This window comes from Tauraco erythrolophus, chromosome 10, assembly GCF_009769465.1.
Source record: "Tauraco erythrolophus isolate bTauEry1 chromosome 10, bTauEry1.pri, whole genome shotgun sequence".
Taxonomy (NCBI): domain Eukaryota; kingdom Metazoa; phylum Chordata; class Aves; order Musophagiformes; family Musophagidae; genus Tauraco; species Tauraco erythrolophus.
In genome coordinates this window covers 16376264-16638170 of record NC_141474.1, presented here as the reverse complement: position 1 = coordinate 16638170, position 261907 = coordinate 16376264, and the positions used below count along the sequence as shown (strand labels likewise).

Here is a 261907-nt window from a genome sequence, read left to right as displayed (position 1 = left end):
TTAGGCAACAGGGCTGTTTCAGCCACCAGGACTCCACCTCTGCTGTCTCCTCTTTGGCCATTCATATTTGTATAAGTGTTTGTGCAGCTGAACAGTGAACTGGCATGGGGACTTGATCTGGTTGAATATAGGGGGAAATAAGTAGTTTTTCAGCCAGATAAATTTCCCAATGGGTTCACCAAGCAGCTGCAGGATAGTTTTACAAACAACAAAAGGAACTATAGAGATGGGGAAAAGCTGCTAAAGGAAAGCTGCAGAGGGCACAGACTGCTTAGGCTGGCATTTTTGAACCCCAGTTTCAGTTAAGGTCAAGAGTCAATGACACAGCAGCCTTTCAGTTTTCTAACACTGATCAAAAACATCAGAGCCCCATTATTCAAAGCACTGATCCACTATAAAATTCATTCTGCTGGACTGAAGTGGTTTAACAATTCTGAATGGTTACTTTTCTACTGATTAGCTAATGCTACTCACGTCAAACCAGTTATTCTAATCACTTCCCTACCATTGGCTGGCATAAAGATAGTGTAAAAGCATAAACGTAGTGAACTTCGTATCGTGTACTCTGCTAATTCAACAGATACGTGATCATGTGCACATATTTGATCCAGGTCAAATGTGTTGCTGGGCATTACGTCAATGCACAGATCTTGGTATTAATTACAGTGGAAACACAGATGAAGCACCTAGAGACAGATGAGATGAATCCAAATCTTAGTGTACTGAGACACGTTCTTTTCAAAGTGGTTTCAGAATTGGATAACGTTTTGATGAAATTTTCCAACACTTAACTTCACTGTGCAAAGAAATGCTTAGTCCTATAAGATTAACCTTCTGAAAATGCTTACATATTAAAGTGACTTATCACATCAAGCACTGTCCAGAAACTGTTGAACCAGCAATGAATACAATGCTGTTTGAATCTCAGAAAAACAGCAAACAGAGTAATATAGCTTTTGCTCTGTACTGGTAAGTACATTAGCAGGACATTAGTATTTATTTAACAGAATGGAAGATTTAAAAAAAAAAAGGTTTTTGTAACATCAGACTTCAGTACAGTTCAGTGCTGGAAAACAAGCAATTTGGTGTAACTAGGCACTTTGCTCCTAGACACAGCGCTCTTGTTACAAACAAAACCATGTCGTAATAGGCTGGAGGCTAGATAACAGCCATTAGTCCCTGCTGCGAAAACAAAACAGTCTGCACACATGTACGACTGACTGAACTGATCGGTTTTGCAGCCTTCCCAGAATTCTTTAATACAATACTTTAATACAAGCTATCTAGGATGTAAATATCCTGGCATAAACAGAACAACTCAGAGATCAATTTGGCTCTATTTTTTTCAAGAACATAATTTAATTACACACTTTATTGTTTTCACTAGTCAAAACCAGAGAGTGAACGAAAGATAAACGCCCATAAAAATATGAACCATCACTTTTACTAGAACTCAGCTTAATGAATTCTAGCACTTAACTGCCAAAAAACCCCCAAAACAAACGGCATCATGCTGCCATCTTGCAAGACATATGTACAGAGGTCAAAAAATATATACACTCCAGTTTGGAGATAAAACGTTTGACTCAAATTCAAATTCACTGAAATCACCAGCAGTATGGCAAGATTAGATTTAACTCAGCATGTATGAAGCTGAACAATCGTAAGTTGTAGCTATATTGATAGAATTTGGAATGTTCCAGTGAGTTGACTGAAATATTACATAACTTATCTATAAATCAATTCATCATGTCAATGACAGTTTAAAAAGTCCTTTCCTCTGAAAAAATGTTACATTGAGAACTGTAATATATTCCTCAGTCCAGTAAGTACCTGAAAAGGTTACAAAATGCAGTCCCAAAGACATATGAAAATAGATTGTAATTGAATTACACATCTAGTTTCATTGCAGTCATCAACTTGAATAATTCCCTAATCTATTCACAGTAGCAGTTACAAAATATTTATATTCATATTTTAAGAAAGTTAAACCAATGAATTGTAGAAGTTATGTAATTGTTAAACCAATTTTGAACTTCTCAGAAAACACTGAGAAAATACGTTGATCTACTTGTACACAACCAGTTCGAAAGTCCTTTTATCTTCTTCAAGAGAGTGTAAAAGCAGGAATATTAGCCAAGTAAATCACTGCTTTACATTAAATTTTTAAAAGCCTCAGGCAGTGATCTTTAGAATTATTGGGCAGACTGCATAATACTCGAATTGTGTTATCTTGTTAAATGTTCTCAAAATATCCTGCACTCTAAGTCATAGTGAATTTTGATACTGAACTGATAAAAGCATCATAAAAGTAACAAAACATGTAGTGATCAAGTCTTAATTCATAGCAAAGCCCCAAATGGAAAAGGAGGGTCAGGACTGCCTGTGTAAGCACTCTTCCTCTCTCCTCACTAGGGATGAGGTGGCATATACGCAAAATAGCTTGGTTTAGATCTTTTGATATGATCTTTCCAAGTGAGGAAGGCATTTATGACACAGTCTTCCATCAATTATGGTCTGTTAACATTACAGTCTCTTGCTAAGCTTAAGACTGAGAGCGATATAAAGTGGAGCCTTTTCTAAATGACACCTTCTAAAAAAAGTAAAAAAAAAAAGTATCTTTTTCTAAAAGTATCTTTGCTGCCGAAACATTGTTAGCTATTCTTATTGTCTGTGTAAAGTACCCTTGTGATCTGTATTCAGAGCAGCATCCTAGGCTGAATCAGAGCATTAGTTTGTCATCTCTTCGTGACAGGGAAGCTCAGGTTGCCTTAACTCATTCCCTTAGTCTTTATACCCCCTGAAGCAGCAACATATTGAAAATGATGTGTGTTTGGTAGACTTGATTTTCAATTCCCATTTTTCTAAGACCAACTTCTGTAAGATGGAGTAAGTCCTGTAGGGAACATACTACACTTATTAGTCCAGGAGAATTCAAATTTCTTTCAGAGAGGTTTGCTGTTTCTGATACTGTAGGCTACGTAACAGCAAAATTAAGTATATTTATGTGTTATATGAAGCCCCTTTGTTATGATAAGCTATGTCATTGAAGGGATGAAGGATTTTTCTTTTAAAACATTAATTCATTGTCTCTAGATTTTTTCTCAAAACAAAACTGGTCAAGGTAGCTGGAGTGTTTCTAAAAAGCTATCACTCCTTTGAGTAAAAAAACCCAAATTTGCTAGTGTGCCAACTGCATTTAAGCTAATGAAGGAAGATAAATCTCAGAGCAAACTGAGGGGCATGATAATACTGGAGAGGAAGGTTTTGGATAATCAAGAGAATACATTGTTTTCAAGAACATGAATTTCCAGATAATGCATTTGGGTAATTAAAGCTGAACTCTTCTCTTTTATTCCCCTTTCTCTCCACAAATAATTACTATTTTATTTTCAAAATAAGCTGCTGAATAACTCAAGGCATTATTTTTAAGTCAGTACAAAATTTCAATTTAATGTTGATTTATAAGTATGTACAAAATTTCATTTGATGGTATCTTTCAGAGCAAAAAGAAACCACATCCAAAGCAGAAAATTTATGAAAAAATGTATTAATTTTGTTTTTACTGTTCTGTATTTTCACTGTAAATCAGAATAAAGAAAAATCCATAGGATGTACTCTATTTTGTTACTGGCAAGTGGTATTACTAAAAGTGGCCTTTTCTAATGGAGATTTGACAAGTCAGACCTAGGACTCTAAAATACAAAATCTCAGTGTTTCACTGCGTAAATAAGACGAAGTGAGACAATGTTTTTGAAATCATAATTTTTAGATCTTTCTTTCAAGCTAAAACCACTGCAAAAGCATGAAATTTTTGATTTAAACTAGGTAGTCCTCTAGTTGATGAAAACCTCATTAGCTATAACTGTTTTAAAAGCTGTTAGGGAAATACAGCTGTGCCTGAAAACATCATATTAACCATTTCTCAAACAATACCTCACATGTATCTACTGACATGAAAGGAGTTGAATAATTATTACTTTTACTTTATGCCTTCCTAGGTATACTCAAATGCAAAAATTTGTATTAATTATGAATTCACATTTCAGTAGAAAGTTTTTTTCCAGCTTTGGCAACAGTGACAGAGGTTCCCTCTGCTTCTTTCAAAAAAACCCAACACCTTCCCCCTAAACCCCAAAATCATTCTCCAAGAAAAGCCACACAGATAAGTACAAATGCAACATGTCTGCTCTTCAAACTTTAGCAAAAAGCCTGTAAGGAGGAACACAAAAAGAGTTGGTGTTAACTCCAGTACTGAACAGCATATGCCCAGGGTAACACATTGGGAGCTTTTATAGGCACATTTTAGTTTTTTTTTTTTCAGAAGCTTTAAAGAACTTGCTGCATTTTGCAGCAGATAACACTAATATGTGGAAATTTTATTTGTCAGAAATAAGTCACTCACCTTGAAGTTCTCTTTCTTCATTTAAGATCATAAGCACTTTCTGGTCTGGCTTAAGAACTGGCTAGAGCAGTTGACTGAAACCCAAGAACTCTGTCTTCTACTGCCATGAATTTACTACTTAGCTAAGAACAACTTAATGCGAGAAACTGTGCATCGCTGTCCTCCTCAGCAAAATGGATATAATCACACCTTCTACTGCAGAGATAAAAACCCCAGTGTAAATAGTTATTAGTAATTATTTTTTAAAAGTAGAAGACTTCAAAGGCAATTATTAAGACTTTCAAGAACTTAGAAGCTTGGTTCAACATGGTTCTTAAGCATATGACTGGTATTAAGCAGGTTAGGAAGTATGAAAAGTCAGGATAAGTCAGGCATTTTCTCAAGTTAAAGTTTTGTTTCAAGGAAATACTCAGTTTGGCTGAGGATTTATGTTACATAATGCTTGTAATCTACAGATATCACAGAACTGAAATTCTGACTCATGGCTTTGAACTTGAAGTCCATTGTATCCAGAATGATACATTAAGCCTATTTTAAGTTTTGCGCATCAGCAAAAACTTTTTACAGGCTTCAGGCTCAGTAATCTGTAAACTATCTTTACTGCTGTTTTTTTTGTTGTTGTTAACTGTCAAAACATGTTTTTTCTCCCATGGTTCTATATTATTGTCTTCTATGTTAGAGTGGTAGTGCGAATCACTTAGTAACATTTTCCAGTGTGCTTCTAAGTCTTACTGACTGAGTCCATTTGGGAAAGTAGAAAATGCTGTCCTTTCCTTGTTGTTACAAATTCTATTTATATTTAAAATCCTTTTATTTTTATTCTGCTTAGATTATGAGATTACCAAAACACTCACTAAGAACTCTGGTATACAAGCAGCACAGATGTGACACAGAAGCTAATTATAAACTTCAGTGCCACTTCATGAAACTTTGATTAGTGACAAAAAAAAAGTAATGATTTGGTTTAAAAGTGAACTTAAGGATATTTTGAGTAGATGAGAATATTCAGTTGCATTTTTTACATTTTTTGAATTAGGAATAAAGTGAGACAGAATTAAACAAAGCAGCATTTAATCAATGATGTAGTATGCCAATGTCAATAAAATTGTACATGGATGATAAGGACTGAAAACACAAAATGGACTATAAAGAGAAAATTTTGATCAAGTAAGACTTGTGGGAAGAGGGCTTCCCAAGAATTTCTAAATAAATTTCTAGGGATCTTCAAGATGTCTGATGTAAGGTCCTTCTGTAATGTGGCATTTGCTCAATAGAGAAACCACATAGTATCCATTTACCTATAAACAAGTTCATATAAAATTGGCACATAAGTTTATATTTTATCTAGTTCTGAATTTTAAGAAACTTATTTGTTTTGCAGAACAAAAGTTATCTATGTGTTCTTGCTCTGGTAAAGATGCCCATTTGTTACAATCTGAGACAGCCAGGACTAATGTAGGACAGCAGCATTAGAAACCGTAAAATGTTCATTTTATCTAGCTCATCAGTAAGTGACTCTCTTTCTCTGAGTTTTACTACACAGTTACAAAAGACATTGGTTTTATTTTCCAGTTTCCTGAGACAAAGGCAAACTACCAGCCTTTAGGTTTTCTGCTCCAACATCATTAATTGCTTGCATTATATCATCTTGCTTGACATTTTCTCAAGAATTTTAATGAAAAAGCCAATTCTTACCTGTACGCCATCATATTGTTCAAAGAGCATGCAATATTCTGCAAGACCAAGCTGGGTCAGCCAGTTGGAAATGGGTAGGTACTTCATTATCTATTCCCTCACGTCACAATACTTCTGCCTCTGAAAAACAAAATCAAAACCCAATTATAAATGCTATTGCTTAGGAATGTTAAACGACTGAATGACTCGGAAAGCACTTAATAGCATGGAAGCTCTACCATTATGGCCACAGAGATCAATACTTTCTTGTCCACTCGATAATAGGTAGTTATCTATGCATTAAGATTACTCCATTTAACTCATTGTTTCATTGTAATCCTCATGCAAACAGGCAATGTTGAAGACGATATTTTGTTTAGCTGTCACAGCTGAATTAATCTTTTAAAAGATGAATCAACAGAGTCACTCAATACTGTAGTATCAATTAAAAAATACTCAGCCTTTGTATTCAAAGAGAATGTTCCTCAATATGCTCATTCAGTGATAATGCCATTCTCACACGTGTAACATACGACAAAATGTACAAAACGAAGAGCAATAGCAAAAGGAGTAGAGTTATCTATAGGAATATGAAGGCAGTGAATGAAACTGCATATTCTGTAAGACAGTTAAAACGAAAAAGATTCTGTGGTGGGTGTTTTTCCAAGATGTGAACATAGCTAAAGTCAACCTGTTATGGAGTATTTCTACAATAAAAGCAACTGAGAGATTGTTACAGTTTAGTCTCCATCATGATGTCATCTGAATTTGAGTTATCTGTAAATAATTATACTTTTTGTTACTTTTTTTTCCAGTTGCTAAAATGAAATAAAAGATAGACATTAAGATGGACACACGATAGACTCAGGAAGACAAAAGATAGACACATAAAATATTCTCCCAATATCACTGCTCTATGTAAGCAGTTACGTAAGACTGACATAAACAAATACTTAAGCTTCCAAAGAATTGCTGAGTTTGTGAAGAGCTTTCTATTTGCAAGTCTGAGCATATCATAAATAAATTCAAGGATGCCCAATGCTAAATCTGTAACTTGTGACCTGAACATTTCCTATCAGAGCACTGATGTGAGAAGCAGGAAATGCTCATGTTCAGACATGTAGTGTCTTTAATCATATATTTCGTTACATATTTTTTTTTTATTTGAAGATTTTCCTCTCATCTGTATACTTCAGGAAAGTACTTGCTCATTAGCTCTGTATAAAACAACTGGAATTATGACTTTCTGGCCACAAACCACTAGTTCCAACACATCTGTCTGCTCTGAACGCGTGACAAAGCTGGTATGTTATAGTCAGCAGAGTCAGTGTTGCTTTCTGTCAGACAGAGAAAGCCATCCAGCATTTTTATAATCTTGGAACACTAGAAAAGTGTTGAAACTTTTTTTTTTAAATACAAATTGCAAGACCAAAAATACTGCAGAAAGGCAGGCCACAGTAGCAGTATTACCCGTGTTAAAGTACAGTACCTTCCCAGAAATACTTTTAAAGCATTTAAATTAGAACAAGTACCGTAAGACAGACAGAGTTTTGGACCAGATGTTGCTTTGGAAGCCACTATGAATTTTGTCTCAGTGGTCAACCTTGGAAATAAGTCAAAACGGTTACACTTCAGAGGCACAGAGACCATTATAATGCAGAAGTTGTAATCCTGGAATTCGTCACTTCATGATCTGTTAAAGAACAGCCTGCTAATTTGTATATCACATTGGGAAATGCCACTATCCTCCAACGGAATACTCCACTATATTATTTGCTTTATTGCAGGTTTTTTACTGTCATGAAAATATTGCAGGCTAGGGATGACAAGTATACATCTAAAGAGTGGTATTGCGGTAACTAAGAGCATCTTGTGGAGTAACATTGATCAGAAAATCTGAACATTTAATGGACACACCACAAAGGAATTTCTCTGAGGAATGTTAAAGCCACACAGAACATTCTTATGTGAGGCGAGGACAAGCTCAGCCACTGAAGTCTTTCGCTTATTGGCTTGCTTTAAACAGGTTCTTTCCGATTGCAAGATGGTCACCATGAAAGGCACAAGATTTTCAGGGAGATAAAAGGAAAACACAGCTAGTTGGTTAGGACATTAGTAAAACCACGGACAAACAGCTCTTTTCTGGTTCATACACTTCTACTTCAGTCACAGACTTTTGTTGTCATAAAGGAACTTGTTTTCAAAATTGTTTAACAACTTCACTACAAATATATATTTTTTAAGACTACAAATTTTGTATTTAATTTTTAATATTTAGCTTCCATGCTAGAACACGACAATTAAAAAATACCTGCAAGAATTGGTGAAAAGTCACCACACTTACCATTCCAGAACAAAGAAAAATTCTGCACTAAGCATGAAAGGAATTCCAGAATTTCCACAGAGCAATGTTATCTTTAAACAATAGTGATAAACATGGCTATCTAATCTTATTTTTCCAGCTGCATTTGCTCTGTTATTAATTTATACTAAATTAAAACAAACAAGCAAAAAAAACCCCCAACAAACCAACCCACCAACAACCTCCCCCCGCCTCCAAACCCTCATACCAAAGGAAATTCAAGTGCAAGCAGAAAATGACGTTAACCCTGTATAACAAGATACTAAGAGATACAAGATGTATTGTTTTCAAACGTACTGCATTTACATCTTTGAATGTGATTATTTTATGGCATACTTTTATGTGCTATTAAGACTTTGTTGACACCTGTGTAGATTTTTCCCTACTGTTTCAATGAAAAATTTCTTCCTAAATCTGAAGGGGGGTGGGGAGGAATAAAAAAAACAAACAAACAAACAACTACTTTCTCCCACAAGATAACTAGCTGCCATTCTGATCCTTCTGCTAATGGCAGTTTTGGTGAAGAAAGATAACAGAAACATTAATTCAAACATCTCTTATTTAACCAATAATACATTGTTAATTGGATGCAGGGTACAACCTAGTGGACAGGACATGAGATACATTCAGAGCCTGATCAAGGTTAAGAGTAAAACGAAATTACAAAATAAATTTTACAATTTATACAATACAAGACCCTAAATACATCATTATGAGAACTGATTTTAGGCAGACGGAGTTTTCTATTATTCTTCTACTTCTACACTATTATTTTTATTTCTGAAAACAGGATTAACTCTTGCTTAGGGCAGGTAATGCCAACATTTTTTAACATCCAGAATACAATGATTAATGCACCAGCAAGATGTGTGGCAGATGCTGGGCACATATTTTTTCGTCACTGAGAAATGAATATCTTTCTTTTCCAGAGGAAGGAAGGAAACAAAAATATAAGGTGGCGGCATGTATTGGAGGGTAATATAAGATCTATGTTCTATTTACCCATTCAAAACACTGTCACTTCCTGTACATCTCAAGTTTCCGACAATAAAGAGATCGTCATAGGTTTACTTAAGCCACCAGATTTTTATGGGATAAAACCATGGTTGCTCCATGACTTGTTTCTATTATACAGTGATATTTGGGTTATTCTGTTATTACTTAACAAGCTCAAGTGTGAAGTTACAGTATTTTGAAATCCTTATATGGAAGGTCTTGCAGTATTACCCACATAATTTATAAAATTTCAGGTCTTTTTACATCAAAACAAACAATTCAAATCTAACATAGGTTTGTACAGTTCTGTTTCTGAACACTACCTGTTCAGAGGTTTTTATGAAATGAAGTTGCTCCCAAAAAGTTATCAAATGGGTAATTATGGGAGGTTCCTACAGTGGCACTCTGATCTACTGAACTGAACTTAGCTTTTATTTCCAAAATGCTTTTCTGTATTATCTTAAAAATATGCTTACAGTTACAGTCATACATATTGGGGCATATTTAAAGCCAAAGTACGGAGAAAGGTGTTTCGTATGTAGCTTTTTAAATCCAACTGTTCATACTGCAATGCTTTACTACACCAATAATTCATTAGTTTTCTTCTTTCCTCTATCACAATATCCCAGAACTACCAAAAGATGCTGCTGATGATGTTGGCGTGTTATACTCCAGACACAAGTTAAGTGATATGCAATATCAGATTCAGCTATGGTTTTGTCAAATGAGCTTCACTGTAATTTTTGAAAAGTCAGTATAGATGTAATACAAAGACACCAAGGATGAGCAACTCAAAATCACTGTGTGGATACAGTAAGTATTCCAGGAACAACAATTCGTGCTCCTTTTTCAGTCTCCCTTGGGGATTCAGGCTTTAATATGACAAGGAGCAAGCTGTGTATCATGGTGTAATTCTGTCCTCACCAAAGTTACTCTGGTGAGCCAGCAGAGCCAGTAATTTCATCTCATCTGGAAAGTTGTATCTCTTTTTGTGCCTTTTTCTACTTCAGCAAAATTGGCTTGTATTGTACTTGCAAATTAAGACGAGCCTCCTGCTGTGGCACAAACATTCATCTGGAAAAACTGATTTACTGGACACCTTCATGAGTAAGAGTTTTCTTAAGGATTTTAATCACTTGAACTTGGCATGCCTTCCTAACTGGTTCCCTTGAATCAAGGGCCCATCAGCTCTGTTTTCAGATGTACTCAGATATACTTTCATTTTCAGATGCACCTTTATTCTCCTCCAGTATCAGCGAAATCATCAAACTCTCTACATTACAGCCTCAATAAAGCTGAACTTCCCGTACAACATTCTGGACACCTCAGGTCCTGTATTGTGGCACTAAGTAATAACACGAACCAAAGGTCTGCTCTCTTTGCTGGTCATATCTTATTTATGCTTAAATAAGCCATTATACCAGCCAGGTATTTCTTGAATGTTCTATTGTAACACGTTTGAATGGCAGAAAGTTTCTGCTATTGGAGTGCCCGTTTCTGAAGGTAGTAGAATGAAAAACTAGAAAAATCTGAAAACATTCATCATGTTTGTGATGCCACCTCCCACAGATTTTACCATCTTAATACAAAAGAACTACCTTTTCTTTTGCAGCCTGGGTCATATTTCTATTTCTCCTCTTCCTTCTTTAAACAATTTGCCAAGTGTAAAGCATGTTGTCAGTAGTATAATTAAGACAGTAAATCTGCGTATTTTGAAAAAAAAACTCAGAAGCTGACTGTTCTGTAAAAGGAATATGTAGAGTGGGAAAGTCAGAAGATATGAGCAATGACCCAAAACTTGTTTCATCTCTCTGGCAGTGATAATACTGTAGTGAGAAAAGTAAGCTTCTTCTCCAGGATTTGTTAATACAGTAACAGCAAACTGCCATAATTTCTGTGAGACGTGTTCTAGCCTACTTCCTTAAATGAGAACAAGAAATTTTCTAGTTAACAATTGAGCATGGCTCTTCTAGTCTACCAAGTCTATAGGTTGGTAATCCACTGATCAAAACCAGTGTATTATAAAGCCATCTCCATCTTTCCTGCTAGCAAAAAGGGAAAGGCATCTGCAAGACAGGGCAAGAGACAGAAGCAGCAGAAAACACCTGAAAAGCAATCCATCAGCAGAACCAGTGTCAGACACTGATCACACAAATACTGGCACTATGCACTAGATGGTCCAGAGAAAGCACTTCTTGGGACAAGGACGGTGGCTGAAAGGAGTGAAAAACTGACTAAAAACCCTGTTTCCCCTACTGTGCCAATCCTCTTGTATTCAACAGAAACAGAGCTTGGTACATTGCATGTAAGCTGGATGACATCAAAGATAAGCTACCACTGTTTTGTCTCTTTAGACAGGAAAAATATGCCAAACCTTGAAGTTTTGGTTATCTCTGCATGAAAAGCAATAATAGGCAACAACTACTCATCATGTAATAATTAAACAATCAGATTCCATCTCTAGACTTCCATCACAAAACACCTTCCAAGGGAAGAACTACTTATCTAAGAAAATGTCATAGATGGGTATGTGACCTATGTACAAATCACATGTAGAGGGCATCAAGGGTGGAGAGGGAAAAAGAAAGCGTAAGAATATAATGTAAAAAAAGCTAATGTTCTTATACTGATGATGGTTTAATAAAATAAAACAAAGAAATAAAAGCAATCAAAGTAGTACCTCCGATAAATCGCTGTTATAACACATAGAAAACACACAAGAGGAAGAAAATAATGGAAAAAACATGTGGATGATTCAATTATTTACTTAAGACAACATAAAGACATGCAATTCAAGTTCAGAAAATGTGTGGCTTAGTAAAGTGAAATACATACTTAATTCTCTTGAAAACCAACCAATTACATCCATCCAGTCTGGACCTAAACCATTAACACCTTCTGCACTTTATGAATCAGCTGTTGACATACAACTATTCTTCGAATCCTGTAAGCATGCAGAGTTAAAACAGTAGTAAAAGAGCCAAGGTGCTATCACAGTACTGGAAAAGGAGAAAATACGAAGTCAAGCTATTTCCATAAGGTAGCATATGAAGGAAGCGGAACAGGCAACGGAATACACATCAGAAAAACCTGGAAGTACATATGGGGGGTGGTGCATGAGCAGGTACTCAGTAAGCTTGACCACAAAAAGAACGTAAGGAATCTACTTTGTTGACTCCTTTCTAGTGTTCATACTACACAAAGGAAAAACCACGCAGTCTTACAATTAAAATATCTGTAAAATGAAGGCAGTTGTCAAAAGCATAGGCAATAGTAATTAGCAGTTTCTAAAATAGCCGTCAAATCACGTATCTAATGTACTTACCTTCTTCATTTTAATAATCACGTACTGTACTGGGAGGGAATAACCAAACAGAAGAAAGTAAACTAAAAGGACAAATTACTGAACATGAACTTTCAGAGCAAATGTTATCTGCTAGAGCTAGCAAGGTGTTAGCTACAGTTAGCTTTATTATGAAATCTAAGTTTTTTATAAATAGTGTCACACTGCTGAATTTTCATCATTTACATTTATATTTATTCTCATGTATATTTTGATTGGTAGTGATTTTTACTGAAACATAGAAGAAACTTTTAAGAATTTCTCTTTTAGGTACACAATTTAAAATAGATTCAAAGACTGACATTCCTGTGTAGTGAGTCACATCAGCTATTTAAAATAAATGCATTTGCACATATGGAGAATGCAAACAAATACTTACTGAGGTTTTAAGTAATTTGGGTAAGCTGGTAGATTCGAAGCAACAGGCACCCTAAATATTATCTGCCTGAGCAAATCAATTAGACCACTCCAAAGGCATTATGCATTTGTACAGTGCCTACTGTATACTGCCAGCAGCATGGTAATGGCTGACATAAACGGTGTTAAACTACGGTTAAGTTTTATATAACATTCTCAAAAAATTTAGAAATAGATTTGCATTTTCAATTTTTCTTCTATGCTGAAGAGGCAATTAACGGATTTTTTTGCTTTGGCAGATAAGAACTTGAATAATAAAATTTGTTTTGGATCAAACCAAATGTTTTGTTGTTTCAAGCCAAATCAGTTCTCTTACTTCCTTCACTGCACAGCCACAGAAAAGCCTGTGCTGGCACAAAGCAAGCAATGATGAGGAAGTGGTCAAACAGCAAAAGCGTGAATCTGAGACATTAAATCTCCTCTCAAATTCTGCTGCAAGTTATGGACTCCTCTGCCATCCAGATCACAGTCGGCATGTAAACATATACCCTTTTAATCCATCTTGGACTGTGAAAAAAAAAGCAAGTGAGGCACAGACTTTCTTATTTCTGCCAACTGTGTTGTGGAAATGACTACAGCATAGGATGGGGAAGACAGCTGGGGAGCAGCAGCACTGTAAGTCACTGTAACTGTTTGATTCAGTGCAAAAATAAGGGCCTTAGACAAGACAAATAGTAAAGCTGCACAGAAAACTTCAGTTCTGGTTGTGATATCCAGGAGATTTGAACATGTGTTTTCTTTTGCACTAGAACGATTGAAAGTCTAAAACATACCAAGTTGATACACGTCCTAAGCAGTCCCCTTCTCTTAATGAAAGACAGGCTTGATTAAAGTCTCTGTCTCTATCCCACGGGAGTCCATGAAGAGGCTGTATTGCCAAAAAATGACCAAAACATACATTTGACTCCAATCGTCTTTCATTATTTAATGAAAAGAGATGAGTACTGGAAAACAGTATGAAAAACAAAGCAAAATTGTGTACCACCAAGCATACCACTATTGTGCAACACTTGAGTGACAAACAGATCAAAGGAAGCACTGAAATCCAAGCAGTAACTGTATTACATTGAATTTAAAATACAAATGAAAGCACATTCCATTACAACTTCTAAACCACCAGATTTAAAGTCATAATCAGTATTTGCAATGTAAGTGTTAAAGAAAAAACAACTAAACCCAAGACTGTGCACATAAAAGATTTAACTTTTTCCCCTCTTGCCTCTTCCTTGGGCTTTCTAGACATCCTGGCATTTCATTTCAAGCTTTTCTCTTAACTGTGATTATTAAAACATAATTTTAAACCCTGAAATTCTCAAGTTATCACAATATTCTATGGAAAACATGAAATTCAAACCAATTTGTAACCTCTAGGAAATGCACTCAATTTTCACCCTAAATGCTAGTGACAACATAGGTTTACTTGTAAGCTATCACAAGCTGCAAGCTTCCTTTCACATTTATATTGATACCAATTAGCATTAAGTACATGCCAGTCAGATGCAGGTGAACGTTATAGATATTTCACATTTTTAACTATAAGGAGTTACATTTTTCTATCAAATGGGTTAAATAATTGAACACAAGTCTGATACTCTTACAGCGTTAAGTACATGATGACAACTCCTCCTAGTGGAAGCACATCTGACACAGCAAAATTCAGAAAAACAGATTTCCTAGGTATAATACCAGGCTTTTGCTGGTACCAGCTAGCTCTACTTTCTTTCTACCCTCTTTACTGATTTAAGCTAGACTCATTTCAGTACTATAGAAAAACATCTATACTCGTATTAAGTAAGATGAGAACCACTTCACTTTAAAGTTTGCTGCTATAATGGTGTAATATGGTTTACTTATACACACAAATGAGAATCAGGTTTCAAATGAATTTAAAGTAATTTTTTACTGTAGGATTATGTCTCACCACTACTGCTTAAAACTTTGGATGAGATTGATGTAACTTAAAGTAACTTACATGTATCATGAACAATAAAGCTCTGCTGATTCACTAGTGCTGGGAGCACAGCCCTCTGCGGCTCCTTTTTGTTTCCTCTTTCACTCGTGCTCTGTATCGACTGTGCCAGGAACGATTTCCATGTGAATGAATCCCCCGCATTTATCTGAATAGACTATCTGTTCAACCAATTCCATCTCCAAGGGCTCAAACTGTCACAGACATTACACATGCTGTTCAGCCTGAACCTAGCCGAGTGTTTTTTACAATAATAGCTCAGAGCAGAGCCAGTAGGAATGTGCAGTATCACACAATATACTGAACAGACTATCAATACTCTCATGCATTTATTTAAACCCTGCGCTTTGCTTCATGTTTCCTCGTTCAACATTGTTTAAGCTACCATAATCAAAATATTTTGGTAAATTTTTGAAAAGTAGTTGTGAAGGACTTTAGGATAGTGAATCCTTTAAAAAGAAACCGTTAGTATAATTATTGTTGGCAGGCTAGGCACTGAAGTGATACTTCTAACCTGGATTTTTAGCTCAGTCTTACATTTAGTAAATCTATTACAGACTACAGAGAAACAAACACAAAACCTTACTCAACTTGTATATGCTGTTTTGGCCAATGTTTGTGTAAAGATCAAGAGTCTACAAAATACCGACTGCGACTTAACTACATACTGCCTCAGCAATTCCGCAACTACACAGCAGGTTATCATTCACAGCTGATTAAAGTGGATGCCTTAACATCTGCTCAGATTGTGCCAGAATAATTCAGTTACATGGAATATATCTGTTTAGTTTTCTCCTTGTGATACAGTTCTGTTTTCCTGACATTTCACAAATAATACCACAAACACTGAGTTACTTTATCCTTATGTCAGACTTCAAAACAGGTATTTTCAGCTGGTAGGTAGACAATACCTATAACCAGTAGCTTACAAGAAACAGCACAGTGGTTCATCATTCTTTATGTACTGCTTATGGAAGGCATAGACTAACCACCCTGCATTAACCTCTCTTACACAACAGAAGTACAACTTTGTCCACTTCATAACAGCAACATATTTTTAATTAAGCACAAGCTCTAAAATGGAAGAAGCAGTTTTTCCACACAATCTTATTCAACGGAGAACATAGTGTCACAGATGTTCTGGGTAGCAAAAGTATAAATGAGCTTAAAAGACAGTAGGTGCAGAGAAAACAAAACAACAAATCAAAAACTACTTAAAACAAAGAGACAACCAAAATCTCTGAAAATCCTTACACAATGAAGTACCAACAGCTATGGTGATATCCTGGGGTAATAACTATCCCGTTATACTTATGTTCTTACAACACTTTTATAAGCATAAACTTCTTATCTGAAGAGATCAATATACTTTTGTTCTGATGCCATGAAGATGTTCTTGCATTTCACTTGGAGCGTGGATCAGCACAAATCTGCTTCACTAGTGCAAATTAGTTTAAAGAATTTTGAAAGTGTCACCTTGCTCTTGCAGACTTTAACAATACTTGAGCTAGCATATTGGCAATTCCCTAACTGTGCTCAGACTAGTTATTGTCCATCATTCTGCAACTAGCCTAAAGTTAACATGAGTAGTGTACTGTGTATGTTTACTGATTGACAGAAGTGGTAAATGTTCATGCTCGATGCAGGTCAGATTTGCCCTGGCAGGTGACCTGACAGCAATCGGATGATCAAGTATTAATAAACCTAGCATCTCACCAGAAAAGACAAGTTCATTCAGTACATGCAACTTAGCAGATATTTTGAAGACTAGGGCTAATCGTAACTGTATTTATGTGATGCAGATTCTAGTTTAAGCAGAAATAAGATCATCAAGCACTTCAACAGAAACTGTTGATCACTACAGTCTAGTCTTTTTTCTTTCTGTGTATCTATGTGGTCTTTTGTAGCTAGATGGGAATTCATTCTACCTGCACCTGATGCCAATCGCAAGCAGCGCAAGTGGTAGTGCCAGTGGCCCTGTTGATAAGACTCCACAACTGCTTCTCAGCTTGAACAGCCAAAGCCTGTAACGCACCCAACAGTAACAGGCTGCAAATGCACACGGCCTATAATCAGAAATCTAGTTAAAGCTAGCATGCTAAGTTCTCTGAGGAACAGGGGATCAAGAGGAAACAAAATCACAGCTATGATTCCAAGATAAAATTTTACTGTAGACTAATCCAATTTAAAACATTCTAGTCCTGCTCCTTTCAGTTCCTCAGCCATATCAGCCCAGAGGTTATTAACCTTCATTGCACCAAGTCTATCGCCTGCATGGTCATATGCTAAACTGGGTATGTGAAATAGTCCTCTTTTACAGAGCAAACGAAACAAAACAACTGCCTCCCTGCAGAGTGTGTTTTTTAAACACGTGCAGATCCAGGACCACTCAAATAGAGAGCCTGCCTCAAGTTCTTTAACTACGAGTAACTACTGCAATAGATTTCTGAAATATTTTATTATAGAATAGATTAATCTTCACCTCTTCTGCCCTTCAGAATGAGAAGGAAATAGTAGGACTGCCTTTTTTTTTTTTTAATAAAGCTGCTCATACACAATATTGACTTTATACACACACAGAACTCCTGAATCAGGCCCCACAAATTTTTGTTTAATAACAATATGCTTTTCATTTGCCTTCTGGTGCTTGAATTTTTATTGTAAATTTAAGTCTGACTTTCAAGTTGTTCTACAAATAATAGCACTTTTTTTAAAAGGCTGAGATATTCACATGACCAATTAACTCCAGGAATTGAGTGCTATCTAATCTACCAAATTAGACTTGTGATAAGAATCAAACTGGCAACTGTAATAATGACAAAATAAAGCACAGGTGTGTGATTGCTAAATGATGGCTGATGGACAAAGACACACTCTCTTTTCAAGTTGTGCTTCATTATGCCCCTATATTGCAGTTTATTGCAGCGTAACAAAAGAAAGGACTTTGTTGGCGTGCCTCACATACACCAGTGTTAAATCAATCCTTTTAGCTTAACACACTGATACAGGTGGTTTGAACAAACCCACCTAATTTTGCATTGAAATGGATTAGAACAAAAGTCTCAGTTTATGTGAGCTGGGTTTTTCCTTTTCTGCAACAGCTTAATAGTCTTGGGCCTTTCTACTCTACAACCTGCCATTGCTCTCACATACGTGTATTCTTACTACTTGGCTGCTCTAAACTTCTGAACTCTGTAATTAAGAACAGGAATTGTATCTTCCTTCCTTCCTTTCTCTCCTTCTCACTTCTCCCTCTTAGTCTGGTACCCCAAGCTGCAAAGCCATGCCTGATATGTTTCTCTAGCCATCTATGCACTCTTTTTTGTTGACTTTAATTTACAGTTTCGAGCACAATCCCTAATGTAAACTACTTCTATTTATTTAAATAATGGATTAAGAGGAAAAGACACTAGACAAAACATTTCATATTGATTACTTACAATATAACTCTTCCCGATACATACTGAATCTCACAAAACCAGCCAACAGAGTCCTAGTGACAAAATATACTTAATGATTAGATCTAAGAGAACAGGAAAAAAACACATTCCTGCTAAGCCATGGTGCTTTCATTTAACATAAAGGCTTATTTTGTGACTTTTTACAGTAAATTAAATTACTTGAAAATAAAAATATTTATTTCTTATAAAACATAGCAAACTGATATCATAGCAAATGATATTTTGTTAGAAAAATTCCTGGTATTATTTCTAAAGCAAGTGAATGACAAAAACATCTGCTGCTTAAGACACCTGGTTACCTAGCAAAGATAATGAAGTGATTAGAACTGTTTAGAGGCTTAGAGCAGAATGTAACACACTAGCTGCTACCTCCACATATACTTCATAAAACTGCATAATAAGCAACAACAGAATAATTGTCTGAAACGAAAAATAATTTAGTTGTAAATTCAACCCCCTCAGTAAGTAAATCATTCACTGATTTGTTTCTTTTTAATCACTTATAATTACACAGGAAAAGAAAGTTTATTTCCTGAAGATGATCAATAATCATAGAACCATTGAGGTTGGAAAAGACCTAGATCAAGCTCAAATAAGCAGGCTTATTAAAATAAACTACTGTATTCAGTGAGAACAATCTGCAGAGCACTGGGCACAAAGCTGGAACAAACATAGTTTTAACCTAAATTCTATTTGATTTAGATTGATGTTCTCTCCCTCTTCTAAACTGAATGTCCTTGTGTAAAGGACATTTAGGGCTGTAACCCACAAGACCAGGTAACTTGCACTGAGCCAGCTAGCAATAAAAAAAATTGAGTATCATTTAAACTTGGGCTAAAACTTGCAAGAGTTCAGAAGCTGCTTTATGGGAGCTCAGCCATAAAGGTCAGTACGGGTCACAATCTCATCAACCTTCTTACTAAGCCAATCTGCCTGTAAGAGTCAGACAGATCCTTTACTTACTAACTTCTAGCATCTGATCCTATGTGGAAAAAGCAATAGCTTTTTGTTCTACTACAATTTTGGACTCAAAGAGCAAGCTAGCTGAAATGTTAAGATACTTGGGTTCTAGTTGGAGAAAACACTGGTGGTGAGTCAGGAATATCTTTGAATCAATTGAGTTTACTTGCAAAAATGCTACCAGTCATATTTTTGTGACGCAGAGCAAGTCTGTAAACAAAGAACTATATCCTTTCCCTTTGAAGATATAGTAAAGGCAGTGCCAGGATTCCTACAGCCAGATAAAAACCACCACAGGTAGATAACACAAAACGCTGAACCAGTCTAAACTTGCAATGCCAATTCAAATTTGTTCAAAGTACTTTTGGATTAATTTTGTGGTAGCAAACTTCATGCTCTAACAAGTCTATCTACACAACAGTTTTATTGGTCTTTCTGCAGATAGCCCTAAGGATTTCTTTCCAGCCCCTTCCTCTTTCTCTCCTATTCCTTGATGCAGTTATACTGCATTCAAGCTTTGAACCACCTTTAAATGAAGGCTTGAGGTTGGATTCTATTAACTTCTCAGTCATAATCGCTGGGCTTTACCTACCTGCTGACTTCTGTACTGTGGCATTCCTCATAACAAGCTTCTGTCGACGCTGTGCCTCGCACTGAGCCTCTTCACCAGAAGGCTCTCCAGCCTTGCCTTACCACATTGTGTAGCAATCTGCTGCAACAACATACCAAAAGTGCAGAGACTGCATGATCCATACTGCTGCAGTATAGGACGCTATCAAGTAGAATTTTTGGTTCTCAAGTATAACATACAGAACTCAGCTGTGATTGAGAGGGAAACTTATAGCTTCAGCTAAGCCCTGAATTTGCATCAATATCTGAACACCTGTTGAGCGGCACAAGTGTATCTCATATTGTGTTAAAATCCCAATGCATTGCAGGTGAAGCATTGGGCTTCCACCTGCAGCACTACTTTGCCTTTGATTGTGTTACATCTTTAATCATTCAACTACCAGTTAAACTCCTCATCACAAATTTTATGTTGAATCAAGTATAACCCAAAAGGAGTGCTTCGGTGCTTTTAGGCACTGAAGTTTAATCCATTAAACTTTTCCTCTGGCATCTGTCTGAGGCTTTATGTATTCTCATTTGAAGAGCACAAGAAGATAGAAACAGCTCGTTTACAACTCTGTGCAGCAGCTCTCCTTTGATGTATTTCCTTCATTTATACCCCACCTATTTCAGAAGCATTCGAAAGGTTTACAATACAGTAGTAAATCTGCATGCAAAAGTAACACAAACTTGTTAGCAGTAGTATTCTACAAAATGAAACTAAACAAGAATCTAGCTCATCTCCTGTCCTGGAGGGCTTGTTTAAATAGACAAGCTTTCAAAGTGAGCCTAGATTAGGCTCACTGTGGGGGAGGGTCTCTTCTCTGTTGGAACAAGAGGGTAAGCAAGCTTCAAGACTGACAGTGTTGCTTTGTAAAACCTGAAGTTTATTAGCACAAGCATCCATGTCAATCTAAAACTCATGCTGACATTAACTGATACATCAGAAATCTGATGAAAGAAGTACACCAGTCTGTAACATGATAGTATCTAAGTGGGGTGTTGTGAGAAGACTATATTAAAGTCTCCCAAGTACGTGAAGCTACAATATAAAGAAATATTTCCATGAGATACTTAACATTGTAAGGAAATTGTCTGCTCTCAATTCTAATGACACAGCTGGGCATGGGTGTACAAACAGAGCTTGTACACAGAAACATAGCGGAACACCAGTCAAGAACACTGCACTTAAGGACTTCTGCCTCTTACTTGTATGAAAAATCACTCTGAGAGCTCTCCTTTCCTTTACTGAAGTGTTAGAGATTATTGATGGTTCCCAAACTTTACGGACAGAGTAAAGTGAGAAGATTCCTAAACTGTTTTTGCTAAGTGGTCTTTTGAATTTTACTGAAGTTTTTCTGAAGTAATTATCTCTATAGATATAACTAAACAACTCTATTTTATCCCCCTCCTCAAACCATCTTGTGCTTTCACTTTCATTTTCTTTCTTACAGGTTCATAGACTCCTCCACTTCTAGAGAAGCCTTTCTAAAAGTATTTTCAAAAAGTAGGAAATAAACTCCATTTTAATAAGGAGGGCACGGACAGAGAAATGTGAGATGCAACAAAGAGGAAGAAAACAGAAGCTAAAACCAGCCAGATGAAAAGACATCGAGAAAATTTTAAGCTGAAGGGAGTAAAGAGAATAGAGAACAGGAATCTAGCACAGATCAAAACAACGATCTGAAAGTAAGTAAAGCCTGCAGTAAAGAATGATTAGAGAAAAAATTACACACAAGAATGGACTAGAATTTTCCTTGTTTTTCTTTTCCCCCACCATTACATGAGCAATAGTGCAGTTTTACTAGTGGAAGAGCGTGTAAACATGTTAACTGCTCTGGAAGTAGATCAACACTTGGCTAGAAAACAGGTTTCCATTTTTTTAAAAAAAAAATTTTCTTCCCATTGTTAAAAAACCTCCATACTTGAATTACATCGGTTGGTATGCCGTCTTTTGACTGAATCCCTGTAAAGTGATGCCTTCTACAAGGCAGTTTCTTGATTAGCTTTATTTTGTCAAGTCTTACAGGACAGTTAAGAACAGAGGGGTGATTTTTTTTTTTTTAAACCGTTAATATTCTGAACAGGTGTGATGTAGGGTAAGAAAAAGGAAACTATACTGCTGAAATACAACTGACATTCAGACAAGCAAACAGATCATAGATTTAAAAAAAACTCAGATCAGTCTAAAATATATCAATCCATTACTTGACAACAAAATTTAGGATTAAAAATCTCCCCATTTTTAATCTTTTAACTGTGTAACAAAACATGAAAGTTTCTGCCACTTTTTCCAGGTTATATTATGTCCACTCTGTCACAAAGCTTCCAATGGATTTTCACCACTTCGCATTTTCCTGAACAACGAGCTATGCCATTTTGCAATTGCTTTAAGTAACTGGTTTAAGGTCCTTTGCCAATGCAATAAAGAAGCAGCGAGTTCAGAAAAATCTGAAGCCTTAACTGGATTTTAAGTTCTGTTATTTGTTAGAGATAACAGTAAATAATCAGTCTTGATTACTAAAGAAGAAATCACAAAGATGTCAGTCCTCAAAGACATGGGTACATAACACTTCTAAAAGACAGTAACCGAACAGAGATACCAGTGGAAATTAGGGATCTGGAGTAAAGATCAATATTTCTAAAATAATTTTGGTGTTTAGTATCTAAATATTTATTACTGAAAAGTTCAAAATCCTAGATGTGTCTCATTCTGGAGAAAATAGGTACCGTTACAGAGATCAACATATAAGTTCTCTGACAGAATGGAATATTCAGTTACCATTTCAGAAAAATTATGCATCTATCAATCCCAAACTTTATGGTAAGTAATGATAGGTTTTCTTTAAAGTTACTAGTAATAATTTACTCCAATAACATCAATTAATAAGGTCATGAACTATACAGATTATAGCCTTGCCATTTCTTGGATAATTAATTCAAGAAAGAAAATTTGTAAAACAATTTATTCTATTCTCCTAAAAACTATGTCTAAAAAGTGCATTCTGTCAAAACAATTACATTATTTTCTTAGCAAGCTATTCAGACCTAACAGGAGGTTAATAAATACAAGGCAAGTCTGTGACATAATCCAGTTAAGGATAATTGCACAAAAGATCATCACGTCTTATGCATTCCCACTAAAGAATGTTTCAAATGGAGTTTGTTCCTTACTCTGTTAACAAAACATGCACCAGATTAGGTGTTTACCCATATTTCTGAATCTTCAAAATGAACTTCACATATATATCAGTGTACTTATACTGTAAATATACACTTTAAAGCAGAACCTACATGCAATTTCAATTGTCATATCAAAATTACCCAAATTACCCCCTTCTTTGGTCTAATTATAAATTAAAACTAATACTTTTTTAAAGGAAAGCCTCTTAATAATTATGTATAAACTCTTTTCAATGTGTCCCATACATAGTGAACAAAAAAGTCATGAACTATTCCAAGGAAATTGCTCTGTCCTTGATTTGGAAATCAAAACAGTTATATTTGATAACAGTATTTTTCTTCTTAAATGGTATCTGCCTGCATACAAAATGAGTCCTTTTTAAAAAAAAAAATAATAATTTACTAACAGCCACACTCTACCCCCCAAAAAAAAAAAACAAAACCACCCACAATGCTTTTCAGTCTATCTTTTTATATCAGCGTTATAAGAATATATCAGATAGCCCTAATTTCAACTGTTTGACAAAAGTACAATAGAAAAAGAGACCAACCAAACTGAAAAAAAGACAATACAGGGTATGGTGGAAGTGAAATTAAATTATTAAAAACACATATATTTTTTCTCCTTCTGAGCTACAAAATGTTTATGATGATGGAGTGCTTCAAAAGCACAATCACATAAAAAAGCACTCGACATTCACTGACTCTCCAAAACTACAACTACATTCTATAGCTGAAAAAAATATTCAAGAGGGAACTGGTACAGCAAGCCTAATGAGGAGGGGATTAGAATGGAAAGTGAAAGCACTGGACTTTCTTTTCTGGCAATGTAGTTCAAATCCCAAGTGAGACAGTAGGATAATAAGCCAGAGGGCCTTCATTCATTCTCCAGGAAACAGCACGCCACAAAGGATCCATACATTATGCCAGGAAAATACTCAGCAAGAATGAGAAGCCTTGGAAACAAATTCTTGACTCAGTCTGGTTGAAGGTCACTGCTCTCACACTGCAAAGTTCACTTAATTTGCATTTGATATATTTATATGTAAAGGAATTTCTGAGTTGTTTATGATCTTTTATTTCCTGCAAATGATCCAAAGATGGAGTAAAATATTAATCTTTTCGATTTCATAGCTTGGTGCAAGGAGATTAAAGAAATGCTTCACATTATTGAAGGAGTAACTGAAAATATACAGACAAACGTTTTTCTAATTTTGTTAAAAAGAAAGTGTATGTGTAAAGGAAAATAGTCAGATTTAAAGTTCCACACCAGAACTTTCCTATAATTTAATAAGCCTACATTAAATTTGTTAGTTCAGATCCTGATTAATAGCTTCAGAAAATCCCTATTAGCTAATTAAACATGATTAACTTATGTTACTGATTTGCTAACCCCCTCCTTATTTCAAAACAAACCTATGCTACATTGATTTTTTTTTTTTTATTCCAGGATGCTTGAATCAAATGAGATTAGACACAGTTAAGAAAGCAGCACTAATCTGATGACATTACTCCAACAATAAAGTGACAGGCTTTTCATTAAAAATATACAGAAAAGACTCCCAACATTGAGTAGATTATTTTCTGTCTTTTCAGAAACCCTTTTATATGACAAAAAGAGTTCTTAGCCTGGCATCTAATTGTAATTCCAATCATACGATCCACTGCAAAGGATTATGCAATCCTTGCACAATTTGGAGGTGTAACTTTCTGCAGGAACCAATAATACACTTAGATATGTATCATCAATGCAGCAAATCAAGTAGGTAAGTGTCTAAACATTGGCACTGGTGATTGCAATCAGCTGCTGTGGCAGAAAAAAAAAATATGAGCATGAAAATAATGGTTGCTTTCAAGAATTTTAGACTTAGCAGTTCATTATTTGAACTCAGTTTATTACTGAGTGTGACCAAAGAGGAAGACATAAAGAGCATCTGCCTCTTTACGAGCACTTGATCAAATGCACATTCACTAATCTGGTCCGCCGTTATAATGACTGTAAACTGCTGAATGATTTTCCTTGACTCAAGTCTGACAAATACCGTCTAAGTGTATTCTTTAGCCATAGACATGTATTTTCCCCTAGCTGGTTCATGAACTAAAATGAACTTTAGAAATACACTGCAGTTCTTCAGCAGTAGGAACTATAAGGTATGGTATTCTTTATCTTTTTAAAGTAAAAACGACCTAAAGGCATATGTCATTCAGTCAATGTATCTTATAATTTTTGCCAGACAAGGAACAAGGGCACAACATCTCATTTCTTGCAGTCAAATTTCTAAGCTCATAAAATGCAAGTGCGTCTATCAATAGTACTTGCATTTTGGTTCCCCTTGTGTTGAAGCATGCCAGCTGCAAGACTTTGAGGAAGAGCTTGAACAGAGGAACACAGGTGGATCCTAAAAGCTTCAGCCCAGACAAAATCATCACATAAACAAGTGAATTATAAAATTAATTGCATCATGAGTTCTTGCCTAAGAATGATTAATGCATTTCAAAGTTCTTACTAACATCTTGCTTTGCTGACAGCATGGCATATAGAAATAGAAACCACAGCCTCTGATCCCTGCACATAGAATTAAAGCCAGGACAAGCAAGACAAGGACATCACATTTATTACTGCTGTAGCTAAGTAAAGTTTATCTGCACACTTCCAAATCTTCGATAGTGGTGAGAGAAATGTGTTGCTATCATTATAAGGAAAATTAGAACCAGGGGCATTCTGGTATTACAGTATCATGGTGGTGAACATGCAAACAAGAAAAGGCTGAGAGAGATCAAAACAGCAATGTTTAGGAAAGGTTATTATGTATGTAACACTACTTTACTAGGAATTCGTGAATATTGTATTGCACTTAAGCACCCTCTGGTGTTAACTGGTGCTGAGAGTTAAAATTCTGAGAGAAAAATCCACTCCATAATGTTACTAACTCTGGAGACACTCCTGATGTACGTAAAGAACAAGATCCTATTACTTGAAAGCACAAAATTGGTGCTCTAAAATACGAAATATGCAGAAGCACTAGAACCCAATCCATGTAACTTGATAGCAAGAAATCTGTGTCTGAATATCTAAGAAAATCCTTGTGTTTTGATAGTTTGGTGAAAGAGTTACTTCTTAAATATCTCTTTGCTTAAAATGAGTTATTTATCATTAAAGGTTCTTTGTTTTCAGTTATATAGTTGCTAAAAATAAGATCATTACTATTGCAACATTAAAATTAAAACCTCTTTTTAGTATGGCTCACTGTATCATCTCTCACAAAGAAGTTGACGCTTATGCCATGACTGCAACATTTTTCCAGAGCAGAAACAAGTACAGTCATGTGAAATGAGCTCTAAGCACTACTTCTGTAAAAGTGGGAAAGCAGACATTACACACGACTGGGTATTACAGCTGCTGTTTTCCTAAGCCTTTTCTACCATACTCCCACAGTATTAGATCACAGGACATTTACATGCTCACTTGTCTACCCAGCATTTTTCAAATATTTTCAGTCCCTCTGTGTGTTTCTCAAAGCAATTATTGCATCTTTTCATTTGATAGTAAAGTTGACATAAAATTACCAATTACAAAATGAAATTTATTCAACATATTCCTATATTTTTCCTCAAGATTCTCGCTTATTTTTTCAAAGGCAGCTGAAAAGATATGTTAAAATAAGTTTAATTTTATTTTCCAAATAATTTAGATTGATAAATCAACAAAAAAAAAATATATAAAGCCAATTCAGATGTCTGAAAAAATAAAATGGCCCTGAACATTATACAATACGGGAAGAAAGATTGCCTGTATTACTTAACTTGCAAATAATTAACATGTACAATTTTTATCAAAAATGCAGACCATGTAGAATCTTATTATAAACATTTCTCTTTTAAAATATTGCATTATTGCAAAGAAGATTTTTATCTTACTCTCTGTAGACTTGAGAATACCCCTTACTATTATATAACCACGTTTCCTATAATTCTGAATTTTAAAAAACAGCACTAGCATACTGAGGAATAACTGCCACAATTAAGATCCAACATGAAGATCTTCCAAATTTTAAACCCAACAAAAGTTGGTTCCGAAACATCTGCTAGCACACCTAATTATTTGTTATTAACAGTGAGCATTGTTCATAATGATAAGATGGCACCAATTAATAAATACACATACTACAGCTCTTACCATAGGAGGAGGTTATCGTGGTCTGTTATGTACTCTTAAAATGCAAAACCTTCTTGGCAAAAGACACACCTTGAGAGGTTCTATGCCAAATCTGCAGCCGGACCCGCCTAGGAGACAGCAGCTGATGAGTCACAGTGAAGATAACTGAGCAGCGAATTTCTCCTCCCCCTCCCTCAAATCTAGGAGAAGCTGTATACTGTGTTGAGTGGACTTTTTCACACTTTATTTTTAATTATTATTATCGCTTTTCTACTAGGTGAAAAGTGTGACAACTATTTCCAGTGTGCCATTATGAAATACAGCAGTTTCTATGTTCAGCTGAGAGTTTTGCAGGCTATTTCTTAAAAAATATTTCTTACAAAAAAATTCTTCAAAAGAAAAGTTTACTTATAAACTGCAAGAAAAACTTTTAACACTGCCTCCTCAAAAAAACCCACCCCAAAACAACAAAATTGACATATTTGCATCAATGTGAAACTATGCACAAGCTCAAAGCACCTTCCACCAGTCCGGAGCTCAATGGATTAACAGGGAGACGTAAATTTATCTACTCCGGGCATCACATTATTATTATTATTTGATTATGGAAGCCACTAAGGAGTTTCAGTTAGGATCATTCCGCACTCGCCTAGGCTGTATATCTGCCCTGAAAACACGCTCTCAAAACCAAGAACGTATACTTGCATCACTTTGCAACTATTTATCCCAGTGATTTTTTTCTTCCATCACAGGTGTATTGATCCTAACCAGAAGACCATTGTATTGAGGAGTTAGTGATCCACAGAAAAGGCGCAGGCCAGTGCTGCACGGCACATACAGCTTGGCTGCCAGACCTGTGCTGTGCGGCACACCTTCCTTGGCTGCAGGGTAAACTGAGCCAGCTGCCTGGCTGTAACAGGGGAGCCTGCAGGCAGCTCCCACCTGGTACTGGTGATTACATCACCTGTGTGTCCTTGTCTTTATCTAAAAGCACAGCAACCAGTTCTCAAGTGAACCAGCTTTCTGTTTGACAGTAGAAACAGGAACTAGAATTGTTTTAAGAAAATCCTGTAAGAGCTCAAAAGACCAAAATGTCAGATGATCTTCCATAGACAGGATCTGCCCAGCGTGCTGGGCTCTGATTTGAGACCGGTTCAATACCACACAACTCAGCATCTGGAAGGACATAAAATTATCTACACTATCCTTTTTCTCTGCAGTGTTAGCTCCCATAAATGGTATTTTAAGCAATATCTTACAGTCTGTTTTCCTTACTGGGACCATAATGAACCAGTATCTCCTCGTGCAAAACACCAGGCCACTAGATTTGCTTTTAGGTATAACCCCAAGGAAGAGAGGTATGATGTCAGGAATGTTAAAAACTATGAGTTGAAAACAAATTATTTTTCATTTATGTAAGTATATTAAATTTGAGCTACAAATGGCGTGCAGGTATAAATTCCTATGCTGGATGTATGTCACACGAGCTCTGCCAGCACAGAGACTGCAAAATAATGTGAATTTCTGATTTTATGAAGAAGCAAACTAGTACAGGCTGTTTGGGACTGGTTTCATCATGTTCTGCTGTGGTTTATCTACATGTTCACCCAAACCCTATTCTGCACTGCAGGAGTGAAGACCCTGAAAGAACAATCTCATACCAAAGCCAACCCCCTACCAAAGTTTTATTAGCACCAACATTACTCTCTTTCTCCATAGCCCAAGTCTTTATGTTTCTCCTCTGCTCCTTCTTTTGTTCACTTGGCCGTTCCACTGTATTCTCACATCTTCCAGGTATTCTAAAGCAACTCCTCTGCCAGGTTCCGCTATTTCCATTTTAACTCAGTGTGAATGTTACTTGTCCAGCCTACCTAAAGATACCATTTCTCACACTTTCACCAAATGCTGTTTCACTCTCTTCTAATCCTGATTAGTAACATAAAACATACAACTATCTCCAGTAGATAGCTGTATTGCTGAAAACAATATGCAAACTGTCAGTCAAAAACATAAGGCTTCTATGTAATTAATACCAATTACATAGCAATTAATACCAAATACAAAAAGTGCCCACTTCCCTTCCCAACTAGCCTTGAATAGGATTAGTGCTTGAAAGGAAATTAAAAAGCCATATTCCCACTTTTACACATACAGTACAACACTTTGTCATCCCAACGCTAACCAAAGCAAGTGATAATCTTGTAGCAAGCTTATTGAATAAACACCACTTGTATCAAAATCTGACTGAAATGGTCCCTGAGCCTCTACTCAGGTGTAACGTCTACCCAAATCTCCCTGTAATTTTGGATGGTGGATGGGGGCTGTGATGGTATTTCTTTTGGCTTTTTCAGACTATTTTTCTGGATTCCACACTATAGTGGTCACAAACTTGAAGATTTACAAAATCAACTACAGTCATGTATAATAGTTCTGTGAAGGGCGATGGCAAAAAATAAGAGATCTTGTTTTCAGTGATTCCTATGATTTCCAGATATCATTGACTCTCGAAGCTGCATGTTTTGCTTTCCTGCAGAAATGGACTGGTACCTACTAATAATTTGAATAAACCAAGATAAACTTATATAAATGCATATCACAATTCTGAACACAGGAAACGAATTTTTGGGTTGCTAAGTCAATGCTTGCTGCCTGCCAGCATTATGGAAATAAAGTAAAGCCCCCTAAAAGAACAAAGAACATTATTTTACTTCAATGCTAGAACTGAGGAAAATCCACTGCTGATTTAGAGTGGCAGAGCTAACTCTGCACATTCATCACAAAGAAGCCTTTGTGTCTGCACTGTCTGCACAGAAAGCCTTTGATGTGCAGCTTTTTGTTTCTTCATACTGTAAGTTCTGCAGGGCGATAAGCTGCATTAACTTCAATAACTGGTTTTATGAGACAAAAATTGGAAGGAAAAATATAGAACAATGACTAAGCAAGGATTAGCTACAAAATCACTTGTTCCAAGTTCTTCCACTATGGCTGTTAAAACAGAAAAAAGAAATTCTGCTGATAGATTACACAAGTGCAGAATTCGAGTTCAGTGTTCCGCTTTAAGCTAACTGCAAAATTGCAGAATGGCATTCACTTACACAATACCTAAATAACTTCCAAAACAAATTTACTATGTTTACAGATCCAAAGCTTTTTTTTTTTCATCTGTCAGTCTTGAAGCACTGATCAAACGATAACATTCTATACTATAATACACCAGTATAGAATGCAGTTGTCTATTTACATACATGTCTATCTACATTCCAATGAAGACTCTTGAGAGCAAATTTTAATTTATTGGTGTATGGGGAACTTCACTGTTTTACTTTCCTCAGATACATCTATTATTTTCAATACATGGTAAATTAAGTCCTTGCAACTCTAATACAAATTAGCCAGATTTTAAGTTGGCCAGTATAAGATGGTAAATCTGCCTCAAATAATGAGCATCTTCTATTGTAACCAGCAATAAATTTGGCAAATCTACAGTTCTGAAAATATTAGTCAAACTACACTATATAATCACCTTCATTATACAGTCTTCTGGATGGAAAATAAGAAGAAAATGGATAGAGTAGAACTCCAGACAGGTATTTCGGAGCTGACCTGCTAGTGACTGGCAGATGTATTTGACCAAGTCACTTAGCCATGAGTCAGCCTACCTACAACCGAAATTCTGCAATGCAATCTATCTTGTTTTACAAATCATTTGGTACCATTAAATTGAATTTTAAAAGACTAGAAATTACTAAGTCACAATCAAAGTATATATTCCAGGTAACCGTTATGCTATTTCTATTGTTCATATCCAAATGACATCTTAGTTTTCCAACAGTGCACCAACTTCCAATTCCTTTTGTTTGCTTCCAATACTACAAGCATTGATGTACAGGCCCTTGCTGTGCTGCTTTCACAGAGGAAGACTGAGATCCTCCCCCATCATAAGGACACCTCTTCACTGATCCCGTGTCATCACTTCCCTTTAGATTATGATAACCCTTCCTCAAGGATGTATTCTCTCCCATCCAAGCCTCTTCTGCTCCCTGAAATGACTGAAAAGACACCTGGGTCCCTCAACCTTCACCCTCAGCCCAGAGCTTCACAGTCACTCCTGATACGTCCTTGGTGCCCAAGCAGATCTCTCCATCTTGGGATTGATTTCCTGTTGATCTCTTCTTTCTTCCCTGGTGGTACAAAGCCTGCTCAAGTCCTTACCTTTTCCTCAGTCAACTCCTTAGCCAGAGCCCACCTCCCCTGAGGTGGCCACCTCACCCCTATGCCCACAAAGAAGCACGAGGCACCTAGACACTCCCTGAATGGTCCCTCTGAGTAACTCTGTCTATTTTGGTATGAGTCTTCATAGGAATTATTCTAAGTGAGAAAGTGAATTCCTGCTATATGGTCACTCAATGTCATGTTTGCTTATGCTAGATCTCAAAGGCTGATGTTCTATGTTATGTGTCACGTATGAGGTCAAGGTACCAGGTATAAGAAACTGGGAACCTTCCAAACAGTGAGCACAACTACCTTGTTCATAATAATGCCATTAGAGGGCTACAGAAATTTACAATTTCCCCAGAAAAAAACAGATATTGATTCTATCAGTATTCACTACCATGCAACAACTTTTTTTTTTTTTTAATACTTCCCACATATACCTAAAGAGGATAGCCAAGAGTTTGGGGGTAGAAAGCTGTTTGGATTTCACTCTTCTTTGGGATTTTTACATTTAATATATGTACTCTTCAGTATGACGAAAGCTGTTGTTACAGAATGTTTGATCATTGCATACCTCTTGGCTCTACAAACTGGAGATGTGATAAAAAATTCACAAGATATGTTATTTACTGATAAAAATATATATTCACATAACAAGATTTCATAATAAATTGGTTTGGGGAAAAAAGAAAAAAGAAAGACATGCCCTTTTCACATGAAGAGCTGCTTATGCTCTTTATATTCAGGTCACTGCAACAACTTGAACTAAGCATTTGGCTGTCAGCCTTTAATTTAATTCTGTTAAAGAGAATTTCCTCACGTTTTCCTCAGAGAAGCATTTGCAGCAGACTGCAACCCAAACAGAAGCAAAATCACAGCTTCCTCATCTGCCTGTCATTACCAATAACCCACACAGCAATTAACGTCCAGTTATATTTAAAAAAAATGCCCAAAACATTAAAAATGTTATGTTATTTTTGAAAAATTAATATAATATAGTAACACATTTTACCCAGTATGTGATATTTTTTCCTAATCCATGGAGAAAATAGCTAGCTGTAATACAATTGTAAATTCTGAACACATTTTTGACAGTGTTGTGGATAATAATTTTAAAAATTTGAAAATTATATTTCAGAGTTCACCCATACAGTGCACATCACTCACTTGTGAATCTGAAACTCCTCTGTTCCTATTTACTTCCAAGTACCAAAAAGGTATATACGATTCCTTTTCATCAGAGTATCACCCCCATCATGACAATGACCACAGACCCACTACTGCTTTATACCATACATCCCACCCGTATCTAGCCTATGTCTACCTCCAGAGTCTCCATTTGCACCTTTGACACAAGACTCAATCTACGCCTGTACATCTCTCATCTACACTCCGGTATCAACTATATCAGAAAAAAATCTGAAGTCTTCTCTGACTGCTTACTATAAAAATAATTTCAGATTTCTACCTGTATAAAAAGAGAATGCTCATTTTCAGAAGTAGTAAATCTGAAGTTTCTATAACTCCTGTAAAATGGCAAAGCTTGTTTCCCATTTGGCAGATAGTATGCAGGGATGCAAGAGGCGTAAGACAGTAAAGATGTCCCGTTAGCCACATCTTTTGGTTTAAAGGAGCTGGAGTATCCACAGACAACTCCTTGTAGTACAGGCATGTCCTGGTTTCGGCTGGGACAGTTAGTTCTTATTAGCAGCTAGAGGAGCTCTGTGTTTCGGTTTTAGTCTGGGATTCGTTATGAGAAGAATGTTGATAGTGGACTGATGTTTATAGTTGGTGCTGAGACCTCAAGGACTTTTCAGTTTCTTGTGTTTAGGCAGTGAGCAGGAGCATGGCAGGCTGAGGGGGAGCACAGCCAGGACAAAGGGTCCACAACTCCCCTTAGGACTTGAACTTAGATTAGGATTGAGGGCTAAATCAGCCAATAGAGTATTCTATATCATGCAGCATCATGCCCAGAATATAGATGAAAGGTGACCGGAAATAAGTGCTTTTGCTCTTCTGCGTGCTCTCTCATTCTCTTTTTGGGCCTCTCGCTCATCTGGCATTGCCGTGTTGGGACTTACCTGTTTTGGGACTGTTTGCCATGACAGGCGTTGGTCACTCAGTGGTGAGCAATTACACTGTGCATCACTTGTCTGTATATATTATTAAAAATGATAATCATTATACATATATATTCATTTTTAATAATAGTAGTAGTAGTTGTTGTTATTATTATTATTAAATGGTTCTTATCTCAACCCATGGGTCTCCTTCTCTTTCCCCCTTTAATTCTCTTCCCGATCCCCGGGGATGGGGGAGGGTGAGCGAGCAGCTGTGTGGTGTTTAGTTGCCGGCCAGGCTAAACCACCACAAGGCGCTGTGTCTTCTTCCCTGTCTACGGTGTGTGGGTGAACCACGAGCTGCCGAGCATCTTCTCTGCACAGCTGTGCCTGTGCAGGGTCAGGTGCTCAGTCACACTCCCTTCACACTTCCCAAGTGAGAGTACAGAGTGAGAAAGATGAAGAATGTCAGCATAGTGTTAGAAGACTATGGGTACTGACTGAAGAGTTAGTAAATTTCATAGAAATATTATGGAGCTAAAATTCTGCAGAACACCGAGCTGGATATCACTCTCACTTTGCCTACAAGAAAATGTGAATGGCTTGCCAAGCCATGCTGCAAGGCCAACACAAACAGGGTTAGAATTTGAGAATTCTTGGCACCCAGTCCATTACCTCATATTGCACACTGACTTTAACTACAAAAGTCGAATTCATAAATTGCGATACAGTTCCACTAAGTGAATATTCATGTACAATTTACAAATAAACCTTTAAAATACAATCACATTTGCCAGATCTAACAATCCACAGAGAGAGAATTATGCTGAAAATTTCCGGTACAGTAAAATCAATATATATTTGAAACAGATCTAGTAAAAACTTGTTAAGGGAGAGAGAAGAGCATATATATAATTCTGGGCTAGATTCCAAGCCTGTGTAATATTGTAATTAAAAGACTGACAAAAGAACACGATTTTAAATAGTATTGTTTCTGCAATTACATCACAGCATTCACATGTTATGCTGAGTCAGTCACTCATATTCATAACTGATTGAAAAGCAAAATTTAATCAAGAATAAAAGCTTTTCATCCTTTCAGAACATGCTTGGCAAGCTCCTTCAGAAATGGCACTCACTACACACAACCAACAACACTTACTACCTACCAAGTGATGATCTGAACAGTTGATAGGACACTCTGACCCCACAAGAACTTTTAGCTGTCACGAAAAATAGTCCGCATAGTTCTAGTGCCACATTCTGAGAAATCTAAGAAGAGCAATCAACCCCACAATATTAAAGTATCCCTCATGGAAGAGACCAGAGTCTGCAGCCATTTCTCTTCCTATGCCTATTCAGAGACGGTCCCAATCAATGCAGATCAAAAGCACTTTTCCATGAAAGAAAGGTATTGACAACACTTAAAGCCTGGATTTATTAACCAGGGACACCTCCAAAGGAAAGGCTGGCAAATATCACCTATGTTTTTTCTGTTAAAGTGAGCATCGTGCCAACGCTGTCCATTATAGAAAGTGAGGCACCCCGGGCCAAGTTATACTCTTACTAACATTGACACAGCCTCGAAGTAATTCCACTGTCTTGGTTTTGTTAGTTCGGATTCAGAATGATTCAAATGAAAGAAGTTAACCCCGTGTTTTTACTTACAAAACACTCCTGTTATCTGCACCGAATCAGATGACTGCACTGCGCCACTGCTTAAACACTGCACCTGTTTGATACGTGCACATCTTTTCCAGAGCACATGGGTGAGGACAGAAAGCAAACACTGCATTAAATAGTGCGAGAGAAGTTAAGGATTTTTTTTAGATTGTTTCAGATTAATTGTCTTCCAATCATATATTCAATTCTTGCTTTAATCTGCATACTTGATGATGAGCAAAATTTATACATTAATAATCCCAAAGTACTATATCTTAGCATGTATGCTAGAGAAACATGTCCCATTCCACTCTATTATCTCTGAAGTCATGAGAACAAATCTGCACCCTTGCTGTTGGTTTTCTCCTATTTGTTTTCCAAGTAAACTCTGGCAGAGGCACCATAATCTTTATCAGTGTCTCAAGTTTATCTGGACAATAAATACAATATAACTGCTTCATTCTTACAAAACGAAGAACCAAGTAACTGAGCTGAGGAACTAAAGGAATAAAAAGGCAACAAGAGAACTCGGTCACCCGATAGCATTGAGTAAACCTGTACAAAGCAGAAGGGAAACTTGTTGAAAAGCAGCTAAGCTATTTGGATGGATTCTATTCGATATCTTTTGCCATTCAAGTTTGATATACCGAAAATGACAAACAAAATAAGGTACATAATAATAAGGCATTTTCAGAGGAAGTTTCATCTCAAAATCTTAAAGTTACCTTGCAGATGACTAACTTGCACAACACCACATTGAATAAGAAACCATCTACTGTCTGTGCTTTACAGAAGGGAAAATGGAGTAGATTGTCTACAGTCACACAGCATGCTAGTTGCATGGCCAGGATAAGAATCCAGAAGTTCAGGATTAAATCACTAGACCACAGATACATACTTTTCATCAATGGCATAGGAGGAGCTGAGCTATAGCGTAATCTGAAAAGCTTTAAAAGAACAACTCGACTGTGTAAATATTTGTTGGCTTGATGTTAATTTAAAAAAATAAAAGCCCAATGGTTACACCTAGATTTCAAAATGTCAGCAAGAACAAAACTTTGCACCACCAACTTTGCCTTTGATAATTATTAACTGAAGGATGTAGTCTTTAAGACTGCTTTGGCACTTAAGGTAAACTGATCTGTATTCCCCATAAATGTGAGGATTAACTTGAGACAAAAACAGGTGTTGCTTATCACTTTGTTCACTCTGAAAATTCTAAGTAACATAAAAAGACACTGGATAAAATTTCATAATACCAAAGAGACAACCTTAAGATAAAGAAAAGCAAATGCTTACAGAAAAATAAGGTGAAGGAAATAATGTGTCTAGGATTTCATTAAAAAAAAAAAAAGGAACTAAACAAAACAGAATGGAGAGCTGCAACACAAACAGAAATCCCAACACTGGAGGCCAAAGATCAAATTTAATTATAGTTAGAAAAACTCATTCAAAATGCATCACAGACAAGTACTTTGCACAGAATACAACTTGAGGAAAGTACACAAAAGGACATTGAGAAGACCTGCATGAGAAAGTTTCAGAAATGAGAAACTTGGGCTTACTACCAATCCTGTGATGTTAATAAAGAGCGAAAGAACTCCGTCTTTTCAGAATATCATAGACAGGTTCTCTTTTGGTAACAGAAATGCACAAAAAGTTATGCTTCTGAAATGCAGTGGAATACAAGATGAGTGGAATGTACAAATGTAAAGCACCCCTGAAAAATGCGAGTAGCTAATTCTCACTGTGCTAAGATATAGAACACGGACAGAAAATTTTAAAGTAGAAAAGGCCAATCAGCCAAGCAAGAGATAATTCTGCAAAGCAAATTGCCACTGGAAAACAAGCACAAAATTATGAAACCTACTCACAAAATGTGATTCTAAGAATAACAAAAAAGGGAGCTTTTTAAGAATAGCTTTATATAGTGAAAGGGAGGCATCACTTTCAATATTTTTGAAGGATGTTTGACACATGCATTTCTGAAACAAAATTTGTTATGCTCTCATGAAAAAACAGATCCAATTAACAACAGAAAAACATTGAAATTGTCTTGAAACAGGCTCCCATCTCTCTGGAAGTCAGACGTACTCCACTTTTGGCAAGAGCACCAGCCGGGACTTCTCCAAATGTCCTGTCACAGTGCTCAGAGAGATTCCACATGACTCTGCATAGGTTTGGCACTAATAGGGAGCACTCTTGAAGTAAGTGTTTGTCAAGCATTTGCCACTTCAATACTCCAGGAAAAAAAAAAAAAAAAAAAATTGTATGTGTGAGCAATGAAACTGATTTCTGGAAATGTTGAGAATCTCCTGCAAGATGCTAATGCTCCATCTACTTTCAGTGAAAACAGTCAATAGCAATATCACAGAGGCATCAGCGGGAATTACGGATGAGAAGCACCTTGTAGTCATGATTTTCATCCTTGTGTGATATGAAGAAAGCACTCTTGACCATGACTGCACTAATCTGCACTTATCAAAAATGTTCCTTTAATCATCAGTCTGTACCACTGCAGAAGCAGGAAAAACACTGGGGAAAAAACCCTCACAAAAACAAAGTCACTGTAAACACCTGGTTTTACGTAGTTTACTTTCTGAATAAAATATAACAATAAATATAGAAATAAAATAATAATAACATAGAAATAAAGAATAAACAACAAAGAATTAGTAGCAAATGTGTGGTACATAAACACAATTACATAATAAAACTGTAAATATGAATGATGAAAATATAATTTGCATTTATTCCAAAGGAAGATATTAGAAGGAATCTGAGCAAATATAATGAATCCCAAGTGACAGCATTCTAACCAGTTCCTAGGCTCATCACCAATTGCATGCTCACAGACAACAATGCCTAAGATCCATGAACTGTATACCAGGTATTTAAAATTACTGTTAAAAAATTACTTATGTGACATGAGGAAAGGCTTCAAACTTTTCCATCAAAAGACTGTATTCATCTGTCAGCTAGCTCTGCAGCAGCTGATCTGTTAATAGAGCTACACAGCATTAACATTGCCTGTAGAGTTAACATTGTTCTTCCTTGTAGGAGGGATTTGGCATGATTGCTCATGTCCCTCCAACTCCTCAAGACACTGCTCTTGGGAATTACTCCTACCTACTCAAATACAGTTGAGAGGAACAAACATATATTAGTCCAACAACAGCCATAAATAAGATCATTGGAAGAGGTTCTTAACAGCATTTTTCCTGCTGGCAGGCTGACAAAGAAAGAGGGGTAATTCTCCAATGCCCTGATAGTCACATGGAGATTATAGCCCCCACTGAGGAAAACGCAGAGATGCAAAAGCATCTACAACATGAAGTGTTTGTTTTCATGATAAGTAAATAAATAAATAAATAAATAAATAAATAAAATTGCAAATTACCAAAATAAACCCTTCCTGAAAGAGTTCTTTTCAGTATCCTCAAGCCCTGTGCATCCCAGCATTTTTCCTGCCAGTTCAAAGAGTGCTTTCTCTTGCTGCATGACACAGATGAATCATTATAGCAGTAGGGTTGTAATAATCCCCACTTCAAGGGAGAGAAAGAAAAGAACTCAAAATGTACAGATTGTGTAAGAGTCTCATTTAGATACTCTATACATGACAGTCTCTTTCTCTGTAGCCTTCTATGACCTCTTGCTCTCAACAAGTATATTTTCTATAAAGGTTCTTAGAGAAAGACGATGGTACTCCCAACAAACAACTGTAGAAGCTCTGTAAATTTGGAAATTGACTTTCTATTAAATTCACTGAAGCTCAAACCTTACTGAAATTAATTTGATATACAGCACAGTGCCTTTTTTTCATAATGACAGTAGTTAATGCTGAAACCCAAGTTGTAAAAAGTCTCTCAAAGAACACTTCAATTTTGTAATGCGTTTCTAGATTTTGTTTTTAATCAATGGAAGAGTCCTATAGGATGGTGCTATTTCTGGCCTGCCATTGATGCACTTGCTGTCTTGTGTCCAGGTATTCCTACCTCAGTTTCTCTTCATATTTAAAATTACCAAAATGGCACCTAGCTGAGTTTAGAGAAAATTTTCTAAGTGCCAGTAACTAAAACCAGCAAAACTGTACTCCAAGAAACTTCTCGTCCCTGAAACAGCCCACAAAGTTGAAGAGGAGCTAAGATGAAGTGGACTTCAGCTGTCCCCAGAAGAGAGAAAGTCCAAAGGACTGATGCATGTTCAAGTGACAGCAAAGGTTAATCTGATCTGTTGTTTTTGCCCGAGATACCAAATGTTTTAGTTCATGAAGCGAGAGCTGTTCTGTTTCTCATGCAGCAGCTCCACCTGCTGTCCAAAGGAAAGGAGGGCTTTGCATTGGAACTACATTTACAGAATAAAAAAGAAAACTGACTTGAATAATTTGAAAGATCTCTGGAAAAATTTCTAAACACTTCTTCAGTCAGTCCTCCTGCATAAACGGAACCAACAGCCAGTCTTTACCTGCCTGTGTAAACCAGCTAACCAAAATGACAATATGAGAGGCGATAACAATCATACAAGTGTCAGGATTCTTCACTCATACACATTCAGAACGAGCCTTCTCACAGCCAACTCCGATTCTTCACTACCCACACTCATTTACTGCTGTGCTGTCCAAAGGTACCATGTTACCACATCACATTGGTGAGGTACTGACACTCACTCCACCCCACCATAAATGTATTCACAAACTACAAGAAGTTTATGGTGATTCTTAGTTACTTACAAGTAGTTTATTCGAGTTGTACAAACATAAATTTAAGATTATTCTGAAGATCAACTGAATTCTTTAAATCAAAAGTTCTGTTTCTTTTACGTAGTGCAGGGCCTGAGCTGCTACAACCTGAGGACTCGAATTAAACTTCCCATACTTTGCACTCCTTTACCAGGAGCACTACGAAGAATTCTGTCCACAACAGAACAGTTGTGGCAAGACCACACAGACCCAGTGCTTGTAAATTCAATCAGACCTACTCTGAATCCCGTATAACTTAGTGATTCTCAGTCTGCGTTTACAACTGCTCTGGCTCCACAAGAGTTTGTCAGCTGGCGGGGTGTACCTCCAACACGGTAGTTGCTGTAACTACTGAACCCTTCCAGTAACCCCCAGTTTCTGCGCAGCACTGCAGGAACTATTTACTAATTAGCCAGTTCATGAGCTTTAGCTCACTGCTGGCTTCATGGGAATCACAGGGTGTACTACCAGTGTGCCTTCATTACCTCAGTCACCTTGGTTATTCATTACACTCAGTATCTCAGCCCTTGATGCAACGGCCAGTGGACTGTGGATCCTCATTAGCTTACTTTACATCGATTTGATTAGCTTCCTGGCTCCTCAGACGTTATGGTCTGCTCTGGCCCCGGCTCAGTCTCCGGAGCCCTCCATCGCAACCTGGTGCCTGGCAGGCCCGCACCCCCTCCCCGAGCCCGGCAGGGGCTGCCGCAGGAAAGCCGAGCCGGCGAGTCACCCCAGCCGCAGAAAGCCACAGCCTTCGCCTGGGCTTAGAATTCAGTTTTTGGAATTCTTTGGGTTAAAGAAAGAGTAACCTCATACTCCTGTCTTTTGAGGTTTTAATATGCCTACTCTTGATTTGAAAAAATAACACCAAAGACTTGTTTCAGACCATAATTACAACTTTTAAGGGAAAATCTTGTTTACTAAATCCACTGGAGCATTTACTGTGATTTTAGAACAGATATAGTTCAGTCACTGCTCCCTTTAATGGATTTAGTAATAGGCATTCACAGTATTTGGAAAAATGATCCGAGTATATTGTAATGTTTTCACCCATATTGAACATATTGTCAAGTAACAGACTATTGTTTCCCTAATTTATTTTCTTTTTTTGTTCTTTCCATTTATAAGAGTTTTTTTTAATGTCTCCAAAATATTCTCAGTCACTAATTTCCAGGTGTGATTCCCACATCCTATTTCTCTACCTGTCAACACAGTAAGTTGCTGCAGTGTCTAGCAGAGATTGCACGGACACGTTTTTACTGGTCACCTACGTCTTGTCTTTCAGAGTACCATACAGTATTTTTTTTTTTGTCTCATGCAGCACTGGAAAGCCAGCAAACTGCTGCAGTGTATGGAATGCCCAGTAAACATAACCATAGTTTTCTGGTTTCCTTTTAATTCAGATGTTACTGTTTGTGTTTGTTTGTTTTGTTTTGTTTTTTTTTTAAAAAAAAAAAACGTGTTTAGACTGTCCCTAAAAACCTACAATGCTGAAAACCACCAATGTTAAAATAACTTGGTTCCAAATAACTTCATAACTGACCCAGTGTAGTTTCTATATCCTTGGTGGTATGACTGAAAGGTGGGGTGTTTTTTTGTTTGCAATGTTCAGGTTTACTCCAGAATAGAGCACTATTAAAAGCACACTATAAATAATTGCAACATGAGAAATGCTCATATTCGTCAAAGCAAAATAATTTGATCTAATTCATCAATGTATCACCTTCATCTGTGTAAAAAGATCCAATCCTGTAAAGACTTCCTTATGCAAATTTATAGACGTTTGGAGGAACAGTTCCCTAATACAAGGCAATTGAGGAACATAATTATATTACCCTAAACATAAAGATTAATATTGAAAACGCCCAAGGGGGATGACACAAATATTTTATATCGATTACTGACGAGCGTAAAAAGCCAGTCTCTCGGAAGGAAAAACAACGTAACCCTCTGGCAGCGCTTAACAGTGACCTGTGGGCACCACCCGGGACCCGGGTGCGGGCTGCGCTCAAGCGGCACGTAGGGGCTGCCTGGAGACTCGGTTTGTAAGAGTAAGCCCTTTCATACTTGTTGAAAAACAAAAAAAAAAAAAAAAAAAAAGGAAAAAGAAAAATGGTGAAGCATTCGCCGCTAACGCGTGAAGCAGACGAGGCCGCGAGGCCAGCCGGGGAGCGTCGCGCGCAGGCTCTATGGACGGTGTGCAACGAATCCAACAGGTGGCTCCGTGGCGCAATGGATAGCGCATTGGACTTCTAGAGGGTGAAGGGATTCAAAGGTTCCGGGTTCGAGTCCCGGCGGAGTCGGGTCTTCCATTTTGCTTTTTTTTTTTTAATACCCCCCCCCCGCCCTCCCTTTTTTGCTGAAATCTTTTTACCCCGTTCTCCCGCCCCTTACCTCACCGCCGAAGCAATCGGGTCGACGGACTTAGCGCTTCCCGGCAGCCGGCTCCCCTCAGCGACGCTCTCCGGGCCCGCCTCCCGGCGAGCCTGCCTGAGAGGGGGAAAGATGGGAGAGGGCGGAGACGACGGCGCCAGGCTCCGCTGAGCGTGGCAGCGAAGCCGCCATCTCCGCTCGGGTCTCCGCTACGGCCCAGCGTCACCGCCAGGCAGAGAGGCGGAGGGCCGAGGACGGACGCCGCGGCGAGTGCCGTTTGCCGCCAAGCCCGCGGGAGAAGCGCTCTCCTCCTCCCCGTCCCGTCCTCTCCCCTCAGGCAGCCACCGCCGTGGGCGCGCGGCGGCCCTCCGGCGCGGGCCGGGCCGGGCCGGGCGCGGCGGGCGGCAGCCGGCGCGCGGGCAGGGGGCGGCCGCCCCCCCCGCAGGCAGCGAGTGTTCAAGAACGCGCCCGAAGGAAACGCCACCGAGCAAAGCCCCGCGACGGCAACAACTCGGCGGGGCTGGCGGCCCCTGCGAAGCAGCCTGCTTGGGCCGTCGGGCCCATCGGGCCGCCTTCGGAACGTAACTGTACCTGAAAACAAGAGACCGTCCTGGCAGCGCCCCAGCGATGGTGCGTGCTGCATTTCGGGCTGAAGCTATTTTCAACCAACAGAACAAGCCCACAAAATGCAGCAAAGCCGAAGCATTTAAGACTTGAATTAATGCCATCTTCTCTTCCCGACTTACACACACCTACAGAAACAAGATAAAGAGCCATTTTAAAAACAGCAATCAAAAAAAATTCGGTGGCAAACCACAGAACAGCAGCACTAAACAAACCTTGCTGTTGCTCAGGACTGAATAAATTATAAATTAATCTGATTCATGATTTTATTAAATTTATGTTTTTTCTGAGAAATTATTTTTAATCCTGCATGTCTGACTACAGCCTCTTTTTCAAACTCAATGTTTCTTTAAAAGCAGTAAAGGAAAAATTCACACAATTGAACTGAAACACTCCATCAGGAACATTAACTATCACTGTTTCGCAGTGCAGTAACCCACTCAAGAATGCTATATTGCTTTAAAATATATATATATCCCTTTACAGAAACATCAAACTTCCTCAGAATTTTCAGATAAATAGCAAAACCAAAACTTCTCCACATTAACCCCATAAAAAGCAACTAAATCAAATGACAGAAGACAAAATGTTCCTTCTTGTCAATCACTTCCAGCAATGCATTTCAGTCCAAATACTCTTTCCCTTCCTACTTTTTGTATTTGAGGATAGCTTGATAAAATTTGCTCAGTTCCAAGGCAAAAAAATTTGAAGGCAGAGGCTTTTACATATATGTTTGCATGTTGCAAGCAATATTTACATCATCGATACTCTAAAAATGCACAAGTTAAATTCAGGGTTACAGTCTAAAAAAAAAAAAAGAGAAAACGGGAGGTTCAAGGAGCAGGACATTTCCTAAACGTAAGCACAGAGACAACTCTCCTGCGATACTGGCTACGTAACAGATTCTAATGCGAACCTGAGCAGAAAAGGACACAATTTCACAAAATACTTCTACGAAGAGAGTTTTGATGAAAACACTGCACAGACAACATACTTAATTTCAGAATGCATTAGGAGAATCAGAAGAAAAAAAATCAAGAATTAAACCAAGCAATATAAATTGGTCAGATGCTGCTTGTTATAAATTTATAGAGTAATTAAAAAAATAAATCAATATGAAGACAATGAGGCAATCTAATAATAATAATCATTATATCTGACTGGAAATTAAGTTTTTTTTCCATGGGAAGAGTCAAGCACTGGAGCTCTGGGAGATGCGCAGTCTCCATCCTTGTAGATTTTCTAGACCTGACTGTATAAAGCCCTGAGCAACCTGGTCTAATCCTGCTTTCAGCAGGAGGCTGGCCAAGACAAGCTCTCATGATCCCTTCCAACCTGCATTATGGCAGGACTCCCAAGTCTCACCAGGACTTCCCTAGGTAGGCTACTGTGGTAAAGACAGGACTTTTTAAAAATTAAGAGATCAAAAATGGTTTTAACATATGGAAAATAGCAATGGTAAGAAGACACCTTCAGTTTTAAGGAGACTAAGTTGATTGCAGAGATTAAAGACCCCCAAAGAATGAAAAGGAAGAAGTGCAAACAATGAGGGCATGACAGAGAAAAGTGAGTATTTTACTTCTGTTCCTAAACTAACCATGCCTAGTAGTGCCACCACCCCAGGAACACCTCAGCTGCTATTAGCCTAATCTCATTTGATTGCAACATCTAGGAGGTGGACTGTGAACTCACTGGGCTGTACAGCCTTTAGATAGTCTCTGCCCCAAGGGCAAGAAGAAAAAGGAATACTGGCAAAACCAAGGGGAGCATAAGGAAACAGGAGAAAAGAATTGTTACTGTCACCACAAAACGTTCCAGTGAAATCTAAACCAGTAATAGGTGCATATATGAAAAACCCCAACATGGTACCTACTGCCCTTTAATCTCAGGGAACTTTCTTGTTAATAAAGATTTATGTCAATAAAGGCAGAACTGAAACAAGTATTTCTGACAGCCATTAAAATATTACTTGCAATTTATAAGCAAAGTTTCTCAAACGATGCTGGTATTTCACAAACAATTTTTTGATTTATTTATTTTCAGAGAAATCGGATAAGCTTATGCAATCACATGGTGCACTCTGTTTCTGCTCTCCTCAGTAACTTAAACCTTATGTCAATTTCAATCAAATTTAATTGAAAAGTAGGAGTCCAAAATATTACCTTTTATGAAAACTGGTGGTTGAGAAAAGGTACACTAACTAGTTCCTTAACTAGAAGAGGCTGAAAGACAAGCTCAGGCAACAGATGACTGGCAAGCCGGCAAACACAACCTGCAAGCACTACCTTGAATGCTGTCCAGTACATCTCCCCTCTTGTTTGCACAGAACATGGGCACTTGCTGGGCAGTGTGTGGCAAAACAGAAGACATTAGAAAATCAAAGGAAGGGAAAGGATGTAGAACATAAAACATATCCCTCACTAGCCACATTGTACATGAAGTAACTTCTGTAACTAGCTATCAAGCAGCCTGAGCAACAGACATGGAGTTGTTGCTTGCTGTGCAACACCAAAACTTGAATTTCTCTTTTAAGGTCTTTCATGCTTTTCCAAAGTTGCACTTGTCATTCTGTCGCATCCTGGAATGTTCAACTACTGTGGTGCCTTGTTTTCCTTCCTCAGTATTCAGTATTTTTTTTTTCCATGCTTCCATGTCTCATGCAGAGAACAAGACACCATAGTTGTTTTATTGGGTTTTTATCATTTACAGAGAATCAAGATATTAGCATACCTGTAATTGTATTAGAATAGCATCTGCATGTTAGCATCAATTGCACTGTAATAGCATCTGAGACTTGGGGACAGGAGGTTCTACTTGTATATGTTTGATATGTCCCAATGAATTCACTTTACTTTGCATACCATTCATCTCCAGGCAGTCAAGACTTTTTAAGGAATCGAGATTCCCACCTGTCTCTGGTAGCAAAACATTATGGTCAACTTCAGAAGAATATAAAAATCCCCAAAGGGTCAGAGGAAAATTTCTTTAAAACTTCAGTTGGTGGTCAATATACACACCATGATGCCAATTTCATTTTAGCTATTTCCAGCACAAAAAGCTAATCCTTAAAAACACTACTTCTCATTCTCAGTAGCAGAAAATTTCTTCGTTAAACACTGATCCAGAGCACACTACTTGCTTATAATCTATAACCTTTAAAATTCAGTGTTCTTATGGTAAGAACACAAACATCATCACTGGTCCTCTGATAATCACTTCTAAATCTTTCTCACTTGATCCACCTATGAGAAAGTAGTGAGTTTTATTTCTTCTATTATCCATCTTTTGTGCTACCTAAGGGCAGTAACTAATTTACACTAACTGTAACAGTAATATAATAACCAGGTCATTAAAAACCAAACAAACAGCACAGAAGTTCTCACAATCACAAAGGACTATGAACCATCACTGGAGGGGAAAAGAACTGATGCCATTTCTGGTTCTATAATGGCAGCAGAGGCCTTCCAAACTCACTCTATTCCTTTATCTGAAGAACTATTCCAAGGTACCAGATGACAATCTGCATGCTACGCCCAAGACAATGGACCCCACTTTCAAGTTACTTTCAAAAAGATCATAAGTATCAAATAGTAAAAATTAATAAAAGCAACATGGCTGAATGCTAAAATTGTATATATGTAATACTTATTTACAGTTTTATTTATGAAACAATATGAAACTTGTATCTTCTTAATTATTGTTTATATTGATTTAGAAATTATATATATTATTTATATTATAATATAAATATATATGTGTGTGTATATGCTGAATTCCAGGACATTCTCAATCCTATTACGGCTGGTATTGAAAGAAACCCTCCACAACCAAACTATTTCTCAATACCTTCTGTTACAGAATTGGCCAGCAGCACCTCTGAAAGCCGTGGAAAAATGCATTCTGACACGTAATGGGTACCAAGGTGAATTACACACATAACTTTAAACTGAATTTACTAACTCATTGATGTAAAGACTGAAGCCTGAAAAGACCACAATCCATGAAGTTACATTTTGTGCTCAGATTTAATAATATGCTTTCATATCGTTTTTTTAAGGAAACGTTAATTTAAATAATTAGTTTACTTTTGAAATAATTTAAACTTCAATACTTGATAATTTGACAAAGCTCCCTACCAAATTCTCACTGCAAGAAATTCCCTAAACCTCAATTTTCACGACCTGCAATCTTAAAAAAGAAAAAACCACCACAACCGAAACATTCTGTAATAAGTTTTATAACAAGTTAAGTTGTTCCAGCTTGTTATTTTTCTTCAAGTCTTAATTGCGAAATTTCTTCTTCTTTCCGATTCCTCTTCCCTGCTGCAAAGCTGCTTTTTCACTCATGATCTCCTGATACTTCTTTTTATTATATCTGAACAAAATAGATAATTTACTTTTAAGCATGGTAAACCAAAGTTCAGGAAAAGATAACATGAAAGTATTCTACATATGCCATTTGCCAACCTGAGTTCTGTCATATTTTCTGAGTCAGATTTCTTTAATTTTGTACACTTATGCATAAGTAAAGGGAAATCAACACTTGCATTAATCATAAATGCAGGTAAATTTGTTTGGAAGTAAATTTGATTGAAGAGTCATTAATTTTGGCATAACGAGGGGGTTCTTCACAATCACATTTTAGACAGCTTGCTAAAACACTGCTACTGCTCATAGTGGGAAGACTCATCAATCTTGACACCACTAAGGACAAATTTACACTCGTTTAAAAATTGCCTTCTCAGCAAACTCAAGATAATCAACCTTAAGCTACTCAAGACTGAAAACAAGATAATACTTACTGAACATGAGTTGCTAGCACCTCTACTACAGATTCTTAGGTACGTATACCAACTACCACAATGGATCACTGCACACTGAGCAGTACTGAGGCTTTTAACTACAAGACTGAAACCTGACAAATACCTGCACTAAGGCTAAAGTATCTGGTTAAAGCCCTTAATTAGCCACAACATAAATGAACTGATCAAATTTCAAATACATTAATGGTTAAAAATTGCTTCTAATAAATACAATCAGGTCAAGCAAAGAAAACTAGTTAAGAAATAGCTATACTAACTTGACTCCCAACATTAATAATTAATTTACAAGTCTGACATTAACTTTATAATCCAAAATCATGCACTACTTCCAGGAAAACATGTCACTATGTAACAAAAGAAGTGCAGATTAACATTGTGTAATAACCAATATCTAAATGGATCACCTATCTACTCCAGAAATTGCAGGTTAGGCAAACATTAACTAGTCCAATCACATTCTTCAAGTAAGACTTTGAGCACAAGTTTGATTCCTATGACAGGTGGCAGACTGACATGCTTATAAACCGAAATCACATCAATTTTCATAGAATTACAGTCAGCACTTTTCTATCAATTATGCCAAGAAAAATTACTCAGTCTTTAAACCACAGAAAAAAGTGCATGCATAGGAATAAATCACTCATTCAGAGCCCTTTGTTTTTGGTGTAAGTCTGTGCAGACACTTATTTTAGAAGTGAACTAGAATAGGGCAGATTGTTCTCTCTTCAACACTGACATTATTTTAAGAGTGACTGCCAATAGCAATGACCCGAGTTGGATAAAACCCTTTTATGAAGATAAAGAATATGCTGTGTCAGTCTAATTATCCCCTGTCCTGTGGATCTTCTCAACGGCAGTGCTGTTGAAGTGCTAAAACAGACTAAAAAGCATGAAAACACCCATACAAGCTGAATAAAAACAACAAGAAAACTTATATAGTTAAAAATACTCCTCTTTACATAGGATATTAGAACTACAAACCCATTCTTAAATACCTTCTAAACTCAGAATCCGCAAGCAGCTCTTCAACAATTGTTCTCTTCCTTTGTTTCTTAGGGATTCGACTATGGTAAAAGTCTATGGGAGAATCAACCACAGTTCCAACCTAGAAAACAGAAATGCAAACATTCTTACTGTACAGCAAGATGTTAATTATTTTTGCCTTTTTGTTTTTTAAATCCTCAACAACAAGCGTAAAGATACCTACAGAGAAGATCAGAATGGTATACCTTAAGAAAGTGCACAACATCAAAGAATTAAGCAATGCTTTGTATGCAGAGTCACTTTTTGTCTCGTTGTTTAGTGCACAGAGGACGGCCTGAGCTTTAAGACTGTACAGTCTTCAACACTGGACTGCTGCATCAACGCTTGTATCCATAAAAGAAATCCAGTTCTTAACTTTAAAACATTTTCCCAAAGGGGCAAAAGAAACCGTTATGATCACCTTAAATTCTTCCCATCTCTCTCATTGTGGTGGTTTTGCCAGATGGTTACACAGCAGTTAACTCAGCTTTAACGCAAGGGCTGCATCCTGGAATGCACCACAGTTTTTCCAACTGGCATGTTAGCCAATTTTGATGGTTCAAGTTAGTAGTGGAGATACATGTTCCATGTAGTGAAGAGACTTGTGCAGATCTCATTATGTGGAACACTTCTAAGTTGTCCTATGCCCAGAAAAACTTCAAAACATACAAGACCCACCCTTTAGAATGACATCGTAGTTTTCTGAGAAATGAAAACAATTTCCTCGAGCATGCTAACTATTCAAACAGGCCTAAGTAGATGGAAGCCTATTTCTATGGTTTTTGCAATAGTTATTTTATGTAAACCAGTTCAAAGCTGAGAGCTACAGCAGCCGAAATTCTGGCTAATCACAAAGCTAGCTGTCTGCATTCAAACTGTATTAGCTAGCAAGAAAATAAACGCTAATTATTTTCTACACACCTGTTAAAAAACACTAACACTTAAAAAAGTAGTGAAAATCTAGTCTACTGAGGGTTCAGAATAAGGATTAAGTTAGATGTTTGTTCAGTACTATGAGATCAGCTGAAATAAAAAAACCCAGCATAAACACATATGTAATAGAGACTTAAGCAGTTATAAACTGCAGCCAAGTGATCAAAGTACCTTAAAAATAAGCTATGAAATTAAATCAACATACAGGCTACCTGCAAAATAGGCAGGGAATAAGAATACAGCTATTCAAAGCTTCAGCAGTATAATGCCACCTTCTGCTGCTTCCTTACCTGGAAGTACTTGGGCAGTCCATCTCTGTCATTCTTCTTATAAAAATGCTTAGGGTCCAACGAAGCTCTCATCTTCAAAACTTTAAGATCGTTTTTCAGTTCACTTGTGATTTCTGGGGCTTTCATACCAAACCAACCATCACCTGTTGTTTTCTCTCGCTCTGCCTAGGATGCAATACAAGAATAATGAATTTGCATTCAGCAACTAGGATAGGATAGAGCAGGGAACTCTCCCCTCCAAAAGATGGATAAAGCATTTAGGACATAACTCTGTAGCTTTAAAAAGTGTATTTTATGACCCATGTAATAAGAAGGTCATCAGCACTATACTACCAACAGATTTGTAGCATCTGAGTATGTTACCTTTCACCCCACTGTCCTGGTGACTAAAAGGGTGGCTTTTCACAGTAAATTGCAGCTCATCACTCCACTTGCAGTGAGGCTTGTATGTGCACACAGTCTCAACATGGGGCCTTCTACTAAAGACTGTTTTGTCATTTGAGGCATTATCAGTTCTTCACTTACCCTGCGCTGTTTCTTTAGCTGGTGAAGCGATTCCCTGAAGGGTGGGACACATTCCTTTTTTTCAAAATCTGGAGTTATTACACTCTTCTGCAAGAGCTATAAGATTTTTTTTTAATGTTAGACAGCCGTCTCACTGATACAAACTCTATTGCTTTACTATATTTACAGAACCTAACAAACGAAACATGCAGAATCTAAGCAAGCTTTATAATACAATACTTGAGCTTCTTTGATCGACAACAAAAGTAGTAGGGACCTTCAAAACATAACTCTGGCCAACAACAGAGAGCAGCTGGCTAGCTCTGGAAGAAGTGAGATAGCAAATGCTCTAAAATAAAGAGGGCTATCATGGATGAGCCTAAGAGAACAGTCTCAACAAGAACAGCACATTCCCTTTATCTCAAGGGGTGCTTTTGAAATAAAGCTGCTAGTTCCGTATTAGGGATAGCACAGATCTGTATTTACTGAAATTCAATCTTGCTTTGGACTAAATATCTCGTTAGTAAACCTTCAGCTCATGTACCATTAGGCAAAACTGCAGGCATAATCAGGCATAATCAACTTCATTTTATTTTACAGGATAATGCTGGTATTTGCACTGCTTTTCAGTTTATGAAGTAAACCATTAAAAACAAATTCTTACCATTAAAAACAAATGTAAATATTCACTTGGGCCAAAAAGAATGGAAGTTCTCAGCAAACCATAAAACAAGATATTTCTTTAAAAACAAATAAAACAACCTTATTAATTTAACATCTTTGTGTTACTGTAGTCACCGATAACTGAACAATTGTAAACACATTACCTGGTCCTCCTTCTTCTTCTTCAGTTGTTTAATTACACTTGATCTAGGCTTCTGTTTTTTGCATCAAAACTAATATATAAACCTCCAAGCTTCTTGATATTCAAACCGGGGTCTATGCTGCTGGAAAGATGTAAACTAAAAGGGAAATAGTTAATGATTAGAATATTGTAACAAGCATACAGCTGTATTTTCTACTGTCCTATGAGAAAGATAAACAGAAAAAATATTTTTCTTATTCTTCCCAGTTAGGTTCAGTTCTGCAATGATTTTAAGTCTCAGTATCTAGAGGAAATACATAATTTAGAAGTCACATAAGAGAAGGAGGGAAAAAAAATCAGGCCTTTATGTGAAATGAGAGTTTAATAAAGAACAATATATGTGGAATCACTCCCACATATCTTTCATATTAATGATAATGCTGTATTCTTATCTTAGATATTACTATCTTCTATAAATTGAATTCTTAATTCGCTTAACCTTGCCAAAAGAACTTATGACCAGCATCCTCCTTTTATACTTTGAGAACCTGCTAGCTACAGAGAGGGAAAAAAAAAAATCTCCATATAAGTACAAACATGGGTGTTAAAAATATTGTCACCTTAGTGAAAAGTATGAAGAAGCTAGATTCGTCATAGAATGTTTAAGTCCTTGTCTGTGTGACAGTACTAGGAATAACATTAAACATTTCAAAGCTAGTATGTTTCACGTTTTCTTCATTACTTCCTTCAGGCAGCCAAAGGAATGCGTCTACAAACGACGTACGATGGCTGACTCAAAAGGTAGTTTTGATGACAAGAATGCTTAACAGCTATAAAGTACTATGGAGAAATATGGTAATATCTGAAGAGGTACAACAGGTATTTATTACAGTTTAAATGCTTATTAATACAAGCTCTGTGCAACTTTCTATGAACTGTGACTAACCTATAATGCCTTTAAACTGAATGCTTGGCTAAATTTTTGTAAGATTTCAGGCTTATCTGAAGGTTTTTAAAAGATTAAGACTTATTTATCCAGTCTAAACAGAGAATTATCCTTTAAACACATGAAGCATATAAAGGGATTTTAGCAGGAATTGGACTAGAAGAGCTCAAGAGGTCTCGTCCAACCCAAACTATCCTATGATTCTATGCTGGGCTAATTTCACTTGAAGTGTCACCATCCCACAGCACAGGAAGAACTGAAAACAAGAGTATATGCAACCGTTTAGGATTAAAAAGCATTATCTAATTAAGCAGTACGTAAGGAATTTACTGGACTTTTTGTTATTTATATCCAAACTAAAAAAATCAACGATTAAGACTGTGACCTGAATAAGCAATTAAGTCAGTCCTATCAGTTTAACCCAGTTTCACATTTTGTTTTTTAAGCCGAACACATGCAAGGCCTCCTAGATGCCTAAATATTTCAGAGTTCTGTTCTGCTAAAAAAAACCCCGAAACCCTGAACTTACAAACTATATTCGTATTCTATAATCTGTGCAACCCCACTTTCCACATCATATGACTTATGTGATGAGACTACTCCCTCATTTATTCCACATCATTTAGCACTTAATGTACATATCCTATGCATATACTTGAATTAAATGCAGATTCTTTAGTTATTCCCAAGAAGATACTTACACATCAATCTTATTTTTCAACAAATCATCATCTTCATCTTTCTTATCTTCATCTATCAGTTCCTCTTCAGCCTCTTCCAGATCTGAGGATTCTTCACCTTTTTCAGTTGCTTCATGCTTACTTTCAGCATCATTATCTTGGTCTACCTGATCCAGATAATACTTTTGGCTGGAACTCATGCCAGGCTCAGTATCAATTACAAAAAGCCCTTCAGCATGCAGAGAACTGTTCTTTGAAGATTTTTTGAGGGAAGGAGTTCTCTCGTCTGCTTCTTTGTCACACAGATTCTCTCCAACTGAATCTGTGTCTGCCACATCACTGTTTTCAGATTCATCACTGTCATCTCTGCTCAGTACCAATGCAAAAGAATCATTTCCACTTCTTGATTTTTCACTGCAGTGGGATACAGGTACTCCTCTTTCGGTCATCACTACTGTCCACATCGATTTCGAGCATCCTGCATCTACCAACACTCTCCGTTCTTTGTGCAACAGCTACGTTCTTTGTGGGCTGCTCACTGCACTAGCTTGCTCACCCTTTTTGAGTTATCAGCATGGGTGAAAGACTGCTGTGCATCTACTCTTTGCATTCTGGAATGTTTTTACTTTCATTTGGTGTTATTTGCCCTTGGGATTCTAAAAATTCTTTGGGACTCATGCAATCGGTCAAAGAAAGATCTATATGCTCTAATTTCCCCTCCCTCTCAAGTATTTTACTGTGTTCTTCTATTTGGCCACATGCTGCTTCTGAATCATCTACTGCAACAGACTCTGTATTTTGTATCGCTTTTTTCCCAGGCGATTCAGTGCCACTTAGTTTCATTTTTGCAAGACTGCTGGGTGTCACATCATTCAAAACCTCTTCTTTCTTGTCTTTGCTCCAGGTTGTATTGGTAGATTTGAAGAACATTTGCTTATAAGTGAATGGGGTTCTTTATTATCCTCAGTGACAGAGGAAGCATCTTCTGTGTCGGAGACAGTTCTGCAGCAGGTCTAGAATCAGAAATTACTGTCTCAGATTTAACGGTGTCCTCAATTAAATTCTCATCTTCTGAGACAATTTTGTCTCCTTTCTCAGTCTGCTTACTACTTTTCTGCTTGTGATTTCATTTGCATGCTCCTAGTAATTCGTTTTGGTAGCGATGGACAGTTCCATATGAGAACTTAAGCAGCATGACACTGTATCAGAAATATCTTCACTCTGGACTTCACAAACTGCATCTGGCCACAATTTCTTTTTTTGCTTTGCCTTCTTCTTGTAGTTCTGGTAAGATTAGTCATCTGGACACCAGAAACAACAGAGGAACAAGACTCAGCTTCAGAGATATCACCTTCATCCAGAATCCTGCTTAAGTTACTCAGAGAAGCTGTCTTGTCATGTCTTTTTTGTCAGGAGAATCTGGTTGATAAGGAACTACAATTTGTCGTCGTCTTGTTACTCTTACAAACAAAGGTGTCTGGAGACCAGACACAGCAGAGCAGTTTGATTCTGTTTCTGACACATCCCCATCAACTTTTGGTTCAGCAACTGATTGTGCTAAAGGAACAGTTGTGTTCTCATTTCTACCAATTTGCATCTCTAGGCTATCACTGACATCTGACTTTGTTTCTGCATGTTCCACCTCTTCAAACTGAGATTCTTGAATTACCTCTGGCTTATGAATTGATTTAGTTGTTCTTCGAGTCATCCTCATGGACACGGGAGTACTAATTTCAGCAGATGCCATCTGAAAAGGAGAATAAAAAAGTATGCTATTGACAGATAAAATAACCCCATTAAAAGGGTGCTATACAAATCACCAGCAATCTTTTTAAACAAACCTACTCAAGCTGACAATATATTACATGTCTCTGTGTAGCCCTAGCTATGTGGAGGAAGTGTTAATAAACCATCCCTTGCTTATCTGTTTGTTTACTGTCTTTTGATGAAGGCAGGAAAAGAAACACACGCACACCATTAGGAAATACAAACAAACCATTAAAAAACACAACAAACATTCTAATTCTAAAAACTTTCTCCAAGCTGTCTCAGGAAGCAAATCCAGAAGCGACGTTCAGAAACCGATTCAAAGATTTGCTCCATTATAAAACACTGAATCCTCGCAACTGACAGAACGTGCCCCAAAATGGTTTCCATAACAAGTTTTAGCAGTCCTGGGAAGACACTGGCCTCACCACGACTGCCACACTAGGTATAATCTGCTGCTTTAACGACGCTTGTAAGTCACCTGGAAGGCAACTCAAATTTTGGAAAGAAAAAACGCACTGCAACAGCATGATCTTCCCAAAACACAGAAGTGTTGGATCGACATAAACCACGCTGCCTAAACTAGCAGCATCTACGCGAGAGCTTGCGTATCTAGCAGAAAAGCCAAAGAAACGCTAAAATAACTGCAGTGCAAAGGAAAAAAACCCACAAAATCCCCATACCCAAACCCCCGTACCCTCGCAACGCTAAATGGCTTGACAGCCTACAACGGCTACAAACCGGCAGGGCCGGCTGCGGCACAGCGGCAGGCGCGCACGCCGCCGCCCCCACCCCACGGAGCCGGCGGCCTCCGCCGCCCGCCCGCCGCCGAAATCGGGGTCCCCGTGGCGAGGCCGCGCGCGTGCGTGTGTGTCTGTGTGGGAAGATGGCTGCCGCCGCGCCGCCCCGCACGGCGAGTGGCGTCCGGCTGCCCGCCCGCGGCTCCCGGCTCTCCTCACCTCCGCCGCGCCGGCAGGTTCGGACGCGGAGGGGCTGCCGCTGCCCGCCCCGGCCCGCGCCCCCCGCTCCCGGCGCCGCGCCGCCGCCCGCCTGGTGGCCACCATCTTGTCAGCCGCGTGCGCCCGCCCCTTCCGCCCGCCCTTCCGGCGGGAGCACGCGGCCACCTCCGCCCCGCCCCGCCCCGCGCGGGAGGGAGGGAACGCTCCTGCCCGTTAACCCCGGCGTGTAAAAACGGCTGAAACAGGGAACAGCGGCCCTCCGCGCACCGGCGGAACAGAGCGGGTACCGTGCGGTGTGTCGGCTTCGTAGGGAACAGCACTGCGGCGACCGCAGACTGGCGCACCGCGCGTTCCCGGTTAGGGAACGCCATCAGATGACGAAATCCAAGTGTAGGACGCTTAAGACCATTTTATGACAAAGCGTAAAAAACACTTTTACCGAGGCGATGAGAATTCATACAAAGCACAGATTAAAAGCCTACAAGAATTTCAAATTTTAATTCAAACTTTCAAGTTTCTCATGGAAGGAAATCCCATCTTTCCCACTTTGACATAACACAAATCAATGAGACAACCTGATAAAATGTTACACTATCGGCGACTGTAGAAAAATAAGATTACCAGGTCTTAAAACGATCATGTCTTAAAGGGTACTTTTCTACAGCAAGCAAACTGTTAACAGTTTACAGAAAAGAAATAAATAATTATCCCATTAGCGCAGCCTACACATTGTTTCAGCACAATTCTTGTTTTGTAGCATTTCAATGTATAAAACTGAGCACACATGCGAGTAATACAATACAGAATGTCAACAGCCAAACACGGACAGAATTTACCGACAGTGGTTAATCAACAGCAGCACACAACCCAAAGCTGGTAGGGAAGTTTAAAATGAAACTCAGGTAATTCAGAAACTCGGATACACACTGAACAGACATTAAAAAAAAAAAAAAACCCCTACATTTTGATTACAAGAAAGAAATTCAAACTTTTATTGATGCATTACTAGTTCCAGTTCTTCTCTCTCTCTCTCATTTATCAAAAGAGCTGAAGAAGTCCAGCAGAATTTCCCAGTATTTGCCATCTACAGATAAGATATTTGAGGACTGAAAAGGTATCTTGAAAAAGATTCATCTTTTAGTTTAGTTAACTTCGTAACTTATAGGAAGCTGACACTCTAGACACTGCCCACAAGCAGTCAAATTCCACTGGCTACCTACATGACATGACAGAATTTGAAACGTGTTGGTGAAAATTCTTTCCCTTACAACCCAAATCTCAAAATCCATACAGCTAAGTTAATGAGTACTGCCAAGTTAATGAGTACTACTCGTATGAAGCCCTGCTCCCGCTGCAATCAAAAGGAAAACAAGTATTTTAGACACCCAGTATCAAGCTTCTGCTGAACTACAAGTTGAGCTTTGCTGTCTACTCTGATTTAAAGGCCAAGGCAATGAAAAGGCCTTTTCGACAGAAAGACTATATTAATCCAGAAGCCCTGCCTTAGCTGCAGCAATCTCTCTAGGACTCAAAAGCCAGTGTGCTAAGCCACTGCCAAACTGATATATACCTAACTTCAAGCTAACCCTTGCCTGCATCATTTTTGAATGGCACTCAAGCAACAGCGTTTCCTAGGCAACCCCAAAAGAGGTCATCCCTTTTACACAATTCTACAGCGAACAGCTTCAACGTTTACTACCTGTTCTGACTTGCCCATTCTGATTGCGTAGTTCACAAGCACCAAAAAAAAAGAGCCACAGTTGAGAAGACAGGCACAATTCAACTTTTGATTAACAGATTTTTTCATCACTTGTTTCAATTATTATTTTGAACATTCACACAATGTAATACATTTTCTATTTCAAACAATAAAGATACCATCACACTTGTGCAAACGCTAAATAAAGTGTACTGAGGCACAAAGAAGCCAGAAGTAATTCAAGTAACGGTCAGAAAGTAATTTGGAAGATGCATTTTTTTTCTAAATCATAGAGGTCTTTTACACTATACTAAAAATAAAACCATTTCCCCATACACACAAATTAAACCGCTGACTTGCCGATATATACATACCACATAATGAAATACCAGTTTAGTTTGGGGGAGTAATTTTTTCGTAAAAGATTACCATTTTCTATAAAAACTAGTCTTTGAATGCTTGAAATCTATGGACCTACCAAATAAGTAACTATTATTTAAGAGAAATTCATTTTTTAAAAAATAAAAATATATAAGTTTCTCTATACTACCTAATGGCAGCTAAAATATAATGATAATTTTACAGTGAACTGGTCATACAAAGAAAAATATTTTCAACTGTTTCTCTATAGATAATTTCAATTAAAACAACAAACACAAAATATTTCATATTTTAAATGAACTGGTCAATAGGTTAAAAAAGAAAAATAGTGTTAGAACACTGCAGACACTCCTGCTGACACCACACTGAGTAATTACAACTTTTGGTCTTTCTTACAAATGCTGTAAAAGAGTTTCTATGAAAAATAAGCGCCATGTTACCCTCATCCCCAAGAAACTGAAACAGTAAGGCTTTAAAATATAAAAAAAAAAAAGAAAGGAAAAGAAAAAGAAAATGAAAGTATTTTAAGAGGCATTTCTTTTAGCTTGCATGATATAGCCTTTGGACTTGATAATTCCTCTGCTTTAACAATGACTGAATACCGGAGAAGCCATAAAGGAATCCATTCATGTGCTTTCGTGTTCTGGATGCTTTCCTGAAGAACTTCTTGGAAACTTGCTTCACAAAGTAATTCTGAAGTTAAAAAAGGACATTTATGCTTTAAATAATGTCATGTAAACAGCTGCAAAAAGCAACATTTACTAAGAGAAGCCTTTTCCTACAGTCAAAAATCTTAGCAGTGCCAGATACTCCACAGATCCACTCTTCTGGAATGCATGTAGGGTAAAAGCAGCTGAATACTACAGAAGAAATCTTCAGGATGCTTTTTTTGCAACATTGAGTATTTCCCACAAAAGTAATTAACTGAGATTTCTACGATATCAAATGGAGTTGATCAGCAAAGCCATTAGCAGGAAAAAATGGAAATTAAATTTAAGAAGCTAGCTAGACAAACCAGAGGTGAGTAAAACATAAGGCTGAAGTCAGCAAAGTACTGAACCTTCTCAGTTTCCTCTGCAGTCACTGGAAGCTCAACATTTAGAGCATCTCCCACAACTGGGCTCATAACAACCACAAGCCCAGAAAGCATTAAGAAAAATGGGCTTAAATGCCACAAAGCAGAAAAGGAAGGCAAGTACAAATCCTCCTAGTTTCCTCTGGAAAGTCAGTTAAGGGAACAATCTCTTTGATGAGGAGTGTTCCCAAAAGATAGTCTCAATAACTCTTCAGATGACCATTGCAGAAAAGTTAAGCTTAGCAAACAATGTGTAAGGGAATCACTTCTTGCTTGCTCTTTATCCAAATCCTCTTCTTCATTTCACAACTCTCAATAGAGCATTTACTGAACTGCAGATCGCACTTTGGACTTCACAAGACATGAAAATTGTTGCATTGAATGGCAATTCATCTTGTACACTGCCAGAGTATGCTGATACATGCTCAAGCACTGATGAAATTGCATTAGTTGTTAACAGTGATACTATAGAATACATACGTCATAAATACTTTTTTCTTTGGGGTGGGGGGAGGGGGGAATGGGAAGAAAGGAGAAGAAAGCAAAAGTGTAATCATCGTGAACAGTTGGTCGTAAGGAAGAATGTAGGGAAGGAATGAACTACATATTGTTTTAAGACTTCTCGCTTTAAATTCCGAAACATATTTAAGGTGTCGTTATAGTGAAGAGATTAGATGATGTTTGAGAGAACTAATATAATATTCCAGAATATTCTAGGGAGCTGGTCACTCAGAGTTCTGGAGGTTAAAGGGAAGCCTCCAAGTCCTTCTATCCATTTAATAAATGAATCTCTGCACAAAAAGAATTTACGCCAAACTCTTTTCGTAATATGTTACTTTAAGAAGTCACTACTTCGAAAGTATCCTGCTTAAAGCGTAATAATTTTTACGTCTAACATTATCAAACTACTCAAAAAATCAACTGACCACCAACATTTCTACAAAAGCTATTTTACAGACAAGTTCTGGGCAAGTGGACTTTCATTTGTCATTTACTGGCCTTCAGCAATACAACTGTCAACTCATTTTATGTTTTGTGGAAACAAGTTATTTTTTGAACATAAGTAGTACAAGTTTCTCATTAGTTTGTTCTATTTATTTTCTCTGATTAAAGTGATTTCAATAAGCTATCCGAGGTGGAAAGATTGCCTTTCCCCCCCTTTCTTGAAGCAAAAGTAAGAACTTAATACAAGTATTTTATAGAGGTGAAACTTGTAGAAATTCTTTGTTCAGGATTCATATGTAACAAAGTTTGAAGTTCAGAGAAAGATTATTCCTGATTTTGTACTGAATAAAAGCATTCAGGAATCTTGTGTTAACTCATCCAGTAAAGCCTTACCTTTTGGGTCATTGTGAGTCAACAGCTGTATGTCAAACTGTTTTGCAAACGCTGTGAGATCAGGTGGCATCACACAACAGGAAGCTAGGTTCACCTGATTACTACTTGGTTTCACCTGAAAGTAACAGAATACTTTTGTAAGAAGAAAAATATTAATGTAATTATTTGTTTCCCCCCATGCCCGCTATTACAACAGAAATTTTGTTTTGAACAATTTGTCTTTGACTATTGTTTTGAGGTTTGAACAAGGCCAATTAATTCCGCATGATGCTGAACAGCAACTCCTACAACTGCCATTTCCTGCAGCAAAGATTCCAAAACAAGAATAGGACCTAACTTCAGGTGCTGCCACAGCAAGATGAGTACTAACCCATTCTGGCTTCCTGTCTGCTGTGCTCCCTAAACAGCAGCAGGTCATAGTAAAAACATTATAGGGGTATTATTTCAAAAAACACTTTAAAAAGATCCAAGTAATTTTGTTAAGGATGTATAATTTGCGGTCTTCCATGCCATCAGGTAAGTGCCTAGATCAGATTAAGTTAAAAAGGACTCTCTTGACTTACTCTGCTCATCACAAACTGCATCCATAATCACCATGCAGGTGGTCATTAATCCCCTCAATTATCCTCCTCTCAGTGTACACAAAACAGCACAGATCATAGCTCTCAGCAGGACCTCTTACACAGATACAGCCCGTTCACATATCACAGAGAGGAGTAATCAAAGAACTAAGAAGGAAACAGTAAAACTACAAGCTTACACAAGCACACACTAGTACAGACCTCCACCACTTAAATGCTACAAGATGCAATTAGTCATACCAGACAACAAAATATTGTGCTGCTTGATTCATGGCCTGTCCTACTTAAGCTTAGCACTCAAACAGCATTCTTCTAAGGGGAAATGAAAACTGCTATATTTTCAGAGCCACTGGAATAAATCTGAATGTTTGAGTACTGTTTATACTCCTTTCTAAATATAAGAACATTCAAAACTTAAACCTTGACTACTTCAAAGAACCTGCTACTGAACAGACCTGTGGTTTCCAGCCTTTGCTGACCTGTACATAAGAAAACTGACCAAGTGACAATTACACTTTGAGCCTCCTCCACCTTGAACAACATTGTGATCATCTGTAAGATGCTGAAAATAACAGGGCTGATTAATATTTTGTCTATAAACTCATTTATAACATTGTGGGCAGCCAACAAAACAGTTACTAGAAATGCTACAAGTAGGAAGTTTGTTCTCACCTGTGCCCACAGGTACAGCTGCTCTAACAGCGTTTTATCTAGGTCAGAGGTACCTATGGCAACAATCTTTTTGTTTTGAACTAGATTTTCAAGTTCTTGCCAATAAGGTTGCAAATACTCCACCGAGAGGCTAGTTCCATCTTCAACAGGAGGTGGGGCAACAATGACTGAGTCTAACTGAGCTACTCCAAGGGCAGAACATGCTGAGGAAAAAGAACAGAGAGAATGCAAAATCTTTTGTAAGATACAAACGTAAGCAGCATGACTTCTCAAATTTAGCAAAACACACATCTCCTGCTTCACTCTGCTAGCTTCCCATTCACCATTTGAAACTCTTGAGTGTATCAGCAGCCAAGAACAGTTATGCAATGTTTTTAGCAAAGAATCAAACACACAGCTGAAGGCGAAGATTCAATTGTAGGTCTTGGGAAAATAAACAAACAACAAAAAAAAACACACCACCAAAAAAAAAAACCCCACCCACCCATGAAGCTTTTTTTCCTTTTCAATGTTAAAACTACATTTTTCTCTGAAGACACTAGTGATGTACAATTTTTGATTCCTTCACACTCAGTTTCTTCCCAAATTCCTAACGTTCACTCCAAACTATAACCTAAGCACAGAGCACGGGCTAGGAGAACTATTTAATATATGCAATGATTTAGATGAAAAGCACACTAAACATGGAGGTTTAAACTGCCAGAGAGAAGTGGCAAGTCTTGGAGCACTGCTGAGCTTTAGGAAAGATGCAAGTCATGTGGCCTTTTCTGCACAGCAAAAAGAATAAAACCAAGTCACTAAATAAATTATTTTCTGCTGGAAAAGGATTCTATGAATGTATTTTTAACAAACTTACAATAAAGAGGCTATTAACTGGGGTACCAAGGAAAAGGATCATAGCTGACCCTTTGTTTTTCAGTAACCCCTTATGCCCAACTATTCTTCCAAAGTGGTGATGTGCAGTGCTGCTCACAATTACTGCTATGTTAGGCTGACAAAACTTAAAACTTAACTATTTCATCAGATACTTGCAATATTGTTTTAGTTCTTAAATAATCTCTGAAGTACTGCACAGTTAGTAGCGAAGTTCATCATGTTAAAAGCAATTGGTAACTAACAACAACTAGTAAGACATTACATGCTATTCACTGTTTAACCTTTGTGGAAGAATAAAAACTTGCTCCTGCTTGGAGCAAGGAATCAGATTTGAGTTTGTGGACCCAAGGTTACAGTCATCCCCATTTAGTAAGTTTACTGACTGAACTAATGTATAAGTAGACTTCATTACCTAAGTCCCTCTTCAGAGAAAACAGGATATGCTTGTGACAGTCACTAAATACACCTCATAGATGGAAAAGGTTCTAAACTTATTTCTAAATAATTTCTAAAAAAGAAACCATACCAGAAGTTGAGTTTCACGCTTACCCATGTCAACTGCATCTCTGATCGATGAGGAGTTTGATCCAACGACGAAAAGTTTTGCTATTTTCAAAGAAACTGGAATCAATAACTAAACAAGCCAGCTATTAGTAAGTATATAGCTATTTATTTTTGCTCTATACACCTACTTTTGAGTTCTTGGGTAAAGGGTTCTTAGAACATACACCAATTACTTAAAAAATTGGAAAAAACTCCCACCTTTTGAAAGGTGACTGCCCAATAAAGAGACTGTTCTCTTACATTTCAAAGTTGTGCAGTCTCAGAACAAGAAACCATCCAGTTAGATAATCTAATAAGCTGTAAAGCTAGGATTTAAGCACCAAGACACTTAGCAGTAAGTGTAACACGCTGTATAAAACCCCCTAACATAACAGTACAAACAGATCTCTTCACAACTTACTGAGACTCAAAACGCACTAGCATCCTTTCAAGTTCAGATCCAACCTGGAAAAACTTTGCAAATAGATGTGCTTCCAAAGCTATTTCTTAACTGCAGTATTATCTGTAATATTTTGCTTCAGAAAAGTCAAAAGATTCACAAAATACATTTAAAATGCCTTCAGGGGATGCAAGTTAAAACTAGAAAAACGAATTCAAGACTTTCTTAGCCAACTTCTAGATTACCCGAAGTATGACAGTGTCTACTGATGTCATTTGAATTTCCAATTATGAAACACGGTGGAAAAAAATATACATATATGAACATCCTATTCATAACTGCATATGAAACCTTTTTATGCCACCAGATTTTTGACTATGTTCTTACCTGACACTTTCAGCTCATCCCTTTCTTCAGGATTTATTTTTTCTATAGCTTGAGCTACAGTACATTCCAGAACCTCCAGTATTTCCTGTATTAAGTACATGATACTTAGGAACAACTCATCAAAAGGAGACAGTAAGTTTCTGAAGAATGTTTTTAAGTAATTAAAAAAAACAAAAAGCTTTATAGCAGTTAGAAACAAAACCAGTACAAAAATGTAATGACAGAAAGAAACAAACCCAATGCTTCTTGATCTCTGAGGGGAACATAGGAAAACGAAGCTATATGAAAGGCCCTGTATGTCTCTAATATACAAAAATACAAATTACTGATAAGAATTATGGGAATGAGATTTAGAAGTGTTCTGATTTTCTCATGTGAACAAATTGCTGTGCCAGAATCAGAATTTGGGGAACATCTCTGCATAACAGTATTTTGTAATTGCAGTGAAGCCTACCATGAAAATACTGTAAAATACAGATTTAAAACAATAATTTTGAAACTAAAAATTAGGGAAGTTTCAGAGATTTCACCCTCTATCCTCATTTAAGATAAGGCTGACATCTTACATCAGCTGGTACAAGATGACTTTTTTAGGGCTTTACCTATATGAGATTTTGTATTATACACACATACATACCATCCCACTCGTAACGAAGAACTGTTTGGTAATTTTTGCTGCCCTATCAAAAAGTCCTCAAGCGAGTCTTTGAGTTATTCCATACAGTCAACATTTTAAACAAAAGTTTTTTGTTTTGTTTTGTTTTTTTTTTAAAGCAAATATAATTCATAAAAGAATTTGGAGTCATGCAGTTGACATGTTTTAACAGTAAAACCAAGCTTACACTAAATAACTATCTTTAAATGGATCACTACATCTTAGAGAGACAAATGTTTATTTATGTTCTCTTCTTGAGCAATCATTAGGTCTTCCACAAATCATTCTGCAATAACTGCCTCACCACACTCCCGTGTGGAATGCAGCAATGTGCAGTTGATGCCACCATTACACATGAACTGGTAAGAAAACTCAAATAAACCATCGGGAAAGCGTGATGTTTCTTTTTAATGAAGCATGCTCGTGTTTCATAGAGCAAGCAATGTATTCAGTGGGAACCTGTTACTGCTTTGCTGAATTTCAGAAGCAATAGCGAAAGAGGAGCAGGCAAATACACCAAGATTTTGATGTCAAATGCTCATGACTGTGGTTTTAAGAATTATGTGGAAGTCTTTAGCTCTTAAAGGAAAAACTGTCACTTCTGCATCTTTAGAAATATTTCTGAGACAACCAAAGCTATACTTCAGAGTTCCCCACCAAACGGGATGATTCAGCTATCTAGTTTATAATCTCCACATTTCAGGTAATTCTCCATTGAGTTTTTACAAGCACGCTAACAAACTCCTAAGGTACAGATTTTTATTTTTTTTTTATTCCCCCACAATTAACTTGAAATCTTACAAACCAGGACTTTTATTTTGTTAAGAATTGCCTTATTTACCATCAACAGGATTCTTTACTGTGACATTTCTGAACCTCTCCAAATTTGCTAAATACTAAAAAAAAAAAAGAGGGGTTAAGAAATAGTGTTTTAAGATATCTGGACCTGCAGATACTTTTACAGAAATTTAATAGGTTAATTTATATTTCAAAAGGTCTAACCAACTACATATCTCTGTCTTCCCATGTAACACGGGTAACACACATAGCACCTCTCCTACCTGATTCAGATCTTGTCCAATCTTGGAGCTCCACTCAGTCAGTGTTTTCTGAATGCAGTCCCGCACCTACAAAATATTTTTTTCATATTGAAGTGTAGGTATGTTATAGTTGGACAGAAATACAGTGATTCATAGGCATGTAGGACAGACAGAGCAGGTAGACTAATGACACCATTCCCACAACCACAGGAGATTCTTCCTTTGTAGCTTGCATCTGAAACTTGTTCAAACTAGTTTACTTACATATTTTCCTCTCCTCTTTCACAAAGAGTTTTAGCATTAATACAAGCTCTGTACTTCATTTATTTCTCAGACCAATGCCATCTTTAAAGGCAAGAACAATGGTAAGCAAGCGAGAACTAGGGTGTGGGGCAGGTTTTTTTGCATAGAGATTCTTAAGTTACAATGTGGTCGAATAGCATACGTGCTGTGACATTGTTAGAAATGAGACTTCACAATCAATCACTAAATACTCATCCTTCTCTTTCCAAGATGCATCTGACCCTTTCCATTTACTGCCTACCTCTTCCACTGTGCCAAGCCACTAATGCTTTTAAGTCCTTCATTACCAAAGGGGGAAGCTTCAGAGCCTACCCCACACTTGCATTTTTTCCTGCATCAACAGATGCAAAACAGACTTGACAAGGATTCTGATCATGGATTTTCTTGAACATAGTAAAGCAGCATAACTAATAGGTCTAAATCAGCTAATTAACTGCATATTGTACCAGTGCTTCAGCTGTACCAATGCTCTAGCTTCCCTCTGACACATCTCAGGACTTCCTACCCTGCAGGCTAAGTTACCTGCCACAGCAGGAGCACTTTCATACACTGCTGCTTTACTTCACTTTCAGCAATGTATTTTATATCTATACGGATAGTTACTTGTTGTACCATCAAATAGCAATTTCCTGTGACACCCAACATTAATGCAGAGAGCCCGTAATACCGTGCACAAACCAGAAGCCAACCTCCTCCCACAAAAATGGATATCACAAAGTTTAAGACGTAATACAGTAATACTTCGTGAACACAAATTCTATACATTCTTCCCTAGTCATTTAAAATCATGTGAAAAAAATAACTCAGTTGAAAGGCACGAAGTGACTCCCGCTCTCTAAGTTGTTATCCATAATGCTGGAACTGCTTGACAGCTTTGACCAGCTTTTTCAAATACAGTTACATCCCCAAACTCCTAATGTTAGGGTTTCTAGTTTGCAAAATTTTAGCTTACATTCTGCCACTGAGAACTATATACACACTAATTACACAAAATAGAAGAGTTAAAAGACAATTTACTTCTGATAATGAATGCCAATTATTTGCTTTTGAAATTCCAGCAACTCTGGAAAGCAGGCAGCCTTATGTTTGAAAGCAAATTTCCCTGTAAACAAATTAATTTAAATGTCTTAACTGCTTAGTTATGCACACTGGCCACTTTTTATTTAACAGCCCTCCAGAAACTACTCACACAAGGATGCCCATTACAATACAGCTTACTCTTTGGTGCAGAATCTAGCCCTATTTCACACAGATCACAGAATGCTGCCCTAAGCAACCAGGCCAAAGAAAAAAGTTATATACCAGCATGATGAATTCTTCCTTCTTATTACATCATCCTCCCAGTCACCTTTCTTACCATTTGTGTATGATCAACAAGCAATCACCCTGCTTCTAAGAGTATCAACAGTGCCACTAGGTAGCAATAACCAGCAAAACCAATAGTTCTTCTGATTATTAAATAACCATTTTCAGATTACTGTGTCATGATGGGACACCAAACGTAGTGGTTAGGAAGTTCATGGCCACAAGATCTCCAGACATTTTATCAGGATTATTTTAAGTGTTGACACATGCAGCTAAAGGTAATAGTTTTACAGTAGTTCTTAAAATTATTATTTTTTAGATTTTTAACAAAGAAAGACAGCTATACTCGTTTTAAAGAGGACAGCAATGAGCAATTGTCCTGAGACCTGTCACCTCCAAGAAATTACTAAAATTAATTTCAGGTTAGAAAAGAGAGTTTTCATCATTTGCAATGCAAGCTCACATCTATTCATATCTTTCTCTTGCTGGAGGAGCGTCAAAGATCTCCTTTGCCGTCACAAGCAGCACTTAAACTTGTGACCGTTTCGACTCTTCGTTTCCCGAGAGCAGAAGCACGGCCCGGTTCCTTCAGAGGCTCCAACGCAGCCCGGCGCTGCCGGGGCGCCGGGCAGGGGGCACCGCTGCCGCGGCTCGGGCCGGCGGGCGCAGCCGCTGCCGCTCCGCGAGCCGGACGGGCCCGAGCCGGGCAGGCCCGCCCGCCTTCCCGACAGGACAGAACACACACGAGAGACGGTAAAAAAACCCACCAAGCCCAAATTCTGCTTTTCCCCGTCCCACACACGCGCGGTACAGCCACGGGCGCACGCGGCACGCGTGGAGCGTGGGCGCCGCTCCCGCGGGCAATGGGTCATTAAGCCCTTTTCCCCTCGGTGACGGCCACCGGGCCAGGCTGCCCACCGCCAGAAAAACGAGCCCTACTCCGGGTAACGCTTTGATCGCTCGCACGTCTTCGCACCCGCCGGCGGCCGGGAGGGGTACCCGGGGCTCGCCCGCCGCCGCACTGGCTGCTGCGCGGCCCACCCGGCCGCACGCCGCGCAGGCGCCCGCCGCAGCCCGCCCCCGCCTCAGGGCGAGCCCCCGCCGCAGACGCCCCGAGGGGAAGCCCCGGAGCCCGCCCCGCTCACCTCCTCTCCCGGGGTGGCCGGGCACTTCTTGCGCAGGCAGCCCCAGTTGAGGAGGTTGCCGGTCTGCAGGGTGAGGGTGCCCGCCCGCTCCAGCAGGGCGCGGGCGCCGTCCGTCCCCATGGGGAAGCCGAGGGCTGCGGCAGCTGCCAGGCTCCCCGCGACACCGGCAGCACCGCGCAGTGACTCAGCAAAAATAACGGCGGCAGCGCCGGCGGGGTGGGCGCTTTGTAACAGTCCCCGGTCACATGGCATGAGGACAATGGGCGGCGGGGCGGGCCCAGCGCGGGACGGAGCGCACCAGCGGGCAGCGCGCGCCCCGCGCGCCCCGCCAGCACCGCCTCACGGTGCCGCCGCGCGCCTGCGCGCCCCTCCTCGCGAGGCGCGTGCCGTGGCGGGGCGGGGCCGCGGGGAGCGGCAGCGGCAGCGGGCGGGCTGGCTGGCTGGCTGGCTGCTGCGCTCCCGGCGGGTAAGCGGGTCGCTGCGTCCTGGGGGGCCTGTGACGGCGGCGGCTCCTGAGCTGGGGGGCCGTGTGTCGGCCTGGGCCAGGCGGGCCGGCGGCCGCGGGAGCCGGTCCCGGCGTCGGACGCTGAGGAGCGCCCGGGGCACGCGTGGCTCTGCCGGCAGGAGCGGCCCGCGGTTCGGTGGCACGCTCCGCTTCGGCCCCCGGCGGCGGCAGGGAGCCCAGCCCCAGGCGCCTGCCGGGCCAGACGGGGCTCCGTCCTGCGCCGGGCCGTGAGTCGCTCCGGCGGGCTCGATGTAATCACCTCACAGACATTACTTGTTTAGCTGCTCTGCAGGCTTAGTGCAATTAGTGAAACCACCCAAAATTTTAAAAGCCGTCGTTGACAGGCGCTGAGATAAAAGGCCCCAAAAAGGAAACCAAACGCCTGGTTGGTTTGTTTACGTCTTGATGAAACTTATAACTTAATGTCGGAGTATAACTGTCGTTTTTACAGCAGCTGATTTCAGCGCAGGCACACCAGGTGAAACCTGCAGGGTGACGGTTTGGGGGTGTTTTTTGAGACCAGGTGGCTTCCGGAAAGCCACGCTCTGAACGTTAAAATCCTTCTGTATTGCAGATTCAAGGGAGGACTTTTTTTTTTTTTTTAATAACTACAGTTGAAGGCAACAGTGCACCACAAATCATAATTTTGCTGTCAGCACAGGAATTTGAATTGTGTTTCCAACAGATTTTCCTTCCCCAGGCTGCATGTTGCGCTAATAGAACCAATTTGCATAACTTCTGTCAGTCTGAAGCAGTGCCTGAACACTTTCTGGTACAGAAGGTTAGTTTAAATGTTCTTTATATTTCTGTTCTGATTACTCTTCCGTATTGGATTACTTTCACGTATTTGGAACATTTTCCTTATTGTATGAATACAGAGCATCTGGAGGTGAAATACACTAAAAGAAATGTCAGCTTATTTGGAAAAGCAGTAATTTTGTGGGTTCTTTTCTTTAACATAAAAATCCAGAAGGTCTAACCTGGCCCAAAGGTTAACTATCCAAACTCATAATTGGCTTGAGGAGGAGTTTGCATTTCCATTTACCTTCACAGGTTTGCCCATATTTACACTATTTGAGAATTCTGTCCTGCTGGGTCTTTCTGATCGGCCTTCTGGCTTTCCAGTAGGGGCCTTTCTTTTGGTGAAACTGATTTTTTGATATTTCCTTTCAGTAGCTTTGATTATTATAATTCTATGGGAGCAGGTTAAATTTGGAGATTGCAGAGGGTTTTCACACAGTGCGTAGCGTAAATCTGTCTAATGGAAATTTTATGGCAGTGAAAAGCAATGTTCTTTTATAGCATTGTAGAATTTACTAATATTTAATTCCTTAGATCTAGAAAAAGGATTTCACCTAGTGAAGACTGGTTGGAGGAAAAATAGTATCAGCCTCTGAAAGGAAGATCCTTTCAGCGGTGGCAGAAGGGACCTCAGCAGAATTCTGTTGTCAGTCCAATCACTCCTGAAGCGTAAAGTAAACTGTTAGAGAAGGAAAGGGGGATGTTTTCTAGCTCATGGTCCGTTGTATTTTTGCAGGTTATCTCATTGAGCTACTTCAGATCTGCAAAAAATATGAAGTGTGATTGATTTCCTGCAGTAATTCTGTAATGTTCAAAGAAAAATAATTACCCTTTTGAATGAAATGCCACTGAATCGTCACGCCAGGCAGCCGGTGAATAGTAGTCTTCTCTCCCACTTTTCGAACACCGGGAGCTGCGGAACTTGGCTTGCGCGAGGTCCCGGCTGTCCCCCGCAGTGCTGCAGCCCGCCCGGGGTCCGGGCCACCGCTGCCTTTACGTGCCGCTGTTCGAGCCGCGGCCCGGGGCGGGGGCCCGGGGCGCCGCCTCCCCCGGCCCGGCGCTGCCGCCGGAGCCCCCCGCGGGGCCGGGCGCCGCCTGATTGGCCGCAGCGCGGGGCCGGTGCCGGTGCCGCGGCGGCGAGAGGCGGGAGGCGGCGCGCGGCGGCCCGCAGGATGGGCGGCAGAGCCGGCTTCTTCGAGGTGGGTGCAGGCGGCGCCGGGGGGGCGGGGCGGGGGGAGCCCGGGCCGGGCCGGGCCCCGCGGAATCCTTCTGCCGGCGGACGGGGCTGCCCGGGGTCCCGGCGGACTCGTCTCTCTTTCCCTCTCCATCTGCATTGGACCACCGGGGAGCCGGGGCCGTCCGGTCCCGGGTCTGCCAAGGCAAGTGGCCGCCACTGGAGCCGGGCGGAGGGAGCCGGGGGGCATGCCGCTCGCCGGCGTTTCCTTGGGGCGAGGGGGCATAAGCGGACCCCGCCCGTCCCGTCCTTCCCTTCCGCGGGCACGTCCCCCTCGCCGCCCCTCTTCCCCGCGTCCCCGGTGGTCCTCGGACGTGGCCCCGGAGAAGGGCTGTCCCCGCGTTTCAGGCGGGCTCTCGGCGGTCCGCGGAGGCGCCGGATCAGTGACTGTGGGCTCCCCGCGGATCCTCCCGAGGGCAGTGCCGTGGTCAGCCTGCCGGGGTGGGTCTGGCAGTGCATCCCAGCCGTAAGCAAGCGCGAGAGCGAGGAATGTTCTCGGCACCTTCTGTCCCCAACTTCTTGGAAGACCCTATCGCCAGCCGCCGTGCACCTCGCCGAGAGCCGTCGGGACGGCTCCCGGTGCGGGTCCCTGCCCGGCTTCCCTCGGCGACGCAGCCCGCTCCGTCCGGCGGGGAGGAGCGAGGCGAGCGGCGCCGCGGCCCCCGCCCCGGGCAGGCGCCACCGGCCCTCTGCTGGCACGGTGCGTTCGAGTCTTGGCGTGGGAAATAAAGAACAGCCGGACGGAGTTGAGTACAGTCAGCTCCGTGTGTGTGCAGAAAGCGCGGAGTGACATGCACCTGGGGAGCACGACGAGTCGCGTTCCTCATTAACTTCTAAACAGCCACACCGACTTTTTGCTAGAATTAGTTAGACGGTAAATACAAAAATTCTTACGAGTGGCTTGTATTACAAAAACAGGTCGGCACAAGCTAAATGGCAGCAATCCTGAATGTGTTTCTGCAGGCTTAGACTTCAGTTTCTCCAGCACAGGAATTGCTTAAAAATGAACACAATCCTCTCCCCCTGTGCAAAATACAAAACGATTGTTGTTACAACATTAACAGAACCTAAAATAATCTGAAAAGCAGCTGCTCCTCTAGTTACTTAACGTGACCTGAAAGTTCAGATTTTGCTTTTCAAAGCTATGAAAGTGTTTTGGACATCACTAACAGTTCAGCAAAATAAGTTGTCCCTAGTTATTGTGGGTGTGAGGTAGGCACCTGCACTGTGCCTTTTCCTCTGCAGTGTTGACTTTCCTGTTTGGTTATTTTTTAGGAAGAACAACCGAGATTTTCACTGCCTCCTGCTTTCCTACCATGTTCCAAACTCTTGTGAGATCCAAATGCAGGGGCAGGCATGTGTGTATTACGTTCCTGAGTGTCTTAGTCATTGTCTGGTCTGCAGGTTTGCTCTTCTGCCTCAGCCATACTGAACGTCTGAATAGCACTTGTTGCTAGAAGACCTCGAAATCACGGACATTGTTATTGTTACCTGATTTTTCAGTCAGGGAAACGCAAGAAAGTGGAATGACCTGCCCCATCTTGCTATGCAGAACAATAGCAGCAGATACAGATCTTTGAGTCCTAAATCAAGATCCTATGTCTAAGCAACACTAATTCAAAATCAGAATGCCTCATGAATTTACATGTCAGCCTTGTATGTCTTAGTCCTTTTCTCTGTACAGCAGATAATGGCTGGAAACAGATTTGCCTAGGTCATCCAGTGTGTGTCTGAGCTGACTGAGGGTGTAGGATGTGGACAGAGACAGCCTATAGGTAGCACCGAGCAGTGCTGCTGCGTATCACTTTCTGCGCCGTTCTCCCCACTGAACTTTCTGTTATACATTCAATGAACTGCTTTCTGTTATACATTCAATGAATTTGAATTATGAATTGCATTTCCCCACCATGCATTCAAAACTGAGCTATCAAAAGAGAGAAGGTAAGTGTCCCACCTTCCCAATGCTTCCTGAGGGTTGTGTGGAAATCTCTATTGGTGTGACAAACATTTGCATTCCCTGTCTGAGGTACTGTATAGTTCTGTGCTTTTCCCTGTACATCTCTAAACCATTTACCCTTTATTGCTCTTCTGTGGTGCTTTCTTATATGAATCATGAAGCACTTTGCAATCACCAAACTGTCACTGAATTTTTTACAATATGACTGTTACAAGTTTAGCGGAGGTTTATTGGTGAAATGTATCTTACTGTTTTGTTGAGTTTGTGCATTTGATCATGTTTAGTACTCAGTCAATTTCATAGGTTCCTGAGTACGTAGGAAGGCCTTCTCCCTTGTCCATGAATAAAATGACTCTTTGGTGAAAACAGACCTACAAAAAGATGGGCAAAAGCATCGGACTGAGTGTGAGTGCTAAGACACCAGCTGCCAATTCCCTCCCTTTTCTTTATGAGAGTCTTGCTTGGTGCAGCTAAAGACAAAAACACTTTAAAAATGGGCAACATTATTGTGTTAAAGTGACTATTAAGAAGCCAGTGAAAGGCAGATTCAGCTTTGGAAGTACCTTTATCTCCTTCTTTTGAATTGGCTGCGTTGAATTACCAAGAATTATGAGCAACCACCTAATTAAGCCAAAGTATGCTGGACCTAACGGATGGACAGAAAAAAAACAGAGCGGCTGAGTGATTTCCCTCTACTTATGAGCTGTCTGTATTAGAACTGATATGCAAAGTCGGGTCCCTGTACTCCTAGACCTATGCCTCAATGGCTGCCTCTACGTTTCTTATTAATGCTAGAATAGTTCTTGTTTACTTTGGATATTGATATGTTTCTAATTTCACCTCAGCTTTTTTTCTGACTAATAGTTCAGGGGAAGCTTAGCAAGAACAACGATGGTTTAAAGAAAAATGTGCATACCTGAAAGTACTGTACTTGATAATTTGAGGAGATTCACCTCTGAAAATGTAGAGATTTATGATAAAGACTTGTATCTAGATAATTAATATTCTCTGAGTGTTTATTTCTCCAAATTGATTAGAGAACAGCGCTTCTGACCTATTTTAGATGTTTCAGAGCTTATCACACAGTTTATCCTAAAAGTGCCTGCTTGTCTCCTTTCCATACAAAGAATGTCTATGTGACGTGCTTGATGTAAATGTAGTAGAGTGCTCTGAAGTTAGGCTAATGAATTCTACCCTTTCTTTCTACTTGACAGGTTTAGATCTTCAAACGCATTTTGTAGAAAGAAAATAGTATGGCTCTCTGACTTTCTAGAGGAAAGATACTTGAACAAATACACTCATACTGTAGAAAATTAGTGTCATAAGAGCCACAGTTGTACTTTTGCTTCCTCAGCTGGTTTGGATGGGAAGCGCCTTTTGTGAGCAGTGATAACCAAACATGTTTTGGAGCCTTCACTCCCTGAGGATAGATTGAACTGACATATGCAGTACAGTCTAAATGCAATAATGTACTGGCCCCTCTTGCTCGCCTTTAAAATTTCTCCTCCTCCTGACCGTGATGAAAACCCTCTGAATCGCAAGGGAGGGGGTGACTGCTGCCTAGCTGGCATTGCTGAGATGTCACAGCTCCTGTTACAAAGGTTTCTCCCACTCAGAGCTATGCTGTCTAAAGCTTCATCAAGTAAGAGCTCTGAGAGCAAGTGCCAAAAGCAGGACTGCAGAGGATTTTAAGATTCTGTATCCTCCAAGAGCTGACTGAACAAGACATGGCCACATACGAGAGATTTGAACAGTCATTTAAGGGGACACTGCTGAAAATTGCTCTGCTGTTTGAAGACATCTGCTCTGTTTTCACAAGTAACATGAGATTATTATCACAGAAAGAGATGGGATGATAGGGAAAAACATTCTCCCTTTCTCTTCCCTCAGCACTGCTCCACGCACGAACACTTTCTACACTTGCTCGTGCTGCTTCCCTTAAAAGACAGCAATTTGTCCTTTTTCTCTGTGGAGCTTGAGAGAGAAACTTTTAATTTTGTATAGGAAAATATGATAGTAAAACACTACTCGGCAGAAGGTACCTGGAGCTACTCAGAATTTGAAGGCTACATTTGAAATCAGAAGTCTTATTTTAGAAAAAATAATGGACTTCTTTGAAGTGTATTTTAAAAAAATTATACAAATCTTTTGAGTTTGGAACCCCTAAGGGTTCCAGACTTCCTGGGGCTTCCAGTCTTCCTGCCCTGCCAAAAGACAGGAGACCCATCCTTGATACCTCTAGGTAAAAAAAACTGAAAAAAAAAAATCTCTCTCTTCTATCTCTTCAATTCCATGTCAAAAGCATACACTGGATGCACGTTTTGACATCCATGCACCAGATGATCCATGAAGAGTAGAAATGGAATTATAGATACTGAAGTTTAACACTGCATATCACAGTGCTGATACAAAGAAATGTTTGTGATTTAACAAAGAATTTATAAACCTCTTCTACCTGAATATTGTCATTGTAGAAAATAATTGCCATAAACTACAGCCCTGAGGCAACGAATATTCTCTTGCACATAGAAAAGGCTACACATTGGTGTTGAAAAACCTGGATGTCTACTTAGTGTTGAGTCAAAGCTGGCTTAGGTTCTCAGATGGAGTCACTCCAGGCTGCTTCATGGTTACAGTGATACTCAGTGAATGATGTGACTTTTCAACATGCAAGGGAAATTGGCAACTTGCGGCTCTGTGTTAGCCAGTGTAAGTAAATACCCACTGAGTCAGTATTAACTGGTGCAGGTTCCTTTCTCATCTTGTGTATCCTCCTGGAATATGTCATGCTAGTAAAAGCTGGAAAGCTTTCATAGGCCTTCAAGAGCCAGAATTTGCTATGAAAGCACAAACCTCTTAACAGCTTTTCCATTTTGTAAAAAATAAACCAGCCTCTCACTCTAAGGGAATAAACCTTCCTTTTCCTTCCTGACCATTCTTATGCTGACTCATTTTATGCCCTGTCAATTATATAAATGGATTTGTCTTTCTGAAGGATGACCCTTTGTAGCTCTACACCTGTTACCATCCTCTGGTCCAGCTCCACAAAGTGATTTGGGGTTTGCCATGCCTTCAGGTTAGGCACCCAGCTCCAAGACTGGATATGACAATTTGGTTAAGGTATTCAGGTTTACTTCAGCTCTACCCCTTCACTGTGTGGTGTCCCAAAAAGCATCCCCTGTAAGGAAATCCTGAATAGAATGACAATCGAAGGGAGCAGTGCTTGAAGCAGCCCAGAGAGACAGGGATTCAGAATTTCTCTTTGGTAGGAGACTGCCCTTTTCACTGGAATACACTCTTGTCCTCCCTGCCTGTACTTTTTGGTCTCTTTTGAATCCTTTAATCCTTGCTTAGTGGCCCTAGCCACCCAAGCCTTCCATGGGAGGAGAGGGGAATGGCAGAAGACAGTCTAAAGTAATTTTACCACTTCCTGGCAGAGTGTCTAACCATTACATAAAAAGTATAAAGAACTAGATCATCTCGTTTGCTGACAGTTTAGTTTCATTCAGAAATAATCTAAATTCTGTGCATTGTGGTGACCTTGGGATAAAGGCGTTTACTGCGTCAAGGTCCTCGAGGATTTAGATGCAAGCATACCTAACTATCAAATCTGAAACAGATGGAAGAAATAAAAATGTACTGAGTTTCAGCACAGTTCAGAAGGTGGTTCTCATTGGCTTGCATAGGAGCAGAACTTAGAAGCTGAGGAATAAGTACCTAGTGTGTATCTTGTGAACCTGTAAATGTCAGACATCTAAATTCTACAAAAGTGAAATTTAGTTGTGTAAAACCTTTTGAGTATGAGTGTCACTGTATCTCCTCTCTTTATACACAGTGAAATAATGTAATAAGATTCTAGTCTGATGAGATATGACCCAATTGCTTCAGAGAGTTAAGGCTTTACTTAGTTGGACTACTGACAGAATAAGGTGCAGCACTCCACAGGTAAGATGAGGAAATTTTGCATTGTGGTTGAACATTTGCCTTGGTTCTGCTTTGGGAATTCCTCACGCAGCATATGGTTAAACTATGGAACTCCCTGCCTCAGGACACTGTGCAAGCAAAAATTTACACAGATTTAAAAGGCAAGTGATAAACTAATGGAGGAAAAATCCATTAAAAGCTATTAAATACAAAGGCAGCACTTCTGATGCAGGAAAATCACAGTCCCTGTGTTTGTATCCTCCTTTCTCCTCAATCACTATATTCTTGCCCTGTTTTATTACTTCTTCTGAGTCATCTGCTGTTGCCTGTATCATAAAGAAAGATACCATTCTAGATAGATCTTTAGACTCATCCTCTGCAACAGTTTGTACATTCCCATGCAAAGGAAATTTCAGACTGAAAGTCATTTGTAGCAGCACCAGCAGCACAAACACAGTTTTAGGTATGAGTATGCTTACAGCAATTTCCCTTTGGCTTAATTCTATTGACTTCAGGAAAGTTATTCTTGATGTGCTCTAGTGTGAGATGACACTAGGGCATGCTTACTTCCTTCAGGATCAACAGATTATACCAGAAAAGTCTAAGGAGACAAAGAAAATGACTAATGCCGTAGGAAAAATAAAATGTTTAGAAAGATTTAATTAGGACTGTGACAACCACTGATTTATTATTTTTTTTTTAGTGTTAAATTCAAGGAATCTGACGTATGTAAGCACTAATAGTTAAGGGAGAATTAATAGTTCAGGGAAAATCAGCCTCTCTTGGGCTGATTGGTTCCTAGACTGTAAAACAAGCATTTTTTTTTACCGAGTAATTTCAAAAGAAATCAATACAATATATGCTTATGTCAGTGCTCACAAAATCTCACTCAGCTACAGTTTACTGAATCCGCTGAGTACAAATAGCAGCAAATAAAACTACCAAGATGCACAGACATGACAAGTATTTCCATAATAGTTATCACATAATTTTTGAAGATCTGTTGATCCTTAAGCATTTGATATGGCTTTAAACTGTGGGAATTAGATCTACTATATTTTTTAATCATATTGAAGGGACACTGCATCTTAAAAATTATTTTTTAAACACTGCTCAACTGTTCTTCCCCTATGAATAAACTTTTCCCCCTTGTATTTTCTGAATAAAAGTTTTAACAGTTGAATGCACTTTTTTCTGCTTATATCATATATTGATTATTCTTTGCCCTTGACCTGTTTTATACAATAATAATCAAGACATTTTCTGTTTTCAAAGACACTATCAATCCTTAATCCTTATGCACTAGAACAAATTTGGGTTCTCAACATTGAAGATATATATTTGTAGTCACTTTTAGAAGTGTCTTAACATAGCTATCTTGCACAAATCTGCCTATTGATTAAGTTCTACTCAAAGTAGTTTTAGAGAAGCTGCAACCTAAAATGCCTTTAGAAATTCACCAAGTAAGTAGACTGTAAGTCCTGCTGCACTAGTGCAAGCCAACAGTCAGTGTCCTATTGTGCTAAATGCTTTGAAAACACATAGAAATTAAAGTTCTCTGAGCGAAACAATTTGTTTGAAAGGGATGATACCCATCAGTAAGTGTTCCAAGAACAGATTGCTGGGTATCTAAAAACTGTTGCCAACCAATACATTAACTGACTTGGTGCTGTGCCTGAAAACACTGTGTTCAGTGCTACGTGGGTTCATGTGATTGGCCGTTATGTTCAGAAAAGATAACATTTCTTACCTTGGATGAGGCTTTTCTGCCCCTTATACAGTGTCTAAACACTGGAGGATGTTCTAATGCAGGTAAGAGGCATGATAATTAGAGGAAACAGTCACTTGTTTCTGTTGTCCCACAACCTTCTATGGGCTGGAGTGGAATCTAAAGCTGTGTTCCTACATCCGTCTTTCTGAAAAGAGAAAGAATATTTGATACTTGCTTAGATCCTGAAAGTTTGAAGTTCGGGAATGGAGATCCAAAAAAAAAAAAAAAAAAGAAACATTGAATAATTTAGGTTACAAGAGACTTCTGGAAATCATGTAGCCCAATTCCTACTCAAAGTAAATACAACTAGACCAAATGACATTGAGTCTTGCCCCGTCCAGTTTTAAATACCTCCAAGGATGGAGATTCCACATCCTCTCTAGGCAACTTGTTCCAATGTTTGGCCAAGCTTATGGTGAAAAAATTTCCTTGTATCTGATTAGATTTTCCCATGTTGCAACTGGTGTCCCTTGCCTCTCACCATTATCACTGTGCACTTTCAAGAAAAGTCTGGATCCATCATCTCTATAGGCTCCCTTTAGGTATTTGAAGAAACAGGCCCGTACAGGCAGGTATGTCAGTTTGACACTTCAAAGAGACATGCTGGAATGGAACTAAATAACAGTACAGAAGATGTCAGATGATTTGTTTGTTTGTTTTACACACTGATGTCTGAGGTTCACAAAAGTACCTAAATTTCTGTACAGCCACTCCCATGAAAAAGAGCAAAAGAAAATGCTCTATAATTTTCAGTCCAGCCTTGTGCATAATGATAATAGCCCAATTAAAGAGCATAGGTGGCAGAAAGATACCCAAACCACTCTGTGATTGGCCTGGAGAAGATTTCTCTAATACAGCCACTGGAGGCCATAGACTAAAACCACTCCTGGGGGATTCTGATCTAATATGTATATGCTGGGAGTGGGTATGGAATGGGAAGAAGACTGCTGAAACTGTGGGCGCTGCTGCAGTCTGTAGGGCAGCCCAATGATATTCATTGACACAAAAGCTTTGAGATACACCAAAGGTTTCAATAACCCTTGTAGAACTCGGCATCGGAAGGGACAAAAAGTGGTTTACAGCCCCCACAGTACTTGTTCTGTGGACTGCGAGAGTCAGAATGCTGTATTTCAAGAATAGCTCTCTGTGGGAAGGGAATCCACTTCATTTGCTTTCTGATGGAGATGTCCCACAAACAGATATTAAAACTTGAAATTTGTGTTATTTCAAATATAAAAAATGAAGGGGAAACTTACAATATCCCATATAAATGAAATAATCCCATTTCATTACATATCACAAAGGAGGAAAAGTGCTTATCTCCCTTGACCATTGTAAGGTTCCACTTAGACCTTACAATGCATAAGTAGAAAGTATCACTGCATTAGTATTCCTTACGGAGATCAGATTTTATACTTCTGGCTGGAGCTGAAGTGCTCCATTGCTGCACCAATAGAGAAAGAACAATTTGGGACCAGTAAAAGAAGGAAATAAGATACTTTAACCAAGTGATCTCTTCAAAGCAATCCTATTAGAAAGATACTGGACTGTAACTCCTATTTTTAGTAAGGAATCATATTTAAAGTCTAACGTTAATCTATCCTCTTGGCCAGTTAATACCAAACATGATTAATGCTAGATGTTTATTTTAAAAAAACAACAACAAACTCTCTTTAGTCATTTAGTGTGACAGATAAGCTTTGAACTTCCATTCTTAGCTATACCACAAAGTTCCATTACAAAGTGTTTGCTGAGAACACATGACATTAAAACACCATCACTGTATTTTAGGTTTCGCTAGCCAGCTGCAACCGGGCTTTGAAATGTCTGGAGACTTTTCTGCTTGGCCGTTGATTAAAATCATAACCTTTTGCCAAAGTGCCATTTGATCATGGAAATATACTGCTCTTTCCTTTTCAGAGCTGTAGCTAAACCACTGCTTGGAATATAAAATGTTAATATGTAGTTATTAATACAGGTGATCTGAGAGGCAAGAGTAACACTGAATATTCCTATAAGAACCTCGTAAGGATTTGTGAAGTCCAGCTCTGTAGCTGCATCTGTTCATTATGTCCACCAATGTTTTCAACTCTCTTTACAATTCAGATATTCTGGGAATAGTGCACATTAATCTTCAAGATGTATGTACTCAGAATATTTGCTTACATGCATATATAGGCACATTTATTTTTTTCCTCAAACTGTCTTTCTGTACAAATCATAAAATTCTGTTTCTTAGTGATTCCTGTGAAACCTCTCTATCCCTTATTTGTTCCTTTTGCTCTAGCATAAGAAAATACCCCAGATCAATGTGTTTTGATCAATCAGTTTTAGCTACTTCTGCTTCTGAATATATCTAGGAAGAATATTATTTATTTTGGAAGAATATTATTTTTTTGCAAGTTGAGTGCTTTGAGAACCTGGCTATGATTAAAGCTGTCTCTTCAAGACATCAGAAGTGTTTTTAACATAGTCCACAGATAAGAGAAAAATGGTGTCTCACTCTGAACAATGATTGTGAATTTGGGAATCAACTAAGAGTTTAGAGATAATTTAGCCAATAATTAGTAATTATCATTTTGTGTTCTATCAGGTGGAAATCCTTGACTGGAAGACAAAGAAACAGCTATGCTTCCTAGATAAGGTAAAACAAAAATCTGTATAAAATGCTAGATGCTATTTGAAAATTACTAACTTTTCTTAAGTAAACTTAGTGTTTCTGAAGGGTATTTCATCTCCTGATATCCTTTCTTTGGCCACTGAAGAAGCAACGATTATGCACACTTCTACTGACTACAGAGTACTTCAGCCCTTCTCCAGAAGGAGCTTTTAGGCAAAGAGCACAACTTCAGCTGCTTCACTAAGATGGTGCCAGTTGTGCCTTACTCACTCATAAGCCATCAAACTGTCACTACTGTTGTAGTAACTCTTGATCACTGCTAGAGAAGCTGCCTCTGAAACAGGTGCCACAAATTGTCCTCCCTTTTTTCTGTAAGAAGTACTTCGAATCTTCCGTGCCAATCCTAGCCATCTGTAAGAAAGTTACAGTTATATTGGTTGAATCACATTTTTGTTTGAATAGTCTTACACCTAGTAGCTGTCTTTCAAAATATGCATCTTACATACACAATATTTTGTTGCCTAGGTGGAACCAAATGCCACAATTAAGGAGATCAGATTGATGTTCCATAAATTATGTGAGTATAACTTTTGCAGCAGTTCACATCACATCAGAATATCCAGTATATATATATATATCCAGGAGAAAATTATATAATTTGAAACATGTAATGTACACACACATAATGCTGATTAACCTGCACATGAATGTGATCACAGTGAGATTTCTGTATCATTTTTTATACTATCCTGATAAACCTTTGCATTTTTCTGCTGCATAATTTCTTACAGATAGTCATGTTGAATAAATATTCATAAAAATATTTAACTAAATCTTATCTTGTTGTGTTGCATTCATTATAATAGTGGATGATCTAAACCAAACATTATATATCACACAATGCTGTATGGTCTTACAGATCCTCGGTGGTATCCAGCAAGGCAGTCGATAAAACTTGATCCAAGTAAGTACTTGTGAGGACTAGAGCAACAAAGCTCTGAGCAGGGGCCTGGCATAAAAGGTGTACCTTGCATGGGTATGAGCTCTTAAGAGTGAGTTTCCAGCTATGTTGATTAGCACTATGAAGGCTGAAAGGAAGCCAGAACAAATTTAATTCTTTCAAAGTATTGATCAGAGTTCCACCCGAGTGCCTGGTGCTTGGTAATTAACTCAGGAGTCTGCACATTGTTACAATGCACTTTCTAACTAGTGACCACTTTTGCGTTCAAGACAGGCAGCACAGAATCTAGACACTAATTTTCCTTAGCTGCAGTGAAATGATTTCCACAGTGATGCTCAGCTGGGAGTAGTAAAAAGGGTATGAGTTAGAGCTATCAATTCTCATAATCCTCTGCTCTCAGGCAGGAATTACAGTTCTTTTGAGGTAAGCTAATGCAAAACACATTGCCATGGATGTAGGATTTGCTGACAAAGCCGATGCCAGCTGGCTGACTTCATTAATGCAGTTGTAGGTAATGCTACTAGAAGCCTCTTAGTACATGGCCTGAGTGCACAAAAGAAAGTCTAATTGCCAAACTCTGTTAATTCATCTTAGCATTCATTATAAAACGTAGCACTTTCTTCTTTTGCTTCCAATAAGTATAATTTTACTTAAACAGTCCATTACAAGCATGCTGGTGAAGATTAGTTCATTGTCTAGAATCTGTCCATGGAAAACGAGTATCTTATTTCCTTTTTCAAAGGTTTAGCTTGTCAGATTCCTCCATGGACTTACGTTGTGAGACTTGCCATGAGAAAATGCCTGCCTTCTGGCAATTCCCCCTAATCTAGGTCTTAAAAGCTCGAGTACTAGCTCAAATCCTATGGAGTCACCTCCTAGCTGGTTGGTTGGGAAAAAAGAAGGCAATGAAAACCTCTGTAGGAGAGCCTTCCAATCGCAGCTTATCCTAGCTTCTGTTTGTCTGATGATGAACACTGAGAAGAGAGGAAGAGAGAGGAGAGAGATGGAGGTGCATCTGACCAGGAGGTCAGTGAACTATGTTAAAGGGCAGTGACCCATCAGCAAATTCTGCTGTAGCAGTGATGAAGCGAGACTAGACTAGGCAGGCACATAGGATTGAGAATTCTCCTAACTGTCTTGGTGTGAATAGAGGATCCAGATTTATATGTGATTACAGGGAAAAATCAAAATTAAGTATAAACATTCTTAGTTTGTTTATTGAGATTCCAATAAACCCACATCACATCAAAGAATCTCACAGATTGGTTAAAGCACAATCTAAAGCTAGTATGCTACCAAAGTTGACCTGAATTTCAGTGAAATGTAATTACTTCTTTCCTTCTCAGAAGGAAAGTCCCTGAGGGATGAGGAAATCCTGCAGCACCTCCCTGTTGGCACAACCGCTACCTTATACTTTAAAGATTTAGGGCCACAGATAGGATGGACTACGGTGAGCTATGCTTCAAGTCTGAGCCATTTTAATGGCTATTTTTCCATAATTAATCCTTACATCACTTTTTGTCTCTCTCCAATATTTCTGCATGATGCCTGCTCTGATAGTGGATGCAGGCAAAGAATCCTCATTACTTCAGTTCATTTAATCAGGGAAAGCAGTAACGATATTCTGAATGCCTAGTTCCCTGGGAGAGCAGCAGTGGAAAACTTGCTGCAGGGTAGGTTGGCTCTACTGAACTAAGGTGCAGGTTCTCAAGTGGATTTAGATGTCTACTGCAAAATCACTAGGAACTAGGTGTCTAAATGCCTTTGGGGGATCTGCTTCACAGCCTGTGTAACACTGCTGATAAATATCAGGATTATACTCCTATGCGTTCGTCCTGCACAGAGGCATGTGAGCAACTTCACAGGTCAGTCATTGAAGTGACTTCAGCAGGAAAATTCACAAAAGTAAGATCAGTTAGCTGTCTGCATCCCAGGATGCTAATGGCAGGCTAATGACAGCTGATAATTTCATTCAATATTAGTAGCCATGCACAAAGACCTCACATATTTACTATCTTAGCTCAAACGCAAATTCCATTACAACTCACTTGGCAGGCAACACAGCACTACTGTTTATGCAGTGAGGTGACCAATGACCTTCCCAGTTCTTCAGAAGGTCCATGATGCACATATTACACTAGATGTAATGAAAGACACAGCACAAAGGGAAAAGTAACCCGTAATTTAAAGGCACATTTACCGTTTCTTAGCTGTGAGACATTAATAAAATCTTGTGTTAATGACAAATAGCAAAGACAACATTCATAGGAGGTAAAGTAAAAAAAGTGAAACATTCTGCAAAACTGAATCTTCATGTCATTACTTTGGATGGAATGCTGATAAAACAGATAGCTATTATACAAACCAAAACACAGTAAGACAGGCAAAAACTTCTAATGAAATGCAGACTCCAAGACACACATGCATTAGTATATGCAAAAATATCACAGTGCAGAGTAACACCAGACTTCTGTCGTTCCATAATCTTTCATTTAGATTCTGCTCCTCATGCCCTTCAAGCTACTTCATTCAAATGTAAGCCAAGAAATACTTCAGTTTTATCAGATAAAAAGACAAACTTCTCATCTACAATCAAATCCCATCTTCTCCAGAGAAAATGCTGATTGTTACTGAAGTCAATAACAACTTTTCTGAGTGTCAAAATAACTCTAAACACATTAGAAAACAGTGGTTGTTTTTTGGTGTTCTTTTTTTGGTAGAAGTACAGTCAATCTCCCTTCTTTCTCCATAACTGAAGTACGGGCCTACCTTCCTCACATATAGAAGTGTGGAAAATTCAATTGTTAATATTTGGTCCAAAGTTAACTTCAATTTAAAGTGATGATCCTAAGAAATGCACACCTATCTGAAATGAAATCAAGTTAGATAATAGCTTCTTTGGTTTGCTCTCCTTTTTTTTTAAATTTGTGTTCAAATTAAAGATTGTTTGAACATAGAATGAATTGATTGTTTCCCGAGACATCTGCTGTGCTAACTGTTCATACAGATGCAGTCACCTGTGCACACTTACTGTGTTTCCAGTTTAAACAAAATTCATTCATTAGAAACAAAGCTCCTCTTTTTCAGTATAAATTCTTCGCCCAATTTCATTTTAAACCAAAATAAAGCAACAGTGTTTGAGGTCAAGAGGAGGGTGAGAGCTCCATAAATGTAACATGCATGCAGATTTATCATGATCTCTAGGCTGCCATGATTATCTTTTCATACCCATACTGCGTCAGCTGCACTGGCGATGGCTGTTTGTATGCAACCAAGGCAAATGCATTGCAAAACATTTACATGCATGTCTGCCAGTTCCATAGCCCATGCCCAAACCTGCTATTCCCTCCCTGCCTCTCTAAATGCCATTCTGGGCCAGAGGAGGTGTATATTCCACTGCATTAGTTATCACAAAGAAACCAAACCAAAACCATCATCTAATTCAGCTGTCTAATTATTTTCTCTCTTTTTGCAGGTATTTTTGATAGAATATACAGGTCCATTGTTCATCTATTTTCTGTTTTATTTCCGCATGCCTTTTGTCTATGGACTGGATGAGAGGTTTACATCAAGCCCACATCCAGTAGTTAAGTAAGTCTGTTTGCAGGCTTGAGCAGTATTTCTTGTTAGCATTGTAGTCTTATTCCAAATGTCTTGCCACACTTGTTTTTTTAAGCACTCTTAAATGCTTTTGTCTTGCTGTTTCTAGCTTGGCATGTATCTGCCATTCTTTCCACTACATCAAAAGGTTGATTGAAACAGTATTTGTTCATCGGTTCTCCCATGGGACTATGCCACTGAGGAATATTGTGAAGGTAAATTGTGTCAGAATCTATCCATAGCCCCCCCCCTTACAAATCCAACCCAGCAAACCTACGCTCTGCCTCTGCAGCACAGATTTTTTTGGTGTGGCTTTTGCAGTAATGCACAGCAAATCTCACCCATAAAGCTGTAGTTCTTTCACAAGATTTCTTAATGTTTCTACTGTATAACCTACATGTTGCCATACTGTTATTCATGTTATAGTAGTCTCATTGCTCTGTTAGAATTTTAGACCTTCATAGATTCATAGATTTCTAGGTTGGAAAAGACCTTATAGATCATCGAGTCCAACCATCCCTAATCCCCATTAAACCATATCCTCAAGTAGCTCATCCACCCTATTCTTAAACACATCCAGGGATGGGGACTCAACCACTTCCCTGGGCAGCCTATTCCAGTGGCTGACAACCCTTTCAGAGAAGAAATACTTCCTAACATCCAACCTGAATCTCCCCTGACTAAGCTTATGCCCATTTCCTCTTGTTCTATCTCCCATCACTAATGTAAAGAGCCCTTCCCCTAACTCCCCACCATCTTTTCTCAAGTATTTATAGGCCGTAATCAGGTCTCCCCTCAGCCTCCTCTTCTCCAGGCTAAACAGCCCCAACTCCCTCAGCCGCTCCTCATAAGTTTTATTTTCCAGCCCCTTGACCAGTTTAGCTTCAGCATACCCTTTCTTTTTACTCAGCTAGCTCCTTAGGTGTAAAGGCTTTAGTAACAACATTAAGGTAGCACAGGCAGGTACAATGTTGAGAGGGTTGCTTTTTAAAAAAAAAAAAATATCTAGTTTTTGTAACAGTCATTTTACATCTTCTTTGCCCCTAACGCTCTTTGCTGTCAAGCAGCTGTTAATTTATCTTTGATCTAATGCAAAGCAGCTTGGTTGTTCTGCATTTTCTTCTCCAGCAAGAGCACTCCCTAATGTTACCGGTGCTGCTGTGGCATAGGGCAGCTGTTGGGATGCAGATCCCCTATTTCCTAGATGTCTGTGTAGTAGTACAGTGGACTGCGTGGTTATGCATGGGCTGTGGTTATTTTACAAATGTTTGCAACAGAGTACACACTAGTATTCAAAAATACGCTTTATACTCAGGAAAACAGGAGACTATCATCTACAACTAGAAAAGCGTATAGTATAGTATCAGCATTTGGGTATTTAGCATTTGGTATTTAGACAGTCACTTGGCATTTGCATTATGGCAGTGATACTCCCAGCAGCTGAAACTCTGCTTTGTGGCTAACTCCTTACAGCTGTGGAGCAGCTCTGGTAGTTCTGGCGATGGCTTCATGCTTTCTAAATGGGAGGAGGATCTGTAGTTGAGCAGCGGCCCTCAGAAAGAATCCTTCCTAGCAATTTACTGTGTTTTCTGCAGCAGAGGAGTGCAGGGGTTGTTAAAAGGGCTAGCAGATCTTTTAAGGCTTGTTCTTGACACAACAGTAACTAACGCATGCTAAACAGTAGATAAATGAGCAACTTTACCTTGGAAAAGAATCTGTACTGTGTGATAAATCTTCATTTTCTCACTGCCATCTCCGACAACTACTTGTTGCTTTCAGAGCATGCAAACTGTTGTTGCTAAAATTGACATTTGTAGCAGTCATTCTGATCACTTCTACTTTTCCACCTTCTCAGGTCAGTGGTACTTGCTTTCATCTGTAAAGTTGCTTACAGTTCTTCTTCTACCTGCTCAGCAGTGCTTGGGTTTGATTTGCTTTTATAATTTCATTGACTTTGGTGGTGTTACTGCAAAATTGTGCCAGTGAGAAAAATATCACATCCTCTTCCCTTTTTGCTCTCACATACAGATGGTAGACAAAGCTTCCTATTTTAAGTTTTTGATCACATACATAGCAGATATAGCTAGCTTATTTCCTGAGCACAATGGAAAGCTACCTTTAAGAAGAGACACTTAAGTCTCAGTAAGCAAAGATCTGAGACAGGAACTGATGAGATTTGTGATTTTCATCCTTTGTTTACCAAATGGAAGTAGGAATAAATGATGCCGTAAAATTCAGCAGGGGTTCAACAAAGGCAGTTCTTGCTATATACTAACATAGTATAATTCTTTCTAAGATACGTGATTTTTCTAGGCAACGGAAAGGTAGAATACCAGATCTATCTGGTCTTAGTAAACAGCTGGCTTAGGGTGAATAAGATAGGGATTAATACAAAAATTGGGTAGTGATAAAGGAACTAAAAGAATGATCATGGTTGTGCCAGAAAAGGATCTGTCAGACCTTTAATAATAGGGAGGTAACAGTGGAATTCCTCAAAGATTAGTCTTATGACTGGTCTTACTGCACATTTTCATGGGTAGAAAGAAGAGATATTGATGCTTTCTATAAAAACAACTGGAGGAAAGAAAACACTAGACTTCAACAAATACCATTTAAACCAGAAGACAATATAATGAGACAGTCAGAAGGGTACATGCTGGTCATGAATAAATATAGGCAGGGCATTAAGAAATACTTTTGATCATCATAGGGATCATCAATTGGAATAGAGAAGAGAAAAATTCTAATCATAACTTTGTAAACGTAGGAATAATTTATTTATGGGATCCCTGCAATATCTGAACTTGATCCACAAAATCTTTTTATAAGAGATCGTTGTAAAGATTTATTATTCACCCAGAATATGAAAGATTCACAGAAACAATTTCTTTCTTTCAAGTGAGTTTATGAAGTCTGCATGTACTCTGCTGTTCCTATCTGAACATCACTGGAGGTTTTTGTATGAGCAATAAGGCTTCTAGTGACAGCTGGACATTTGTAGGGTTACTGGTAAAGACCTTAGCAGTGGCAGACTCCATTCATCTTAAAGCTCGTTTTCTTAAAACTGAGGACTACTCTTGCAGTAAATCATGTTCTTTGGATGAATAGGGCTTGTTCAGTTTAATTACAGCATGTATTGTTGGGAGCTGAGCCACGATAATTTATTTCTTTATTTAATTTTACTTTACCAAAATTCATTGCCATATTATCCATCCTGTGCCAAGCCCGAAAGTTAGGGAAAGGTTTTTCATAAGATGCCATTTCAAGATTATGAGAAACTGTTTCCACCTAAGTTTGTACAGCAGTTAGTAAATTGTAGGTGATGCTGGAATAAGCTAGTGTTAGGGAAGAAGCAGTAGTTTATGAATAGGACACTAACTAGATTGTTCCTCACTGCAGTCATTCTTCTGGCTCTGCTGCTTTTCCTGGAGGAAAGGGAAGTTGTCAAGGGAAATTAATCTCTCTGCTCTTTTGTCCCACCTGATATGTAATTATTGGTTAATAATTTGCTCTTTCTCATAAGTTATCTATTAATATATAATCTCAGAGCAAGGACATACCAGGTGCTTGTATTACAGCATACCCAAAATGATGTCCGTTTTGTCTGAGGTCTCTTGGCACTTCAGTGGTTCAATTAACTGTGAAAAGAAAGTAGAAACACAACAGAATGTTTGATACAACTGTTTGCAGTTGATGGAGGGTTTGCCCCTCACCAGCATTTTCAGAAAAACGCTCCGTCAGACACTGCAGACAGCTAGTGTGGGTTGCAGACGCTGAAGTCATCACTTTTCGGGATATTATTGCTAGAAATGCAGTTCTGGTATATATAGGGGGAAAAGGCTGCAAAATTCAAAGCAAAAAAAGAAAAACCTAAACCCATCAGGACAAGAAGGAATGCAGCATTGAATAAGAATTTTGGCTGCGTGAGCAGGAAAGGAAAGCTATGAAGGAGAAAGCAGAAGGACGTAGAAATGTCTAAGGTACATGAACTTATTGGAAGGCTAAGAAAAAAGCACTGCCAGAAAGAGTAAGAGGATCAGTGTTTTACTCTAGAGTGAAAATAGGAGGGAAGGAAAGATAAGGGGAAGGAAAAGAACTGGAGAAGTGCTAAAAGGAAGATAAAGAGCTCAGTTTTGGTCTTGTTGAAGTCCAGGTGATAACCAAACATGCCCTAAAGCATTAAAAACTGAGGCACCAGCTTTGATAAAGGAAGAAGCCTGAACTGATGAGAGGCAAATTTATGAGTTGTTGACAAGGGTTAAAAGTCTGTCTGCAACAGAATGGCACCTAGAAATTAGAGCATAGAGGAAGAAGTGGAATAGGCCAAGAAAGGGCTTCCCTCCTACCTACAGATATACGACGAAGGAAAAGATGCCCTGTCACCAAGATACTGAAGCAGCAATGAGTGTCAGAAGAAAAACCACAAGTGGTAGGGCCAGGAAAACCAAACAAGAGGTACAGATTGTCATTGTAAGTAGTTTTTCTCATGGAAGAAGTCTGCGAACAAGCTCTGAGATTGGTCAGGAATGAGTCAGTACAGCTGTTAGTGCAGCTATGTTACCAGAGTTTAGAGAATGGAAGCTGGCTCACAGAAAGCCAAGGACAGCAGCAAAAGGGACAAATAAAGATATTGCAGTGAAAGGGCAGAGGAAAGTGTCAGGCATGATGATTTTAAGTATGAAAAGTTAAAGCACGAGAAAGAAAGAAAACTGATGGGGTGAAGGAGAAGAGGAAAGTAAGAGATTGGGCAATACAAAGCAATAAACAGGGAAGAGCGCACAGTGCCTACATCTGGTTTCACAAAGTCTCAGGGATTAGCAAAACAAGTCTCTCTTTAATTCACAGTCTGCATGGCCCTTCATCTGTGGCCAAATGGCTTGCCAGACAAGATAAATTCGTTTTCAGTAGTATGATTGTACTTTCTAAAACTGTTTATAAACTTAACAGCTCCAAGAAATTTGAGAGGAAATCTTACTGTATAAGCACTACTTCCTTCCTGTTATTTTCTGTTGTCTGCTCCCACCTTACCACACTTAGTATTGTCATTTTTTGTTGTTGTTATCAGCAACTTGAAGGATCAGCCCAATTCATTGTAATCAGCGGTCCTTGCAGTGAATACTGGCCTAGAGAATTGTACTAAAACAAAGAAAATGTCCCTGTTTTTCAGAACTGCTTATATTACTGGGGATTTGCAGCTTGGCTTGCTTATTACATCAATCATCCTCTTTACACTCCTCCTTGTAAGTAGCAAAACAACCCTCAATATGATTTAAGTACTTATGTATTTGTGTATCACTAATCACATGTGAACTTTTTTTTTATAGCTTATGGGAAAAAACAGATAAATTTTGCTGTGATCATGTTTCTGGTAGGTTTGTTCTTTTTATAAAATGCTAAAACACGTTGCTTTATTTCTTATTTTGTGTAAGTTGAGGAGTGAGTAGGATAAGCAGATCCTTAGAACTTGAACACTTGGGATATCCTACTAAAGCTGACCACTTGCATGCAGAATGGGTAAACTCGTCAGTTTTCAGTGTGATCTTGTACACAACCACGATAACAAGGGAAGATTTTTATTCTGTATCCATTCCAAGACTGGGATATTTATCTACTGAGATGATCTCTCATAATCTTTAAAAGAATCCTGGATCTACCCAGTTTGTGACACTGTGTTTAAAAGCCAGTGAGTTTGTTTTGCGATCAAAATTACAAAACTGAGTGTTATGAATCACAACAGATCATAAAACTCAGAGAACTGGCCAACAAAGAAAGTATGTTGCTGATAATTTCCAGGAATACAGGTTCATTTTGCTGGACTTAAGAAATTTTTCACAGCTTTCCTTATGAAACAAAATTCTTAAGTCACTCTCTGTTCGTACTCGCAGTTCCTAGGAACATTTTATACATGCAGAAGTAACATTAGTGTAGCCAACAAAGATATACCCGTTTTTTCCCATGTATGTGAAACTTGTTTAGAACATCAGCTGTTTACTTGCTTTGAGAAACTAATTATCAGTGACTGCAGGATCTCGAAGCAGCTTCCCAGTATGAAAATTCCGTGAGATCACAATCTATTCCCGTTTTGTAGAGAGACTACAAAATGGAAGGCACAGAGCTGAGAATAAAACTCAGGAGCTCTGACCACCAGTCATTTGCTTTAATAGTTGTGCTTTGCAGACACCGGAGACTGTCCATAATCACATAAATGGGTCATTTCAATACACATTCTGCATAATTGATTGGGGAAGCATTGTTTAAAACCAGTGGAGGAAGCTGGGTCAATTATATTTCATGATTCATATCAGTTATACTCTAGAGAAGAAAACTTACTTAGAGTCCAACCCGTATCTTTCTTGGGATTTTAATAACTTTCGAGAAGCCAAAACTATCCAAATCAATTTTATGAGTGTTTTTAAAGACATAAGAATAACCAAAAGACAGCAAATATCTCCTGGGTTTACTTTTATCCCTTTTGGTTTATTGCCTTTAGATCTCATGGGGATTATATAAATAGTAAATTTGATCTTTTGGACTCCGAGTCCACATTTGCTGGCAAATACCATAAGTATATAAGAGAGTATAATATGGACTCATGTTTGAACAAAAACATTCCATCCTTCTGTCAGACAGTGATCTTGGTTAAGGATATTTATTATGTTTAGAATATATTCTTTTCCTTTTGTTGTGGGTTAGGCCGCTCCAGCAACCAAACCGCCCCTCCCCCCCCCCAGTCGTTGACTCACCCTCCCCCAGCCCCAGGGATGAGGGAGAGAATTAAAGGATAAATGGGATACCCGTGGGTTGAGATAAGAACAATTTAATACAGATGATTTAATACACAGTGTAGGTGCTCACCACCCCCTCGTACGCGAAGCCCGTCTCGTCCCGAAGCTGCAATCCCGGACAAATGCGAGGCCCCGAAATAGAGAGGGGCACAGAGAGAGAGAGAGATAGTACTCCGAGAGTGGGAGTACTGGGAGAGAGAGGGGGGAAAAAGGCAATAGAGCAAAAGCGCAGCAAGCGCAAAAGAGCGGAAGCGGCGAAAGAGCCAAAGCGCAAAAGCCCTTCTGTCCAGCTGACCCTCACTTTTATACTGGGCATGACGCTGCATGATATGGAATACTAACTGGCCAGTTTGGCCCTCAGTCTTAAGTTCCACCACAAATCACAAGGGGAATCGTGGCCCCCTTGTCCCGCCCTGCTTCTGCACTCCGGCACACTGAAAAGTCCTTGGAGCCTCACGTCCAACCACAAACATCAACTTGCTATCAGCATTCTTCTCAGAGCGAGCCTCTGAGTAAAACCAAAACACGGAGCTCTTCTAGCTGCTAAAAAGAAGAGCTAACTCTGTCCCAGCTAAAACCAGAACACCTTTTTTTTTTTTTTAAAGTACCCCTAGAAATAACAAAAGGAAGAAGAGTGAATCGAAGGGAAGCACGTTTTTAACTTTGTAATGCTTTTTCTTGCAGCTGTGTGAAGCTGGAAATTTTTCCATTCATGTTGCACTCAGTGACCTCCAGAGATATGGTAAAAATTGCATTATAATTTTTCACTTTTGTGCAGCCATTCAATACTTCTGCAGTTACTCTGCCTTATGAAAGACCTGATCCTGGAGGGTGTTGATACCTGCCAGCTGACTGCTGTGGGAGTGCAGGTTGCTCAGCACTGTAGAGACTGGATTCTAGGGGAGATCAGACAGTGCAAGGCATCCAACACCGGACTGTTAAACAGCACTTCCTATCTTACTCTAATTTTTATTGATTAGGGCCAGGTTGTGTTGGGGGGAGCAGTTATATTAGTTACACTGGTAGTGCAAAAGGAAACAGTGCTAGTATAAGCTATACTTTGGTGAGCAAGGGAAAGTAATTTCACGGGCTTCTACAGGAGGCACAAGATCTCTGTGCAGGCCAGGGTTCCCTGGCATGAGCCCAGCGTTTTACAGCTATCAACTGACTGGTAAAATCCCATTCTGTGAGAATCTGAGAAAACTTTTACTTCTAAATCTAAAACTTGAGATACCTCTTCTTACAGGAGTGACTGTGATCAAAGGCATATGCAGATGACTTTCTAATGCCCAGAACATTTCCTCACAGTTATTCTATTGCTTTTTGTGGGTCTAGAGGACATCCTGTTCTCCCACATCCAGCTTGTTGCTCTGACAGTGATGAGACATAGGAGTAGGCAGAGTTAGGTTGTCTTTATAGGAAACAATATATTTAGGAGTGTGAATATTCTGTGATTTGTTTTCTAATCTATAGGATCCAAAACCCGTAAGATCCCATATCCAACAAAGAATCCTTTCACATGGCTGTTTTTCTTTGTATCTTGCCCTAACTATACGTATGAGGTATGTATTTTCAAACAAGATATTCAGATTTTAGTTTTGCTGAATATATTTTCATTTCTTTTGGAATGTTAAGCATGGAAAAAACCTCTGGAACAGTTCAGCATAATACATTTCCCTTCCTCCCCTAAACCCCATGAAATCAAGATTGCAGACAGGAACTTGTCTGTTCTTCCTTTCCTCCCTTGAGGCAGTACTTACTAGGCGAACCTTAAACAGGCAGCCCAGGCCCTGGGCCTATGCTTCAGTGTGGCTGCAAGACAAGACAGATACACTTTAAAGTGGTGCAAATTTTGCAGACAGGAACAGGGAGATTGCCACTGAATGCGTGTTGCAATGAGGGAATGGGGGCATCTGGTGGATTTACAATATAAGAGAGCCCAGGAGTATCACAGTGCCCAGGAAGACAGTGGGCAGACGAATAGAATATGTTGTTGTAGAGGAAACAGAGAAATAGATGAACAGAAGATATTGTGCTAGAGAAAATAGGCCCAGGTCACATTCTCCATTTTCTTAAGTTATACAGAAGCTTGTATTGGTGGTGACTGCTTTAGAAGCTTAAATCAGTTTACCACTTCATATTCCTTAATCAGGAGACAAACTCCTGACTCCGTTCCAAAGCAATTAAACTCAGTGTAAAATTCACTCTCTCATAGAAGGACAGCATCAGGTTTTAACTTCAGTGGAGATTAGCAGATGTTAATGAGAACAGCATTTGGCCTCAGACTATAGAAAGTTACCATTCCTAGCACTGATGGAGGTGTGGCAAATACAAATTAGGCAGAGAAATGGAAAGGATCACACTATGTTGTAATGCTTAAAATTTTATCATGAAAATAGCTATGGAAGCAAACATGAAGATTTTGTTTCTGATAGTAAGGCACTGTTCACCTTTTTGGCTAAAGGTTATTAACACTAGAAACTGATATGGCTGACCTTGGCTTTTTTTACCTATACTAGGACAAGGTTGTTTTTGATCAATAGAGACATAAATGCAAATGCTGTCACCAGAAATATTTTAAATTTCCTTGGCCAAAACAGGTGGGGACCTGGATCAGTTTCACTATCATGACTCAGTGTGTTCCAGGTGAGTAATGTTTTGGAACTTCACCCTGAAGTGATGTCAGCAACAAGAGTGTGTTTTTAGCTTGATAATGAAACGTGTATTTCTCTCCCTTGCTTCCAGTGGGGCTGTTCGCTTTGCTTTGCTTCATTCAGATGACAATCTGGGCAAAGGATAAACACTGCACCTACCTACGAGAATTCAAGGATTATCCAAGTTTTCGAATGCCAATTATTCCCTTCTTGTTGTAAGAAAAAAGGTTTAATTTGAATATTGCATGGAACTTCAAGAAGAAAAAGCTCATAAACCTCCTGCTAAATAAGTGAATTAATTTAAAGGATTTTGGTGCATGTTGAATCTCCACTGCTGAGGGAAATTGTATGCACTTGAAAGCTACACTTCCTTATGCTCAAGAATTCTCAACTCAGAAGTACCTTCAAAAAATAAGGCTTCATTGCACAGCTGGCAGTCAAAAGCCTCTACAGTTCACTGTAACCTGATTGACTTAAATTTTCCTGTACTAGTCTATTTAGATTGATGGATCAGAGATACTGAGAAGTCTGTGCCGAAAGCAGCTCCAAATTTAGCAGTGGCATTCTGCAAGACATAAGTACATTGGAACGAGGACATACCAGCTAACTACTAGAGAGCTCAGCTCAGCCAGCATGGCCAGCTGGCCTGAAGACAGTTGCATGATCTGCCTTCTTTGACTTGAAGAAGAGTGTGCTGCCTGGAGGCAGGTGCTTTATAACAAACAACATTACCAAAGAATATGAGTGGTTCGTGGAATAAAGAAATAGGCAATATCTCAAATACCTGGTTTGGGTCTAAACCCTAATTTGCCAAAAGAATCTGAAGTAAGAAGTATTTTAGTATTTGTGGATGTAACATCCTGTGGTTTTGGGTTTTTTTGTTTGTTTGTTTTTAGTCTTCTTCATTAGCAAATTGCATACTAGTAAATAAGGTTCAGAAGATCTGATCTATGCTATATCTGTGATATTTGGCCTATTTTCATATAATAAGACCTTATTATACTAAGGGACCTTTTACCTAGCATTTTGTCAGCATTCTCTGAATAATTTTTAATACACTTTGTAAATACATGAAGTGACTACTAGTCCTCAGAATGCTAGCTCCCTTCCTATTTTCAGAGCCAGGGAGAAAAATCAGCTACATTTTGGACTTCCTATGTTTTCTTTTTCACAAGATGTTCAGTGGGACTTAGTTGGGTTTTGTGCAAAAAAAGACTATTGCAATTTATCTGAGTGACATTTTAAAGAAGCTATTTTAGAATATGAAGTGAATGCGTAGATACTGTTTTGTTTCATGATTAATTTATTTATCTATAATGGATGTATAAAAAGATTTTTGCAACTATTTGTAAGGGTGAAATATGCAATAAATTCTAGACTATATTTTGAAATCATTTGAAATAATTATGGCAAAAGAAGAAGACTACAGCTGGTTGCTGAAGTTTCGTAATATTTTGTACAGTAAGAAGCAAGAATGTCCTTATATTAAAAAAACAGGTCTACATCAATTGAAGAAAAAACCTAACAAAGCAAAAATACATGACCCAGATTTTATTTCTGTATAACATATCTTAGAGGAGATTTCTTAGAAATTGTTAGATCTGGTAGATAACTGAAGCAATACATCATTACGAATTTTTTTCAGTATTGTTATTTTCCACTAGTTTAACTGTGAACCAGAGAAAAGAGCTAAATGTTCAATGATTTCCCATGTGTGCAGTGTGGCGTACAAGCAGGTTGAAATTTTCCTTCTGAGCACATACTCATTTCACACTTTACACCCACTTAAGGTCCAGTCACAGGAAAGAAGAAAAATTTGATCTTGTTTAGTAACAAAGATATCTTTCCAGGCCTCCATAAGAAAACAAAACTTCTGGCAGATTTGGACATACTCTCTTTCCTTTTAATCTCTATTTTGACATTCTGCTTCTGTCTGAGAAACTTAAAGATGAGTATGAGATCATTTTCTTTTTTAAGGAAATTTCTTGCCTGTGTCTGAGATCTAAATTAATTCTTCCCATTCTTGCTAAGACAACTGTCCATCTTCACTGTCAGCCTGGTGAGACAGTGAAGCAGTCTGCCAGCACTAGCCCCATCAGCCGGCAATGATGTTCTGACCTTTGTAATCCTGTGCACTCAGGATGGCAGGAAGCCACTTCTAAGCTGGGCAATATTCTCTGTCTTGGGACATGTCTGCTGACTGGTAGCAGTTGACTTAAGAGTTAAATAAAAAAAACCTACCAGCCTGAAAGGACCAGACAGATAAACTGTCTTTGATGCTCTTTACATGTCAAGAAGGAGGAATGAGACTTTCTTCTTGTATTTTATAGTGAACTTTATGTTAGAGGATGGTTTTGTTCTATAGCAAGGACCTGCCTTTCCTTTGACACTTTCAGCACGTAGTGTTCTTGGTAGAGCAGCAGAAGTTGGCTGTTGCTAGGGCTGTTGCTGTTGTGAGCAGAGTGCTCAGAAAGGTCCAAAAAAATCAGTATAATACTGAGTGTGGGAACCTTTGTTTTACCCTTGTACTGCTCCGTTATGGCACGTCTTTGCAGTGTGCACACTGTAAGTGCAAGTGACTGTAGGAATAGTCTATGCAACTGCCTGCTGATGCAAAGCAGGGGACACCTTTGCTTCTCGGCTGGCTCCAGCTGCACGGGGATGCAAAGGAATTTCCTCATCCTCCATCTGCTGTTTAGCAAAGTTCACAAACACCTGTGTGAGGAAAGCAGAAAATGTCATCATCTCATCCACTGAGATGAGTTAGTGGAATGTCTCTGTATATTTCCATCCTCTTGGCCTCTCTGCAGGGAAGAGACAGAAAGGGGAATCCATAGATGTGAACTGAACTGAGACTGCGTATCAGTGGGGATCTTCTTTATTTTGATAAACTTTTTTGCAACTTCCTTCCTTTGTATGCACTTACTTGCAAGTAAAGTCTTATTTTTTCTTAAGCAGGAGATGGGTTCGGCAAGGTTTGCATGGTTTGCACAACAGAAGTGAGTTTGGTTGTGACGGGAAAGGGGAGACAGAATATTTTAGTAAGAAGATCTAAGGCAGCCAGGAATGTCTCTCTAGTATTCTCATCAAAGACAGCTTTGCATATGTGGACCCTCAGCTACACAGGAAAGCAGGCAGATGGGGCTAATACCCTCTAGCAAGTAGATGTTGCCAACAGTTCCAGTGGACTTTCCAGGTTTTGTGTGTCTAATTGGTCTTGTATAGAAGTGCATAATAGAGATATTTAATGAGATATCACAGTATCTCGGACACAACACAGTCTAAATCTTTATTTAAAATAAGACGTTTCTCCCAGCTCAGCAAGCCTCATTCTGAATAGCTGACCTTGCTCAGGCTGCTTCTTCTCAAGGAATGGGTTGTGTGATTTCTGGTATCTGGGAAACACTGTCTTACCAGCTTTCAAATGGCACCTATTTACAAAGGGAATTAGTTACAGATTTCATGTCTGTAAATGTCTTCATCACTCCTTGATGAGGAGTCTGGGAATTTTGCCTGAGAAAGAGGTGCAAGATAATTCTCTACTCTGAACAATTTGGTCCTTCAGTTGTTCAGATACATTCTCATTGCATTGCCTAATTCTCACCAGACAGGCTTTCTCGTAGGTGCTTTATTTTTCACTTACCTGATCTAAAGTTGTTTGAGACACAGAATATTCTTCAATATGCAAGTTTTCCTTATTGGAGATTATTAACCGAAAAATCTTAGCCAGAGAGGAGGAGCAAATCTGATACTGCAGCATATTGTAGTGTTTCTCTCTCTGTAAACTCCCTGGGAAGTTCATGCGTATGAATTGCTCAGCAGGAGTAGGGTCTGGAGGCAGCCCAGACTTTGGAGTTTTGATTTTCAGAGTGACAATGTAGCCATCTCCAAACCTGGGAAGCACATGTGGATTTGAGAATTGAATGAAGAAATGGTTTCATTATTTAGGAAGCAAATTCATTTTCAGCAGCTACAAAAACATCAACAGTATCTGAAAGCTAATGCATAAGATCTAGCTTTGTAGGAAGCTCTGTACTTGCCCTGCAGAATCAGTGTGTAGCATAACAAAAAGTTGAAATGAGGTCTTCTCAAACTGTCTAGGATACCACAGAGTTGCACCCAGAAATAGGTCTGTTTAAACAACAGCTCTTCAGGTTGGATTGTTGGATTAAAAATGGTACATGTCACACACGCTAAGTTTTCTCATAAAAATCCACCATAAAAATACTCTACTTACTTGTATTTTAGCTGCTGAATTGTGCCCAGGCATTTGAAGGTACCTTTTACCATGATGGCTAAACGAGTACAGAGGGCTTCACATTCTTCCATACTTTCAAAACAGAGAACAGATATTTGAGATAAAAGCCAGCAGGTGAACTCCAGCTACTCTGGGATTCTGAACTCTAACTCTTTTTACCTGTGTGAGGTTAGAACCACAGCTCGCCCATCTCTGAGCACGCTGACAATAGAGTCCCACAGGAGGCGCCGGGATTGAGGGTCCATTCCAGTAGTCGGTTCATCCTGTAAGGGAAACGATAAGACAATCAGAGTCAGAGAAGCAGATAAGAAAATCTGTTTAGAATCAAGCCATTGTGTGTTTGGGCCTTAGCATACAGCTGCTTTCCTACTGAAATCCATGCCTTGACAAAGCATATGCACCTTGAGCAGCATATATGTGAATTTGCTCCACGTGAATGTCATCCACAAAGAAGATCCAAGGGCTGGAACACCTCTGCTATGAAGACAGGCTGAGAGAGTTGGGGCTGTTCAGCCTGGAGAAGAGAAGGTTCCAGGGAGACCTTCTAGCAGCCTTCCAGTACTTAAAGGGAGTCTACAAGAAAGCTGGAGAGGGACTTTTTACAAGGGCATGTAGTGATAGGACAAGGGGCAATGGTTTTAAACTGAAAGAGGGCAGATTTAGATTAGATCTGAGGAAGAAATTCTTCACTCTGAGGTGTTGAAGCACTGGAACAGGTTGCCCAGAGAAGCTGTGGATGCCCCATCCCTGGAAGTGTTCAAGGCCAGGCTGGATGAGGCTTTGAGCAACGTGATCTAGGGGAAGGTGTCCCTGCCCATGGCAGAGAGGTTGGAACTAGATGATCTTTAAGGTCCCTTTCAAACCAAACCGTTCTACGATTCTACGAATAGGTACTAATGTATCTCTTGGCACGAAGCAGTGAGGAAACAAGTACAAGAAACTGCAGGTAAGAATATAATGCTGTTTGTGTAGGGCACAGCTGCAGGGAAGGGAAGGCAGTGACCATTACAACAAAGGCAGTCGTCAGTCTAGGGTCTTAGATATAAAAAACGTAAGCATTTGTGATATTCAGTTATAAAAACATTTAGGACCCAAAATAGAAATAAATGGAGAGAGGATCATGCAGTAGCAGTTACATCAAATTGTGTCGAGTTTGGCTCCCATGTTTTGGTGGCCATTAGAGATGTAGGTCAATATACTGGAGAAACAAAGACAAGAATCTTATATCCGTAATACTAGCTTTAAGACAGAGATAGACACTTCGAATAAAATCTTCCTTTTCTGGGACAACTACTGTTGTAAGAAGAGAGTGAGTTCTCCCCAAGTAACCTTCTTAGTTACATAAACATACAGGACACATTTCTCAACACAAAAAGGTAGTGAAGTTACCCTAATTTACACCAGCTAAGGATCTGGTCCTGCATAAATCAATTAATGCAGTTAGTAACATAAAAAAGTTTAACATTTTGGAGAAAAAAAAATTTCATTCAGCAGTTTGTCTTAAGAAATTATGAGAAAACATTTTATCTGGCTGTTTACTAAATACGGGCAGAATACATGTAAAGACATATTAAATGGCACAAGGAACCATGCTATTAAAATGCTATTAAAATGTTTCTTTTTAGCCTAAAAATTAAGATGGTACATGTATAATGTAAATAAACAATCTTTGCGGTAATTGCATTCAGAATTTCCCTTGATATATGCAATTATCTGATAACTTATGTTATTTGATGAGAACTACATTTCAGCATTTGTATAATTTAGTCTAAATTTGTGTGATTTATTCTAAAGACATTCAAGGCTGTAAAAGGGTAGTTATCTTCCTCTGTGCTGCTGTATAAAGCAGCAAGGAATATGTTCTAAGATCATCTTTTACATGAGAGGTCATACTCTGACAAGAAAAGGTAGACTGAAACCAAGCATGGATTTAAATTCAGATTTGTCTGGATTATAGATTTTATCTCAAACCATTCTTTGTTGAGGATTTTTCTTTCATAATCACTTGGGGTCCATTGAAAACATAGTTATGGGTCCTAGTCTATCCCTGAATATTAAAGAACTTAAAATTACGTTGAAGTAATTGTAAGTTGAGGGCAGAAAGGAGTTTGCAAGGACTGTCATAAAGAGGACTGTACCTCTTTAGCATGTAGTTTCATGAGATGTTATAATGAACTACCACAGAGCTATGTTACCGTGATACTCACTAGCAAGATGAGTGGTGGGCAGCCTATCAGTGCAATGGCAGTGGAGAGCTTGCGCTTGTTGCCACCACTGTAGGTACCAGCCAGATGGTCTGCATACATAGGAAGTCCCAGCTTCTGGATGCCCCATTCAGCAACCTATGAGAAAGACTATCTTTTTCACACAGCAGCTACTGCATAACAGAAAGGATTGCTGATACATCCCTCTTCTGGCAGAGACAGGGCAATCCCCTGGGTTTTAACACATTCATTTTAGAATTGGAGCAGGGGAGCCTAAAAAATTTACAATGATGAGAGGAATTCTAACTAGTTGAAAGAAAGCCATAAACCAGCCTCAGCTGTAAACTTCCTATCTGTGCAAGAATTTAAATTACTTTCTTCTGGAATCTTCTTCATGTTTCTTATACATAAACAACTTTAAAGACAAGAACAAAACAGCAACCAGTGCAGTTCTGAGTCTTAGCAATTTTAGCCTTACACAGTTGGCCACAGTTTTGCAAGTACCATTAATGCCATTTGATAGTGCAGTCTTGTACTTAACTGTCCAAATGGCAGGAACCACTACCAGAACTTCACCATGCAGAATGGCAAGCCCACTTTGGAAATTCTGGCCCTTGGCATGTTACGAACCCAGTTAATCATCACAAATATTCACTGTAACTATGTGCAAGTCAAAAGCAAGAATGCTTTACCCTCTTGATTTCCTCTGCTGGAACCCCCCGCAGACGTGCATATAAGTAGAGATGTTCTCGTCCTGTGAGCAGGTCATCAATGGCATCAAACTGAGGGCAGTATCCCATGTTTTGATGGACATCAGAAATGTGGGTCAATATACTGGAGCAACAAAGAAAAGAATCTTGTAATACTAGCTTTAAGACAGAGATGGACACTTTGAATAAAATCTTTCTTTTCTAGGGCAACAACTCGTGTAAGAGGAGAATGAATTCTTACTGATACAATATCCTACTACAGTATCTGTCTATACAGAACAGCAAGGAATATATTCTCATCTGAGTCAGTTCAGGCCTGGTTAAGAGTGTAACCCATTTCCCCTCACCCATTCTCCTGTTTAAGTATAGGCTAACTTAACGAGAAGTTCTTTGAACAGCCACTCAGATCACCTTTTTTGCAAATGGTGCTTATTTCCAGAAGAAAAAAATCGGTCGATTTAATCTCAGAGTGTGGTCACTGGGAAGAGACAGGCAAGACACAAGGCTAACACTTTGTTGATGGTAATAACAGGAGAAGTGTAGAATTATGGAATGGCTGAGATTGGAAGGGGCCTCTGGAGATCATCTCGTCCACCCACCCTGCTCAAGCAGAGTCACTTAGAGCAGGTTGCCCAGGACCATGTCTGGGTAACGAAACAGATATTGTTCAAATCACATCAATGGACAAAGAATCAAATCCCAGTTACACCTAACAAAGACACACAATCTGGAACTAATCTAACATAAGTGAATACCAGATCACGCTGTATTAACTTATGACATTATACCAGCACTGTGTGAACAAAGATCCTAGAAACAGTCAGAGAAAAGTCCCAAAGCTCAGATCAAAGTACCCTGTTGGACTGGTTATCTTATGTTTGCGACCTCTTGCCATTAGATCCGATTGCCTTGTCCCACTGTTAGCATTACTATAACTTACCCACAGATTTTACAACAGAGTGTTAAAAGTATAAAGTGCCAGTTTGTGTTAGCTGTGGTCTCTCTTAGTGCCATAAAACTGGAAAAGAGCTGCTGGGTCATTGAGACAATGATCTGGGCAGTTCTATCCCAGTAAATGGACTGTCATAGGGTTGGGTTTTTTTAAGGTACCTACCTATTGCCAGCCACTACAGCATCTCCAGATGTCACATCAGAATCTCCAGTCAGCATTTTGAAGGTTGTTGTTTTGCCAGCACCATTCACTCCCAAAAGACCAAAGCACTAAATTACAAAATTTATTACATTCTTTAGTATTTCCAACTTGCAAATCAGCAGAGGCACGAAATCTGAACTGATCCATGGAATGTAATCTAGTGTTATTGAACAACCTACCTCTCCTGGACGGATGCCAACACAGAGTCTGTCCACTGCAGGCTTGTGCCTACCTGCATAAATCTAAATTGACAGAAAAAGAAAAAAAAAAGAAAATCCTATTTCAAGACATCTGCAGCAAAGAAAGTATTCTGAATTTTTTAGTTTAATGCTACTGGGATGAGGCAACTTTAGAACCAAGACAGGAGTAAATAAAAAATTAAAAAGAAAGAGTAAACATTCTACAAAGTCAAACATTCAATTACATTAAATAAATTTGTAATGACCCCTAAACCCACTGATTTTTCTGCATGCAGCCTTTTACTTCATATCTCTAGCACTAGGAGACAGACCTGATGCTTTACTGGGACACAGTATCTCTGACATATCAAACCAAAGTGGAACAATACAGCAACATAGTCTCAAGCATGATACTCTACTTCTCTATTCATGAGATTCCAGCAATGTGTGTAATCCTTGTATTTCTGTAGCTCAAGCTTGCATGCATTCTGATAGCATAACTCAGTCTGGAAAGAAGATAAATTAGCAATAACTGTAGCCCTCAATGTGAAAGCAACCAAATGGTTAACTTGAGATCGAAACTCACCTATGGAAAAAACAGCGTTATAGAAGAAAAGACTAGTAGTAGAAATGGCCACTCAATAGAAAACAGTCATATCAGACGACGTGAAGTAAAAAAATATTCCCTTAAGCAGGGAGGGTTGCACTGTCCTTGCTGGACTTCCCTATGGTTTGATTTCTAATCAAAAGAAATAGCCAAATAACATGTCAAGCCTTGGCTTCTAAAATTTTTGTTATTTTCTAATGCACGAGGTTGCTTTTGGAAACAACACCATCTGAATCCATAGCTGAAATACATTCTGAAAGAATAAATTTACACTAGACTAATTTGTTTAATTTTTCTCAAAATATTACCTTGGTCAGTTCTTGTAATTCTAAGATATCTGTTTTGTTCCCTCCATTCATAATTCTTTTTCTTTCTTCTGCAACATCCTCATCTTCACCAATAATAATAGGTGACATGGCACTCTGAACAAACCTGGAAAAACCCAAGAGATTGACTGCAGAAACAATGCTTTGCCCTGGGTGCAGTTAGAGTAACAGTGTGAAACAATGGCTAATCAATTGCCAAAAATGTGACTGGTGGAAGCAGTGGGATTGAAACTTCACAACGTGACAGTGGCTGGAGCATTCTTGCTGTTAGAAGAATACCTGACCTTTGAAAGTTAATCTCTAAATAGTAAAAAGGGAGGAAATGGCTTGCTCAAAATAGTATGCCTTGTCAGTCACTGATAGGACATGACTTGCCCCTCAGCCATCTTTTCAGGGTTTGGCTGCTCTTCAGTTGCTAATGATAGTTCTTCTACAGACCTTTTGAGTAGACCTCCCTGTCAGACAATATTTTCATAATGTACCAGTTAGTACTCTTGTTGGCAATCTCGAACAGGAGTGAATAATGCACTCGCACCTGGAAGGGACCTGCTTTCATTGAGATAGAGGCACATTTGTAAAGCAGAGGGGGGAAGCTTGCATAGTGTCCAGGCTGCAACTGTCCTCTGCAATGGACAAGAATTCCTGTCTTGGGATGTCAGGCTAGTACCTCATGCCAGTGCAAACTTTCCAAGCCATTTTATAACCTCACTATTACAGCGTCTTAATCTAAAAAAATTACATTAAAGACTTAATTCAAGAAAACTCATTTCTTTAACAATATATTAACAATCCTGATAAAATAATGCATATTTGTAAATGCTTTCTTGAACTAGGATATCAACAAATTAAGATGAAATCAGATAAGCAAGCAGAAAAAAAAAAAGCTGAAAAAAACAGAGAAAAAGAAAAAAGAGGGACACAGAGAATAACAAAGACACCTTGATAATGAAAGAACATTAATACAAGCTTTCAGACATACCATCTTGTGGAGAACAAACGGTGCTGCATAAGGAGATTCAGCATGAAGAATGCAACTCCTTGAACAGCCATGGCAACCAGGTTCTTTCCAACAAAGTCCCACTGGAAAGGATTGGAAACATGCTCCTCACCTTTGGAGAAAGAGCACCAGAAAGCAAGGTGAAATACTAGTGAAACAAAACACTGCTTCTCAGAACAAGAGGTATAATCATAATGGTTTAGGATGAAAATCTGTACTTTATTTGACCATGATCAGGTAATGTCTCCATTTTCCAGTGTATTATAAAGATTATATAAATACACTCCAAGCTCAGCTGCTGCATGGGAGCAAAAATGAATATAAGCTCTCTGAATATGCACTAATTTAGATATCATAACATAAAATTTGAAAGGATTATGTGAAAGACATACATTTTCTGAATAAAACCAGATGAGTTCTGCTTTATGACTATTATTTTAATAAGAAGTTGTCTGATATCAAAGACAGCCATACCCCAAGAGGATGCATTTGAAGAACAGCAGCCACTTTAAGCATTAGCATGAGGGCCGCAGAAGTATTCAAATGAAATGGAATAATATATCCTACTGTAAAGATATAAGGACTTCAGATCCTAAATGATAAAAAGACTCCAGAGTCTGGCATTGAACAAATGGGTTCATTTTCAGTACAGACTACTGGTTGGGCTGTAGAGTTCTGGCAGTTGTATCAGAAGCTGTGATTCTTTCAGAGAGGTTGAACTTTCCTACTTCTCACCCACCTGATGATGTGAACAGGGACAATTTCAGAAACAGCCACTAATTTTCCATGATAACACTTCCAACCCTCTTATCCAAGGTCAGGTCATGTGACACTGATATAACTTGTTGCTTATTGGCTCTTACTTACCAAACCTGGCATATACTTCAGTCACAGCCTGGTTCATGGCCAAGTCAATGAGTCCACGGCCCAGGCAAAAATGCGGGAGGACAATCAGCACATTTTTCAATGTTTTATTAAACTTCAGCAAAGACTATAAGAAACAGAAACAACATACTAAGCAGTTGAAACCAGACTTCTTTAAGAAAACATAGCAACATGAGTAAAAAGTTCTTTGTCATGTCAGGGAAACGGGATGTTCTGTGTTCTTACAGCAGAGAAAACAGTATTTGTCAAGTTACACCCAAAGCATCCACAACCTAGAATGCAGCACAGCAGAATGCTGGCATACACTACACCAGACAAGGTGCTTGTGAAAAACTGGCAATAGGGAGAGAAATTAATCTTTGTAAGGAAGTATGTAGCAGAGGTAATATGTAATTCTGGTGTCAGCTATTATAAACAGCAACTGTGAGTGAGCAACAAGAGAGAGTGGTATTTTTCTGTTATAACATATTTTTTGTAGCTGGAATATTTCTATAATCAGGACAGCCACAATACTGAAAAGTACCAGTGTCTGGGCATAACTACATAGTAGACTTTGGTGCAATGTGGAGATACCCAAAACAGTGTAACTGCCAGTAGCAGTCTAGCTGCACCAACACTGAATCCAGAGAAGGGTAATTTCCCCTCTGGAGACACAGTGTCTACAATGGAGACGTTCTCAAAGGTAACAATATTGGCCTGCTCTCCCACAGACTGAATGGCACTAGATGGAACCCTGTGCTATCAAGAAGTATGGCTTAGAATGCAGGCACGCTAGGGACAGAAAGTATCATAAAGTTGGCCCTTGAAACCATGAACTTAACCCAGATCTGTTTCTCCTTCCCAGCAAACAAGTGTTTGATCTGCACATGGTGTTTGGAAATGCACTATCAGTAGTGATAGCTAATTAGATTGCTGTCAGATGTAGAAAGGGTGTCAGTCTCAGTGGCCAGAGTATCAGCAACTGTGGAGGTGGTAGTACTAGTGCATACAAGCCAACAGTGTTTTATAAACTGATCTCTTAGCCCTTCTAAGAACTAATTTTGGCATTCACTGCATTCTGTCTATTCTTATACTTTCTGTCTCTTTCCTGGTGGGGAAAATTTGGGAAATTCTCAAAATGCTACTATAAGCAGAACGTCTTCTCTAACACAATAACTAGCAACAGTGTCTTTCCTTAGTAGTGACTCCATGATTTTCCTAAATCTACATCTTTCTGTACAATCTAAGCTGCAGAACCAAGCACAAAGTGCCATGTCCTCTCCTCCTCAACTGTTAAAGGGATGAAAAACACTCAGTGTCATTCCTTGTGAGTGTAGCCCAAGACATCAGTTACCCTGAGCTGCTTCTCTGCCTTATTCTGCTCATCTGTTCCTGCAGTTACTCAGTGAGCTCCCCATTCTGCCAGAAAGAATGTCAAGGTAGAGAAAGACAGTTACTGTTAGAGATGGTTATGCTTGGACACCCTTTGCACAGCTCTTTAAAACCAGGTGTCAAGAAAAACATTACTTACCGGGTTATTTTCAAATAGCTCCAGGATGAATGTAATGGCACTGCTGTTGATACCCACAAAGAGATTAATGCAAGACAATGCAACGTAAGCAGTGCTAGGGACACTGAAGAAAGAAGAAGCAGGGTACATCATGGGAATTACTGCCCATCTGCATGCAAAAGATAGAAAAACTATGAGAACAGCTTCTCAGTATTCTCTTGTCAGCTGGTCTAATGAAAACACAAAGGAGAGCTTTTTCTCATCCCAAATGTAATGAAGTAGTGTAACCAACCAGAGATGGACACAATGGCTAATATATGGTTCTATGAATTTATCTTCCTTTCTGTTTGTTTTTTTTTTTTTTTTATTTTGAATAGCGAATTATGAAATTATTATTGAAGCGACTTCCATGTGCTTGTATTTTTTTTTCTGAAAATTTCATTGTTAAATGCTTTAAAATATGTAAATACATTTTAAATGTTCATCCACACAGCCACGAGTGATTGTATTTTAAAAAAATATATAGAGCCACAGACAACATATTAAAGATACCACTATTGCACTTTAAAAAGGTATAATGAAAAATTAAAACAAAGGAACATTCTGATAGCATTTTTTAACATTGGGTATTTTACAGAGATTAAATGATGATAATGCTTTGCATTTTCTCAGGATTTTCATTCAAAGAACATGAAAACTTGAGAAAATTAAAGGTAGTCTGCCCAGAAGAGACCTGTTTCCTCTTAGACTTAGTTTGTGATAAACATCAGAGGATGAGAAAAGCTTAATTTCTTTCTTTAACTCTAGAAATAGATCTGGTTGATCATTTTGCCTAGACGACATCAACTGCAGGGCTATCAGGAATATGATTTCATAGATAAAAATATATGATGACTAATTAAATGAAAGTCAATTTCAGTCAGCCTTATGAAATGCTATTTTGCCAACACAAATGCTCATTTGAAGTTAAAGTGTTGAAGACTCAGTACTCTTTGTCCTTGGGTTAAATACTGAAAGTTATTTTAGTATCGGCTGTCAATAAGGCAAATGAACAACCACTAATTTCCTACACAATATACATATCAGAAAGCAGCAAACTGAACGAATATATTTTCCTGTAAGGATCATATTTAATGCTTAAAAATGTCAGGCAGTGACAAAAAAAAAAATGTCTTTTATAGCATGTGGCCAAACAGAATGTGTAAATATCCTGGAGCAGGAACAGAATCCAGTTCTAACCTGTATTGTACCCACTCAGTTTTATTCCTTAAAGCTGGATTTCACTATATACTGAGCTCAATAACATAGAATCATTTCCATGTAAAATACAGGGCCCCACATGCAGGAACAACTTTGAAAACTCACCCATACAGAAGCAGCAAGGCAATAAGCACAGGGAGATTAGTTGGAGAAGTGTATGCTTTCTTGTTGAATCCAGCGAATATAACCACAACCATTCCAGCACTCAGTGCATAATTCACCTGCCATATCACAGGGTGAAGATGAGTGTGTAAGATCTGAGAAGGTCTGCAAACGTATCCAGATACTACACATTATTCCAAAAGGATTTTGTATTAAGGAGCATTGGAATTTAAGAGCTAGACTAGTCACACTCAAGCTTTTGGATCAGTATTTCCCTAGCAGCACTCAACATTTTTCTGAGACACCTTTTATCAGATTGTTAATCAAAAATACAACATATATTGTTGTTTCTCAGATCATGGTTTGGGAGCCAATTATTTCATATTCCTGCTGGCAGGCTGCCCGCAGAAAGAGGCCGTGGGTATGCAAGGGAAGTTTCTGGTGATGCAAAGGCTGTGTAGGAGGGAAAAAGCTAGTTACTTGAGCCACATTCCTAGGAGGAGGCTAAAGCGCATGTGCTTGGGCACTGCTCTTCTTGATTACTCTGGTCAGTATTAGTAATGCTAGTCTAATGCAATGCACAGAGCTCCCCATGCAGAATGGAAAGTGGCATTTCACAGAACTGCTAACACCACTCAATACCTTTGCATCATGCTGTCCAAGGTCCCTGACCATGCAGAATTCCTGTCAAGGAAGCTGCTGGAGGCTGCTGTGACCAGGAGGGGACAGGAAGTCAGAGATCTGCTTATCTTCCCTCATTTACTAACTTAATACTTTGTGTTCCCTTCTCCTGAAAGAGCATCTTCCAAAGCCTGAAGAGTTTGGGCTTTTCAATTATTTCAACTTTTTTTTGTTTTAAATTTTTTCAATCGCATGTTCATGCTCTTATTGCGTAAGCGCTTGGCCACTCTCTTTGTCGAGAAGGCATGGCTAGAAAACAAGCCCCTTTGCTGTGCCTCAACCAGGCAAAGAATTTGCTCCTTTGTAACAAAGTGACCTGAGGAGTAATGGGAGGGTAGCTGAGCCCTGTCTAAGCAAGGCTGGGCCTGTGGTCTAAATCCTTTTGGAACAACACAGTGAACATGATTCAGTGGCTTAAACAAATACACCTATGCCATTTTAGACACCCTAGAGTATTTAGTCTGGCCTCCAGCTACTGTTCCAGCAGCCTATGAATCTCCTACTTGTATTTCTTGAGTATCTTGAAACATGTTATGTTTCTTCTAGAGGGCAGGAGTGACAGCATCAGGCAACTGGGCTTTACCCTGCTATGGTAAATTTTACTTCATTATACATTCAGTCATAAGGACTGGAAACCCTAAGATTACAACAATTTCAGCTTCATTAGTCTACTAATGAGCTGTGCACCTGACTTAATTTCTACACCTGTAATTAATTAGGAGGTCAGATCCTTAGCATGCTCTCTGAGAAACACTTGAAGAAATGAATGCTTTGTAGCGCCCAGAATCAGCTTCGCTCAATTCACAGAGTAGTCCCCAGTTCATGCAAACTCAGGAATAATTGCAGGCTATGGAATCAGATCAGTTACTCACTATGTCCCACACGAAGTTAGTTAGCCAGTAGATCGCAGGGCTCACACCACTGACAAACTGTAGATGCTTGGCTTTTGTTACACGTTCTTGAATCAGGTATAAAACAAAGCTAGCTGGTATAAAAGACATGGCAAAAATCACACAGATGGCAACAACAGCATCCACTGAAGTGGTCAGCCTAAAACAGAGCACAGGAAGGCACTGTGAGCAAGGGAATAGATGCAACACAACATTAATTAGCATTTGGGAAATTTGGAGGGAAATTTAAGACCTAGAAGTAGCAAAGTTATTTTCTAAGTAGAAGACTTTTTCAATTTCAAAACATGCCAATGTATTTTCCCAAGTTGTGTTGGGGACTGTAGCTAACAAATATGAATGTTGGTGACACAATTCCCTGTTTTTTTACTTGCCTTCATTCTCTGGAACAGTTCAGCTCCTATTTATGTATCTCAGTCTGACAGCCTTTCCTCTATGGTGTATCTCAAACTAGACATTAAGGCACAATAGTCAAAGTGCTCTGAAAGCTGGGAAAAGAGGGACTCAAAGAGGCATGTTGCAGACAGTGAGATGAAGCGCAGATCTTGTCTCTGTGCTAAGGCAGAAGTTTTCCGTTTCACTGACTTCTGAACTTAACAGGAGACATGAATGGGAATTCATGTCTTCTTAGAGGTGTCCTTTTCAAGAAATTATGGCTTTTAGATTCTGGAATACACCAACTCTACTGCATACCATTGAAAATCTACCTGTGTGCTCTCCTTGGCACCAAGATGGAGGTTGTTGACTATGGTCTATCTGTAGTCAAATAAGGACAATTTCCACTTCCTTTTTTGATTATGATCTCTGTGTTATTTCACAAGTAGATCTATTTGCTTTGGAGCATAAAAAAAGACTTCAGAATCTTTGTGCTTGGGAGCCAACAGAAATGTGTTATCATTTATAACCAATGGTCATAGCTCCTACATGGGATGGGAAGGAACTCTTACAGGAATATGAGACAAGAAAGAATAAATTGTACACCTAATTCTTGATTAGAATAAAACTTCAGGCAAAGGCTTCCATGTTCTGTCAATTAGACTGTATCTCCTCAGAGTGTGAGTACACTGGAGGTGGTAAGCTGCCAGGAGAGGAAGGGGTAAAAGCCAGCAGCAGAGCACAGGCAGACTTACACAGTGACTTCAGAGAGTTGCTCCTTAGTAAGGTTCAGAGGATGGTTTACAGCAGTAATCCCATACTCCTCAGGGGCTTGGCCAGTCCGCAGGTTAGCTCTAAGGATTGCATTATTTGCTACATTAAGGAAACTAACCATAGCATGCCAGCCTTTATTGTTAAACCACACCTGAAAGAGTCAGAAAGCACAGATTCATTTAAGAAGCCTTCACGAATAACCCTGGGTTGCAGGAGCAAACTTGACTGCATTTTATCTACTTTGGTGGGCATTGTTGGCAGGGCAGAATCCAGTACTAGGAATTCATAGCTCCTGACACAGTCCAGCAGGAGGAGCTCACATACTATGCTTTTAAAAGGGCTGGACAACCACTGTCAAGGCATTTTATGGAAGCACAAAAATCTCACATTAGAAATAACTTCACATTAACACTGTAAACCATATTACTTATAGTAAGTATAGTATTTCTTCTTGCATCTGTGAATGCCACTACAAATATCCTCACAATTTGAAGTCTATGTCAAGAAAGACTGAGTCAGCAGACTCCTTCCAGCGAATACCTTAATATTATCTTCAGTTTCCATGTATTTAAGGAAATCAGACATTTCTTTAGCAGCAGCCAGTGAAGTTGGTCCCTAAAATAAAAAAGAAAAGTCTAAACATCAGCTCTCTGGGTGAAATCCAGTGCTGTAGGTTTTCAGCTTTGTAACAATTCTTTAGTAAAGTGTTGTGGGTTAGGCCGCTCCAGCAACCAAACCACCCCCCCCCCCAGTCGTTGACTCACCCTCCCCCAGCCCCAGGGATGAGGGAGAGAATTAAAGGATAAATGGGATACCCGTGGGTTGAGATAAGAACAATTTAATACAGATGATTTAATACACAGTGTAGGTGCTCACCACCCCCTTGTACGCGAAGCCCGTCTCGTCCCGAAGCTGCAATCCCGGACAAATGCGAGGCCCCGAAATAGAGAGGGGCACAGAGAGAGAGAGAGATAGTACTCCGAGAGTGGGAGTACTGGGAGAGAGAGGGGGAAAAAAGGCAATAGAGCAAAAGCGCAGCAAGCGCAAAAGAGCGGAAGTGGTGAAAGAGCCAAAAGCGCAAAAGCCCTACTTTCCAGCTGACCCTCACTTTTATACTGGGCATGACGCTGCATGATATGGAATACTAACTGGCCAGTTTGGCCCTCAGTCTTAAGTTCCACCACAAATCACAAGGGGAATCGTGGCCCCCTTGTCCCGCCGTGCTTCTGCACTCCGGCACACTGAAAAGTCCTTGGAGTCTCACGTCCAACCACAAACATCAACTTGCTATCAGCATTCTTCTCAGAGCGAGCCTCTGAGTAAAACCAAAACACGGAGCTCTTCTAGCTGCTAAAAAGAAGAGCTAACTCTGTCCCAGCTAAAACCAGGACATAAAGGGACAAAAAAACCCCATAAAAATCTTGCTTACTCCTGTCACATTCATCATTCGGCCAAGATCACTTAAGAAATTGACAACTTGATCTCCAGAAACATGAAGGACTGGGAGCCTTCCTCCTATAGAAATTCCTCCATATCTAATAAAGAGAACAGTATAATTAGTTGCTTGTACCACAGCCCCAAAAATCCGTACATTGATGGAAATACTAAAAATCCATTTAATGTAAGTTTGATTCCTATACATAATATAATTCATGTGTGACAATCTCCACTCTTTATCTAACAAGTTGTACTAGGTCTTTATAGGGCTTACAAATAATAGAAGTTCTAGCAGTTTCTGAGAGGTTCATGCAGGATCCTGAGAAAATTATTATTTAGGTGGAAGATTTGGAGAAAACAGTTATTTCTACAGTGCGAAATCTTTAAATCAAGATAATTGACATATAAGTGTTTGGACGGCATGGAGGACTGAGGATAGCATGGATCTCAATTAAAATTTCAGTTGCCCTGTGAGGAGCAGGTATTCACCAATGCTGGTGCCAGCCAGTACTCCATAATGACAAACACTGTTGCATGAGATGAACCAAAGTCTAACCCTGTAGAAAGTAATGTTTGCACATGAACAAGCAAATATTCCTTGAAGTAAGCCAGTCATCCAGCTGCTACTTTTGAAGTGAATTCTTACTGCTGATGAAAAATTAAGTAAGTATGTTCTTCAGCCTAATCAGTCATCTTTCTAAGCTCAGTATCTGCAGTGTAGACATCACACTGGGGTTAGCTGATGCCTCCATATAAGCGTAGAGCACTAGTGGAATGTGTTTTATAACTACTGCACATGTTCAGAGCAGGGATGAGGAGTTGCAGTTGTTACTTCTGTATTTCATAGGCTGGTGTCTAACTTTCATCTTACCTAAGTCATTTTTTTTGGAGGGTTTCTATTTTTCTGCTGCACTTTTGAAAGAGCTGTGTCAGAGCAATATTGCAATGTAGTGCAGTATTGTATTGTAAGTTTCCATCACTCAGATCCCATTAGTCTGACTCTTGTAGACAATAAAACTGTGATAGTTCCATTGTGTGCCTCTGGCCTTCATTCTTGTGGGGATAGTTCAAACAGATATAACCCTTGTCTTTATAAAACCCTTGCTGACCCCCAACGTATTTCCCACTGAAGCCATCTCTTTGTTCTATACTATCTGCCACAGTTCCCCTTGGTCATTCAGAGAAACATTGTGAGGCTCCACTGTGAAACAGAAATTCATTGTTCCTTTATTTACCACCATAATCTGTGAATTGGTTTCTTACCTTTGCTCATTGACCCAGTATTTGCTCTTCAAGCTGAAACAGACAAAGAGAATCCTGTCTCTCAATGCACTGAACCAAAGTCAATGGTATTGTCAGGCTTAAATGGAAATTAAAGGTGAATTCCTATGCTTTGTAGATCTCCAGTTTCCCCTAGACAGCTTTTTTTTTTTTTTGGCGGGGGGGGGAGGGTGGGGGGGGAGGGGGGAGGGGGGCGGAGGAGAGGTTTTATTCACTTTCTTTTTTAATTGCAGCTGATTATTTTGAGTTGTGGCATCAGAACTTTTGGTACTCCCTGCAGTGGGTTTTCAGTGTTTTCTTTTATTTTGTTTTCTGACATCATTCACCTCCAGCTCATACAGAAATAAGCAAGATTTCTGAAGTGACATATACTGGCTCTATCCTAAATCCATAATTACTTAATTTTAAAAGATACATCTAAAGCAACTATGACATGTGCTAAGATGAATCAAAGGCAGACAGCACATAGCTAATACAACGGGAATTTCAAGAACTTTGGTGGAAGTGGAAAGGTAGCAAGAATCAGAGATAACAGGCCATGTACACTGCATAGCTTATTACCATGCACGACACTCATGCAAGCTGAGAAGCCATTAGCAGGACAGATGTATCTATCTAACATTGTCCTTTGGCTCTTTAGCACTTCTGGGAAGCAAGTGATAATTAACTCAAGCAGGTGGTCATGCTGGTGTGCCTGTAGTTTTTCAGGGACACAAACTAGTATCTCTGCAAGGCAGTCCACCATGCTGTGCAGACGCAGCGGTTTTCTCACCATTGACACAGTTACCATTAACACGGCATTCCATCAACATTGAAACTTGTCTGCCTATAAAGGAGTACCTGATTATACAAATAGGTATAATTAAAACAATTTAACTTCCCTAAAATGGCATCTCCTATTCTTACATCAGGAATATGGACCTGATGCTCAAATCTACATAACACTGTGGCACATTAGCTGCTATGTTGTTATTAAATGAGAATTTCATGGCCAGGTACAAAATACTATATATGAAAAACAAAGATTCAACCCTACCTCCCTTTTATCAAAGTAGGGTATGTTTTCACCAGAAAATCTGAAATATTTCTGTGGGTCAGATCTTGAAGAATTTCTGTGCTGTGCTGCACTCTCTGGAAAGAGAAGAAAACCTAAGCAATCAGAGTAAACTTCACAGTCTCTAAAGCTATTAAGTAAGCGTTTCTCAGGAAAACAGCAAAAGTAGCTTCACTTCAGCAGAATTGCTCAGGTTCATAGTATCACTGAAATGAGAGCAGGTTATTCATTTTCTAGCCCAAACATCCTTACTTTACTGAGATTTCACAAGAAATCATGAAATCACAGAAGTTTGTGATGCCTGACACAAGCTAGTTGCACTTCATTCTGAAACTTGACCTGACTCGTTTTCAACAAATGCCAGGGTTGCTCAAGGCTTTTTCTTCACTGTGAAAGAAGGAAGCTTTTCAAATAGACTGAAGTCCCAGTGAAGATAAGGTAGTGTTCTATGATTTAGCCAGGCTAAAGTAAAAATTAATATGAAAACTTCACCTTCACTAGCACGTTAGATACGCTGAATGAAAATTACTCTTTTTTTTTTTTTTTTTTGTAATGAAATTAATGCCACACGATGCCTTTGTAAGTCTTCTGCAAATACAGGATTGCTGTGAAACACAAGGCCTCAAAGTTCTTGAGTTTATTCAAAGGTAGAATATACTTTAAAAAGGTTCCTGGGCAGTTTCAGAGGGCAAAGGTTGCAACCTGAAACGACCTAGTAACAACCTAGAAAGTAAGTCTAATGAACTTTCCAGAAGTTCCTACATTTGTCCACAGAAAGGCAGTACCAGATGACACAGAAGATACATAACAGATCTTAAGCGGATTCTAGACAGTACACAGGAAGACCAGTAGCATCCTCATAGTGCCTTCATCAATTGAGCTGTCTACACTTAGACATACTTCATAATTATTTACATACTGTTGCTTCTCTGGAGACTCAAATGTGAACTGTTTCTTCCTGATTCTTCCTGACAAGTTATACAAAATTATCATAGCCTGCAAAATTATCAGGATAATATGATAATAAATACATTTCCCTTAGAGCATGAGAATCTCCACAAATAAACAAACAAATTAATTTTGCATCCTGCTTGAATTTGAAGCTTTAGACTAAATTTTCCTCTCAAATACACTAGCATGCAATTAGCAAAATTGAACTTCAACTGTTCATTGGACAGGGATTACTTAGAAACCAGAAATAACTTGGGATGCTGTGAATAAGGTCAGAATGTTTTTTATTAATTTCTGTCCATTAATTTCTTTTTTTTTTTTTGCTTCATAGACAGTAGTTCTACAAATATTTAAAAGAACTTTGCTTTGTTCTGTGAATAGCGATAGAGAAACCAAAGCAAGCTGAATCAGTATTTTTAAGAGACTATGTCATGGATTTAGATTCAGAAATTGATAAAGCTTGTGACATTAGTGTTAAAACTAGACCTACTTTAGTCATTTGGCTAATGTGAGCAGCCTGGCAGCAGGAATATTAAAGTTGAATGGTGTGCATGGTGAGACATTAAATTAGTGAGTTATTACTGTGAGAGTGGGTGCAGTTCTGTTTCCTTTAACCTGTTAGAAAATCATTTAGAAAATGTAAACACTAACAGGCTATAATTTTCCTTTGCTCTTCAAAAGAGCAAGCACATTTTATCAACGGCACTATTATGATTATTCATTGATAGGAACAGGTGGCAATGTAGCTCTCATCTCTTCTCCATACAGCATCAGTGGTTATTAAATTACCCATCTTCATGCATATGCATACAAACATTTGTTTTGCTAGCTTAGAGCTTTCTTTCTAGAAATGGAACCCAAAGACATGTAAAAATATAATTATTTGGAGTTAAATCAATATCAATTTTCCATTTTTAATGAGATGACTCCACTACATGATTTTCAAAACAATGACATTTTTTCTTTCCTTCCTTAAAAAAAATTTAAAAATTATTTGATAATATCTATATGAAAAGCTTGCAATTTGGATGAAAATAGTAATCAAATTTCATTTAAATGTGCAAGCTTTTCCAATACCTCTGAAACTGAATTCCAAATTCCAGCAATTCTTGCTCCCTTAAAAAAAATGTACTCAATTCCTTCTACGTATATTAGCATGGCACTAATTCCTTTTCCAGCACTTGCCATGAAACTTTCCTACAAAGATTTATGGCACAGGGACACTACCTGTGGTGGCGGGAGGCCTCCTGCACCTGCAGGGCATTCTGGCAGCATAGTGAGTTTCTTGTGAGTGCTGCACTTGCAGGGAGGTGAAGGATTCTCAGGGCTCCACTTTTGGCTCAGCAGGAGGCTGCTTAGGTTAGGATGAACAGCTGGTGTGTTCCAAGCGGTTGGCATACTATTGCATGGGTAGCTCCTGTGTAGAGGAACAGACTCTCTAAGCTGTGCAGATAGAGTTCATGAGAGCTCACAAATCCACAAATTCACAATGCTCTCAGCAGACATTCTCCTCAGCCCTTATCCTGTGAGTTATGAATAGTAAGAACACTTTAGAGTACTTGGTAAACATGAATAAATATAATCTCCCCCCACATCTCTGCCAAGTTTACTGTCTTCAGCTTACAGATAGGACACTGAATGAACAAGGGGACTGTGTTTGACCCATTAGTACACATAATCTGCAGTGAACACATGTCTTTGTGAAGAAACTCTCCTTTTCCTTGCTCATGCAGTATCTTTTCTCTAGTTTTTAACATTTCCTCCTGGTTCCTGCTGTACCAGGCAGAGGAAAGGAAGGGGAAGATAGAGGAGAGGACAGCCAGAAGAATCAACTTGCTGGATATCTCGACTGGGAGAGAGGCATGAGAAAAGGAACAAATGGCAAAGCATAGCACGCTAGTGACAAATGTCTCCAAAGCAGGATTCACAGGCAGAGTAAGTGGGTAGAACAAGAAATATTAAAGTAAGAGCTCTACTAATGTTGTCCTCATTTCAGAGTGACAATAGCTTCAAATCATAGAGACTGTCCTATTGCTACTTCACAATCTGAGCAATTGCTGTAGTTATTGCTTCCAACCACACCAGTGGGAAAGGAGAAACCTGAGGGGACACATGCAGAAAGTGCCAGGGAAGCTGTGAAGATACAGTCTGAGTCCACTGGCCTACTGACATACTTTTCAAGGTTGCTTACTTCTCAATACAAGGCTACATGAGCTAGCTGGCTTCCAGCTAGTCACCTTGAGCACTGTGAATCATTCTTAATCCAGTGATATTGCTGTTGTGTTGTTTGTTACTTTTGACCTGATATTAGATATTATTGAAGATATCTGAAGCGTTGGCTCTAGTGCAAAGTCAAGCCAATTCACTCTTGTTTCACTACTCAAGTTCCACTAGTAATACCCTGCTAGAATCTCGTTAAAGAGAGATTAGCTAGCAACTTACGGAAGAGGCTGATTCTTCATGCAGCGATTTCCAAATCCTGGTTTATTCAAGAAAGCATCAGTGAGGGAGACCATCTGCTCACTGCCAGGACGCTCATTGCTAAGGGAATAAGATAGGAGTTTCTCTACAAAAATTTTTTGCAAACTATTGTACTGGAATGCACATAGCAACTGGTGAAGGACAGCCATATGGCAACCCCAACTGCCCCCCTCCAAATGCTGATAATTCAATTATTTTTTTATTTATGCAAAACCCCAGAATCTTCCAAGATGGTTACCAGGCTAAAGTAATAGTCCTTTTCTTCTAATATTAAAGCATGGCTTCTGACATAGTCCTATAGCAATATTCTCCAAAAACACTTGAATCCCCATTTCTACCATCTCAGTCCTGTCACACTCAGTAATCAGAAGATGAAAAACATATTCTGTGTTTTCATTTGCTGAGGTCAAAGAGACAACACTGCTAACAGTGAAATGTCTACAGTTAACAACCTAGTAACATTAGACTGCAGAATATTATTACTGTCATTAGGTGATCTTATGGCAGTCTTCCAGAACCTGAAGGGGGCCTACAGGAAAGCTGGAGAGGGACTTTTTACAAGGGTATATGGTGATAAGACAAGGGGCAATGGCTTTAAACTGCAAGAGGTGAGATTTAGATGAGATACAAGGAAGAAATTTTTTACATTGAGGGTGGTGAGGCACTGGAACAGGTTGCTCAGAGAAGCTGAGGATGCCCCCTTCCTGGAAGTGTTCAAGGCCAGGTTGTATGAGGCTTTGAGCAACCTGGTGTAGTGGAGGGTGTTCCTGCCCATGGCAGGGGGGTTGGAACTAGATGATCTTTGAGGTCCTTTCCAACCCTAACCATTCTATGATTCATTCTATGTTATACAAGTATGAATATCAAATTCCTCTCCACACACTATCATGTGCAAATTAAAGTTTCATGTGAATTTTCAAGGAAAATGCTTCAAAATTATTGCCTTCAGTTTTGCTGCTTTCTGCTAGCTGTGACCTAGTCCAGGATTAAACATTGTTTATAAGTTTCCTCTGCATTGCCCATGTTTTGACTTGGTGCAAGTTCAGCTTTGGAATACGTGGAAGTGAAGGTGAAGCAAGTGTTCAGGAGGGCACAGAGGAATTGTGCAGTGACCTGGAGAGAACAGACCTGAAGCTTCTATGAAGAATGAAAGGAGACAAAGTGCTAGCAGACAAAAAAAAAATTCAGGCCCACGCAAAGGATACTGTGTGGGGAGAAACTGCTAAGCAGCAGCAGCATTAATAAATCCTAAGAGTCTCTGCTTTCATCTTGTTTCCATAACTTTGCCCAAATACTGTACTAACTATAAATAAATCTCCACAGGTCAGCAGATAGGCTTGAATCTCATTGTTCTCTAAGATTATGAACATAGGAATAGTTCAACGGCATATCAGAAACAGTCAGATTTCTTACTGTCCTGAATCTCCTGTTAAGAGTTTATAAGTGTTGAGATCATTAATTTAGGTAGGAAGAAGAGAATATCTAAGATAGCATGATATTTGAAGGACTATTGGTTAGACATACTATCAGCCGTATTCTCCACTTGCACCTATTTCACACTATTTTAAATCTGCTGATTCCAGTGGAGTTAATCCTTTTTTAATACCACATACAGTGAGAAAACCCCAGTAAGACAGGGCCCCATGATCCTAAACATGAGGGAGAAAAGGGTGTATATATGACAGACGTACTTTTACTCAGTGATTCCTCTTACCTGAAGAAAGTAAACTGTTGTCCATAGATCCAAGGGTGTAAGGTTAAGGCAGGATATTCTCCAAACGGAGGAATAATAACTGTAAGTATTAAAGACAGCAACACAAAACTTGCAGGGAGAACAATCTGCAGGGAACATGAAAACATCACACTAGGTTATTAGATATACGTTGAAGAGTGACACTGTACACTTCTCATAATATATATAAACGAAGGAGGGACAGCAAGAGCACACAGATCAGATCTGGTTTAGCTCCTGAACACCAACAATTTAATTTCCGATGCTTTCAGTTAAGAATTTGGTTGTCACAGAACTGTATCATGTTAAAAATAAAATGTTGGGCTAGTAGGGATTGAATCATGAACTTCTTGGGGGTGATAGAGTCTAGGCTGAAAGAAATAGAATGAGAAGCAGAAGAGTTGTAATCATAATTAGAACAGTTAGGGAAACTGTTACCCATTTGCAGCACCTCTGTTGCTTTGCATAGAGAAATTGCTGGGAAAGACAGCGTCAAGCATGTTGTGGCAGAGTCAAGAATGGCAACAGTCAGTCAGTACCTGGGCTAGGAAGTCCTTGTGGCTGCGGGAGGCATGGTGGAACCGTTTGATGAGCAGCGCTTTGATCTGCTGATGTACAAGCTGAAAACCTTTATATTGTCGGGACCCTTTGCCTTCATTTTGATCTCCTGCTACGCCTACTGGCATTCGAGAAGGGTCATTACTTTTCAGAGCAGTTTGTTCAGCTGGTTTGTTCTCAGGAGAAGTTTTGCCAAGAGTAGAACCATTTTCTTGAGTGCCTCCTAGGTTAAGTTGAAAACGGGCAGAGAAGACACTTTATCCTCCATACATGAAGGTAGCACAAATGTTTTAATAAGCTCCAGGTTTTACCAACTGTATATATCACATCACCAGATTGCTTTAATTACAACTGTTGCACTGTGGCTGTATCTAGTGGCATCAGATAGGTTAACAATCCTGTTACTCAGCAGGATGGACAAGTTAATTATGTATGTAGTTCATAGCCTAATGGTCAGCAAAGTACTTTTTATAAAACAGCTAAAACCATTGACATCTGGGTGCTTGAGAAGCAACTTTTATTTACATAGTTAAGGACCTCATTCAATTTAAATGAAAGTATTTCTGCTGACTTCATCCTGTTTCTCAGATATCATGTCAGGCCCTAAAACCAGATATTTGCTGATCAAATTTATTTTGGCAAGAACACTATACAAAGACTGAAAGTTCTGAGGCTCTTCTTTACTTGATGTTGAGAATAGATAAGAGTCACAGGAAAAGTTTATCAAATACTAATTCATGGATCTATACCTGCTTTTTGGATTCCAGGGTCAGCTTCTGCTGTGACCTTTAGGAAAACCTGCCATAGACAAACACATCTCCCAGTTAGGGATAGAACAGGTAAAACAACCAGACGTCTGGAATATTATACATGATCCTTTAATGTAACAGAAAAAAATTTAGATACCTTTTCAGTACTCCTACTTATTACATAATCAGAGATTTCTTATGAAATAGCTCACAAAATAAAGAAAGGAACAAACTAAGATACAAAGAAGGACAGATTCCAGGCTAATGAGTCATGCTTTACAAGGCTAACATGAAGCAAGGCTTGGATCCTTTCTCTACGCCCATCCCAAAGACTTTCTGAGTGCACCACAGCATATGTGACAAGGTTTTGAAGGGGATATTAGGAAACAGTAAGATTACATGTTTAAGAACAGGAACTGTCTCAGAAAACATTTTGAGTACTGATGGTAAGATCAGCAGATATTTTAATCTATCTGTTACCTCTTCAAGTGGTGTGTCTGAAATTCCAAAACTGCTGAGTCCTAGGTCATCCAATGTTTCCTCCAGTTCTCTGAAGAGACTGGCATAAGATCGCTGTTTAAAGTGTTTATTGGGCAAAAGGTAAATGAGTTCCTGACCAATGCTTTCGATTAACTTTGCTTCTGGGATATGATGATGAATTACTTCTGCTAGCTCATTCAGATCTCCTGTGAAAAGTCAAAACAGTGTTCAAAGAATGAATAATCATGCCAAGCATGATTTCAAAAGCTGTTGTTTACACTATACACAAAAGGGGACTACTCTATTATATAACTTGCAGATATCTCAGTTAATTCTGTGCTAGACTGGATTATGTTGCTAATTATGCTCTGGAACTATATAGCAGGAAACTACTTCAGATCTGTCAATAAAGCACAACAAAATCTCCAGGAACATCTACTTAAGTTCTTCTTTTACGTAGAAAAGCCAAAATGACTTTTTCTGAGAAAGCTCGTTTCCTTTGCTATGCTTCAGTCTTCATGAACAAGTTACACATTTTGGTGCAGAGTAGTTCAAAACTCAGTCTATACCTCTAAAGCATAAAAAATTCCAGTTCATCATCTGTCCTTCAGACAACACATACATCAAAAAGGGGCAACAGTGAGCAAAATCACAAAGAAACCTTATCAAATTTATGTTAACACTACAGTACAGACGTTAGATACAAGTACTGAAGAAGTGGGCCTTAGCAGCATTGATCTGTAAGAGAGATTGCAGCATAACAGGAGATAGCTATATGCTGGAATGCCAAATCATCCCACTTCTTACCATCCAGTTCCTGCTCTGGAGCTCCTTCTTTGTCCCTGCGCGTACAGCTGGAGCAGGAGCAGGAGCACTGAGATCCACAGCTACAAAGCGACTAGCACGGACAAGCAACAGATACAAAGATGAAAGTGCTTCAGATACAGGCGAAACAGGATGTAAGGGCTGTAAGCCTTTGAACAGTTTGAGTAAGCGAAAAATATGTCATATCTGGAGCATCTTGAACATATTATACTGAAAGTCTGGATAAAGCAATGCAGAAAACATATATCCACCTGCACAAAGCATATCCATCAGTTCTAAACTGCATGCAAAACACCTGCGGAAATGCCATCAGCAGTGGCCATAAGTATATAGATCATGTTGCTACTAAGACTGGAAGCACTTCTAACAGCAGAAAGAATCCAGATCCCTACTTCTCAAGGTGTGCAAGGCTGGTTTATCTATGGATAGATGTAGACTCTTCTGGTGTCTGAGCTAGTTACCAGACTACATCATGTTTACAACCAGTGTACTGCAAAAGCAGGCATCAGAAAGACCTGCATATGAACAAAGGCAACTTGATTGGTAAAAGTTTAGACGTTAAGTGATGACAGTGAACTATAGACCACTGAGGGCTTCATATTCACTTATTATTTTCGCCTGTCTGGTTGACATATTTATAAAACCAGAGAGGAATTTTACAGAGAGGCTCATGTATCCACATAATTTCATGAGATGTCATCAAATTTTCTCATCGCTTTCTTCATTTTGAAGTTAGTTTTGTACGCAGCCTCAAGCAGTACTTAACTGCTTTCTACCTTGGTGCAGTGCACAAACATGTATTAAGTATTTTTCAGATTACATGTGTAGGAAGGGAGCTACATACTTACTGTAGCCCTTCCAATTCTGTTGGTTTTCATCTTGCGAACAAGAGTGAGATAGAATCCAGATCCAAAGCAGTTCTTTAGGAATACAGGAGAACCTGAGCAGAATAGTTTCCCTTGGGATATGATGGCTACTCTGTCTCCAAGGATGTCTGCCTCATCCATGTGATGGGTTGAGAGGATGATGGTTCTGCCTAGAAGGAACAGGGAGGAATGTTCAAGGCATGGACTCTCTCTGAAACTCGAAACTCTATTTAGTTTTTTGGCAATTAATGCAGAATTTTCTTGGCACCAGAGCCAGATCTCAGGTTTGCCACATCCATAGTTATCTGTTCAAATAATTTTGTTTGCTTGTATTCGTATCTCACTACTCATGACCATCTACACAGCAGGCACGTGCTGAATCTATGACAGGTTTTAAAAATAAAACAAAATAATTTCTACTCTCAAACCTGTTACCTGAGCGATACTTCAGCAGAAGATCCCAGATAGATCGCCTGGAATATGGATCAACTCCAGAAGTGGGCTCATCCAAGACTACCACTTTTGCTTCACCCACAAAAGCAATGGCAACAGACAGTTTCCTTTGCATTCCACCTGACAGAGGACAGAAGCACCCAGGAGTCTGAGATGAGTTCTGTGAGTGGCAGGGATGTAATTAACAGTGCTTTTCAGCGTGCGGACAAACTGACACAAGTAAAACAAAACCCATACTCAGACAAATATTTCTGCAAAATTAAATCAATAGTCACATTTTTCTTCTGAAGTTCAGAATAGCTTGTTCAAAATTTTATTTTTTTAATGTATTTTTTATCTATGCTTCTTGCTTTTTGCCAGAAGCAAAAGCAGGAAGATATGAGATTTTCACGTTCTCATGTGAAACTAGCTGACTTTTACAGTTCCAGTCAGGACAAAGTAGTATAGGAACATCTATCTAGCTGTTTATTCAAATCAGCTTTTGAATCTGAAAGTGAAATGTGATCAAATACACTATTTACATTTGTACCTTCAGAATAAAAGAAATTACTCCTACCAAATAATAGCATTATAGCGTACTGATCCAAACAGCGGAGAGGCAAGATAGTATACTATTTCATTTACCTTAAAATAATAGAACATTGTATTTTGGTTTTTTTTTTTCCTTACATTGACAGATTTTTTTTTTTTATATATATATATATACAGTCATTTAAAAATAACAGCTTTCAGCGTATTTGAATTTGTTGTGTTTATAATTTATAAGAAACAGAAGCTTTAGGGACAGGTTGTGCCAGCTTTACTATTGGTACAGTCCCATTTACTCTTTGAGAGTAAAGACCTCCCCAGTGCACAGTGATGTATCAGAATATGGCTTCAAACACATAATTCAAACAATAATTGCCCAAAGACAAAGAAAAGGCAGCAGAAAAAATGTCTTAGAACAGTCCTGTGTGCACCTGACAAATTCTGAGCCTCTTCATTCCTTTTATGGGTGAGGCCCATGTCTTCTAGCATTGTTTCCAACTCTTGCTCAGCTTCATCCCTGGATCTCCCTTTCAGTTGAGAATAAAACAAGATGTGTTCCGCTACAGTAAGGCTGTGAAATCAGATAGAAAGGCACCAAGGCAATTTAGATGATTAAGCAGATTTTTTCCCAAGCAGCAATAAATTCACTCTAGCTTTATCTTGCTGAAGGAAAAGGGGCTGCTTTACCCTAAATCTGGATCACACATCATCTTTGGGATCAACACACTTCACTCAGATATCATAGGCTCCTTCTCTGCCTTTTCAAAGCAGAACCTGCTACTAAAGGAACAAGAAGAGCAGGCATCAAGCTACACATTTATGGGACTAAAATGGGAGCTAATGTGAGTATTAGCTCACTCCCTTCCATTTAAGGAAGAGAGTCTGCTGTTGAGATGAACGCAAACTGAGGGCAGTGAAGCTGGAAATCACCTGAGAAGGTAGCAAATGTTACGGGTGTAGTGCAAAATGGGTATAAAAACATCCTGCTAGTACACTGTAGGCTCAGATTTTTTTGCTTTAGGAGGCCTAAATTCTAGTGCATGAACCCCCAGGGCTGAACTTCTGCTAACCTACACTGCAACAGAAAACACCAAAACCAAGAGAACTGTCGTTTTCCTCAGAAACTTTGTTCCTAGCTAAATGATGCAGGAGATTTCTATTGGAGAAGGACAACACCTACTCTATGCAAGTGTTAAGAAGTGCCTCTGAGATATATCTACTGCCAGCACAGTAAGAGAAACAACACAGGCTTTGGGGATGTGTCAACCATGCAGACTGGGGCCCTTATTCTTAAAGCTAGTATGGAATGACACTTACTGATTGAACAAGATGTTGTACTGTGGGCACATGCCTAACCGGTGCCGAATGGAGTCCATGTGAGTCTGAATATCCAGGCCGCCGATCAGCACAGTTCCAGAGGTGGGTGGGAAAAGGCCTGTCAGTATTGACCTGGGAAAATAAAACGAGGAAATTTACACTCTCTTCTCTTTCTGTGCCGGGTTAGGAAGAGGCATTACATGATTCCACTAGATGGAGCATGATGACTTCTTACTACAGGCTTTGATGAAACAGCTCTGGTAAAAAGCGTGCATAGAAATACCCCTGTCCTGTCACAGTGAGCAAGAATCTTGCGGATCTGCTAACGTAATTTTTGATACAGCTGTCTATGGTTCTGGCCTGCATTAAAAAAGTGTTTAAGTCAGCTACTCTGTTTCGGAGTAGTTTGTTCAGCATGTTACATCACCCTCATGTACAAATGGGTCTAAAATGAAGCTCACTAGGATCAAGATAGAGAATAATGGTTTGAGGTCTCCAGTCACGCTGACTCGTGCCCTACACCTTTATTTTCTGTCAAATGGAAGGGCCGAATGTTACATTGCAAATGGGTGGAACCTGTTACTAGATTTGGATGAATAATGGATTTTTCAGTCCTGAAAACGTCAAAGCAATAAATTTTTTGTTTATCAGGAGAATAGAAAAACAAATTTACAAAGCATTTTGGCAGATTACAATGCTTTTATTTTGGGTCAAACATTTCTTGTGGAACAATTAAAAGAAATTAAAAGGCAATTTAAAGTGCATTTGAAAAAAAAAAAGTTCTGTTGGGAAACATCATAATGAAACACTTGAGTTCTTTCAACATTTGGTGAACTTGTCACAGACTCATGAAATGTTTTGTTCACCAATTAATCCTTTTTTGCCAAATAAAGTTCTGTATAAAGAAGATTAAACATTCCTAAAGTTCAGCTTCCTGAGATGCTAGGGTTCTAGGATTAGAGGAACATTTTAATCTGGACATGGATCTTGCATATATGTAACCATTTAATCTAAAGAGGGCCTATATTTTATACTCCTTTGCACACAGACCAAAAACCATAACCAATTTAAAGCCAGTTAGACAGAGAAACCAAGAACACATGGAGTGCGGTAGCTTTCAAACTTTCAGCTCTTTCAGCCAGAAAATCCTTCTCCCTCTTTGCCTATCAGGAGTTTGGCCATGGGAAATGAATTCTGGGGAAGAAAATTGCTTCTTTTTCTCTAGACTTTCACTTGTTTGTGTCATGCATTGCCTCCCTCCCAGGGCTTTAGCTAATCCAGGATATCTTCTGTTTGCCTAGGGGAAGCATTTCCCTGTCTGGAAAAAGCTTGATGTTGTGCATCAAACTAGCTGCAGGGGTGGCAGACAGACACAGGAAGAGTGAAAAGAGAACACTGCTCCTCAGGACAGAGCAATAGAGCACTGCCCTGGATTTCCTTCCTCTAAAATACAGACTTACATGGTGGTTGTCTTTCCTGCTCCATTGTGACCAAGGAAAGCTGTGATCTGGCCCTCATAAAAAGTAACATTCATTCCGTCTACTGCTGGCTTGGGCCTGTTTGCAAAAATCTTCACCAGGTTCTGAATGCATACTCCTGGAATCAATCCTGTTGGCTCAGGCTCAAAGAAGGTATTTACTTGAAAGGCAAGAAATCAAGAATGAAAATCAATAAAAGCACGTTTTAATCCCAGTTCTGATTACGACACATCAATAAGTGCAGAAACAACAGCATATACCCAGTAAAACACAGCATCATGTGCCAGGGACAGATTCTGCAGTCACAGCAGTACCAAACTGAGGCAGGATTTCCAACTGCAGTAAAATTTATTTAGATTCACCCACATACCAATAACAGGAGAAGGGGAGTCCAGAATTGTAACAGTCTCTGGAGAAGTAACTCATTAGATCAGGTAAAGCTGAACATGCTTTCTGTTTTCATTGAGTAGAAGGAAGATCATTTGGATTTGTTGTCTGTAGAGATTTAGATAGGCTGAGAGATTACATTAAACAAGCAGCAGGTTGCCTTTCTAGCCAGGCTGAAATCTGCCATTCAAATCATCTGCCCAGCTGTGCATTCTTTCACCATGATGTTTTAAAAAAACATCATTTGCCTTTAATCCTGGTAGGTGAAATTTACCCCCTTGCTGAGGCCAGCTCAAGACTTAGGCAGTACCTAACATGAGTACTACATGGGATGATTTTCTCTCAGGATTAAAAATGCATTATTGTAAATAGCACCATCAGGATGTTTTATTGCATCAGCTTTTAGACAAAACAAACTTGCTTTGAAGTAAATTAAGCCCTTGGGCAATGTGAATTATGGGAGTTGAGAAATTTAAACTAAAGATCCTGTCCACTTTTGTTTACAGAGAACACTTAAGACTTTGTAGGGAGGCTTGTTTTGCAATTGCAATTTACTTAAATTGTTCAGTACCCAGCAGGCCTGCATGGAGAGCAGCCAATGCCATCTGGGTGAAACCAGCTCCACCTCCATCAGTGGATTGTATGACTGTCATTAGAAACAATACTCAGGAAGAAGTCCCAAATCTGTTGTACACGAGAGCTGTGTATACTACAAAGCAGCTGAAATAATTCATCTAGAATAGGTAGCTTTATTTAAAATATTTATGACAAACTTTTATTTTGTTTTGTGAAGGAATCTAGATTTCCTTTTACAAGGAAACATGCAAACATGTCTGTATTTACAAAAGTTCGCATGGAGTCTGACTAGACTTGGCAATTGAGGTACCATCCTCAGTTTTATACATATGATGAGCTCAATTCATATTTGCCTGCAAGACTCACTGACAAGTTCCAGGGCAAATTCTCTGTCTCACAGAATCTGCTTTGCATCACCTGAAGGACACTGGTGGAGGGTTGAGCTCCTTTTTTGAGATATGCATCTCTCCATTCTGATCCTACTCCCTCAGTGCAATTTTGGGCCATTTAGATCTTGCTTTAGAGGTGGCAGCATTTGGAGGGGACGTGGATGATGCTTTGGTGAAAGCCCTGCTTAAAATGTGTCAAGCAATTAGGACAGATTTATAGTGTGTCTGCCCTGCTCTGATGAGCTGGGTTGCACTAGAGTTAAGCCATTAGAACTTCTTACATTAAGAGCTAGCTCTTACATAAAGCCATTTTGGAAACTGTGTCCTTGAACCATACCAGGTCTGTTCTTGGCTTCTCCACGTATCTTCCAACTCCTGTGTGGCTGGCTGAAAGGGAAGACGGGCTTTTTTGTGCAGTGACAGGCAAAGCCCTTTCTTTGTGGCCACGGAGCAGCTGGGACCTGGGAGCTGATGAGTACAGCACCACAAAGATAAGGCAGTACTAGGAGAAGATTGGCTGAAATAACCTTTGCCCTCTGCCTGTCTTTTTTCTTTTGAAGTCCTGTCCTGTTCCCATTCACCCTGAATGCATGTTTTCAGTGCCTACGTGAGGAGCTCTGATGACTCTACTTTTATCTCTAGCTTTTCAAGAGAGCCAGAGTGGGCTCAGAGCTGTCTGTAGCAGTTACTTTTGCTACAGAATCCACATACGTTCCTCTGAGCATCAAATACAGAAGACTCCTCTGGTTCCCTACAAAAGAAGACATTGGGACTTGAAAACAAGGCAGGTCATTCAGGAATTCTTAGGTGGTGGGTAATGTCAGCATCAGAAAAGGCAGCAGACAGACACACAGAGCACTTCAGATAAATCCCTTTCAAACTAGCCTTTCCCTACAGATGCAAGTCACACTAAAGATAGGCAAAAAAAGGCGGGGGGGGGGGCAGGGATAGGAGGGAAGAACATTCCTCTCAGCATAAGTATTTTTATTGAAGTCATGGCTCTGTTTAATTCTAAGAAATCAATGTACGTGTCTCTGAGGCTTCCCTCAGCATGAACACTAACTTGCCATAGAGACAGCCTGCATTTGCACAATAAAAACAAGTTACAGAGCCCTTCTGGAAGCCAGCTCTCTTGCGGCTAAAATATTCTAAAGGATTGTGAACATAGAGGAATCAGTAAGAGGGCAGCTGGGAGAGCCAGGGCCTCTTCTGAGCTTAGCTCTGGCAGTCGCATTCTATCCTCTGTAGCCTACTGGGCACTTGTAGTTTGACTGCAATCATTCCTAGTTTGTTATGAGGTATAATGAGTACAGTATCTCGGAAGGACTCAGGGTGCGCTCTCTCCTTACTATTAATTTCATCTTTGTCCTGGACATCTGTCTTAGGCTTCCCCTGCTCGCCGGGTTCTTTTTCTTGTTTGTGTTTACATTGTTTGTTTTTACCATCCTTCTCCCTCTGGTTGTCACTCTTTTCTTCTGGCTTTTCAGCTTCTTCAGATTTCTTTGTTCTGCTTTCATTTTTTTCCCCTTCCACGGCCTTCTGATCCACACAGCCTTCAGACTCTGGACTTTTTTCTATATAAACCAAAAGTAACCAACATTTAATTAACCAAAATTTCATTTCCTCTTATCTCTAGAGGTGCTTTGAGGCAAGGAGGTAGTCCTAAACCTTGAGCTCTCCAAGAGCAGTAATCATTAGTACTTTACTCAGGTTAGGAATACAGCACTCAAAGCCATCTAGCTTACAATCTGCTTCATAATGTCAGGAACAGATATTTAAGGAAGATGACTGGCAATTTTACAATTATAGACTCAGAGTAGAAGATCCTGACTAATATTAGGCACATGCTTCATACTTTGTCCATGCAGTTCTAGACCAAACTCTTCACCACATTAAAAGACAGACCATAAAAACATTTCCCAGACTTACAGGGAGTGAGAGGAGGAAAAACAAAATGAAAAGTTTAAGTGAAAAGGAAACTGCTAAATTGCTACTTAGATTAAGAGACTAGCTCCAGGCTGGAGTGAATGAGTTGGTGATAACTTTTGTGTGGGAATTTCTAAGGCTTTCCAATTTGGTCTTAGACCTTGCTGCCACAAAGGAAAACAGTCCCATGAAATCACTACTGGGGACTGGCTTGAAGCAGGAAGAACAGTGATGTAAGAAGAGGGAGCACCTGAAGGAACTGTTTACGTAACACAAATTCAAGCTGGCAGCCTAGAGTGCAACTAGCACAACTGTAATTTATCAGATGTCCTAGAACTTAATTTTGTTGTGAAATTTCACCATAACTTTCTGCTATAAGAAATTTTAGTCCATAAAACTGTATAGGGTTACCTTGTGCACAAATAACAACATAAACAAGTTCACCGTGTCACCTAAAATGGCAAAATGGGGGATACAAAAATGCACTGAGAGGAGCAAATTTTAAAAGTACTATGATAATTTACCGGTTTAGCTTCATTTTCAGCTGTGCATTTACATTATCTGACATTTTCTTATCCAGTTTTCTTCCCAACACATTAACCAGTTATGATAAATTAAGAAAATGCTTAGTGTTACCCTTAAAGGAAAGATATGAGTTAAGAAAAGTTCTACAGTTGTTCATGTAAGCTGAGGCACTGAAGAGCCTTAGTTCTTCAAATAGGTAAGAATCACATGCTTTTTACAAAGGAATTAATCAGAGATGACCTTTCCAACTGTCCCTGCTTGAAGAAAACCAAGGCAATGTTTTGTAGAAAAGAGGATGAAATATGTATCAGCACACTCAGGCTAGCTGAGATAATCACGGAATAATTTAGATTAGGAGAGACTTCCAAAGATCTCCAGTTCAACTCTCAAACAATAGGGCTAATTCAGATTACTGACTATCTTCAAAAATGGCAATTTTACAACCTACACCTTTCTGACCAACCTGTTCCAATGTTTTAACTACCTTCACAATAAATATTTTCTTATATTGAATCAGAATTCCTGTTTTCCAGCTTACATCCATTGCCTCTCATGCTTCCACTAGGCATATCTGAGAATCTAGTTCTATGTTAGCTTGCTCTCCTGAGGCTGAGCAGATCCACCTTTCTCAGCATCTCCTTGCATATTATATAATCCAGCTCCTAATCAACTTGGTGGTTCTTTACTGAGCTCTCCACTAACTCTGTGTCTTCCTTTCAATGAAGATCCCCAAACTGGACAACACAGTACTCCAGATGCAGTCTCACAAGTGCTGACTAGGACAGAAAAATCACTTCCCTTGAACTGATGGCATTACTCTTGCCAATAAAGTTTAGGATGCATCTGGTCGTCTTGGCTACACAGGCACACTTGATGGCTCATGTTCAACATGTCAACTAGACTTTTTCTACAAAGCTGTCTGCCAGCCAGGTGGTGGCCAGTGAGTATTGTCCTGTGGAGTTATTCAATTCCAAACACAGTTTTATGCATTTACTTGACCTTCCTATAAAGCTATTTCTCCAGTCTGTTGGGTGCCTCTGAAGAGCTGCCCTGCACTCCGCTGTTCCCTCCAGTTTGATGTCTTCCACAAACTTGCTCTGGTGCCCTCTATCCCATCACAGAGACTATTAATAAAGTCATTAAATAGTATTAAGTCCAGTGTCAGTCCCTGTCAAACCCCTGCCACTAATAACTAGTCCCCGGTTATGCTTTCTACTGCTGGACTACAATCCTTTGGGCCCAACAGTTCAGTCAATTTTCTACCCACTTTAGTGTCCACTCAAGCTGTCTGTATCTCACCAGTTTGGCTATCAGAATACTATGCGAACCCATTCTAAAGCCCTTGCTAAAGTCAAGCTAAATGGCATCCACTGCTCTCCCTTTGTCCATTGATACAGTCACCACAGAAGAAAATCAGACTGGTTAGGCAAGATTTGCTCTTGGTAGATCCACGTTCATTATTTCGTATCACCTTGTCCTTTGTGTTCTTGGGACTGGCTTCCAGAAGGATCTACCTCTTAATCTTACCAGGGACTGATGAGCATTAGCAGAACTAGGATGAGAGCTGTGGAAAGGACTGCAAAATTGCCTCATTTTTTCTCATTAGTGAACTGTTAGATCAGCTCAGCTATCTGATGTAATGTCACATACAAAATAAACTCTAGGCTTCACTTAAGCAAAATGTTTTATCTAAGTAATCTAAAAAATGCTATTAAAACCTCATAAAATAAAAAAAAACTGGCAATAAAGTAGTAGCCATAAACTTTCCTGTTGCTGATCTACCCGAGTGAATATTTTGGGGCTTTCAAGATTTCTCACAACCTTTGCCTTGGGTATTGAGAAATCGTGAGTTTGCCTTGTATTGGAAATATATTAAAAAACACACAGAATTTAGGAAGCATTAAGATAACCAGAAAACTGACTTTGTTTCTACTAAATTTAGGTTTAAACTAAATAAATAGAAAATGTTAAAATACTATAAACAACTGTGCTCCAAATTTCAGATACTGAAAGGAGCTCTGGTGCAGGATATGCCTAGATTCCACAGAAAGTCAGTGAGATGTAGTGGCTGACGTCTTATCTGGGTCTTCAGAAATTTTCCATTCACCTATAAACATGCACCAAGTCCTCCTTTGGCTCTTTTCTCCTCCTTCCTATATGGTCAAATTCTAATCTTGTGGGCAGCATTTGCAAAGCCAAAGCAGGTATCAGACTTCATAATATCTACACAAGCTTTTACCATTCTGAATACCCTCACAGCAAGTCTAAAGGAAAACCTGTTCATTCTCTCAGAATGCACCAGAACGCAAAGCCTCTTCAAAAAAACCCAATGTTATAACCTTCTCTTTTCTGATCAAAACTTGTGAGCAGTGAGTATGTTATCAGCATGTTCATAGAAACGATTAACTCCCTTCTGGTTTATAGGTATCACTCTGAGATGAGACTGCCTTGTCAGCAGCCTGCCTGAGTTGATGAAGGGTAAGGATGGTAATGAGAAGACTGAAGAAATTATTTCATCTGTCATTTTGATTGGTTTCACTGTTACCTTGTAAATTTAAGACAGATTTCAAAACACTACCATCAGCAAGCCTCTATTCCAGACATTAATCATCATTCTGCATAAATTCTTATTGAAATAGTCACCCACATGTTGTTCTTAACTAGTCCTGTATCAATGTACAGAAAAAATCTGCAAAAGCAGGATCTTAGCATTCATTCAAGTTGGTCCAAAAGTGGCATCAATTTTGACCTTGCTTACAAACCTAAGGTAGACAGACTTCAGTCAGCGTCAAACTAGATAGAAAAGAATCAAGTTTAGAAAGATGGGGGAGCCTCAGTGTAAATAATATCAACACTGTATTTCATTTTGACTCATTTCACAAATGTTGTGTTGGGCAATAAGTACTCCTTGAAAAGGTGTTGGTTAGAGAGCGGGGGTTTGATGTTGCTTGTTAACCCATGCTTTAAAGGCTCTCAGATAGAACAGCAACTCACCTCTAATAACTCTAATAATAGCAGGCTACTACTACAAGTTCAAAGGCACCTGCTGAGATTCACAGCATATGGCTGTCTCTAATCTTTGCAGCAGCTCAGGTAATGGAAATGTTACACAGTCACCTCTAAGCGGATCAGTAGTTTTGAAGTTATTTCTAAACAATGAAGTTTTAAAAGAACTCACCATCAGCAGTTGCTGTTTCCTTGGCTTTTGGGTTTCTAGAGCCAAGCCAGTAAGATTCCTGCACAGGGAAATACCAAGGCTGTGGTAGCCCATAGTCCCCTAAACCAAAAATAAGTAGGTAAAGTGCATTTCATAAACACATTCCTCAGTGGGCACAAATTCATCTAGGCAAAGTCTGAGCTATAATTACAAACATTTGCAGTCCTAGTCTTGCATATCAGAAGGTCAAAACACCTACCAAGTACCTGACAGAACAGATTTTGTTTGCAGATAATTTTTTCTTTTGGACAGGAGTAAAATATTCAGAAAATATGTGATCTGATTGGCCTTACCTTTTGTTAAATAGAATGTGGTTTAATTACTGAATGAAGCTACTCCCTATATGGGAACAATTTGAATCCTCACCAATTGGGTGGCAGCTGCCAAGGAACATACTGATTGCTTAAGATGGAATCCCAGCCTCACTCAGGGATTTTCTTTCAAGGTCCACTTAACACCTGAGGGTTGACATGAGTGAAAAGCTTATTATATTTACACATATTACCCTGGGCCTGAATTCACAACTGGCAATGAGAAAAGAGACTCTGGCTGTTATTTCAGCACACAGGCTTGCAGGAAAAGTGACGACAGTGCTTTTCTTAAGCAAAAAATGGGCTTTTGTGGTCACAGGTTAATTCTGTTTTGAAAAGAGAAAGTGCGATAACATCATTAGTTCTTGTCAGGCCGGACCAGAGTTAGTGCAAGCCAACACTGCTTTCCTGGATCATACCGATTTACAGAGCGCAGGGATTTCAGCTGCTATGTTTAAAACTGGCATCCTTGTGAGCCCAGATATTATCAGCCTCGTGCTACTTAATCAAAATAAGCGAAAGGAATTTGTGATGCTCACTGAAAGATAGTCAATTTTTCTATATCGAAAACCACTGTTTATGAAAGTGTCTGCTTATTTCTGACTTACCAAAAATACCCTGTATGTCAGGCAACTACTTGTACTCCCATTAATACACAAACTCTCTGGGTCCATAAGCAGTTTGCCTTGCGCTTGTTATGGACTGGATTATACCTTTGGGAAGCTGGTGGATAAAACAATGGCTTCTCATTCAGGATGAATGCAAAATCCAAGTGAACTCTGTTATGGAGCAGAATGCTCAAATAGCCAAAGGAACAGGGTGCCAATGGGTGGTTGGCTGCGGAGAAAACTTGAGCAGGAGCTGAACCATGTGATTCAAAGGATTATTCAGGGAACTCATGTTAGTAAGCTCAAAGACCACAGCACTGATTTGGTAGGTCTGCATGTGTTTGACAGCAAAATGCTATAAGAAATTCCACAGAAACAGAAGAACAGAAAGCCAAGGAAATATTCAGGGCAAATATAGGGAGGAACTGAAGTTAATGAATAGAAGACTTGAAAGGCATTACTTTTGTGTATAGTGCTGGCTGAAAAAAAACCAACTTGGATCTATGAGCAAAGAAACTCCTGTTGTTTAATTCCTGGTGGGTTCATGGAAATAGTAAATTATCCACTCTTTTTTAAATAAACAAGAGTTGCAACACAGGCTTCTCTGAAGAGGAACTTTCAGGAATATTACTGCAAATCAGCTTTGAAAATTAGTATGTTAAAATTGCATTAACCTTCTTCATGAAGAAACATTTCTTAAAAACTGAAAGGGCATTTATTTGATGTAGCATAGCTCACTTCGGTAGGGACACAAAGCAGACTTAAGGTCATATTTTAATTTTGAAGCAAAATGTCCTCAGACACATCTAAAACTATTTAACAAATCCTTATCTTTTCTTGATTTGGATTAACTATCATAAGTGATGTGTGCAGGCAAGCACCATCTTACCTTAATCATCATTAATTTTCCTTCATAGCTAAAAAATCTGCAAGATCTCAAATTCTGAGTAATCACTCAAGGGAAAAAACAAGCAAACAAAACAGTCATCTGCCAAGAAACACATTCTGGAACTTCAGATCACATGTGGGAGTAATACATTAATGAAAAGAAAGTTCACTTGCTTGTACAGCATAAGAGTTGGCATTTATTACATGTAACAATATTCACTAAGAAGCAAGATAACCATTTAAGGTACAAGGACAAACCATCTTCTCACAAAGAAAGATCCCAAACTTTATAATTGATAACAAAGAAAATCCTTTTGTGAACTCGCACTAGAACCAGGATTCCCATTTAGAAATAAAATAAATCCACACAGGAACTTTCACAGGTGCCTAGGACACAGTATATGTCTCAGGAAATAGCATCATCCTTTAAGAAACAGTCGACCTAATGTGGCCACAGTATATATATGAACTAGAACTGTTGTTTCAATATTTTCAAAAAATTAAAAAATTCTCACTAGAATTGGCTGAAACTTCTCAAAAGAAAAATATGTAAGAAAATTGGTTTTTAACATGATATTTTTGTAGATCTATTTTCTATTTAAATTTTAAAACAGAACCAGAAACTGCATCCTCTTTCTTACTCTTTCCTCCTTTTCCGTTCTTTTCAGGGCTAAAATAGGATAAAGGAAAAAGAAAGAGCAAAAAGTGGAAGCCCTTACTAAACCAGTGGTTCTATACTGGATAAGACTCCTGGTCTACAATATTGGATACCCTTTTTCTGACAAATAAATACTCAGAGACTGATCAGACTAACACAGTGCACAACAACTACCAGTACTTTGTATGAATAAGAAATTGACATACCTGGAAAAATGTTGTCAAGATACCAAGAAAGTATTCCATACAGAAAAGCATCAAAAAGCATCATTTTAATGGAAAAAAGAAAACTATATTCATCTCCTTCCAAGGGGCTGGTTCTGACGTTACCCCACTGTAGGCCAAGACCTTGCTCTTCATAGCGTGACAAGTATTCTGTACCGAAACCAAAAGCTACTTGAGAAAGCAAACTCTGGAACAAAAGAGAAATGACATTCAACTCAGCCAGAGGGACATTTTGTAAAGCGAGCACAAAAAAAGATGACCTTTAGGGACTGATCTTCAAAACTTGATAATGCCTAACAAATGATCAGGGAAAAGTGGTTTCACTTTTATATTGGACTGAGATATTTAATCCTCTGAATGGTGGCAATTCTAAGCAGTATTTAGCCATAATAGTCTGAATTCAGCCCTGGCTGTACTTTCTTTAGCTACTAGGCAACCTTCACAGCTTATTTTTTTCCATTAATATCTCTGTTCAGAAAATACTATAGACGCATCTAGAAGTTTGCAGTGCATACCTTTGCCTATCTTGGAAGCAAAATATTTCCTGAGTGTATGGGGCAGGGCAACTATCAGTAACAAGACAGAATGTACATGAGATGCTCAGGATAAGGAAAACCAAAACCATCCTCTCCTGTGGTATGTCTGCTACCTGGTTCTCACACAACAAACTAATAAACCAGTATAGTATCCAAACATCCTCTTCAATATCACACTGCAAAAACAGAGCAAGAAGTGATATAGTGCTGTTTCACAGGATACGTAGCAGCCAGCAATACCAGCAATACCTTAGGAAAATGAGGAGACAAGACGGATCCCAACAGTAACTCTCAGTGAGGCATTATCATAGCATGCCAACTAAAAAATGTTTGGTAGATGGGGAGACTAGGTTCAAACACCTGCTCCCCTTCCTGATTCATTGGGCAACAGAAAATAAGTCTGAATAACTTTGTAAGTTCACAGTTCCATTTCAAAAAACAGCAAGAAGTTTCCAGCTCCACTGAACTGTTGAGTATCTCACCTATAACGGAAGAGAACCAACAAGGAAGCACTGCATGGAGAATGTCTACAACTTCTTAGATGGAAGATATTTTTCAGAGCTTTGGCACTTGCGTTTAAATCCTAACTCTATGTTCAGGTAAAGAAGGAATATGAACCTGAGGTCTTCTCATCGTTAAATATCACCCTGTTAACTAGGTTATGGCACATGAGAAAGATAACTGTCCTCATTTTGTGAATTGCCTTTGTAGTTATTAAACACACCAGAAGTTAAATTTGCTTTGACTTACAAGTAAGTGTTCAAAACTTTTTGAACATTATACTAATTTCCTAGCATTCAAAGAGTCAAATAAATTTCACTGGATTTTCTAAAAGCCGTGAAAATATCTCTTGGTAACTAGGCCCGCTAAAGGCTTATTCACTTGCAATCCCTAATTATTTGAGAGAGATTCAGAGGTCTCCCTCTCTGAATCAAAAAAGCAGAGAGGAGGAGGTGTGCAATGCTTTGTTACTCACACAGGCACAGTGAGAAGGGAAGCTAAAATTTGAACCCCAAGATACCATATGATCAGTGAAAGGCTTACTGCTAGGATCTTCAGATTAACAGTCATGCGGTCTTGCCAGACAAAGCAGACAATGTGAGGCAGATACAAGGTGAAATAGATGACTCCACTGCAGGCAGCTGCCAGATTTGCTTTGGAGAAGAAGGTGCTGAACAAGAAACACTGCATTATGGTGGCTGTGGTGAACGTCAGTAGGAATAGAAAGAAGAGAAGTGGATTGCTATAATGTAGTACTTGTCCATGCTGCAAGCAAAAGGAAAACAGAAAAAATTAGAAGTATTGCCACTTTCTAAACTAGCAGAAAAGGTCACAATTGCCATTGACATGTAACCTGTAATGAGTAATAAGCCAGTCTTTCTTACCTAATATGACTTCTAACTCTCCCAGGCAGTAATGTTTCAACACCTGAGGTCATTACAATAACAAATCCTTCGTCTAACTTTATCCCGGCTCCTGGATTGTGACTTCAGGTTAGTACAACAGGCTGTGGAGCTCATATTCATATTTGATGACTGAATTAAGATCATAACTGATTGAGAACAGACATTCTGTCCCTGTCTTAATAAGCAAATTATTCAAAGCAAAATGTGCCTGCTTGGAAATTCATACATTTTAAATAAAACTATATGCACTATCATTATAAATTTTCATCGATCTCTTCTCATCTTCTTAGTCCACTTGCTCGATGTGCAGGAAAGACAATGTAAGGAAGCCTGACAAAATGCATCTTTAAAAAAAAAATAACAGGAAAATGATAAAGCTTCTGCACTTAAATGATATTCAAGCTCCAAAAGGGTATCACAGCTGAGGAATCCAAGTGCAGTCTCTCAGAGATCCTTGTGTACTAACTAACCCATTGGGTGAACTTTTATTGACTTTTACTCCTTTGAGCTTTTGTAGATGAAACACGCCCTCTGAAGAAGTGCATGGACTGCTGCTGATCATCTATTTACTCCTGAAAAACAATGTTGAGACCTATTTATTAGGCTTGTCTTTGTTTTGAGCCTTATATAAGGCTCAAATAGATCTATAAGGCTATAAATAGGTATCAACATCATTGCAACATCCCACTAGACCTCTGAGACTGATTTCTTTATCAACAGTGATACAATCTCTCGTAAGAATGTATTTACAAAGGTGCCTCACACTGGCACAGTGAAATCCAGGAAAGAAAGAGAATTACAGGTATAAGCACATTCCCCTCTAGTATTAACTACCTCCTGATTTTTAATTAAACCAGTGTAGCAAATAAAGTAAGCTTTCTCTTTAACAGAACCGCAAAGAACTAGAACAACTCATCAGGGCAGGCTCATAAGATCGAACTCTAACTATGCATTTATACCAACATCAGTTCCCCACATCAGAAGAGATGCAAGGGCATTCTTCCTTATCAAAATGCTACAGATTCATATAACTAAATATAGCAGCTAGGAGGAACTTGGTTCTCAGGTAACAGAGATAAGAGACAACATCCAAATTGTCCTGAAAAGTTACAAAAGTTACAGCAATTCTGAGTCACAGAAACAAAAGGGGTCTTATTTTTGCCTTTTTTTTTTTTTCAGGCTGTCCTGAAAGTTCTGTCCTTGCAGTCTCTTTTTTCCATTGAAATAGTGGCATAATTTTGAAGCAGGCAAGCACTGTATATTATAAATGAATCACACATGGTGAATTACAAGATTAAATTTCTTCATATTATGATCTCTTCTATTTATGCAACAATTATTATTTATTGGGAGATCTGCCACTGTCTACAGGAAATACAATACACAGAGTAATCAGCTTGATGTATTATTCTGTGGGAGATCTCACAATAAATCTTACTAGTGAATTTATCTTTCTGTCTCTGCCAAGTGCTGATGCTGTCATGAGGTCTGATTAGAACAATGTGCCGGCTACGTGCTGCGATCAGAACAGGCCACCAGCCATTCCCGTCTCCCTGTGAATGGCTACTGTTCTTTCTCAACAGCAAACTGCTATCAGCAGTATAAACACAATGGTGAGTTTGAGAGTGGCAATCCTTACCATAATCAGTGCTGTGAGGAGGAACGTGCTCATAGTCATCATGATGAAGCTGTCTAGGAACCAAGTGCACCAAATCACCCCATTAGTTATACCCCTGTTCTTCATAGCCTCTTTCAGACGCATTTCCTTCTCCAGCACTATACTCTTCACGGTCATGGAAACTGAATATACCCAAGCTAGCACCATGAAGATCGGAAAGGCGCGGTTTAAGGTGATCATGAAGCTACCAGAGCAAGAAGGGAGAAATGAGTTAAACTTAGGTAAGAGGAATATCGAGATGAAAAGCAAGAATGAAAAGGGGTGGGGAAGAATGCATTTATTAAATAGGGGACTAGAAATTCTCAGTCTAAACATCAATAATGCATTGCTAGTGAACATCACAACCAATCTAAATATTAATGAACTAATGGTTGCTGCACTCTCATGAGACAGATAAATGTTATTTCTACTTTATAGAAATTCTAAGGGTTACTAAAGGCTACAAAACATGCAATAAGAAAATACATCTCTCTTCACAGTGAATTGCCGTAATGCTTTTACTACGATTTACAAAGAATATTTTAAGACATATGCTAATGTTAACAATTTGGGAGTTTCACTGTCTTTTATGCTCCCAAGATTCACTGGCAAAAGGATTAAACAAATTAAACATTAAAAGCATCCGATGTTGCCAGAAAGGCTGTGGAAATTCATGCAAACCATGACTCAGAGAATGCTTTGGGATTGTCCCACATAGAACCACTTCCGAAACGACAGTGCTGGGACAGGTTGCTGTGGGTGGCCCTTCGTGTACTGCAATGAAGGCACTGCTCCCTTTCTCCATCCCAGCCCCCAGACTCTACGACTGCTCAGCCCTGGCAGATGCTCCTTGGTGAAGCACTGCCCCAAGTGTGCTGTCAGGATTTTGGGATGAAAAAGCTGAAAACATTTTCTATGAATTTGGAATTGCAATTTTTCAGTGAAATTACCCTGAAAGACAATGGACTTGACTCTTTAAAGGCCAAAAGCTAGAGCTGCTAAAAACAGAAAGGAGAAAAATAACTTCAGCTTCCTAAATCTGAGCCTTACAAAACATTTTTGCCATATGTTATCATAGCTGCTCCATCGTCAAAATGAACGGAAAAATCTTCACTTTTTCACCAAAAATTTCTGAAGAGCAATCTGGCCCACTGACAAAAAGCCATGCTTTTGTGGAATGGCCTGGAGTACACTGAGTTTTGCCTGTTGGTGGACATATGTAACCCAGCACCAGGCCATGCATAGCACAGCATACATGTTTACTATGAGGATACGCTTTCTTGACTTAAGCAGGCTCTGTGCAGAGGCTGTCACTGGGTTTGGATATCAGCCCTGAACTGCCCATGGCTGCTGCAGAGAACTTTTGCACAGACGGAGTTTCTACCTCTGCAGTATTCTCAGTGGTGAGGAAATAAAGAGTAGGTTTTCCAGGGCAACATGTAGTGACAGGTAATGACTGGTGGGGAACAATACATCAAATTCTGTATGTCTGCAATCTGCCGTTATCTGAAGTACATTTCCCTGCACAGAGCACACTGACAGAACTATGAAATGATTTCTATAGTGCCTTTTTTTTTTCCTAGCGAAATGTGTATCAAGACAGTTGCAGTAGCACAGATTGCAGCATTGGAACAGGCGCACTGTGAACACGAAGAGGCACCACTTCTTAAAATCTGGAGCACACATGCTGGTTCAGGCAGTGCTAATGGGGGTCACAGCATCCATAGCTGCTCTGTCTCCCTGTAGCCACGAAACCTCCACGTCCAGCAGCATAGCCTCTTTCTTTTTCCATTACAGAGCAACAAAACACCTCTTCCTCTCATTTCTTTGTTGTTCTTTTCATCAGGGAAAGAAAATTCTGGTGCCTGCAATAATTAACTGCAGCCCCAGTCCTGGAAACCTTTGCTAATTTCGTATGAGATTTAAGACAAGAATCAGTCAAGTTGCATAAAAACCATGGACAGCAATCAGGAAGAAGCAGGTTAGAAAATAATAGGTTATTGTTGAAAAGTGTAGCATACACAAGGGAAGAAAAATGGCTGATATTAACAGAAACCAATATATCCAGTTTGATTGCAGATACTAGTCATGTAGTCATAAAAGGAATCCTGTTCAGCGATGTGGTTAGGATTTTGGAAAGAAAGAATTTCAAGAGTCTAAATTGTCTTGGGATTCTGCAAGGCCTGCAGGTGTCTTCAAGGACTAAAAACTACAGCTCTGGGTATTGGTATATCTAGATATGATTAAGCCTATGGTTAGAGTTTGGTAATATATTTGAAGAGATTGGGTTGTTTGATCCTTCAAGACTTACAGAGATAGTATGAGAGGCACCAATTCCATCGTGACAAGCATTTCTGTTCAATTTTTCTTCAGGAAATGATTCTTTGGATATAAAGAAAGCTGGGTTTTAGAGAGGTAATTAGGGAAAAGAAGCTTACTATATTAATGGATTCTGCACAGTTAACTGAAGGATGCAGTTTTTGTTCTAACACTGGTCAGTGCTTTGTGTTCAGTTTTGCTATAGGCACTGGTCATATGCTATAGCATGAGGCTTAGTTTTAGTTAGATAAAAAGATCAAATTTTTTCTGGGTCCTGTGTAATCACAGGCGTAGTTCCAGGGCGGATATGGTTAGGATCAAAGCATTATAGCTGGGGTGCCCTGTTGACAATGGATTCTCGGCTATGATCAATGTGAAGGTTTTATGATAGGTTATTAGTATTGTCTGGACAAGTAAGGCAAAAAAGCCCCAGATTATTTTTTTTATTTTGAGTGATATGCAAAACTGTAAGAAAACTGCTGCTTTTAAGGGGCCAGTGTTTTGCTATATTTTAGGTCTATATGCTGGTTGCCTGGATGCAACCCTAGGACTGTGATTAGCAGTAGAATCTTGGCAAAGGTGGCTTCTGGAGTGTGGATTATGGCAGGATAAGGAAAAGAACAAAGTCATTCAGTCGTGTTTCAGTTATTGCTCTTCCATATATACCTTAGGACTAGGGTTAGAACTGGTGCTTGAGAGTCTTAAAGCACCCAGCAATCCAAGTATTTATCAGAATTAAGACAAACTGTTTTTACTCACACATCATCCACAAAACATGGATATGGCATTTGCTGCAGATAAATTCCTAACGGCACTTGAGTGTTGGTCTGGGTCTTTATAATCCCATGCTCAATCATGTCTTGGAGATATGCAAAGCCTCCCCAGATATAACGTAAATCATCCACAGGATCAGCTCTTGGACCAGGATCCCAGTACCTCAAAAGAAAATTCACATGGAAATCATTCGGGTAAACAGTGGCTTTAGGGAAGGGGCAGGGGGGAGATAAATAAATAAATAACATCTTAGCTACTGAAATCATAGGGCCGCTGCCTGGAGTTGTCTTTTCTAGATTTTGGTCTGTCAGATCACGTTGCTTGAGAAAGTATATGACCTGTAATGTTAGTTTCCTTTAATTTTCTCCACACTGACACAGAATAGCAATTTTGGCCACAAATGTACATAAATTAATCATGTAGCAGAGTAACTGTCCTAGAACAGAAATAACTGTATTCAGAATACAGTATCCTTGGAGAGTAAACTGGAGCAGCTGGATTTCAACTACCAGACACCACTATATTCCTCTGTGTAGGTGATGCTGAGATATTATTTCTGCTATCCCTTTAAATGAGCCCATTTGAGGGGGACTTGAGGAGGAACAGCAGAAAAGTTCTGCCGTTCAGGTGGAGAATAGCTGGGTCAGAATTCATGCAGGACTTCCTTGTCTGCCTCTCCCAGTGACAGAGCCAACTAAAAACTTAAGCAGGTTACTGAACAGATTCTGAGCAGAGTCATTCCCTTTGCCATGTATCCATGCATCTACCCACTGTCCAGCCTGTCTCAAGAGTGATACCATTTGTGCCAGTACCTGGTAACTGGAGATACGCTCTGCGCTGCATTACATACTAACTATTGGTGAATACGGTTGGATTTCATGAATGTATCTAATGCAGGTTCTAATGTCCTTATGTCTCTCATATTCATCTTATGGCAGGCAAGAACTGAGAAGGAACTGTTACTTACCTGTCTTTGATTTTGTTTGTTTTCTCCACTGCATCTATGTCCATCCGGATCTTGTATTTCACATGTGATGGAAGACTGCTGGTTGTAGGCTCTATGTCTGGAAAAACCACACCAGCCCAGAATTTGTTTTCCTCCAGCAGATGAAGGGCTTGATGAGTCAGTTGAGTTTCATCAAGATAACCTTCAAATTTATCCAAGGTCAAGCACTACAAATAATCACAAAGAGAAAAATTGCACAAGAATGAACTAGTAAGAGGTATACATTAAAGCAAACATCAGTGGTTGAAAACAGAAAAGGGAGGTAGGTTCATCTGAAGTAGTTGAGATTTTTAACTTTAAAAGCTTGTAACCCTCTCCTCCTTCCTGAAAGCTTCCCCATTCTTACTCTAATTCTTATGACAAATTCAAAACACATAGCATTATCAGTACAAGCTCAGAAACATCATTCTCCCTGAAAAGAACTGCAAATGTCAGATTTAGCATTGCTGTGGTCAACGTGAGTGGATGGAATAATTTTGAAAGCAGCTTATTCCTGATATTTAAGGATCATCTCCTCCAAGATAAATAAATGTCCATCCTGACAAGTAAGAAATCAAGCAAGGGTGGCCACTAAAGCAGGAGCTGCTGTTGCAATTTAAGTATGACAGGGCAAGTTTAGAAGCACCTATACAAAATATATAGCCAGCACTAGGTTCAGCTAAAGCCTACAGTGTCATGTTTACTAATTAGACAGAATGAAATAATTTTTAAAAATATATTTAAACCACTGTAATCATCCAGCCATGGAAATATGAACTCTGCCACTTGGACTAGGAAGGTTCCCTCAAAAGGCAAATATCTGAATTGGAAGGGCTAAAGCTGCAGCAGAGATGAGGTCCCAGTATCAGGAACTGTCTCCACAGTCTGCATCCAGGAGATAAAATTGACTCAGCTATAAAATAAACCTGACCACGAGAGCTTTCTAACAGTCCAGTTGAATCAAAACACTATCGTTTTTCAAGTCTTGGGACATTTTTTTCAGCCTAGGAAGTGCCTGAGTGAACACCAGGGAGCTAAAGAGTGACCGATCCATAAGAAAAGCACATTAGCCATGATCTTCAGCTGAGAAGCACTTTGTCAAGTGAACCACTGCCAAAGTCAGAACATAAATTTGAAACGTAAAGTATCAGGCATTTGTTACTATTTAATGCCAGTGAACTAGTCAATTGCTCTTACTGATAATATTGTGTCCCTACTGAATTCTGACATGTGATTAACCTGCTGGCTTAAGTTAACGTGCTTCTTCCGCTATCTCAAGAATAAAATATAGTTTACCCTTCACAGCAAACTGTCTTTTTTCTTAGTCTTTGTCATTATTGTGAAATGTATTATTATCACTCCATGTACACCAAGTGATCAAAATCTAAGCCCTTTATGTCCCCCCATTTAACTCCTATTTAACAGGCACTGTAAGACAAAAAGATTGTGAACACTACAAACTATCATTAGTTAGCTGTAAAATTACAGACCTAGGTTTTGTTTGCATATTATGCTTTCACCTTTCAGAATTGGCAAGACATTGCCAAAGAGTAGAAGTATTTAACCCCCTGATGGACTGGGAAGATACTTATTGAATTACCTTCTTTCATAAATTTCCAGGAGGCTAACTTGTTTGATCTTATTTTCTTGATCATATCTTGCAGGTCAATGACCAAAAATTACTCCACATCAAAGTGCTCATACAGGCAATTTGTTATTTAATGGGCAAACATCTTAAAGACTTCTTTATTTAACCTTTCCCTGCGATAAATCATTGTCTGTTACCTTTAAATATTGAAGTATCACAGTTTAATGGGATCTATACAAAAAAGTATTTTTAACTGGCAGCAAAACAAAACAGTGCTTAAATTGATAACATTAATGTTTTGTGGCTTTACTCTTCCTGGTGTTCTGCAAATGTTCATTCTCCAAGTTTGCTTTACAAAATTAAACTACATAGAACTTCACATCAGAAAGCAAGATAAGGCAGAAAAACTTTTTGGTTGGTATGCCGGAAGAGAAATCAAATTAGACTGCTAGTTTGGGTTGTATTAATTTTTTGAGATTTGCTTATCTAACACAGAACTCAGTTTAGGTCTTGCCAAAGTGTCAGTGTTTCCTTAGCAAAGTCCTGCTGTGGAACTGTCTTTGCAGTGTCTGGAGGACTATTTGCTGTTCCTTTGTTATGAGGAATTGTTTTCAAGGTCCTTCTTGCAGCTGCAGAAGAACTCATGTAGTTCTCCAGGGGAATCTGTGGGACTGGCACTGACAGTTGATCTTGTCTAGATTTTCACTGCAGAATAGACAGTGGCTGGACTGGGCTGAGGAGCAGTATAGGCTCTTAATGCAGGGGTTCAGACAAGGAAGCAGCAAGTGTTCAAAACAGAAAACACAAATGCTTATAGATCTGTGTGAGTAAAATGAAACCAAAGCTTGTACAGAAACATAGCCTAAGACACTCGTGTTGCAATAATTCACAGAATTTGAAAGAGAAAAGAGATTTTATATTGCAATCTACTAGTCAAAAGCTAGAATTTCTTTCTCTTAACATTAACTGCATTCAAAACAAAAGCTGTATGCTCTACCTAGGCTTTTTCTCAGTGAATTGTAACACAGCTTGTGCCTTCATAAACATTAAAATTCATTCATCAACCACTCGGGGGAATTTATTTCAAATCTTCTCCCAGTAATGATTTCATAATTTGAAGTGGTCCAATGAAGATGAGAAAACCAAAACTAAAACACTAAAAACAGTTTTGGAAGATAAAACCAGAAAATAATAAGCATAAAGAGGTGACTAGGTAGTTTTCACAGACAGTTTAGCTGTTCTGTGGCCTTAGGTAATCAAAGGGAAGAACAGAAAATTCTTGTGGTGGTGAGGATGAACAGCCACTGCATAATTTGTGGGATTCTCAGCTGCACCACAGCTTCCAGCAGAGATCTGGAATCTCCAAAGATAGCTGCTGGCAGCACACCTCTCCTCATTGCATACTATGGCAAGGAGTAGGGTGTTCCTGAAAGGGAGCTACTTGTTCCCATTGTGCTTGGCACAGTGTGAAAACGTTCTCAAATGCTAACTCAGTGTAAAGAGCAGACTTAAAAGAATAAGCTCATAACAAAGAAGTTTAGGACACAAAGGTACAGTAACATTGTGGATGTTCCAGCACTGACCTGCTGCAAGCAATATATTTCACTCAGCTTGAATAAGAAATAATTCTACTAACCTGATGCAAAAAGATCATCAGAAGATTCAGCAGAGCTTTGTGCATTTTTTTTTATTTGTGTAACGAAACTTCACCTCACTTTCTGCACTGTGGCTCTCAAAAAGCCTCAGATAGCCCCACCGAAAACACAGGACCCGAGAAAAGCGGGGTACAGATTCCAGGAAAGACACAGACATCCTGTCAAAAATGGCTACAGAAAAAGTGGAAACTCTCTCGTTGGTTTCAATGGAATTTTGATCAGATGCTTAAAAACTTGAAGGGGGACTTACCAAGGAACTATCAGCTTCTCTGGTCCTGGTCTTGCTGAAATTAGTGGCCTATTAGTTATCAGTACTTACAAAAAAAACATTTCCTTGAGGTTTTGCATTCACTTTCTGCCTCTCCACATCAAAGTATGTTCAGACATTCAACCAACATTTTGAATATAGCATTTGGGGATCATCAAATTGAAGGTTGTTTTTTTTTCATAATGATACGTATTCATGTTCTTGTACTGCTGCATTATTTTAAAAACATGCTTTTAATATTAAGATCAAATTTGAAACAAATTAAGATGTCTTATGATTTTAACCTTGTTGTCTCTTGCCACAGACCCCAGTTACTGCCTACCCTGCTTTAAGATGTTCTCTACAAGCATCCCCAGCAGTGGAAGGGCTGACCTTACCTCCAGATACTGACTGAGCAAACGCAGAGCTTGGTCTGCAGCACCGAAGATGTTCCGCCAGTCAAAGTCTGCCATTCCCTTCTGCCGGCTCCCCGGAGACCCGTTGTGGAGAAAATTGATTATGTGTTCAGCAGTTAAGCCTTCAGAACCCAGCTGGCTGTTCAAGAAGTCCCTCACTGTAGGGTGCTTCAGAGAGTCCTGAGGAAACACATTAGGACAGCTACACTACAACGATCCTCTTCACATGCCCTGTTTAGCTAGAAAGGGTTTCCATTTCCATAACTCTTTCTGGGCCATGAAGTAGTCCAAGAAGGTATGCTAAAGAATTAATTCTATAAACAGCCAATTGCATAGCTGAAGTGGAGGTGAGACTTGAAGAATGGAAGAAAAGAAATTTATCCTTGACTATCTATTGCATTGTTTCCTTATAAGCAAGAGGATAAATGCAATAAATGTCTAATCTAATATAGAAGAGTGTGGAAAAACAAACGTTTTCTCTAGTATGAACTACTTTATAAACTTTAACTGCAGATATTACTTGCAGCTGATCAAAGTGAGATCTAAGGGATGCGGAAATAAGCAATTTCCTAAGGTAGTAAATTGCTGGGCCCAGCAAAAACACGGTCCTATTGCCTTCTCTGCCTATGCAGAACCTAAGAAAATTGTCTGTTCTTGAAGGACATTTTGGAGAGACAGGGAAGCAGTGATTGCTGCCTTCATTAAGAAGTCATTAGCCAGATTCTAGACAGTGTCCAGATCTGAGGTTTTGTTGCAGAGACACTGTAATGGATCTAAGATGAGCCTTCAACGAAGCCCAGTAACCAGTACAACAGCCTCAGAGGCCAGATTCCTTTCTGCAAAGCCTGTGCTTCCAGCCAAACCTTCCAAATTAATTCTCTTCTCCCTTAGTGAAAATAAAGGATGCTGAAAGGCTGCTCTTACTAAGGATCGCTGCTAAGTTATAACATACACGGATCATATTCATTTGCAGGCTGTTTTGAAAGAAGTACCACAGCTGAGGTCCTACTTCTTCCCAAGCTTTGGTCAACAGTCTGAGGCGTTTAAGTTCCTCAAAAGTGGAGTTTGCCTGAGGAATAGAGCAGCAGAAAAGAGTGTTAGAAAGCTAAGGAGATAAACAGAATTTATGATCCAGCCATTCAGTGACAGTGAAACCTGTAACTTACAAGTGTTGTAGTTATTACCTTCAATACTTAATAAACTTGTTAAAATAGCAGAAATGTTAATAATCCTTAGAAAAAGAATTTGTAAAATCCAACTGGAATCAAAGTCACTTAGGATAAATTTCTGTTGTATATGTAATGGAAAAAATAAGTGCACATTAATCTCAGTTAACTTCAATTCCTTTAAATACTCAGGTTTTAAGTAGAATGATTTCTTCATCTCTTTTCCCCCTTGACTATTTCTTTCCAGTAAGAACTAAAAAGAAAGATGATGATGTGGGTAGGTGAATAAATGGGAAGCAGTTGGAGAAGACATACACATTAATAGTTAAAATATTCGTTAAGATTTGAAATGTTGGGCTGCTGTACATCTATTTTTTTTCTTGTGTGAGCTATGAGCAGCAGTTCTATGTCTCACATAGATGTTGAGACTAAGCGAATTGCTGGTTATGAAGCAGCCAAAACCTAGGTCATATGTGACCTTGATTTAACTGCTCAGATTCATTTCATCCAACTTCCAGCACTCAGCTGCAGAGTCTAGGTCCCATCCTATTTTCATGAAGTGAAAAGTATTTACCATTTCAACATATATAGCACTAACCCATGAGGTTGTGATTGGTTTGTCATCTCTGTGTTAAGTCTCAATGAGCTTATCCAAGCCTCATAGATGCCCCCTTGTCACGGTCCTCTCTATCTATCTATGTGTTTGAATATACACCATTTGTCTTCACAAGCGTGGATGTCTGTTTCACTGGATCCAAATATTTTTGTTGGTCTGTGTCCTTCATGTCTGAAGTATATGTACATATATATTTTGATTTAGGATATCTTGTAGTAAGTTAGTGTGAATATTTTCATTTTTGAATCTGTATTTAAGCAGCTAGTTTAATTATAACATATCTTACTGAATCATCTTGTTAATCCTTAAATTGGTTAATCATTAAGTGCTGCTAAAATTCAACCTCTGATTTACCTCATACCATTAATAAATCTTAAATCACTGCTAAATCATAACCATGTTAAAATATTTCATCTGCAACACCTGGATCCTACTTAAATATTTACTGGCACAGAGCTACTGATGTTCCTACATTTGTAAAATATATATAAACATTACTATTTTTACTAGTGTAAATGTGGAATCATGCCAACAAAAGGCTATTTGAGCTGGAAAAAGCATGTAGTGTGGACCAAGATAGGATGAACCAGTGAAGATCCGTCTCTTTTTTTAAACAACGAGTAACTGTCCCTCCTCTGATGATCATCAGAACAAATGGAGTTCTGAAAAGAAAATCCGATTAGGTTGAGGTAGCTGGGTCACTGTTTTTCAAAATATTTTTCTTACAATGCAATTTTTTAGAAATACGCATTTTTGTATTTTAGAACTTCTTACATTTTTTAGGATTTGCCGTACGGGAGGTGAATCAGGAGCAAAGAGAATTTTTCCCATCAGCAGGGGCTTCACAGCACTCCAGGCTATTTTGGTTAAAGGGTTTGATTCCAAGTTCTGGATCAATGCATTACAAAAGGGTGCTAAAGACAGAAAGAAAGACAGTCTTTATGTAACCCTTCTCAAATCCTATCATACATAACTTCCTGCAGGGCTTTTTACTGGATATACGGACAGTTTAAAGCATTTTGAATCTGAATGGGTTAAGCACATCCTGTAACTTAGAAGTACAATGTCTGAATAGATGGAAAAGACACCATGGACATTGGAAGAGCAAACATAAATAAATTGAACCATTTGACAGTTGCTGTTATTTATAAGGTATTTCAAATGGAAGGAAACTAGACAGTTCAGATGTCACTGATCAATTCTGAGCTCTAATTACTTTTTCTCTTAATGACTTAGGTCCTTTGGATTGCAGTTGATACTGACATAAAGCTATTTTTAATCCTATCTGTGGTTAATTCTTACACAGTATAAACTATTGGACTGGAGAGCCAGCAGGCTTGGATTTTGAACTCCAGAACAGTTCAGAACTGGATCCTACAATAATTTAGAACTAAACATTTTAATGTAAACATTTCTATCTTACTTCTGCACTCTGAAGTAATTAGTTTACTTGGATAGCATCCACCTATTTTGTTCCCTGGCTGAAGAAATGGAGTACTGGGCCTTTTACAAGTTTTTTGAAGGTTCAGACATAAGTAGAGTCAAGTATCAACATGAACCGTGAAAGGTAGGAGTCTCTCTACAAGTGAAGTGCTCACCTGTACTTTGCAACCATGCAACCATATCTATCATAGCAAAAGGGACACAGAAATCTATTACTAGCTATAATATGGCTGTTAGTACAGAAAAAAATTGCTGGTGGTCTCAATGTAGAGAAAAATTAAATAGCAAACAGAAGGGGACGTAATAAAAAGATAAAATAACGAATGGTAGAGAAGATAAAATTGGTTCCTCTTTGCATTCTCCTATTACAATAGCAAGAAGACAAGTGACAAAATCAAAGCAACAAAACCTGGTAAATTGAAATACTTTCTATGTAAGATTTAATTATGCTATAGAACATTACTGCTACAAAATATATGTACTTTTATGCAGGAAGAGAACAGTAGCCTTGTATCAAATTGAGTACTATTTAAAAGGAGGGATTTTAAAATTCCTGTACTCCAGGCCATCGATCAAGTTGAGAGACTTTAAAAAAAATTACCTTGGAGAAGAGTAATTCCAGAATGTGGCACTGTATTTTCCTGAACCTTCTTCAGAAGCATCTAGTTCTTCCTGATATCAGTAGCATATATTAAAAGATAAGACAGAGGGACTGTCTTAATTATGATGATGACAATGTTTATGTCTTCAGATTGAAAGCAAATGCATATTTCTGTCAGTTCTCAATTTGTGGGCTTCTCTACTTCCAGCTATGAAGTAAGTATGAAGTAAAACCATTTCATCTGCCTCTAATTTCCTGAATCAACTGCTTAAAAATGTTATTTTATAAAAGTGACAGTGGTATTCCAACATAAGTTGCACCTGTCTACAGTCTCTGTAATGGTTAGCTGGAAAAACTTACTGGTTGTATTATCATAAAGATAACTGGATTTCTTCCTTGTTGAGTCAATCCCCAGGAAAGCTTTGTAGTTATTATCTTCATACCAGTTGAAGGAAAGCACTCTGGATCCACCTCCTTCTGGGTAGCCACAGAAAAGATCAGACAAGGAGCTCATCAAGTGGCCTAAGGATTCTGGCCTTCCTTCTTGTAGAAACGGCTGCAGAACCACCAAAAGGTCCTGAACGCTTGGCTTCCTGGATAGCTGCAGTAAGACAAGACTTTGTTAATCGCAACCCTCAAAGGAGGTTGAAGTCTCTGTATACGGTGAAGTCTCTGTTATGCCCAAACTGGTAAACTATGGATGCAGTTAGAACCTCAGCCTTTTATCTCCTCTATCCTGTCACATTTTCAGTTCTTGTTCTCTCATGTTTTTTTCTGAAGAATATGCTTCATAATTGCCAATGCTTATGTCCACGTTTATTTTGTAATGAGAGAAGAATGAATTTCTAAGGAATCAGCTCTTCCCAAACAAGTCTATTTCCTTTGTAATAAAGCAGACAACTGGAACATAAAAAGAACAAGGGAAAAGGAGGACTATGAGCTACCCAGAGAAGCGATGTCATCTATCAGATGTCATCTGCAACTTACCTTTTGCACTGCTTGGGAGACATTAGACAGCACCCTCCCCCAGGCCCTCAGGTCAACTCCTGGTGAGTTTCTGTCCAACACAGTGGGAAGCTGTGAATATATCAGAAATACAGATGAGTTTTGTATAGTTTCTGCATGACAACAGCTATTACAGTGAGATAAGAAAATCCAAATGGCGTCTCTTTAGCTCAAATACAGTGAGTTTTGTAACCCTGTCTTGTGGGGCCACAAATCCAGTATCCATGTGCAGACTCACACAGCAGCCTGTGTAAATGTTCTTACTAATATGAGGCTGAAACAGTCACAGGCCACTGAAAATATAGCTTGAGATTTGTTCTGTTTATCTAAGCCCACCATGCCAAAAGGTGCAAAAATGGAGGAAGAATGTAGGAACTGGGATTTCTGAGAAGCTGCTTTTCACAGAGGCTATTCTTCCAGTGAGATGTACAGACTCTTGGTAACCTCTGAATTTAGCAAAGGTAAAAAGAAGTGATACAGAAGCTCCCATTTGCCATGGAGGTAAATAACTGGTAGTACTTTATACTTGAGAGATTTCCTGATTTTGGAGACAGTCTGGTCCCGTTGTCTGTCAGATCTGACAGAAGCCATTACTTCTCCAGATTCCTGCAGACTGGCCTAATGACCTTTCCAGCAGAAGATAATGCTTTAGTTATCACTGGCTTCTTAAGAAACAGGTGACACCACGGTGTGCTTTAACATACCACTTTGCTTGCACCACTGCATCCTTCTTTGTCAGCCATCTAAAGAATCACGTGTGGTTGGAGTTAGCACTCTTGAGGCTCAGGCATCTATTTCTTCTTATATCACAATAAAATATAAAGCTGGACTTTTAGACAGCTAGACTGCAATATTTATGAGATAAGCCCCTAAAAAAGACTTCCTCAAAACTGTGTAGCTATACGTCCTGCTGATTCTCTGCCATTCCTTTCAGTCAGCAGGTGGTTAAGAAAGCAGAAGACAGCTGCACTGTGTAGGTACCTGGCAGGGAATCACAAATGCAAATTTTTATGGAAAGCCTATGTTACCATATTCTGATCTGTCACTTGCAGTTCAGGCAGGAAGTATACACACACAATGCTTCAAAATACACTTTTCCTTTGTCCTCTAAGGGGAACCAGTCTCTGCAAAGTTTATACAGGATTCTTGGAGCACTCGCCTTAACCTGGCCTTTTTGAAACTGTGAGCAACAGGTATTGTAAACAATCTGAAGCAAACCAGAGAAAAGCCTGGGATAAATATGGAATTAAGAACCTCCTCCTTGTAGCTAGAAGAAAAGGAAACAGAAATAAGGGCAAAATTACACGTTTGCTTCTAAATATTATTTCTTGCAGGAGGCATGCAGTGTGAATCAGGTCTTAATACAAATGTCCTAAAACAACTGAATTTGTACTCAACTAGTTTATGTTCTCTAGGAGCACACATAAGACAGGATCAGCAGATATTATATACAAACTACACTCTCATCTGACCTAAATATCAGAGCATACAGTTGGGAATGTTTATTGACCCTAAGCACAGAGTTGGATGAAAACTTTCCCCAAAATATTTATCCAACTATTTTCATATTCACTGGAAGTGAATATGGTGTCATGAAAAAAAGGAAGAGCATAAACATTGAAGAGTTTATTTCCAACAATAGAAGGCCCAGTTCGGGAATCCACAGTCAGCTGCTCATCCTAAAATAAGCCCTACTCAAACAAGGAGCTCTGCAACAACAAATTTCTGGTATGTAATTTTTTATACTATACAACTGTAATCTGAAGACAATGAAGTAACAGAGTGACTGACAGTGTAAGTGCAGAAAATAACCTGGGTCTTGAATACACTGGTATTTCTAAAGCAGAAGTTTTAAAACTAATGTAGAATTTTAAAAAGTCTAATGAAGATTCATTCTGCATATGTAACTGCGTGTAGATTTACACTCAATTTGACTATGTATCAAGTGCATGTGGTGATACTGATGAAAGCAGCTGTTTCAGCAACATGTGTCTATCCTTAGTGAAGAACTGCTCATCTCCATCCAAAACTGCAATAAGGTATTAAAGAATTTTATTTTCATTTATTTAGAAGGTTTAAAGAACTTCAAATGAAGCTTAAACAGGCAGGTTCAAGAACAGCAGTGCCCCAGAAAGAGGCTCATTTTCCTTGCTGCAGCTGAGCCAGCCAGACAGAAAAAGGAAAGATCTTATTTTTCGGTCTCTGCTTTGTTATCAAAAATGTGAGTTGCTTTAATTTCTGGCAAAAACCCCTAGAGGGTATACATGAGCACATGAAAGATTTGAGTGTGTGTTTATGCACATACATAACTGAATATGCAGATCACAATTCATCAAGAAATATTAATTTCAAAGAGGTGAAGCAGCACATTGTAAAAATAACTGTGGCAAGGAATGCTTATGCACAGTCTACCTTTTAGTTTAACAGGAGTAACTGAGATGGATTTTGATTTAAAAGGGGGACTTCTGCCTTGCAGAAACCCAGAAATACACTAAAATTATAATTTAGCAACTATAATGATATGAGTGTGGGAAAGCTTCTACCAACTTGAGGTCTCATTGTGCTACGCGTCATGAAAAAATAATCCCTCTTCTCCACAGCTGGGTGCACATTAAAACCCACTGAGAACCAGACTATGGATACCCTTCCAACACAGAGACTTCCAGTTCTCAGGGGACATAGTCTTGACAGATCGATCTTGTAGTAACAGACCACACTGTGAGCCCCTGGTCTTTCATAACTCCAGGTTTTGGTTTCAGGTTTATGTTCCTATTTCCCATGTGAGTCTATTTTTGTTTAAATGTACAAAACTGCTTCATCAAATCTCATCTTCCCATTTTATTTGATATGGCAGTAAAACATGATATGTTAGCAGCTTAATTTTAAAGCTGGGCAGCGCAGTGTGCACATTCATGTGAAATCCTTAAATGCTGAAAACATCTCTTAGAAGTACTGTGGCATTAATTCTCTGCTACTTCCAGCAAACATCAGATACATGAAAATATCTGAGTATATTTTTAGGAATGGAAAACAGTAGCTTTCAAAAAGCTGACCAGAGATTCTTATCAGGATTGACAAAGTCACATGGGCACAATGAATGACTGTCAGTGCTACAATAATCAAACAGTAATTTGGCTGGTGTTCCAATTAAAGCTTCTGGCATAGTCCATTCCCAGTTCTGAGCAACTCGAAGCTGAATAAAATCCATGTTAAATTAATTATGATGTTACATTGCTGTGGCAGAAAAGTCCGATCAATACTTCCTATGTAACTTTAGCAGCTGCACATACATCCTGCCTGCTGTATACAGCCAACTGCCAATGTGATGGTCTTATGACATGAAGTTACACAGTGAAAAACCGCAAATTAAATTAATTGTTGAAAAATTTATGATAATGGGAAAACCAAACATGTATACACAGTCATGGGCTCTAAGTTTGCTGTCATGAGGAAAGAGACCTTGGAGTCTTCATGAATAGTTCCTGGAAAGCACCAGCTCAGTATGCAGAATACAAATGGAGTATTACAAAAATATTAGGAAAATAACAGAGAGCAAAAGCAAAAAAACCCCACACCAGTATGCCATTTTATATATATAAATATATATATTCATATTATTACTTTTAAATATATCCTAAAATATAAATAATAACAAATAATAAAATTATATAAAATGGCATATCTCAATACTGAACCAAGGTTGCAGCTGTGTTTAATTTACAGCAAGAAGGTCACAGTAGAAACAGGAACAGCACAAAGAATGGTAATGAACAGAGGTAAGGAAAAGCTTCTATAGAAAGAGTGATGAAAGTCAGTGCAACTTGTTTAGGTGGTTGGTTTTTTTATTTTTTAAAAATATGGCTCATGTGGACATGCCCACTCAAGCTGCATTGTGGCTTTGACTTCAACGCAAAATTCTGTCATGCTGGATGGAGCAAAGACAGCATAGGTTGTATAGGGTATTTTCAGAACCCTCGGCAAGGTCCCTGTAGGTCTTGCCACACACTATGCTGCTACACAGACTGGAAAGATGAGATAATAATTCCACTCACACTCTGATTTTAAAGTTGCACTTGAATATTTTAGTTCTGTTGTACTGTGAATTTCATCTGATTCATCCCAAAGCATACTCAGAACTGCCCAGTGTCCTGCTGATAGTAGGTTAATGATCACATATCCATGATCTTACACTTGCAGGGGTAAATAAACAAAGACCACTTGGAACATTGGTGATGTATGACAAAGAAAATTCTTGAAGGGTAATGAAATATCAGCCAAAAAAATGAGAACATAAGGCAGAATGATTGTGATAATACTTACCAGCTGAAATAGCTTAAAGAAATCAACATTTGCATACAAGGCATCTTCTACTCTCTGCAGGCTTTCCTGGGACAAGGCACACATGGCCTTGTGCACAGAAGGGAGACCTCTTCGACTGCTGAAGATAATAAAGCGGTCCAGGAGCATCTGACTGCAAGCAATGTCCTTCAGAGTCAAGCTAGGGACACCATAGGCAAACTGTAACAAAAACCAATATTTAATTTACTGTTGTGGAATCTTCATACTGCTCAGGAACAAGTAAAGATTTATCAAAAGCGGACACCTTGATATCAGCCCCTGCTAATTTTTTCATGAACAGCAGAAGGATGTGTTCAGCTGAAGCATTAACTCTTGAACAGCTTTCACTTGATGTTATGCTAGGTCACCTTGCCTTCTTCAGTCACGTTTTCCTTCTTCTCATTAGTGATTCTTCCTTTCATTGCAAAAGTTCTTGAGAATCTTCTTCCTTTTCTCACTGTCCTCTAAGCATACCTGATGCCATGCCACTCATCCTTGTGGTTAAGGAGGAATAGCTACAGCTTGCTTGAAAGTATTTCCCCAGGACCAAATGATTTTGCCACATCACTCCACCTTTCGTGTTTACTTTTTCGCTAGTTATATTTTTGCTGTTAGTTACTCCAAGAGAAAAAAGCCAGTTCCACTGATTCTCAAGCTTGATTTCACTCAGTAATATATTCCAGTTATGACTATTTCACCCCAGTACTTCCCCACAGCCATTATTCATTGTCACTGTGCACAGGCATACACAGCCAGACTTTACAAAGCCATTTTACATTAAACCACACCCATCTACTGATATCACTTCTAATATAAACATGAAAAAGAAAAAAACACAATTATATTTAGTGTTCAACCACTGGGAATATCTTAGTTTACAGTTAAACCAATGTAAATGCAGAATAACCCCACAGAAATCAGTAGATTTACCTGGTATTTACATTGCTGTAATGGAATACTCTTGGTAGTCTAGGATTCAGTTCTACTTGCTTTATAATGGACAGAATATATGACAATATAATAAAAAGTAGCACTGGAAATTGCTCATAAGCTAATGTTCCCATCCTCTGTCCACCTCCTTTCACAGTACAATTTGTAAGGAAAAAAGCTCATAACACTGTGATGACTGTAAACACCTACTGTGTTTGAGACAAACACAGACTTTCAGACGAATAAGAACTATGCACTGAGAAAATATCATTAAGCTAAAAGTACTTAATAAGCTGCACAGTAAAAGAAATTGTCAAAATCTGCACAGAATATAATTTTATTTAGAAAAATAACCTGCTAATCATTCCAATGTTAAGGCATTTGGATCAAAATAAACACACCACACCTACGCCAGGTCAGATATAGGTGCATGTTTACTTCCTATCTAAGCAAATTAACAAGGCCATCTAAGAGACTCTGAACATAATCAAAATGTTATATTTGTACATCTCCTGTAGTTAGCAGCTGAGACTTGTTTGGCGGTGCCTGTAAAGAGAAATATTTAAAAGCCCAGAGAAATGAGGAAAAAACTTAATTCAGTTGCTTTGGAGAGTGGATTCAAGCTTGAGGAGTTATTAAGTGCCTCGAATATCAGAAGCTACCCACAAAACTGCAAGTGTGGCTGTGGAAAGTCAGCATCCAGAATAGGAAAGGCAGGGAAAGAGAAGTCTAGTACAATCTTGTACTCTGTCTACTGTGACTGCCCTGAGCTTCAGCTTATGGAGCTGCAGTTGACAAAAAAAAAAAAGCAACTGAATTACACACAGATTGTGTATTGGAATAACGATGCAAAAAAGGAACGTGAATTTCTAATAAAAGTATCTGAGAGGTACTGTCCCTACAATCACTACAGCTGTACCCATATAAAGGCATCGTTAACGCCAGATGGACAGTGTGGAGAGAGGCAGAATGCAAAAGAGGAAATGCAACTGATAGATATGGCCTGGCTTGCAAAAAACCTTCAAAACCAAATACCTCCACCCTCCCTCAGACTAGAACATTTGAATTGGATTTAACTGACTTTATGTCAGTGAAAGAATGTGCTTATTTGCTCAGTCATTTATGTCCTGGGGATGTGTGTGAAAAGAACAGCATTTTTGAACTGTATACGCCTGATCTGACATGGTCCTCATCATCCAGCGTGCACTGCAGTGAAACTGAGCTGTGCAGGGAAGCAGCCTGGGAACCTTGTTTTGACTTGCAAAATGAGGAAACTGTGACATTAACATCATTGAGAAGGATTAAACACAGAAAAAAAAAAAAAAGAGAGGTTATTTACAAACTGTAACTGCATTTCAAGAATGTTCATGAACAGATGGGATTAGAAAAACATCAGACCTCCACCCTTCCAATTTTTCCGGTAGGGTGGGCTGCCAATCTTTCCGGAACTTCTTATTGTGTTTTAACATCAGTCTCTTATCCTTATCTTAGAATGACTCAAAAAAGCAGGCGCTCAGAGGAAAACTTCAATACTTTTTTTTTTTTTATCAATGTGTCACTGTTTGACCAAAGCTGGCAAGATGAAGTCCAAATTATTTTTTCAGCTAGTTGGCTGTTTGATCAGGTTTAGCTTTCAGCTCTGTGTGTTATTTCCTGCACTCCCAGGCAGCTCAGACCTAGATCTGCAGCCAGCTGTTGGCAACAGTCTGGCTTTAGTAAACAAGTTGCTTTCAGGTTGATCACCTCTGTGCCATGAGAGCCAGGGGGAGAGGGCTTACAGTGATATGCAAGCCAACAGATAGTAGAGCAGCATGAAGAACTAGAGATGAACTATCATGGTTGAGGCTGCAGATAACCGCAGATCTAGGTTCTAGTCACAGCTCTTCAACTTCTACCTCAACCAACTATGAGTCCAGCCTGAGTAACTTGCTCATCAAGAAGGAATTAAGCGATTTATCTCCCATAGGAGATCAAGTATTCGATTTCTATTGAAAGTAATTGTCTTGTGGTCTTTTGAAAATGATGAGATCAGTTTTTCTGCATCAGTTGCTCTTGGAGGAATTATTCACACACTTTCTTTCCTCATAGCTGTAAATCAGCTCTTGTGAGATGATCTCGTATTCCTGTGATGACTGCTAACAAGAAAGCTTTATGGAGAACAGCAAAAGTGGTATTTAACACCAGGTCTCCTCCAGCTTCCTTTCTAACTGATGTTCAGTTTTCTTTAATTTCCAGCATAAAGAGAACTACATTTCTTTCTACATCAGCCAGAAAATACAGCAGAAAGACACCATGTTTCAGGAGGTCTCAATCATACTTTCAGTTATGGTGTTGCAGACTTCAGTCCTGCATACACTGGCAGACAGAGTTTTTAACAGTAGATGAATGAATGCCACTGGGAGCTAATAGAGACTAAGACAGCAGCACACAGCTCTCCTGGTGCAGCAGATCTCTGATGAACAAGAGGTTAGAGATGGAAAGGGAAGGAGAAACCCAGCAGGATATCTGCATATATTCTTCTTGTCATGAGCAGCAAGGAAGCAAATTTTCACCATCTCAGCAGACAAAGAGGTGTGAAAATAAGCAGGATGTATCAGTTGATGCTGGCTTTGATATGGTCTTGTGGTATTGCTTCATGACAAAGCGAAGAGAGGGGAGGGCTTCCCCTGGTACTAATCAAGAATACAGCAGATAAGTAATCTGGCCACTAGTCACAGGAGCACAAAAGGAACTGTATGCAAGTTCATTAATGCCCTCCCTCTTTCTGGCCACACACAGTTCCAGCATTTGTATTTTATGTGGCAGTGAAAAAGAGGAATTGTGTCTTTCAGCCTCAGTTATTCACTTGCTTCCACCCACACTCTAACGCAGTGTAGAAATTGTTTCAGAGTTCTGATTCAGCAACATTCATTCATTAATAGAGCATTCCTCGCAGAACTCCCAGCCACCAGTACATGCAGAGGCAGAGACAGCCTGCACTTGGTGAAACACAGTCCCCTGCTCAGCTGCTTCAGAAAAGATCTGACCAGCAGTTTTCAACTCTGAATTTTCTGAGCAGATCTATTATTCAATCAGAATCTAAGAAAATGGGTCTGCTTCTCCACTCCCACCTATTCATGTGAGACGATGTCATTAAGTTATCATTATTATTCTGCTGAATTGGGGCAGAGAATTTAAATGTTAAATTAAGAATCTCAGATCTCTGCTGCTATTCATCACTTTTGCTGTCTCAAAAGGATGCACAATTGCCTTATGCTTTTGAGTCAAGTCTTTAGTCATGAGTATCGTTTCTTGATGCTTACCATTTGTGAGCAACAACAGCATCGAACCAAATATCTACATTTAATGCATATTGAAAATGTCTTTTAAAGACAAAACAAACACCTCTTCCTGTAGATACACAAAAAACAGAGAGAAGTTGTGCAAACAACCTATAAGGCAGCAGGTATTCTGGGCATAAAGGCCCTCACTGAGGCTACTTTGCATATAGAACTCAAGAGGTTGCATTCCACGCAGATAACAGTCTGATAGCTGTTATACTCTACTCACCTGTTCAGGGCGCACTTGAGCATTAATGAGCTGGAAAACAACAATATCTGGGAGGCCAACATCTTCCAGCAAGAAGGAAGTGAGGGTCTCCCCATCTTTCAAAATGTCTAGAATTCGTATTCCTCTTCCTGGATGAAGAAAGGAGTGCAGAGATCAGTGAGATACCAAAGGAAGTTAAAGAACAACTCATACCCTGGCTTAAACCTGCAAAAAGTCTATGCTTTGGCTCATATTAGTCAGTTGTGACTAATGGGGTCCAAAACTATTTTTGAAACTCAAAACCATTTTAATCCTTTGTTGGAGAATGATCATCAGAAAATGATGAGTGCTCTGAGTCTGCATATCTGATCTCTCAGACCAGAACTTCAGCAATGGAAGTGTTGAAAGCATCCCTGACTGCATTTGGAAGTCTGTCTTTTTTCTGAGGTAACACTTTATTTTAAATGTTCATATTCAAGTGTGCTACTGTTCTTAGTGTCCTTTCTTCTGGGTCTTGTGTAAATAACTTTAACCAACCCTTTGCATTTACACTAATTTATCACTTGCTATTGATTAGTCTTAACTAGTTAATCTTATTCTGTAGTATTGCAAAAATGGGTCCTTGAAAATCTTTCATGAGAGAAAACTCATTTTCCTCTGAGAAGCATAAATTGTTTGTAGTTTAGTAGTCATATTAAACTAGATTACTAACTATTAAACTAAAACCTCAAAAATCTTCAGGCAAACCAATGAGGCTACCCACTGTTAAAGTAAACACATCTGAGAGACCAACAAATTTCCCTAATGCCACCTATAACAATATTCAAAATGCTTCTGCTCTTAAAGTCAAACAGTGCCAATCTTTTTTAACTTGCCTCTGTTATAAATCAGTATCAGTGTGAATTCTGCCTCAGTATGGTCCAAACGAAAGCTGGAAAGTGAATGTTGCTCATGTCCATTGAATACTACAGCCTTTATTAAAGGTTGTCCACATAGCATCAACATACTTCGGAAAAGAATGCTTGAAAAGCACCAGTTCTTCCAGTCTTCAGAACAGGCATTTGAAACTGATAGTTGCAGCATGTATCATGTAGACACGCAGACTGTAGCTTTAGACATCTCCACATAAACGTGCACAAATTTCCCGCTGAGTGTCTCCATTCTGTGAGTTAAGTAGTCTTACCAGAGTCTGACAACTAGCTACCACAATTCCATCTGCAATAAGCATATTCTGTCCTGGGGCTGCAGAAGCTGAGCAGAACTTCTTCAATTGCTCCTCCATGTATTCATTCAAGCTGTAAACACTGAAAACAATAGTAGAGGCCTGTGCCTCATATTCTCACTGATGCCCTTCTTGGCACTCGGGCATTGTGGAGGCAAAAGCACAGCACAGGAACACATCTCATTAAATGTGTTAGTGCAAGGGGGAAACAGGACAACTAAGGACTTGAGATGTAGATCTGGTTTAAAGAATCAGGAGAAGGAGCAGTCTCAATTCTGACATTTGTTAATTTTTCATAGCTCAACTTCGCAGCTACAATAATATGCTGTTAAGATTGTTACTTTCAGGCAATAGTAGTAAGCTACGCACACAGAAAACTTAAATAGTCAATTCTGCAGTACCTTTTTCTGTATGAAAAAGGTGGCAATTCACATTTTCTTGTTAACTCCAGAACTGATTTTGTTACTTTGTTTTACGAAACAGGAGATTCCAAACATTGTTTTTTAAAGCAAAATGCATTTAAACCCCCTCCAGATTCTGAAAGAGCATTAACATCATATTTCACAGAAGTGGGGAAGAATGTACTGTGTTTTCCAGCTGCTAAGTAAAGTTGATATGGAATGCAAAGCAACTTCCCAAACCATGGGGTGTGATCTCTTAGCAATATGTCGCAAACCCATGGCATGTTGTGCTTTTCCTCACCTCTAAATAGGTGGGTTTGGTTTCTACAGCTGTGTGCAAACCACAGCCCAGTTTATACTCAAGTTCTTGTTTGCATTCTAGGGCATTTTGATTGTCTCACTGTTAGTTACAATGAGATAGTCTCCTTTTTACTTCTAGCTAGAAACTTCAGATAAGATAGTGGAGCATGCGTATCAGATGGTTTATGCATTTATTAAAAATATATGGAGAGTGACTATTTGATTTTAATAAGACTGTTATTCCTGTGGCAAAGTACTTGAGAATGAGACAGATCAATTCTCAAAGCCAGCCCATTTCTGTGCCTCTAGTTTTAGGAGTATCTTTTCAAATTCTGTATTTAAAGTCCAAATGTTAAATTAAAAATTTATTATCAGTCCATTTTCTCTTTTTCCCCAGGATTGTGTTTTGAGTTTGGCAGGATGTTTTGAGTAAAACTAATGGAGTCATATAATTTGCAATCCTGTTTATAAGAAGCGTGCAATGCCTTCTTTCTCTAAACACATCAACAAAACAAGAATAAAGGGTTTGCTTTTTCACTGTTCCAAACCTGTCAGCTAACCCTTGAAACAAAGTGTCTCTAAGCTCTTCTCTGGGTTATGCTCCTAGCTTTCCATTCCTTTGCATTTTCCAGTGACGCTTTTGTACTGCTTCTGCCTCTACTGTAATAATAATTAACAAGCCTCTTCTAACAAATCATGTGTTTTACTTTGGATGATGAGATGCTCACGGTATTATGTTTTGAGTTTTGTCTATTGTTATTTAAGGAAGATGGTTGTAGATTGGAGCTGATTGACTCTCTCAAATGAAAGGTACTTGTTACAACACTGGATGAGTTTTAATTTACCCTTTCTAACAGTAAGCAGCCACATGTGAAATAGATTATAATGTCAGTCTGCAGAGTAACTACTAGTCAGCTCTCAGAAGGAAAAATTCAATAGTCTAAAGGATAGAGACAAAACAATTACCTGCAATTCTTTCAGGATTAGTTCTCATTGTTTCCATAAACTGAGTCATAATGATCAGTTCTTCCCAGATTCTGCCAAGGTCACGGATTTCGGGGGCTTCCAGTAAGAGCTCCTGAGCATCTTTATATACCCTTGCAAGGCTAAAGAAGAAATAGTGAACCAGCAATAATTTAAGACTGATGACTTGGGAACCTTTCACATAAAAAAAGCAAAGTTGACTTTCTCTGTGTTAGGCATGAGGGGAAAAAAAAAAAAAAAAAAATTTGTCCCCAGTCTTGAAACTTGAAGCTCAGTTTTGTGGTGTCAACAGAGTCGTTCAGAGTCGTTCCAGGTGGCTTGGGATTCAGTTAGATTTGGAAGCCCACAGGAGGTTTAAGGGGGCTACTGGTGTTACAGAAGGTTGGCCTCTCATATACTTTCTTGATTAGCCACACTGACCTTGCTGACGAGACAGGACCTTTGCCAGACAAAATTCACCTCACAGCTATGGTGCAAATTTGCTCTGGTTCTGGCCCAGGCTCAGCTCCAGCAGTTGGATGGGATACTCTAGGCACATGCAGCCTTGCTCAGCCAGGTAAGTGACACGGAATCACTCAGACACAGAATCTTCCTCCCTCTCCCAACTCAGTTCCCTCCAATATAACGGCGGCATTTAGGTTCCTTCAAAACATTTCTTCTAGGAGAGGCAGGAAAACAAGAGTGACAAACTGTCACAGGCAGCTGTTCAACTACTGGTTCTGTGTTAGAACATGCAGTTCAAGCAAGGATGCAATCAGATCCTGTGATTATAAAAAAGTACGAAAAAATTCTTATTAGCAGCAGGGGAGGCTATTACATTTCTTTAACGGTGTTTTTCCATACATGGAATGGTATATCTCAGTCCTCATGACTTATTTTAGCTTACAGGAAGCAGCAAACAGGAAGGACTAAATTCTTTAAGAAAACACAATGTATTTGCTTCCTCTGTAATGCACTGGATTTACTCTGACTCACAAAGGGACAGTTTGCTCTGTAATAAGCAAGCTAGAAAAGACAGAATGTATAGAAAACAGAACCCTCTAGTTTCGCAGTGTGACTGACTGTACCCCACAAAAAAAGGCCAGCTGACTATTTTAAATCCAGTTCACTAGGAACTAAAGGTCAAATGCTAAGTTAACTCTAAACTACAGACTTTCATGTGACTGGAGCTTTAATGGCCTTGACATAGTTAGCTCATGAATTTTAATCATTGGATGCTCCAAAGTGGACTACTTGCAAAGGGAGATTTGGCCTTTTTTTATAGCTATTCTAACAGATTTTTATTCAAAGGCTCTTTGTCTGCTACACTGCCTTTCATGACTCAGCTATAACAAACAATGCAATGAAGCACTCCCACAGCTCTTTTTCACTAACAGCACTGAAATCTCCCATCCTCCTATTTTGTTAATAAGCTTAGTATCTGAAGGTTACTATGCCGATTAAAGTCTCGCAAGTATATATCAAAACAGGTGCTACAGAGGAAGTGGCAGTGCAAATTTTCCTTTGCTGCTACTCATGAGAGCTCTCGTTCAGAGGGGACAACTCAAGTGATGAGAAAAGAAAGCTCAGGGTTTCATCCTCTCATATAAAAAAGATTCATCCTGAGACATTCACTAAGCAGCAGGCAATAGAAAGGATGGATTTTTATTAAGTGACCACCTGTTCCCTAGGGACTAGTACAACTGAACTCTTTCAAGAGAGGCCCAAACCTACCATCATGAGCTTTGTTTCAATTTTGCTGACCACTGTTGGAATGAAACTGATGTGATGGAAAATGTTTGTCTTCCAGTATTTGCACCACAGTGTCTTCTTAAATACTCACCTTTCCCTTTTCATCCACATCATAGAACAATTCTTTAAAATATCCGTCAGTGCACTGAGGGACCTTTCCAAACAGGCTGAGGGTACTCCATCCTTTCTCCCTGCATCATTCATGCCTATGAATGCTCAACAGGTGCCAAGAGCAGGCTAACTGCAGTTGCCTAGTGGGCCTGCATTACTGCAACTCAGTCTCACACATATAGCTCTGCTTACATGGAATTGTTGTAGTTGGACACAACACCCGGACCCTCTCCATGGGTTGGGCTGTGGAAACAGGGGTTGTTCATGTTACAGAAGATGCCGTGTAACCATGGCAGCGTTCCTGCAGATGGCATTGCCTTGTTTGGGAAGTGACCTAGAGTACAGAAATACAAAATATAAGTGATCAGGTGTCTCTTCTCATGCAGCCTGTGTGATCTAAATAGCATGATGTGTTGCCTCACTGCAGAAGGAATGTGATAGAAATCATATAAGTTTCTCTTTTACTAAGCAAAAAATAAGTCACTGATACAAGGAATATGGCTATTTTTTAACTGAACTAAATTCTGAGCTAACTTTTTTTTAAAAAAAAAATAAGTAGTGAGGCAGTACTTTCTCAGTAACAGTATTACAGAAATCTACAACTTGATAGAATCTTGAGATCTCAAGTAAATTTGACAACAAAGCACCTCACAGGAAAACTAGAGCTTTTTATTTTTTTTTTCTCCTCGCTGGTAATTCTTACAATATATAACTAAACTACTTGAAGTAAAGTCTGTTCTTTTGCCACTGGAGAATAATACTTGGCAAACAGGTTCCGGTATCTCTGTCTGAGAACTTCTAGCCAAACTTCTAGCTCAAGTCAGAGCACTGAAACATCTTAAATGTTCTTACATTCATTCTGACGATACAGTGGATTAGCTTTCCTCAGCCATACAAGGGCAAGAAACAATGACAGAGGCCATACAAGCTCCACCAGAAAACGAAGCTAGAAAAAAAAAAGAAAAAAATCAATTACAAATAAATGTTACAGATGAACCATGTACACAGTTACTGAGTGACCAGAGGGCTGAGGTCTCTTCTCACAGCAGCAATGCCCAATGCAGCATGTGCCCATGGTTATCCCTTGCCTGGTCACCATTTGGAAAGGACATCCAGAAATAGCAAGGATTTAATCAGAGCCCCATGAAGCATCACCATTAACTCAGTGGCTTCTCCACCTCTTCTAAAGAAACGTTTAAGCATCCTGACTAAGGTAAAAAGAGGTGGCAGGTAGTCCTAAACTGCCAGATAGAAGTCTAAACAGTTTTTATACAAAGTGGATGACTCTATAACAATACAGGAAAAAAAGATTAGATGCAAAAAAGAAAAAGCATGGGTTTTTTATTGAGCCACGCTTTCGCAATGCTGGGCTTATCAGTAGGCTGTCAGTGCACTGTGCTTACCCAAAGGTAAAAGACTGTTGCATAAACTTACATTCTTTCATCTTTATTTTGCTTCTTTTTGTCATCATTCACTTCAACATTACCAATTTTCTAATACAGGGAGAAACGTACACATTAAGATTAAACACCTTATTCAAGGTCTCATTGAAGGCCACTTTATTGCCCAGATCTTTCAACACACTTAGAACTGTCACCAGCGCTCAGTCATGACAGAAAATCAAGGGCACTGCTTCACCACAGAGCAACATCCTGCCTGGTTTTCAGTTTGTTTCCTCCACCTCTGTGTTTCAGTTTGTTTTACTGCCTCTGTGTGTTTTGGCAGAGGTTTGAAACTACAACCCTTTGATCCTGTGACATAGGCTTTAGGCTCTGAGGACCAGCTATGGGATTTTTGTGTCCAGCCATGTGGCACTTTTTTTCTCGTCCCTGCAACAGTCAGGACAAACTCTCTCCAGAACCAGGGTTGTAGCACATGCACAGGAAAGCCCCTCCTGCCTCCTTTCCTTTGCTGCTGCTTCCCTAACCAGGCACCAAATATGTAACAATAATGCATACAGCAGCAGAGCCAGAGACAAGATGGGTCACCTGAATGTTTGTTTTGTTTTTTTTTTCCAAACTGAGCTATGCAGGGCAAAAGAAACTACACAGCATAATTAACAGGTTTTTTGAGCGCCCCTGTTTTTTCCACTACAACTTTGTCTAATATCTTTAGTTAAGCACAGCTTATGCTTACAGCAAAAGCGTAGAAAGCTTTTCACCAGGCAACCATTTCCTATTTCACACTTTCTCTCTTAAGGCTTCCTTTTTTAAAATAAAACAACAAAAACACCCCACTACCACCAAGGAATTTACGCATGTCTGGTGTTTTTAAAGTCAGACAAAAATCTTACCAGCAGCAAAGGACAGATGAAAAAACGAGTAGAGAAGGAAACCTGCCATTGTATAGCTCTTCTCCTTGACAGCTGTTGTGCACAGCTCAGAATACAGTGTTACAGGCACTACTCAGCAGGAGTCCACAAGGTCTGATTAGCACCCATTGCCATCCATTTGATAAGACATTTGGGACAAGCACTATACACCTATAAACTCAGAGGGGTAACAACTGGGGAGATTGCTTGGCTGCTGCCTTTGCTGCAAAGTTAATCTGGGTTGTTTCTCAGATGTCGATTCTTACCTCATTCCCAGGAAATACAAAATACTCAGATTTGAATTCAGTAATTCCTTTCTGTCTGAGCTAGCTATTTTAGAAGGGATTGAAGGCTAAAGCACAAGGAAAGCTTTCTTTCAAGCTGGTACACGTGCCATGCGATAAGGACGGACCAAGTGCTGTTAGCCCTCAGATTCTTTCCTGTGACTCTTCCTGAGGACACACAGGGGTCTCACAACTCACTAGAAGGGTCAGAAAGCAATGCTTAAGCCTGCAGAACCATAAGATAAATAGCCAGAAATCCCAGCAACATGCACAGAGAAATGTCATATCCAGACGGAGCTGTGATGGGCCAAGCACAGTGATAAGACTATATCAATCTAACAAATCTAAGTTGGCTGTGGATCAACTGTTAACTCTGTAATGAAGTCTTTCCTCTTGTGAATTAGACTAGCCTAAATGATGAAATTGAGCAGAAGATTGGAAATGCCTTCATTTATGGTACAGCATGATGGTTACCAAAAAACAGGCTGATTTTCCCAAAAAATTTTACATCTACTTTTGACATGACAGATTCTTGGTTTGGCTACCTTGTTTGTCTATATGGACAAATAAGCAGGTAGGTTTATATACTTAGAGAAGGAAGTTCCTTTTACTGACTCTGTTGTAAAATGTTTTACTCTTCAGAGTGTAGAAAAGATTTCTCTGCTGTGGATTAAATCACTGTGCTTACAAGCTAGGAATGATCATCACAGGAAGGGATCTCTGGCAACAGCAGGAAACACCACATTAGCATTTTTGAAAATTCTACAGGAAAAAATAAACAAGAAAAAAGAGAATGCCTGAAACCCAAGCAGGCACTTTGGGTCACATATCTGAGCAGATTTGACTAAACAAAACAGCATTTCATACACTAAAAATACTGAAGAATTTACAAAAAGATCCACTTGATAAAAATTAAAAAACGGTGGCTTGCAATTGTCTCAACACATTTGAAGATCAGAAAAACATGGATTTTCTGTTTTTTCAATGTTTTTTTTTTTTCTCAACTTGAGAACCAAACTACTACAGTTCCTTGACAATCAGTAACTGAAGTCCAGCTTCAAAAAGGGGTCCTTATATTTGGTGCAATTTTGCTCAAGTATGGATTGGTGACTTTCATAATGTATTAAATCATGAGCTGGCAATGTTATATGCATGAGCTCTTGATGGCAATGTAGACTGTAGGAGGAAGCCTGCAGGGAAGCTATGAAAAAAAAAGACATTCAATTTATCCACAAAGAAAATCAGATAATCTTTTGATCATGGAAATTTCATCACGATTCATTCCTAATGGCTAAAATCAGGTCGGCACAGGTAAGCACTTCAACTCATCCCATGGGTTGATCTCATCTCATTTCAACTCAGTTTGACCCTATTGATCTCTGTTATTATGGCAAATTGTCTGCATGACTGTTACAGCCTCACAGATGCCTTAATGTACTTCTTCATTATTTTTAGTTTGAAACAGGTAGACTATCTCTATAGGACCTCAAAGGGATTTCCTTTGCTGGACAGAAGTAGTTGCAGTACATCAGGTGACCAAGACTCTAGTTTAAGGTTTTGTTTGACTGTAAGATATCTGGCTTAAAGAAAACATAAAAAAGAAAAAAAGAGCACTGATGAAATAAGGTAGAATATAATAGATAAATTTGCTCTAAGACAAAGTATCATAAGATCTAAGAAGATCTGAAAGGATTTAAAATACCTTGCTGATTTTCACTTCACTTATGTCATTAAGTAAAAGTAAAAAAAGAGGTAAAATCTTTGTGAACTTTAGGGCTAGAAGCAGCTGGGTATAAGGAGCAAACTAAAATTAAGAATCACACCTCCCAGAGCTGAATGGTGCCCACAACATTTTCTAACAGATCGTTTTATGTGAAAATAGAAAAATGTTACTACCCATAACTCGTATCCTGTTACACAATACTATTTGTTAAATAATCCCCCTATACAAGTATTCTATGTTTGGTCTGTAAAGAGCAGCTTTGCAATCCGCACCAGACAAGATCCCAGACAGCAGGCCCATCCAAAGATCACATTCAACTCTTTGAAGAATCTGTGATTCTTACATGCTGATAAATGCACCAGTCACTTCATTCAGCAGAGTGCATGGTCCAAAGCTGAAATCCAAAGACTAATACTTTACCTTTTGTCTTTTCCGGAGGATCCAGTTCTTCCAGAGTAAAAGTCCGACTTGCCTAAAGAAGCTCATTCTTCTGCATCAACACTTCTGGTTAACCTGTGGCAAAGGATGCATTGCCATTTCTCAGCTGACAGTTGAACAGCTTTCTGTTCTTATTTTAAGACTATGTTGTCATAGAGATCGGTTCCTTTCATTGTCTGCACCATCTAATTTTGCACTTGATACACTGTCCTACATGAAAAATCATGGTTTTCCTTTATTTGGAGGCTGTTTCCTGTGATACATTTATCAGCGCCAAATAGCAGTGGAGAGGAAAAGCATCTCTTTCGAATGAAAAAGAAGTAATTTACATTGAATCTAGCTATTAACTTGAACTTGCAAGTAATGAAAGTAGTTAAACGTTGCATCATTTATCAGATTAAATCTGTGATTTCAAACTATTTTTTTCCAAGAAAAAAACAGTGTACAACTGGATGTTAGTTTATATAAAACTGTTTAGTTATCATGAGAAAGACAGAATAAAGTTTTCCATTCAAACACTACAAATGTATATCGATTAACACGGCCTGGAATGGATTTTTGTAAAGGCAAATCCATTTTGTTGCCATTTCATAAAAAAACATAGGATCTCATATTTTTATGCTTTCAAATTCAGCAACTCCTACTACATTTTAGCACAGATACAACAGGATTTAAACCACTGTATGCTCTGTTTTCTAGGTTCCTGACTCATTTGAATCACCATGAATTCTTACCTTCAAAAGGAAGAAGAGAATTTGACATATAAATCTAAATATCAGATACGGAGACCTGTTAAGAAATAAACCAACCATTCGAATTTACTGCCTGTATCAACTTCCTACTTTATAGCCTTACAGGATTTAAATGATTGAAGAGTAGTTTCTTCATAAATGGTTAGTAACTGGGAGAGAATGGAAAAGGAACTTGAAGGTAGGTATTGGAAAACACTTTCTAATGATAAGAATGGTCATGTAGCAGAACTGATTGCATGGGAGGGCTGTGGGGGCTCCATTGCTGGAAATTATCGAAACCTCTATCAAGACTTACACAGGTAGAACTGCTCATGGATTAGATTATTTGTTCAGTCTCTCTTGCCACCATTCTTCCAGAATTTTCTTTCTGGAAAATCTATTAAGTGGAAGAGATTTTGTGTGATTTTAAGGGGCAAAGTTTGGAAAAGATGTCAGAATATTTTGGCCTAATGTGTCAACAAAGGATTAGTTAAAAGCATTAGATAAAAATCAGTAATAATTATTTGACTGTTTCAGAAAATCATCTCAAGGTCCACATGTTATGAACTGAAAAGGAAGAAAGGAGGAGGTGGCCAGCACTGGGGAAGGGCTGGTACCAGCCTGGAAAGGGATCCTAAATCCCTAAACGTGCAAATCTCATCTGACGTACCAGGCATGGAAGAGATTGGAACAGGATATTTAAGGCCAAATTTAGCTAGAATTCGCTGTGCTGCTTATTGGGGATCAAATAACAAAACAATTCTGCAGAAAGAATATCCATGCAAAACCAATGATGCCAAAACCTGGAGCATTTTCCATATTTTGTAGGTCAACATTTTCATGTAATTTTCAGTGCCACTCTGTTAACTCTAATTGCTTAAGTTGCAGAGCACCACAAGAAGCAATACTAGCTATAAAAAGCTACTGCTGTTGTAAAGAGTAAAGGGATTAACACTGGATAGTTTGAAAAGATACACTTTTGGGGTGTGACAGCCTCCCACTTTGAGTGGATAAAAGCTAAAGGGAACAAAATTAATCCAGAGCTTGGTGACTTTGCCCAACACCATAAGCTGAAAAACGGTCTTAATAGTATAGACAATACTGGGATCCTAAACATGCGTCATGACATGCCAAAGAGGACCAGTTTTGTTTTGGGAGATCTATCTTCACACTGATACCCACTACAGGACGAAACATTACTGAAATCTTGGTATTTTGGCCAAAGAACTGAATATAGAGGAATAAGAAATTCTGTGTCAAACTGGCTAAATGCTAGTCGTTCCACAGTTTGCCATGCTGTATTTGTGCAAAAAGGCAGTCAACCATGTAGTAACAGAGGCCAATTTTGCAAGCCTAAGTGTCAGAACATGGACCTTTTTTTTTTCCACTAGGAAACCAATCTAGATTGATTATTTGATTGCTAAGTGTACTCGGGAGACAGAAAAGGCTCAATTTAGACACTAACATTCAAATTCTTTTTTCTTCACTAAGTAATTGAAAAGCAGCACATCTAGTTCTTATCCAGACATTTACCCAATCCAGGGCACTTCGAGCAATTAGCTGTTGAAGGAGTTTAGAACCCAGGAATAAAATCAGCTGAGCATCAATGAGAAAAGACAATACTTTTGCAGTTTCACTAGTGACAGCAGGTTCTGGATGTACACAGGCTGATGGCTTGCAAGAGCACTCTCACATGGAAAGCTGTCCTATATTTTGTTGTAGGCAGCTCCCAGCAGTCACCAACTTGCAGCTGCCATTAGTGTGGCATGCCTGCCACTCCTCAGGGGTTTCCAGCAAGGTTTTCTTCACAGAGTTACCAACTATGGGCAGTCAGATGGCTTTCGGACACTCTTGCATAACCCAGGGCTCTCCAACCTGCTGCTATTCTGAAGAATGGGTTCTGCAGCTGAACAAATGAGGAAGAGCCAGTTTTGTTCCAGCTCCTCTCGCCTTCCTCTAAACCCTAGATGGATGCTGCAATCTTTCTGCAACAGCTGTGAAAGGAAATTCAAGCCTTCATGTCAAGGCCATAAAATCTGTGGTCTGCCAATGGCCTGGCCTCTCCCCTTACTCCTGGCTCTTTATGAGCTGTTCATCATTAAGAGTTTCTATCTCAACGAGAGATTCTCTAGTAGTACACAGAATCTTAGCTCATGCTCCTAATTCTCTCGCTATGTATGACACACCTGCACCACCCTGGAACTTTCACTACTACTAGCAAGAAAATTTGTAGTGCAAGGCCATAAATGGGATTAGGATGGCCACACAAAATGGCTCTTAGCATTTGCTCTGGAAAATCAGCTATTTTCTGAGACAAAAAATATAAGTAGTAAAAAAGCCAGGAGCAATAACCTTCAGAAAAAAAAAAGGCAGTTAAGTAAGGTTATCCAGACTGTACTTGCTATTTAACCTTTTTAGGCCTTTACATTAAACCTTGCTAGTTACATTTGTTGATAGTGATGGAGACAGATATTCCCCGAAAGAGAAGTAACTCAATGACAACCTAATTAATATGCAAAAATTGCCAAAGAAATTGCTTTTTAAGAAAGTGACTACTAGATTGATTATCAACGTTAAGATTCTGCTAAATAAGTAAGAATTTGAAATTTCCTTTCGGCCTAAACCAAGTTTGAGTTATGGCCTTATTACATGAAGTGCAATCAACATATAAAACTTAAAGAAAGATTCCATTTTGCCTGTTAGAGATGCTTTAGAGTCACCTCTAATTTTAGGATGAACAAGAATACATTTATATTTCCCCAGGCTGCTTTGTTTATAAAACCTTCACTAGGAGCTAAAAGGGAAGAATATCCCTTTCTATCTGGACATTACTCAGACACGACTAACATAGAATTGTGTGGTTAAGATTCAGGCTCTACTAATTTAAGTAGAGCAAAACACTGTAATAAAATAATGGAGTAGGACCATGACAAAAATAGTACCTAGGAATAATGTGTAGAGCACTCCACTTGGGCTCAGGAGGTACATGGACTTCTGGAGTGATTAGTCATGGTGCAGATCTGCCTTCGTTTGTTAAAGGCTGCACCCTGCTCACAAAATCAGTGGTGGCTTGAGACAGCTGCAATTAGAAACAGCACCGGCACTAGAAGAAATTCAGTTTCCAAAAAAGCAAAGTTTATTAACAAAGATATTAACCCCCTCCTAAAACCAGAAAAAGCCCCACATGCTTATGAACTGTTTGTTCAGTTTTTCATGAAGAAGCTAATGCAAAGCATGACTGTTATTTAGAATGGCATGTGCTTGCTGCCTGAAGACAACATGCACAAGGGATGTAGCTTATATCCATGGCATATGAAAATCTGTGTTTTGTTAATTTTCCTTTTGCAGGGACTAATTTCCTTTCCAGGGGGCTGATTGTAAGGGCCAAAAAAACCAACTTGGTTCTATCACCAGTATACTATTGAGGCGTGGGAAGACTCTTACAAAGACCCAACTCAAGAAAATAAAAAACAGCACTTATTTTTCACTTTTTTAACTTTTTTTTTTCTCCTAGAAGTTAATAGTGTAACATGGAAGAAGAATTTGCTGCATACATTCAGAATGAAAACTCATATATATTGTTGACAGAAGACAAGAAAGTGAAATAAGTAATTGGTTGCATCAGTCATTACTGTTAGTTTGAATACCCAGTATAATATATCTAAATACTGATTTTAAATCAGTAGAAATGAATTAATCTCTCAAAGTTCAATCCTATCTTACAACCTCCAGGACAACATCAGAAGATATAAAACAATGGTTAAAAACATCTTTAAACAATGAAGTAATAAGAAAAGGCCTTTTCTTCACTCTTTTTCTGGCTTTTGCACGTCAGCAGGGAAATAAGGTGACAGCTTTTATCACCTAGACCTTCTTGCTAGCCAGCACCTATTCTAGGGTTACAGATGGAACTACAAAAGGGTGTTTGGGTTAGGAATGAAGTTAACCATTTATTTCTCAGCTGATAGTACAGAAGGCTGAAGACAGTCATGCAGCGAATCAGATTTTCTACCTTTTACTTTTATTTTTTACTTAGTAAAGTAAAAAATACAGTTTTTAGTATTTTAAAAAACAGTAATCCTACAGTTACTTTATGGTGAGTATCAGTGCAGCCCAGAAATGAGGTAAGCAAATCAGCATCATGTAGAGTAGTAAGGTTTCATATTTTGACTGGCTGCCAACAACAAAGAATAGCTGTTGCCTGACTTCATCCTGGAGCTTCAGTAGAGTGTTCCCTGCCTCCAGACTGTCAAAAGCAGTTAGCAGAGAGTCCTCTTACCCTGCTTGTACTAGATTAATTACACCTTATCACAAAACGCTATCAAGAATTTCTCTCAAGTAAGTATTTCTTTAAGCCATTGTCTTCTGAATTTAATCATTACCTTCATCATGTTCCTGCATTTTCTGAGGAGCCTGAGCTGCAGGAATCATAGAACGGTTAGGGCTGGAAGGGACCTTCAAAGGTCATCTAGTCCAACCCCCCTGCAAGGAACAGGGATATCTCCAACCAGATCAGGTTGCTCAGGGCCTCATCCAACCTGGCCTTGAACGTCTCCAGGGATGGAGCATCCACCACCTCTCTGGGCAACCTGTTCCAGTGTTCTACAACTCTCATGGTAAAAAATTTTTTCCTAATATCCAATCTGAATCTACCTCCCTCTATTTTAAAACCATTACCCTTTGTCCTATCACAACAGGCCCTCCTGAACAGCCTCTCCCCATCTTTCCTGTAGGCCCCCTTGAGGTACTGGAAGACCGCTATAAGGTGACCCCGGAGCCTCCTCTTCTCCAGGCTGAACAGCCCCAACTCTTTCAGCCTGTCCTCATAGGAAAGGTGCTCCAGCCCTCTTATCATCTTCGTGGCCCCCCTCTGGACCCTCTCCAACTGGTCCATGTCCTTCTTATGTTGGGGGCTCCAGAACTGGACGCAGTACTCCAGGTGAGGTCTCATGAGGGCAGAGTAAAGGGGAAGAATCACCTCTCTCGACCTGCTGGCCATGCTCCTCTTGATGCAGCCCAGGATGCAGTTGGCCTTCTGGGCCGCAAGAGCACATTGCCGGCTCATATTGAGCTTCTCGTCCACCAGTACTCCCAAGTCCTTCTCCTCAGGGCTGCTCTCGATCCATTCACCACCCAGTCTGTATTTGTGCATAGGACTGCCCCGACCCACGTGCAGGACCTTGCACTTGGCCTTGTTGAACTTCATGAGGTTCTCACAGGCCCACCTCTCAAGCCTGTCAAGGTCCCTCTGGATGGCAGAGGGAATATTTATTGCTCCATCTTGGCAATGCTGCACTACAACAGCCAAAGATATATTCGTATCCAAAAAGGAGAGGTTTGCTCATCAACAGTTAAAAACTTTCCTGACTAGCTTTGCTTCTACTATGAAACATCACTGTGCAAGATGAACAACATTGCTGAGTTCCTCACTGACATATCAGAGCCTTCCTCATTCCCATCAGGTTAAGAACAGTGCAATGTGTTCATTAATTCTCAAATTCTTTCATATTATCATAACAAGCAAGTATCATCATTGGTAACTTCATTAGCAGATTCTTTCAACTGTATGTCTGCTGAAATGGCCTTAGAGAAGACAGAAGTCTTTCCCACTACTTCAAAACTTAGTTCATGCAATTTTCAAGATTTTCTCTAAGCTTCACTTGTTTCACGAAGGTGGCACAAGTGGTTTTTTTTCTACTGGAGACAACGTTTTAGAGACCAGGAATTTCTTCTAGGCTTTCCAGACAAATCAGAACCGCAGTAACTGGAGAAGATGATTTGTTTTCACCCCATTACATTTTTGCAAAATTAATGTCCTTGCTGTTGCTATACTTCCCTTGTGAAAGGCCTGGGAAATTTGTTCTCATACCATCTGTGTGTGCAGAAATACAGGTAGTTCAGTACATTTCTTAATGGACTGTCAGTCTCTAAGAACAGAGCCAGTGAGACACAAAATCAACTGTTTCACACCACCACTATAGGAGAAAAAAAAATTTCATTCTTCTAATCTGATCTTTGATTTTATATTTTCTGGAACTTCTAAAACGTCAGCAAGCTGCAAACTCACACACAAAAAAATACCTGAAGCTAAATACAACGAGACCTTATGTGTGTTCAGACTCAGATCTCCAGAGATGCATCCAGAGAGCTTTTCAACAAGCTCTGCCTTACTTCAACTACTGTTCACTAAATCAAGGTGCACAAGTCCATGGGACCTGATAAGATGCATCCGCAGGTCCAGAGGGAACTGACGGATAGAGTTGCTAAGCCACTCTCCATCATATTTGAGAAGTTGTGGCAGTCTAGTGAAGTTCCCATCGACTGGAAAAGGGGGAATTATCATGCCCGTTTTTAAAGAGGGAAAAAAGGAAGACCCAGGAAACTACAGGCCAGTCAGGCTCACCTCTGTGCCTGGCAAGATAATAGAGCAGATCCTCCTGGAAACTATGCTAAGGCACATGGAAAATAAGGAGGTGACTGGTGACAGCCAACATGGCTTCACTAAGGCCAAATCATGTCTGACAAATCTGGTGGCCTTCTATGACAGGGTTACAGTGCTAGTGGATCAGGGAAGAGTAACTGATGTCATCTACCTGGACTGTCCGAAGCATTTGACACCATCCCACACAACATCCTTGTCTCTAAATTAGAGACATGGATTTGACAGATGGATCACTCAACGGATAAGGAATTGGCTGGATGGCTGCACTCGAACAGTTGGAGTCAACGGCTCAATGTCCAAGTGGAAACCAGTGGCATTCCTCAGGGGTCAGTACTGGGACCAGCGCTGTTTAACATCTTTGTCAGTGACATGGACAGTAGGATTGAATGCACCCTCAGCAAGTTTGCAGATGACACCAAGTTGTGTGGTGGTGTGGACACACTGAAGGGAAGGGATGCCATCCAGAGAGACCATGACAGGCTGGAGAGGTGGGCCTGTACAAACCTTATGAAGTTCAACAAGGCCAAGTGCAAGGTCCTGCACTTGGGTCCGGGCAATCCCAAGCACAAACACAGGCTGGGTGGAGAATGGATTGAGAGCAGCCCAGAGGAAAAGGACGTGGGGGTGTCAGTTGAGGAGAAGCTCAACATGAGCCGGCAATGCGCGCTTGCAGCCCAGAAAGCCAACTTTATCCTGGGCTGCATCCCAAGAAGTGTGGCCAGCAGGCTGAGGGAGATGATTCTGCCCCTCTACTCTGCTCTCGTGAGACCCCACCTGGAGTACTGCGTTCAGCTCTGGAGTCCCCAACACAAGGAGGTTATATAGCGGTTGGAGCACGTTCAGAGGAGGGCCACAAAGATGATCCGAGGACTGGATCCTCTCTCCTATGAAGAGCAGCTGAGAGAGTTGAGGTTGTTCAGTCCGGAGAAGAGAAACTCCCAGGGAGACCTTCTAACAGACTTCCATTAAAGGGGCCTACAAGAAAGCTGGAGAGGCACTTTTTACAAGGGTGTACAGTGATAGGGCAAGGGGTAACGGCTTTAAACTGAAAGAGGATAGATCAATTTAGCTATAAGGAAGAAACTCTTCACTCTGAGGGTGAGGCACTGGAACAGGTTGCCCAGAGAAGTTGTGGATACTTCATCCCTGGAGGTGTAGATACTTCATCGGTTCTAAGTAGAAGCTGAGCAGCAATCCAGCTTTCATTATTTGAAAAAAATAAAAAGGATGTGGCAGAGTTTGTCCGTTACTTTCTCCTTCACAGGGCTTTGGGGACACCTTTGGGAATCCTCCCTGAGACCTCATTTCACTGAATTTAACAACTGATTGTTTACACCAGACCACACAGCACCTCTGACAGCAGAGCACCACACTCGGCACACTGCTTCCTTCCCAGCACCAATTCTGGACCTTTAAGCCTCTGCACGGATTTGCCACCTAAACCACTGACTTTAACCTGGCTTCCTTCACAAAGGATGACATGGCAACCTTTACTTTTACAAGTGGCTTTGATCTAATTTCTGTTGGACATATGTTCGTATCACAACTAAGATTCACCCTGCTGCAGTCTTGACAGAGAAACAAAGGGCTTTACAAAGCCACAGAGGGAAGTCTGCTCTGATTAATGGCAGTAAGTGCAAAGCAAAGAAACTAGTACTGCTGCTGCTGCTCGGCTGTAGACTGTGTTTATGCACTATGACCGTGTCTGAGGCAATCAGATAACTTAGTAATTTTATTCAGCAAAGAAACATTTTAACCCTGAGATTCTAAGTCAAGTTATTTTAAGAAAATGGCTCCTTTTTTTTTTGCTGCCTGCAGGTACACAGAGACAGCTCCAACAGATTAAACTAATCTCTCCTAATTAGATTTTTTACATCACAATTGGATGATGGTAGGGTTTATTTGTTTTCTATGTTCAACAACATCAGCTGTGTCTGTGACCCGTTTTTGCTTAGTGGAGAGTGGGACCTTTGAAAGTAAACAGAGAAAGCCTATGTGGAGCCTATCTATTGACATGGAAGGCGAAAATACAGTTCAGCTTAGAGAGTGCACTGCACAACTTCTTCAGTAGCTCTACCAACAGTTGTCACTATCACTTAGGGATTTCTTAATGATCTGTAGTTTGTTGCCAGCAGCAGCAAAAAAGGAGGCATTCCATCTATGTATCAGAACACAACGTAACCAATGAGTGAAAATAGACATCTGGTGACATTTCTTGCATTATGCCTGCAACAGATATCTGATAACATAAAAGTTCCCTGTGAGGTTCTTCACAAACACCTACATGCAATACATAGGGTCATATGGGTGTTCTGTTATCCCCTCACCTGCATATGCCATAGTTTTAACTGTTATTTTAAATACCAGCTTTTTCTTAGTTTTCTTATTTCCAGGCTTATTACTGACTTTTGACTACAAAGTCAAATCTGGCTAAGTACTGTTTGTCCTGTAGATTATTAAAACATCCCTAGTAAATTCTCCAGCAACACAAGCAAAGTTTTCTCTAAAATTAATATAATTTAAAAGCTACCTGAAAAGATAGCTTTGAAAATATGCACACTAATGTGTACTGGGTGTGCTCATGGGCCAACACTTCTAATTTTCAAGACTAATGCTTTCCAGCATGTAAACAATTTCTTAACTAGTGAGATGTTCTTTCTTACACATGTAGAAGAGTATGTCCCTAGACATAGCCTCACTAGAAAGTTAACACAATTAATGCTAACGCAATTTTGCCCAGGCAAACTGTAGGAGCGTGAATGTATAAGTGTAACATATATAGATAAACAGATACATCTTTGTGCGTGTGTGTGTGTAGAGGAAACTACACATACACAGGCTGGGGTTTTCTGAGCAAAGATAAATTTTGCACCCAGCTATCAAACTACTGAGGAGAACTCAAGCTGAAGGTTTTTGAATTTTTCCTGAAGTCTTTCAGAGGCCTCCCTCTATGAAACAGACAAGGAGTAACTCGAAGAACAAGAAAGGGAAGTTCTGGCAAGCTGGGGTCAAATGATATTTCTTGGATATGGCTGCTAGTAAAAGGTTAAAGAAAGGAGATGGAAAGTGAGGAAACAACTTGCACCACTTGAATACACGGCAAAGAACAAGCTGCAAAGAAGTGAGTGCACAGAAACTGGTGGAAGCTGTATTATTCACAAAGTTGCTGATATAATGGCTCAAGGGGAATACAGAAAAAAAAATCAGAGAGAATAATAAAAGGCCCAGTGAAACTCATTTGATAAGCGTATTTCTAAGAATCAACTACAATCAGAATCAGACTCCTCCATATATCAAATGCAGGGAAAAGTGGCATCTTAAACAGATCCTGCCCACGTGCAAACCCAGTCCACTCAGCTTTCTTGTAGATCCCCTTCAGGTACCCCTTTCTTGCAGACCCCCAGAGCAGAGGGGCAGAATCATCTTCCTCCACCTGCTGGCCACCCTTCTTTGGATACAGCCCAGGATACAGTTGGCTTTCTGGGCTGCAAGTGCACATTGCTGGCTCATGTTGAGCTTCTCCTCAACCGACACCCCCACGTCCTTTTCCTCTGGGCTGCTCTCAATCCATTCTCCACCCAACCTGTGTTCGTGCTTGGGATTGCCTGGACCCAAGTGCAGGACCTTGCACTTGGCCTTGTTGAACTTCATAAGGTTTGTATGGGCCCACCTCTCCAGCCTGTCAAGGTCTCTCTGGATGGCTTCCTTTCCCTCTAGCGTGTCAACCACACCACACAGCTTGGTGTCATCTCATCCAAAAAGAACCAAGTTTGTGTACTCTGAGATCATTCTTTATTGTGAAACACAGTGGTATGTAGAGAAGTCACTTAAAAGTACAAACATGCCCTGAACTAAGTTACCAACATTAACATATGTACACTAACTGCCTTCGCAGAGCATTTCGTGTCAGTTTTCAGATGAACTCAGGCCTCTGCTACACTACAGAAACTAAGTAATTCATGTATTTGCAAGCAAAATAAGGACTTCTTAAATAGCATCAATTAAAAAAAAATCTGGAAAACTTACCGCAACAGCTTACCTCATGTGTGAGCACTGCTGTGCTACACGAAAGAGAAAGGTTTCTGAAGGAACGTTCAGCTTGGCTGCAAAGAAACATATCTTAGATGCAGTTTGTGCTTGCAGAATAACACTGCTCAGTTTTAAGGAGATTGTTTTAATCCCCTGCTTGATACAGAACAGCTCGATCTGCGCATTTAAAGACTCCTGAATAAAAATCCTCGAAAATATCCAGTACGATCAGCACAAGGACAATAAAGTCTGTACTAGGAAACTGATATTTATGAAGGTATTTTGTCAGATCTGAACAAAGCCTGTATTTGAAAATATGGTCTCAGAGTAGTTCTGGTAGCATTAGGGGCCCTGCTAAACAAACAGCTGTCATGACTAATTAGGTCGCGGACTCATGGAAGTCGGTACTCTGCCAAAGCTTTAAGAGGGATGAGGCAGTGCATTACGACCTCAGAAAACGCATTTACCAAGCAAATCTGACACAGAAAGCTCTCCTCCCCAGAAGGCGAGCCACAGGGAGCAGACTTTGCGTGACCCAGGGCCCTGTCACCTGCGGCAGGTGGGGCGGATCTCTGCAACTCCGTCGGGGTGAAGCAATTTAAAACACAAGACCTCGGGAAATCAGCATCAGAACCGAAAGAAACAATGGCGACCATTAGTAACATTTCCAGTCAAAAGGAGAGCTGAAGCGTCTCCCGCCAGGCTCACCGCCCCGCCGCCACACGTCCCTCACCGCCCCGTCCTGCGCGGGAGGCAGCGGCCGCCGAGGCGCTGCCTCACACGAACCCAACACGGCCTCGGCCTCAAGGTGCCAACGTTCGCAAAAATTCGCCAATTAGCAAGTCAGACACTGGCCCTTGAGCCACTGCCTGCCAGCGCCCCGCGGGCGGCCTCAACCCCCGGTCTGGCAGGAAAGTTCTGGAAGAAGCCCCCGACCCACAGGTGCTGCCGCGCCGGGAAGCGGTCACAAGCTTCACGGCTTCTCCTTGCAAAATAAGTACGCTCAGTCCTTCCACTTGGCGCTGCATAAAAAGAGTAAAAGAGTTTATAAAGCAGGGACATGCATAACTCATCTTTTGAAAGTGATGATTTTTTCATAAAATAATGTGGTTTTGCAAGACACTTATTCAGGCATCTTATAAATTATCTATGTGGATCGTAATCTGCATACACAGGCACGTAGAAGGGCACTGCGCTCCCATTCCTGGCTCAGCCTGCTGGTGGCTGCCTGGCTCTGGGAAACACTGAACAAAAACCTGGCACGTGTAAAACAGCAGAAACCTTTCACACTAGCAAAACATGGAAGCAGTTGGCACATAAAAAGCAATATGGCAACAACCAGTAGTAACTGGTATCACGACTTGGTTAAGAAACATTCATCTGTTCTCACACATTAGTATGCACTATCATCATTCTCCATCTCAGCAGCCTCCCCTGGGGGCATACTGGAGACCCTTCATCCAACTAGACAAACAGTTTTTATTACAACTTCTTAAGCCATTAGCATATTCGGTGCTAAAACACTTAAACATACAGTGAGACAACAGATTTAACAGTAGTTCACCAAGTAATTTGCCATCTTGTGGCCCTGACCTATACTGATCAGCACCATCTTTTCACAGCTGTGCTATGAGGTTTTTCTTTGATACCTGTAGTGTTTTATTAATATTATTTCTGCCTATTAACCAGTTGTGTGAGCTTTTCCTCCCCACCTTCCGTTCTCAAAGTGGAACAAACTCCCATCTATGTCAAGAAGCCTTTATCCCTCCTCTTATTTTATTATGCAACCGAGTATCAGCCTGAGTAGGTCGCAGCATCTTGCATCTTCAGCTTTTCTGCAGTATGAGGCAGCTCCTCAATGAAACAGCTCCTAGGACAGCCAGAACCATCCAGTGGTACCATGGCCTTTGCCAAGAGTACAAGCCATGCTTCCATGGAAATGCGACAAGAAATCAGAAGTTCAGCATTTCAAGTTTAATATCTTTTGTTCTGGAACTTAAAATCAGATTACATCCACCGATTGCAGTGTGGGATTTTATTTGAAGAGCAAAGGGAATGGAGTAGGAATTTCCAGTATAGTTTATGTTGTAATAACAGAAAAGTGATTCTTTGCTTTTCCTGTCCTCTGAGAGTCCTCTCTTGGTTCTTATATCAGTAGAAAGTATCACGCTAAAATAACTGTACAGCACATGAGAAAGGGTAATCGTAATCTCATTAAGAAAAACATGCCACACCCCATCCCCGGAAGACAGACGCAGCAGAGCACTATACTATTACAAAGGCCAAATATCTGTATTTTAATAAGTTAGAAGAAATCCAGATAGAGAAGCCACAGAGTCACTGAAATGTTAACAAGTTAATACATTTTAAAGCAAATATAACAGTGTAGACATAAAAACCATTTAATACAAAGTGAAAACCATTAGATGCACCTACTAATGCAGATTTTTGGTTATTTTCAGCTCTTTCATTGAAACTTGGAAATAATGCTCTTCATTTCAGTTACAACCAGGTTAAGTGGTGAAACTAATCTATAGCAAGCAAATCACTGCCTTTTCATTCACTTGGGAAAGACAGCACCACTGCAACTGACAGTCTCTCCAGAAGGGCATCCAAACAAAACATGCTGTGCACATCCGCCCCGCTCGCTAAGCTATACAAGAAACCAGATGTGAATTGATTGCTGCTTCTGAATAGTAAAGCTCAGTAAGTGCATCCTTGCTGTACAAAAAAAAATAAAATTAAAGTGACCACATAGAAAACTGGCAACAGATAACCATGACTGCCTAAAATATACACATATGATACATAATTATGAGCCATGCTGGCCAGTACATAAGTCTGTTCAGGAGCAAAGCTTTAATTGCACAGATTAGAAAACTGAACAAATGCTTTTACAGAGCAAAGCACAAGCTTTGGTTTACGCTTAGACAGTGAACATTAAGCTTTACATTTTTATTATAACTCCTATTACGAAAAACAGCTCTTTTCACTGCTACATGCAATAGTTGATTCTCTATGAATAAGCGCTCCATTCCATACAGTGAAATGAAGCTCAGTGTCTTACTCAATGAACCCATTAGCCGTATCTAGACTAGGAATGCATTAAATCTTTATGAAAAGCTACTGAATTACAAAAAGTTTGAATTAATTTCCTTCAGGATTCCCCAGCCCTGTCCCCCCCCATTTTTAAAATGCTGCATATATAAAAATAACTCCAATATGGCACAGAAGTGGGATTTTCAAAGGAAGGCAAAGGATAAAGGGGCAAAGGGAAGCCTCCACTGGCAACATCAACAAATTGCATACTGTCCAAGAGGAATTTGCACCCTATACAAAATGAGCTTCCCTGTGTTCCAGTTCTTGGATCCTTTTTGGTCTCAGTCTCTGGTAAGTAGGCTTCAGATCTGCAGGGTGAATATCCTCTGAGCTAGTTTTTTGTTCATTTGTGTTTTGTTCAGGATCACCTGATGGAAGTGCAGAGCTCCTAGCCAGTTTCACAGTATTATCCTGGTGAAGCATAGAGCTAGCACCGGTTGGTGCACAAGCTTTAGCAAAAGAACCCTCTTCATTTTGTTTTGATTTGTTAGAGGGTGGTTTATAAAATGTCCCTGGGGGTGGTTGCAATGTTCTTGGTGCCTTGAAGGCAGCAAGAGGATTGGCATCAGGACCATTCCCTTCTGTTGCTGTCCTTCCTGACCTGACAGAAACAGAATATGGCTTACTAGGAAGAACAGAATTAGCCAAATTGTTCCCAGTGCTGCATGATGAAGATAAGGCACCTGCAGTTCCACTCTCAAGGGCTCGGTTCTCCTGGGGCACATTAGTCACAATCATTGCTGTCCTTGCTGTGATATCATACTGTTTATATTGCTTGTCCCAAGTTTTTCGCAGCATCTGGGTGTCGTAACAAGGAAGTCTGCAGCAGGTATTAACAGCAGGGAGTGCTTTCACCTCTGAAACTTCTTCAATAGTAGGGCTCCTGCCAAGCTTCTCTGGACTTACTGCTCCTGCATTTCGTGAATTTCTTTCATTCAAAACACACGGAGGAAGTATTCGGTCTACAGGTAAGCTCACAGGCCGAGTAGCTGGTTTTGTCTTTGGAACCCGCAATGGAACTTTGGTAATCTGACGGTTAGGTTTTGCAGCCAATAAGTTAATTTTACAGCTGTCTTCACCTAAAGAAACAAATGAATCATTGTCTCTCTCTGAAGCTGGACTCACAGCATCACCTAGAAACACACAAATAGATGTGACTGGATCTTTGCACCAAATATAAAGACAAGTCAGCAAGACTTCTGCCAACAAAATATGAACTTTATTAATGATCCCTTGACAGTTGGTATTTTAATGGGATAACATTTTTTTAGATATACCTTGTATACATACTAGGAGTATCCTACTCTAACCAAATGTTAGCATTTCAATAGCAGTAAAACAAATACTGTACAGATGTAACCAACAAAGACACTGAGGAAAAAACAGGCAAAGAGACTCTGCACTTTTTCACTGGTGCTTTCCCATCCCTGAATATCTTCAGTTTTATTGTGTTTTAGATTGTTGCACTGTTAATGTACAGGACATGACTGAACTGGCAAGACCAGCTGAAAAATCAGTATAATTAAAAAGGATCATATATAGTTACTCCTAAAAAAAGTAGATGAACTCATACCTACATTAAACCAAACCACTGTAGTAGCACAGGCAGATAAACAGAAAAAAAAAAGTCTTATAGAAGATTTACAGTTAGGTTAACAAACCTGTCTCTTTTGGAGCAGAAATATTCATATCCAAAATGCTGGTAGCTGATGATTCTGTCAGAGAATTACTCTTCCCAGAACCTTCTCGTTCAGTTCCAGTGAGTGGTAACAATATGCAGTCTGGAGGAAAACAATGGTCAAAGCATGGTAATTGCTGGATATTGGTTTGCACCATCATAGTGGATTTCAGAAATCCAGTCACAGCATAATTACTATTTTTTTTTAAAGAGAAACCAAAACACTGTTGTATTCTTTCACCAAATACTTTAAACTCTGCCTCCATAAACACAGCTCTCTTGAAAGCCTTTAGAAAGACTTAAATCTCTATGCCTCTTACAAAGATAAACAGTATATCAAGCAGTAATAAGCAGGTTTTATCACTTGCTTCTGTCTAAACTGAAGAGTTGCATGCATTATAATCTAACACATCTATGACTGCTTATTCACCCACCCCAAGACTTAATAAAAGCACACTAACCAGTTACAGGTGTATCTACTTGTTCCTTTGTATTCTTACTATTGTTTGATTCCAAAAACAATGCAGCTGTTTCTGAAGCTCTGCTTTCACTTGGAGGTATCAGAATACCCTGTTAACAAAAGTCAGAGCAAAAGTAAGTGGGAACTCATGAGGAAAGGAAAGGCAGTTCTTAACAAAAAAAAATCCACAAAGATTTAATAGAAATGTGTTCTGGAATGCTGCAGCGTTTGACACAGATGGCGGCACAGGTAACACTGCGGCAGCACAAGAAAAGTCACTCACTTCCTTTACAGCAACAAACGACTTCCTCCACTGTTGTGGCTCCCCCTCTTCTGCTGATAAAGCAACTCTGGCTGTAATGGCAGTTTCTTCAGACTGAGATGTGCTCAGAAGTGGCTTCAATGAAACATCGAATATCTTCTCATAGTATGTTACGAGCAGCTCTACTACCCGGGCCTGAGAAGGGTAATCCACAAGCGATGACAAAGAAACTGTAGCATCTGTTTGACGTGGCCTGATCAGAGTTGGGCCAAATATTATGCCAAGGTTGCTGGCTGACATTTTATTTTCATCCGACTGTTCTGTAACCCTGCATAAAGATGGAAAAGAAACCCCCAAGCCCCAAGAGTTAGAGGGTTTTAATACTTCAAAAATACTATAGATATTAAAATATTATGTCTGCAAGGGCTAAAAAACAATAAAAACCTAAAGGTGGGTTTGGTACGCAGGCAGAATCTGCACTGCAGACTGCATTTAACAGCAACTTGGACTAAGCACTTTCCACACAGGGTGTTTTTATGTCCTGTTTGGTTGATATTATTTATGGCTGTTTGGCATTTCTGGGATTGGGGAAAGAATGCCTCTCTCATCTCATTTAAAGTAATAATATAGCTGTGGCTCAATATTACCCATTTTTATTGGTAGTCATCAGCTTCATACACCCTCATCACACAACAATACAATCCAGCATTTGGAGGACAAGGCAGTGAAATGTAGCTGGAGAATGGTTATTAACAGACATGATCCAAGTTTCAATTTTCTGTTAATAGCCACCAAGTCACTGCCTTATCTGGGTCATATCCTGATTTAAATCACACCTCAGGTCCCTACAGCTGCTACTAGTTACTACTTGCTGATCACAATGCTAGAGAATCAAGAAACAACTAGCTCAGCTTTTTCCCTCCTTTCTTTCCATTTCCTATTCTTCTCTCACCTGAGAATTTGTTATATTGGAAAAAAAAAAAAACCAAACAGAACTGTCTTCTAAGGCACATGTGACTTCTTCCTCTACAGTCCTCACAAGGACACAAGAATTTCCTAGTATGCAGCATGTAGTAGTTTATTTTTCAACATCAGCTTGTATGTAAAGTGTTTTCTCACCTGTGAAGATGTCCAACAAGGTACTGAAGAGTGTTATAGTTTGGTACAGGCAGCTGTTTCAGAAGATCTTTAATTTTAATGATGATCCTATTCAGTTTGATCTGATCAATACAGATTGACTGTCTTGTCTTTGATTTGGGGCTAGCTTGTTTAGCGTCCAGTTCCTCATTAACATTCTGGCTTTCTTTTGCAAGTCCGATGAACTCATTGTAAAGCCGAAACAAAATCAAAGGTTCTGGAAGCTGAAGAAATAAGAACATTTCAGAAACATACTCAAGCCTGAATTTTAACTTCTTTGGTTCCTTCCTGTTTTTCTTCAACTTTGTCTAGTCTAGTGTCTTTTCTTCAATGATAACATTGTTTAATCCTTGTTCATTAGCTCAAATCACAATTTGTGAAATCCAATCCCAAATAACAAATACAACCCTCCCTACACCTTTCTCAGGAAATATTTTGCTAGCCCTTTCCTGCAATAGTTTCAAGACTAAGCATTTATCAATACAGGTACGGATTTCAAGAAAGTGATTGCTATGAGGTAGGGTGTTACATTACATATACACAAATATCATGACAATAGAGCAGTTATTTATTTGTCCAATCTTTGACAGTATATTACATGTGGTATCAAGTTTGGTCCATATTCTATTTTTTAAAAATTGGATTTTAGGCCATGTAACATTCATTTTTAATTATGATTTAAGTATTTTCTCGGTATGAAAATGAGAATTATGTTAATAATTTAAAAAAAATTACAAAAAGGACAAAATTCTCAAACCTGACCTGGCTATTTGCATGGCCCCAGCTTAGATAAAAGCACAAAATAGGAAGACTAGATAAAACTCAAAATAATTAGTTTTAATAATTAGTCTTAAATAGGGTTTAAGTCAAGATTCTGTCTAAAAATGTCTCAACTGCATGTTTCTAGCACTGTTCCTGCATTTAAAATAAGCAGGTTTACCTAAAACCCACACCAACAGATCAGCTACAAAGGAAATAAGACCAGAAGAAAACATGTTTGGTTCTTTGTTTGTGTGGTTTGTTTCTTTTTTTTTTAATTATGAGCCCTATTTGAAATACAGCATAGTGCCTCAAACTGGTACCCCAGCATGATGTATGTAATATACTATCTTTTTACTTGAATAAGTAGGCAGAGTACATACTTGTAATTTTTCAAAAGCACTTAACTTAATGGTGATGATCATAGGATTGGAATGCTTATCTCTGACAGGCGGTAAAAAGAAGAGGACAGAGCCATGTAGCTAAGGATTATTCCTTTCAGGGTTAACAAGTTTTCAGAGTGACTCAGTAATTTCACTGGGCAACATCCCAGCCTCATTTTTTCAGATACATACAGTTTTCCAAACCAGTTTCAATCATGAAGCTTTAAAGCTCCATTTCAAAAGAAAAATACGGATAAACTCTCCATAACAAACACATCATCACGACCATTATGAGTGTTTAATGAAATTTTTGTTAGCATATATTAACAGCAATATGTTAGCATCTGTCTGCGTGAGGAGGCAAGAATATGAGACTGTTTTAAACTTCATATAAGGCAAATTCAGTAACTGCAAAGGTTTTAGAAATTAAAACTTCACTACAAGTGGATAAACAAAAGCTTGTTCTGCACACGGTAATTAATATTTAAAAAGACATTATGCCCATGTGGAATACAAATTGTAATATCAGCAGTCACTGATCTCAGTTTTCCCTGCCCCTGTTGCAGGCTCCATGTGAATATAAAAAAGCCTACTGCAAATACACAAGGCATTCATTTAATCTTCAACTGCAGGACTGCTGAAAAGGAATTCTTTTTCTTGCACTGAAGAAATATACTACATTACTATGGTTTTCCGTCTGACATCTCAAGTACATACCTGGCGGAGATACAGCTTGAGAACATTACTGATATCATGTGCATAGAGTTCTGAGAGCTCGACCAAATCCTTTCCATTTTCAAAAGCTTGACAAAGCTTTTCAACTCTTGATTTGGCTCCATTCACACGATAGATGCCCTGAAATTAAAAGACCAGCACAACTCTATTTGAAAGGCAAGTGTAAAACACAGATGATATCAACAGTACAGAATTGACATCTTAAAAGATTTTTTTTAAAGATTGTTAATACTTAAGTTTTATAAACAAACTTGAGTATACCTTGACATTCAGCGCTCTGCTTTCGATTTCTGACGTACACTTTTTGATGATGAAAGGAATGCCATCGGGAACATTTTTAGCAGCTTGGGCAAATTCCACTCCAAACAAGTGAAGCCTTCCATGAAGTTTTTTGTGCCCACATTGAATAGCTAAAGTCTCTAAACATTTTTTATGGCATGCAAGTGAACACTACAGGGGAGGAAAAAAAGTACATGGTTTGATGCAATCTGACACTGTAAGAAGTATCTCTGCCGTTTGTCACCCCATACGTGAGTAAAAAGAAAGATTTATTGTGATTTTGCTATGAGTTCATGATGATTCTATGAGCCACAAAGTCTGTACTTCTTACACAGAAGAAATAATGCAAGTTTCCAAAATTCCCAAGCCCCAAGCAGTAATTCAAACTATTTTTCAACTTACCTCTTCACATTCAGCTCCGTGAAATACCACTAAGCTGTCACATTCTCTGCACTTAGACGGAGCTCTCAGCTTCCGTAGTTTGTGTGTTTGTGCTGCTTTGGACATATTTGCATTTCTAAAAGGTCCTGGAGAATATGCAGTTTCAGATGTCAGATCATTTAAACCTGGAGAAAAGTTCTGTGTCACGTTCTAATATTTACTACTGGGATAAGGTATTTATTCTGATTTTTTTAGAACTGTGCTAAACAGAATTCTGTAATTCACAAGTATCAAAGTAATCAAAAACATTCCAATCACAAGGAAACAAAAAGTGTTACAGTTTAAATAACAGACACATTAAGTGTCAAATAATCTTACTTATAAGTAGACTCAAACAATCAGGCTTGCATTTTTAAATATTTCAGTTTTGTCCTGTATTAACAGCATGTGAAAATATTAGGAAATTTAATTCCAATTGCCCTGCAGTTGAGGCAATATTCGTGAAAGTTTCATTCTATGTATTTCAAAATCCTGTACTAGAAGATGAAAGACAACATTATGTTTTGGCCTGTAGTTTTTCTGAAATACTTAAAAAGGCATACTTTGCAGCAGGGAAGAACTAACACGCACTCACAGCAGAACCCATATAAAATAAAAAAAGAATCATTGATTCTCAGTCTCCTATGATAACACCAAAATATTTTCTAGAAGATTCTAAAACAGAATACCAACTGGTGCTTTTTGCGACCATTTTTTCCCCCAAGCAATCTACTTAAAATGCCATCAACTTGTGAACCAAAATCTTTAGTTTTACAGATAAAAAACCATAAAATTAACACATATTGTCTAGAAAGCTTCTTAAAAGCTCAAGTATTGATTAAACAATAACCCTCCAAGTGAAAGTTTGTGTTTGTGAACAAGTTGCCATGCTTTAAGTCTGGATCTATATTAGTATTGTTGACCACAGGCTCATGCCTAGAAGGCAAAGTATGCAGTTAGGAAATAAGGACTAACTGAAAAATCTCCTACAGACTCTACTGAGCAAGCAGCCACAAATATTTCAGAACTAGTTTTTAAGTACTACAGATGTTCCACAGAACTATTTCTGATAATCCAGTTATTCAGGTTTCAGTACCTGTAGCAACACTGTCTCTATTATAAAGAATTCAAAATTCATGTGAAAGAAATGGTCTGGTCAAATCTGGGACAGACATTACCAAACTTGCTTATCTAAGCTGAAAGAGGTAAAAGCTCAGTCACTACCTGAAACATTTGGATTCACCTTTTTCAAATTTGCCAACTACCAGCTATTTATATCTGTGCATTTTACTTCAAAGTTTATAAGTGCTCTTAAATACCTCACTGCGGTGCAGCTAATTTTAAATGGAAATTGCTGGAGGGAATGGTTAGTGGATCATTTATGTTTACTTCAGGAGGGTGAAGACACTAGAAACATTCAAAGGCTGCCTATATAGTTAATCTAAACATATGATGACAACTCTGCTTCATTAAAGTGACCTGAACATTATTCTTCAGCTATCAACCTCAAGTGCATGCACACTGTATTGAAAAACAATGCTGTCGGTAATCACAGTCTGGTTAATGTACTTTTCTTTAAAAGAGAAAAACCACACTCTACAACAAACATCATCTAGGGACTTCAGGTATGGAAACAACATTACCACAGTCTGAAGGAGATGGTGGTTCTCTTTCATCAAGATCATCTGCAGATGACATAGTACCAGTGGAAGGTGTTCGGGGAAGTCGTCTTTTAAAATCTCCTAGAGGATGAGAAAAATTCTCAGGAAGCTCTGAGTATCAGTTCCACTCAACTGCTCATTGTCATTATAGGCTCTGTCCAACATTTGCTAAACTAACAATGTCTTTGTTAATGTAAAACAGTCCAAAGGAAAGACTTTTTTATATTTTATATTTTTTTATACTAGCATAGCAGTCAGTGTAGCTCTACCTGGGCTAGCAGATGGAGAATCCATGGATCGTGACTCGCTGCTTCCCCCTGCACTTTCAGAATCACTGCACATTCCTCCACTCTGGTTGCCAACTGACCATGATCTGAACGGTGGTGGACCTCGCATTGCTTTTGAGAAGGAAATCCGCAAATTCCAAACGTCAAGGACAAAATTACATTATTTTCTTTTTATTTAAAGACTAAGTATGATTATATTCAAAATAGGAAAATATTGCAAAACATACAATATAGTGATAAAAAACCCACAGCATATATTCCTGTAAAAGACTCAGGATGTAAGAAAATTAATTTCAGAAACTTACACTTGTGCTTTTGCAAAAGACCTGAAATCAATGTAGTATTTACAAAAACAATGGATTTTAAATTGCTGATGTTAATTGAAATAGTTTAGTTGATCAAGCTTGACAGTAATTGCCGTTTGAATTGCATCTCACCTTTCTTTTCAAAGAATCTATGTATACACACAGGCAGTTTTCTATTTGTCTTATGCTCAAGTACATAACTTTTTATAGGCTTCGAACTTTAAAATACACTTTAACCTCTTCAGTGCTACATTTCTGACAGTGAGCTATCAAGTGCTTTTTTTTTTTTTAACTTTTTCTGTTATTTTTATTTAGAGACTGAACTCCAGATGAAATCTAGAACTACCTTGGATATCTGTATTGCTGGAAGATCTCTTCTCTCCAATCTTCTCCGAACGGTAATAAATTGGGCTTCCCACATCATCTAACGTCTGAGCAGGAAAATCTCCTGAACACTGAGATAAGTTACCATGTGACGTATGGACACTGTTGGTTGATTGCTTATTAAAAACCCTTCAGAAAGAAGAAAGTAATTTGAAGAGTGAATAAGATAGAATTAAATTAAAAGCAAAGTATTTTTTTTAACCCTGTACACTAAAATGCTTCATTTGCTCTTCCTGAACATACATATTTGACATGCAACTATTTAAGCCCAAATTAAAAAAAGAGTGGCAATTTACTTAAAATTAAATATGTGCAATTTCCCAGTGTTCTCTCTCCCCCCCATGTAAATCAGCTTTTCCACATCTCTGCAAGGCATTATGACTGTTATTTTGCAGACCTTGAAAAAACAGCATTTCTGTTCATCTAAAGACCAGAATAATTCAGAGGCTATCGCATCCTATTTTCATGCTGACCTCCAAAAGATTCTCAGCCCAGCCATCAGGATCATTCACCTATAAACATACAGGTGTTAAACTGCTGTGCTTTTTTAAAAACACAGAAAATATGTTGAAGCTGCCAGAGAGCTCATACGCAGTCATTGTGAAAAACTGCTCTCAAGATAGGGACAGAAAACAGTTAACAGTAAAATGCTGAAGCACCCTGTGGACAAAATGGCCTGCTAGTCATTAGCAGTCAAGAAGCTGTTTTTTAACCAGTTCTACCCTATCCAGCTGAAGGAAGTATAGACTTAAAAGCATTAAAATTTGCATTTGTCCAAGTTACTGTCCCTTAAAAAGAAGGCAGACCTAAACAATAAAAACGGTCACTTCAAGTACATGAAGAATCATAAGGCCATGTCAAAGAAAACAAAAGGTGGGGAGAGGGGAGAAGAAGAAACGCACTCCTATAAATCTTAAGCAGTAAATAGATGCAAGAGCACACAAGTTTGAAATTTCATGCTCATAAGTTTCTTGGGGAGCTGCACAGTTAAATCCCCTTAAGTCAAAGTTTATGAGTATAGCCTAAATCAGTCTTAAAAGGCAGGAAATTTACAGACAAGAACTAAGAATCTCAGCTTTAACTTAGAATTTCCTGGCTTTTGTTGGTAGAAGTCTGACTCAAGCTTAGGTTTTTTGTATTTAATTTCCTTTTGAAAAACGATGACGACACTTTCCTGTAGAACTGTGAAACACGCAGATTGGAATGGATATTCTGGTGCTTTAGTGCCAAGATTGCTATTTTACAACAAGTTAAAGGTGGAAAAGCATTTGGCATACTGAACAAGGAGTTGTCTTTTTGTCTTGTAGTCTTTACTTCCCCACTAGCTGTATCTTTAATAGATTAACAGTAAAACCTGCCATTTCACACAGGTTGGAAAAAAATAATTAAGTTATAACATAGGGACATATGGACTCTCAACTTTTATTTAGTCACATAGCATGAGACAGAAATTGAGCAACACTTCCTGCCAAAAAAGTTGCCAAATGTAAACAATATGAAAGAAGGTACTGTAGCAGCAAGGCCGGCAGAAGAGGAAAAGAACCTCCTCAGACTTTCTAACCTGATTATCAAATGCTACTGTCACACCACACTACAGAGTTCCAAATTTACATTTTTCATATTAACCAGTATCTACATTAAAATCATAATAAGTCAATTCTTGCACAACAATTGTTAATGTTTTAGCAAGGTTTATTACACCAAAATGAGATTCTGCTTCAGAATTTAAAGTCATGTTTTAAACTCAACATTATATATAATCTACCAAAAGATGAATCAAAGAAATAAAGAATGGTAAAGCACGGTACAACACCAGGATTCATTTTCTTCCTCCAAAATCGTTTTACTGTTAACACATGTGCCTAGCATTTAATTCTAAACCAAGCAAATGCCACCTGTAGTTTGGGACTTACCCATCAACCTGGGAACTCTGGGTTTCAAAAGAACCTGATTCAACAGTAACACCTTCCTTTGGCAAACTTTTCACAAACTCTGAATACTGCTGACCAGGGTCATAGAGTTTGGCACTCTCACAGAGGGACTGGCAGTTAACTGGAAGAGATACAACCTGAGCATGCTGCAGCTGGAACAGGTTGACTGTTGCCTGTTAGGAGAAAAAAATTTCAATATTTGTAGATCATTTACTAGATACTTCACTTGTACTTTGCTCAGCTAGAATTAATATCCCAACGCAAAATTATTTAAACACTGACTAGAAAAATTCTAGAAAATAGTACATTTATAGGGATGGACTTTGTGCAAGATTCCCAAAAGTCAACCGCAAAAACTTGATCTGTAGTATAAATACTAGTATTCCTCCTCTCTCTGGGTTAAGAAATTCTCCAGGTAGCAAAGGCAATCCCAATGGCTTCCCATTTTTGGTTGATCAAGACAAACAGCAAGGTTTGTTGCTATCAAAAAGGCAATTTTCATGCTCTAGAGGTAATGTTAGTCACCACTACAATGACAAAGTAGCTGGAGTTCCAAACTCAGATGAGTTCCATATCACCTTGAGACAAAAAGTGGACAAAACTTTGTCCCAACAGAACGCATTAATGGAACACTTTCTTTGTTAGAATACATAAAACTTCTAAAACACTTTATAACAAGGCAGAGATCAGGGACTCTGCATGGCTGCTTCTTCAGCTTTGGGGTTGCAAAGTAGTTTGTGATTTAGATCTACTTGAACTGACAAGTTTGTCTAAGCTTTCTACTGGTCTTACATGTTGGTTTTTGGGTTGCTTGGGAAGGAGTGTGTGTGTTTGGGTTTTTATTTTCCCTCTCCACCCCCCACCCCAGCATTAAATTGCCTTTGCCTCACCTAAAAAGGTGCACACCTGTTGGCACAGTGTGCTCTTAAAGGTTTTTAAAAAACTATATGTAGATATACTACTTTGACAATGCTTTGCTTATTTACACACATCAAATACATTAATTAGTCACAATGAATCCTGTAGTAATTGAGACTGTCATCAAGATTAGCAGGCTCCATGCTGCATCATGTTAATGCCCATTCTGTGCTTGAGCCAAACATCTTTGCTAATGCACTAATGAAAATAATAATGGGAATGTGAGCTGTACTCTTAAGCAACACAGTAACACTGCTGCCACTGTCAGGTTCTTGCAAGGCAACAGCTCATAAAAAAATGAAAAACATTCAAAGACATGTATAACACTTTTTTTTTTTTTAAACTCCATAATGGAAAGAACACCACAAACATCTTAAAAGTTTTCCTTCTTTTTCTATTGGCTCAACCTCTGCCTTTGAAAACTTTCTATTTTAACCTGTTAACACATCAGATGGGGCTTTCTCCTAGTCTTAACAACATTGATAATCTGTGCCAAACGTATTTTAAAAAGCATGCTTACAGCTTTAAGAGTAAGATCACACTGGTAAATAAGCTCCCGAAGCTGTGTTAAGACATCACTTTTAAAGCTTTCCAAATAATTTCTTTTTTCTTCAACCTCTGACATGCTTGCTTTATAGTGTTCATTAGCCTCTTCAGCCTAGAGAAAACATAAGTATAAACGGTTTGTGGACTACAGGCCTTGATACCAGAAGCAAGAAAAAACGCACACAAGATGCCTGTAATTGGAGATTCCCATTTAGGATAAAAGTCCAAAAGGACACAGCATGACTAAAATTAAGAATTATGAACAGAATACTTGCTCAAATGCTCCCCTTGGGAAAGCATGAGTAAAACCAGTGTAAGTTTACAAGCAAGGAACAAAAGCTCTCACTTTTTGAAGAGCTTCCTCTTCTAGCCTTCGTTTTTTTTCCAATTGCTTGCTGAAATCTTTCACAAAGCTTCCACTTGAGCTAAGATGTTCCTCCTCAGCACGAGCAGTGCAGGATTTTGCCTTTTCATACTCATCTTGACGCTGTGTATATAGCAACTTTGCTTTTCTTAGAGCAGCTTCCAGTTCTTGCTGCAGAATGCAACAAAAGAAAAAAAGCAAAAGAATTAATGATTTTAATTTTCCAGTTATTTAATGTGATCTTCGAAGAGGCTGTTATGCACAGATCTGTATGCTGCAGTTCAAAGTATATAGTCATAGAAAGATAACCTCATACAAATATGTCAGTAAATTGTCAGTTAAACACTACATAACAGTCTGGTTTGAAGATTTTTGTCATTTTGAAGAATTTCAGATTGAACACTGTTAGATATGAAAGAAACACTAACCATTTTTTTCTGTTCTCGCTGCCAAAGTTCCTTGATATCTTTCCTTTGTCTATCCAACTCATTTTTTCTTCCAAGAAGGGGCTAGATAGAAAATATTAATAGAATACATAAAAGGCTTATAGGCTGTAAGTTTGTTCTTTTGAATAATCTGTGCTGTTACTAAACTTTTTAAAAACCTAAACAATATCTTGGTCTTTTTCTTTGAGCTTACCTGCACAAATTTGTTAGACTGGAGAGCAGCAGCTGTTTGTTGCCAAAGCTGATTGTTCTCAATATCATTTTGGAAAGCATTAATGAATATTGATTGGAATGGCATATAATCCTAAAATTACACAAGACAAAAAACATTAGTGTTCTAGGTAAGGTAGAGGTATGCATATACATTCTAAATGGCTGTATAATTGAACTAGATTTTCAATTAAATTTAGTAAAGTATTTATATGTCTGTGGAAGTCACAGTTAGGTATGAATGTAGAAAATTAATAATTTCTCAGCTCCATTTCATTTTATTAAGAAAACACTCTGAAAAGGAAGTCTACAAGTCCAAATCACAAAACATACAAGATATTAGACAGAAAAGAGTGTACTATGAAAAAATAAACTTATATATCCAAATTCCAAAGGAGATGGGAAGACATACACATCAGATCTTTTAACTAGTGATTTACAGTATAAATCAATTCTGTAACAACATAAAAATCCATTTCTCAACATCCTTGAAATTTCATTTTTGGGCAAGGCATCCAATACATATTTAAGACTTTAAAAAAACAAAAACGTAAGATGTACTCACCTGGTGTCCAACAACAGCTTTAGCAGTTTCAGCCATTTTTGCTAAGTTTTTAGCACATTCCACTTCTGTTAAAAAAATTCACAGTTATTGTTTACACTAACAATTGTACTAGATGCTAAATGCTTTCACATTCTTCCTCTAACAGATGGGCTATAGAGGGGACCACCTCCACTTTGTTACAGGCCTTTAATTACAGGAAAAGTGTGATAGTTCTGTCCAGTTCAGCAGAACAGCTACTAATTTAGAAATCACATTATTGACAGTCTGCAGCACAGAGGCCTGACAACAGATTTAATTTCATCATGACAAAGCTGATTAAATGTCAGAAAGAGCCACTCACCCAAGCTAAGCTTTTTTTCTACCCATGCGACTACATCCTTGGTATATTTTGACCATGCTTTAGCATAAGACAGAGCTGATTCGATTCCGCTGTCATTTCTCAGGAGCATGCTATCAACCTCCTCTGCTCGAAGATGTCCTGAAAATAAAGCATCGAACACAAAGAAGTGAATTTTAGACATGACCACACACTGAGAGCAAAGCCAGTATTAGCCAACTGTGAAGACTTAAGCAGCTCTGATCTTGAGTTGGTCTTTAATGCTAGTTGACTCTAAACAGGACTGACAGAGGTTTTAGAACAAATTAAAGGGTCACAATATTTTATCTAGAGTAGTCATATGGTCAGCATAACTTTCTTAAAGAAAGTGACCTAACAAAACACCAATCATATGATGACATACACAGTGCTTCAGCCCTTGCTTATTTTTTCCCTGAAAAGCAATCCAGGTTGGTTATTCACAAAAGCATAAAACCTCTGCAATAGCAAATTTTTTACAGTGAAGTTTTAATGGCAGCGTAAGTGTAAAAGAGTGACCAAGCAACTTACTTATTACATTTTAGAAGATTAAAAAGCAGATACAGGATAGCGTTCATTAGTATTAAATGAATGACCTACCTTGAATATCATCCTTTTCATGCAGTGAACCCCCAGACTCCACAGAAAGATTCTCAAAAGACTGGCATACAAGAAACAAAACATTAAGTCAGGGAAGAAAAACTCTCACTAGAACTGCCAGGCTACAGAACAACCAGCATCATCTGTCCCTTTCTTTTTTGGCAGAAACAGCAACAAATTGTGCTGTAACTCTCACCTAAGGCACAATACCTTCTAAGCTCCCATAGCTGTCAATTGAGACATAATAAAAGAGCAAGGAATAATTATGTACCTTTAAACCAACAATTTTGAAAAGCTGTATTGAAAAAGTTAATTGTTTAACCAATCAGGCTGATATTTAAGGGACATTTAACTTTTCTTAGATCCCTACCTCTCTTAAAAAGCATTTCGTATAGACCTAATGCCATATACATGTAACAGACATGATTCTACAAACCATAAGAATCCTGTATTTCTTCCTCAAAGGAATAAAATTATGATTTCTTCTAAGTTACTTGCAGGTGTGCACTGTAGGCATAACAGCTGACTAGTAACACTTGCTAATGAAGCCCTGATAATCAGTACAACCTGACAGAATTTAATCCAATAATAAAAGGAATTCAGCATAGGATTTCATCTCTACCTTTGTCCTCACACTGCATTTTGCTATTCCATTAATTGTGCCAACTGAACTATTTGTAGGACTCTGCTGTAAACCAGGCCACTGAACAAACTTAAGTGAGTAAAAAGTTTACCTAGTAACCACTCCCCCTTTTAAAAGGCACAAATCCCCCCAACAACTCTACATCATTTTAAATAAACAAACTACTCTTCAAAATGGAGGCACAGAGCAGGCAGAAGACAAAAGCCAAGAAATGGCTGCAAAGTGGCCTTAAGCTTTAGAAGACTAGCTTGTTTCCATTTTAGATTTTGGTGCTTTTTTTTTTCCTCAGACTTAAGGCTAAAATGGAGCACAGTAACAATGCAAGTAATTCTTTTTTGTTTGGTTGTTTTTTTAAATGTAAATGGAAACTGATCATAAATCACACAAAAATCTCTCAATCATTGTTTACTTCACAGCAAAAGCAGCTTCCATGCAAGGTATTAATCATCAATTACATTGAAAAGAATCAAACCACGGTCTAAAGAACAGCCCCATTCCTAAGAAAGTGAAAGACTAGTACAACTGCTGTACAATACAAGACAGTTTCAGTAAAATGGAAGGGCTTTTTCAGAACAAGTAGGAAATCCATCCAAAGCTGTCTATCAACATAACAAAGAAAATACATCTCAATTTAGAGATGGATCAATGTTCGGTTGCATAGGAAGTCTGAACATTCCTAGATTTAGTTCTGATTTGTAAAATATTACTGTCTTCAAGTAGATTTTGAGGTGGCACCTAGTTGTTAAGGAAGAACAAATAAGAAGAGGGAAAAACACATACTTAATATTAACTCAGGAGGCACTTAAGTTCTGGTCCTAAAAATCATTTCCCGTTCTGTAAGACCTAATCATTTCAGTCCTGAGAACTGTTCACTCCTTTCCAGTAATTTAGGCACACAATGTAGTTAGGGAACCTAATAAATACTCATTCGTCCATCCATGTTCACCCCACCGCAAATACGTAATACCACATTTTCAAAGCAAGTACACAGACAACTACTTTTACTTATGTCCTACAACTTATTATCAGAACTTGACCCACACAGCTTGCCCCCTCAAGCATCCAGTGCCTCCTGCCAGTGAGCCTAGCACTAAAAAAAAAAAAATAGCCTGACTTCTAGATAGATTTCACTCCTCAACTTTAACCAGTCTCTTCTGCCTTTTTTCCCCCATTACCCAAGAACTCTCACTCTGATAGAGGCAATTCTCTGCATGCATTTTGAAAGTTCTATCCTTTTCCTTGATTGTGCTCTCAGATCTACATAGCATCAAGTAGCATTCAAATAGGTTGTCGAGTAATGAAAGGCCAGACAGGATCTCGGCTCTTCCAACGTATTCTAAAGCTCTTTTGTTTTTAATCAAGAAATATCTCTGCTTCCACCTTGTACTTCTGGTTGTACTACAAGAGCTAAAATGAGAACAATTACATTTGCTAAGAGGGGGTAGGCATATCATTTAACCGAAGCTTCCAAGTGGAATGTCTGAACTAAAGAATGTAGACTCCCCTGCAGTCAAGAGAAGCAAGATCAGCCTCCTCCCAGCTCAGAGCAATCCTCAACAGATAGGGAGGTCCCTAACTTAGCAGACAATTAAAATCTCTCTCCTTAATTAACTCTCAAAGCATTTACATGTTAAATTCTACCAAAATGTTATGCTCTAATCTTTTTAAGACACAGCTAGCTGCTACGTTCAACCACTGAACGTACACATACGAAATGTTAATACAGCTACTTAAATACTTCGCATTTAACTCCTCCTAACACTCAACTCCTAGTTGGCCTCCAAATTGCTCTCTGAATTGCAAATCAAAGTGAAATGCTTTATCTGTTAAATGTGTATTTATTCATCTGAATGAAAACACACTTAAATTTAAGACAGGTTTCCAAGACATTGAACCATATTATCGTACCTGCTCCAAAATTTATAATTGTTCCCTTCCACATTAGGAAAAGCAAATGACACTACAAAAAAGGGTTTTTAAATATATGGTGACTTCTGGAACATCTAGAATAGAATTTCTCTTTATTTCACTATATTCTGATTTCCCCTTGGTTCCCCACTCCCATCGTCAGAACAATGATCTTTTAGCCGAGCATTCACTTCACAATACAATATATGGGACCATCTCTTTCCACAGGAACACATTTCTGCATTGCAAAGCCATTACAAGATTAAAACATTGGCAAATTCAGTACCTTCCCTCTGCTGGTGAAATGATTAGCTGAAATACTACTTCTTCAAATCATCTCATTTAACTTAAAAGAGATACTGGCTTTTATGCTATTTTATTTCACACATTTTATCAGCAACATAACCCTCTGATTCTAAGTCTGCTGGAACTAGTTTTCCGAGTAGCCTCCTTTTCCATCTTTGTGAAGATGAGTTTTATACCAGCTACAGAAGTAAACTTGTGATCAGCCTTCTTTCTCACGTGTGTTATCAAACTTAGGGAAAATTTAAAAAGACTACTTCTCAGCTGTAGCTGCACAACATTGCTATGATCAAGCCTGTATGAAGGAATCCTAAGCTTTAAGTACAGTTCAATGAAGCCGTTAAACTCCACAATTCAAAATTTTTAACCTTGCTATGACTAAGCTTGTCATACACATCAATTATCAACTGCATTTTATTGCATGTAGTTTTTAATTTGACTTGATTTACTTGAAAGTTTCTAGATACACAAAACTTCAGAACAGAATTTGGTACTGAATATTTTTAATCTCACCTTCAAGTGTTTAAAGGGGAGTATAAAACACTAATGTTTTTCTTTTACTATCTACGAGTTGACAGAGCTGTTTCAGTTCTCTTAGTGAATTGTTGTTGAAACAGCTACAGCACAAACAGGGCTCTGGAAGAAGAAAAGGTTATTTTGTAATGAATACTAGTCTTCAAAAGCCAAAAAGAGGTCATTACCCTTTAGCTTCTAGGTCTAACAGCTCTATTCTAACTACTCTAGAAAGCAAATCATTCAAGTTTTTTAAGTGTGCAGTTCTTTTAACTTAACCAATTTAAAAATCTCAAATACAGTTACAGCAGGTTATCATGTACATATTTGAACGCTAGCCCCATTGAATCATCACTGGCATTTAGAACATAGAATACATGCAAGTATCTGAAACCTTGAATGCATTTTTGTCATGGGTTTAATCTTGTTTTAAACACAAGACTCCAAGTGTCCCAGCCCTATGATGCACAGAGTTTCAGTGGAAATTAAAATCTCCTTTAAAAGATACAATGCCACGCTCCAAGAGAACGTGTTTAGCCTACCCGACTTCTCCGAGATACAGGAAGTCCCAATGACGAGCCATTGTCTACATCTCCCATAAGGAAGTCTGAAACACTGCCAGAAAAAACAAAGAATTGTGTTACTTCGTTACTTTACCTCACCAAGCAATTTCAGATCACCGAGAACAAAAATTCAGGCAGTGTTTCTAACAGTCTTTACTTAAAAAGTTTTGCAAGACAATTTTTAGAAGTAGTCATATTCCTTGCAATTTTTATACCACAATTGTTTTCTTTGTTAAGAAAAAAAAGCAAACAACCAAAGCAGTAAAACTATTCCGGATTTGGTTAATTTAAATTCATTTATCAGCTAATAGTTGTTCAAAATAAAACTTAAAATAAAACTTAAAGTTTTTGTTCTAGTTTATTCTAAATTTGATTCAGCTCCACTAAACTCTTTAAAAATTTCTTCTGGATTCCAACTTACACGTTTCCAAAGGTGAATGCCAATGTTTCAATGGAAGAAAATATTTCACTGAAAAGTTCTCTCTTATTTTCTTCATTAACTTCTTTGAAGTTCACCGCTTAGGAAAAAAAAAATTAAAACCAAAGGTTAAGAGGTAGGGTCAATCATGCAAGTTTACTAAGTGTAAAGACAATTTTTAATCATGAAATCTCCTACAGAACGTGCAACATTAGACTTTTCTGAACAACTGAAAAAACACAGTTTTAAAAAAGATTAATAAGAAAGTCGACACTAAAGGAAAGAAATTAACACAATCCAGATGCTTCCCACAATGAAATTAGATTATTCCTTCACTTCCTATATCTTCCCACTAAGCAGCAGCTTTGTGTGGGAACATGACAGTAACATGAGGGGAAGAGAAAAATAGTCCTTTACCAGAAAGTCAAATCACACAGCAGCAGTAACACTACGAAGCAGCTCACAAATGTAGTTAAATATTTGAAAAAAATGTTTCTTTTCTGGGTATAAATTTCAGAATTTGCAACAGGAGCAGTAGTTCATGGGGTACTCTCTTCCACCCCACAACTGTATTCGATCCTGTCTATGTATTCAGAACACAGGATTTCTGGCTTGGGTACAGACAAACAGAAAGCTATCAAAAGGTAGTGTCCATTGCAAAACCCTTTAATTAGCAGCTCCATTGTCTGGCAAAGGCCCCTCAGTTTTGCCTGTTAAAAGCAGGGAAGAATCTCAGCATAACTATTGTTGTTCCAAAATAGGAAAGGGAGCATCCTTGGACAAACTACATGGTTTAAACTGGTGATCAAGACCAGTATTTAGGCACTCAACACTGAGCCTTTAACACACTTTGATGACAAACTGGAATAATGAGACAAGAAGAATGATTCATCCAGAGGTTCTATTAACAACTACTGGACAAGGGGGAGGAGTGAGAAAGGACAAGACAAAAAGTACAATCATTTTTGTCTGTTTCCAGCTTAACTCCTTAATCATTGGTGACTGGGAAATTTTTCACAGAGAAGTCGAGTACACTCCTTTGAGGTGAAGCTGAGCTCTCTGGATGGAAGTTTTCCCAGATTTACACTGGGAGAAGTGACCATTGCGCATTAGTATTTATTTTTAAAAAGCTTATTTTTTTAAGCAATGCAATATTCTTAATTATCTAGATGCCTAAGTTACACATACAATCATCTGTTTCAGAGACACTGCAATGAGACACCTATTCATCACTTCTCGCAAGACCTGTGACGATGTTAATTTATGTATCTTTCTCACATTTCCAGTACAAGTATGGAAATAATAGACCGCAATGACTTCTAGAAGCAGCAAAAATTAAATCACACTAAAATGTTGCCCATTCTATATGCATTTTCTTAGCAAATTAAAGTAATAGACTTTTATCTTAAAAAGTATTCAAACTTCCTGCCAGGTGCCTAAACACTAATGGGTAACAAACAAAGTACAATAATGTGCTCCTCCATTAGACTTCCTTTGTGAAAGGAAAAGTTTTTAACCAGTAAATTAACACAGCTGAATCCATTTCTTTTTACACAGCACGCCAACAGGCCTGATCAACAGTTTTATAACAACTATTTCTATACAAAGCTATTACGGAAAAAATGTATTCTTCTCATGGGCTACTTTCACAATTACTTGCAGATTTGTAAGAACATGTTGTAATAAGCCTACAGCAATAAAAAAACAAATCGCCACATGTTACAAAAATATCAACAGCCTTTGCTGCCACAGTTCACTGCTAAATTTAAGGCTTCTCCTACCTCTCCATTCTCCTACACTTCGTAATTACATTAAAAAATGCCCCTGGCACCTTTGTTTGCAATGAGATTCAATAAAGCTCCACAGATTGTACTTTTTCTTTTTTAACAACTTTGTAAATAGCAGTGGATTTTTTTTTAAATTCAGATTAGTTGAAAACCTCAGCTTTCCAGAGGTAACGCTGCTTATAAATCTAAATGTTGTATTCCAAATCATTAAGCAACAACAGTTATTACAAGATCTATTGATTACAGCCACTAATGACAGGAAAAATAATTTGAGTGTCAGCATGAAATGCAAACTGTTTCAAAACTAAAAGGAACCAACAAAAACTGTCTACACATTCAAAGCACTTACCACTGAAACACTCGTACATCCATTAGCTCCACTGTCTTCAGAGAAAGAGCACTTCTTTCACTTTGCTAACAAGACATCAACATAGATAGCCTCTCCCTAAAGAAACGCTGTCTGTTTCTCTCTGCCTTCCTGTTCCAGGAAGAGTTTTGTTAAGCTTTATATGTTACACACCAGAGAAATCCTTTCTTTTCAGGATCTATCACAAATGGAACAGCCAATCTCAAATTTTTCAGAATTACCACTTCTCCCAAAAAAGTTTAGTCCAAGCTCTTAGTAATTCAGTGTAATACAAACAGCTTTCTTCTAGCTTACTACCACTGGAATGCTGATGTACTTAACATCAACTTTAAACCATGCACGCTCTTTCCCCAGGACATCCTGACTGCACACAATAGCTACTGATAACAATGAACTATGGTAATCTTTCCATGTCTGGAAATGACAGCTATCTATCTATAGTTCTACAAATTTCAAAGCAAGTATACAACTTCACAACACTTTTAAGTAAGACTTCAGATGCCACATTATGAACTTTAAAAAACTGCATGATAGCAATATATTAAAATCCAGAATCCAATACCTGAAACGCAAGCCTAGCTTGCATTAAAGTGGATCTCTATTTCCAAAGCTAGCAAAGCTGTATTCAAACTGAGGTGAGTTTGGTAAACTCATCAAAACGCTGCAAGACATTGCAAAGTTTCAACTCGAGTTGTGCCATCAAAAGCTTTCTAAATCAAGCATAGAACAGGCTAGGGAACCAGCAACAGTCATGGAAGTTTTGGAAGCCAGAATCCCAAAAGCTTAAGCAGCCCCTGAGGACATCTAAGCAACACTTCCGAAACTATGAAGAAGAGGCTGTCAGCTGTGAAGACCAAAGTGCAACCAGGGCCTTTAAATGATGATGCTTAGATGGCGCACAGCCACCACAGCACAGCACACAAGTTTCTGTGATGCTCTCTTGTCCCCTTCCAGTCAAATCAAGCCAGCACAGAGGACACACCATGCCAGAGTCCGCAAGACTTCACTGGTTTTCTCCTTCCCCCTCCCCATAGACATGTGCAGGACTGGCAGCGGCAAAGCTACCTTGCCAGCTGTCTGCAGAGCCTGGACAAGTCTATACTACTCTACCTTGCAGAATTTACTCTTTGCAGGTCAATCTTCTCACCCCTAAATACACAGATATGGTAATACCACCATCTGTTTCCTTAGACAGGAATACATCTTCGATCCATACTTCACTAGCTGACTTTATAGCAGTAAGCAACCAAGCTCATTTGTTGGAACTGAATACCTTTGCAACTAATTTTCTGTCCTTAAACTCCCAACAATGCTTTCAAGAACCGTTCAGAGCTATTCCAAAAACGAAAACACCGTCCAAGCAAACCAACCAACCAAGACCAAAAAAACACTCCCTTCCCCAAAACGAAGACTTGTAATACTTATTACGTATCATCATTAAAAACGTGTAAAAAAAGGGGGGGGGAGGAATTTGAGTAAAGAGTAGCAGTATGCAGACTGGAAAGAGGTAGAAGAATAATTCTCGGGATCTCACAGCTAGAGAGGATCAGCAGGCTGTCCCAGCTCCACCATTCTAATTTTAGTTCCCTGTGCCATATAATTTCACCAGTCTGTACTTAGTATCAGGTTTGGCAGCCTCCTCAGCTTTAAATGGATGCCAACATGACAAGTTTGAGGAACTGTTTCCTACTCTCTCTATAATAAATCTTGCTCTGAATTTACATCAGATACACCAACAAAACTGAAATTACTTCACCTTGCTAGAGGTATTTAACTGTACTGTAAAACTATTAGAAAAAAACCCACATACCTAAAAAGGGAATTTCTACAAGACAAGTGCAATTTTTAGCTTTACTAGGAATCTGCGTTCATTCTAGTGATCCAATTAAGTCAAAAGGTGCAATTTAGAGCAAAAAAACAGTACAAACTGAATTCAGCATACGATCAGGAGAACCACGTACTCTGTGGTCATCACCTATTTAAAGGCACTGAGTGGGAAAACAACAACTACGAGTATGATGGTGTGCCACACTGAGAAGCGACTTCCAGAAATAGGAGTATAGACAGGTTCCAGGCAAGATGCTTCACAGTAAGTCTCAATTCTTCTAGATCAGGTGAGGCGTCCCGAGTAAGCATGGATGAGTAGTAGAGTCCAAGCAAAAAGGCTCAGTGAAGCATGTCATGTCCAAGACAATCAGAGAAACCAGGTCCATCCTTCTCCCCCCAAGTTTTCCTGCAACCTCAGTCTAAAATGGTAAAAGTCTGACATTTTCTGCTGTCAAACATAATTCTCTGTGGTAAGATTAAGGTAACAAGCTAGCTAGTTTTTCCTTCAATCTCTCAAAAAGGAAAAGCATTAGACATTCAAAGCAGAACTACAAGCATGCTTATATCATTCCCACTGAAGGATCTCATGACTGTCCTGAAGGAAGGGCAAAGGCACTCTAATTTTTGCTAACATTCAAAACATTCCCACTTGCAGTAATTCAGAGGGTGGTCTGTCTGCACTGGACATTATGTTGAAATCATAGCGCAACTTGTCATACTTACAAGAATACTTTACAAGCCAGAGTCACCAACAGCTAATGATTCCAAAACTATCGTAACTGGTTTCATTAAGAGCAAAGGCAGTCAGTTGTTAAAATAACCATTTGCCCTATGTGAAGTTCCAAATACAAACTAGATTTGAAACCCTAGCATTATGTAGAGATTCAAAAAGGTCTTTCTAAAGCAACTGGTTATGCTTTTATTTCTCAAGGGTGGGAAAAAAAACCCTAAACAACAAACTGAAAACAAAACATGTAAATCCCAGCTTGTTTTTATTTCATCCTCTCCTAAATAAACATCAGAGATTTTCCAGGCCAGGTTAATAATCTAGTCATAAATCTGACTACAAATACAGTGTTTCCACGTCTTTTTATAGTTCTGTCCTCCAATGACAAGAAACAGATGAGTCAGATGAACTTCTTTCATAATGTCGCGTTAACACAGCCTGGGAAGACAGAGGAAAAAGGATACTGGTTCCGTCCTACCAGCTCTTCACATTCTTATAGCTTCCTGTTTATTCAAAAGTTACACTACTTCTAGTGAAATAACCACAGCTGAAAACCTGTGAATACATGTGTTACTGACAGGCCACTGTAAGCAAACCTGAGGTCAGATATGCTTACAAACAGTATAATCCTCACGCAAAAACAGCTGTAAAAACAAAACAGGTGCTAAAGAGAGAGAAAAACTGCCTTCACATTTACCACAGGTTATGCTGGGGAAGGTAGGCCGTTTTCATATGGCAAAAGTTTTGCTGTTCTCGAAGAAGCAGGACTGACGTACCAGTCAGAGAGCTGAAGCCCTCTAACTCGCCATTTTCCATCTCCAGACACGTGAGGAATACAACCCATGGCCAAGCAAACAGCAATAGGTGTTAGTTACTAAAGTCTTCATATGAAAGTACTTGTTTGTATCAAAGGCTAAAAACATTGAAGCAGAACTGACTGAGAGCACCTTCTTTAGTATGATCCAGAGCTAGCTCCCTTTCCTTGCAATTAACTTGGGAACTCCACGAGGCCAGGTCACACAGTGCTGGATCACTGCAATGACAATTCTCCACAAGGCAAGTTTATGTTTGTTTTAGCCAAAGAATAACCAGACAGTTTATGCCAGTCTCTCCATTCTAGGTCCAGAATGTATGCTGCTTATGAGACAGATGAACAAGTCTATGAGAAATTAGTAAGAATGCTACGAACAGGAGCTGCACACCATAATCTTTTATTCCACCAGAAAACACTTTTTATTTACTTATTCAAGCTGGAAGAACATGTTTGTACCAGATCGGCACTGGTCACATAATCACTGTAGTTTGGATCCTGTAGCAGGAGTCTTAAAGCTACATTTTCCATACTGTCAATTTCTCATTGCCCATGAGAAAATTATTCACAGAGTAACATAACCAAGAGTGAGAGAAAAAAAGTCAAAACTCGAGCTCAATTCCAGCTCAAGGACAAAGACTGTTATGATAACAAAAGCAAATCCTTTCCTGCCTTTTTCTTTGAGCAGTTTCTCATCATACAAGATCATATTTAAGATAGTTCAAGTGAGCTATGGCTGAACACAGACTTTTCCAACGTACCTGAAGTACAGTCTTACAACTTGACCTACTTGAACACATTTGACAGCAAACTGGAAGACATGACTGTACTGCTTTTGTTTCAAGTGGCATTCTTAGAAGAATAGAGTGAAGTTACATTCAAAATTCTGTATTTAAACAATATGCCCAGTGTTCTCCTTGCAGTAGTTTTCCTTTCCATATAGAAAATAATGCAATCCCTCCAAAACTGTAGCTCCTCATATACTCAACATGTTAACAGCAAGTGAACTCTACAATGCAATAAAAATGTTAGTAGTTAGTTTATTTCAAGTGCAGACATATTAATTGTATGAACTAAAATCTGTTCAGGGAGGAAAAAGCTGAAAAGTATTTGTGAATATCTGTATTGCCAAAAAAAGGATTAGTACTAAAGTTATTTCTTCCACTCACTATCAAGAGAAATGAACAAATCCTAAAATAACTATTCAAAAGAACAGTCACTCATCAAACCAGGCAGAAACAGACACATATAAGTAAAAGTATGAAACACCAATGCATCTGCCCAGCGTTCAGTGCTATTGAATGTACGATGGAACGCTGGGAACTAAGAAGAGAAAAAATACGCATAGCGTCAAATTCAGAAGGCTGCAAGCACTCTGGAGGAATGGATCACGTGATTCAACAAAGTGCTTAATTCTCCATTTCAAAAGTAGAAGGGTAGAAATCTAGATCTGGAAAACTGGTTCAGCACTAGAACTACAGAAAGTGACCTTGGACTTACAATGGACTTTAAATCGAACACAAAAATTGACAAAAAGGCCAACATAATTATGGAATCAATCAACAATGTTACCATGTGAGACAAGGAAAATAATTCTACCACTTTACTTTGCAATGATAAACTTGGACAGTAGAGACAGTGATCAATTTGGGGCACTGCATATTAGCAACCACCTTGATAAACAATGTAGTCCAGAGAGGATAGATATTACTGCAATAGCTTTTGGAAATATGATTTAGCAAAGGTTGATGTAATTCAATTTACTTGCAGACCTGAAGTCAGCTTTCCTCAACATTTCTTCAACTAAAGAAAGGGCAGCTGAACATTGTCCTGTGCCCACTGAAATTAGGAGAGAGTGGAAGACACACAGTAATCTTAACACAGCACTTAAGCATGCAAACAGCTTGTCTAAGGTGGATGCAGAACTACGTTCACTAAACATTTAACCTGGTATCATGGATAAATATCTGATTACCATTGTACATGTGTACTTAAATCTTCCCAAGATCAACAAGACAAAGAGCAACCTCTCAGGCATACTCTGCATTTCTACTGTTATATACAATTCTCTAAATCAAGTTCAGAAGTTGTGCAGTTGTAATTCTGTGATCATTTCAAATACCAGGGACAGACCTATAGGAAACTCTACACGTAGCAGGAAGAAAATGCAAAGCAGGCTGGTAGTATCTGCCAAGATCCAACAAACTAGCAAAACTATGTATCAATAGGAAGGATCCCTAAGAAGCTTGGAAGAATCCAAGATACAGGAATCGGGCAGCTAAACACATTAGCATTTTAACCGATATTCCTACTTTACCGAGTCAGCAGTATTATGTTCAGCCACATTAAGATAATTAAGAAACAAGGAGAAATACCAAATCATGTATCTCTGAAGGAAGACGTTCCACATGATTTAACACAGGCAAGAGGTGGAGATTTAACCGTACTCAAAGTGTTCTCCATGCCACATGGAAGAAACTGTACTGGTTCCACAGTAATATACTGGACTTACTCCAAAGTAAGGAGAGCTGCAGTCAAAGGCTACACAGAAAAGAAACACCTATGGTTTATAGCCTGGAGCAACCATGTGCTTCACCATTTGCATTCATCTGACATGCAGAGAACTGCAGTAGCAAAGATCAGCAACAGAAAGTATTAACGTGTATGTCTGCAACGCCTTTTTTGTTCCTTTTGACACCTTTACCATGCTTATGATCTGTTTCTGGAATTTATAAATAAGCATTAGGCCATTCAGATTTGGACTGCTCATTTAGATATTTCTTCACTTGATATAAACACAACACCATTCCCACAAATTCATAGAACTAAGCTAAGATTTCTGGCAAATCTTTAAGTGGATACATGCAAGGTTTACCATTCTATGATATTATTCTGCAATACACAGGTAAAGAAAAGCTCAAGATCAAAGGCTTGTGCTTTTGGAATTTGGTGTGGGTTTGCAGCTAGCTTCCTATGAGCAGAATTTTATTACATCAATAGGAGAACAAGCTATTTAACATTACTTTTCACTTAGAGAAGGTATTTTTAAACAAGCGTTAAGATATTACTATTAAAGAACCCTGTTTCTTCTGTATACATAGAATCTATAATTCCAAGCCAGAGTCAATGAAGTCACTAACTACAATTTTCCAAGAATATGCAAGGTAGTGAATTCCTTACCTTTTACTTTTGCAATAACTGTTCCTGCAGCACTAAGAATATCAACTGAGTTTAGAGTCTGATGTTTATTTATTACTGCTTTTAAAACACGCAGCAACTCCCCTAGGCGTTCATGTACTACCTGATGCAGGCCATCTTGATTTTCTGAAAAAAAGTAAAAACAAAAAGTAAAAAACACTACATTAAAACAGTAATTAAGTCCCAATCACATTACAAATCACTTTGATGGTATTCAGTTGTATGGAAGTCTAGGCCATATGGAAGCTGGGCCTGCTTAGAACAAAGAAATTGTAAAAAATAAAGAGTTACACTAGTATTTCCCAACAGTTTACTTGCAATGTTGTATGCTGTTTACATATAAAATCATTTGTCCCAAAAAGTCAAGTGATTATATCTTAAAAAGACTACACCAGTACCCTAAGGTTTCTGAATTAAACCATCTTCTTTTTCTAATGTCTTTTCAAGCACCACTGTTTTGATAATTGCATATATTCAAAAAAGAGTATCAACAAAAGCAGATTTGCATTGCTCATTAGATAATTCTTCACCTGATACAAATTCAACACTATTTCTGTATATTCAAAGAATTAAAAAAAGATTTTTGGCAAAAAAAAAAGCTTTCAACTCAAGAGTCAGTAAAGTCTCAACAATCTTTAATATGTAAGCCTAGATCTACAAATATCTGTCTTTAAGTATGTCAGTCCTGATATAGAAGTTAAGCATCTAAATTATTTTGTGGAATTAGGCCTAATCTAGAAAAATTCTCAAACAAGCACAAATATAGGGCAATGGTTTTTACAGTATATGCCTCTTGTTATGCACCCCTAAATCCCCTTGCCTTATTTAAAAAAAAAAAATAGTTCTTGTTGCATACATGGCACAGGTTAAACCACAAGCTCTTCCGTTCTGTTACAGAAGAGGTGCTGGTACACAGAATTGAAGTTTCACACATGAGCTAGAGTGCTGCGTTGCAAGTTGTGGTAAAAAGCTTTCAAATTCAGGAAAGTCTAGCTTACGAAAAAGAAAAGAGGATCTAATACAAGCTGACTCACTTCCCCACCGACCAAAAAGGAATGGCAATTCTGTGTTGTCTGTGGTCATGATAACAAACAGGTCAACACAGACAATTACAGTAAAGTGCAAATAGATCCACTGTTACTCAGAGAACAGTTTCAAATCATTGCATTTAGGCTAGAGGCACCTAAATTTTTCTAATTTTTCTGAGGAATCAACAAAGTATAACATGACACATCAGTACAGTATATCACTACTGTCAGGTGGGTAGATGGGGAGGACTACATACACATTACCTGCGATTGTATCATGGGAAAAGCAAGCCTTCGAAGGGCCACTGTGTCTCTGGCTTTATCTCCCCAGATGTCAAATATCAGGAGATTTTTTTCAACTCAGACTAGCTTATACACGGTCAAAGGAAAAACCTTGACTCAGGAAGCAGACTAAGGCAAAAACTTTATCTGCCATTCATGGGCACTTTGCATGTTTTTTCCTGCTGGAGGGGAGTAGGAAGCTCTGTATCCTTAACAGGACACACAGAAGCCTAGGAAAACCCATCTTACATAGCAGGAAATTAAGAAAGCTCTTGAAATTTATTAAAGAAACATAGTTGTGGCTTTATCTTCATTTACATGGTACACATAATGGTTTTTAACTGAGGACTCAAACACAGCAAAGGCAAAAAAAACTGTCAAGAGGCTGGTACAAATGCAGCTATGATTCAGTACATACACACTAGTAGCAGTGGTAGTTTATGACTAAACACACATTGATCTAAAGGAATACTACAGCTCAGAGTTTGGAACTTAACAGGGAAAGCAATCCAGGCTTGAAGTGGTTTCCATGCAAGCAACAAGAGCGGAAGTTGTGACCTTGGATAAGAGATGATTTACAGGGGATATGAAAGAATTCTAGAAAATCATGAAAGGCACAAAAATAGTGGGTAGACTCAGTCGCTTACCCATGTCTTTCAGTTAAACATAACACACTTCTGATGATTAAACAGAGGAAGCAAGAGCCAGATTCAAAATAGAAAAGGGTGATTCTTCACGTAAAAGACCTGTGGAATTTCTTGCCAAAACACAGCATTGACACAAATTTACATGGGAATAAGGAGAGACGGGACAAGCTCTTCTGAGTTTCCCTGTAGGTTACTAATGAGACAATAAATGCCTCACCAGGTCAAGTCATAGGTCCAGCTAGCCTGAGCCTTACACAGCAGTGAGTGATTCTGCTTAGGAGACTAGGTAAGACTGGCTGCTTTCTGCAGTCCAGTCCCCCACACCCACAACTGCTGCGCCACAGTTGTTCCTATGCACTTTAGTGACTGCTTACAGACCAGCTATCTTCGAATTCATTTAATTCCTTTTGAACCTGCCTCCACAGCTTCTTTTCACTCAACTACTCTGCTCTTTAGTCTACTGAACTACTAAGGATTGTAATAAAACCACATAACCTGCAACAGCTCAAGAACTCCCCTAAGCAGAAAGAGTTCAGAGGATGGGAGAAACACATGTCCTCACATGAAAGGCATGAATGTTGCAGTCTACTGACTAGAGATGGTCTACACAAGTGCATCATTTGACCAGAACTTCATTGCTTGCCTAGCCAAGACGAAGGTGTGTCTGTCTTCTGATGCACAGATGTCCACTTATGGGTGAAGAGAAAAGAGTTCCTAATCATGTGATCAAGCATGTCCATGAACATACCCCACAACCAAGCCCTTGGTGACATGATGGGTAGACTTTTGGACCCCTAACAAGCACGGAAGGGGAAACAAGGCAGGAAAGCAGCCAAACCAATCTACAGATTACTCCTAACCTGAGAGTCAGGAAGGAGTGCATCACAGGCACATGACAAACTGTATGAATTATTCTGGGGAGTTCATTGTGACACATAACTACTGGCTTGTCAATACAAGATAAAATGGCCTCTTGAGGTTCCTTACAGGTTAGGTCAAGGCAAAAAAGAAAAGATAAGAAAAGAATCATACAGAAGACTAATTAAAGCATGTGCTTCAAAATGTGGTTTCTTAGTATTAAGATATGATATCTTACCAGACCAACAGAGTTGGTGAAAAAAGCAAAATAAATGGGGGGGGGGAGAAGGAGAGAGAGAGAAACTGAAGAGACACAAGACTCTGAGTCTGAACCAGAAGCAGCAAGCTTCAAAGGGAAATGCAAGTTGAAAACAACTGCAGAGTTGAATTAGATGTTTATCACACCCATCCAGGAGAACACTATCACTGAAATAATGCATTCAAGTATGAGATTAGTTACTTGTATCCTCAAAAGCAAACATCTGGCTACACCCAACAGATTTCTTTGTACTCCATCACTGTATTATTTGTTTACAAAATATCTGAAACATTGTTTCTGTGCCTCCAGAAGACAAAAGGTCTGTGACACAAGTGGTGCTTGGGGAGGGGTGGGAGAAGAAGCCATCAGGAACAACTACACTGCATTCACCAACTGACACTCAAACAGATACTAAAATAGAGATTTCCTGTTCAGGAGGGATTTATAAACCCTAGGTAGTAAAACAATCGGAATATGTCAGATTAACAGAATAGTTAATAGTTTTAATACTAAGGAGTCCCAAAATGGCTAAGAGACCAAAACAACAGTAGAGCAAATACTATTTACTGTGGAAAAAAATGTTGGAGACACATTGCCTCATGCAAGTTCCTGCAGCAATTCAATCTAACTTAAGCAGTCATAAAAATTAATATTTACTTTCAGTTTTTTCTTCTGCTCCTTGTCTCACCATACACATTCATTTATCTACATGAAGTCGAGCAGGAAATTTCTCCACCAACAGATGCTATATTGGGTTTAAAACTCTTTCTCAAGCTTAATAACACAGATTGCAATATCACAGAAGACTAGTTAGTACTTGGGACCAGAGGACTGCAGCTGCCAGTAATCCTGCAGCACAGAGGATTTCTCTGAGCACAGGAGTCCAGCTGTTTGCTTAGGTGACTACAGTCTCCTGGAATCTCCTGGAAGAATCAGTCAGCCCTCTACCCTCCAAAAGAAAAAAAACTAGATATGTTAAAACTAAAAAAACCCACCAAGCTCAGAGAGAGATTAGTAGCCTGTGAAATCTCATTTCATCAGGGTTTTATCTGTCGTTTGTGTCAGCTGAATACAAGCTCTTCCAAAATGTAAAGACAACCACACAAAAGTATACCCTTAGGAGAAACAAAGAAAAAAGAATAGGGTAAAAAAAGCATGTATTCAAGCTGACAAACCCAAAGTACAAGAATGATATAACAAAGCAGCTGGGAAGCCTGTTGGTGTTAGCCGAGCCATCTCAGTAGCACACTGCTGTCATCAGCACCCCCACTCCTCGATGGTTTCAGTCACCACAATTTATAACCACTCATCTATCTTCAATGTAAAACCAGCCTAAACTACCTGTTTTCTAATTTTAGGTATTTCTCAACAGGAAGCCTTTGTTAGCAAGCAATAATGGCCCAAGCCAAGCTATGGTTTCAGTTCATGCAAAACAAAAAATTTGCTCATCGAGCTTGTCAGTGCCAGTCACCCTCCCTGCCAAGTCACGGCTGGTCACAACACACGCACTCGGGAAAGGCACTGCTGTGTCAGTTGGCTGGTATTTTTCTTTTGTCTGACCTGATTTATTGTTGGCCCAAACATTTTTGAAGCTGTTTGTTTCAATGAATGTTTGCCAGGACAAGTTCAAATGCAGGCTAACATACGGTTTTTCCCCTCTATGGCTACCGCATATCCTACATTGCTGTTCAGACCCATACAGAAGATATATGCACCATCCTGCTTACCACTTCTTCACCTAGAGTATTAACACTTTCTAACAGCTGCAGACTCCCTCTACTACCCAATTTCCACCAGTCATAGGAGAAGGTGAACCACTAATACAACACAAGTATTGTTTTGCCATGGCTAACTGAAGTTGGTCACATTGATGAAAAGGAAAGAGTATCAGTCTAGATAAACCAACGGAAAAGTAATACATCTGTAAAAAATTCTTGAAGCCAGATTACACACAAGACTTTCAAAGCTAATATTCTAGTTCACAACATCTAATAAGGTCCTGCTTTCCATAAGGAGCTTTTTACAAGTAGAAAGATACAATTATTTACTTCATGCATTCAACGGCTTTCAAGAATGTTACACACAGTGAAAGATACTATCAGTGTGGAACAACCTGCTATGCGTACGTACTCTTTACAGCCACGAGTTTATATCCATAGACACGTCTTTCCACTATAGGAGGAATATATATAAACTTATCTCACTTGTGAAAATCTTACTATAAACAAGGGAACCTGCTTTTTTGCACAAACAGTTTCTCGATCTACCCTCACGAACACAATTCAATGTCTTGTCTTTATAAATGCCCACCATGAACTAACTCACTCACCCTATGGATGTTACTGCTAGTTTAAGAAGATTAACAAATGCAACTGGATAAGAAGACTTAAACGCCAGTTGTGTACAAAGCTACCGGGCCATAGCCAGTGGCAGAAACTAATCATCACCTTTGCTAGGTCTAGTCCCCATTTTGAGAACTCTCTGTAAATTGCTGCTTTCTCCGTGTCAGCTGAGGAGTGCGTACTTCAGCTCCCCTTTTACTTCCACTGAAATACAGGAGCCTCAATTCTCCTTTTAAGTACCACTTCACATCTTCTGCATAAATCCCAATCTCTTTCAGTAGAAAGGAAGAAGCCCGACAGAATAGTCTTCCAGGTTGGTGGTGAGAACAAGCACACAAACTGGGAAGCAATTTCACCAATATCTGAATATCTGGATCCAGAACTTAAAGTTTCACCTTATGAAATGCAAACAGGCAGCTCATCACTTTTGATCTTGGAAGGATTCAGAGGCAATAAGTTTGAGTAACCAACACTTCAATCTGCAAGACCAACATCTTGGCTGAAAAAAGACTGTCAACTCTTATTTGCTAATAACCTCATTTTTGGCATTAGGGTAAATTACAGTCTGTTTCCATTATGTTACGCAGAAGGATTATGTGGTATCAGTAGTTATGCCACCTAGGTAAGGTGGGAAAAAAACCAAAACAAAACAGTCAGCATTGGAATGAAGCTAATACAAAATAAACCAACTTGAAACTAAAATAGTGTTACTATTATCTTGAACGTCCGTATTGTGTACTGGGAAACTGTCAGCACTCCGTTCTGAACCTGATCCAGACTATGAGACTTCCCAGTGAGCACCAGAGAATAGGCAAAACAAATCATATAACAATGAACTGTGGAAATCACCTAATTCCTACATCTGTAGTTTGGGAAACAGTCCTCTATCAACCCATCAGTTTATTTTTGCCCTCCTTCCTTTATCAGCCCCACTCTAACATGATTAACAGCCTGCCATATTTGTCTGATTTGACAGAGGTCACTATCACACTCAAAATACAACAACTAAATCAAACACACAGCAAAAGCACGTTTTACACTTTGTTTTGCCCATACATAAAGTTAACCTATGTCACTACTGTCTAGTCTAGTCTCAAGGAAGCTTTTGTAAGGCAATAAACATATGGGCTAGATGTGATTTTCATCGATTGTACAGATAAAAAAATGAACAAAACTTTTTTCCTTTAATGGTGGTGTAGATATTTCATTTGTTGGTGGCCACAGTTCAGGAGCAACACAAAACCAGCAGTCTTAGCTATCATATTTCTTCCTTTATTTGGCTGTATAAACATGCTGCAGATGTAAGGAATGAAACATTTTAATTCACTGAAAAACAAAAACTCAAAGAACTTCTGGAAGAATTTATCGTTGTAAAATCTCTGACAAGTCAAGAAGCTGCCAAAGGCACTAGTGAAGTCATCCCTGTGTTATGATGCAGAATTTTAGAAGCCACCTACCCATTCCTATGTCAAGAAACACTGTACTTGTAACTTTCAAAATAGTAAGCTGACCAGTTCTAGCATTTTTGTTAACCGGTATCATGGCAACCCTTGTTGTCATGGCATCATTAAAAGACATTACAACAAATTCATAGAGTCTTTGGAAACATGTGCTTCAGAATCCACTGCAACCAATGTTCTAATCACATTGTATTGCAGCAAAAGTGACAATTTATGGAAATTAAACAGTTAAGCAATTATTTCAATGAAGAAAATCTAAGAACATACTAAATTTGATTAGGAATGAGGAAGAGAAAGGCATAAAAAGAGTAATCCAAACTCCTATGTTTGACATAAAAGCATTAAAGTTTAGGAGGTTTTTTTAAAAAGAATAATATACAAATCCAATTCAGTGAGAATGCATGTAAGTTTCCTGCAAATATCTTATTGAATACAGTATATTGAAAGTAGCAATGTTTGAATTCATATATCATATGCAAATAATGTTTTTATAATACAAGAAAGCATTTAACATTTGGCAAGTCAGTTGCCTATTCACTACTAAATTTGATCTTAAAATTAGCTTGTACAAATTTAGATTCAAATGAAAAAGCACCTGGTATTTACTTTTTTTTATACTTCAAGGGTGGAAGTTCTCTCTTGACTTTTTGAAATCAACAGAGTGAAAATGCAGGCTTGCAATTTTTGCTGAAAAATCGCTCTCAGATAAAACACAAAACTATCCCCCGTTAGTCCAGCCTTCCAGGTGAGATTTCTGGCATGATGAGCTTTTGTTGTGTACCACAAGCACACAACCAGCCCTTTTCAGATACGTCATTTGCTATCAGGGATTGGCCAAAATACAGTCTATCCATTTAGATTCAACCATTAACCACGATGACTAGCCTCTGTGATGCCACCTTAAGCTGCGGTGGCTTTTGTTTGTTTTTAAACTGGGCTAACATTCCTATCCTATTTTAACTATGGACCAATTCTGTTCTTTTGAAAAGTCAAAGCTTATGTAAGAAGCCCTTCTTGCCTTTGTAAATAGGGCAAACCAAGACTAGATACATTTTCAGAAATTGAAGGAAAGTTGTAAAAATAAAGATGACTTACAAAATCTTTTCAAAAAGTCAAGAAGATAGATGATGTACATTTAAAATATCACATGTATGTGATAAAATATATCAGAATAATAAAAATTTTATAGTTCTGCCTACATTGAAAGCAATTAAACATTTCATTATGTTGGTTTGCAAACTGACATCAGCAGAATAGTTGTTACTTCACGTTCAATTCACATTTAAATTCATAGATGAACTCTCCATTTGTGTATGTGGGGAAGCCTTTTGGAAAAAAACCTACCACAATGCAGCTTTTCATTAATCTATTTCAATATGCTGTACACCACATTCCTTCAACTTTTGTGTTCCACTAGCCTTGAGATTCCAGTCAACTAACCTAGATATGTTCAGCCATGCAGTTTAATCTTTAGAATACATTAATCTTTTATTAATCCAAAATTTAAACAGCAGAAACTAGTAAAGAAAATTGCTGGAGTTTCCTTATTTACAAATGAGTGTGAATGCACTACATGGCCATTTTATAGCCACCGCTCATATCACTTCCCTGAGTCTGCCAGGAGTTTAAGAATAAAACTAGGTGAGGATAATACTTAAGCACCTTCAGAACTTACTTTCGGTTGGAATCGTGAATTGTCAAGTGGATATAAGACTAAATTCTTTACAATTAATACATTTGCAATAAGCCTGACCACTCACATCTCACCAGAAAATCATATCCATCAGGATTAGCTACTATACTTCCAGTAGCATGCTACTTATTTCTTATTCAAGGGCATTTCACTAAAACTTAGTAAAGTAGTCCCTGGACTGAACAGCTGCCAATGGAAGACACTTAAAATGAGAAAACTTCTAGGCTTTAAGTAACTATGTTCCTTACATGTCGGTTCAAGTTCAAAACATATGAAGTAATACCCAACTTTCACAGCACCAATTTCTGGAAAAAAAAAAAGAACACGTTGGAAAAGGAAATACTATTCCCAGAAAGTTGATCTTACCATATCAAACTGGTACACACAGGGGCAGTATGAAAGTTTTGTTTTATTCATTCAAAAGAAAATAAATTTAACCTTTGCTAACCCACATCAAGAGATTATAAAAAAATACTTAACCTTTAACTCATTTTACTTTTAGTCTAAAAATACTATTTGTTCTACATGGCTGCTTCTTCCACTTTTAGCCTAAGTCACTGATTGAGCAAGGAAGCTATTTTATTGCTGCCAGCCCACCTAGTTTTCAAAAGACCACACAAAGCCAGGATTATGAGATTATATGGTGTTAAACAAGAGGTGCATTACTTAGTGCATTTCTTTTAAAGGTTCTTTTAAACACAGTTATGGACTGCTATAAGATGTGATAGTATTCCATTTCTCTTTTGTCAACTAAAAGAAAGAACTTAAGCAAAATCAACTTAGATTTTAAGTGGGATTCAAATCACTACAGTAGCAACTAGTACCATTAGTTGTCTAGAAAACTGGTGAACATAAAGGACTAATTATTTGAAGTTCCAGCATCGAAGTCCTGCTGAAACAACCACCCAAGTGAGTAAACCCTGACTATATAACTTGCACTGGTGACACAATGGAGTGATGAACCATTTGAATGCTCAAGAGGAAATACTTCCAAAATCTTCCCACTTCCTAGATTCAGGAACAGTCAATCCCCTCTGCAATTGGTATTAGATATTTTGCACCAAAACATGTTCGACAATTTTGTATGAAGAAAAAACACTACAACACTGTCATTATAGCAGTAACCGATGTCACACTGGCACTTGCATGCCCCAAAAGACAACAGTAACCCACTGCACAGATCACTATGCGTTTTTAATTGAGTAGTATTTCTTCACAAATACTTTGCAATAGAAAAGTGAAAAAGACAAACCACAGAATCTGTTTGCTTTATGGTTCTGAATTTACACATCTGTTTCCCCCTACTACCGCTGAAGTTGTCATTCCAGCTAGTCAATACTAAATTAAAAAAACAACCAGAGGATGTGCAGGCCAGTAAAAGCTACAGAATGTGAAAATTATAATAGAAACAGGAAGAACTTTGTCAACTACATGTTTGAATAGTATCCCCATGTATTTAATTTTTCATCTAATGGCATGCAGCATTGGATGCTGTATAACAAGCTTCTCTTGTTACTAAGAATCTGATTTATTTCTACACTCCATACCTATTGCTTTCTTTCCAAATTAAGTTTTCAGCCACCTTCTCTAAAGTCTCATGTCTAGTCATCAGCCAAAGCCAGCTACAGCTGGAAATTCTTCATTACGTGCTGAATTTGTTTGCTTGTTCTTAACACAAGGGCTTAAACATGAATACCGGAGAGCATTTAATTTGACCACTCTGCAGTCTTAATCCTAGTGCTAGTTTCCCCTTCCTCACTGCCGTCATAAGCTGTTTATCATGGTCACTTTCCCAAGGCCCATCACAAACTGCCTTCACTCAATTATCACAATTCACATATGCCACTAAGCTTTCAGATATACAATTTGCACTTTACCAAATGAAGCACAAAACATATACGACTATCCCTCCAAAAAGCTACCTCCTTCAACTGCTCTTCTGCTGGCAATGGTCAACCAACTTGCGTGCTGTGATCACAGCCCATTTTGTTGACCAGTACTGCTCTGTTTATCTGCACCTCCACTTTAGTGATTCCAGTAAACACTTTTTTCCACTTATCAGCATTGAAGAACTTCTGGACAAACTTTTTAGTTCTGTAGTTGCGACATCTAGAACAAAGTACCTTATATACAATCAATGACTAAAAATAAAATCCCCAGAAAAAAATAAAAATGCAAAATAAGTGAAGCATCCTACTAAAGATTCCATTCATATCACTATCAACACTAAAACAGCAATAGGAATTTGTGAACATTGAGCAGTCTTTAAGCTATTGGTTCAGGAATTCCCTGTCCCTAACTATTGCAGCAACATCTGATCTTACAAACAAAGCTAAGAAAATGCTGTAGTCCAAAAGTACAACATTAACTGAGATGTTAAATTTGTTCACAATAGAGCCCTAAACTGATAACATGTGCATGAACTAGAAAAACTTTAATACAGTGCTCAGAGAAGAGCACCCTTTGGAAACCCTGAAATTTGGCCCAAAATCCTAAGATGTCAAACGATTTCTTGAAAAGGCATGGGGTGAGAGAGAGGATACACTTGTGCTTTAACTCCACCCTACAAATATACTTCCTACAAATTACTGATCTACAATCTTGCAATTCATTTTAATCAAAAATGACATTATTTTCGATGCATCTTAACTGAAACTTCCTCACCAGGCCTTCCGAACCTTGCAGATTCCTACAACTAGAAAAGAATTAAGACATTACAAGAATCAGAAAAACACTTTATTCTTTCCATAAGAGCCTCCCTTTCCCTTCAGCATTCACAGTATGCATAGTCACATACATAATACCACAGTCATTTTTTGTCACATAGATAAGTAGTACTAACAGAACTTTTAAAAATTAATGAACTGCTGCAACACTCACCTGCAGGCCCTGAACCCAAGTTAAACAGAGCACAGACAATCAACAAAAAGGGAACATGCTATATTATTACAATAGCTGTTTGCAACTGCTTAAGTCATCAGAATTTGAACCTTAAGCTCTCTTATTTCTCCCATACATTCTACAATACTCATTTACATTAAAAAAATAAAAAAGTTCGTATATTATTTCACATACGGACATGCAAGAAGGTGAGAGACTGAAGTCCCAGCATTCATTCCCTGATCATCATTCTAGACCAAAGCAACCAGACACATTTTAAATGCTACTTCACAAGCAAATAGACTATGTAACTAAGGGCCCTAACCCCAAAAATAATAGTTACACTGTTCTGTAATGAATGTCATTAAGATGAAAGTTTAACTCAAACATAACTATTTGCTACAGCCTTACATGAGTCACTTCTATCTTCTATAAATAGGGGCATTTTAGAGAGACAAAGAAATGAGCCTCCACAAAACCCCTACTTTCCTTAAACAAAGGGAAACAGCTACCTACGAAGACCAAGGTCCAGGCTCCATATCAAATCTCCTACCCTGTCGCACAGTTCTAACTCCATAGATCTAACATAACCAAACCACTGCAACTGCCAGATTAGACGAACACTTCCTTGGAATCAAGAAAAAAGTCAGCTTAAGTTCTGTGACCTAGCTACATAAATAATAAGCACTCTCAATAAAACAGGTGGAAAAAGAATTATTTAGTCTATGAAATCTTAATGAAGTCAAGATCATTAAAATTACAGTCAACATTCATAACTCTACGCTGTTAGGCACACAAAAATTACTTGTATTGATGTTCTTGTTTTATGTTACAACTTTGATAAATTGATCCATAAGAAATGAAGAAATGGAATATTTTTGTGGATATATCATAATACATTTTGCCAAGAGCAGGAAGCTAATTTAGGGCAAGGGTTTTTTGTTTTTAAACACAAAAGCTCCTACGTGTACACAGGAATTATTGTTAAGAACAGAAGACTTCCCACTAGATATGGATCAAATCTTATCTTTCAGGTGTTGAGGCAGAGTTCTTTGAGAGATGCAAGTTTTTGTGTCCAAGTGTTCCTCTGTTTCTTAAGTAAGCCACAAACTATACTAGAAGAGTTTTTGCTGTTGAAGGGCCTAACTTTACATTCACATTCAAAAAAGAAAATCTGACTACTCATCCTCTTCCTCGCTACTCACCTTTCGTCTTGCTAATCTTGTAATTTCAGTTTCATTAGTCTAGTTGCTGTGACAGAAAGGAAAGGTAATTCTAATTAACAAAACAGCTAAGGCTCTTTGAAGTGTTTTGAGATTCTTTTGTATATCAGAAACATAAAAAGGAGGAATAATGGAGTTTTACCTTCTATTACATTTTCTGCACTTCAAAACCAACATAAAAGACAGAAAATGTCTGTGCTCTCTTACAAATAGTTCAGAGTTTTCCTAAAGACAGATATGCTAATTATTTAAGTCAATAAAAATATCCAGACTGCACATATGGGTTGATTTTACATTTTAAACACTCACAGGTCTTCAAGACACACACATATCCCTCCTGACTGCTAATCTTAGACACTATAGCAACAAGTGAACATTGTTCTGAAGGAATGCAGAGCATGCAACTGGGGGAGGGGTAGTACTATCAGCCACAAACTTATCTGCCGGTCCACTAAGTTATTATTTAACTTCAATCTTCCCTGAAACTGAAGAAACAGCATTTACTACTGAACTTTAGCGACCTGCATTTAACATGCAGCATACACTTGGGCTATGAAGAACACAACTTTGTTTGAACTCAGCTTCAAGAGGAGGTTGGTTTTTCCCTCTCCATTTGTTCAGAGCACCGGAAACCGCAGAATTGTTTCATGACTTCAGATTAATTAAAGCAGTGCTCTAATACTGCAAACCTGCAAAGCAAAAGAAAGCGCCCAGCAACTCTGGCTCTGGTCACAGCATCTGAAAGTCCAAGACTCCCTAACCAAAAGCCTGCAAGATGGCAGACTCGTAGAAATCAAGAAACTTGGGTAAAACAGGTTGTGGAATGATCTGGAGTTGAATGGCAAGAAAAGTAGGAAGTTCTCTCTCACAGTTTATGCGTAACAATCCTAGGGAAAAGCATGGTCCACAGTTATGGGTGTCACCCATAAACTTTGACTGTACTTTCTGTTGGACTGTTGTGGGCTTGCCTTCATTCAAGTTTCACCAGTTTTTTTCATGGGCAGAGCTCTCTGGAGTATGTCAAACTTCTGCTTTCTTTGCAGAACTTCTCAGGTTTAAGGAATATAGCATTGGACAGGAACAGGACTTACTGCCAGGGATCTCGGTGCTCTCTGCTCATGAGAGAGACTAGGAAGAAAGGACAGTGTGAAAGTAAGGGAAGCATGGGAATATGACCAGGAGGTGTCTGGCTTGCTGTGGTCCTAGAGCTCTACTAAGAGAAGCAGTTTTACATGCCTGTCTAGTCTTTTTTTCCTCTGACTTTTGCCATAAAATGCATGAGAGGTTGTTAAAAAAAAAAAGCAAAAAAAAAGCACTACCATTGGCTGTGGGTTCTTAGCAATACTTTTACTTGTTAAAAAATTTAAGGAAGTATTTACTTTGTTCTTATCCTTGTTTAAATCCTTTACCTTTCTTAGTTTGAAAGATTATTTCACATTTGTCAAAGAACAGTTTCAATTTCAGATTGACAGAACTAATATTAAGAAGTGACTACTACTTGAAGATATGTGAAAGGGTGTCCTAAGGAATTTCCAGGTCAGAAAGACTGGAAGCACATACGTCTTTGCACATAAGAAGCAGGTTTTAGGAAGGCAAGTTTAAAAGATGACTCTCAAATTCAAATATGCCAAAAGCTCAGAGCTAAGGAGGCTGATTAATTCGCCATGTACAAAAGGCATTTTCTGCTTGCAGTTCCCTCTGCCCCAGCCCCACCTTTCATATACCCCTGTTAAACCTAGCATTCACTAGAGCAGACAGTGTTGGTACAGCTTTAGCAGCGTGTGCTGTAATGCCAGGGTGGAGCACCATGCAAACTCTGCTTAGACCCTCAGTCTCTTTCCATTTTAGCCTCTGGCCACTCATTCTTTTGCCAGCCACCTTCTCCCTCTTTTGCTGGTACTCAGTACAACCTTATAGTCAGTCATTTCATGGAACTGATCTGGCTTTGAAAGCTACTTCCTTTCTTCATAGGACTAGTTTTCAGGCAGATCTGCCCCCAGAACTGGCTTGCTATGCAGGCACCAGAGAACTACTGCCAGTGCCAGGAAGAAGTGGTGAGATCACGGCAGCTCACACTTAAGTTTCCTCTCTAAGCTGCTATGGAAATACATTATTACCACAGTTTAAAACAGACATCTAAACATAACAAGCTTTATAAGAAGAAAGCAACAATTTTAGATGCATCTTGTACATTTTCAACAGTTACAGAACTGTACCACCAATTCAGCTGTTGATGGGGAAGAAAAACCTGCAATTTCTGCAGGAGCACCTTCAGAAGTTACTCTTTCCAGTCGCCTTACACTTGCTCCAGACTGGTTTAGTCCTGGCTTCCCTGCTACTGTGGCTCACAAGGTCACTTCTGCCAACCCTGCTAAGGGAACAATAACATGCAAACCAGCAAATACGAATTATCAGAATCCACCTCTTAAACACCTTATTTGGTTCAGCAAGAGGACAAACAATGTTATTGCACGTTAATACATTTAAAACATGCAGTTGGTTCCTTGCGGACGAAGTCTGAGTAGAGCTACAAAGTAGAAAAAAGCTCATATTTTATTAATAAGTTACAGAATTATTCTTGAGATATTACAAGAATATCACATTTAGTAGAACCTGGAAGCGATTAACGCTAAAATTCCAATTCTGAATATTTGTTAACATCCTCAAACGTTGTGATTTCTGTAATAGGATTTATTATCCACTAGGCAGTTTGGTTTCCTCTTTTTTAGTTTCTTTTATTCAATGTAGCACAACATGCCATGCTTTAAATGAATTCCTCTGCCTTTTCCGGAGGATTCTTACACAATCATAGATCGATTTGGATTGGAAAGGACCTTAAAGATCATCTAGTTCCAACCCCCCTGCCATGGGCAGGTACACCTTCCAATAGATTGGGTTGCTCAAAGCCTCATCCAGCCTGGCCTTGAACACCTCCAGGGATGAGGTATACACAACTTCTCTGGGCAATCTGTTCCAGTGCTTCACCACCCTCAAAGTGAAGGTCATTTAATAAATTTGCAAGCAGATTGTTTACGCATTTGACAATCACTGTATTCTCACAGTCCCTGAAAGTTCACTGCCCTGACGGCATTTTATTCTCCCTTCTCCCGTAAAGGTTCTTAATTTAGGACACAAAATCCTATCAAACAGAAAACTAGCGCAATCTTCCACAAAATTGTTAAAAAAAAAAAAATCAGTCCAACTTGCCTCAAAAGAAGAAAAACCGCAAACATTCCTCCCAGAGACTGTTGCAAAAGAATGGTAAACACTTTATCAGATCCTTGTTTAGAACAGTTTTCCCACCTACCAAGCATTCATACTATGAAGTGTCATTAGACAGGTAAATACCTCCAGTTTAAGGTGTATCAAAGACAGCACCTTTCATTGAGAAACATCAAAATTGCAGTAAAGAACAAACAGCAAAATTACGCCTAGTATTATAAATTATCATAATTTCAATCTATATTCTTCACTGCAATAATGAACTTCAGCTTTCCCTAGCAAAACAGGACAACTTGACTTTCAAAAATACTGCCTCAGAAAAAGGACATTAATGCTTTACACAATAAGAAAATATGGAAATAAAAATCAAACGCTAAAAATACTACAGTGCCTTAATCACACTAAAAATATGGACCATATTAAAAAAGCACACATTATCAAGCCTGGAAGGGATGAAGAGAAATCATTCAGGCACTATATTCAGCAGACAGCTTCTGGCTTCTAGCGTAGCATGCAATTAATACCAATCTCTGTAGTGCTAAAACAAGGTTTTGAAGTCACTAGAGATTACAAATTCCTTATTTTGAGGAAACTATTTAACTTGACACACCCTTAATATTGTCCCACTGGGCTGAATATCTTATCCTTCAAAAATAAGGACTTGATGAAGCTTTCAAGTTAGGCAGCATTCCTGATCCTTTTGAAAGTATTGGTGCTACTATAAAGCAGGATGCAGACATTCCTGACCAGGCCATCCAGCTTCACCAGTATTTTTACCTCTGGTTCAGTTAAAAAAAAACAAAACAAAACAAAAAAAAAACATAAAATCCCACCACCAAAAAAGACTTAAACTCTTAAGAAGCCAGACAGCAAAATCTGATCCTCAAAGACAAATCTGTGATGAAAGGCAAGAGCTTTATCTTGCTATTCTGTTTTCCAAGATACCATGAAAAAGGGGGTGTATTAACATTTTAGAATAAACTACAATTTACAGTAGTTGAAGATAGGATGAACTTGAGGAAAAGCGTTTTCGCTCATGAAAAGGATGCAGAATTACCCACATGAAGCACTCAATATTACCCTTTGAAGATTACTTCAAAGTTTGTGATAAAGCAAGCAATAATTCCTAAATACATCCTGAAGTACAGTCAAGAAGATTATATATTAAGTATAATTACTCCTGCACTTTTAAACCACATGCAAATTTTACCCTTATGGCTATTCATAATGAAACACAATATTTCCCACAGTCCCAAGGGCAGACCTTACAGTATGAAGCATACATTACATTCCTTAAATAAATACACAAATAAATAGCAGATGTCACGAAACTAGCAGCTAACTATCTTCAGACCAAGGAAACATGAATTCTCCCCCATCACTCATGTGATACAACTAAAAGCTACTATTTACTGTTTAAAAGTGAAACAGTAAAATATCTTCTAATTAGGAACTCAGACTGTGTCCTAAATATTCTTTTGTGTGGTCCTTTTAAACCTGAGTAAACGAATCTCATTTAAACAAAGACCACACAGTGGCATCATTTACTTAAAGCAACAATGGAATTTATTATACACAGTAACAGCATAGACTGCACCATTTCTCATACATAGATACCTATTCTTAAATAGATTCTCAACTTAGCATATCTATGCAATAAGCAATACTATTTTTGAACTGACAAATTCTCCAAGAGAAGTTTATAACAGGTAGGTCCTGCACATTTTGTCCCAAAAAGTGGCTTACATGCTTTCTACACAACTTCTATGAGGTAGAGACATCTTTATGTTTTGAAAAGATTGGACAGTATATAGTAGTCACCCCATATCTCCTATTTTCCAAAAGAACGTATTTTGCATGTAGAACTCAGCTTCAAAATTCAACCGTGTTTACTTGTGGACACATTAGACTCATGGGTTGGGACAAGAATTAACCCTCATCAAGTCGCAGGATTTAACCTAAGTACACCTCACACACTTCAGATTCTGAAGTATTTTCTATTTTCAATACCGTGGTCAGGTTAAGCCCTCAGCAGGTCTCCATGAGAGGCAAACAATGTCGCAGTTCCTAAAACATTCTCTACCATGGAAAGTTACTTCTTTCTTGTATGCTGCTACCTCTGATCACAGACAGCTCCAGCCTTTAGACTGGACTTCACTGTATGTCCTACCTTTTCAAAGAGGGGCACAAGTTGAAGGCATCACTTAGGTTCTCACACTCTCAATGGATAGCTGAAAAGTTACTACTGGAACTCAAAACAGAGAAAACTCACCAGCTTTCAAGGCATTATGTCTTAACAGTTTTTACTTAGGATGCACATTAAAATTGAAACAAAAACTAAAACCAGGGTACAGCAAGAATACAAAATATCATCAATAAAAGTGAAAACTCCAGTGAACAGTCTTAAGAGTAGCACAGATTGCAGGTAATGATCCGAGTCTTCTAGGTATCAATTCAACACATACTCTCAAGATTGGCCTTCCAGGCATGGATTTCTACGGAACTGTTTTCGTTTTCTTCTTATCAGAATGGAAAGAAGAGTGACTTATTTTGAGTCTCCTCAATATACTTCAATTATCTCTGACCTCATAAAGTACTAATGCTACAAATGAGTAAGACCTCTCAGTTCAAACACAAAGACATGATGACAATATAACTATCGATACTAATATCAGCCATATGACAATCTTGCTCATCTGGAAATTTAACTTAAGATTGGACCAAGAGACTGATGCACTAACTGTCTGTGCAGTTCAACCACTACAGGTTCAGTCTGTTGTGAACTAGAACTAAATAAAACGTTTCTTGTGAAACATCACCAGATTCATTGGCCTAGGTTCAAAAAATGCCCAGACCTCCTCTTTAATACGGACATTGGTAAAGTATCTTCATCCTATGCCTAAGTTGGATTGCTAATAACAGATCGTTATATCCAGTGAGTACAATGCTTAGATTCAAAAGGGAATTTAAAATAAGACAGCATGAACTGAAGTGTATGGAACACATGGTATTTCACTTAACACAAGAGGCAACTGCAGCTCCCTCATATCCAAACAGCTGACAAACTTTTCAACTCTAAAGTTATGTTCAGAGGGCTTTTTGTTTGTGGGTTTGGAGTGAGGTTTAGGGGTTTTTTTGAGGGGAAAGGTGGAGGTATTTCAATTTTTTATGTGAAGCATCATTAGTAAACAAGTTTCCTAGTTGGTCCCAGCAAGGAAATTCCAAGGTTTTTTAGATTTCAGTTTATACAACAAACTTTGTTAGGCAAGAGCGTGAAAATAATCAAAGCTAGTTAAAATGTTAGGTTTACCATTGTTGAAAAGTAACATCCAAAATTTATTCAGCATTATGACCATGAGACTACTGTAAGATATTAAATTATATTAGCATAAGTAATGCAAAGAGAAATAGCCTTGGAATCTGTACAGAGAGTTTCAGATATGTAACTCCCCTTAAGAGATCGCAACTTACTCTTCATGTTATATATCGACTTGCATTGGTATCGTACAAAACACAGTACAAGTCTATAATCCAAAGGCACTTACGATCTAGTTCAGACATGAATACATGTTACAATTCAAAATAGCTTAGATTCTTCACCCAAGATAGCATCACTACATCAGGAGAACGTTAAGTGAACCATGGGTGAATAACTGCTAGGCTCTTCCAAGGCAGCTCAGATAACACAAGCAGGGAATACAGCCACCAGTCGGTACAAAATTCAAGGCATGCACCCACTGGAATCAGTCTACCAAATGATGCAGACCCCAGCAGCAGAACAGCTGGCCCTGGCAAACAGGGAGCCGTGAGGTTGAGAGTGAAGTTGCTGTGCATTAGAAAGGAGTTTTTAGACAAATCTGCTGAAGTGGCAATACTACGACTAACAGCAGGTGTAGAAGCTGAAGGAATAGTAGAGGTTGAAAGACCTACAGCAGACTCTAGGAATGCTTGCCAGGCAACAAGAGCTCACTGATGGAGCTCGGTTGCACCACTTACATTTGCCACTTCTGAACTGCTTGACAATGCATGCAGCATATAAACAATATAAACATCAAAATAATTCTTTTGTAGCTAGTAGCAGAATTTATTTTTAGTTCTTATTTCATAAACTTTAGAGCAAAGTTTTACTATTCAACAAAATCTACATCAAGTCAACAGATTAATGCTGTCCAAAACAGAAAAAAAAATTTCCTATCTCTGTAATTGATTTCACGTTGGAATAATTCACGTAATTAATTTCAGGATGATGGTAAGCTTCAAGCACTATAACCCAGAATTTTATGCGTAAGAAGTCTGTTCAATAACCTTATCAAGTTTTTGTCAAGTTTTCAATAAACAACTGCAAACATATCCAAAGATAAATAAGATGGAGAAACACAATTCAAACTATGCAGCTTCCAAGGAGGTTGTCTCCAGTCAGCAGTAAGCAAGCTCAATATTACAAAACTCACTATAACATGAGATTTTGGGGACAGAAGTCAAAAAGAACTCCCAACTGTGGAAAAGAAACATCTCTCCTTCATAAATTAACAATCCTTTAAACCGACAACGCTTTCACTAATTAATGTCGCAATGTAGTATAAAACAAGACAACAACTCCTGTATTCCATGTTAGTTTTTTGGAACTTCAAAGTCCAGAATTTTAAACTGAACATTAATTAACCACTGCTGTGTGGCAACTGGAATACTTCAGTATTTTGATAGCCCTTTCCTACAGGATGCATTTTTCAGTGTCAGTAGGCACCAGACATCCCATCTCACAAATAACTCTGCTCATCCTGCGTGCACAGCAAAAACAATGCTTACATTAAGCGATCACCAGTCTCAAATTATTGCTCTGTTAAGATTTGTTCACACCTTTTGGCAGAGCTATTTCAGCTGTGTCCAGACTCACTCGAAACACAGAAGTAACTGCAAATGCTCAGCACTCAGGACATGTTCAACAAAACTGCTCTGGATGTTGTTTCAGCTATTAACATGGTAACATTTCTGTAGAAGTTAGATAAAAGCCTTCCTGCTGATGACCAAAACCAGACTAATACTCTTTCCCTAAAGGAAAAGGAACACACAATAAAAGTGCACTCCTCATAAGCAAGAAAGTTTGCAGTTTCCACCTGCTGGCAGAAGATGGTAAACACCTTGTAAAGGAAGAAAGTGCACAGACTTATATTCTACCTTAAAGCTCAAACTACTAACGTATAAGACTTTCAAAAACCAAACCAAAACAGCCTAGAAAACCAAAAGATCATCCAAATATTAACAGAATTCTTTGGAATTACAGAAAACATTCAAGCAGTTAAAAACTGATCAGTTTATGGTCTCGCTAACTTATAGCATCAGCCTAGACAGCCTGCTAAAAGCCTGTTTTCCCTTGTTATGATTATGAAACAGATTGCACAGTGTTCTGAGGAAATACAGAACCCAAACTAACAACCACCGTTTCCCGTAATCATCGTGCCGGGGGAGCGGAGAGGGGAGGAAGGGAAGATAAAGAGGGAAGGTAATGGGCAAGGGGGAATAACCACAGTAAAGACTAGTTAAAAACACATGCATAGAGTTGTGAGTTTCCAAAAAAATCTAAGAATTAAGAATAAAGAACAACTGACACACCTTCTGAGAAAATGGCTTCCTTCAAATAGAGTAGCACATCTGCAAATTTTCTGACGTCATTGACCAGTTGCATGATATATTCTGGATCCGCAACAGGATTATCATAGCAGTCAGAGTTGGAGCTAATGCTGCTCAGAGAGCTGCTCTTGGTGCTGCGCCCCATTCCCCAATTTCCTGAATTAGAGATGGTGAAGAAGTTGGAGGTAGACAGTCGGGATAATCCCAAACCACGCTTGTTACTTCCACCGTTCTGTCGCAACATCCCAGCAGCCGCCGTGCTTATAGAGCTCTCACAGTTAACACTCAGTGTCGCTTAAAGTCCATTTGACAAGCCAAAGATGAAACCCTTAAAAATTGGGGGGAGGAGGGAGGTGGAAGAGAAGGAAAAATGCTGATTAGTATAGAAATATATGCAAATTAATATATTTGTGCTGACAAGATCCAAAACTTCTTTCAAGATGATACTGCTTTATATTACAATGCTTAACTGAAGTATTATTAAGGTTTTTGACTGTTTGAAGTTGTTTTAATTTGTACAACAGATATGCAGTGTTGCATAAAAATCAATGGTATGCAGCAATTATTTCAAAAGCTAATGATGATGAACGCTTATTTCCAGAATACTTATTCTGGAAACCTTAAGAATCAAGTTCTTTACTTTTACCCCAAGACCTGTTCTTTACCATGAAACGTTACTACAACTGCATACAATTGCAAAAACACTCGGTGTCATATAGACCATGAACAACATTGCCGCTTACATCAACCACCAAGCTGTCTTCAGCATCCTGTCTCTTAACATAACAGACAGCCTTGATCTGATAGGATGAATTTTCTTTGTGTAGTTTGTACTGAACAAGAAACCGGGGCCTATCACAGTTCTCAGAAAGGAAAACATCCTGAAAGAAGTTACACCGGCTTTTCAGCCTGCTATCTTTTAATATGAAAGGCAATCAAAGGAAAGACAGAGAAGTGAAGAGATGTAAAAATATTTTACTAAGAAAGTTTATCAGCAAATCTCAGTGCAGTTACGGTGAAGGGTGTTGCTCTGCTTTAGTACACCTTAAAAGTTCCACCATAAAAAACGCCCAAATTTGGGGGAGATTATACTGGTACAACTAAGCAACTGCCTGCACTCCTTTCATTTAAGAAAAAGAGAGCACTACAGCAAATTTCCCCATGTCAGGTTAAATGATTCATTTCAAAGCAGCCAACTCCAGGTGGCGGACTCAGGTATGGTTCCAGCAGCACGCACAATGCCTGCTACTATTCTCTCAACACCAGGAGAAATTCTCAATGTTTACACTATATGGCAAACACTACAGGGGAAAAAACCAAACTGGAACATGACAGCTAAAAAGTTAACGTGGGTTGAAGATGAATCTGCAGCTAAAAGTTATTATGATCTAAAAATGCAGGTTGAAACAGGCTATCCTGCATATGTTTGTCTTTGGCTAGACCAACTGAAGAAGCAGCACCTTTAACATTTTGAACATTCCTACTAGGCATTTCAAAAGGTGTTATTCTAATGCACTTCAATTATTTTTCCATTATTTCTGCTTTATTTTTCTTTGCAATTTATCACAGGAAACGTGGTCAAAGCAGTTGTTTTTGTAATTAATCTGGCAGGCCTTCCAGGGAGTGGGGACTGGGAGGAGGGGAAGAAAACTTTAGAATTTAACACAAATTAACTGTTCTAATTTCTGTTTACTGTTTAAAGTCAGTACCTATAAGAGCACACATGTGACTACTCAAATAGTGCAGATAATTAAGTAATTCCGAACACCTTAAGTAGATTGAAGTGAGGTTTACATTAAACATAATGTTTAAGCAAGTTTCTTCTGTTCCCACATATAATTCTCATGGCTACAAAGCTACTTTGCAATTCCACCTTGCAATTACAAGAAAAAAAAAGCCACATAACCTTCTCTCCTGTTAACAAGTGTGATATCTATTTATATCGAGATAGAGATTTTCATATTATTTAAAAGACATGCCTCTTTTAAAGTCTGGCCAGCTTCAGAGTCAACTTTAAGTAGCACAATGTGTTAGACCTGTTCCCGTAGCAAGTCCATGCTTTTCATGCCGTGTTATTTTTGAGATATCTTGCATTTTTTTTTATTCAGATGAGTAACAAGTAATACAATAATGCCACCACTTTGAAAATCACAGAAGTGATGACAAAGTGTTTCTGAATGGGAAAAACTTGAAACTTCTGCCGTAAAGTAGTAGCAGAACCAAAACTGTTCAGTGCAAGTCACCTTTTCCTCATAAATATTGGCCCTTACGTCTGCTCCTTCTGCGTTACAAGGCAGATGGGGAAAAGTTTCCCTCGCAGACCACATGCCTTTCATTATTGAAAAGTGTTTCATGTTTCTCCAGGAGACTCTGCCTTTGAAAACGAAAAGCGTCCACCAGCTTTTCTACAAGCGTCTGCAGACTCCTCCGGTACAAAGAGCGAGCCATTGCCAGTGTCGACGGAAAAAGGAAAAAAAAAAAAAGCGCCAGATATTTCAGAAATTTGCTTTCCCAGCACAATTTCCTCGGTAGGGAGGGGGAAAAGAAAAAGGAAAAAAAAAAAAAAAAAAAACAGAAGACGCTCCCGAAGGGGCCACGTCGCTTAGCCACTGCCAGCCCCACGGCGGAGGGCAGGGCCGCTCCCTGTAGCCCGGGCGGGGGTCGATGCTCCGCCCTGCCCCCACCGCGCATTCCTGGCGGCCCACCGCTGCCAGACCGCACGTCCTCCGCGGCCAGCGATCTCCCCGCCGCCGCCCGGCCGCGGGGGGAGCGGCGGCGCAGCAGGTAGTGGGCAGAGGCCGCGGCGGCGCCGCCGGGAGACCGCGTGAGGTGCGAGGCAGGGCGGAGGTGAGCCCTCGGCGCCCGCCCGGTACGGCTCTGGGGAACTGCCGGCGGGGAGGCGCGAGACCCGCACCGGGGACCCGAGGGGAGCGGAAGAGAGGCACCAGGCCCCTTCAGCCGCCCCGCGCTCACCCGCGGCTCCTCCCGGCGGCGGAAAGCGACGCCCGCCCACCCTCCCTCCCTCCCTCCCTCCCTCCCTCCCTCCCTCCCGCCGCGGCGCGTCCCACCTCCCCCGGTGGCAGCCCTTACCGGAGAGCGGCGGCCGAGCGCAGGCAGCAGCCGGGCCGCCGCGGGCCCTGCGCACTCCCGCCCCGCTGCCCATGGAGCGCCCTCCCCACAGCGCGCCCCGCGCCGCCACCCCCGGGGTCCCCGCGGCGCGCGGCACCGCCCCCTCGCGCCCGCCGCCCGCCGTTGGCCGGCCGCGCGCCGTGGGCGGGGCTCTGCCCGTGCCCCGCCCGGGGGGCGGTGCCGGGGACCCGCCCCCGTCCCGCGGGCGCGCCGCGAGCTCCCGGGAGCCGCGCGGTGCCGGGGGCGCGGCCGCTCCCAGGTGCGTGGCCAGGGCGCGCGGGGCGGCGAGATCGGGCCGATGAGCCCAACGATGGCTGGTGGGACACGGGGAGGGAGGATTCGGCCTCCCGCTCCCGCCGCGCCGACAGCCAGCCGGCCGGCCGAGGAGCACCGCGCGGCAGCTGCTCCGCGGAACAACGCCCGCTCCGCCGCGGGGCTGCGCGGCGCCGCCGCTTCAGTGCACGGCGCAGCCCGTACCTCGTCCCGAACGGAGCTCGGACCTGCCCGGCGTTTAGCGTGCGTGCGTGCAAAGCTCAGGGAGAGGAGAGGGAGCGAGCACGCTGCACAGAACAGCTGGTCTACACAAAACAAGCTTCAGAAGTGAGGAAAAGCCCAAATTTAGACTACGTGGTGTTTAGCAAACAGAATTTACTTTTAAGGGATTTGCCCAACAAGAAACACAAACAGTGTGGCAAAGGGGAGAATGTATTTCTCATACTCAACTCCCACGCTTTCTGCTCCTGAATCCAGTGTGTCATGCGTTGTACGGCTTCCAGTGGTGGTGTAAGATGTGTGCGTGCACACGCACACTTTCTACTGTACTCCGCTCGCTTTTATTTCTGGATGAGCTCTGTTGGCTACTGAGGGAAAATAAAAGCAGTAACAAAATCACAATGTAACAATGTCAGACTGTACCCGCAGGATGGGAGTGGATTAAACTGCCCCGACAGCCCAAATTTTGGCATAATTTAGCTTGTGAATTTAGTTGCATGTGCACATATATGCACATTTTTCTGATTAAGAAGAAAAAGAACCTGGAAAAGCCGAAATTTGCAGCATCATACAGAAACTCAAATAGTTCACAGCAGCAGCGGGACCTTTAGACCTCTGTACAGATTTTTCTTACGTCAGCTCACAGTGACTGATGGCAGCAGTAATTTTTCCATCTTCTAGAGGCAGGGACTACAAACCCACGTTTTATTCCTCACTGATAAAAGGCAATTAAAATCAGCAATCTTAGATCCATTGCCCAGGCTCTGGAAGGGGACACACTTTCAACAATGTATCAAAGCCCTCAGCATCTAATTCTTAGCCAAGTCTGTCAACTCCACCAGTTTCAGGCTTTACATGTTGAAATTCCCCATCCTTGCTCCAGTCACCTTCCCCAGCCACACCATCACACTACCCATTCAGGATTTTGAGCCAGAGAGCTAAACTTCTCTGTGGTCCATTCTTCCTCTCTGTATATGCCATAATTTCTTCTCTTGGTAGAATTTTATTCCATTTCTATAGGAATTTATAAAGCCTGAAGCCAAGCAACCAAACCAAACCAGATTGTGACATTACTTATCTCTAGTGTCAGTAATACGCACTGTCCAATAACTTTTCTTTACCTCAAAAAAATCCTAAATAAAATATGATGTAAAATTAGAAATCCAGTAAATGATTATAAATTCTTCAAGTCTTCTAAGTATGGAGAAAAGCAAAAAAAAAAGAAAACAATGCCCTGAGCTTCAAAAAGATTTTGATCATTCAGGTAATTGATCCAGCAGATGTCAAAATCAGGCCAGAGTAAACAATTGTAAACTAATTTAACATGAAAGCAAGGAACTACCATAGGGAATGCGAGTTAAATAGTACAATCAACAATCACATAATCAGAAAAAGTATCAAATGTTTATTGTGGGAAAAGTCATTGAAACCATTACCTAAGTGTCCAATAGCAATAAAAAAGATAAACAAGGAATTCCACCTATACTTATCAATAGATAGAATACAAAGCAATGGCTACTATTTAGTCTGCCAAACCTTTGTTAGAAAGAAAAGCATATAGCTACACCAGATTCTCTCTCTCCCTTACAGACACTCTTTTTGAAGACAGAAGTGGCTTTATCTTGCCATAATTACACCATTCCCAGGCACATTTGAGAAAATGCAAGGAAGAATAAACTCAGCTGTTCTAAGTACATACCCAGCTCTAGGCCTTTCACTGCTTCTGAAGCAGACATATGTTTCATTATGCTTCAGCCCCTCCATGTGTTGGTCTTCTCTTACCTCAGCTCCCACACAGGCTAACCTGCGTCTATGCAAGAACTCAGTAAATATTTTTGGCAAATCGTTTATTTGAAAAAAAGAAAATCAGTTCCAGAGGTCAAACTGAAAGTGGCAAAAAGTAGAAATACTATAATTCCATGTTTCTATGCTTCTGAAATATTTTGTTTAAGGTACTTTGGACATAGAAGTGTTCTGCATTGTGGGAGGCATAGCTTCAAACATCTTTTGAAAAAAGTATTTGGGCCCACATCTGCCGCATTAAGTGAAGTTTTGGAGCTTTCCTCAAAGTAAAACAACAAACAATTGTCCTTTTTTGTTTTGGTTGTTCAGAGCCTTTTCCTCCCTATTTGGGAGTTTGGCTGCCAAATTGAATAGAGTCTCCTCTGCATTCCCCCTGAATCAAGACCAGCACAAAACAGCTGCAACCATGTCCCAGACTGTCCAGTGTTGATTATCTCCTAAATTGCCTTGGAAAATATTACATGAAAGAGAAATGGAAATAACAGATCTACCTTCAAGAAAATACAGCTTGCACAAATGGCCAGGTCTACATCACAGCCTGCAACTTTTGCTGCAGTAGATAAATTGGAAGGAGGATTAAGGGCCTCAAGGCTGTTGTCATCCTCTGCTACTCCACAGGGCTAATGCCCCTTTTTAGCCAAGCATAACCAACAGCATCGCTAACGCAGGCTTCAAAGAAGCAACAGAAGTTAAGCACGTGAAAGGTTGTTTAAAGTCACCTTTTTTTCTGCACTTCATCCAACTGCCATAGTCTGCTTAGAAGGAACAACCAGTTCCTTCAAAGAACAATCAGTTACTAGGGAAACAGTGAAGACGGGGCAATAAAAACAATACAGTGTCTCAACAATGCATTCTCCAAGAAGAGACACCAAAATCAAATTTGTTGTCATTAAAAATGCTGAATTTTCCTGTGAGCAGCTACTGAAATCTCTAACTCATGAAGACCCACTTGTGTGATTCTTTTAACAGTTTTTCGTTCTGATAAAGCTTATGTACATAGTGAAATAAAAGCTATAGCACCTCTCTTTTACAAAAAAAAAAAAAAAAATCTATAGAGTAAACTCCAAGTGCCTGCTTCTTCCTTCTCAACATTGAACAGCACTTTACTCACAAAAAAGTCCCTTTGAAATCCAAGGAAAAGCCTGCTCTACAATTCAGCTTCCAATCACTGCTCAGAGAAGAAACATTTCTAGGTAGCAGCATCAATGTAACTAGAACTGGGAAAGTTACATTTGTTAAGAAATCAGTTTCAAAATACTGTTTCGATTCTATATATCTGCAGAATTGCCAAATATTCTAGGCTAGTTGGAAGACATGAATTATGAGTATATAACTTACTGCAAGCAATAAGAGTTCAATACTGAGCTGGATATTTGTTACTGTTGTTAACTGCCATGTCAGCAAGGGAAGCAATAGCTGGTAGAAGTTTCCACCTCCTGCGTATGTTCCAGTGAGCAGAATTCTGCTCTCAAGAAGCACTTCCATAAACCATTTCTTTCCAAGAATCTTATATACAGGCTCCTGCAAAAGGCTAACATCATTTGTATACCAGAAAACAGTTCAAGACTCAGCTCCTGTTAAAGTAAATAAAATGTGACATTTTTGGTAAAATAAAACCTTTCCCACAGCAACATTTTAAGTTTTAATGAACAGTCAATGAAGAACAACTAGAACTCAAACCAGAAAATTATTTGTTTGAAGTCTGAGAAAACTCAGAAAATTGTTCCCCCAGCCACCATGCATCTACTGGTGGTTTATAAAAGAATTTATCTTTTCTCTTGTGAGATCTCAATTTTTGCTTTAATAAATGCCACCTACCTACCTGAGAACCCATCAAGATACCCAGATTCATATGCACTTCCTAGAACATCCTACATTTCAGCCAGTGCACCAAATGCCCTTAGGGGAGCTACGTGGGTGAAACTGCAGCAGCCACTATGCACTGGAATGAACCTGCAGAGCCAACTGATAGAGAACAGAAACACCCCATCCCCTGCAGACGTGCTTCTCAGCCAAGGATCTGCCATCTCTCTCTTCTCAGTCCTAATCTTCCAGGCAGATCACAAAACACTTCAAAAGATGAGCAAGGGAAATTAAATTCATAGCTTTATTAGGTATTAAAAACCATATTTTTTGTTTAATGGCACAGTACAGTTCACCCCTGAGATAATCCCTCCATGCTTCTTAATGTGATGAACAAGGCCTCTCTCTTTTCTATAGGAGACAACTTAATCACCTCTCCCCCTGCTAATAATCCCTTACTAATCTCTCCTCTATTTCACAGTTATTGACTGCTTTTTGTTCTCAGATGATCTAGCTGATATTTAACCTAATGCAGAGCAGTTATTCTCAAACCTGATGCCTCAAAACTTGTTGTTCTTTTCTTTTCAGTTATACTAACTAATCTAATTTAAAACTCTTTGCCTGGTCTTTCCTCTTTTTATATAACATCCTGTCCTGCTCAGGGTGAGCTACATACCATCATAAACTATTCATCAAAAATGATGCAAGGCTGGAAGCGTGATGCGAGAAATGCAACTGGACACAGAACAACTTCATTTGCTAATCCTCCAAGGAAAAGGATCACCACTGGCACAGGCAGCACCCCATTTCCTAACTTTTAACAAGCAGTTTCTTAAAAAACTTCCACCTTAACTAGCAATTGCCAAGGAGGTCAGTGGGTGGTGAGGAATGAGAGGAAAGACTGCATGAAGGAAACAACTTCCAGAACCTTCACAGCTTGCCAAACGCACTATTAACCAACAGTAATTACAGCACAGCGACCTGCTGCTTTGGGAGCCAGGAAGCCTGAAGCTAACTAACCACCATGGCTCAGTTAGCCCCACCTGCTATACCAGTACCAGCTGGATTTAAGGGAGAGAAAGCCCAACAATTAAGGGTTAGCAGAGAAGCAGGCTGTTTTTACAAGGAGCAGAAGGTTTGGCTGGGAACTGCTTGTAGGTGGTATCTTGCCAAAGGCTGTCAGCCGGGCTGTTGGTTTGATGTGTTCTGGGTAGCAGGGTTACTGCCTGCTGGCTGAGGGAGAAGTGGTAAGCAAAGCTGTCGGTGCTGGATTTGTCTTGCAGGAGAAGGGGGTTTCGATGTAGCTTCTGTTGGCTTTGTGTTTTGAGTTACAGGTTGAAAGTAGATTATAAGACACAGAGACAGTGTTACCCAGGTTCTGAAAGTCCTCAGGATGTCAGGCCTGGGGGGTGCTGGGGAGGCTCCTGCTGTTGCTGGGTTTCTTTCTTGCTGCTCTGGAGTGTGCCAAAATCCTTCTGAAAGCACTGACTAGTGCTGCTCTCAGCTGTGAAGCAAAAATTCTTTTATATGTTCATGACAGTTTTTAGCAGCTTAAGTGTTTGATTTATCAGATGAAAATAAAAAAAAAATATGAGTGGCTAGAAACTTTTCCTTCCCCTCATTTGCATAATTACTAATACAACAGTCAGTTCAAGTGTAGCAAATAACCCCCTTCTCCTCCATAGTTTCATAACTATTGTTAGAGAAAAACAGAGCATAAGTTAAAAATTATTTCTATAATACACAGAGAGAACAGTGTATTTCATGTTTGGAGAGTAAGTAAGGTCCAAGTAGCAATCAAATGCAGCACATGTGTTTAAGTTGTTACTACTTCCAGATCTATGCTTTTGCCTCTTCCTTCCTTCTCCTGCCTCTGATATTGTGGCACAATTGTCCAAATCTAGCCCTGGCCAAATTATCCAGGTTAAAAGAACCTCTATGGTTAAATGTCTTGCAGTTCAGTGGGATGGTTTTGCCAAGAGGGCGAGTATGGCTTGCCTCAATGCTGGCAAACCTAAGGATAATCGTTTGAGATGGGGTAGGGAGCTCCAGCCTCACAACTTGCTTTAGGTGAAGCTGGAATAATTTTTCTCATTGTGGCTTATGGTTTTCTGTGCTAGTCTCACAGGCTGTTTGGCTTCCATATGCAGTTTTGTTGCCAGGGATCATATTTTTGTGTTGGAGCCTAGACAAGTAAGAGAGACTCAGCTAAAGATCAGCACCATTGATATCTCAGCTGTTGTACAGTTTGTGCAGGAAGAAACTATTTCATAGTCAGTTTTTATGCCAATGTATCTGTTTCAGATACAATGGTGTATATTTTCTGGGGTTTTTGTCCCACCTTAGAGGGAAGAAAAAAAGAAGAGTTAAACCAAAACTATTCCTAGCTGCTTGCAATTACATAGGAAAAAAGCTCTGCCTTATACTGCACTCATGACAAGGTATATTATTCTCAGTATAGATATTCTTGTAAGAGTGTAAGTGAACCTTGTTTAATGGATGTAGCTAAAGAAAAAAGATGGCTGATATCGGCTAGTACGTGAAATTGAGCTAATCATGGTGAATTTGAAGCATAGTGACTGTGTGCTGTTACAACAATATATCTGAACTGCGGCTAGGGGACCGCTCAGATATAGAGTGAGGAACCGTGTTCTCCTGTGCGTGACTAATGGCCAGTATTTGGTACTTCAGGACCAAAAAGGACTGGAAAATACAGGTTATTCTCATCATTACAGACCAAGGTATACTTTACCCTTTCTATAATAGGTAATTAAGCTCTATGCTAAATTAGATCCATGTGATTATTTTGCTTTCTAACTACAGAGGCAGCATCTGACCATAATATTACTGAGGCTAGGAAAACATAATCTAGCTATAATATATGGCTGATCTGAAGTTTTACTGAATTTCCTATGCTGGTCACATTACTTAAGGAAGTGGTTTTTTTGTGCAAGGAGCTTATTCAGTGGTTTTCAACCTGGACTTTACAACTTGAATATCTCAGTCATTTCCAACATCTTCTCATCAAATTAAGTATTACAGTGTACTTTGTGATACAGTAGTCTTAATTATCTGTATTAAGTCTTTAAAATGACACCCCACTTTATTGACCACTGGTGAGTATATATGCTAGAGGGTACAATATTAATGAAGTTGCTAAAGTGATTACAATGCGTTCATAGGTTTTGAAAGAACAGTGCTATTGCCTGTCTCTTTTGGTGTCAGTGAGCTCAGATCAATGTCCTGAGGCAATATGGTAATGAGGATTGTGTAGCATATAACTAGATTAGCAACAAAGGTGCTCAGGAGAGAGCTCTACTCCCAGTCCTGCATGACAGTTTACACAACTTGGTGATGTTTCTCATCTAAAAAAAAATCTGCTCACTTCTGTCAATTGTAATTATGAATGCCTCTTGATCATGTGTATTAGCTTCAAATAAAGCTTCTGAGAGAAGGCTTACTACTCTAATATTCTCATTTTACATTATCAACTTCTCTACTGGGCCAGGGACTGAGCTTTTCCACCCATCAATATTTCCTTTCTTTCAAAGTATTGGATCTTCAAACAAGTGATATAATTACAAACAGAGGAAAGAAACATCTGTCATGTAATTGTAAGACTTGTCCATGTGAACAGACTTGGCATAAATAAATGCAAGTAGAAAAGACACAGGTATGGGCCCTCTAAGGCTGAGAACTAAACACCTCTTAAATGTTTTTGAGTATGCTAATCCCTGAACTACTGTAGGAAAGCTTCATTAAAAATAGCAAACACTATCCAGTTTCTGATTAAACAGTTGTAGATGGTTGGTCCCAAGAGACAACTCCTGAGCTGATATCAGTTGTGAACCTTCCTGCAGCCTAGGTGTAGCACCTAAATTCCTGAAGGGGATTTCCTGCTGACCTTAAATGGCTCTTTGCTCAGGGCACAGGTTGTTCAGCTGTGCCATAACGAGGCTCCTAAATCTTCCTGTTCACAATGCAGGGGTGTAGGTGCCTCATACAGGATTCCCTGCAGGCCATGGGCTGGGACACTGAGAGTTATGGCCCATTGGTCTCTCACCAGACTTGGCCCAAAGGCTGCTGATCCAACACCAACAGTGGGTTGTTTTGTTTTGTTTCCTGTTTTTGCTTTAAATAGTAATGATGAATTTGATTAGCTGCAAGACAGCAGATGCTATTGTAATATAAGATTTGAATAACAGATGTGAGAACAGACTCTGGTCTGGGTTTAAATGACATACGTTGTTTATTATTATTTAACATTTTCTTGTGTAATGGAAGCCAGGTTTTCTGCTCTTTGAGAAACTCCTTGCTGAATAATATATACAAAATCAGGACCATTACTATTTTATGTATATATTTAAATCTGAGAAAATGAAATTGCTGTATCTAAAAGAGCAGTATCTCTTTTGAAATATGATGCTGATCAAAGAGGGTTAAGCGATAAGCTAACAGAACTGATCTACTTCTGTCATCTCACCTAGGTTAAGTAATCCAACATGACACATATGGTCAAAGGTCAACAAAGGAAGTAAGTAAAACTACGTTACTTTTGGTTATGTATATGGCGTAAAAATACAGAGTACAATTCACTATGTTGAAAACTGCAGTGTTTTAACAATTTTATTCTGACAAAAGCCGTAAGGGCTTGCACTTACTGTTAATTATTAAAAAGGAGTTTAGTTTCAGCTAATATTGTTTTTAAAATCTGTAGACCTAATGAGATATCTGAATTGTGTAAAAATAGAAAACTGCAGTATTAAATAAAAAAAATAACTTAATCCTTTCTTGTTTATGCCAAAGTTGTTATTGGTTCATTGGCACCTTAGCAGTATGGAACGGTCTGTGATAACAGCACGAATGAGGAACTGAAGTTGACAGGCTTCCAAGTCTAGTGAATGGAAAGGCCACTGACATGGCCTGAGCTGTGGCAGAATGCATTCTGACTGGAGCCACTCCTTAGCTTCCTCCTGTGAATTAACTTGTCTTGGTAGGGACAGGTGGGGATTCCCTGTGAATACCCCAGCTTGCCCCATGATTCAGAGGGATGGTGGTCCCCATATATGACAGGATGCCTATGTGAGGAGGCTTAGACTGCATGTCAGGTCAAGATGATTGCAGGTAGAGTCCTTTCGCTTTGGCAGGCACTGCTCGTAGCTGCTTTGGGAAGAGAAGTCTGAGTAGGTACAAGCCTATGGAGAGGCAAATCCTGTTCTCCTAGGACCAGAGGTCTTTACCAAGGGCAGGCCACAAACCTGGCTGGTTCCTTCCTTGCCATCCTGATACTGTTTTGCAGAGCAGCTTTGGAGACCACCCTCTTCAGACAGACTGTCTCCAATTCAGGATTTAGCTGTGAAGCAGCATATAATCAAGAAAGCAACACTGGCAATGTTTTTTAGCGTAGGAATGTGACTCCAGTGCTGATGGAGCATTTGCCATCTAATTTCAGTAACTTCTTCCAACCAATAGAAAAATCTCTGAGACAGGCTTGGCTGCCAAACGTTAACAGACTTTGAAGTCTGCTGGCAGGTAAAAGCTCCATGTCAGTGACCTATAAAAACATCAAAAGGTATGTCAGGGAATGCTGTTGCAAGGGCTGGAAGCTGGAAATCTGAAAGAAAATCCTCAAAAGATAATATTAAGGACTTCAAAGGTAGGAGATATGTAGAAAATCAACAACACTGGTCAAAATCAGACAAAGACACAAAAAATTTTCTCTGACTGGAGTAGAAGTTGGAAAGGAAATAAAAGGGAGAAATATGTACTGCTTCTTATGGTTATATGTACTGTGTAAGCAACAGCTATCTTGTCTTCAGGGTGTGTATATCAGTATGCTCAGAATATAAATATATACAGTTAATGCTTCAAAAGGAGACTAATAATTGATTTTACTGATATTATTTTTTTTACTAACATATCTAAATGTGCTGTGTAATATGATTTTTTTTTTATACCATAGTTTATTACAGTGTAGTGAGTATGTAATAGTGAAAGACACCATCATTAAAGATGAAGTCCTTCACATAACCTGCCAGAATCCAAACATGGGAACTAGAAGACTCAAAGTGAAGGCATTAAATGTAGGAAATTTACTCAGCTATGGATTAATCTCAATAGTATAAGGCTTTTTATAACCCCTGGTACTTTATCTCTGAAGTAAGGATTTTTCAGCAATAAAAGCCTAAAATGAAAACATACAATTTATGTAGAAGGAACTTTGCAACTGGAAATAGATAATGCTTCAAAATAAGAATGACCAGGCTGGGTAAAACCAAGAATCCAGTAAGACCAGGTATCCTGCTTCTTGTAATAGCCATGGATGGATTTTTAAGGAAGATATGAAACACTGGAGAGGAATCTATAACACTTTCCTTGAGCTTCCAGCTGTTTGCACCTGAGAAACTCCCTGAGCCAAACATGATTTCTGTATATCTAGTAATTCTCAGTGAATTCTTCTCCTGTGAACTTCTGTAGTCCTCTCCTGAAACTAAACACAACATTCTGTGAGTTCCCAGCTCTGCAAACAGATGCTGTGAAGAATTACTCATATATTTTATTTCTCGTGTCCCCCCCTGTCAAGGTTTTGACATCTGAGAGTCACAGCTACTGTACTGAGATTCAGACTGGGTTTCAGAATCCGGCTCCTGCCACAAAACCTGTTCTGTGTAGACAGGCTGTATTGGAACAAGGGGCAGAAACAGGTCCTCCATCAATGCAATTGTACAATGAGTGAAACAAATCAGAAAGGAGAAGGAAATAGCAGCAGGGTATGATCTTGAACATCAAAATGACTATGTGAGGACATTTTCAACATGCATTATGGCACAATTATGTGTGCTGTGTGGTTCACCATGGTGCCAGAGCACACAAGGCTGTAGTTAAAATTCCATTGATTATTTTTTTCCTTTTTGTGAAGTTCTGTTTTCAGTGTGTAGCACTGTTACCAAATATAGGAGAAGCTGCTACTGCTCTGGAATTGTAACACTACCTATGCACTGGGCATGCATAACAAACTGATTTCTTTCCTAATTTTTTTTTTTTTTTAAATCTCAATGGTAAACACTGATTCCCTGTAGCCTCCAGTGTGGACAGAGAAGCTCACAGGCAGGTGGTACTGTAGATCAGAATTTTCCTGCTTTGTAGTCATACAGTTGTGTTTTTGTTTTGTTTTGTTTTTTTTAAAAAAAGCTGTGAAAAGTAATGCTGTTGAATCTATCAGAGTAAGAAGGGTTAAGCTGTTCAGATCACCTGCTTCAGATGCAACATAAACGTTTTTTTTTTCCCTCCCTCCAGGAGGAAAATAAACAGTTCCCTTGTCCCTAGGGTAGTAGCAAGCCCTAACAAGGAAAAGCAGGACACATTCCTTCCTTCCTTTAGAACTAGTCACTGAATTGCTCCCAATGCATTCCAGATCTGGTAGGATAGCTTAATTGTCTTCACCTGGAGGCCACTGCCTGAATTCCTCCTGTCAGTTAATAAAACACCTATGGAGTGAGGCACTGATTTCTTTCTGAATGAAAGTGGGTTATGTGCCCAGTCCCATAGTCATGAGCAGTTTCACAGGTTCATTTGCATATGAAAATTTATGGGTTTCCTGGGGGTAACTATGGCTATAAAAGTTTCAGTTTCTAAGTGTCATCAAACATAATTCCTCCCTAAAGACTTACAACAGATATATGAAAGATGAAGAACTGTTTATTGTAGTAAGTTGTGGTTATGAGTGAAATTTTTAATTGCTTTCTTTACAATGAAAGGTCTGTATGGAGAAGGGAATGCTGCTGGTTTGCTTTTGCTGGTGGTGAAACAGGGTGTCGTGGTTTGGGTCGCTCCAGCAACTAAACCCCACACAGCCGCTCACTCACCCTCCCGCATCTGCTGGGGATGAGGAAGGGAATTAAATGAGAAAAGGGAAGGAGACCCATGGGTTGAGATAAGAACTACTAATTTATCCTTGTACATATATGTATATATTCATATATGTATACAAATGAGTGATGTACAGTGTAATTGCTCACCACCCCTTGACTGAGGCCCGTCTCGTCCTGAACCAGTGATCCCGAAACAGATAAATCCCGATACCGCAATCCCAGACAAACGGGAGGCCTGAAAATAGAGAGCAAGACAGAGAGAGCAGTCTGAGAGTCCTGGAAGAGCAAAAGCCCTTCTTTTTGGCTGACCCTCATTTTGTACTGGGCATGACGCTGCATGATATGGAATACTAATTGGCCAATTTGGCCGTCAATCCTAAGTCTAAGTACAAATCATAAGGAGAGTCGTGGACCCTCTGTCCCAGCCATGCTTCCCCCTATCCTGTTGTGCTCCTGTACACTGGCAAGAACATGGCAGCTGAAAAGTCCTTGAGACCTCAGTGCCAACTATAAACATCAGTGCGCTATGGGCGTTCTTAGAGCAAGTCTCAGACTAAAACCAAAACACGAAGCAATTCTAGCTGTTAAAAAGAAGAGCTAACTCCGTCCCAGCTAAAACCAGGACAAAGGGAAATACCTATAACAATTCATGATCAGCTGAGCAGTGTTATTCCATAAGGTAGCTGAAATTTTGCAAATCTATTCAGACAATAATTCTTGTCACAGAGTGTTATCAATCAGTACTCTGGGTCATCATTCCCTTTTTTTCTTTCTTTTTTTTTTTTTTTTTTTTTTAATTTTCCCATTCTTGGAGGTGTTCAATGCCAGGTTGGATGGGGCTTTGAGCAACCTGGTCTAGCGGAAGGTGTCCCTGCCCATGGCAGGAGTGTTGGAACTAGATGATCTTTAAGGTCCCTTTCAATGCAAACCATTCTATGATTTCTGCAGCTAGATACCATTCACACAGAATGTCAAGAGGAGTCCCAAGATTCAAATCCTATATACCTTTTTCCAAACAAGCAGCTAGACAATTAGACTAGAAAAATAAAATATTTAAGTATATGGACTCAAACAAAGTAATTCGTCATTGTTATGTACTTGCTCTATTCCTGCCATCATTTATGAGGCATTTTGTAATAAGCTTTGAAACTTCACTTGTGTTGCCTGATTCTGTTCCAAGTGAAGTGAAATGTTAATGTTGTTACAGATAAAGACTCTGAAACAGTACTGAAAAAGGTTGTTTTCTAGAAAACGTTTTGAACAGTTTGGTGAGACATCAGGGAGTTCCACTAGACACAACTGATGATATTCCACAGCTAGACAGCTTAAGTTTCAGCATAGACCAGTGATGGCTCTCATATGTCCACTGCAGAAATGAAAATACAGTACGTAAGACCAGAAGGCCTCTAAGGCTTGAAAATCATGGTAAACATGACTCTAAAAGAAGCAAAAATGTGCCAGACCACAACCAGGATGATAAGCAACAGAGCGAGAATATTAACAATCCTATTTTTACCCATGTTTACTGATTTATAAATTTTATTGAGTGGAATAATGATGTAATGTAAGACTTCTGACAACAAAATGAGAGAATTATATAAGTAGGAGACAAGTACAGAGGGGAATGACAAAGAAAAAAACCACCTCTGAATAAAGAGAGCTATCTGTTTTACCAATGCTATTTTGATATACTCTTACGTGTTAATCTAATCTAAACTAGACTGAAAGCTTATATAAGCCTGTGCTTTGAATTCCCATGGATAAAGAAACAAATATTGATTTTGAAAGCTGCATATACTTATCACATGTTGTATACTCTTGTATATATCCTGTATCAACAAGTCTGTTTTTATGGTTGTGTTCAGAGATACTGGAAGCTATAGCTGCCAGTCCTGTTGCTACTTATGATTAATTTCAAAATAAACCTCAGAGACAGAGAGGTCTTAAACATGCACAGGGCTCTTACTAGGGTGAAATTAAGGGTATCATTTTCTTCTTAAGCTCAAAAGACTAAGTTCTATGGCAAACATCAAAAAGCATCTGATGGTGTTAGTCACTTTTATTTTACAGATCACTCTCTGGATATCAGAGAGTGATCTCATCAACTATTTCAGTTATATAGGCATTCTTAGGAAGTTTTTCTTTTTCTTCTTTACATAAAGAACCTTAACATACCACAGGAAAGGAATGGAATACTTGTTTCTTGGGTGTCTTGTACAAATATGCTTCTTCATTGCTCCTAGAACTACTGAAACATTACCCAAAGTAGAGCAACAGTGACTTAGACTGGTTTAACTACTATGACAGGAGAAGGAACATGCTTATTAAATACACCTCGGGTAAATGAAATGAAAATTTAAGATATCTGTAGATAGCTGCACTACTAATAACGTTATTCCTGTGCAGTGTGTTTTGCAGATAATCCATAAAAACAAAGTTATGAAGGCAGAGATGGCTATGCTGTTTCACTGGCAATAAGCCCCTGCTGTGCAGATGTTCATTTCGACTGCAGTTAGTCCACAGAGAGAGTCACCTCTAGTATATAAATGAGACTTGGGAATGAAGATGAGATGAATGCAGATCAAGAAATTAAAAACCTAACTGTAGCATTTAAATTATCTGTCGAGCTTATAGCAAGTACATACATTGGCCGCCGTTAAGTGTATAATATTTGGGTGGATTATTTCCTTTAGCGTTTGCTTTTGTAGAACGTTAAAGCAAGTGGCCGCGGAGTGATTTACAACCATGGCCTTTTGGCCCCATCCTGTGGCTCACTTGATAATGGCACGACTTGCAGGTGCTGTTAACCGGCTGCGACCGCCCCGCGGCGAGTGTCCGCACTCTCCCAACGGCGGGGCAGCAGAGGGGAGTTCAGCGCTTGTCGTGATTTAACCCCAGCCGGTATCTCGGCCCCACGCAGCCGCTCGCTCATTCCCCAGAGTGGGACTGGGGAGAGGGTCAGAAGAGTAGAAGTCAGAAAACTTGTGGGCTGAGATAAAGACAGTTTAACAGGTAAAGCAAAAGCCGTGCACACAAGCAGAGCAAAACAAGGAATGCATTCGCTACTTCCCATTGGCAGGCAGGTGTTCAGCCATCTCCACTCCAAATGTCCCCCCCCTTCCTCCTCCCTCCCCCAGCTTTTTCTGTTGAGCATGACATCATATGATATGGAATATCCCTGTGGTCAGTTGGGGTCAGCTGTTCCAGCTGTGGCCCTCCCAACTTCTTGTGCACCCCCGGCCTGCCATTAGCTAAGTATTACATTGGCTACTCTAGCAAAGTTTTACCTTATTGGTGGGAAAGTGGTTTGAAGGGAAGGAAGTTTTCCCTACTATCCTAAAAGTGACTCAAATATACTCCTCAACCCATGGTTAGTATGACTAATATAAATAAAATATAGAATTGGGAGATATGTGTTCGAAGAAGAAAAACTCAGATTGCATGGGCTGAAAACCTTCATCTTAAAATCCTGAAACAAACTAGAATAAAAAGACCGTGGTACTGGTTCTGTGGGAAGTATTTTAAATAAATATATGAAGTCAGGGTGGTATATAACTGGAGAACAGGAAATACAGTATCTGACTGTATAAAGGAGGGAGAAGACAGAAGTGATTAACGTTTGAAAGGTCCCTGAATTTGACCTGAATTGTCCACAATAATTTAAAACAAATAGTGAAGCAGTGAATAATCAGATGTAAAAGTAGACAAGATTGTATTGGGTTTTTTTTTTTGCAAAAATAACTTGATTTTCTAGGCAAAGACAATGTCACACACTTTACTCAAGTGAATATTATTAAAACACCTTATATGGTGCCACTGAGAAATTCATTAATGAAGCTGGCAGAGTTGATAATTTTTTTATAAGAATTGTAATACAGACAAGGAATTGGCTAAAAGTGATAAGGTACTGAATGACTTTTTAATAGTGAATCCAGCTAGAAGAAAGCTATTAGATTTTAACATAGGCATTAGTGACCTGACATAAATGTTACTAGCGCTCTGTTGACAAAAAATTAGAAGGTATCATTAACATTATGCAGAAAAAATTGATTGATCCCAAGAAACAGAGGCATGAAACAGAAAGAAACTCTACAATACAAATTATAACATCGTACTTCTGAAGAATAATAACAGAGAATGTGCCATAAGGAGAACACAATATTTGGAAATAGCACAACAGGTTGATCTAGTTTATACAGGATGATGACAAGTGTGATAGTCACACTTGTCACATCAGGATTTACTTCCCAAGTAAAGGTATTTCCTGCAGGAATAGGAGTGACATTGGTAAGACTTTAAAATGGAGTATTCAAGTAAATGAGTATGCAGAAAAGACCCTCATCACTGGCAAACGTGCAGAAATGACTACTGAGGTGACTGAGGGAAGAAAAACAAAGGCTGAGTGAGATTAGATGTGATTGTTGCATATAAATACGTTAACCAGGTAAACACTAAGGAGGGAGATCTGCTAAAGTCAAAGGGTAATGATGGTGAAGAACAAACCAGTATAAACGCTCAATTTATAAATTTAGATTAGTATTTAGGAGAAAGATCCTAACCTAGAGGAGAGTGTTTCTAGAACAGATTTCCAATTGGAACAAAATCTTCAATGGTGAATCTAAACAAAAGAAATGAGGTGATATAGGGCCTCCAAGAACAGGAACTGGACTTGATCCATGTCTCTTTCAGGTCTATATTCTTATACTGTTATTCTGAAGATTAATTAATTGTGCCTTTTTGCAAATATGACCCTAAAATGTGCATTTATTAGCTTTACAGTATTTGTGGTTTAGCCCCAATTGACTAGCAAACTTCTGGAAAGAAATCCAGACCTGTACTGCATGATATCATGCATAGCACCACTCTCCTTAGTGTTAATCTTGAACAAACTATCCTTCAGGAAATGTTGAGTCTTCCATAAGCTATCAGCTCAGCCTTACCCGTGGCGGATCAGATATTTCCCCGATGATCCTATCAACTAAAGACTGGTTGGATGTGTTAATTTATTACAGCCAGCTAGGAAGAAGCTGAATGCTACCTTCAAAAGGTAAGAATGTAGTTAAATGAGAAATCTATACTGGAATGGCTATAGAGTGAATGGTCACAAGCATAGTGAAATTTCTGGTTTTAAGGCGTAGGTTGATTGACACTTTTGCGCTATTACTACGTTCTTGTTTGCATTAATATTGCCTTGGAAAAGCAAACAAACAAACAAAACCCACAACCAACTGAATATGTAAAGAGCTAGTTTGGCTTCTCAACCCAAGAATTCACTACTATGTATACAGTGATTTTGAGGTCTTTTTCAGAATGCTGTTTTTACTAATTAGTATCTGGGAGGAAAACTCGAGCTATTGTGTTTTGGTTGGGTTAGTCAAAATATTTCTTGCTGTTGGAGGAGACTATGTAGCTTTGAAGCAAACCTTAGAGCCCTTTAATCCTTATTCTCATGTTTGCTCCATTTTTCTATTAGTTCTCTTGCTCTTTATTTTAGTTCAGTAATGGAATTCTGAGAACAGCAAATTCCAAAAGCACAAGTGAAAATATCCTCAAAATGTTAGCACTACGTTCACTGTGGGATTGCATTTTGCATTCAAAAGTAACATGACAAATCTAGAATTTTTGGAGAAGAACCTTTAAGTTATTTTGGATCATTATCCAAAAGCTTGGATGAGTTAAATTTTATTGAACTAGTGAGGTAATGCTTATGTGACCACAACTGAAGTGAATAAACTTAGAGTCTAAGACTTGCTACTATGAATGGGAGGTCCCGTTATCCACCTCCGGAACTTCTAAGGAACGACTTAGAAGTTAAGTCTTATTATGACTTTAAATTACATTTGTAGGAGCCTCCTCCTTTTGTCTTTCCTCCTTCCACAGACTTTTCTTGCTTGTTTTAACCTTTTCTTCTGAGATTTCAATTACTACTTTGCCTCCCTCCTTCATCCAAAGTAGGAAGCAGTGCTCTGCTTTCCCTGAGATCCTACATTATTCAGGCATGTAATCTTTTCCTCAGATATTCTCTTTCCAGCAGCAGAGAGAGAACAGGCTATGGCTGTGCTACATTGCTACACAAGCCTTGTTTCCATTATGAACAAAAGCTTCAGATTTTCCTTACTGAGAAGATCTTGGAAAAGACAGAGACATACATTTCTTAACTCATGAAGGTCACTCTGTAATTGGAACAATCTTTTTAAGCTGTAAGACAGCACAGAAGATGAGCCTGTTGAATACCCACCTGAGAAAGCACAATTTCAGTGGTGCCTAAAGTAAACTCTGCAAGATGTGCCTGCAAGAACTACTCAGTACTTGTTTGCTTTTAGCATTTTTATTCCTATTTCTTTTCTGCAGGACTACAGGGCTTCTTGGCCTGAAAGGTATTTCAACAAAACAATCTGGACAATATAACTGCTCTGCCTCTCATTTACCCTGGGTAGTCATATAAGTCAAGCCCTATGATTTACAATTTCAGATTACAAAAAGAAATATATAATAAACTTCAAGATTAGGGCACAGGTGTTTCTGAAGGTAAAATACATGGCACAACTAAGTTCAGAAAAAGAATTAGAAGGATTAAGTTTCTATTTATTTTGCTTAGCTATCACACAGAACTATTAAAAGTTTGGTCCATATTTAGTATTTGTTTACTTCCGCTGCCTGTTTATGCTATTCCCATCAAGTTGCTGTGAGATAAACTACCATGTGACGATCCAATGCATTAACTAAGCTGTGATAATAACATGGAAACATGTCTTTACTTGTGGTAAAAACTCACTCTCATCTTATTTAAGATTACAGGGCAATTAGCAGTTGACCTTTGACTTGGAATGATGTAATTTGGATGATTATTTACTTAAGAGTTAAACTGGGTATCTTCTATTTATATGTTCTGCATTAAGATGGACTGTGTGGGTTCAGTCTTGCTGAGCTGGAGCAAAGAATCCTGCCCTACCTTACAAACCGTGCCTTAGCTGGCAAGCAGAGAGGATGAGCTTTCAGCTGTGGCTTAGGGTGTAGCTCTATGTAGGAAGGAACAGAGAATTTTCTCACGTTGGCTAGAGACATACAACTTTATGCCTTAGGGCTGAAGAGTAAAACGATTTTTTTTTCCTTCTGCTAGAATGAGATAGAACTTCACTATTTATTTTTTCCTATGAAAGAGAGATTAATTTCTTTTCTGTACCAAAAAAGGAAAAAAGTGTGCATATGTATCAGTGTATTTACATATACACATGCACACATACATATATTTACATACCTACAGAAACTTTCACCATTTTTTTTCTAAAACATGTAAAACACTGGCCTGTGTTGCCCTATGAGGGCAACTGTCCTGATGGATATCACATTTGGACAGTTATGTACATTATATTCCCTGATGAAATCAGTTTCTAATTTTAACTTCCAGTGGACATGAGCTATACTAGAAAGCCCCGTAAGCAGCATCTTTGGATGCTGAACAAGTTAAAAGATGTTCAACTGCAAGTACTGTCTTGAGTACTGGCAATCTAAATAACTTCTCCTAGTGACCTGGCTTTAAATGTACTAGTTATCAGTAGTATCACAGACTATTAGTAGTAGCAAGATGTAATATTAGTAAATTAGTAGCAAAAATTATTAGTAGCAGATATTAGTAGCAATATGTAATATTAGTAAGTAGTAGTAATAGTAAGAACATGTAGTAATATCCTTTCTTTAAAAAAAAAAAAGTAGTAAAACACCAGCAGTCTCTTTCTATGTGTATTCATGTAGAGGAACTTCATAGTTCTTTAAAACTTTACTGATTTCTTCACGTTCTTCAGGGTTCTACTTTCTGCTACCTCCTCTGCTGTTATTGATCCTAGGCTTATTTAACAAAAGCCTATTTGTTTCATGTTTCTGAATTTTACTCATTACATTACACATTTTGTTACCTGTTCTACTACGTATTAGGAACGTGTCTCTTCCTGCCAGTTCCATGCAACTAGAAAGTTTACTATCTTAATAACCTTGTTACCCTGGCCTTTTTAATTCCTCTCATTCTATATCATATTTGCAGATCATCATCTGGATGATCCTGAAGGTACGCTCCAGTCCTGGTTTTTATTGTTCTATGATCTTTAATCAATACTGACATCTAAAGTCTCTCTTGGTTTCCTCAATCAAATTTAAAGATCCACCACTTCTGTACTATTCCACTGCATTCTCTATTTTCTTATCACTAGGCAAGTATCGGCCATTCATGACTTGCACCTTTCCTTGTTGCTTTCTACTCTGTTACCAGCAGATTTCCTTTCAAAACTGTGAGTAAACTCAAACGTTTTGAGAGAAGAAGGTGGCAATTAGATCTTATCTATTGGAAGATTTCTGGATCCAAAGATTACAGATCTAAACCAACATCTCAATTATGACAACTACTGGAAGCCAGTCATGCACTAGTTAGTAAAACACCTTTTTGCAGAAAACGTTGCTAAGTAAAGCAGCTGCATTCTGCAACGTGTGTCCTCTGCAATAGTCCCAAGTAACTCTGCCACAAAAGTGGTCTAAAACTGCCCAAGAAAACTTGAATTAAGGCTGTATCAGGATGCAACCTTTAATTATATGGCTTCGTATGTTTTTACCACAGTATTGCTGCCTCATTCAGTGAGTAGACAGTTATTTAGTATTCATTTGTAACATTAAAATCATTTATCAGTATATATCAATAGACTTTAATGAACACCATCAAAATACCATAGAAAACTGGAAAATACATTGTTAAATGCTAAATATTTTTAAAATTACTATGTTTAAAGGAAGCTTCACCTAAATATAACCACTTAGTAGCACAGAACACTTCTGCAAATACCTCTCTGATATATCTCATGATAAATATTCTGAAAATGGGGAAAAATGCAATTATAGGCCAACTTTGAATGTGTTAGATAACATACCCCGGGGCAGCATCCTACAGTGATTCTGTGGGAGAGTTAAAGTGGTAGTTCAGACCATCTTATCAGCATTTATCTGCCTCAGCCATAGAACTTGTCATTTTTCTTCCCATCATCACCTGACTCATATGCTGCATTTCAAAATTTTTGTAATATATGACAGAGCAGGCCTGTGGGCAACAGCCTACTTACCTATACAATCCTAATCCCGTACAGGTTCATGCAAGAACTGCACCTGAACTCCCTGTCAAATGATTCTGATTCTCTTACCATGTTTCCCCCATCTCCTCCACCATAAATTGCTGGCTCCTGGTCCAGCCAGTTCCATCTCATACCTTCTCATTAGATTTAAGTTGTCTTCTATCAACCTTTTTCTTCTCCAGTCAATTAGCTCTAAAACCCTTCTTTCTGTTTTCCTTGTTAGCTCCATCACTCTCCTGTTTTGCTTCACACGTCCAGTCTGCTTTTCTTGCCTAATCATTTAATTCCCTCCCAATACCAGAATCATTGTTCAGCACATCTAATCTCCTTGCTCAACTGGTCTCTAGGTCGTCCTTCTGCTGCCTTCCTGACGCAAGGTGGCTCAGCCTTCTTTCCTAAATACCGTCTTGCCAAGCCACTCCGGTTTCTGTAGACCTTCTTCATTGATTTCTTGTCAAGCCATTTTATTTCTCTGCCATTCTTAATCTTGCCTCACCCTAATGCATTCCTTTTATCCCTTACCTGGTTTTATCCCCCTGCATTCAAATCAGTGGGATCAAGACAAAAACTATTACCTATGCTCAGTCTGCATGTCTAGCTGCATTTTGGTGTAAAACAGCCATTACAGGAAATGCCTTTGAGCTTGCATAGTACTTGATCAACAGCTGACTGCTTAGTCTGTAGGGAGGAAGATTGCAGAGACTTGGATAATATGATCTGTGAGGAAACTGGTGGTGCACAGTCGCTTTACAGGTTGTTGCAGTTTGCTTAGTAGCAGGAGCTGTGAGGGACCTGAACTTAACAAATGATGGAATCTCAGGCCCTGTTGGTAGCCCAAAGCCAAGAACTGGTACAGAAGGCATACAAATCTATTTTTCAAAAGTCAGTAATTTGGCAGTGTGAAGGAACAAGTGAAAAACTTATTCGATAATCCTACATGGATATAATCTATTACCTGGTTTTAGTATGTAAGAGCAGACCATTAGACTCCTAGAATGTTCAACATCTCTGACATAGTTAATCAGAAGGGCTACTAGAATTACCAACTTGTGAAACAATGGGTGGAGACAGGACTTCAATTTTGGAAACCCACTTCAAGTTACCACATTGCTCCTCCACCTTTTGTCTTTCTTCAGCTGGTGAGTGTATAGCAAAATGGTAATTGAGTCTGAGTATTAATAAATGCGAAGTATTGCATACAGAGGAGAAATTCTACTTTAATTTTCTAGAAAATGATCTGAAGTATATCGACTCAAAATAGTGACTGAAAAATACTGTACTTGCCAAGGATAGAAGTTTAATGTGTAAAAAGTGCTAAATACTAAATAGTTTAGAAGTCTCCGTAGCGAGAGGGAGTAGGAGACAGTAATTCCCAGGAATACACCAGCAGGGAGAAGAGTTCTGCACAGCCTAAATACTGGACTCTCACTACTGATCTTTCACAGTGATTAAC

General features: G+C 39.0%; 5 protein-coding genes and 1 non-coding gene across 11 annotated transcripts; 2 read left to right on the top strand and 4 right to left on the bottom strand.

Annotated features, from left to right (window-relative positions):
* Nucleotides 1-42431: 42431 nt before the first annotated feature.
* Nucleotides 42432-42516, top strand: TRNAR-UCU (transfer RNA arginine (anticodon UCU)). The gene is given in 2 exon segments: nucleotides 42432-42468; nucleotides 42481-42516. It is a non-coding gene; the product is annotated as a tRNA-Arg (tRNA).
* Nucleotides 42517-47431: 4915 nt separating this feature from the next.
* On the bottom strand, nucleotides 47432-56044 carry DNTTIP2 (deoxynucleotidyltransferase terminal interacting protein 2). Its single transcript, XM_086617401.1, is given in 18 exon segments — nucleotides 47432-47584; nucleotides 49028-49137; nucleotides 50279-50443; nucleotides 50804-50899; nucleotides 51610-51662; nucleotides 51665-51744; nucleotides 53235-53645; nucleotides 53647-53740; nucleotides 53743-53781; nucleotides 53784-53816; nucleotides 53819-54134; nucleotides 54137-54213; nucleotides 54216-54324; nucleotides 54326-54370; nucleotides 54372-54473; nucleotides 54476-54621; nucleotides 54624-54960; nucleotides 55940-56044. Coding segments are annotated over 18 exon segments (2412 nt in total). The 3' UTR covers nucleotides 47432-47490.
* A 2467-nt stretch (nucleotides 56045-58511) lies between these two features.
* GCLM (glutamate-cysteine ligase modifier subunit) lies at nucleotides 58512-68489 on the bottom strand. Its single transcript, XM_086617592.1, is given in 8 exon segments — nucleotides 58512-58602; nucleotides 58605-58712; nucleotides 60433-60547; nucleotides 61686-61888; nucleotides 63111-63167; nucleotides 63892-63976; nucleotides 65608-65673; nucleotides 68340-68489. Coding segments are annotated over 8 exon segments (813 nt in total). The 5' UTR covers nucleotides 68460-68489; the 3' UTR covers nucleotides 58512-58543.
* A 1998-nt stretch (nucleotides 68490-70487) lies between these two features.
* Nucleotides 70488-95370, top strand: TECR (trans-2,3-enoyl-CoA reductase). Its single transcript, XM_086617273.1, has 13 exons — nucleotides 70488-70844; nucleotides 81125-81175; nucleotides 81677-81728; nucleotides 82071-82115; nucleotides 83459-83562; nucleotides 85588-85703; nucleotides 85822-85927; nucleotides 90880-90952; nucleotides 91037-91080; nucleotides 93182-93239; nucleotides 93971-94059; nucleotides 95098-95143; nucleotides 95243-95370. The coding sequence occupies exons 1-13, from the start codon at nucleotides 70488-70490 to the stop codon at nucleotides 95368-95370; spliced, it is 1269 nt and encodes a 422-aa protein (XP_086473399.1).
* A 2373-nt stretch (nucleotides 95371-97743) lies between these two features.
* ABCA4 (ATP binding cassette subfamily A member 4) lies at nucleotides 97744-172721 on the bottom strand. Of its 3 annotated transcripts, none has more exons than XM_086617662.1 (49): nucleotides 172656-172721; nucleotides 168770-168863; nucleotides 168110-168251; nucleotides 166058-166197; nucleotides 163190-163317; nucleotides 158693-158890; nucleotides 154355-154444; nucleotides 153728-153968; nucleotides 152098-152237; nucleotides 150494-150610; nucleotides 149524-149721; nucleotides 145618-145823; nucleotides 144636-144812; nucleotides 141540-141762; nucleotides 139539-139760; nucleotides 137941-138145; nucleotides 135231-135329; nucleotides 130951-131175; nucleotides 128232-128409; nucleotides 126772-126903; nucleotides 125886-126025; nucleotides 124909-125046; nucleotides 124456-124643; nucleotides 123590-123680; nucleotides 122783-122988; nucleotides 122303-122351; nucleotides 121535-121776; nucleotides 120978-121102; nucleotides 119225-119323; nucleotides 118010-118199; nucleotides 115814-115908; nucleotides 114760-114792; nucleotides 113489-113594; nucleotides 112600-112674; nucleotides 112041-112210; nucleotides 110875-111052; nucleotides 109325-109440; nucleotides 107981-108128; nucleotides 106453-106576; nucleotides 105568-105697; nucleotides 104571-104730; nucleotides 103656-103718; nucleotides 103438-103544; nucleotides 102306-102447; nucleotides 101617-101751; nucleotides 99569-99672; nucleotides 99389-99481; nucleotides 98795-99044; nucleotides 97744-97866 (listed from the first exon to the last, which is right to left on the bottom strand). In XM_086617662.1, exons 1-49 carry the CDS (start codon nucleotides 172719-172721, stop codon nucleotides 97744-97746), a joined length of 7041 nt encoding a protein of 2346 aa, XP_086473788.1. The 3 variants fall into 3 exon arrangements, with proteins under 3 accessions (XP_086473788.1, XP_086473789.1, XP_086473791.1); XM_086617663.1 differs by having other exon boundaries at nucleotides 104571-104694; XM_086617665.1 differs by having other exon boundaries at nucleotides 104571-104694; nucleotides 121535-121773.
* A 14484-nt stretch (nucleotides 172722-187205) lies between these two features.
* ARHGAP29 (Rho GTPase activating protein 29) lies at nucleotides 187206-236490 on the bottom strand. Of its 4 annotated transcripts, none has more exons than XM_009986379.2 (23): nucleotides 236229-236490; nucleotides 214707-214850; nucleotides 206011-206107; nucleotides 205569-205641; nucleotides 201660-201720; nucleotides 201045-201182; nucleotides 200705-200769; nucleotides 200123-200233; nucleotides 199912-199992; nucleotides 199466-199654; nucleotides 199094-199231; nucleotides 197638-197828; nucleotides 195687-195853; nucleotides 195018-195146; nucleotides 194731-194829; nucleotides 193070-193233; nucleotides 192650-192838; nucleotides 192371-192508; nucleotides 190494-190735; nucleotides 189396-189702; nucleotides 189114-189222; nucleotides 188636-188755; nucleotides 187206-188107 (listed from the first exon to the last, which is right to left on the bottom strand). In XM_009986379.2, the coding sequence occupies exons 1-23, from the start codon at nucleotides 236488-236490 to the stop codon at nucleotides 187206-187208; spliced, it is 4116 nt and encodes a 1371-aa protein (XP_009984681.2). The 4 variants fall into 4 exon arrangements, with proteins under 4 accessions (XP_009984681.2, XP_086473352.1, XP_086473353.1 ...); XM_086617226.1 differs by having other exon boundaries at nucleotides 187206-188053; XM_086617227.1 differs by lacking the exon at nucleotides 188636-188755.
* Between the last annotated feature and the right edge of the window lie 25417 nt (nucleotides 236491-261907).

What these genes read in the sequence shown, in the direction of transcription:
- TECR (XM_086617273.1), top strand. Translation starts at nt 70,488, where the DNA reads ATGCCACTGAATCGTCACGCCAGGCAGCCGGTGAATAGTAGTCTTCTC. An exon ending in ATTGATGTTCCATAAATTAT is followed by an intron (nt 81,729 to 82,070) that starts GTGAGTATAACT and finishes ATGGTCTTACAG; the next exon opens with ATCCTCGGTGGTATCCAGCA. An exon ending in AGCCCACATCCAGTAGTTAA is followed by an intron (nt 85,704 to 85,821) that starts GTAAGTCTGTTT and finishes TGCTGTTTCTAG; the next exon opens with CTTGGCATGTATCTGCCATT.
- ARHGAP29 (XM_009986379.2), bottom strand. Translation starts at nt 236,490, where the DNA reads ATGTTGCGACAGAACGGTGGAAGTAACAAGCGTGGTTTGGGATTATCC. An exon ending in AGAAAAAAAGCTTAGCTTGG is followed by an intron (nt 200,770 to 201,044) that starts GTGAGTGGCTCT and finishes TTTTTTTAACAG; the next exon opens with AAGTGGAATGTGCTAAAAAC. An exon ending in CTTGTTGGACATCTTCACAG is followed by an intron (nt 189,703 to 190,493) that starts GTGAGAAAACAC and finishes ATCTTTATGCAG; the next exon opens with GGTTACAGAACAGTCGGATG.
- ABCA4 (XM_086617662.1), bottom strand. Translation starts at nt 172,721, where the DNA reads ATGAGCTTCTTTAGGCAAGTCGGACTTTTACTCTGGAAGAACTGGATC. An exon ending in TACGGCAAATCCTAAAAAAT is followed by an intron (nt 150,611 to 152,097) that starts GTAAGAAGTTCT and finishes TCTATTCCTCAG; the next exon opens with GCAAACTCCACTTTTGAGGA. An exon ending in CAACAGTTTACTTTCTTCAG is followed by an intron (nt 119,324 to 120,977) that starts GTAAGAGGAATC and finishes TTATTCCCTTAG; the next exon opens with CAATGAGCGTCCTGGCAGTG.